This window comes from Adiantum capillus-veneris, chromosome 8 (assembly GCF_014529385.1).
Source record: "Adiantum capillus-veneris isolate H3 chromosome 8, ASM1452938v2, whole genome shotgun sequence".
NCBI lineage: Eukaryota > Viridiplantae > Streptophyta > Polypodiopsida > Polypodiales > Pteridaceae > Adiantum > Adiantum capillus-veneris.
In genome coordinates this window covers 116,657,101-116,945,458 of record NC_140938.1, presented here as the reverse complement: position 1 = coordinate 116,945,458, position 288,358 = coordinate 116,657,101, and the positions used below count along the sequence as shown (strand labels likewise).

Below are 288,358 nucleotides of genomic sequence, written 5' to 3'. Positions count from 1 at the left end.
TATGGAAGGTGACAAAGATACTCGAAGGAGAACTACTGGCTATGTCTTCCTAGTTGGAGGCACAATAGTAAGTTGGGCTTCAAAGCTACATAAAGTGGTTTCCCTTTCTACCACGGAAGCAAAGTATGTAGCAATGACGGAGGCAAGCAAAGAAATTTTGTGGCTTCACAGATTCTTGGAGGCAAGCAAAACAATTGTGTCTTGTATAGTGACAGTCAAAATGCCATTCATCTTGTAAAGAATTCAGCCTTTCACTCAAGGACAAAGCACATCGAGGTGATATATCACTGCATATGTTACACTCTTTTTGAAGAGGGACAACTAAAGCTAGGAAATGTAAACACAAATGAGAATCCTACAGACATGTTTACAAAGGTGGTCAACAAGGAGAAGTTGAGCTTTTGATCATCTTCAATTGGCATTCAAGGATAAGAAGCCGGGATGGAAAGCAGTCACAGGTTTTGCAGACATGTTTACAAAGGTGGTCAACAAGGAGAAGTTGAGCTTTTGCTCATGTTCAATTGGCATTCAAGGATAAGAATCCAGGATAGAAAGCAGTCACATGTTTGGTGTGGAGATCAGTCTCCAAGTGGCATATTATTATATGGAGTGTGATTTATCTCTTGTAACTTTTAGTCTTAAAAACGCACATTTGTAAGGCCCCCATTATGAGGAGAAGCCATCGTGCGTAAGAAAAACCACTCGCCAAAAAACCAAAAAGTCACGCCCAGTTCGAGCCAAAATAGTCCCTTTTTGCCAGAATATTATGGCCAGACAATGACTAAAAAGTGGTCAAAAAATGGCCGGTCAATTGGCCGATTGGCTGGTGGACGAAAGTCAATGGCCAGGGCTGATTTAAAGGCGGACTTGTCTTGTCAAGGGTGGCCATACATGGGCGCATTGGAGAGTCCAACTTGGACTTGTCTACACAGGGTGGCTACACACGATTGTCTCCCATGAGAGAGGGTAGCCCTTTGGGCCTATAAAAGGAGGCCTCTTCTATACACAAAAGGTATCGTGGTTCATTGTGAAGTTGATGAAACAAGGTGTATGTGAGGTGGTGAGATTGAAGCAAGGCGGGAGCTCCATTAAGGGTATGATCCCTTTGTAATCTACTTCTAGTTTGAAGTACTAAAGCCATTCAATGGCTGATTTCCCATGGACGTAGACCACATTAATTAATGGACGTAGATATTATAGTAGTTTACTTAATGGAGAGAGATAATTTTCACACGTGACATATTATAGAGTAGAGAGAGAGAGAGAGAGCATGCAAGCATGCTTCCACCTTATGATCATTGTCAATTGTAACACCGATAGATGCAAGGGATTCACCTACATTTTTTATCTTTAGAAGCTAATCATTCACTGCCATACCCATTCTTTTTTTAGTATTGAGCTATATCTTCACTTGCAACCCCTTGCCTTATAGTTGGTCACATCTAGCAAGACCAAATTATTCTATGTCACCTTATACAAGAATCAACATCATGTTTATGCTCAATCCTGGTAGTCTCCATACTAAAAGGCAAACAAATTTTTGATGGACTTGACACATGGCAGGAGTGGTGGTTTAGAGGACATTGTGGCCATTTCTTGTCCGCCACAGTTTGGGGATAGGTGCAGTTGGACAATCAAATATATTTGATGTTATTTGTTGGTTGCCCTTTGGGGTTGTATATATGCTCACATTTTCTTGACTCAATATAGACTGATCTAGATGGTTTATGAGTTTTGAGTCTAGTGTTGAGTTGAGCCTACATCACACATTGCACCCTCTCTGCACATCTTGAGCCTTGACACCCCCATTGTACCCGTGAGTTATGGGCTTGGTGCAGGGTGTGCAGCCATGCTAGAGTTTGTACTAGTTCATTTGAGTTAGTCAAGTCCCATGCTATTCATGTTCTACTATTGAATCTTCTGTTGAGCCAATTGTTTGCTATATTTTTCATTGTCTACAGTGTTTTCATTCTGTTCGATTGAGATTTCACGTACATTGCACTAAGGAGCACCCACAATAGAGATCACAACATATTATTCGAGCTACAAGTGTGGAGTGTTGTATTAGGTGTATGTCCACATAGTGTGGTCACATGTTGTGGAAGGTACATGTTATTTTTGGTCTATTGCGGGTTTTGTGTAGAATTTAGATTTTTTTGTAAACAAGTGTTTTCAAAGGAGAATCTTACTCCTCGACAGGTGAAAGTGTTGAAAGATTGGAACGAGGGAGCATAGAAGGCCCCAAAGTTATCTCTGCTTGTTGCATGGGGGTGGAAGTTGAGGTGTAGAAGCTCTGAGGACCTGATGATAAAAACTTTGAGATGGAAAGGTGTTTTGCATAGATTTCATAAAGGAGGGGTTGTCAATAGAGGGGGCATGTGGTTTGGATTGCCATAGGGAGAAACCATATTGGATGTAGGAGCCAATCCATGTTGAAGCTTAGGGGCAAGGCTCTGTTGTTGTAATTGCCGTAGTCCCTTCAGATAGTAGGACTCCTTGTCATCATGGATGGATTTCTGACATAAGTGATAGTAAGCTTGCAGCGGGCATTCCTGTGGACGATGCCCAGGAGAGCGGCAGGAGCTACACCAGACCATAGCATTAGATTCTTGATGAGCCTTGAGCTCCTCTAGCTCCCGTTTGATCTAGTCCAAAGCTTTTTGATGTGGAGGCTTCTCCTGTTGAAGAGAAAATGATCTCTCCCCTTGAAGAGATTTTTGTGACTTCATGGCTTTGAGCTCCCTGCATAAAGAAGTCAAAGGGTCATAGAGACTTTCCAACAATACTGAGGTAGTCTCTACTTGAGGAGAGTTGATGAACATCAAACAACAACAAATTCTTCCAGAGTGGCTTCAAGTCGAAGACTGTCTGTCTGTTTTTGTTCAGAAGTCTTAAGAAGAGCCTTCTCTACCCACTTCTTGACCATGAATTCTCTTGGTTGTTGAGGAATCTTTGCAACCAGAGACTTTGTCCTTGTCATGAGTTTTGCAAAAGTCTCATGCACTTGTAGCATGAGGTTGGCCATTCATCCAAAACCTTTGCTTGGAAGACCCTTGGTATGAAAGCTTCAAAGAACTACCTTTGTAATGTGGCCCAAGTTGTAAAATGGTTCTCAATAAACTGATTGTACCATTTATTGGCCTTAATAAGCCATCCAAGGTTGAAGGGAAGAGCACTAGGTAGGCATCTTCTTTGTTGAGCCCATGACCTTGCAGAGGGAGACAAATCTTCTGGCATGGTCGTCTGCATCCTTTGTGAAGAGTGAGCTTAGCCAGGATGCTTGTGAGCTTCTCCATGTATGCCTGTTCAAGGTCTTGTTGCTCAAGAGCTTGCTGTAACACAAGGGGTGATAACTGTACTAGGGAAGGTGACCTAGAAGAATTGTTTGAGGGAGTGGAGGTATCCATGAGAGAACTCAGTAATGGAATTTGTCAATCTTTGGATTGCCTCGTATATTTCATGCAACAATAATGAGAAACCCACCCAAGCTTTGGGCACTAAGACCTTTACTTAGCTGGTCTAGACTCCACTAGACCAATGTGAGTGACCTTAACAAGAGACTAGCCAAAGACGAGTGACTAGACTGGGACCATAGACTAGACCAGGAAAAGTGACTAGACCGGTGGATAAGAGACTAGACTAGGATGAGTGACTAGACTAGATGGTCTAGGACTGAGATGGACAAACCAAGCTGGACTACTCTAGTCCGGACTAGTAGACCAACACAGGTGAGAGCTTAAATGAGCTAGCTCGTTAACCTGTAGGCACAACAGAGTGAAACTTTAGTTGAGGTCCCACCCGACATGCCAAAAATGAGAGCACCTATAGCGGTAATAATGTGTCCTGCTCTCTACTGTGGGTGCTCCTCAATGCAATGTGTGTGAAATCTCACTCCAACACAATGAAAATACTATAGACAATGAACAATATAGCAAACAAGCAACTCAACAACAGACTCAACAATAGAAGCTGAATGGCATAGCACTTGACTATCTCAAATGAACCAATACAGACTCTCGCATGGACACACATTCTGCACCAAGCCCAAAAATCACGGGTACAATGAGGGTGTGGAGGCTCAAGATGTGCAGGGAGGGTGCAGTGTGTGATGTAGGCTCGACTTGACACTACACTCAAAACTCATAAACCATATAGAGCAGTCTATATTGAGTCGAGCAAATGTGAGCATATATACAACCCCAAAGGGCAACCCACAAATAACATCAAATATCTCTGACTGTAACTGCATCTATCCCCAAAGTGTTGTGGAGAAGAACTGGCCACGGTGTCCTCTAAACCACCACTCTTGCCACATGTCAAGTACACCAAGTGTGAACATATGACCGACTGTAATTGTCTTGTATGTCCGTGTAGAGTGACATTGTAGCCCATCTACAACTACTCTACTAAAGATGTAAAAATTGCAACAACAACCATGCTTCCTACTACACCAAAATGAGAGATTAAGAGAAACCCAAACATTTTCACCTTTATGTGCAGTCTTCCCAAGACCCCATATATTGAATAATGTATTTTTTCTTACATGCTTCTCATTAGAAAAAGATGCCTTTGCTTGATTTTGAAACTTACAAGCCTCACAAACACTTGCTTGGCATTGTTTTTAGCCTTTGCACATTTGCATGTCTAATATGCTTATGCTAAATATCTATAATAACTCTTGAACCCTATACAAACATTGCAACTTTTATCTTGGGTACATCTACATTGAGCGTGCAAATTCTACCCACTTCTTCCCTTATATGATCAACCTTGCATTCTTTTGTATTTGTCTATATATAGACCATCGTGATTGAAACTTGCCTACAAACCCTTCTCCGCTAATTGCCCAAAAGACACTAAGTTCTGTGTAATATTGGCCACATGTAGTACATCAACCGAGTTCTTCTCTTTGCTATCTATTAAAGACAATGGCACATTCCTTGTACGTGCAATGCATCATCCCCAATCTCAACATACCCGAAATTGTCCAAGGTTTGCAAGTGCTTAAACAATTCACCATGGCTTGTCATGCAATTTGATGCACTTGAATCCACACCATACATTATCACCACAATGTAATACAATTATAAACATAGTATTCATCATATGTTGCATAACAAATAACCTCTCTAGCACATTTTCATTCCTGCTAGTAGCCGCATAGTTGTTTTGTTTCTTGCTTTGTGGAAATTGAATGAAGAAACTCTTGCCCTCAAACACTTCTTTTGTTGGTTGAGCTTGTTGCTCACATCTCCTTAGCCACAATTAGGCTCTAATACCATGTAAAGAGATAGACAAGGAGAGAGCTTGAGATGTTGCATCACACACTTATACAATCAAGAGAAGACAATGGAGATGGAGATTCAAAACTACTTTTTATTACGTGTCCAACTCAATCTCTATCTTTCAACCAATATATGAATAAGTATCTTCCTTTCTGATGATATATACCATATTTATTTTAGGACTTCACATGGTGGAGCATCCATCTCATTTCATCAAGATGAGCCTTACAAGGTTTTCCAACCATACCTCGATACATGATGATATCTTGCACAAACTTTTTATCATCCACTAACTTCATTTTTGTTGGGAAATAGGGTTGCAAGGAAACACACACGGCTTGGAGAAGACAAAGATGTTCAAGGCACACAATAGAGAGTAGTATTACTTAGTGTGCAATGGAAAGATAAGTTAGCCCTACAGTGATGGGTGTATATACAATGCACGGGGGGAAAAATCTCCTAGTGAAGGAAAAACTACCCCGATGGTCCTAAGTGTGTTCACACACATCACTACCACATATGTATGGTAAAAAAATACCCCTTGGGAGTGATGCGATGATTGAGAGATGGCACACAGAGTATAGGGAAGTGCCATGCTCTGAGGATATGATTAGTCTAGATAGGGGAGTAACCCCAAAGCTTTGCAAAAAGCTTCGAACTTATCACAAGACAATGCCTTTGTGAAAAGATATGCAAGGTTGTCTTGTGTTGGAACATAAGCCAAGTTGATCTCTCCTGCTGAGAGTCTTTCTCTGACATAGTGGTAATAAACCTCAGTGTGCTTTGTGTTAGCATGCAAAATTGGGTTCTTCGCAACTGCCAATGCGCTTTGACTGTTAGTGTAGATGATGTTGGGAGTGTCCTATCCAATACCCAAACCAACCGTAAAGCGTCTGAGCCATACACACTCAACCGTAGCTGTGAAGACTACCCTGTACTTAGCCTCACAAATGGAAGTGGCCATAGTAGGTTGCTTCTTGCTAACCCAAGATATACATGAACTACCAAGCATGAAACAAAAACCACTCATGGACACTCACATGTCGTAACAACCAGTCCAATTCAAGTCAAAAAAGGCATGTAAATATGGCAACAATGATCCCCCTTGGGATTAAAAAATCCCGCAATGTAAAGTGTCACTCAAGTAGCAAAAGGTCTTGTTGATCGCCTACCAATGCTTAGACCCTGGGCTATGCATAAATCTGCTCACTTTGAGACTACAAATTGAATATTTGGCGTTGTGTTGCATACATAAATAAGGCATCCAATTGGTAAAGAGCTACATCGACATGAGCACCAGCATCATGAAGGCTTAACTTCAAACTTGTTTCCATGGGGGTGGCAATAGGCTTGCAGGCCTCAAGTTCAAACTTACATAGCAATGTCTCTATGTAACATGCTTGACACAAGGCAATACCACCATCACACTGCTTAAACTGTGTGCCGAAGTAATGATGCACAGTCTCAAATCTTTCATCTTAAAATTAGCATTCAAATCAAGATTAAATTCAGCAATGTGTGTCTCATTCGGACTAGTGATCAACAAATCATCCACATAAGAGCAACATGCATCACCCTCATGCTTTACATACAAAGTGCTTCCATTGGGCTGTTTCAAAAGCCTCGTTTAACCAAATGAGTGTCAGTTTTCTCATACCAAGCACGAGGAGACTGCTTCAACCCATACAAAGCTTTCTTACATTTGCACATTTTATCCTCTTGTCCTTTCTTGACAACCTGTGAGGTTGCGTTACATAAACTTCCTCAAATATGTCACTATTCAAGAAAGCCGTAACAATGTCTGATTGATGTACATCTCATCCAAAATGAGTTGCCAATGCACATAGAAAATGCACAATAGTCATACGACAAGTGGGAGCAAAAGTTTTTTCATAATCTATGCCTTTTTGTTGTGCATAACCTTTTGCAACAAGCTGAGACTTATAACGATCAATCTCACCATTCGGCTTACATTTCAGCTTGTAAACCCACTTTGTATCAATGGCCTTTTTGCCAGGAGACAAATCACAAAAGTCCATGCGTCATTTTTTATAAGTGCATCATATTATGATCGCATTCCAGCCATCCAATTTTCTAAATTTTGTGCTTTATCAAAAGACAGAGGTTCCTCTACATCAGATAATCTAGAAAATAACCAAAGCATAACAATATAATGCATAATATGCATGGCGAGAACCTGAACGAGTACGACTAGAGAAAGGTGCATCCACTTTACAGTCACACAAAGTATGCACTAGCTATTTTGGCATTTCTCTAGCCTATTCATTCTCAGCCCTTTCCACATCAAGTACATCATGTACATCTACATCAGAAATATGCTGATCTGTAGCATTTTTTGAAACCCCCATAGGTTGTACATTTGGCTCATTGGAATTTAGATTTAAGTTTCCACCAGCAAAAAGAGGCAAAAAACTATCATAAATGGCACGTGAGCTTGCATTATTGTCTCTAGTACATGACAACTAAGGTTGACCATAGTCTTCCACAAACACAACATCACATGAAACCAAGATACGCTCCGTTATGTGGATGATGTAACCTGTAACCTTTTCTTTCAGTACTATAGCAACAAAAATTTGCATTTGATAGCCTTATCATCCAATTTTATGTGCTGAGTTTGTGGCACCAAAGCATAAGCCAAACGACTAGAAATGCACATGTGATTAATGGATGGCTTTCTATCATGCACGCTTCATAAGGAGTCAAAGACTACAAAGCTTTTGTAGCACAATTGTTAAGTACATAAGTAGCACACATGATGGCCTCAAGCCAAAACGAATGTGGAAAATCTTGACTCTTGACCATACATCGTGCAATTTCCGTAAGCGACCTATTTTTTCTTTCAACGACACCTTTTTGCTGATGTATATGGCTGTACATTGGTGTTTTATCCCACAACTTGCCAAAAATGCATTAAACTCATGAGGCATATACTCCAAAACGGAGATTGCCCATAGTACATTTAGAGACATTTTCAGCCATAGCCAGAAATTGCTTGTGAAGTACATAAACACTTTGGACTTAGCTTTAAGCAGACACACCTATGCATGCCTAAAGTAATCATCAAAGTCACGAAGTAAAGGTAATTGCCCAAGGAAGGAGTTTGCATGGACCCACAAACATCAATATGCACAAGATGCAATCTGCATATAGCCCTTACTGAACCATCCTTTGGAAATTTCAAACATTGTATCTTACCCAAAATACAACCTTCACAAACATGCTTCACAGGTGCTTCAAGAGGCAGCCAAGAAGCAACCATATCAGATTTTTGCAAACGCAACAAACTGGTAAAATTCAGATGCCCAAAACAAGCATGCCAAAGATTTGCATATGAAATACCTTTGAATCCACAACTGCATTTGCAAAATTCTACCCACAATTGTCTTACAACGTGACCAAATGCAACAATTTCATCACAGATGATGAACTGTACATCTATCATTTACAAATTTCACAACAAAACCAAGTCTAGCACATGCAAATACAGATAAAAGGTTCTTTTTTATCCTAGGTACACAAAGTGGATCAACAAGTGTGAAAGAACTACATTCGCATGTAAAATCTTTCTAATTCCCTTTACCGAACAAGAGGCATTGTAGTAATTGAATTCCCATGAGGGACATCCTTGAGAGAGAGGTAAACAAGTCAAGATGAGAGGTAATGTGCTTTGTAGCACAACTATCAAGCATTTACACTGACATACATGAATCATGGATATAATGATTAAAAGTGCACTCTGCACTAAAAGCCTATTGTGCATGTACATCAACATCATAATCTCCTTTCACAAAAGACTCTACAATAGATGCACTTGTTGTGGAACCAGTCTCTTTCTTCTTAGCCTCTTTTGCCCTGAACCTAGGACAGGGCTTGATCAAGTGATCATTAGCTTTACAAAAATGGCAACACATCTTCCTTTTGCCCTTTTCACCAGGATCCCCAGACAAAGTTCTACCAGTAGAAGCATTAGGAACATGTGATTTACCACTCGCAGAAGGACCATGAGAAGTGGCAACATTGCTGTTAAAACTTGCAACAATAAAGGCCTATTCAACTGCACTCTGTTTAGCCCCCTTTTTTTTTTGGAAAGTGAATCTTGTAATAGCAATGTGCATAATGCATCAACCTTGACAACATTAGTATTTCCTTGGGGCATACGTCTCCAAGTACTATAGAGAAAGTCTAGTAAGAATTTGGCAAAGCATCAAGAAATAGTTTGCACAAGGGAATCGTCATGGATGACTTTACATGTAGAAATAAGTTGCTCATTAATATCCTTGATACCAACAAGGAAAGTGTCCATTTCATCATCCTCATGCATAATCTTTGACTCCAAGTCTTTACATAGCAATGCAATTTTAGCCTCATTGCGGCTTGCATAAAGACCAGCCAAAATATCCCAAGCCTGTTTTGCAGATTTAGCTGAGTGAATGAGAGGAGTAATAATGCGCTTTACAAATAATGCAATCAATGCATGATATTTTGTATCTCTAACCTCCCAACGAGCTTGTTCAACCGTAGGCAAAAGAGCTCTATCGACAGCAACCCAACCACCAAAACGTGCAACATCCTCAATATCGCTTATATCCTCAGAAGCAGGGCGTACATCAATGCCATGCACACCAAATCAAATTCCATTTGACACAAGAACATGTTGCATCATGTAAGCCCACATTGGGTAATTGTCCCCATACAATTTTTCCTCAGTAGCAACTATCTTGAACACATTTGTGTTGTTGTCAGTCACGGCGTATGCCTACACATGGTGTGAAAAGTGCTTAAAGAGAGGACAAACAAAGCGAGACTAACGCGTGCTATATAGCACACTCCGAAGAAGACTATAAGGGATCTACTATGCAAAAAAAACCATTGAAAAAAATTCCTCACACAAAAGGACAAATTTGCCTACGCAATATTGCCTATAGTGGAAACAGAGAATGATCCCAAATGGAAATTTTGAGCTCACTGAAATCTAAGAAAGTGAGCTGGCATGTACTAGCGATGCTGGCGACTAAGCGCGGGAGGACGCAACCTGCTCTTATACCAATTGTGGGAAATAGGGTTGCAAGGAAACACACACATCTTGAAGAAGATGAAGAAGCTCAAGGCACACAACAGAGAGTAGTGCTATGGAAAGATAAATTATCCCTAGAGTGATGGACGTATATACAACGCACGGGGAGAAAACCCTCCTAGTGAGGGAAAAATGCCCCAGTGGTCCTAAGTGTGTTCACACACATCACTACCACATATGTATGGTTAGGTGTAAAAGGTAGATTTACGACCTGTTGCATGTTAGCCATCTTCAACATTTTTAAGGATCTACATCATTCGTATTATTTTTTGTGTCTCTTTGATTGTAACATCAATAAGTTTCCAAATCAATGCCAAAGTCATGTTCTTTTAAATTGTGCTTTAAAGACTAAAATCCCTATGTAATTTCTACCCAAAGTGATATAATCCTCTAGATATATCACATTAACAACAACCAGCCAATCAGCTTTATACTTTATGTGACTGAGTGATTAGCTTTATATTAGATATAATGTATGTATTTCATGAATCACTTAATATTTTCACACCATACATGTGGCGTTTGCTAAGAGTATCCGAATCTCTCTTCAATTAACATGCCATATTTGGAGATTGTAACTGCTTACCCGTTTCTTGTGACATGTATACTTATTTATATAAGTCACTACTTAAAAACCCATTTTTGATGTCCAATGATCAAATCTTCCAGTTTTTCATATCTCTTAATTCAATCATCATTCTCTTGTGGTGATAGTATCACCATAATTTGAGCCATATATATATGTATATCCTCTTGCAATCACCCGTAGTTTCCTCTCATGAAAGAAATTGTACATGATACCACCTTGGGTGCCAAGCATTGCTCTCAATCAATCAATTAAGTATTTTTCTTTCCACTCTTTTATCAATAATAAATTGAAGTCATACAATAAGGAGAAATCTTATGTGTAGATAGATGATCACAAAACCATTTCTCTAAGAAAGAATTTGACCACATCATCGATTTCAAAAGAGGGCAATGCTTTGACCAAAAATAATATTCTATGCTCACTTTCTTCTTTGGGTCTTTGAAGCATTGATGCTACTTAAGAAGTGTCCACATAATGATACAAACTTAGAAGCCTCTTCCCTCATTAGCTTGTTGCATACTCATGAACGAGCAACCTTTTTAAAAATGGTTTGCCTTTTAGATTGACTTTTGAAATAGTAGCTTTCGTCTTCAAAAGTGTAACATGGAGCACTCAATATGAAATTGTATTGCTTATTCAGCAAATTTATACTATCTTTGAAATTGGAAAATAAATTCTATTTATGGGTTAATAAAGTAACCCAAAATCATAGAAACTTTTTAAAACCCTAAAAATGCATGAAAATTATCCAATCAATGATCCGCCTCCTTGATAAAAGAGACCAATCTCCTCATATGTGGATAGAAGAATTCTCTTTTGGTATTGCAGGTGGCTGGTGCTGTAGTTCTCACAGCTACTCTATAGCAATGTAAAACCTTTTTTTGGGTGTATATATGCATATTTTGGTCATAGGTTTTGACAGATGCAAGTCATTTTTGGTTTATTGTAGGTTTTGGCATATTTATTTTAACAATGATGGAATCAACATGACTCAAAATATGAAAACTTCCATGCTTGAGAATCCATAATGACCATTATTTAATGGGAATAGGCTACTAGAAATATAGTGAATGGTGGTGAATAAGAATATGCACCACCATTGCTCAAAGATAATCCTACTCTTTAGCTACTCTTCAGCAAGTGAATTCCTTCATAGGTCTAAGGTTTTGGCCAAAGTTGACTTTCAAAAGTTGTGCCATGTTTTTAGCTAAAAACCCAAAAACAAAGGGCTAAGTATGGTAAAGGAGGAGGCACTACCTCCTTGCTTGGGGCACACACTGGCTTGGCAAAAGTTGCATATAAATGGCGGTAGTGCTCAGTCTTCAGTGCCGATAGTTGCATAGAATACCACAAATTTCTACACATAAGTATTACACGGAGTGGTGTAAGCTCTCCATAACCATCTCCATAAGAATTTCTCTCTTGTTTGTAGGAAGAAGAAGATAAAGAACTCTCTCTCTCTCTCTCTCTCTCTCTACCTACTTGCTTACTATATTCTCTTCTCATTTCACAACATATGCGCTCTACATCAACTTTGTGGTAGAATCATGTACGTTGTTCTCACCACCCACTCTCTTGCAATAGAAAGAAGCCTTCTGACCACCAGTAACCATTTGTTGATCATGGGTAAGAAGCTCTAAACTCCATAGCCATCATCTCTTTTTCTCTCTACTTTCGTTCCAAGAAACTACACTTTTGATGGTTACTTTTTGGTATACATAGACATGTAAGAGTGTACACGGATACTCCGTGATTGTATCATCATATTTAGCGTGCTAATATATGCATATGGTTTGATCAAATAGATGCATAAAAAGAGTTTTTTGTTTTCACGTCACGTAGATGATAGGGACACTGTTTTTGTCGTATCTCCTAAACTACTATGAATCGGGTCAAACCCTTGGAACCAAAGATTACACACATCATTTAGAGCATTTTCTCTTCTAGGAGTCACGTAAAAATTTCGACTCAGTGAAGAGTTATAGTCAAAATACAACTTGTTACCCACTGCACAATCAATATTTTGGACCCCAAGCTCCTTGGAGAACCACTATATAGATTTTTTGGATGAAGAAATTCACTTATCCAAATCAAAACCTTGATTATACTTGCTGATTAATATATTTAGATTGCCGATATCACTTCATGAGTGTCAATTATTAACCATTCTTTGTACGGGATTCCCTATACATGTAGGGCTGCTACCACGAAGGAGTACCATGTGGAGTCGTGAGTTTGATGAGTGGTTCATATATGTTTTATGATTTTTTTTGGGGTGCTCTCATTTCAAGAATTTAATGTCCATAAACTTATGTGTGGATACATGGTTCGTCAACTCGAACCATACTGGTAGTTTTTCAAAATTGGCTTTCCTTTTATGTCATGATTGTTAGCATGAGTCTCATATGAGTGAAGTGATGTGATAAGGTGTTAGTCTATGTTATAGGGTTGAGATTGATGCATTGGTATGAGGAGTCTTTTGCATGTCATGCATGCACGCGAAAATAGGAAAAAGTTGTTTTTTTGCCTATATGTGAAATTATGGCATATGCTTGATCAGAGTGGTGGGGATGTTTTGCATCATGATTGGGTTGTTATGGTGATATCTTATGATGTATGGAACCTCAAGGATGGTTGTAGAAGTCTCAAGTGCATGTGTGTATTGTTTTCTACCTTTCTAGGCTAAACTAGCTCTATATGCAAAGAGGGTGAGGTACGGTTAGAGTACATCACTAATGCATGATTAAACATTAATTTTGAGATTATGTTTAGTAACTAGTCACACTTTCTTTTACACATAAAAGTTTGTCCTTTAAGGGCCATGTGTGTTGGCTCGGTTGGGTTGCTGTTACCATATACATGTGGTAGCGATGTGTGTGAACACACTAGGACAGCCGAGGCATTTTTTCCCTCTTTAGGAGGTTTTTTCCCCCGTGCATTGTATATACGCCCATCACTCTAGGGCTATCTATCTTTTCCATTGCACACTAAGTAACACACTCTCTATTGTGTGCCTTGATCATCCTTCGTCTTCTCCAAGTTGTGTGTGTTTCTCTGCAACCCTAATTGCAACAATTGGTATCAGAGCGCAGGTGTCGTCCTCTCGGGCTTAGTCGCCAGCAGCTCCAGCACACGCCTGCTCATTTTCTCTGATTTCAGTGATCTTTGGTGAGCATTCTTTGGTTGACAAAATTTTTGGGACAGCTCGTAGAGCTAAGTCTGCTCAGATTTCTGATTCGGGCTCATTTCGACCTCCGTTTCCACTACAAGCAGTACTGCACAGGCTATTTTGTCTTTTTGTGCAGAATTTTTGAGTGCCATTTTCTGTATAACAGGTGCCTTACAGTCTTCTACTGTTTGTGCTATATAGCACGTGTTGTTCCCGCTTCGTTTCTCCTCTTTTCGGGCAGTTTTCACATCAAGTGTAGCATTTACGATTGCTGACAACAACACAGATGTGTTCATGATGTTTACTGTGCTGAGGACAGATTGGATGGGGACAATCACCCTATGTGGGATTACATGATGCAACATGTTATTGTATCAAAGGGCGTCTGGAATATTGTGCATGGCATTGATGTACGTCCTGGTTCTAATGATGCAGGCAATGTTGAGGATGTGGCAGGTCTTGCTGCAAGGATTGCTACTATTAGCAGGGATTTTAATTACGTGATGACACATTTTGTTAAATGTTAATTATTGTTGTTATTATCACCATTTTTTTCATGTTAATAACATATCTAATGTCATGACCTACGAAAACCGGTAGAAAACGTAGAACCGGCGGGACAACCAACAATCCCGGCAGGCTTGACAGGTTTAATATGAAACCCGGCGGGCCCGGCGGGACAAGCAAGAATACCGCCGGGCCCGTCGTGTACCCCCTCCATATTTGGAGGCTCTATATAATCCTTTTATAGACATCACATCACATCACATCACCTTTTCCTCTAAATTTGGTCATCCTTTAAAATTTAGAAGAAAAACTAAAGGTAAAAAAATGAATAGTCTTTAAAAAATAAATTAAAACTTAATGTAACTCTGATAATGGATCATTAGTTCTTTTTTGGACTGAACTGATTCTTGAAAGGAGGTAGAAAGGTGAATCTTTGGGTCGGTATCTCTACATTTGGGATGGACTGATCTCATGTTTGGTTCACCGTTATATTTGCTAAATTGATTGCTATATTGATTAGAACTTCTATCATGGGTCATTAGTTCTTTTTTGGACTGAACTGATTCTTGAAAAGAGATAGAAAGGTGAATCTTTGGGTCGATATCTCTACTTTTGGGATGGACTGATCACATGTTTGATTCACCGCTGTATTTGCTTGCTATTCCGATTAGAGCTCCAATCATGGGTCATTAGTTCTTTTTTGGACTGGACTGATTCATGAAAGGAGGTAGAAAGGTGAATCTTTGGGTCGATATCTCTATGGATTGATCACATGTTTGATTCACCGCTATATTTGCTTGCTATTCCGATTAGAGCTCCAATCATGGGTCATTAGTTCTTTTTTGGACTGGACTGATTCATGAAAGGAGGTAGGAAGGTGAATCTTTGGGTCGATATCTCTACTTTTAGGATGGATTGATCACATGTTTGATTCACCGCTGTATTTGCTTGCTATTTCGATTAGAGCTCCAATCATGGGTCATTAGTTCTTTTTTGGACTGGACTGATTCATGAAAGGATGTAGAAAGGTGAATCTTTGGGTCGATATCTCTACTTTTGGGATGGACTGATCACATGTTTGATTCACCGCTGTATTTGCTTGCTATTCCGATTAGAGCTCCAATCATAGGTCATTAGTTCTTTTTTGGACTGGACTAATTCACGAAAGGAGGTAGGAAGGTGAATCTTTGGGTCGATATCTCTACCTTTGGGATGGACTGATCACATGTTTGATTCACCGTTGTATTTGCTTGCTATTTCGATTAGAGCTCCAATCATGGGTCATTAGTTCTTTTTTGGACTGGACTGATTCATGAAAGGAGGTAGGAAGGTGAATCTTTGGGTCGATATCTCTACTTTTGGGATGGACTGATCACATATTTGATTCACCGTTGTATTTTCTTGCTCATGTTTGAGTAGATTGAGGTTTATTCCCTTCAGGCTTCACTACTACGCTTGTGTGTGATATTGATTATAACACTAATGTTTGGTTTGAATAATACTTGAAAGAAGAGATAGCATACTGAGCTATGTTTATTGGTATTGCACGCATCCAATAAGTTCGTCTTCCACCGGGAATGTGAGCGGTGATGTTGGTGTCTCAAGCCTGGCTTCCTTGAGAATTTCTTGAAGAGAAATTCTGAGAAAGTATGTGCATGGTCGATGGGTTGGAGCACATAGTCCACTACACAGTGTAGATTTCTTATTGGATCCAGGGTATTGGGCAATGGAAATAGACAAACTTGATGAGGAGGTGCTGGAAGACTTTTATGATGTGATAGGCAGGTTTTATGCTGATCCTGATGAGCATACATCAGCTATTACTAATCTTACGAAGTTTAAACTCAAAGAGGGTAACATTGGTACAGAATTTGTGCAGAAACTTGCCACGGAGCAACCAACATGGAAGTGGTGGATGATGAATGGTGGTAGTGCACCCACCCTTAAACGCCTAGCTATTAGAATCCTAGCCCAATGTGCATCCAATTCAAGTTTTGAGAGAAACTGGAGTACATATAAATATGTACATTCCACCATCAGAAACCGCCTTCTAAATTCAAGAGCTGAAAAATTGGTGTATGTGTACTGCAACCATCGGCTATTGGCAAGAGTGCAAGCTGAGAACTACAAAGAGGAGATGCCGCGTTGGACTTATGATGTAACCAATGATGAGGTGGACGAAGACAGTGAGCTACAAGGGGAATCTCATGAAGTAGAAGCTACATGTACTTTAGAAGAGATTGAAGAGAATTTGGAAATTGAACCAACTTTGACCCGTCGCAGCAAGCGACGGTGGTTTAATTAATAGATTATCGAATCCATTGAGTGACTTCTATTTAAGTTCAAAAACTGTTTATCTTATAAGAATTTTTTTATATTTAGTTTAAGGTTTAGACATTTGCTTAATAATAAACGAAGCCCTTAAAAACCTTTACAAGGCCACAAATCACTATTAAAGCTTCATAATATACAAAGCCCTAACAAATATTTGCATTATCACATATCATAATTGAAGCTGAAGTGAAGACAATTCACAATTCACTAATAAATTCTCGCAAGACAACAAGTAAATGTTTTCAAATGTTACAAAAACTATCCAACTAATAGTGAAATATTTGTGAGAATATCTTCATTCTCTGTTCACGCTGACCTTTAAGCTTATTATAGTCTTCAAACATTTTGAACATTGCATATAGCTTTTTGGATATCTCATACTCACATATAGCACAATGAAAGCTATTCATCATGCTTTGCATCAAGCATGATATATGGTACATATGTCGGCATGGCAAGCTGAAGTGACCACACCACTCATGAAAGAATGATCTACATATGGGGCAAGGACCACCGTGCTCACCAGAAGCTGGAGGGGCTTCAATAGATGTTGGGTGCTCAATCAATGTGGCAGCATTTTGTTTTTTTATAGTCGCCTCTGACTCTTTTACGTGGCGAGATAGCACCTTCACCTCCCTTTGCAAGTCTCTATTTAGGGTTGCTTCTGCATGAGAGCCTTGTGTAGCTTGTGATGCTTGCCTGAGTTGAGTTTGAAGCTCCTCCTTAACTTGGTGCACTTCCATTGATGCACCTTCTAGTGCCAATGACATCTCTTGCCGTGTGATGGTGATAACACTGCTGTGAATGTCCTCAACCGTCATATGAGGTGTCCTTGAGCTGAAGTCCACTGCTTCACCCAAGACATAATGCATGTATAACATCTTGGCAAACCACAATGGACAATCCATATGATGCATAGGATGACCCATAACATCGAGATATATGTTTGCTCCATTGTCTTGTATATCTGCATTAATGCATTGTGATAGCTTGAGTTGGCCTTTCTTGATGTTGTCATCTGCAACGCTTGGCCATATGGATTTGACCATTTCTCAGTCAATCCTAGAGTTCACCTCTTTCCATTGTGTACCCACTGGGAGCAACGAGCTGCAATTCGAGCGGTGTCATTCACTCCACCGCCTTGACACATGGATATGAGACGCTCAAAAGCGCGCTTAGCCCTTTGATTATCATTATCCATATCCTGATTAAACACTATACTTCAGTTACGGTATACAAACTTAATGATAATCAATTGCTATAAGAGTAACCACCATTTTACGACAATCAATTGATATAAGAGTAACCACCATTTTACGACAATCAATTGATATAAGAATAACCACCATCTTACGACAATCAATTGATATAAGAGTAACCACCATTTTTTAAATCAATGAATGACAATCAGTGATTCCACCTGGCTTATTGCTTGAAACTTAGGAGAAAAAAGAAAACTCATAGAAAATTTGTTGTCTATTGAGATATAGCAAAGTGTTTTTATTACTCATACATCATCCATGGCGCATAAAACCCAAATTTTAAAAGTGCTTTTATAAGTCAAAAGTCTCAGAAAACCCTGCTTCATAAAGTACATCATATATCCATCAAAAAAAGGCTACACTTATTTCAGAGAGAGGGCGTAAGCATCGTTCTAGCTGGGCTTCAAATCTTTCTAATTCTTCGTCCAAAAGTGCTAAGGTCTTTCTCTCTGTGGATTTCTTCCTCACCCAACCTTCCACAACAATCCTAGATATGGCTTGTACCTCCACTGAAACCTTATGTTTGCATTAGGAGAAACTTAGACTCAATTTTGGGCCCTGTAAGAAACGCCAACTCAACATAGAGAGAGGTAATTATGAAAAATGCAAAAGTTTTTTTTTAGAATTCTATTTCTCATAGTACATACATAAAAGTTTGCTCAATCACTTAAATGCATGCTCGTACAAAATGCTTTTCAAGAGCCCAACTTAAGTGTACACAAAATTCCATGTCTGTGAATCTTAATGAGTGATGTGATGTGCGATGAGAGAAAACACATAAGAGTTGTTTTCAAAATACAAAAATAACGCCACGGAATAGAGACACAAGTATCAATCACCTTTTTATGAAGTACTCGCAATTTAAATTCAAACAGATTGTACTTGATAGTGATTGATAGGTACTATTTAAGACTATAAAGGAGTCGGAACCAAGCGAATAGGGGCGCTTCAAGGGTCTCTGGGACCTCTATTCGCTTGGTTCTGACCTTATGAGGCCCTAGGATTAAGATATAGCACTTTTTAAGCTCACGGATGCATCCGGAATGTCCAAAAACCATAGGATAGCTCTTTAAAACACTGAAATCTGACGTCTCTAGCTCAAGATATAGCATTTTTAAGCCTAGGGCCTCATGAGGTCAGTACCAAGCGAATAGAGGCCCTTGAGATCCAAGGCCTCATGAGGTCAATACCAAACGAATAGAGGCCCTTGAGGATCTCAAGGGCCTCTATTCACTTGGTACTGACCTCATGAGGCCCTAAACTTAAAAATGCTATATCTTGAGCTAGAGACGTCAGATTTCAGTGTTTTAAAGAGCTATCCTATGGTTTTTGGACGTTCCGGATGCATCCGTGGGCTTAAAAAGTGTTATATCTTAATCCTAGGGCCTCATAAGGTCAGAACCAAGCGAATAGAGGTCCCAGAGACCCCTCAAGCGCCCCTATTCGCTTGGTTCAGACTCCTTCATAGTCTTAAATAGTACCTATCAATCACTATCAAGTACAATCTGTTCGAATTTAAATTGCGAGTACTTCATAAAAAGGTGAGTGATACTTATGCAAGATGCACAAGTACAAGTACTTCACTTTATAGGATAGCAACAACGGGTCATAAAAAGGCGTTCGGCGCTTGTGCCAAATGTGATTATCAAGCGCCTTACTTTTCTGATGATAGTGACAATTTCACCAAAATGGTTTTCATGGAAATTTTCAAAATGAGAAAAAATGTTTTTTCAACGTAACGTTAGCCTTCTTCCTATTGGCTAAGGAGAATTCTCTCACTAGAGTTGAAAGGCCCGAAAATGAGTCCATTTTCTTCCTAATGAACCAATCTGTGTTGTAGTAGTCAGAGAACTCTCCACAAAACTTACAAAATTGTCATATCACCCATCCTATGGCGTACACATCTGTGGCCTTGGTCCATGGGCATGGGTGATTGCCATCTAGTAACTCATGAGCTCGCCAAGGATGAAGCTTTTGCCAGTTTTCATCGGTATTGTTGGTCTTTTGTGTCTCTAAGCCAACACGCAGAGCCAATCCCCAATCAATTATTCCAATACGGGGAGTGAGATCCTTGGTAAAGTCCAACATGATGTTCCATGGATGGAGATCATTGTGGATCACTCCCTCGTCATGTGCGAATCGCAATGCCTTCACCAAGGCATGGATCAACGAGGGAGCATGATTGCACAGGCTCTTGATACGTGTTTTCTGGTCTTCAGAGGGCTGCTCCCATTTAAAGTTTGCAGGGATCTTTCCTTTCCCCTCTTGATGCGCTACAAGCATCGTGAAAGAGCCATGTGGATGGGGCACTGTCTCCATAAGATCACCTAAAGTTCCCCCATTGAAGTAGGGGAATATCAGAAACCATGGCAACATTACAGAGTGGGCAATAGTCCTCACAATCCCTCTATGGTTGAGATCTACCCCACTTTCTGATGCAAAGCTTTTCCACTGATGCTTGGCATGTCCTTTGAACTCCTTGGCACAATAAGTATTCGTTTTGTAGGAAGGAAACTGATCCCTTTGATTTGAACTTGCCACCCTGTGCCATAAGCCCCTGACCCAAGTTTCTTGATCCTCTTAATGGACTTATTTGGAATGACCAGAGTCATACTACATTCAAAATTGTATATACTGCTCTCCAGGTGACTGCCAGAAGCAGTACACCCGATGTTCCCACAATGGCAGCCTCCTCAATAAACGGTTCTCCAACTTGGCTGCTCCCCACAAATCTGGTGACAGCCATTTGCATTTTCTTGCTTAGGCAAAACTGTGTGTCTATGTGGGATGCTCGCCTTGACCTCTCCTTTTCAGCTCTCTATCTAGTGTTCCAATACTCTAGCTTACCCTTGTCTACTTCTTGAGGGCATTCCTCTTTCAAATCAGAGGCCACCTTGGGCAAATTGCCCACCCAACTGCCCAGTAATGAGTTTATTGATTCGGTTGCTTTGTCTAGATATAACAACAACATTTTCCCGGGCAATCTCACTGTATAATGATTGAACTCTAGACTCATCTGCAACAATCTGCGCTATATCATCGGGATCTAGTGCACTGACGATCGTAATCAACAATTGTCTAATTTTCTTTTTGAACTCTATCATTGAAGTAGCAGAAGGATCCATTTTGCCTGCAATGGTATTATTGCAAACAACACATTATGAAATATAACTATGTGCCACTACATTTGGATCTTTTCTACGTGAAAGAAAAAGTGCAATATAGACCATAGATCTCGTATTGCAACCATGTGCCAGTGCATCCACGCACGGTGACTTCTTTCAAACAGTGCTCCTGTCATTCTAGCAACAACACACCTAGTCGCAATTGCAACCATGTGCCGAAGCATGAATGACTAGGAGAAACATAAAACATAGTCATCCTACGCTTTTGCAATGACACACCTAGCCGCAATTGCAAGCATGTGCTAGTGCATCCATGCATGGTGACTTCTTTCAAACAGATGCTCCTGTCACTCTAGCAGCAACACACCTAGTCACAATTGGAACCGTGTGCCGAAGCATGAATGACTGGGAGCAACATAAAACATAGTCATCCTACGCTTTTGCAATGACATACCTAGTCGCAATTGCAACCATGTGCCAGTGCATCCACACACGATGTCTTCTTTCAAGATTCAAGCATATGAAGAATTATGAAATTATTTGAGCACGTCATTCATGCATTAGATGCTACCGTCAATCTAGCAGCAACACACCTAGTCACAATTGCAACCATGTAGCAAAGCATGAATGACGGGAAGCAACATAAAACATACTCATCTTGCGTTTTTGCAATGACACACCTAGCCGCAATTGCAACCATGTGCCAGTGCATCCACGCACGGTGACTTCTTTCAAACAGATGCTCCTGTCATTCTAGCAGCAACACACCTAGTCGCAATTGCAACCATGTGCCGAAGCATGAATGACTGGGAGAAACATAAAACATAATCACCCTACGCTTTTGCAATGACACACCTAGCCGCAATTGCAGCCATGTGCCAGTGCATTCACGCACGGTTACTTCTTTCAAACAAATGCTCCTGTCATTCTAGCAGCAACACACCTAGTCGCAATTGCAACCATGTGTTGAAGCATGAATGACTGGGAGCAATATAAAACATAATCATCGTACGCTTTTGCAATGATACACCTAGCCGCAATTGCAACCATGTGCCAATGCATCCACGTACGATGATTTGATAAAATAAAATTTAAACCTTTAAGTTTTAACGCAAAAAACTCAAAAAAAACTATCTATAAAATAAGGAAAGGTTTAAAAAATTACTGCTACACTGCTTTGAGAATGTGGAAAGCTGCCAGAAAGTTTGGTGAAGACTTTTAAATGTATCTCTTTTGTAAAAGGACAAGCACCGGCGTCACCTTTATATAGCCACGGCGGGCCCGCGGGCCAACTAATTAGCCTGGCGGGCTACGAGCCGGTCTCCAGGTCTCCCTGGAGGTCAAAAAGATGAATGTCAATTAACAAAATATTTGTTATTTTGCATTTCTATTGTTATTAACCTGAAATTATAGTGTGATCACGTCATTTTGAAATCCCTGGCTATTAGAGTTGTTTTGCCTATGGTAGAACAATCTTGTTGGGATGTAAAGGATGCATAGGCTCATGCATTGATTGTGTTGTCTGTGAAGCGCACCATTGTTCCTCACATTTAGTTAGTAAAATCTGCAAAACAGGCTTGGGATATTTTGGCTGGTCTTTATGTAAGTCGCAATGAGGCTAAAATTTATTTGCTGCGTAAAGAGCTGGAATCAAAGATTATGCATGAGGAAGATGATATGGACACTTTCCTTTCCGGTGTCAAGGATATCAATAAGCAACTTATTTCTGCAGGTGAAGTCATTTCAGACAGTTCCCTTGTGCAGACTATTCTTGATGCCTTACCAGATTCTTACAAGACTTTTGCTAGTACTTGGAGACTTATGACCCAAGGAAATCCTGAAGTTGTCAAGTTTTATGCATTATGCACATTGATGTTGCAAGAGTCACTTTCCAGAAAGAAAAGGACTAGACAGCGTGCAGTTGAACAAGCTTTTATTGCTTCTCAAAGAAAGGGTGGTAACAACAATGCAGCCACTTCTTATGATTCTGCTGCAAATGGCAAAACTTCTGTTTCCAATGCTTCTGCTGGCAGCACTTCGTCTGGCAATTCTGGTGATAAGGGCAAAAAGTAGATGCGTTTCCATTACTGTAAAGCTAATAATCACTTGATCAAGCAGTGTCCTATGTTGAAGGCCAAAAAGGCTAAGAAGAAAGAGGGTGGTTCCACTACAAATGCAGCCATTGTTGAGTCTTCTGTGAAAGGAAACTGTGATGCTGATGTTGATGCAGAATGAGCTTTTAGTGCAGAGTGCACTTACAATCCTATTGTCCATGATGCATGCATGTCAGTTACTGTAGATTCACATGTGTGGTATTTTGACAGTGGTGCTACAAAGCACATTACCTCACATCGTGAATTGTTCACCTCTCTCGAGTCTGTCACTCATGGGAATTCAGTCACTTGTGCCAACAATGCCTCTTATCTGTTCAGGGAGTTGGAAAGATTGTGCTTACTGCTGCAAATGGCAGTTCTTTCACACTTGTTGATGCACTTTATGTACCTGGGATCAAGAATAATCTTTTGTCTATATCTGTACTTGCTAGACTTGGACTTGTAGTCAAATTTGTGGATGACAGATGTACATTTCATGATCTCAGTTTTGGTGATGAAATTGTTGCATCTGGGCTTTTGTGCCGTGGGTTGTATAAGCTCACTTTGTATGATAAGTGTGAACCAAATTTTGCAAATGCAATTGCAGATTCAAGGGCTTTTTCAAATGCAAAACTTTGGCATGCCACGTTTTGGTCATCTTTGGCGCCTCTTGAAGCACCTGTCAAACATGTTTGTGAACGCTATATCTTGGGTAAAATGTAGCGTTCTAAGTTATTAAAGGATGGTTTAATTAGGGCAACATAGTTGCAGCTTGTGCACAGTGATGTTTGTGGGCCCATGCAAACTCTGTCCTTGGGTAATTACCTTTACTTCGTGACTTTCATTGATGATTAATCCAGGCACGCATGGGTATTTCCGCTTAAAGCGAAGTCCAAAGTTTTTGTGCTTCAAACAATTTCTGGCTATGGCTGAAAAAAATATGTCTAAACCAATTCATCTCTTAAGCTTACATAACCAACTCAAATTCTAAATTTAGCATCAGATTCTTGTATTGATAGACAATCGTCTTCTTAGGAAAAGCTACAAATATGTTTATCTTTCGAGAAATTTAATCTCACAACCTAGGGTATTTTGGGAATTTTGAAAATTGAGGGATATTTTGGGTATTTCCATAAATTAAAGGGCTATTTAAATAATTTTCCATTACTCTCTCTCTCTCTCTCTCTCTCTCTCTCTCTCTCTCTCTCTCTCGTCCGTGTCACTGGGCTGCCTGGGCTGCAGAGAACACTTGCCGGAGCAAGGAGAAATCACCACGTGGCCGTCTGAATTGCTGTCTCCTTCATATGTAGTATAGATGTGGCAATTTGGTTGAGGCAACTATTTATGAAACATGAGTGTAGACTTTGGGGAAAATAGAAGTTCAAAACCAGCACAAATCCTCTCGGACCCAATTGAGGTCTAACAATTACACCAACAACAAACCTCCACCACCCCCCCCTCCCCCCCAAACACAAGAAAGGTTTACTAACTACTAAAGTTTATCAGCGTCCTTCGCTACTGCTGCTGACAACCACAAATCAAGCCAAGACTACAATTTTACACATTAGGCATTCTGTGCCGCAAGAAAAAAAAACGAGTTCATCACCATTGTTGACAACCGCAAATCAAGCCAAGATTACAGTTTTACACATTGAGTATTGTATACCACTCTTGGACTCTTCTTTGAGGTCTCTTGGATTGTTCCTACTACGTTAAAACATCTCCTCTCTCCTACTTCTTCCTCTGTATGACAATAAATTTTGGCTTATCATGTTGATAGTTTTCTAAACCTTTGCTCTTTGCTTGAGTCCTCATACTTCGTAGCACTACAACTTGTATAATTGTTTTTCTTTTTCGTTTGTGATTTACATCTCTCTCCCAACATTCCTCTCCAGACCACAATGTGGACTCTCAATCGCAACGCTCATTTCCATAATTTTTGAGCATCCAGTCACTTATCACCAATGATAGTCTTTTTTGGTCCCATAGATCATATTTGTTTTTCAAGGATGACAATGCTCTCTCTCTCTCTCTCTCTCTCTCTCTCTCTCTCTCTCTTTTAAATAAGATCTTGTACCCATTGATATGACACAATAGGTCATAACAAGATACAACCATAGACCCTCAAGATTTCCAGACAAAACAAAGCTAAGGGTAACTACACATATGTTCAAATAAGGAGAGTCAGAAGCTAAAAGGCCACTAACTCTAGTAGAGGATTATAAAAAATTAAACAGAAAGAACTAAGCAAAGAAAAATAAACGAGTAACTAATATCAAGCACGTTTAGGAACAAAGTCAGTAAGTAAAAAAGATAGAATCACGAAGTATTGGTCAAATTTTTTTGTTCCAATCGCACAAAACCCGAGCGAGTCGAAGCAAATGTCCTTATGAGCGTAGAGGGTCACCTAGCCACACTCGAACCCATGACCCGAGTCACAAAGGTTGAGTACTCAACCACCCAAGGTAGCTCCTTTGGACAAGTATAGGTCAATTTTACTGTCAATACTTGCTCATTCAAGCTTGAACCATATGAAACGTAAAGGTACTTCACTAAGGATGTACAAAATTATGCAAATATAACAAATAAAAGTAGTAAAATGGCAAAACATCAAGTGTCACAATCGTGAAAAAGAAAAAACATCTTTAGCAAGCTAGTAAGCCATGTTACACCAAAGTGGACTTCTAGTAACTCTTTGCCACCAAATAATGAATTAATTTGTCTTCCAGATTCTTTGATTCTCAAGGAATCTTTGAATTCCAAAGCAAAGAAACTCACTGTCGCCATCAAAGCCTTAGCTCCTCTTCTCTGTAGCTATTGATTCCTCACCCATGTTTGCACCTCCAGAGTCGGAAGATGGCAAGACGAAGGCTTGCAAGGCATCATCATGTCTGCAAAACCCCGCATCTCCTCCTGGTGCTCCCGTTCTCTGCCTTCCCCCCCCCCCCCCCCCCCCCCCCCCCCCCTTTTCTTCTCTTCTTGAGCCTGCACCTCCTATCCCTACGCCTCTTCCTTGACCCTCCATCTCCTTCCGGCGCCTATCGCTGCCAAGCACGACATGTTTCTCCAACGACGTTTGGCTAGACCCAAGCATCTTCACCTGGGCTACCAGAGCTGGTTAGAGCTCGTTTGCGCAAAAAGAGAGAGAGAGAGAGAGAGAGAGAGAGAGAGAGAGAGAGATATTCTCATGCTTCCTTCGCTGGCTCCTCGCCTTCGCTGCTCCGTCCTAGACACTGCAACACTACTCTTCTACAGTGCCTTGATGCCTGCACCCTGAGCGTGGTGTTGTGCTCTCCCTGTCGCATCTCGCATGCAGGCTACACTGTAGCTCCATAATACCGTCCTACCCTCTTTTGCATGCAAGAGGTTACACAGGTCGAGAACAAGAGAGGGAGAGAGATATTTCGCTTGGAGCCAGTTGTCAAGCAAGAGAGAATATCTAAAAAGATTATCCAATGCCTTACCCTCACATGAGTATTACTCTACCCACACTTTCCCTCTTGAAATCGAACAAGGTATCTTCTAAGATACCCTTTAAACAACCTCTGATGTGAAATTGGCAGGGCATACTACTGGTACTATTTATTTAGTGTCACTATCTTTGATTCTTATACAGCCATACATAGTGGTAAGATGCTAATTCAATTCAAATAAATCTTCGCGATGCCTTCATTGAGGCATCATGATTCCTATCTTTCAGAGTTAAAATTTGGTTCAATATGGAATCGAATTGCAGATATCGCAGTGCTCCCCTAACCATCACATCTACGTACTTACTGTACATCGCTAGCTTTGCATGCGATTGAAAAAAACCGTTTCTCTGTGTTGTCGACAGGACCTTCTGCATCACGTCGGTAAACGCCAACGTGTTGCATCTCATTGATGGAGGAATCCTGCAGCAATGAGCCCCCCCCCCCCCCCCCCCCCCCCCCCCGCCCTCTTTTATTTTCGTTTTCTTGTTTCGATGTCAGTGCAGCATATCTTTGATTCTGCTCCAATTTTCTTTTCTTCAAATCGCTAGCACATATACTTGATCCTTCTTTTCACACTCCATTAGGTGGAATCTCCATAGATTCCACCTTCAATCATCTAATTCAACCATAGGCTGCTCCCAAAATTAGCATGCAAGGAGTGAATTGGAGCCTAACCTCACACTTTAGATAAGGTCTACTGCCTTGAGTCGGGCCAATGCGAGGAGGAGCTTGCTGAGTACGTAAGGCCGTACATATTTTAAAAAATCTCTTTTGTGCTCTTCCTCATTTGAGTGCTAGTTGTCTTCCCTGGGATTGTCGAGCTCCCCCACCACCCGCCTACTTGCCTCTGGGTCCCCTTTCTCCCTCACATGACATCTAGCATGAATTTTGCCTTTGCTTTTTGATTCAAAAGGAAGGGATCTTCCAAGATTCCCCCTAATGAATCTCTTCCCAAAATTACATGTACAAACAATTACACCCACATACATATTAGATAGTTAATTTAACACAAATTAATAATAATGGTTATAATGATTCAACATGGTGAGGGATAGTATGTCTTGAACATTGTACAATTCTGTAGGATAGAATAAACACAAGAACATAAGTACTATAAAAGAACAAAATTAAGTAGAAAGACATTAGGAGTCACAAACTTGGAGAAAGGAACAATATGTCTCTAAATATGTAAGCCATATTAAAGCAAACTAGTATGTGACCTGTGCGTTGCTACAGCTAATTAGAAGCAAGCTTAGCTGTGTGACACTCTCCTCCATCACCTTTCCCCTAAGGTGGCATGCCACATGTGCAAACATTCTCTATGCATCGATAAGGTAGTGCCAAATATATTCTTGGACGGACCTTCAATATTAAATAAGATCATTCTCCAAAGCTATGATAAGGAAACTCTAGCTAACTATCAATAGTGACATCTCGTATCAAAAAATGGAGGTAATGACATCTAAAATCTCTCAAAAGACAATCCAATGAAAATCCAGCCACATGAATGTGTTTATCCTTATAACTTTCTCGAACATAAAGTAATTGTTGGTTGCTTTACATTGCTATATTGTTCCATTGAATTGGCTATTCTTTGATGTTCATTGTTTAGCAAAGCGACTTAGAGGTGATACATTTTTGGACTACATAAGTACTCCTTAGTAAAGGGTTGGATGTTGAGTGCATCTCTGGAACATTGAATAAAGCTTGCATATTAGTGCCACATTGCATGCTAATGATGATAAACTTCCTTTTTTACTATTTTTTGTAGGTCCTTGTGAGAGGGTGTTGACATTTGTTTATAAAAAGGGGGGCATTGGGTATTGGGTCACACATAATATTTCCCATCCAATTTCACTTTGTTTTTTTCTCAATTTCTTATAATGCTTCCAAGTGTTTTGCCATCCGTCATTTTTTAATCTTTTGGAATATATCGTAATCTAAATAGTTCATTGTTACATGTCTTTACAATAATCTAATACTTTATTGCAACAACAAATGTTTTAAAATGCTAGTGTCACTTTCTCATTTTATCTCTCACAAAGAACTCTTCGTAATTATTAAAGCCCTCTCAATAGACTTATGTAGGCCATAGTGAACTTTCACCTTGTTTTGCTTGTAGCATGGCCCAATTGTTTTAGGATCGATAGATAGGATGAATAACCTCGATATACATTGTGTATAATTGGTGAGGATTTGTAGACTTGCATATCACATAGTATTCCAATCATAATTTCTAGGATTTCTTCACCCTTGCTAGTGTCGGAAGACATTGTATGTAAAATAAGAAATGAGAGTCAACTTCCCCGAACATGTTCACTTCAAAAACGATGCTGCAAAAAAGCCTTCCATAACTTTGTAAGCTTTCATTTTTACATCAATGCATAGAGGGCACCGTGCTCTTTGATTGAGGCTATAGATCACCCAAATCGGAGTACGGATGAAGAAGCTATGATCAAAAGAGTAAATTGTTGTCTATTAGGTTAAAAACGGCTGCACGAGAGAGAGAGAGAGAGAGAGAGAGAGAGAGAGAGAGAGAGGGAGGGAGGGAAGAAAAAGAAGAGAATTTTTGTTGTCACAAGAACAATTCATACAAATATCAAAATCTCCTAAGTGTGGAGATAGCAACACAACCACTCAACCAACGACATCGAAAGCCATGATCATGCCATACTTGGTATCATTGCAAGAGACTATAAACAAACAACGTAAAGACTTACGGAAACTTGAAATGGAGAATGGCGCTTTAAGCGTTCTTGTGGTTGAGAATGAGAATCTCATTTGGACAGTTGAGATGCAAACAACACCTTTGATGCAACTTGAAGAGGAACTCAAGGAATGTAAACGCTCTCTTGTGGACTTGAATGCTTTGAAGGAGCGCATGAGCAAAATAGACGTGTATTGAAAGAGGAGAAATTTGACACCATGTGTCGGGATGTATGCAATATGAAAAATGTGTACACAAACAAGCCTTGGGTTGATGTATGTGGTGGTAACAATGTGCTTTCTAATTCCTCCCTCATGCAAGCTATGGCTTAAAAAACAAATGTTGAGAATGTGAATGTAGAGGAGTTGAAGAAACGAGAGCAACGGTTCAAGAACATTGTTATTTATGGAATTCCCAAAGAGAAGTTAGACACACCTCCTTCTCTTGCCATTGTTATCGAAGACTTCTTCAAAACCCACTTGGAATGTCAAGAGCTATGGTTTACAGAGCACATAAGATGGGTAAGCAAGGATCTCCTTGCTCGGGAGAACAACCAATTGTATACACCATGCTAGAGGAGACTAAACAAACGATTATCCTTGATAATAGCTGGATCTATTTGAGGGATACAACATGTTTTGTAACGTGTACACTTTTCCCGATGTGCCATGGTAATTATTCTTCCCCTTTACCTATATCCCCTACCCTCCCCTTTACTCTTGTACCATGGCGGTGTCCAAATTGCATACATAGAGCATTTCTCTCCGAGGTTTTATGCCTCGTGGTATTCTTTGCACTTGTATTATTTACCCCTATCACCCACTCTGCGTAGGTTGTTGTCTTGGGCCCTAATCCAATTGTGGAAGCTCAACTTCTGGAATTCCCTTCTCTTAGAACTGATGGCGCTTCCTCCCTCAACCAATATAAATAGAGGTGAGGGATGCTTTTCCCCTCACTTAGCCTTGACATTTCTGTGTGTGTTTTGGAAAAGGAGTTGTGGGCGAGTGATTGTTGTTGCGTTGTGATCTAAACCTTGACTTCTTGTTCAAAATAACGCTATGGAGTTGGTTGAGCAAAACCCTCCTTCATAGATTGGTGCCGCACATATGCTGAAAATCAAAGAGTCATTTTTCGGTTTTTCTAAAACCATTCTTTAGAATTTGAAAAAAACACACACGTTAAAATGTTGTTATTGATGCTGTTGTCTGAAGTATATTAATTTGTTTGTGGATGATCTATCAATTGCAAGAAAACAAAGAGTCGGGTATTGTATTGTAAAAGCACTCATCCAATTATTCCCATATGGTGCAGATTACTGAGTGGAAGAAAAAGAGGGGGGAGGGGTGTTAATGTTTGTAACTATCATTCCCATTACCAGTTAGGGCTCTGAAATTTGGAGAGGGGTCTTTCAAATATTTAAAGTGGGATATTTTGATGGTAAGATCCAACTGCCATTAACTATAGTGAGTACAATCTTTTTTATCTCCTTGAATTGGATAAGGGGCATTGTTGGCACAAGTGATAGTATTCCCATTGGGACACCATCAAGAGAACCATTTGTTTATGATTTTCCTTTTCTTTGGTGTGTGTGTGTGTGTGTGTTTAAGTATGAAAAATCCCCTCATAGTTGAACCATACTTAGACAATTGTATTAAATAATATATTAAATAACAATATTTTGAAACAAAATGTCATAAACTCAATTATCATTCTGTATCTAATGGATAATACAATCATTTAGATCAAAAATTTGATCTTTGATCACTACAATATAATATCTTGGTGTTGTATCCTATATATCCATCCTTTATGATGAGCTTCCACTACATCTACATGTAGAAGGATCCAGCTGGTACATTAGCTGGTACATTGGGCGATGTTTCGTTACTGCTGCAGTTTTTGTTGTAATCCCAAGGAAAGAATCTCTTACCTGTCACCATCCAAGAAACACAAGCCCGTCAAAATTGGCATTACTTGGGAAGACAGGTATCAACGACTCCCTCCCCTTGTTATTGGTGTAAAAAATTACAACAGAAACTAACAACATAACCTAGATCAAATATGAAGTTTAAAGAATGATCCAAAACAATTGGACAACATCTCCTTTGTAATTTGGTTCAAATCTCAAAAACCCAGTCAAATGCCATCTCCTCCAAGAACAAGTTTTTATTAATTTTTAGTTGATTATGAATTTTGCTAGTATTTTGCCATTGCTTATGACATTTTTCCAAAAGAAACCAGAAGAACATCATCAAAAGTCATAATAGAACTCACCACCCGTTCGATTGTGCAAGTGCATTGTCAGACAAAAAAGGACTCATACGCAGGAAATTTACCCAGCTTAAACATCTAAGCCTAATCATTTGAAGCCATTTAGATTGTAGATAAAGAACTGAATAGCACCTACTTGAATGTTTGGGTTGAATTGTAGATGCCGGCAGTATGATCAATTGGTTAATCAAATTAGCGAGCCCGTAAGAGAGGTGATCTTCCACAAGTCCCAATAGTTTGTCAAGGTAGGTCGTTTCCTGCAGTAGCCGAGCTCGTCCCCACAGAGATCTGATTGTTGAATCTCCTGTGTATCAGACGGGGGAGGGACAGAATCCTACGATGTGTATTCATGCTCTGCAACCAGGAACAATTATATGGCAGGTGAGGCGAGGGAGTCTACACGCCATAACTCCCTTGTGTGTGTGTAGCAGTTCGAAATCTATATATATACACAAACGAACACTACGTGTTCACAGACCAACAATTCTAGATTAATACAATGGATTTTTATATTAATTTAATTACAGTTGAAAATAAATTATGTACAAGGTAATGAAGATAATAGAATATATTGCGAGAAACTGCAATCCCAAAGTCTGGGACATTTTGCTTCACGTTAAGTGATCCTCCATTTGTTAAGAACAAAATGTTTTAATCACAGAAGGTAGCCATCACCTGCATGCATAGCCACAAGAAAACAATTCGTTAGCACGGGACTGTACGCAGGTGATGGTGGGCATCCCAAATGTTATCCATGTCACCATAAAAAAACACAGTTCTTAACTAGTATTTTGTTCTTTTTTAAAAAAAGCTCCTTGGCATTTTTGCCAATCTGATAAAGGAAAGTGAAAACCCATAGAGCGGCTACATAAATGGTTATTTCTCGATTATATATATATTTTTTAAAAAAACTTTCTTTGCCAAACCTAAGATTTTAGGAAAAAGAAAATTTCTTCTTTAATCTGACAGGAGAGAGTTTCACTCTATAGAGGTAGGCATAGTTAATCTCAAGCCAGATCTCAGTTTATTAACGACCACCTCTTCCTTGTGGTTTGAAATTTAGAAAAAAACAATCTTTTGGAACAAATCCTACTTCAAGAACCCTTTTATAAACAAGCTGAGATATCCCCAAAAAAACATCTAAGAATTTATCAATTTATAAACCAGAGCTCCCCCTTTTTTTTCTTTATCTTCCTTTATCAAGAAATATCTATTTTTATTATGTCATGTCTGACATACTGTAGCCCAAGCTAACTATGAACTGTCTTTCATACCATAATACACTAGACGACTCAGTCCCTAGAGCTAGCTCAGACCTTGTCGGAGAAAGACATGTCATAGGAATAACCAGTCAAGATCCGCTAAAGCGAAATTTATGACTTTCCTTATAGTATCGAGAACCTTTTAAACCAACCCACTAGAAGCTTTTTTGTATATACTGCAAGATGGTAGGTAAAGACCAGTTCCTATATACTTGAGTGAGAATAAGAAGCGAGCAGATGATGGCAAGCATATTTAATTGAATAGCCGAGGGTCAAACTAACCATGGCCATCAGAAATCCGTCACTACGTTGAATCAGTGATAGGTCACCAGAAACTATCACTAATCTTCCTAGCATATGATGAAAAAAATCAAGTAAATTCGAAACCTACTTTTTGCAACCTCAATCCGGTATGTGATGCCACCTTATTTCTATAGAATATCCGAGATAGGGCAACATATCACAAGCCAGTACTCAGCAAATACAAAATAACTTTTAGCCGATTCAGTAAGATAGGCATTTGGACTAAAAAAACAAATCAATCTTACTTGTAGGTGATGTATTAGGGTAAAAAAGGTCGATTCAATTTGCAAAAACAATATTTACTCCTACAATCGGGTATGTGATGCCACACACTACCGACAGTAATATCAGAAGACAGGGCAACATTTTCAAAACCTGTATTCAATGACCTAAGAATAATCTTTAGCTGATTCAATAAAATAGGCCCCCGAACTAGAAACCGAATCAGTCCAGGGTCTGTCCTCTTACCCAAAGTACCTCAACAATGTAACCAAACTATCCAACAAATCTTATATAGCTCATTTTTTTTGAGAAATTCTAGTTATTTTATATCTGCAGTATCCCTTTCATAAGTACTTTACCCTATTGAGTAGCTATTTTACCAACCTTAGCATTATCATCCATATATACAAACCATTTCCTTTAAATACCACACCATCCTCTTTTCCATGCAGCCATATGTTAAGATATCCTTCATACCTGGCAGTCCACCTTTTTTCAAAAAAAAAAAGGACAAATTCTTCCTAAAAAAAACCAATTTTACAGCCCCTTTACGGAAACCAGCTGTATTACTTCCATCATTAAAAAAACTTGGTAGTTCTTAGTTTTACATGAGCCATTCACACTTCTTCTCATAACCAGGAAGAGCCAGGTTCCAGAACATGGTTATATATATTTTTATATGGTTATTTTACAGCAACATACATCATTAGTCAAAGAGAATCTCAACTTCCCATCCGTCCCAAAGCAATCATACACTACCACACACATTTCTCCCCATAAACCATTAAGAACGGTTTCCGGAATAGGTTACTTATAAAGAAAAGTCTATTTACTGGTTTTTTCAAAGCAAAGCTTCACAATATCTATTGACAGTCTTGAGAGCAAGAAAGATTTTCTGTTAACCTGTAGATTAGGAGACGCAGAAGCCTCAACAATCTCCTTCCCATTCTTTTCTGGCATGTTGAGCACACAGTAGTAAATAACTTCTAACTCACACAGTTTTGAATGCACACACAAGTGAATATAAAGCACTATGCTAAGTGAGTATGAGTACTCACCTTTAAGGGGCTTTTATATTTGCTGATGAAAATCAGAAGAAGATACGCCACAGACTCGGACAACAGGCTACCCACACTCGCGGTCGCCCATACAGGCCAAATTCTCAGGGATTGTCCCTAGCAAGAGATCCGGTTGTTCCAGACAAAGTCGCACCACACACGCTGCTTCAAGCCCCTGCAAACCAAACCCTAGGACACAGGCGGTGGCGTGTAGCAGGAAGTACGAAACACAATGTAGAGAAGACTTTAAACGCTACTGAGTATTCTTATGTGTATACAACAGATATTTTTTTAAAGTTAAAATGCAAGGTCAAGTCGTATAGACCCAAGTTACACCATGGCAACCGAGAAAAACCACGTACACGGTCGATACCTGGTCCGTAAACCATTACGTGCTTATTGTACCTAGCCCCGGTTGATCATACACAACCCGTTATCTATTCACCAGAACCCTACAATTAGCTTTTGTCATACAGCTATCCACTAGGGTACAATATTCATGCCCCGATCTTAACGGTGTGAGTTACATTACTAAGAGACAACAATTTTAGGTAATCATTTATTATTTCCAATTTTGACTCGAAGTCATAAGGTGGGTCTATAAAAGACAGATGACATTTTTACACAGCCACGTCCATAGTATCAATATGGAGTAACTTTTCTCGAGTTTTAACATATCAACTTATTTGCTCCTCAGGTGTATCTATCCTAGTATGGCTTACAATCAAGAACTGGTTTTTGCCATAGCAACAACTCACCTTTATCAATCAGGTGAATCTACTCGGAGAGCAACTTTACTCTGTTATGAACTTCATCTATTCCCGCAATTAGGAACCTCTGTTTCCCAAACTAAATGGTGGAGATATCAGGACCGAGTGACTCGTGTAACCCTTTGGGATCGCGAGCATTTTAGAAACAATGTCAGATTGGCGATGGTAACTGAGGCTCTGGGCCTAGGGCCACAATATTATTACATAGAACATTCACTGAAGCCAGGTTTTTCTGAGCGGTTATACCTGCTAGCTCAATTCCTACCACCTCTTAAGATTTATTTGTATTGTAGTTATGGTCATCTACTAAGAGGATATTTTAACAGTACTCCACGCACCCGGGAGTATGGGGTAGTCTTGGCGACTCATATCTGACCTTTAGCAGAGCGTGCAAACATTTGTTTTTACTGCGACAGCTGTTTGTGTGATCATGTAATGGGCGGTTTAATAGAGATGTATATGAAGGGATCCCAAAATACTTATCTGCCTTGAGTCAAGTGAAAGACCTAATGTAATTTTGTGTGTGTGTGTGTGTGCCCACCCATTCCCAAGCACCATATCCTATGAGGTAGTATACCCCATAGAATAGGGGCCTAGTACCATAGGAAGTGTTATATTTAAATTCAACATGCGATGCTGTAGCTCAAATTATTCTGTTTTAAGGAGACTTATTAAATTTTGTAAGTCAAACTTAAGGTAGGGCCAGTTGTGTTCTCTTAGGGAATTGCAGATGCATGCAACGAGGTCTTTTTTAGGAAACCCATTATTTATGAACTTGGTAATCAGAGTATTGATTTCTTCATATGCCATAAAACAGTCAGATGAGGTATACATTATCAGAAACAACATTCCTAAACAGGTGTGTAGAGAATTCTTAACAGGTCTATTGATTTTCCTTTTTGTAAATTCTAAGGATACAAGATTGAGCTTTTCTCTCTTCCAAAAAAAGCGAGTATAAAACTTTCCCAAATATGGGGGAGTCAAAGTAAATTCAATATTCAGGAAATGCGTCGTGGAAATTACCCATTTATCTTGCCATAGAACTCTATCAGAGAATGTAGGTTCAATATTAAGGCAAGGTGGATATATATCTTTAAGAGTAACCTCAAACATGGGATTGTTAAGGCTACATAGGTCATCCATAAATCTAAACGAATGTTCAAAACGTGTGAGTATCGAAGCACTAGCTGGGTTATTTAATATTTTTAAGAGCCACTGGTACTCGAAGTAACAAAGATAGAGATTACACATAACCGGAGAGCATGCAAATCCCATTGGGATTCCTAAAATTTTCTTGTAGCAGGTATCACCAACTTGGATGCAACAATTATTAAGTAGCCAGATGATATACTTATATAAATCTTCCTCTTTCAAGATGTAAGGTGTAGACTTACCGGATTTTTTAACCCATCCTTTATTCCTTTTTAGTGAGATGCATGTAAACCCTAGTTTTTTCTGTGAGAAAAGGCAATCTTTATAAGCTTAGCTAAGGTATCCACAAGCCCATATGGTCCATTTAAGGGGATATTCTCATAACATTGAGTTATGTCTGTCGTAAAGATAGAGAAAATGTTTTCTGGGAGGTTGATAGCCACCTCAACTGCGTTTTTATGACCCAAAAAGGGCAATAATCTATATTTTTGAATTTTTTTATATCTTTATGCTTGATGCCACAGATAGCTTCCATTTCAAGCAGAACAAAATTTAAGCAGTAGGTGATGTCATTCGTAATACACGAGAAAAGTATTGGATGCGTCCGAAATCCATCTAAATTTATGTTTATGATTCTTATAAGTTGGGAAGAGTACATGAATGTCAGAGAGTTAGGACAATAACCAAGTCCTGATAGTTCATTACTTAATAGTGTAGCTGTACCTAGCGGAGAGGTCTCCAGTTTAAGAAAATCCTTACTATTGAGTCTTGAATAGGTAGCCTCAAATGCTAATCTTTTACAAATAAAGGATGCAGTGTTTGAGGCTTTATCTATGCCAATTATAAGCCATTTCTCCTTAGAGTCAAAAATAGCGGTCTTAATTTTAGGCGTAAGCCAAGTAGAATCAGTACTTAGCCATACTTGCGGCATAAGACTGATCTTTTTCCAGTAAATTTCTTTCAGTGTTGAGATAAGTTTGATGTGAACTTCCTCCTCCAGTTGGAGTTTTAAGGCCAAGTCGGCCAGGTATTCAAGTAGAGCCAATAAGGCAATTTGCGTATTTAGTGGAAAGGGAGGAATATGACTCAAGCCCTTACTTAAGAGGCTCCTTACTTGTGGATCAAAAATGATTTCCAAGTTAGAAGTACAAACATGTAATCCAAAGTTAGTGAAACTTCTACAAAATTTCTGAAATAGATGACAAGAGCAGATAGTAATCACTTTATTATGGAGAAATTCATTTGAATGAAAAAGATTCTTGATAGGTGGCGAGTATTTCCATCCAAACATTACCTCATTTAGTAACAGATTAGATCCAAAAATTTGTCCAAAACATTCTGAAAACATAGCGTGGGGAGTAAAAAAATCCAAAATCTTGCTAGTAAACAAGCAATGTGAGATTATCCTATTACACGTTTCTTCCTTTGGAGGTAGGTAAAGTCTTCCACACGCATTCCTTCATACCTGCACATTACATATCCAACAGTTTCTGATTGGTAGGTTTCTCCCCCGTCCTCTAACATAACTTCTACCTCTCCCTCTCCCAAACACAGATTCACTCGAGGAGGGAGTTAAGAAAGAGGTGTATGAAGCCGCCGGAGAGACAAGAGTGTTAGGTCGTTTGGAAACTTGAGATTCATCATCTTCAATATTAGGCTTGATTTGCCCAACCATACTTTTTATTCCTTTAAAGCCGCCATAAGTGGTTAGCAGAGTACCACACCCTTCAGAACCAAGCTCTTCAAGAGTGTCGCACATAATTGATCTGTACTGAATAAAGGCGATTTGGGCTAAGACCAGTTCTTTGGCTTGCCCACCAAGCCATGAGCAAAAGAGGGAAAGGTGAAATTCTTATGCTTTGTCAGGAAAGATACTAGGCAGATTGTTGAGGGCGTACCAAATAGCATGGTCAAACCAAATGATGCTTGATTCACAAGCAGCTTTGGGGTCTAAAAATCTACAAGCACACTTAAGGTAAGGTCTGAACACATTCCACACTATCTCAGTGTAGTAATCAACATTACTTTTACTAAAGGTCATCACACCTTTGGTTCTTGCATATAAACCTGTATTCAAACTACATTTTTTTTCATCAAGGAAATTTATATTGAATGGAGCTTTAATCATATCCCCTTTATCTAAGAGCTGGATCCCTTTAAGAACTTTAAGTTTGCATTCTTCAATAGTAGCAGGGGCCAGGTTGGCGAGGAAGACCCAAGTTTCCATAGAAATGGGTGCAAGAAACCCTTTATTTGGGAACATCCACAACTTGTGCTCTACCCCCAAGGATTCTACTTCAATCTGTCATGATGGTAAGAAAGGAAAGGCCCTAGAGACTTTCGGTACCATATCCAAAAGCGAAGCTTCACTGAGTGAACATAGATCCTCTGAAATTCTTTTACAGCTTCTAAAGCAGCTGCATCTCTGCACAAGAGGCTATTAGGTGGAGGGACAATAGGTGTAGAGGGAGCCGTAACAAAGATGGGACTAAGTCCGCAAAATTTTCTAAGAAGATTTGATAGTTCAGAGCCTTTAGAAGAGAATGATGCTAAGTCCTGAATATGGGCTTTGGAAAGACCAGCCAAATTAAAAGTAAATTCCATCAGAAGATTGATACCATCTGATTTATTCTTAACTAGGAGAGCTAGAACTTTTACCCATAGGTCAAATGAAATAAGCTGGGACAAGAGACCAACTAGACTCCTTCGAAGCATCAAATATTAAGGCAGAGGGTTTTTTATCTTGTATACATTCTAGTACAAGAAGAGAAGCAAGGGAAAGGGGTTCCACAGGAAGAGCGAGCCCTTGGGAAAGGGAAACAATCTGCAAAAATGACAGAAGTTAGATTTTCGTATAATTGGAAGAGTTGAGTAGATATGAAGATCTAATACATAGTGTTACATTTTTTAAAATTTTACAGCCCTATGTAGATAAGGCCTCATCCTAAGAGAGATAGTAGGGAAGGTCTTTTCTATTTCTTTAGCCAGTTGTAACTTCTTCGAAATCAGAGCTCTTTTCTCTGGGTCAGATCAGACCTTAATTCTTGTAGTGAGCTTTCTCATAACCTGGTAAACAGAAGTAATAACTTGTGAAATGATAGTGATTAAAGTAAAGTAAGAATTAGAATCAGGAATAAAGAGTGGGATGGTCGTGCTAGCAGCCTTTAACCAATCAAGTCAAAAAAGAACCACTGCGACTGTGTGATAGCACCCCAACCTATTAGAGTATAACGAATTATACCATAACAGGCGATTATTTCTAGAGTCTTTGTCAGAGAGAGATCCACAACCAAGTAAATCTCTCTTTTGCGTTTATTGTGTGTGTAGCAGTTCTAAATCTATATATACACCCAACAAACACTACCTGTTCATAGACCAACAATTCTAGATTAATACAATGGATTTGTACATTAATTTAATTGGAGTTGAAAATAAATTATGTACAAGGTAATGAAGATAACATAATATATTGCGGGAAACCGCAATCCCAAAGTCTGGGACATTTTACTTCACGTTAAGTGATCCGCCATTTGTTAAGAACAAAATGTTTTAATCACAGAAGGTAGCCCTCACCTGCACCCATAGCCACAAGAAAACAATTCGTTAGCACGTGATTGTACGCAAGTGATGGTGGGCATCCCAGTTGGTATCCATGTCACCATAAAAAAACACAGTTCTTAACTAGTATTTTGTTCTTTTTGAAAAAAAGTTCCTTGGGCATTTTTGCCAATCTGATAAAGGAAAGTGAAAACCCATAGAGCAGCTACATAACTGGTTATTTCTCGATTATATATATATATATATATATATATATATATATATATATATATATATATATATATATATATATATATATATATATATATATATATATATATATATATATATATATATATATATAAATTCTATGCCAAACCTAAGATTTTAGGAAAAAGAAAATTTCTTCTTTAATCTGATTGGAGAGAGTTTCACTCTATAGAGGTAGGCATAGTTAATCTCAAGCCAGATCTCAGTTTATTAACGACCACCTCTTCCTTGTGGTTTGAAGTTTAGGAAAAAGCAATCTTTGTAACAGATCCTACTTCAAGAGCCCTTTTATAAACAAGCTGAGATATCCCCAAAAAAACATCTAAGAATTTATCAATTTATAAACCAGAGCTCCCCCTTTTTTTTCTTTATCTTCCTTTATCAAGAAATATCTATTTTTATTATGTCATATCTGACATACTAAAGCCCAAGCCAGCTATAAACTGTCTTTCATACCATAATACACTAGACGACTCAGTCCCTAGAGCTAGCTCAGACCTTGTCCGAGAAAGACATGTTATAGGAGTAACTAGCCAGGATCCGCTAAAGGGAAATTTATGACTTTCCTTATAGTATCGAGAACCTTTTAAACCAACCCACTAGAAGCTTTTTTGTATATACTGCAAGATGGTAGGTAAAGACCAGTTCCTATATACTTGAGTGAGAATAAGAAGCGAGCAGATGATGGCAAGCATATTTAATTGAATAGCCGAGGGTCAAACTAACCATGGCCATCAGAAATCCGTCACTACGTTGAATCAGTGATAGGTCACCACAAACTATGACTAATCTTCCTAGCATATGATGAAAAAAATCAAGTATATTTGAAACCTGTTTTTTTCAACCTCAATCCGGTATGTGATGCCACCTTATTTCTATAGAATATCCGAGATAGGGAAACATATCAGAAGCCAGTACTCAGCAAATACAAAATAACTTTTAGCCAATTCAGTAAGATAGGCATCTGGACTAAAAAAACGAATCAATCTTACTTGTAGGTGATGTATTATGGTAAAAAAGGTCGAGTCAATTTGCAAAAACAATATTTACTCCTACAATTGGGTATGTGATGCCACACACTACCTACAGTAATATCAGAAGACAGGGCAACATTTTCGAAACCTGTATTCAATGACCTCAGAATAATCTTTAGCCGATTCAATAAAATAGGCCCCCGAACTAGAAAACGAATCAGTCCAGGGTCTGTCCTCTTACCCAAAGTACCTCAGCAATGTAACCAAACTATCCAACAAATCTTATACATCTCTTTTTTTTAAAGAAATTCTTGTTATTTCAGATCTGCAGTATCCCTTTTATAAGTACTTTACCCTATTGAGTAGCTATTTTACCAACCTTAGCATCATTAACCATATATACAAACCATTTCCTTTAAATACCACACCATCCTCTTTTCTATGCAGCCATATGTTAAGATATCCTTCATACCTGGCACTCCACCTTTAAAAAAAATAAATAAAGGACAAGTTTTTCCTAAAAGAAATCAGTTTTACAGCCCATTTTACGGAAACTAGATTTATTACTTCCATCATTTAAAAAACTTGGTAGTTCTTAGTTTTACATGAGCCATTCACACTTCTTCTCATAACAGGAAGAGCCAGGTTCCAGAACATGGTTATATATATTTTTATACGGTTATTTTACAGCAACATACATCATTAGTCAAAGAGAATCTCAACTTCCCATCCGTCCCAAAGCAATCATACACTACCATACACATTTCTCCCCATAAACCATTAAGAACAGTTTCCGGAATAGGTTACTTATAAAGGAAAGTCTATTTACTGGTTTTCTCAAAGCAAAGCTTCACAGTATCTATTGACAGTCTTGAGAGCAAGAAAGATTTTCTGTTAACTTGTAGATTAGGAGACGCAGAAGCCTCCACAATCTCCTTCCCATTCTTTTTCGGCATGTTGAGCACACAGTAGTAAATAGATTCTAACTCACACAGTTTTGAATGCACACACAAGTGAATACAAAGCACTATGCTAAGCGAGTATGAGTACTCACCTTTAAGGGGCTTTTATATTTGCTGATGCAAATCAGAAGAAGATTCGCCATAGACTCGGACAGGCACACTCGCGGTCGCCCATATGGGCCAAATTATTAGGGATTGTCCCCAGCAAGAGATCGGGTTGTTCTAGACAAAGTCGCACCACACACGCTGTTGCAATCCCCTGCAAACCAAACCCTAGCACACAAGCGGTGGCGTGTAGCAGGAAGTACGAAACACAATGCAGAGAAGACTTTAAACGCTACTGAGAATTCTTATGTGTATACATCAGAGATTTTTTTTTAAAGTTAAAATGCAAGGTCAAGTCATATAGACCCAAGTTACACCAGGGCAACCGAAAAAAACCACTTACGCGGTTGATACCCGGTTCGTAAACCATTACGTGCTTATTGTACCTAGCCCCGGTTGATCATACACAACCCGTTATCTATTCACCATAACCCTACAATTAGCTTATGTCATACAACTATCCGCTAGGGTACATTATTCATGACCCGATCTTAACGGTGTGAATTACAGTACTAAGAGACATCAATTTTAGGTAATCATTTATTATTTCCAATTTTGACTCGAAGTCATAAGGTGGGTCTATAAAAGACAGATGACATTTTTACACAACCACGTCCATAGTATCAGTATGGAGTAACTTTTCTCGAGTTTTAACATATCAGCTTATTTGCTCCTCAGGTGTATCTATCCTATTATGGCTTACAGTCAAGAACTGGTTTTTGCCATAGCAACAGCTCACCTTTATCAATCAGGTGAATCTACTCGGAGAGCAACTTTACTCCGTTCTGAACTTCATCTATTCCCGCAATTAGGAACCTCTGTTTCCCAAACTAAATGGTGGACATATCAGGACCGAGTGACTCGTGTAACCCTTTGGGGTCGCGAGCATTTTAGGAACAATATCAGATTGGCTATGGTAACTGAGGCTCTGGGCCTAGGGCCACATTATTATTACATAGAACATTCACTGTAGCCAAGTTTTTTTGAGCGGTTATACCTACTAGCTCAATTCCTACCACCTCATAAGATTTATTTGTATCGTAGTTATGGTCATCTACTAAGAGGATATTTTAACAGTACTCCACGCACCCGGGAGTATGGGGTAGTCTTCGTGACTCATATCTTACCTTTAGCAGAGCGTCCAAACACCTGTTTTTACTGCGACAGCTCTTTGTGTGATCATGTAATGGGCGGTTTAATAGAGATGTAGATGAAGGGATCCCAAAATACTTATTAGCCAGGCTTCTTTTTGTCAAATTTAAGAGATGAGTCAAGTGAAAGACCTCATGTAATTTTGTGTGTGTGTGTGTGTGTGTGTGTGTGTGTGTGTGTGTGTGTGTGTGAGAGAGAGAGAGAGAGAGAGAGAGAGAGAGAGAGAGAGAGAGAGAGAGAGAGAGAGAGAGAGAGAGAGAGAGAGATTTTTACGATGAGATCCCCTGATGCGTGTGTGTGTGTGTGCGCCCGGGCGCACGGAAATCTGCTTGCAAGAATAACGGGACCCAGAAAGGGCTAGTGTTTACAGAGAGAAATACAACAAGTTTTTTAATATAAAAGCACCCCGATTTCAGAAATAGAGGATGGGTCATAAAGCGCATGCCCGAATATGTGTAAACACGAGTGTGTGTGTGTGTGTGTGTGTGTGTGTGTGTGTGTGTGTGAATCGAGTATGCAAGGTTGTCCAGTCTTTTATTATAGGAGGCTCACCACCAAAGGTAGACATCCCCTATTTAATTCAACCCATGTGCATGACAGGCTTCTCCTTCATAAAGTGATAATCTGGATGTACCATAAATATCGACAAAATGTGTAGCATTACACCTACTATACTACATATAATTTGGAAATTAACCGCACATAGTAGGCCAGCCAACATAGGAAAACCGAGCCCACAAGTATGGTAGGCATTAAGCTGGAGATTTCCACAAAGGTAAGACAGTTGAATAGCCACATATTTTTCAAGTAAGATACAAACCAAGTACGGAACCACAATTTAGGGATGTAATCAAAGACCATTTTATTTATTGGACTGGCCATCTTCAATACTATTTACCAGGTAGGTGCAGATTTGCAAAGAAGTAACCACTTCGCGTGATATACTATGTCCCCGATCATGGTGACTGTCTAATCATATTTAACTGCGTTGCCTTTTATCAAACACGATTGGGTGTGTTAAAGCAAGTGTGTAGTTGAGTAATTATGAGTGGCTATATATTATCTTTCATAAATGACATCTAGGATTACCTTCTGAGTAAATGTGTGTGCACGTATAAGTCGGAAAGGTGAGGCTCTTTGTCAAAAACCAGACCTATTCTCTAAACGTTGAAGGTTATGTGTATAACAGAGGCCATTTTAAGAGATGTAGGCATGAACCCATGTCCAACTAACAACGGCCTAAAGCACCAAAGTGGGAAGCAGTTAGCCAAAGAATTGTTAGCTAGATAAGTGTGTGTGTGTGTGTGGCCCTCCCCCATCCCAAAGGAGTGATCCACTTGGTGCAGGATGGTCCACCAAGTGGACCAATCCCCCACCAATTGTAGTACATGCTTGTTAGAAATTTCTATGTTTATAGCTCAATCATTGTATGGTGTTAAAAAGGTTTAGATGCAAGATTACTCCTCTGTAATGTGTTAAACCGAACTTAGATGTAAGAACACCCAATTGTTGTATGATAAAGGGGTCCTCCAGGGAGGAGAGTAAGGTATTATGAAAACTACATACCTGATATCTGATGATTTTGGTTGATGTCGCTCCAAATTTGTGGATTATGTCATCATGTTGGTTACTATATAATACTCCGATCCTACAAGATAAGGAAAACTTGAAATTCCACACCTGCTCGAGGGTGGTCAATGATTATAGTATATGGATTATATGTAAACATGTAGATGCTGGACCAATTTAGGAGCTGAGAGTCCCGACCCATCCCTTTGGATTGGGTGGATCAAGCTAGTATTAATGTAACTTGTATTAGAGTGTAGGCAATCCAGTTCTTAGGATATAAATACCCATATCCTGACAAAAACCGTTTTATTGAAGTCAGGGTAAATTGGAGTAGCTATATTATTATTTAATATATTATCTAATTCCAATTGCTAAGTATGGCACTAGTCCGACCAAAGACTAGTATGGAAAAGAAGTGTGTGTTTAAGTATGAAAAATCCCTATTAAATAACAATATTTTAAAACAAGATGTCATAAACCTCAATTATCATTCCATATACACTAATAGAACATTTTGTACTTAATGGATAATATAATCATTTAGATCAAAAATTTGATCTTTGATCAGTACAATATAATATCTTGGTGTTGTATCTTACGTATCCATCCTTTGGGATGAGCTTCCGCTACATCTACATGTAGAAGGATCCAGCTGGTACATTGGATGATCTTCCGTTAACTACTGTAGTTTTCATTGTAATCCCAAGGAAAGAATCTCTTACCTGTCACCATGCAAGAAACACAAGCCTGTTAGAACTGGCATTACTTGGAAAGACAGGTCTCAACGACTCCCTCCCCTTCTTATTGGTGTCAAAAATTACAACAGAAACTAACAACATAACCTAAGAATGATCCAAAAAGATTGGACAGCATCTCCTTTGTAATTTGGTTCAAATCTCAAAAACCTAGTCAAATTCCATCTCCTCCGAGACCCCCACTTGAGGATGAAGGCTTTTTTCCACCCTTTGGACCGTTTTCAAAGTACACTATAGCATCAATAAGCACTATACAATTGTGAACTCTCCATTATATACTTACCTTCATCAAATTTTAGTTCCTGCATAAAAAGATAAAATAAAAGAAGTTTGTGTCAAGGACCAACACTACAAGAGGTTCTTCACACTTGTGACGGCTTTAGCAACGAAAATACACGTGGATATTTTTACCCTTGGCGTCACTATAAGCGTTGCTATGCGCGTCAAAAAGAGAACGTCGCTATTTGCATCTCTATTTGTGTCTCTATATGCGTCGCTATATAGAGACGAATATAGAGACGCATATAACGACGCAAATAGAGACGCAAATAGCGACGCTGCAAGTCCAAAAATAGCGACGTATATAGCGACGTCCGAGAATAATTTTTTTTGGTGGCAGGGTATACATTACCCTGCCACCCCATCAACCATTTTAAACATGAAGTTTCCAAACTAAGATGCAAAATTGACAAAAGCATATCGACAAGAGTGAATTGACAAAGTAATAAATTGACAAAATTATACACATCATAGGCAAAATCACTTGATTGTTAAGTTTTGATTAAAATGTACTAGCTACAACGCAATTGTCATTAATTATTGGAAAAATACATTGTTGGCCAATAGTTACAAAATTGACGTACACATGTCATCTCCTAATACATGCTATGAAAAAATAAAACTAGTGTTATCTAGCTATGGCTACTTTGACGTCGACTAATCTGATGTCTCATCGCATCCGAGAGGCATATTTGTCAGATACTGCAAAAGAAAAAAACAATACGACTTTATTTAAGTATAAATATATAATTACAAAACAGTCTAATTTTTAGCTTATTATTAAAATATAACAAATGTAAGAGTGTAAGGTTAAATACTAACCAAGTCGGAGCGATAACTCTGAATGTCCATAAGGACATTTAAGCCCTTTCTGTCCGCATACTCGCGCTCGTATGGTGTGGGTTCATGTCCAATCATCGACCACTGTTCAAAACATACAAAGAAAACGTTATGTTAGAATTTAAAATTACAAATACCCATAACTACCAAACCTAAAGGGCGATGCAATAACACTTACAACGTTGGTCTCAAATGACGTCCATCCGTCGCTCCCCAAGTGGTGCGAGCTCCATGCTTCTACTCGCGCTCTGGCTACCTCCTTTTGTTGCTTCCACTTGTCGGGATTCTCACGTGCTGCTTGCTTTATGTTCTTCCGATCTTCTTTGGCCAGCCAATTTGGTCTGCTCCACCCATGCTTTATTGCTTTCTGCACTTCAGAGCTCATTTGCTTGCAGTACTCATGCATCCGCACCTTTCAGCAAGTCTTCATTGAAGAACTCATCCTGGTTTGACATGGGAAACTCGTCATGCAACATGCTGATGACTTTGTCTTTTAATTCATTCAGCATTTCACTCCAGGTGTTTAGTATGTAGTATCGAAATACATGAGAGCTTGCCCAAACCATCCATAGTTGATTAGGTAAGCTTTAGGCAATGTCAAGAGCGCGTATGGCAAGCCGTAAGCAAAAACGCAAGAAGAAACGCCAAATATACAAGCCGTTTCTGAAGTCCGTTCGTGTTTTTCTACGAAAAAATGAAAACGGACTTCGAAAACAGCTTGTGCGCTTGCCCAAACCATCCATAGTTGATTAGCTAAGCTTTATGCAAAGTCAAGAGTGCGTATGGTGAGCCGTAGACAAAACCGTAAGAAGAAACGCCAAATATACAAGCCGTTTCTGAAGTCCGTTCGTGTTTTTCTACGAAAAAACGCAAACGGACTTCGGAAACAGCTTGTACGCTTGCCCAAACGGAAAGCCGTAGTAAAACTGCAAGAAGAAACGCCAAACATAAAAACTGTTTCTTAAGTCAGTTCGCATTTTTTTGCGAAAAAATACAAACTAACTTAAAAAACGGCTTGTATATTTGGCGTTTCTTCTTGCGGTTTTGTTTACGGCTTGTCCAAACCATCCATAGTTGATTAGGTAAGCTTTAAGCTAAGTCAAGATCATGTATGGCAAGCTGTAGACAAAACCGCAAGAAGAAACGCCAAATATACAAGCCGTTTTTTAAGTCCATTTGCGTTTTTCTATCGAAAACTGCAAACGGACTTCAAAAAAGACTTCAACACTTGCCCAAACCATCCATAGTTAATTAGGTAAGTTTTACACAATGTCAAGAGCGCGTATGTCAAGCCGTAGGCAAAACCGCAAGAAGAAACACCAAACACAAGCCGTTTCTGAAGTCCGTTTGCGTTTCTCTACGGAAAAATACAAACGGACTTAGAAGATGGCTTCAACACTCGTCCAAACCATCCATAGTTGATTAGGTAAGATTTAGGAAAATTCAATAGCGCATACGGCAAGTCGTAGTAAAACCGCAAGAAGAAACACCAAACACGTAAGCTGTTTCTTAAGTCCGTTCGCGTTTTTTCGTGAAAAAATACAAACGAACTTCGAAAATAGCTTGTGTGCTTACCCAAACCATCCATAGTTGATTAGCTAATCTTTAGACAAAGTCAAGAGCGCGTATGGAAAGCCATAGATAAAACTGCAAGAAGAAACACCAAATATACAAGCCGTTTCTGAAGTTCGTTCCCATTTTTCTACGGAAAAAGACAAACGGACTTCAGAAACGGCTTGTATATTTGGCGTTTTTTCTTGCGATTTTGTCTACGGCTTGGCCAAACCAACCATAGTTGATTAGGTAAGCTTTAAGCTAAGTCAAGAGCGCATATGGTAAGCCATAGACAAAACCGCAAAAAGAAACGCCAAATATACAAGCCGTTTCTGAAGTCCGTTCGCGTTTTTCTACTTCGAAAACGGCTTCAACACTTGCCGAAACCATCCATATTTGCTTTGTAAGCTTTAGGCAATGTCAAGAGCACGTATGTCAAGTCGTAGACAAAACCGCAAGAAGAAACACCAAACACAAGCCATTTCTGAAGTCCGTTTATGTTTTTCTACGAAAAAATGTAAACGGACTTAGGAAACGGCTTCAACACTTATCCAAACCATCCATATTTGATTAGATAAGCTTTAGGCAAAGTCAATAGCGCATACGGAAAGCCGTAGTAAAACCGCAAGAAGAAACGCCAAACACAGAAGCTATTTCTTAAGTCCATTCGCTTTTTTTACGAAAAAATGCAAACGGACTTCGGAAATGGCTTGTGTGCTTGCTCAAACCATCCATACTTAATTAAGTAAGCTTTAGACAAATTCAAGAGCGCGTATGGTAAGTCGTAGATAAAACTGTAAGAAGAAACACCAAATATACAAGCCGTTTCTGAAGTATGTTCGCGTTTTTCTATGAAAAACGTAAACAAGCTTCAGAAGCGGTTTGTATATTTGGCGTTTATGACAAGCCATAAACAAAACCGCAAGAAGAAACGCCAAATATACAAGCCGTTTCTGAAGTCCGTTTGCGTTTTTCTACGGACAAATACAAATGGGCTTCGAAAACGGTTTCAACACTTACCCAAACCATCCATAGTTGATTAGATAAACTTTAGAAAATATCAAGGGCGCATATGTCAAGCCGTATGCAAAACCGCAAGAAGAAACACCAAACACAAGCCGTTTTTAAAGTGCGTTTGCGTTTTTCTACGAAAAAATACAAACGGAATTAAGAAACGTATTCAACACTTGCCCAAACCATCCATAGTTGATTAGGTAAGCTTTAGGCAAAGTCAATAGCGCATACGGTAAGCCGTAGTAAAACCGCAAGAAGAAACACCAAACACAGAAGCTGTTTCTTAAGTCTATTCGCGGCTTTTTACAGAAAAATACAAACGAACTTCGAAAATGGCTTGTGTGCTTGCCCAAACCATTTATAGTTGATTACGTAAGGTTTAGGCAAAGTCAAGAGCATGTATGGCAAGCCGTAGACAAAATCGCAAGAAGAAACGCTAGTTATACAAGCCGTTTCTGAAGTCCATTCTCGTTTTTTCGTAGAAAAACGCAAACGGACGGCTTGTATAGCCGGCGTTTCTTCTTGCGGTTTTATGTACGGCTTGTCCAAACCATCCATAGTTGATTAGGTAAGCTTTAAGCTAAGTCAAGAGCGCGTATGACAAGCCATAGACAAAACCGCAAGAAGAAACATCAAATATACAAGCCGTTTTTAAGGTCCATTCGCGTTTTTCTACGAAAAAAATACAAACGGACTTCGAAAACGGCTTCAACACTTGCCTAAACCATCCATATTTGATTAGGTAAGCTTTAGGCAATGTCAAGAGCGCGTATGTCAAGCCGTAGGCAAAACCGCAAGAAGAAACACAAAACACAAGCTGTTTCTGAAGTCTGTTTGCGTTTTTCTATGAAAAAATGCAAACGGACTTCGAAAACGGCTTCAACACTTGTCCAAACCATCCATAGTTGACTAAGTAAGCTTTAGGCAATGTCAAGAGCGTGTATGTCAAGCAGTAGGAAAAACCACAAGAAGAAACATCAAACACAAGCCGTTTTTGAAGTCCGTTTGCGTTTTTCTATGAAAAAATGCAAACGGACTTAGGAAACAGCTTCAACACTTGCCCAAACCATCCATAGTTGATTAGGTAAGCTTTAGGCAAAGTCAATAGTGCATAGGCAAGCCGTAGTAAAATCGCAAGAAGAAACGCCAAACACAGAAGCTGTTTCTTAAGTCCATTTGTTTTTTTTGCACAAAAATACAAACGGACTTTGGAAATGGCTTGTGTGCTCGCTTAAACCATTTATAGTTGATTACGTAAGATTTAAGCAAAGTTCAGAGAAATCATGGCAAGCCGTAGAGTAAACCGCAAGAAGAAACGCCAGATATACAAGCCGTCCGTTTGACGGCTTGTATATCTGCCGTTTCTTCTTGCGGTTTTGTGTACGGCTTGTCCAAACCATCCATAGTTGATAAGGTAAGATTTAAGCTAAGTCAAGAGCACGTATGGCAAGCCGTAGAAAAAACCTCAAGAAAAAAACGTCAAATATACAAGCCGTTTTTAAAGTCCGTTCGTATTTTTCTATGAAAAATGCAAGCGGACTTCAAAAACGGCTTCAACACTTTTCCAAACCATCCATAGTTGATTAAGTAAGCTTTATGCAATGTCAAGGGCGTGTATGTCAAGCCGTAGGCAAAACCGCAAGAAGAAACACCAAAATACAAGCCGTTTCTGAAGTCTGTTTGCGTTTTTCTACGAAAAAATCCAAACGGACTTAGGAAACGGCTTCAACACTTGCCCAAACCATCCATAGTTGATTAGGTAAGCTTTAGGCAAAGTCAATAGTGCATATGGCAAGCCGTAGTAAAACCGCAAGAAGAAACGTCAAACACAGAAGGTGTTTCTTAAGTCCGTTCGCGTTTTTTTTTGCGAAAAAATACAAATGGACTTTGAAAATGGCTTGTGTGCTTGCCCAAACCATTTATAGTTGATTACGTAAGATTTATGCAAAGTCAAGAGTGCGTATGGCAAGCCGTAGACAAAACCGCAAGAAGAAACGCTAGATATACAAGCCGTTTTTGAAGTCTGTTCACGTTTTTCTATAGAAAAACGCAATCGGACTTCAGAAACGGCTTGTGCGCTTGCCCAAACCATCCATAGTTTATTAGGTAAGCTTTAGGAAAAGTTAAGATCGCGTATGGCAAGCCGTAGACAAAACCGCAAGAAGAAACGCCAAATATACAAAAAAAATTAAATCAAAATAAGTCCTTGATCTCATGCACCACTGTGTGTTTCAACAATATGAATTCCCTTCTGTAGCCTAATGTCGTCCTTGTGTACCCATGTTACACGCAAGAGTTTTCTTGCGGTGGCAGTGACACTAAAGAAGGACCCCGCCACCTGCCAAGAAGCACGAATCACAGCCCTTGAGGCTCATATTCAAGAACTCACCAAGGAGAATGAGAGACTTAAAGAACGTTTACAAAAGCTTGAGGATGCGAAGGAAGAAGAGAGCGAAGCTCTGCTTGAAAAAGAACACGCAATCAAAGTGGCAGTGGAGAAAGAATCACATGAAACAACACATAAGAAGATTGACACCAAGATATAGGCGGCCCTACAAGAATGCCGGCTACAAGAATCTCTTCGCCTCAAGGTCAGCATTGGGGGGCTACACTTATCGTGGTGTACCGCAGAGGACACCCTTCAGGAAGAAATCACCGAGCTCAATGACATTCTTCAACCTATCTACATCAAGCCCGAAATTGTTGCTTGGATCAATGATACATATAGACATGTGCCACCCAAGCATTGAATACTCACTTTCAGGGACAAAGATGAGCGTATGAAGTTGGTACGTCAATCTTGACTTCTCAAGGGAAAAAGCTTTTGAATGCAGAAGAATGGACCATGAATCAGTTCAAGAGTAAAGCAAGCAAGCTCAAGAAAATGCACAAAGCATGCAACCAAGGCAAATGGGTAGTCTACCAAGGTGGCAAAGCGATCATCCAAGAATTTCAAAAACCCAAACCGGCTCTCCCCTCAGCCGACCCTTGGGTTTTTGTTTTCTCTTTTTTCCTACTCTACCCTCTTGATGGACCCTCAGTCCTTAATTGAGTATGTATCAGCCCGCACTGAGAAGCAATTGTTGTAATGTTGTGTTTTTGTTCTTATGGGTCGTATATGACCTCTGTAGAAATAATCCAATCTCTCTCTCTCTCTCTCTCTCTCTCTCTCTCTCTCTCTCTCTCTCTCTCTCATACTAAAGATATATTAGTTGAAAGATCCATTGAGCTCGGGAGAGCTAGACGTCCACGATATCAATTGAGGCTCCATCAGAGGATCAAGACTACTCTAGCACGATATGGGAGATACACATTACGTCTATTTACAAAGGCGGACATTGACGAAGCTCTTCACTGACCGATGCACTACTTTCTCAGACAACGTCCAATGTTGGAAATTGATGAAGATGATGATGATTTTAGTCTTCCACTTTACTTCACTTTTATGTTTGTACCTAAACATTAGATTAGATCCACAAGGAGTTTATCGGATTGGTCTCAAAAGTCATTTTGGCATTTTGAAGACGTTAAATATATCATTTCATTTCATTTCATTATCTCTCTCTACAGATCTGAGTTTCGGGTGCCCTCAAATTATTTTTTTACAGAGTCGGCGTCTCTATAAGCGTCTCTATGAGCGTCGCTATAAGCATCTCTATGAGCGTTGCTATAGGCGTCTCTATGAGCGTCTCTATTATATAGCGACGCCGGGATTTTTCCCATTTTAGCGTCGCACTACAAGCGTCGCTACATTGAAGGACCTCTTGTAGTGCAAGTACCTGTAAAGTTATGGTACTACGTTGCTGCATTTATTTGTTGTGTTATTGCTATGCATTCATTCGTGGTGTCCATGAACATTGTTAAAGTAGTGCCTAGCTAATAAAGTTGGGTATGGTCGCCTTGAACTGACGCTTCAAATCAGATAGATTGTAAAAATCACAACAATAACTAACCCAATAACATAGATCAAATATTACGTTTAAGTAATGAGCTATTTATTTGCGATTATGCATACATCCCTTAATTCTAAAAAAAACAACAACACCTCCTTTGTAATTTGAATCAATTTTCAAAAGTTCAATCCAATGCCATCTCATTCGAGACCCTCACGTGAGGATTAAGTCTCTATTTTTAAAGAATCTTGGAGTATGTTTAAAGTAAAATTTTAACACTAACTTCAAACATTATGCATCTATTCAACAAACAGAAAAATGTTGAAAATCAGTTCCCAGTATTCAACAAAGAGAAAAATGTTCAAAATCAGTTCCCAGTACTAAATTTACCATAGTGAATATGCTTAGATATATCCCTACAGCTATAGTCATACATATACCATCATAAATGTGAAAAAAGGCTAGCATGAAATGCAAAAAAACCATCTCAACGTATTTAGCAGGTTACATGCACCTACTTGTATGTCAATCACATATACAGTCAAGCAAGAGATAATAAGAAGGTGGGAGAGATCGCTTCTCAGTACCTAGCCAACCCAATCAATCCACAGAATAAGAAGGTGAGAGAGGTGGCATCCAAGTTTTTAGGTCATGTATAAGAGGATACCACAAATCATACCAGTAAACCATATTCACATCAACATCTTGCCCATTGAAGAGAAATCATTATTTTCTGCAAGTAATATGCGTTGCAAGGCAATTAATTGTATTAAATTTTGTATTTTAATGTATCGACACATATGACCATGAACTGAACCCAAGTGAAGACACATATACTCCAAAATTCCAGTAATAAAGATCAACCATAGTCTATCTATATGTAGACTAGCCTCGTCTGATATGTATATCGCCTTCCTAATCCCAAGGCTTATGATTTATGACCTAATCAGCTTTTGCAAAAATATATGGTATGCTGCCTATCACGGACAACCACTACCTCTGTGACGCTTGTGAATCATTACCATCTCTAAGAAATAGTGCTCAATACCCAAATGGGTCTACAATCCACATCACGGTACAGCTACCCATAGGGCCCCAACATATTAGATCCTCATATGACTGAATGTAAATCCAAATGAGCAACTATGTATAAGCAAGTTTTTTTCAATTTTCAGTTGATTATGAATTTTGCTAGTATTTTGCCATTGCTTTTGACATTTTTCCAAAACAAAGTAGAAGACCATCATCAAAAGTCATAATAGAACTCACAACCCATTCGATTGTGCAAGTGCATTGTCAGAGAAGAAAGGACTTATACGCAGGAAATTTACCCAGCTTAAACATCTAAGCCTAATCATTTGAAGCCATTTAGATTGTAGATAAAGAACTGAGTAGGTGCAATAGCACCTACCTGAATGTTTGGGTTGAATTGTAGATGCTGGTCAATTGGTTAATCCAATTAGCGATCCCGTAAGAGAGGTGATCTTCCACAAGTCCCAATAGTTTGTCAAGGTAGGTCGTTTCTTGCAGTAGCCGAGCTTGTACCCACAGAGATCTGATCGTTGAATCTCTTGTGTATCAGACGGGGGAGGAACAGAATCTTGCGATGTGTATTCATGCTCTACAGTTAGGAACAACTATATGGCAGGTGAGCCGAGGGAGTCTACACGCCATAACTCCCTTGTGTGTGTGTGTGTGTGTGTGTGTGTGAGAGAGAGAGAGAGAGAGAGAGAGAGAGAGAGAGAGAGAGAGAGAGAGAGAGAGAGAGAGAGAGAGAGAGAGAGAGAGAGAGAGAGAGCCTGTTATGGTGAGATCCCCTGATGTGTGTGTGTGCGCGCGCGAGCACGCTCAAATCTGCTTGCAAGAATAATGGGACACGGAAAGGGCTAGTGTTTACAGAGAAATACAATGAGTTTTATTATATAAAAGCACCCCGATTTCAGAAATAGAGGATTGGTCTTAAAGCGCATGCCCGAATATGTATCAACATGAGTGTGTGCATGTTTGTGTGTGTGTGTGTGTGTGTGTGTGTGTGTGTGTGTGTGTGTGTGTGTGTGTGTGAATCAATTATGCAAGGCTGTCCAGTCTTTTATTATAGGAGGCTTACCACCAAAGATAGGCATCCCCTCTTTAATTGAACCCATGTGCATGACAGGCTTCTCCTTCATAAAGTGATAGTCTGGATGTACCATAAATATCGACAAAAAGTGTAGCATTACACCTATTATGCTATATTTAATTTGGAAATTAACCACACATAGTAGGCCAGCCAACATAGGAAAACCGAGCCCACAAGTATGGTAGGTATTAAGCTGGAGATTTCCACAAAGGTAAGACAATTGAATAGCCACAGATTTTCTAAGTAAGATACAAACCAAGTACAGAACCATAATTTAGGGATGTAATAAAAAACAATTTAAGTTATTGGACTGGACATCTTCAATACTATTTATGAGGTAGGTGTAGATTTGCAAAGAAGTAACCGCTTCGCGTGATATACCGTATTCCCGATCACGATGACTATCTAATCATATTTAACTGAGTTGCCTTTTATCAAACACGACTGGGTGTTTTAAAGCAAGTGTGTAGTTGAGTAATTATGAGTGGCTATATATTATCTTTCATAAATGACATCTACGATTACTTCTAAGTAAATGTGTGTGCAGGTATAAGTCCGAAAGGTGAGGCTCTTTTTCAAAAACCAGACTCATTCTCTAAACCTTGAAGGTTATCTGTATAACAGAGGCCTTTCTAAGAGATGTAGGCATGAACCCATGTCCACGATTGACATCGGCCTAAAGCAGCAAAGAGGGAAGCAGTCAGCCAAGGTAGCCACAGGATTGTAAGCTAGATAAGTGTGTGTGTGTGTGTGTGTGTGTGTGTGTGTGTGGCCCTCCCCCATCCCAAAGGAGAGATCCACTTGGTGGAGGATGGTCCACCAAGTGGACTAATCCCCCACCAATTGTAGTACATGCTTCCTAAAAATTTCTATGTTTATAGCTCAATCATTGTATGGTGTTAAAAAGGTTTAGATGCGAGATTACTCCTCTGTAATGTGTTAAACCGAACTAGATGTAAGAACACCCAATTGTTGTATGATAAAGGGTCCTCCAGGGAGGAGAGTAAGGTATTATGAAAACTACATACCTGATATCTCATGATTTTGGTTGATGTCGCTCCAAATTTGTGGATTATGTCATCATGTTGGTTGCTATATAATACTTCGATCCTGCAAGATAAAGATACTTGAAATTCCACACCTGCTCGAGGGTGGTCAATGATAACAGTATATGGATTATATGTAAACATGTAGATGCTTGACCAAATTTAGGAGCTGAGAGTCCCGACCCATCCCTTTGGATTGGGTGAATCAAGCTAGTAATAATGTAACTTGTATTAGAGTGTAGGCAATCCAATTCTTAGGGTATAAATACCCATATCTTGACAAAAACCGTTTGATTGAAGTCAGGATAAATTGGAGTAGCTAATTTACTATCTAATATATTATCTAATTCCAATTGCTAAGTATGGCACTAGTCCGACCAAAGACTAGTAGGGAAAATAAGTGTGTGTTTGAGTATGAAAATTGCCATCATAATTGAACCATACTTAGACAATTGTATTAATTAATATATTATATAACAATATTTTAAAACAAAATGTCAGAAACCTCAATTATCATTTCATATACACTAATACAACATTTTGTATCTAATGGATAATACAATCATTTGGATAAAAAATTTGATCTTTGATCACTACAATTTAATATCTTGGTGTTGTATCTTATGTATCCATCCTTTGGGATGAGCTTCCGCTACATCTACATGTAGAAGGATCCAGCGAGTACATTAGCTGGTACATTGGACGATCTTCCGTTACTGCTGCGGTTTTTGTTGTAATCCCAAGGAAAGAATCTCTTACCTGTAACCATCCAAGAAACACAAGCCTGTCGAAACTGGCATCACTTGGGAAGACAGGTGTCAACGACTCCCTCCCCTTGTTATTGGTGTCAAAAATTACAACAGAAACTAAAAACATAACCTAGATCAAATATGAAGTTTAAAGAATGATCCAAAACAATTGGATAGCATCTCCTTTGTAATTTGGTTCAAATCTCCAAAACCCAGTCAAATGCCATCTCCTCCGAGACCCCCACTTGAGGATTAAGGCTTTTTTCCACCCTTTGGACCGTATTCAAAGTACATTATAGCATCAATAAGCACTATACAACTGTTAACTCTCCATTATATACTTACCTTCATCAAATTTGAGTTCCTGCATAAAAAGATAAAATAAAAGAACTTCAAGGACCAAGTCCTGTAAAGTTATGGTACTATGTTGCTGCATTTATTTGGTGTGTTATTGCTATGCATTCATTCATGGTGTCCATGAACACTAGTTAAAGTAGTGCCCAGCTAATAAAGTTGGGTATGGTTGCCTTGAACTGACGCTTGAAATCACATAGATTGTAAAAATTACAACAATAACTAACCGAATAACATAGATAAAATATCAAGTTTAAGTAATGAGCTATTTATTTGCGATAATGCTTACATACTTTAATTCTAGAAAAAATTGGATAGCACCTCCTTTGTAATTTGAATCAATTTTCAAAAGTTCAATTCAATGCCATCTCATTCGAGACCCTCACGTGAGGATTAAGGCTCTATATTTAAAGAATCTTGGAGTATGTTTAAAGTAAAATCTTAACACTAACTTCAAACATTATGCATCTATGCAACAAAGAGAAAAATATTCAAAACCAGTTCCCAGTACAGAATTTACCATAGTGAATATGCTTAGATATATCCCTACAACTATAGTCATACATATACGATCATAAATGTGAAAAAAGGCTAGCATCAACTGCAAGAAAACCATCTCAACGTATTTAGCAGGTTACATGTACCTACCTGTATGCCAATCACATATACAGTCAAGCAAGAGATAATAAGAAGGTGGGAGAGATCGCTTCCCAGTACCTAGCCAACCCAATCAAGCCACAGAATAAGAAGGTGAGAGAGGTGGCATCCAAGTTTTTAGGTCATGTATAAGAGGATACCACAAATCATACCAGTAAACCATATTCACATCAACATCTTGCACATTGAAGAAAAATCATTATTTTCTGCAAGTAATATGCGTTGCAAGGCAATTAATTGTATTAAATTTTGTATTTTAATGTGTCGGCACATATGACCATGAACTCAACCCAGGTGAAGACACATATACTCCAAAATTCCAGTAATAAAGATCAACAATAGTCTATCTATATGTAGACCAGCCTCGTTTGATATGTATATTGCCTTCCTAATCCCAAGGCTTATGATTTATGACCTAATCAGCTTTTGCAAAAATATATGGTATGCTCCCTATCACAGACAACCACTACCTTTGTGCCGCTTGTGAATCATTACCATCTCTAAGAAATAGTGCCCAATACCCAAATGCGTCTACAATCCACATCACGGTACAGCTACCAATAGGGCCCCAACATATTAGATCCTCATATGACTGAATATCAATCCAAATGAGCAATTATGTATAAACAAGTTTGTTTTAATTTTCAGTTGATTATGAATTTTGCTAGTATTTTGCCATTGCTTTTGACATTTTCCCAAAAGAAAGCAGAAGACCATCATCAAAAGTCATAATAGAACTCACCACCCATTCGATTGTGCAAGTGCATTGTCAGACAAGAAAGGACTCGTATGCAGGAAATTTACCCAGCTTAAACATCTAAGCCTAATCATTTGAAGCCATTTAGACTGTAGATAAAGAACTGAGTAGGTGCAATAGCACCTACCTGAATGTTTGGGTTGAATTGTAGATGCTGGTAGTATGATCAATTGGTTAATCCAATTAACGAGCCTGTAAGAGAGGTGATCTTCCACAAGTCCCAATAGTTTGTCAAGGTAGGTCGTTTCATGCAGTAGCCGAGCTCATGCCCACTGAGATCAGATTGTTGAATCTCCTGTGTATCAGACGGGGGAGGAACAGAATCCTGCGATGTGTATTCATGCTCTGCAACCAGGAACAACTATATGGAAGGTGAGCGGAGGGAGTCTACACGCCATAACTCCCTTGTGTGTGTGTGTGTGTGTGTGTGTGTGTGTGTGTGTGTGTGTGTGTGTGTGTGAGAGAGAGAGAGAGAGAGAGAGAGAGAGAGAGAGAGAGCATGTTATGGGGAGATCTCATGATGTGTGTGTGTGTGTGTGTGCGCGTACGGGCGCGCGCAAATCTGCTTGCAAGATTAATGGGACCCGGAAAGGGCTAGTGGTTATAGAGAAATACAACGAGTTTTTTTTATTTTATAAAAGTACCCTGATTTCAGAAATAGAGGATGGGTCTTAAAGGGATGCCCGAATATGTATCAACACGAGTGTGTGTGTGAATCGATTATGCAAGGCTGTCCAATCTTTTATTATAGGAGGCTCACCACCAAAGGTAGGCATCCCCTCTTTAATTCATCCCATGTGCATGACAGGCTTCTCCTTTATAAAGTGATAGTCTGGATGTACCATAAATATCGACAAAACGTGTAGCATTACACCTGCTATGCTATTTAATTTGGAAATTAACCGCACATAGTAGGCCAGCCAACATAGGAAAACCGAGCCCACAAGTATGGTAGGCATTAAGCTGGAGATTTCCACAAAGGTAAGATAGCTGAATAGCCACAAATTTTTCAAGTAAGATACAAACCAAGTACGGAACCATAATTTAGGGATGTGATAAAAAACCATTTGATTTATTGGACTGGACATCTTCAATACGATTTACAAGGTAGGTGCAGATTTGCAAAGAAGTAACTGCTTCGCGTGATACCGTATCCCCGATCACGGTGACTGTCTAATCATATTTAACTGAGTTGCCTTTTATCAAACACGATTGGGTGTGTTAAAGCAAGTGTGTAGTTGAGTAATCATGAGTGGCTATATATTATCTTTCATAAATGACATCTACGATTACCTTCTAAGTAAATATGTGTGCAGATATAAGTCCGAAAGATGAGGCTCTTTGTCAAAAACCAGACCCATTCTCTAAAACTTGAAGGTTATGTGTATAAAAGAGGCCATAATGTAGGCATAAACCCATGTCCAAGACTGACATCGGCCTAAAGCACCAAAGAGGGAAGCAGTTAGCCAAAGAATTGTCAGCTAGATAAGTGTGTGTGTGTGTGTGTGTGTGTGTGTGTGAGAGAGAGAGAGAGAGAGAGAGAGAGAGAGAGAGAGAGAGAGAGAGAGAGAGAGAGAGAGAGAGAGAGAGAGAAGTTTTCTGCTTTATTTTGTTTTTACAACTTTTTATAATTTATAATTTATAGTTTTTCTCTTTTTTCTTTCTAGTATAAAAGGCAATCCATTTTAATTTTTAATTAATTTGTTTTCTAAACCTATCGTTTAAAGCTTACCTCTTTGCACATTTAAACACTATGCGATAGAGACACTTACTAGTTAAGTTTGGTAAATTTAAACACTACACAAAAATAAAGATAAATTATAGTTTTTATCATAATTTCTCATTGTTTTATGAATATTAAAATTAAAACGAGCTTAAGCTCATTTCTATTTTCAATATGTGTAGGCTAGAGCCAAACACACAATTACTACTTTTGAGATTTTCAAGGCATCAAAAATAATAAACTTTTCTCAAAAAAATATTTTTAATTTGTTGGGGTAAAGCCCCATGTGGCTGGTTCGGCCAGGCGCCCACCCAATGCACTTGTTCTTTTATGTACATAATAGACTAAGGGGCTCACATATACAATGTGAGTTGTTGCCCTTGGAAACATAGGTGCTCTCTCTCTCTCTCTCTCTCTCTCTCTCTCTCTCTCTCTCTCTCTCTCCCGCCTTCGCACATGCACCGCATTTGTGCATCCCTTTAAAAAAGTATCAGAGGCAATGTGAAGGCCTTGCATCATTGCAACGTCGTGATGGAGAATGTGATGAAGCTGCAAAATTTTCAGCACTATTTTGCAACAGATATTTGACTGCATAAAAAGACCTTCTCGACTTGGTTCCCAATTATCTTATCGGAAACATCATGGTCTACAACTTTCTAGTTTAAAGTTTTTCAAAATGTAGCATTGATGTTGCTGTACATTTGGCAGACTGCCTTCAGGTCAAGGGTAGACAGCTGCAGATTAAAAAAAAGGTTCATTTCTTGCCTGTTCTCGCAATATCTAACCATTTGTTTAATGATCTACACCTTTGCAAAAGGAAGTTTCTACAAATTTTGAACAATTTGAGAGATATCGAGTGACCGACGGCAAGTTGTTGTTGCAAATTCATATGCAGACCATTTATGCATATTGAAATGATTTAGAGTGCTTTTGGAGCTGATTTGCTACATCTAGAGAGCTCGAATTGAGCTTGGATGTTCTTTTGTTTTGTGTAATTCTAATTTGCTCTCATTGAAGAGAGTGTGGGATGAAAATTTTAGCAAATTTATGCGCATAAGTTGAGAACACGTGGTGTATGAACTCTTAAGGACTCTCAAAATTTGAAGGCGGATTCCTCATAGGTTATGCGCATCTACACGTGTGATTGAGCCAAGTTTGGAGAAGAGATTGGTGCACAAGTTTGCAAAGAGATTTGCACACATTTTGGCATAATTGTGAGTTGATTTTTCAACCGATTTGGATGCTCAGCGCATGCTTTGACGCTCGTTTGTATTGCCATGTGGATGTACATGATGTGTGCTTTTCGGCAATGATAATGTCCGTTTTGCAATGCATATGTGGGCTAATTTTCAGCTATTTTTGAACATCAATTTGCACCATATTTTGGTTGGCTTACATCCAGGTTCTTGCTAGTAATTGCCTTGCTTGCAGAGTGCAGTTGATGCACTCTTTGTTTTGGATTGCAGGATTGTTTTTTGGGTTTAGAGAGTTGAGACTTTGTGGAAGCTCATGTATGCTTGAGTGCACATAATTTGCTCATGGTCGTGAGCATGTTTATGGCATGTATGGTTATTATGACGAGATAGCAAAAATATTGCCGAAACTCTACCAAATTTTCCGCAATTTTGTGTGTTCATGCGCATGGTTTGCAGTGGCGCTTTATTGCACTTTAACACTCAATGGTTGCTTTGCCATAGTGTTTTGTCATCTTATTGTGATAGTGTTTGCTCTTGTGGGCTTGAGAGTTTTCTCACCAGATTATGTCATTAGACATGTATGTGATACTCTCTTCAGTAGGGAGATATGTTGATGATAGATTCATCAATAATTGCATAGTGCTCTTGGTACATAGGCTCTTGGATTAAAGCAGTTTTGGCATCATTTGAGTATGTTGTATTTTGATAGTGCTTGGTGTATGAGGTAGCCAAGCTTTGGCTACTGTTCGCAGATTGATTTGATGTTCACATGTTATCACCATGGAGTTGGCAAGTACATCATTGTCAATGATGTACAACATTTATGCTTTTCCATACAACGTTTGATGGCTCAAACTTCAAGCATTGGAAAGCAGGTATGCATGATGCATTGACTCAATTAGGCCAAGTGTTGCCACTGCAAGGCATGGATGCTAGGCCAGAGTCTATGATTGATGATGGGTGGGAGGACTTGAACAAGCTTGCATGTTTGACGATCATGTTGCACCTTGGTGAGTATGTCTATCACATCAGTTTGGATGCATGTGCAGCTAGAGATTTATGTCAGAGATTGTGCAATGCTTTTGGCATAGAGAAAAATCTCATAGAAACAAAGACATTGTATGTTGGCATTGTGGTCATACAGGTAATGTATGTATGCGTTTCTGGCGGATGAGACAATGCAAAGCACGACACAAGAGAGGTGCTATCACTTTGGTTAATGTGGGAGCAAATGTAGCATATGAGGCTACACATGACAGAGATATTGAGTTTGCTTCTATATTTACTCATGACTTTCTTATATTGGTTGATGACACATTACCTTTGCGTTAGATACTAGATGTGAGTGCTAGGTCCCATTATTCACGTGTAAAACATTTTGCAAATAGAGTATCATGCAACCCAATGATAGAGTAATCTTGAAACTTAGAAACAATATTGTTACCATATACATGTGGTAGTGATGTGTGTGAACACGCTAGGACTGCCGGGGCATTTTTCCCCTCTTTAGGAGGTTTTTTCCCCCGTGCATTGTATATACGCCCATCACTCTAGGGCTATCTATCTTTCCATTGCACACTAAGTAACACACTCTCTATTGTGTGCCTTAAGCTTCCTTCCTCTTCTCCAAGCTGTATGTGTTTCTCTGCAACCCTAATTCAAACAATTGGTATCAGAGCAGGTTGCGTCCTCCTGGGCATAGTCACCAGCTGCTCCAGTACACGCTTGCTCACTTTCTCCGATTTCAGTGAGCTTTGGCGAGCGTTCACAGGTCTGCTCAGATTTTCGATTTGGGCTCATTTCGGCCTCTGTTTCCACCACAGGCAGTACTGCACAGGCTATTTCGTCATTTTGTGTAGAGTTTCTGCCAGTGTCGTTTTCTGCATAACAAGTGCATTATAGTCTTCTATGGTTTGTGCTATATAGCACGTGTTGTTCCCGCTCCATTTCTCCTATTTTTGGGCAGTTTTCACATCAGGTGCAACATTCACCATGGCTGACAACAACAACACAAATGTGTTCAAGATGTTTGCCTGCTGAGGACAGGTTGGATGGGGACAACTACCCTATGTGGGCTTATATGATGCAACATGCGCTTGTGTCAAAGGGCGTCTGGAACATTGTGCAGGGCGTTGATGCACGTCCTGGTTCTGAAGATGTAGGCGATGTTGAGGATGTTGCAGGTCTTGCTGCAAGGATTGCTACTGTTAGAGTTGTTTTGCCTACGGCAGAACGAGCTCATTGGGATGTAAAGGATGCGCAGGCTCATGCATTGATTGCGTTGTCTGTGAAGCGCCCATTGTTCCTCACATCCGTTCAACAAAATCTGCAAAACAGGCTTGGGATATTTTGGCTGGTCTTTATGCAAGTCGCAATGAGGCTAAAATTGCTTTGCTGCGTAAAGAGTTAGAGTCAAAGATTATGCATGAGGAAGATGATATGGACACTTTTCTTGCTAGAGTCAAGGATATCAATGAGCAACTCATTTCTGCAGGTGAAGTCATTTCAGACAGTTCCCTAGTGCAGACTGTTCTTGATGCCTTACCATATTCTTACCAGACTTTTGCTAGTACTTGGAGACTTATGACCCAAGGAAATCCAGAAGTTGTCAAGTTTGATGCATTATGCACATTGCTGTTGCAAGAGTCACTTTCCAGAAAAAACAGGACTAGGCAGCGTGGAGTTGAACAGGCTTTTATTGCTTCTCAAATAAGGGTGGTAACAACAATGCAGCCACTTCTTATGGTTCTGCTGCGAGCGGCAAAAATACTGTTCCTAATGCTTCTGCTGGCAGCACTTCGTTTGGCAATTTTGGTGATAAGGGCAAAAAGAAGATGCGTTGCCATTATTGTAAAGCTAATGATCACTTGATCAAGCAGTGTCCTAAGTTGAAGGCAAAAGAGGCTAAGAAGAAAGAGGGTGTTTCCACTGCAAATGCTGGTTCCACTACAAATGCAGCCATTGTTGATTCTTCTGTAAAAGGAGACTGTAATGCTGATGTTGATGTAGAATGGGCTTTTAGTGCAGAGTACACTTACAATCCTGCTGTCCATGATGCATGCTTGTCAGTTGCTGCAGATTCACATGTGTGGTATTTTGACAGTGGTGCTACAAAGCACATTACCTCACATCGTGAATTGTTTACCTCTCTCGAGTCTGTCCCTCATGGGAATTCAGTCACTTGTGCCAACAACGCCTCTTATCCAGTTCAGGGAGTTGGAAAGATTGTGCTTACTGCTGCTAATGGCAGTTCTTTCACACTTGTTGATGCACTTTATGTACCTGGGATCAAGAAGAATCTCTTGTCTGTATCCGCACTTGCTAGACTTGGACTTGTAGTCAAATTTGTGGATGACAGATGTACAGTTCATGATCTCAGTTTTGGTGATGAAATTGTTGCATTTGGGCATTTGTGCCGTGGGCTGTATAAGCTCACTTTGTATGACAAGTGTGGACAAAATTTTGCAAATGTTGTTGCAGATTCAAGTGCTATTTCAGATGCAAAACTTTGGCATGCAAGTTTTGGTCATTAGAATTTTGCCAGTTTGCTGCGTTTGCAAAAATCTGATATGGTTGCTTCTTTGCCGCCTCTTGAAACACCTGTCAAACATGTTTGTGAAGGCTGTATTTTGGGTAAGATGCAATGTTCTAAGTTTACAAAGGATGGTTCAATTTGGGCCACATGCAGGTTGCAGCTTGTGCATAGTGATGTTTGTGGGCCCATGCAAACTCCGTCCTTGGGCACTTACCTGTACTTCATGACTTTCATTGATGATTACTCCAGGCATGCATGGGTATTTCCACTTAAAGCGAAGTCCGAAGTTTTTATGTGCTTGAAACAATTTCTGGCTATGGATGAAAATGTCTCGAAATGTACTATGGGCACCCTTCGTTCCGATCGAGAGGGGGAGTATATGTCTCATGAATTTAATGCATTTCTGGCTAGTCGTGGGATAAAACACCAATGTACAGTGCCTTATACACCCAGCAAAATGGTGTCGCTGAGAGGAAAAATAGGTCACTGACGGAAATGGCACGATGTATGGTCAAAAGTCAAGCTTTGCCGCATTCTTTTTGGGTTGAGGCCATCATGTGTGCCACTTATGTACTTAACATGTGTCCTATGAAAGCTTTGCAGTCTATTACTCCATATGAAGCATGGCATGATAGAAAGTCTTCTATTGAGCACATGCGTGTTTTTGGCTGTTTGGCATATGCTTTGGTGCCACAAGTGCAGCGCAGAAGATTGGATGATAAGGGTGTCAAATGTATTTTTGTTGGTTATAGTGCTGAAAGCAAAGGTTACAGGTTGTATCATCCGCAAACAAAACGTATTCTAGTTTCTCGGGATGTAGTGTTTGTGGAAGATTCTGTTCAGCCCTTGCTGTCATGTACTAGAGACAGTAATGTAAGCTCACAGGACATTTATGACACTTTGTTGCCTCTTTTCAGTGGTGGAAATACGAATGTAAGTTCCAATGAGGCAAATGTACAGCCTATGGGGGTTTCTGAAAATGTTTTAGATCAGCCTATTACTGATGCAGATGTACATGATATACTTGATGAGGAAAGGGCTGAAAATGAGCAGGCTAGAGGTATGCAAAAATGGTTGGTGCACACTTTGCGTGACAGTAAATTGGATGCATCTTTGTCTAGTCGTACTCGTTCAGGCTCTCGCCATGCTTCTTATGCATCAGATTGTTATGCTTTGGCTGTGTATAGCTTACATGATGTTGAGGAGCCTCTGTCTTTTGATGAAGCATAGAATTCAGAAAATTGGATGGCTGCCATGCAATCAGAATATGATGCACTCATGGAAAATGACACATGGACTTTATGTGATTTGCCTCCTGGAAAAAAGGCCATTGGTACGAAGTGGGTTTACAAGTTGAAATGCAAGCCGGATGGTAAGATTGATCGCCATAAGGCTCGACTTGTTGCGAAGGGTTATGCACAGCAAAAAGGCATAGATTATGAAGAGACTTTTTCTCCCACTTGTCGTATGAGTACTGTGCGTTTTCTATGTGCATTGGCAGCTCATTTTGGTTTGGATGTACATCAATCAGATATTGTTACTGCTTTCTTGAATGGTGACATATTCGAGGAAGTTTATGTAACGCAGCCTCGCAGTTTTGTCATACAAGGACAAGAAAACAAAGTGTGCAAATGTAACAAGGCTTTGTATGGGTTGAAGCAATCTCCTTGGGCTTGGTATGAGAAAGCTAACACTCATTTGGTCAAACAAGGCTTTCGTAACAGTCCAACAGAAAGCACATTGTATGTAAAGCGTGAGGGTGATGTACTTCTCATTGTGGTTCTTTATGTTGATGATTTGCTGATCACTGGACCAAATGAGAGACATATTGCTGAATTTAAGGCTGATTTCAATGCTACTTTCAAGATGAAAGATTTGGGGCTGTTGCATCATTACTTGGGTATACAGTTTAAGCAGTGTGATGGTGGTATTGCCTTGTGTCAGAAAAGTGTCAGAAAATTTACATAGAAACATTGCTATGTAAGTTTGGACTTGAGGATTGCAAACCTATTGCCACTCCCATGGAAACACGTTTGAAGTTGAGTCTACATGATGCTGGCGATCCTGCTGATGTCACTCTTTATCAAACTGCTGTTGGCTGCCTCATTTATGTATGCAACACGAGGCCGGATATTCAGTTTGCAGTCTCACAGGTCAGTAGATTTATGCATAGCCCAGGGTCTAAGCATTGGCAGGCTGTCAAGAGGATTTTCCTCTACCTTAGGGGCACTTTATATCTTGTCTTGTTTTACTCCAAGGGGGGATCATTGCCGCCAGACTTACATGCTTTTTCGGACTCAGATTGGGCTGGTTATTTTGACACGAGAGTGTCCATAAGTGGTTTTTGTTTCATGCTTGGCAGTTCATGTATATCATGGTTGAGCAAGAAGCAACCTGCTGTGGCCACTTCGAGTTGTGAGGCTGAGTACAGGGCAATCTTCACAGCTACGGTTGAGTGTGTATGGCTGAGACGCCTTATGGCTGATTTGGGTGTTGGACAAGACACTGCCAGCACTATCTACACTGAGAGTCAGTGCGCATTGGCAGTTGCGAGGAACCCAGTTTTCCATGCTCGCACAAAGCATATGAGGTGCATTACCACTATGTCAGGGAGAGGCTCTCAGCAGGAGGGGTCAACTTGGTTTATGTGCCAACACAGGACAACCTTGCAGATCTTTTCACAAAGGCATTGTCTCGTGAGAAGCTTGAAGCTTTCCGCAAAGCTTTGGGCTTACTTTCCTTTGTGGACTGATCATGTCCTCAGTGCATGGCACTTCCCTTTACTCATGTGCCAGCTCTCGTTCACCGCATCACTCAGGGGGGGATTTTTTACCATCTACATGTGGTAGTGATGTGTGTGAACACACTAGGACCACCGGGGCATTTTTTCCCTCTTTAGGAGGTTTTTTCCCTCGTGCATTGTATATACGCCCATCACTCTAGGGCTATCTATCTTTCCATTGCACACTAAGTAAGACACTCTCTATTGTGTGCCTTGAGCTTCCTTCGTCTTCTCCAAGCTGTGTGTGTTTCTCTACAACCCAAATTGCAACAAATACCAATATATCCAATTTTACACCACAATGGCTTCCACAAAGAGCATGAAGCATCAACTTGGGAGCAATTTTAGACAATTGGATAAAGCTTGTCAATTAGTGCAACATGGCAAGCTAATGATCGCAACCCTTTCTACTTACTTTTTCTTGCAAGAGGGAAAGTAGCTTGATAGTTGACATTTGTGTTACTACGGGCTTTCTTAAACAAGCTTTGCAGAAGAAGGAATTTATTTAAAATTTAATAATTTTTTGTACTAGTTGGACTTACCTTTTCGTGTGAAACATTGGCTTTTTTATTTATTTTTTGGTTTGTAAAAAGATCCATTCAGTCATAGCTTTTCATAACTTGACTTCCTTTTCGTTTCAACTAATCTTAGCTGTATGATACTCTTCTCCCTGACCTTCCCCTCAAGGTGGCAACATGTGCAAACATTTTCGATGCATCGATAAGGTAATGTCAACTATATTCTTGGATGCTTCATTATAAAATAAGATCATCCTCCAAAGCTATGATAAGACAACTCTTGCTAACTATCAATTGTGACATCTCGTAAAGGAAAATGGAGGAGATTACATTTACAACCTCTCAAAGACAGTCCGATCAAAATCCACCCACATCAATATGTTTATCCTTATAACATTTTGAAACATAAAGCATTTCATTGAACTGGCTATTTTTTTATATTCATTGCTTAGCAAGTGACTTAGAGGTGATACATTTTTTTTTGCTTGTAGCATGGTCGAGTTGTTTTAGGATGTATAACATTGGTATATCTGGTGTATAATTTATGAGGATCTGTATACTTGCATATCACATAATATTTCAATCATAATTTCTCCTCGATTAGCCAAGAAAACACCTTTGGTATTATCAAAAAGCTCATGCATGGGTTCCCCTCTCTCTCTCTCTCTCTCTCTCTCTCTCTCTCTCTCTCTCTCTCTCTCTCTCTAAGCAAAGGGAGATATTCACATACTACATTGTCCTTTACAAAGGAAGACATGTTGCTATATAAAGTGCCATTGAGAATTTTTTGTGACAATACTTTGAAGTAATTGGGCTTGAATATGTACGCTCAGCTAGCTCTTTGTTCACCCATGGGCTATGCTAGGTAGTGAACATATTTGATACACCATGTGTGTGCGCATTATAAGGGACTTCATTAATCCCATGAATAGACTCTCTGGCCTTATTTCTCTATCTATCATTGTTTGAGAAAGAAAAGAGATATTCATTCTCTCTTAATCACTTTATATTAATAAAAATAAAATATCGTTTTCATATTTGCTATGTAATTGTAGATTGAACTTACACACAATGCAACCCCAAGTCATCACTACATTCAAGCTTTGTTTAGTCATATCAACATAGCCTAACATCATGCTCACAACTTTCCCCATTGCTTGGCTAGCTCACTCACTCTTTCCAAGATCCATTATAATGTCATCTAAACCCTTTCAAAATTCTATGCTTGAGAATCTAAAACACCATTGGGTTAATCACACGTTAAAAATTATATGGAGCTTGGTCTACTAGCGTAGCATGGTGAACATGAGATTGATAGTGAGGGAAAGCAAGCATCAATGAGTTCAATCATTCAAGCTTCTCGTTGACTCTTCACTCTCTCTTTACCTCTCTCTAAGTTGTGTGTGTGTGTGTGTGTGTGTGTGTGTGTGAGAGAGAGAGAGAGAGAGAGAGAGAGAGAGAGAGAGAGAGAGAGAGAGAGGAAGTGCAAACTTGTAGACCTTGTGTAATGAGAAGTAGCGTTGTAACTTGGTGGGTGGAACCAGACCTAATCAAATTTCACAAAAAATAATGTCAAATGTGCTCAAGAAGGAAAATGGAGCCGTGCCATCATCATCTCATCGCCCAAACTTTGATGATGAATGATGATACGAGAAAGTGACATTGAATCATAATAGCCTTAAGCATAGTATGGTGATGGGTGAAAGAGTGACAACTTATAACAATCCAAATTTCCACATTGCCATCAGTTGCTAAAGCATGTTAATCTCTGAGAGATGATCTACTAAAATCACCTTTAAATGCTTGAGCCTATCTTCACATCCGTACTTTGCACTTGAGTATTGGTCCAACTTAGCTCCCACTCCCTTTGATATGAGACATGGTATTGGGGCATTTGGGAAGTGTTCTCCATTGTCGCACACTACACCCTCAATAGGGTTAGCAGTCATAACCTACTTGAGTGCTAAGCTTTTATCACATTCAAACTTGCTTTCCTCGCATTTCCAGCCCCCCAACTACTTCATGGATGCTCAATTGTCACTCTCATCTCCATAATCTCAAGCATCGAATGTCATTAATCAACTTAACATAAAGCATTTGGCATGCTTGATTTGATTCCATAGGTCATATGATAACCTTTGAGGACAATAATACTCTCTCTCTCTCTCTCTCTCTCTATATATATATATATATATATATATATATATATATATATATATATGTGTGTGTGTGTGTGTGTGTGTGTGTGTGTGTGTACACCTATAACTTGTGATCTCTTTGGCTCCCTCCCTCTCTCTCTCTCTCTCTCTCTCTCTCTCTCTCTCTTTTTGAGTAACAAATCGTGATGATCTCTTTGGGTTTTTTTCTACAGCATAAGTAATTCTTCTCATGTGTATGTGTGTGTGTGTGTGAGAGAGAGAGAGAGAGAGAGAGAGAGAGAGAGAGAGAGAGAGAGAGTTTACACAGTGTGCTTTTGGTGGAAGTGCCTATCTTTCTAAGGCTACTATTATCCTCTCTCTATTTAGCTTACCATGTACATGCGTGCACTCATGGTGCGGCATGGATGCATCCGAGCGTTGCCTATCATTCAACCTTAATGAACATAATGTGAGACCCATGTGAGACGAACATAGTTTTTTTGTTTAAAAATTAAGGTGGGGGTCACACGAGGCTTAGTTATTAGTGATTCTGATTGATAACTAAGCCTCTATCATGGTCACATGAGAGCAAAGTGCTAGCACAATAGAACTATTCCGAGCCCTTCACAACTATGGCCATTTTGGCATAGTAGCACAACTATTTTAAAAAATAAAACCTGAAAATTGGCAAGCTTTTAGTTACTTTTTGTGGACGTGGACGACGGTTGCCAAAAACTTCGCCTGTGTGGTAGCTTTGCAACAAGTAGTTTTCTTCTATAGCGGACATGTCACATTGACGTTGCAGCCAAGCTACGAGCCCTCCTACCTTGGTGATATCAACTGTACAGCCAAGTCATGCGTGGTTACCTTCACCTGTCGGTTGAAGATCGTTATCGACCTCCACGTGCACGTAATTATCCGATTATTTGCCGTGTGACCACGAGGAAGGGAACCACAAGCCGATGATGCTTCATAATGCATAGTTGCCCTTAGTTATCAGTTTTACAGATAAAACTAAAGCTTGTGTGACCATGCCCTAAATGAGGAGGATGTCATAAGTGTCCATTGTGCATGATATATCTCACTTGAGATTTCATTCTCACAAACTAAATGAAATTTTGGATGTTGCAACTATAAAGAGTCCAAAGTGCAGCAATTTTGTCACAATGCACCTAGCCTAGTACCATTCAACATTGGACAAGAGCTTTACAGAAGATAGAGAGAGGTAGTAAGACCAGATTTCAAAATTGACAAAGTTGGGTGGGCCGAAGACATATTTGTCTTAGAATATATAGGGTGACCTAAGCTATGGAGCCCTAAAATGGAAAGGTGGAGGCAATCAGTGTTTCTTGTGGGGCAATGAACTTCCATTTTGTCATATTGGTCGGCCACTTTTGGACCTCCACGTGTCAAGCTAAAGGTCAAAGCAAAATATTTGCTTGCTTGTAAAGTGCCAAGTGGCCAATCCAAACATTTGAATAAAAACCAATTGTACGAGGGATCGACACTATCACTGTTTTTTTTTGATAAATTAGAATATGTATAGAAAATGACCACTTAAATAAATAAATAGCCCCCAAAATTTATATCTGCTTTCATTTTTCAAAAAAATCAAGAAATTATTAATTTATACATCATTCTTGCCACGCTTCATTCTCCTCCAGCCTAACGCATCTTCAAATTTAAAAAAAATAAATAATAAAAAATCCTTTATTCATCAAACGCGGAGCCTTAATAAGTTCTCCTTAATTACCTCTGTTTTTTTTTCGTTTACCCAACAATTAGCGCTTCAAATTTAGCGCATGCAGACCTCGAGCTCTGCTAAATTTAGCACTTTGGGTGATCAGAAAGCACCACATTGCCTTAATCAGCAGAAAGAAATATTGAAGCGCTTGCATGACATGCTCTTCCTAATCAGCACATAATTAGTGCTAATTTTGCAAGCGGAAAGCCTCAATCAACAGAGGATTTCTAATCACGCTGGAAAGCCCTAATTTTGCATGTCATTTGGTTAATCACACCTCGTCAGCAGAAGATGCATCTTGCTTAATCAGGATTTTGCATGTGCCCATCAATTCAATTCCGAAGCTCATTAGCCTCTAATCACAAGTTTATGCTGGCAGCAAATGTGAACAGCGATACCCTCTTTCTTATAAGAAGGCATATGATCAGCTTACGAAGCTATGACCACCCTCTCTGATCTTGCAGTGTCTGCTGCAATCAACACCACATCAGCCCTTGCCTTCTTGCTGGTTTTTGCCTTGTTGAGACTACAACCTATCAATGACAGGGTTTACTTCCCCAAGTGGTACCTTAAGTGCAAGCGTCAGGAGGGTACCAAACGCAATGGTGCCCGTTCCGTCTCCAATATCATCAACTTGGATTGGAAAGGGTACCTTCACTTGTTGGACTGGACCAAAGAAGCTCTCAAGATGCCTGAGCCCGAGCTCATTGAGCATGCTGGCCTTGACTCTGCCATCTACCTCCGCATCTACCTTCTTGGGTTTGTCTTTCCTGAGAGAGAGAGAGAGAGAGAGAGAGAGAGAGAGAGAGAGAGATTGCTCTGTGGTCATCTTTCCTCATCCTTCCTGTGGCATGTACTTCTTTTGCACCACTTTCGGAGAAGACAATAAACATGGTTTCATTACTTGTCCTCTAACCAAGAAGACATGGGCCTTTGGTTCAACCGTCTGGTTTCATGTAAATCTTTTCCCCCATGTGGTTTTAGGAAGTGCTCTCGTGCAAGTCATCCTGAGCTGCTGCTTTTGGACACGCTTTGATATTGGGGTTTTTAGACCACCAAGAATGTCATTATTTTCGAACACGCAAGTGGTGTTCAATACCACAAGTTGAGAGGCATTTCGCATTGAAATGTATCTTCGCTCACCACTGCAAAGGTCATTTCTGTAGCAAACGCATGAGTTTGCAACGATGGAATCTTAGTGGCGCTATATATTGCCCGATTCTCTAGCGCGACCGCTTTGCCATTTGGTTTCCTATTCATGTCCAAAGTGGTTTTGTGGCTAATCTACGACACCCGACCACACACTGCCACATCCAGCATCATCGACCATCTTGTCCTCGCAGCAACACCAATGAGCCCTGTACATTGGCATTCCCACATCTTTGCCATGGACTTAGCATCTCCGATAGTTGATCTTCTTTGTCCTTTCCACACGGGGCATACCTCAAGACACTGCTGTAATTGCCTACTCTCTCAACAATCAAAGGCAAACACCATGAATGCTGGTCTTCTAGTCCTTCTACATGGTTGTTTGACCATGCACCTTTCTTTTTCAGTGTTGTTGTTTTGCTTCAGTGCGTTGAGGTGGTAATCACTTGCCTGCCAAAATGGCTATTTTTGGCACAATGGGAGCCTAGGGGGCGTATGTATATCTCTTTTGGATTCTTGGGGACATGCCATTGTGGATAGAGGAGTCATTGTGCGAGGATGGGCTCAGTGGTTTGTTTTATGTAGTCAAGGCAAGTTGATTGGTTTGTTGAATACATATTGTTGAATGTCTATGCTTCTCAATATGCGAGTGCTCGGGTAGAGTTTTTGTGTAATTGGCAAGTCACTAACAAATGGTGAAAGAGACAACACCACCACAAATTGAAATGAAATAGCAAATACTTGAATTTGAAAGAACATAGAAAACTGGAGACAAGATATAGTGGGGCGGAGTTCCCCACTTAGATGCACCGGCCCCTAAGGAAGCGTCCCTTGTGGTACTTCTTTATTTATTTGATCTTCACAAATACAACTGCTGCGGAGAGCTTTTGTGCATGTATAAACTTGCACTCAATTGCTGAGGCTCCCCCAAGGCCTCAAGGCCTCATATTTGAAGGCTTTTGGACTCAAAAGCAACTGCGATCAAAAGCTGGCGGCCAAAAGCTGTCCTATGTTCAAGTGCCACGTGACCATCTTCGTTCTAACTGACGTGTTAGCAACACTTGAATCGTGCTGCATTTCATGCGTGATTGGACTTGGACTTAGGTCCTCCATTCTGGTCCAGCTTTAGCTCTCTCTTTGGTCGGGTCAGGTAGTGCCACATCATCACTAAGTGAAATATCCAACCCCCCCCCCCCCCCCCCCCCCCCCCCCCCTCTTTCCCCCTTTTCCTTAGTAGAAGAGTAATCGCTGTAACAAACTTGGACACCCTAAGTCTAGATTCTGTCGCGACACAACAGAGATTCACTTCAAAACAATTCACAATTCAAGAGAGTCGACACGGCCCAACATAGTTCCGTGCCAAGAGAGATTGGCCCCAAAGACTACCGCCCCTTTCCGTATTTCTTTTATATTAATCTTTGAGCAAAGTACAACTCCCACGGGTGCTCGCTCTCAGACTCTGCACTCAAATGCTTTGAGAAGTGAGCCCCCTTGGGTCCTTATAAACATTACAAGGGGTGCTAAAAGCAACAAAATCAAGTAATCTCAAGAGCAAAAGGCCCAAAAAGCAGCCAGCGCTCTTGGCGGAAATGTCACAAACTGGTTATGTGGCATGGTCTGAACACACTTTGAGTGTGTAGTAGACACACCCCCCCCCCCCGACTGGCAGACAGTCCCGTAAAACGCGACAGAATTGCTGACGTGGCACTTCCGTAATTCGCGGCGCAAAACGCGGGCAGATGTACGGAAATCTGTTGACATGGCAAAAGCGTACAGAAAAGCAGGCAGAACTCTACGCAAGCTTTTGGATAAAATTGCTTTATTTTAAGGGCTTTTGAATTGAGAAGCTTTTGGGGCTCTACTTTTGGGCATCCCTTGTAAACTTATAAATAAGTGGGCAGGGCCCTCACAACTCAGAGCATCTGGACGCAGAGTCTGAGAGTGAGAGACCTCCCACTCTGTTGTACTTTGAACACAGATTAATACAAAAAGAAATACCGAAAGAGGTGCCAGTCTTTGGGGCCAATATCTCTAGGCACAGAACTCCGCCGGGCCGTGTCGAATCAATTGTGAGCTGTGAACTGTTTTGAAGTGAATCTCTGCTGTGTCGCGGTAGAATCTTGACTTGGAGTGTCCAAGTTTATTACAGTGGTATCAGAGCGCGGCCGATTTCTCTTCTATCGGGAAATCCGATCCTTTTCTCGCGGCACTTATGGATTCCAACAACGAACAACCGACTTCCTCTACATCTGGGGATGCGGGAAGAGATCACGAAGAAGATTCTCATGAAGAGTACAGCCCGCCTCGGCCTACTCAGGCAGAGACTAAAGAGATGGAACGTCGACAATTGGTTGACAATGCGACAAAGATGATGATCAATCTTGCGAAGGATCCGAAATGTGCTAAATTTTTGACTCAGACATCCTTCGACGAAGTGCACTCCCAGTGACAGAAGGCCACAAAACCACCCCTTAAACCGGCACTCAAGAAACCTCCTACTTCGAGGATGTTTACAGAGCAAGAATTGGAAGAGGTGGTTGATACACGAATTACATAGCTTTTTGACGCGAACAACAAAGCCAAAAAGCACGACAAAAAGCAGAAGAAAGGAACCGACTTCTCGGGTTATTTGGGTCGTCAATCTACTTTTGCCTCGGCAAGAAAGCAGTAGAAGCGTGCGCGATTTGAAGGAGTATCTTCTTCTTCTTCTTCTGACAATTCTTCTAGCTCTTTTGACTCGAGTGAAGAAGACAGGAAAGGGAAAAAGTGAAGCAAAAAGCAAAGCTTCAGAAAGGGCAAGAAAAAGGCAAAGAAGCCTAAGTTTCGCCAAGTTTCTGACAGTTCTACAAAGGACTCGTCTTCAGATAGTTCGGACTCCGATGATCACAGATTTTATGCAAAGAAGAAACACTTCTACAAAGCCAACCAGTATGACTCTCTCGAGGATAAAAGCAAGAAAGTTCGAGAATTCAAAGAAGGTGGACAATCAATTAAATTTGACACTTTTTCTGGATTCCGAGATGCTTCGAGGGCTTTGGCCTTCATACAGCAGTTTGATATAGCTTTCTCTGGAGGGCATTACTCAGAGCACTTGTCACAAGGCGGGCACCACGTGCCAATAGAAAAGAACAGTCTGAACAGACTTTTAGCACTTCAATAACAACTAACTGAAAGAGAGAGATGACACGCAACACGGAGTGGCGGAATTCCACCCCAGAGAGTATTGGCCCCAAACCTTGGCGCCCCTTTCGGTATTTCTTTATATTGCATCAACATAGTACAAGCCGGTACTCCAAACTCTGCACCTTCACCAAGAAGCATGCCAGAGAATAAGCCCTAACCTCATATTTAAAGGCCCTAGGCCCCAAAAGCAGTTTACAGTAAAAAGCCTTCAAACTCAAAAGCATCTGGTTCAAAAGCAAAGCCAAAAAGCTGCCAGCATAAATTACGGAAATCTTTACAGCCTGCCACATCATCAGCCAGCACAAAACGCGGAAATTTGTACAGCCTACCACGTCATCATGTCAGTGCAATTTTCGGAAATTGCCACGTCATCAATTGCGGGCCCTGCTTTATTTTAATCTTTATGTCACTTGGGGACCCATTGGACGGGGTCCCCATAAGTTGGGAGGACTTCTTCTTCTGTTACTTGTTCTTCTTAGGGTTTAGGCCCCTCGGCCAGCATCTGCAAGTTGGCTCCCTTCTTTAGGGCTTTGACACATCAGCAGTTTGTGACAGCACTCCAAGATTCGGAGGGCTACCTCTTACTTCAAGGGAAATGCTTGAACATGGTGGTCCACTCTTCTATTGAACAAGAAAGCGCCAATTAAGTTAAATGGCTGAAATTTAAAAGGCTTTTTATTTCTTCTTGGTTGACTCAGGAGTACGAACAAGACATACGAACTGCTTGGAATCATCTCCGAATGACCAAGAAAGATACTTTGGATGATATTGCGAGAGATTTTGGAGCTCTTTTCTACCTGCTTCTTCATTTAAGAAGATCTCATTTAAAGAACAGATTGAGCGGTTTAGCTGCGGACTTCCTACAGAGATCCGAGATCACTGCTTAGAACAAAAGTCAGACTCTGTTCAAGAACCGGTGAGTCATGCGAAATGGGGTTTTGCCATGTATTCAGGCAGTCTGACTTACTCCACAGATGAGATCATGAGGCAGAGAACCGAACAGACTTCTAAAAATGAAAGTAGAAAGAAGAAGAGCCCCCAAGAACAGAAAGATAAGCATGCACGACCCTGTCATGGTATTTAATACCACGCCACAATGGGTCAGGAGATCAACACCTACATTCACATGTGGTCAGGACAGTATGGAGTACACTGATGCATACATATATCTTGGGGTGGTCTTTAATGGACCGAGGTTCACATTGAAAGTGGCAACGGACACTAGATTGACTCGTGCCTATGCAGCCCTAAGTGGTTTAGAGAAGATTTGTTCGCAGGTTTAGTTCCAGGAACCTCAAACAAAGCTCTGGCTCTTCGACACTTTGGTCGCTTCAGTTATGGACTACGGGGTTCAGGTTTGGGGACCATTTGTTGACAGTGCTGGATGGAGTAATTTGGAGAGGCCCTTGGTATCTATTATTTCTAGGCTGATTAGAGCCAAGACCTAAGTTCCACATGACATCATACGAGCGGAGCTCGCTGCCCCACCTATGGAGATTGAGGCACTTACCATATTAGTATCATTTTTACACAGCTTATGGGACACCACCAGGGACAGATATGCTAGGCTTGCTCTTGAGTCATCCAGACAACTGGCATTACAGGGAGATACATCATGTTGGTATATGCACAGATGAGCTCATGGTTTCAGAGGCATGGTTTCAACATGGAGAGGCTGCCCCCTTTCTTGTATTCTCTTGATGCACCATCTTTGGCTCTTACACGGATAGGGATTACTAGACTCATTCGGCATTTGGCAGGATCTTATCCAGCTTGATACCAGGAGGACATGGATAGAACCATCACGGGAGTTGGGTACGAAGAGGGCTTTCTATAGAGAGCATCTTCTCCAACTCACGACAGACGGATTTGTCACACGGCCTAGTTACATGGATACACATCTATCTCATGGGTTATGATGTGCCATAGGTCAGATACACACATCTTCACACCAGCTTGGGATTGAGACAGGTAGATTCAGAGGCATACCAGCAGACTGGAGGATATGTCAGTTATGTCATGCAGAGCCAAAGACAGAGTTTCACTTCATATGTCACTGCACAGTCTACTATGAGATTCGGGGTCGCTTTCACTGTTATTCAGAGATGGTTTTGACTCGTTAGATAGAGTCACGAGATATCAGGATCAGAGATGTCTCGGATTATTTCTACTTGAGATACAGAGACATAGAGACTCTCTATTGAGAGTGCATAGACAGAGACAGTCCCAGAGACGCATCTCATATTTCTTCAGTCCGAGTACCACCGAGGCAGAGGGGCCACCACCACCACAGAGATCAATTCCCACCCATACACACACCAGTGGTACTCTCATTGGCCGAGCTATAGAGTTGGGAGATCGAGACGACCATGACTAAGGAGGGGAGCCACGCAACACCAACGGAGATTGCGGCAAAGGATCCACAGGATTCTAGCACGACACCCAGAGTGTCGATCAGGATAGGCTTCATGCTACACTTATCCCCACTTTGCACCTTTGTGGCATTATACCATTGCTCAGCTTACCAACCACCCATAGGAGTCGGTAGTAATCCTATCTCAGTTTCTAGTTTGTAGTTCTCTTTGTTTGTACCCAGGCTTGGTACTAGACTCACCATTGTAATCAATTTGGTCTCATAGGTCATTTTGGCATTTTGTAGACGTTAATATATCGTTTTATTTAATTTCTCTCTCTCTCTTCCTCGCCCTCGCCCTCTTCCCATCGCCCTCGCCCGTGGCTTCCACCACCTAAAGCAAATGCTAAAGCACAAATTAAATTGCTTTAATTTTCCCTGCGAAAAGCACTGCCCATAGAAAAGCAAAAAGAAAAATCACAAAAATCAGAAAGGCCGATTCTCGTACAGGTGCTAGAACAGGAGCAAACCCAGGGCTGCGTTGGTTGTGTGAGACAGCTTGGACAGGTTCGAATTTGTGGTGTATGCAGGACAGCGTTAGACAGGTTTGGGTTCAGGACATTGGGCGCAAGGCCCCTCCATTATTTTGGCTTTAAGGCTGACGCCCACAGTGGGCTCTGGTTGTACCTTTACCCACCGTGGAATGCTTGATGCGGATGTATGCTTGTAGCGTGGATAATGTGTCGTGCTCTCTACAGTGGGTGGTCCTCAGTGCAATGTGCGTGACAATCTCACTCAAACAGACTGAAAAGAAAGGAAACAATAGCCATCAACAGAGCTCACAAAGGCACAACACCAGACTAGAACATATGACTCGACTATCTCAAAGACTGATACAGACTCTGGCGTGGCAGCACACTCAGCTCCAGCCCAGGACTCACAGGTACAATGGGGGTGTCGAGGCTCAGATGTGCCGGGATGGTGAAGACGTGCTCTGTGTATAGACTCATTGTAGACGACTACGTACAAGATCCCTGACCAAAACGCTACTACTCATATACAATCATAAAGAGCCACCAACGGCTCATAAATGACATCACCTAAGTCTATCCCCATTGGGTGGCGGTGGTGACCTGGCCACAATGTCCACTAAACCACCATATCCCTGCCACGTGTCGCTATCCAACGAGTCCGTCTAGTTGAACCGACTAGACCAAAGACCAACTGTAAACTAACTGTCCTGTGAAAGTGACACTGTAGCTTGCTACAGGTTGCCCGCCACAAGACTGCTGCCCGTCCCGGAGAGCGGAACTGAAGAACTGAAGCATCGGCAATCTACTGTTGGTGGTCGGATGATGGATGAGGAGGAGGAGGCTGGTAGAAAAGTGGGTAAGAAGATGGAGGCCATGTGTATGGTGAGGGGTAGTGTCCATGAGGAGGGTACATCGGATATGGAGTAGCCACCCCATGAGCAGCAGCAACAGACTGAGGAGTGGGTGGAGTAGGGTGAGTAGGTGGAGCGGGTGGAAACCCAGGAAAAGACTGGGTAGGCTGAGAAGGCGGGACAGGTGGAAACCCCGGAAAAGACTGAGTAGGCTAAGATGGTGGAACAAGTGGTTGGAAGCCAGGGAAGTTGTAGAAGTGCTGAGAGAAAGAGGTGGACTGGGAGGGGGAGGCCATAGAGGGTCCATGAAATTGTGATGAAGCCGATCGTGCTGGCTTAGACTCCATATAGGTAGGATTTGTTTTCTCTCCTGATTGAGAATCCCCTGAATGGGCTTTGAAAACATCCATCTGTATCTGTGTTGCCATAGCAGGAACTTGCGTAGAAACCGGGGCTGTAACTATAGCTGTAGCTGTCTGAGAAATGGCTACAGCTTGGTATTTGGCACATGCAGGACACACAGTATGTACCACAGGAGAGAGGTCCTGAACTGCTACGGCCATATCATTTGCCTCTTTTAACTGTATTTGTTGAGTGTGGGACAATATGTTTGAGGTCCACTACCTGTTGAGTGAGGATCTTTATGCGATCTTGAGCCGTAGCAATTAACATGTCCCTATTCATCGCTCGTTGAAGATGGCTGCGTACTTCTCTTTGCATACTGTCATAGACAGCGTGATGCAGACCGTTGGTACCTTGCAATGAGAGGGTTGCATCCATAATCGTCGAAATGGCTCTTCTGTCCGCATCTAAAAGTCTGTCGGCTTGAGGCACAAAATTAGCATATATGTCATGTTGTTCAGATGTAGGTGTCCCAGAGGTGGATGCCCCTGCAGTATCCCTAGGTGCCCATGCACTAAGAGTAGTACATGGTGCTACCGACACAACTGGAGGTTGTGTTTTGGTGCCTGCAACGCTACTCACAAGAGGTGGTGTGAAAGTAGAGGTGGCCACAGAAGTAGTCATGCGCACTCTTGGTGTTGTAGTATTGACGTCAGAGATTTTGACCTGTGATTCGGAGAAGGGTAGTGTTGCTAGCTGCTCAGTCGAATCTTTTTGTACTTTTGCTCTCTTGCGCGAGGTGCCTTTCCCTTTGGCCATTTTGGAAAGGCCTTGTTCTTGTTCTTTGGCTTCATCTTGCAAGGTGAGAACAGCTGTTGCATCTGTCTTTTGTTGCATAATTTGCACTACCCAATACATAATAGGGGCTGCATAGCAATTGAACCTTTCCGCTTTTCCTTTACGCTGAGTCCGAAAACGCTTTGCCCTGTCCAGTAGCGCTTTAAACAGCAGATGGTGAAATGGATACGGCAGGCAGTGGTAGAGACAAAAAAAAGCATCGCATATTGCTGGAGAACCCTTAGAAGATGGAACCCTTGTTCTTTCTGGTGCGCGCAGTAAAAAATAATACTGTAAAACTGAATACAGCTGCTGACTTAGTTCCTGGCAAGCATTTGCAGTTTCTTCTGGTGAGAGGTTCGAGAAGGTTTTGGTGGCGGACAAAGGTGCCAGCACATTCAAAATTCCCATAGACTGTCTGATATCCTCCACTGGAAGTGTTATTCCATTAAGCTTTGGAAAAGTAAGCAAGAGGGCACATAGCTTGGCAGTCGAGATTGTGCAGGACAAGTGGGCATGAGCCAAATTTTGAAGACCCAGGTGTATCATTTGCTACTGAGAGAACACCTCTTTAAGTGCCGGGTTTGGTGCCTGTAAATGATATATCATTTGTAAGGGTACCTTCGAGATGGCACCAGAAGGACGACGCACCTGGAGAGTGGTGACCTTGCCAACAGTGACTGATTGGGGTGAATCTTCCTCAGAAGATTCTCTTGAAAGCTGCTCTGAACTAGGAGTATAGTCTGATTTATTGTGAGAGCTATCCCCAGAGGAGGCAGAGGACTCTTCCTCGGACTGTAGGTGCTGCTCTCGATTCCTAGTACGAACCATCTTGATACAATATACCCGAGAATCTGCAACTGATGAATGCTTACACACCTGTGTTGTTAAGTCCTCACTGTAGCAAGAGCAAGGTCCTTGCTACAAGGTCGAGATCAAGCTGGAGAGAGGGAGAGGAACGACATAGAGGAACTGGCGATGGCCAGCGATGGAAGCTGACTGAATGAATGGCGAACTAGAGCTTCAATTTATAGATTCTATTTGCTTTTCGCAGGGAAAAATAACGCATTTGAAGTATGCTTTAGCGTTAAGTAAGCGGTGGAAGCCACTGGCGAGCGAGGGCAGCGGGCAAAAGGTGGCGAGCGAGGGCGATTTGGAAAGAATGCGAGGGCGAGGGGATGGGAGGTCGAGAGGCGAGGGTGATGGGAGGGGTAAGGGCGAGGGGTGAGGGGATAGGGGAGGGCTAGGGTGAGGGGATAAGGGTAGGGCCAGGGGAGGGTGAGGGGATAGGGGGAGGGGGAGGGCGAGGGTGAGGGGAGGGACAAGGGCGAGAAGCGAGGGCTAGGGGGCTTAAGGGCGAGGGCGAGGAGATAGGGGGAGGGCGAGAGGGATGGTAAGGGCGAGGGCGAGGGGAGGGGATAAGGGCTAGGGCGAGGGTCGAGGGTGAGGGGAGGGAGAGAGGCGAGGAGATAGGGGGAGGGCTAGAGGCGAGGGTGAGGGCTAGGGGAGGGGGTTGAGAGGAGAGGCAAGGGCGAGGGGTGAGGGTAGAGGGTTGAAGAAGAAGAAGAGAGTTTTAACGTGTAGGAAACTATCCCAAGAGACCTTAAAGATCTAGCCACCAAGAAGTTGAACTCAAGACCTCAAGACCTGTTATTCAAGAGGGAAATGAAATGGCATAACCAATCTACCACACTTGGTGGATAGAAAGGGCAAGGGAGGGGTGAGGGGAGAGTCAGGGCAACAAGGCTTCAGGGTGAGGTGAGGTGATATTGATATTTTCGAGGAACTCAGAAGCAAAGAGAATGAGTGAGAGGACATCAGAAGCAGCAAACAGGCAAATGGACTAGCAAGGCACGAGCAGAAAAGATTCCTGGAATCGGAGATCATCTAACCCCTCTAAAGAATCCGTGGCAGATAAAACGCGAAGTAAAATTGCTAGTGAACATGGTACCTTCATAAATACCCCACTCAAGAATGCTAAGGTTTATGCATAGCAAAAGAGCTTAGTTTCACTTAAGACGTTATAGATCAACAGAATTTTGTGCTTTGAAAAAGGGCATGAGTCGGGGTTGAGGAGGGTAGGTTATGCCCAAGACTAGAATCATTCCTACACACAACACAGAAGAGGGGTTACATACGTAACAGACAGAGAGTAAAGGGGAGGGTTTATCCAATTCTAGAATCAAGCCCATTGAACGCAACAAAGTCAGCAGAAGGAGAGCTGTATAAGGAGAGGGTGTATGAGATAGGATGAAAAAGAACAGCAAGGATGCCGAAGATAGTGATTCCGAAGTTATTTAAGGGTTCAGGAGTCAGCGAAGATCAACACTTGATTTTAGACCGTTTAGACCGTTGATTGTCAGCTTAAGCATGATAGCATTTGATCTTAGATCCATTGACTAAAGGCAGCGGAACTCCTTCGAGGGTGGCTAATTGTACAGCTCCGTGGGGTAAAATCTCCATCACCTTATATGGTCCTTGCCATGCTGGGACCAACTTCTCTGCTTTTTTCAGAAACTTAGCTTGATAAAGTAGCACCAGGGCTCCTTGCGTTATTCGCGGCTTTCTGTGATGGCGATCATGCCAGGATTTGCGACAAAGCTGCTCTGGAAGCGAAGCCAAACTTCGGCTTTCATCTAGAAGGAAAAGACGAGAGACAGATGGCGACCCCAAATCTCCATGGGCACGCAAACTGCCGACTCGCGGAGATCCTGAGTTGAATTCGAAGGGTGCTGTTGCTTCCAAACTGAAAGCTAATTGAAATGGGGTGTGATTGATTGTGGCTTTGAAAGAAGTTCGATATGCCCAAAGGGTGCCGTGGATAGCTTGAGCCCAAGTCGAAGGATGAAGATGACATGCTTTCCGCAGGAGTGCTATCAAAACCTTATTAGTGCTCTCTGCCTGCCCGTTTGCTCTAGGGTAATAGGAACAAGATTTTCGGTGAAAAATCTTGTAGTTGGCAAGCAAGGTTGAATTTGTTTCATTCACAAAGTGACTACCCCTGTCACTGGTGATTTCCAAGGGACATCCAAACCTGCACAAAATATTTTCGTAGAGAAACTTGGCTACCGTAGTGTCAGTGCAGTCCGTTGTCGCCAGTACCTCTGCCCACTTTGTTGCATAATCTATAGCCACCAAGAGATACTTCCGATTGCCGAGTTGGGCGGAGGGAGTAATTGGACCTACAAAATCAATGCCCCATCTCTCAAAGGGCTACCATGCCATAGAGACCTGCAGAGGACGGTTTGACTGCTTGCTTGGTTTAGGGCCACAACGCTGACATACATCACATACTTTTACATAGGCAATTGCATCGCGAAAAATATAGGGCCACCATAAGCCACACTGGAGAATCTTTTGGGTAGTAATATGACCAGGGTAATGGCCACCAGTGGGACCACTGTGGGCATCCTCCAAAATATACTCGACTTCATGAGGGGAGACACACCGCCTCAGAACACCATCCTGTCCTGACTTGTATAGCTGGTCCCCAATCAGAGTGAATGGCCTAGACTTCAGTAACAGTCGTCTCTTTTGCAGTGGAGAAGAGTTCTCTGGGTACAGGCCAGTAGAAAGCAGATGCAAAACATTGCCGTACCATTCCGGAGTGGTATCCACCTTAAAGAGACTGCTATCGGGAAAGTCGTCAGCAACCCCCGTTGCTTCTTCACCAATGTGAACGCGAGAAAGGTGGTCGGCAAGGACATGATGTTTGCCGGGCCTGAGTACCACTTCGAAATCAAATTCTTGAAATAAGAGTAGCCATCGCCATACTCTACCTGCAACTTGCAGCTTGTTGAGCAGACATCGCAGGGCACGGTGATCAGTAATAACTGTGAAGTGGACCCCTAATAAATAATGCCGAAATTTTTGTAGAGCATACACAATAGCTAAACCTTCCCTTTCTGTGGTGCTATAGTTGCGCTCTGCCTTGGTCAGTAGGCGACTCGCATAGTGAACAGGGCAATCTAGGTTGTACTCCTTACTAGGCTGAGTCAGCACCGCACCCACAGCCAGTTGACTGGCATCAGTATGCACATGAAAAGTAAGAGACCAGTCGGGAGCTACTAAGATAGGGGCTTCAGTGAGGCGTCTTTTGAGGTATGCAAAAGCTTCAGCCTCTGCATTTGACCATTGAAAGGGAACAATAGCACTGGTTAGGCAGGTTAGGGGTTGAGCCACCTGTGCATACATGCGTATAAACCTACGATGATAACCCGTGTGGCCTACAAAGCTGTGTATCCCTTTTGGGTTGATGTGAGGTGGTAACTTTAAGATTGCCACGATCTTCTCTGGGTCAGGCGCTAAACCTTTAGCAGACACCACATGGCCTAGAAGTGTGCCCTTAGTAACCAAAAAATGACATTTGTTAGGATTTAGCTTTAGGCGTGCCTCTCTGCACGTGAGGAAGACAACAGAGAGCTGAGCGAGGTGTTCCTCTAGATTTTCCACTGGGGTTGAACATTGAGCACCTGAAAAGGTCGAAAAATCGCCCATGAAGATGCGAAGATGATCCGTAAGCAGAGGACAAAAGATGAGATATACCGCCCTATTGAAAGAAGGTGGAGCATTTTTCAACCCAAAAGACATTCTAGTGTAGATAAAAATACCCCAGGGAGTCACAAAGGCCGTTTTCAGCTGATCACCTGGATGGATGCCCAACTGATTGTATCCACTAAACCCATCCATGAAACTGTACAATACATGCCCTGCTACATCTTCGAGCACACGCTCAGTGAAAGGTCTTGGGAAACCATCTAGGATAGTTACCTTATTCAGAGCGTGGTAATCTACGTACACACGGATTTTGTTGGACTGCTTTTTAGGCACTATCACCATGGGTGATAACCACTCAGAGTGCTCCACAGGTACAATGATCCCTGCCTCTTGCATTTTTTCTAACTCTGACTTGTCCGCCTCAGCATACTTCGGGTTGAGCTTGTAAGCTTGGCCTCTTACAGGCTTAGCCCCTTCAACCAGAGGTATAGTGTGAACACCCAATTCTGGTGGGATCCCCTCCAAATCCTTGTAGGACCAAGCAAAAACATCTTTAAAAGAGTGTATGAAAGAGACTACCTGATTGAGTAATGCGGGATGCTCCCATAACCAAGCTGCTAAGAGTACGTGCTGAGGGTTGTCAGGATCTCCTAGGTTGACTTCTTTGACCGGGTCAGGGGGTGTAGCTGGAGAGGGTGCTTCCGAAGATGAGAAGTGAGCTGCCTCCTGGAGCTTCGAGACATCATGTGCAGGTGTTTGATCGATTGGAAACTCCGCATACGCTTCTTGTAACCATCTTGGTGGAAGCTCCTCGAAGGGTAAATCTTCAGACCCAGACATAACAGAGTGCTTTTGAAGGGGCGGGGCGTCCGACCTGGGAGATGCTAAAGGAAGGGGGAGATCTTTGGCGAGTTCATGCAGAGGAGATTTCTTCCCCCTTCGGTGATGTGTTATAGGTTCCCTGAGACCGAGGGCTTCCATCGGCGGGTCATTCGAAGCATGAGAATTTGGGGCCGACACACTTACTTCTTCGACTGGGCTACTGTCTGCTGAAGGACTTTGGACACTTGTGTCCGCCTGAGGCGTTGGAAGAGAGAGTGTTACCGGCGGCACAGGTGAGTTTTGAATAGAGACCACATAGCATGGCATCGGTGTGGTAGCTTCCAACCAGTGTGACATGAAACGTTTCGTGGTTTCGGTCGTTTCGGGGTTTCGAGGTTTTGAAACGTTTCGTTTCATAGCGTCAAAAACATGAAACAGGTTTCATAAACGACATTAAATAATATATTAATAAAATATGATAAATATGTATACAATGTAGCACACATGACTCTAGACTTTAATGTCCACGAGAGAGAGAGAGAGAGAGAGAGAGAGAGAGAGAGAGAGAGAGAGAGAGAGAGAGAGAGAGAGAGAGAGAGAGAGAAACGTGCTCATTGTGCTCAGTGCTCACTGCTTAGAAGCGACTTCAAGCGAGCACGATCAAAGAGATGTTCAGTATTGATGACAGTTAAAACACAGCCACTAGTTTCATGAATCATAAAGTTAAAACACAGCCACTAGTTTCATGAATCATAACTGATGCATCATTGATTCATTTAGCAAAGTACTTCTATTGAACAAAGTTTCTGGAAAAAAAGCCCCAATTTTAAACGTTTCATTAAAAATGCCTGTCCGTTTCATGCGTTTGACAAAACGTTTCATAGGTTTCGGGGTTTCATCTGCATGAAACGCGTTTTTATGTCACAGTGCTTCCAACCACTGTAGCAGATCCTCAACCCGTCAGGTGGGATGGGTTGCTCAGGGTCGGGATTGGACTGTACTGACAATGAGCTGTGATGAGCTATTGGATCGATCCCTCCTTCGAGCCGAATTGGTTGCATTTGGGATCCAGGAGTATGTATCCACGTGGCGTCATTTCCCCAATCGTGAAGTGCCTTAGTATGCCGCAACCATGGTCTACCAGTCAGCAAAGGAAATCCTTCCTCCACCTGAGGAAGACTGACCACCACAAAATCCAAGCTAAATGTGAAGTCTTGTATCCTCAAAGGCACCTTCTCTACTATGCCCACAGGGTAGACTGTCCTCTGGTCTGCCAATGTAACAGTGAATAGAGCAGGGCGGGTAGGCTGCAGACCTAAGGTTGACATGGTAAATTCTGGCATTAGATTGATTCCAGACCCACCATCCACTATGACGCCTGAGAATTGATGCCCAAGAATAGATACAGTGAGACCGGGACTTTTGTAGTCGGTGAGGGGAGCAACTTGATATGAAATCATGTAGGACTCCAAGGGCTGCACAGGTAGGTGCCCGCCTCTAGGCCCTATACCAGGGTACAGAGACTGAATTATTGAGAGGGTGTCACTTCTAAGGGTTGCGTCTAGCCGGAGCATCTCATAAAGAGACACTTGTTGAAAGGTGTTCTTCAAGATTGCTTCCGCTGTGGGATTAGCTCCTACAATCTGGGCCTCCTCGGAAACTTTGACCTGTTGCAAGTCAGCCACTACTGCCAGGAAGGCTCCATCAATGTCCTAAAGCATAGAGATTGGCCTATTCTTTTCACCACTTAAGGGTTCGACATTTTGATCAGGTTGTGGAAGTGATGGACGAGATGGTCCTGTTGGCAAGCTTAAACCCAGGGTTGCTCTTTGTGCCCGAGTGAGCACGCCAGCAGCAGGCTCTGCCACTTGTTGTGGCCAAACTGTATGTGTAGCAGGTGCTGGCTGAGGGGTGGTGTTCACTATGATTAGATTGATCTTCGGGAATGTAAACTCTTGTTGGTTTTGATTCGGGCCTGAAGATAAGGATGCCCTTTGCTTGGGACAATCCTTACTGTAGTGATCCTTAGACTCCGGACAATGTCTGCAAGGAGGAGACCCTTCAGGTAAAGGACACTTACTTTGGTAATGCCCATATTCACCGCATCTGTAGCATAAGATTGGCCGATTAGACGGACGAAACGAGGGACGAGGTGGTCGCTGCTCTTGTTGCTGCATGGAGCTGGAGGCTGAGGTGTAGAAGCTTTGAGGAACTGAGGGAGTACTAGCATGATAAAAGCTAGGGGATGCAAAGTTGTTGTGCATACCTTGCTGCATAGGAGGTGTTGTCAGCAGAGGGGGCAACGGGTTTTGGTGGCCATAGGGTGAGACCATGTTGGATGCAGGTGCTAGCCCTTGTTGGAGAGAAGAACCTAGACTTTGTTGTATTTGCCGCAATCCTTTGATATAGTAACAATCCTTATCTTCGTGCCCAGATTTTTCGCAGAAGTGGCAATAAGCCCGAAGGGGACAGTCCTGTGGAGGATGTCCTGGAGAGCGACAAGAGCTGCACCATACCATAGCTTTAGTCTCCTGCTGAGACCGAAGCTCTTCTAGCTCTCTCTTGATTTGATCCAAAGCCTCAAGGTGCGATGGTTTCTCTTGTCGCAAAGGGGATGCAAAGTTGTTGTGCATACCTTGTTGCATAGGAGGTGTTGTCAGCAAAGGGGGCAACGGGTTTTGGTGGCCATAGGGTGAGACCATGTTGGATGCAGGTGCTAGCCCTTGTTGGAGAGAAGAACCTAGACTTTGTTGTATTTGCCCCGCAATCCTTTGATATAGTAACAATCCTTATCTTCGTGCCCAGATTTTTCGCAGAAGTGGCAATAAGCCCGAAGGGGATAGTCCTGTGGAGGATGTCCTGGAGAGCGACAAGAGCTGCACCATACCATAGCTTTAGTCTCCTGTTGAGACCGAAGCTCTTCTAGCTCTCTCTTGATTTGATCCAAAGCCTCAAGGTGCGATGGTTTCTCTTGTCGAAGAGAGATTGATTTCTCTTCTTGGAGTGCGCGCTGTAGTTTTAGGACTTCAAGTTCCCTGCGCAAAGAAGTCAATGGATCAAGAGAACTACTTTCCGAGAACACAGAGGGAGTCTCTATGTGAGGGGAGTTGTTGAACAGCTTCCTAGCCCCCTCTATCCTAGTAGCAGCTGCGATGAATTTCTCCAGAGTGGCGTCGGGTCGGAGGCTCTCTCGGAGTTTTTGTTGAGAGGTTTTGGGGAGCGCATTCTCCACCCACTTCTTAACCATGAATTCACTGGGTTGCTGGGTAAGCTTGGCAACCAGAGACTTGGTTTTAGTCATAAGCTCTGCAAAAGTCTCCTCTGGCTGGAGCACCATGTTGGCCAACTCATCCAACACTTTCTCTTGGTAGTCACCTAGCCTGAAAGCTGCATAGAACTGTTGTCTTAAGGCTGCCCAAGTTGCAAAATGATTCTTTGCAAACTGGCTGTACCATTTGTCTGCTAAGCCGTCCAAGGTTGATGGAAAAAGTACCAGATAAGCATCTTCTCTGTTAAGACCACGTCCCCTACAGAGAGATACGAACCTCCGTGCATGGTCGTCAGCATCTTCTGAAGAGAGTCCTTTGAAGGTGGGGAACTTGATGTTTACCTTGGCCAACACACTAGCCGACACCTCCATGGCCCCTTGCTGAGCCTGTTGCTCAATAGCCTGCTGTAGCAGAATAGGAGAGAGCTTTGCCGGAGAAGGTGATCTGGAAGATGTGGAACCGGATGAAGGAATGGGGGATGTCGTATGTGGAGGTATGGGTAATGAGGTTAATGGACTTCTACTAGATACCAAAGGTCGTCTTCTGTTATAGTGCTTCAGAGTGCTCAGCAGTGCGCTTTGATGCTTGACTGACCGCCTTGTATGTGTCATGTAGTGACCACCAATCCTACCAAGCTTTGGGCAAGAAGACTCTAACTGTGGGCTGAACAACACTAGTGTAGACCAGGACAAGTGAGGATAGGGACTAGACCACCTGGTCCAGGACCAGTGACTAGACCACCTACACCTAGCTAGCAGGAGGAGGACTGGACCAGGGCGAGGACTAGACTAGGACCCTAGACGAGGACGAGGACTGGTTGGACCAAGGCGAGAGAGGACCAGACCAGCAGACTATCTACACAGTGCAAGCAAGACTATCTACACCGTGCAAGCAAGTGTGCGGAGCTAGGCAGCAACCCATTAGCTTCACGATTTGTATCTCCACAAAGAGTGAGACTTCATTTGAGATCCCATCGTGGTCGCCAAAATGAGAGCACCTATAGCGCGGATAATGTGTCGTGCTTTCTATAGTGGGTGGTCCTCAGTGCAATGTGCGTGACAATCTCACTCAAACAGACTGAAAAGAAAGGAAACAATAGCCATCAACAGAGCTCACAAAGGCACAACATTAGACCAGAACATATGACTCGACTATCTCAAAGACTGATATAGACTCTGGCATGGCAGCACACTCAGCTCCATCCCAGGACTCACAGGTACAATGGGGGTGTTGAGGCTCAGATGTGCCGGGATGGTGAAGACGTGCTCTGTGTATAGACTCACTCTAGACGACTACGTACAAGATCCCTGACCAAAACGCTACTACTCATATACAATCATAAAGAGCCACCAACGGGTTATAAATGACATCACCTTAGTCTATTCCCATTGGGTGCCGGTGGTGACCTGGCCACGATGTCCACTAAACCACCGTATCGCTGCCACGTGTCGCTATCCAGCGAGTCCGTCTAGTGTGAACCGACCAGACCAAAGACCAACTGTAAACTAATTGTCCTGTGAAAGTGACACTGTAGCCTGCTACAGTGCTTGATGCGGGAGACAATGTATGCATAGTGTGGATGCATATGTGCGCTTAGTGGCTCTTTTCCGGATAGTGATTAAGCATGAGGAAGCTGAGTGATAAAGCCGAAACCCTAGAGGATGCCATTGAAAAGTGCAAAGAGGAAATGACGGAGACTATTACCAAGATGAACCGTAATCTATTGGGCACAATTAAAATGCTCGAAGGACGCGTCGTGATCCAAGAAAGCAAGATAAACGCACTGGAAGACCGAGTGACGACTCAGGACGAAGAGATTGCGTCACTCAAGAAAGATCTCGCCGAAGCACGATCAAGCAACACACTGGAAGAGGGCGAATTGCAACCCTCAGTAATCGAAGAAATCAACACGATCAAGGAGCAAGTACGGGCCATCAAAGAGGGAGAAGAGCAACACAGGGATGACGACTTCTTGGGTGGATGTTCTTACAAAAACTCAGTAGAAGGCGGATGAAGCCGAGAAATAGATCGAGGTGGTCAAGAAAGGAAAAGGCAAGGAGATAACGTCCACGTTCACACCCACTATCATTAATCAGACACTAGAGGAGGAGCAAAGAAGACGTGTGCGCGCTTTACATGTGAGAATTTGCGGCCTTAAAGACAAAGGCAATGTGGACGGAGAGGTAAAAGAACTCATGCCCTTGATGGGGGTTCATGAGCCGACGCACACAGAGCCTGGAGAGTGGTCAAGAAAGGAAAAGGCAAGGAGATAACGTCCACGTTCACACCCACTATCATTAATCAGACACTAGAGGAGGAGCAAAGAAGATGTGTGCGCGCTTTACATGTGAGAGTTTGCGGCCTTAAAGACAAAGGCAATGTGGACGGAGAGGTAAAAGAACTCATGCCCTTGATGGGGGTTCATGAGCCGACGCACACAAGAGCCTGGAGAGTGGGCAACATAAAGAAAAATGGAAGCAGTGGGGAAACCTCAAAAGAAAGGGCACTCATCCTCCGTTTTCCCTCCATGGAAGCGAAGAAGTCGTCCTTGAAGATAAGGCTAACTCTTAAAGAGACAGGTATTTTTCTGGGGGATGATCTTACCCTCTCGCAGATCGCTCATATGTAGGAAGTAATGCTGGAGATTAGAGCGGCAAGGGGAAAAGGCAAGATTGCCTTTTACCGAGATGGAATAGTAGTAATACTGGAGCGACGCTCCACATGACGGTGCGAGACTTATGGGACCACACTCAAAGTGGTGGCCTGGAACTGTAATGGATCCATGCGTCTTGATGTGGGTGCTTTTGAGGATAGCTTTACTGGAAGAGACATCATCTTTTACTCTGAGACACACCAGGCCCCTGGGCAATCCATGCCTCACATCAATGGATAGAGATGGGAGATAGCTTACTGACAGGAGACATGCTCAGAGCACAAAGGACAGGGCTCGGGGGGAGTGGCAGTGTTATTTAGAGAGGATTTGCAGCCATTGATACATATAGCCCGCAGGGATGAGCAGGCTAGGTACATGTGGGTGAGATTGAAAGCAGAGACAGGCAGATATCTCTACATTGCTATTTGCTATTTTCCCCCGAGTACGTTGGTCTATGCATCACCCAGAGGACTGTCCCCCTTTTCTATTTTGGATGATGACATATGGGAGTTCTCTAGAGATGGTGACATTATCATTCTAGGGGACTTCAATGCTAGGATTGCCCATCACCAGACAATGTTTTATGATACTTCAGAGGAGATGCTGAGAGAGCTAGATGTTGTAGAGACGGGCCTCTCTAGATTATCACACGATGCGGAATATACTGAGTATGGGCGACACCTGATAGACAAGGGCACCACACATGGACTGGCCATCTTGAATGGCCTACAGAGGTCTCTTGCTTCGGGAGGCTTCACATGCTTCCCATACAGACATGGAGCCAGCACAATGGACTATGTCATGGCACAACCGAGCCTCATCTCTAGTATCCAGGACCTCACGGTTGGACCTAGACCTGTTGGTGTGGCAGTGGATCATGCTCTTGTATCGCTGACCATTTCTTTTCAGTTTAGTGTAGCACACAGGCTACGGGCAGCAGCCCCTACTCGCTACACCTTCACGCGGGAGACAGACTCTGTATACATAGATGGGATCTACAGACGCGTGTGGACAGAGGAGCCAGGGCGACCCTCTGGAGGAGCTTACTACTATACTGACACAGACACTACATGATGTAGCAGCAGAGGCATACCCACATACCCAGCCTGAGCAGAGACGTCGTTCAGGGAGCATGCCCCTGAACAGTTGGTATGATGAGGAATGCCGGGACACTAGAGCTAGACTTCAGAGGGAGGTGCTTTATGGAACATCACTTATAGGCAGTCACAGAATGACTTCCGACGCCTAGTGCGGCGGAAGAAGAGGGCATTTTTGGCTCGCCTAGAGCAGCATCTATACCAGCTATTCTTGAGTCAGGACTCATGTGAGGCGTGGAGGCTCTTTCATGAGCACTCCCCCCCCCTTGCCATCACTTCTACAGAGGCGTGGGGCCAGTATGTATCATCTTTGTACACAGTTCCTGAGCAGCCCCCCCTTCCCGACCCCCCCGATCCATGCCCGCACACGTGTTTTTTTCACCGCCGCTGAGATGGTGAGGAAGGCCATTGATAGGATGAACACTGCGAGAGCATATGATCATGCTGGCTTAGTGGCTGAGCATTTCAGGCATGCCAGAGATTTACTAGCAGTTATGTTTAACCGTGCCATGTGTGAGGGCTTGCCTGATACCTGGACCCTATCTACTATTGTATCTATCTTCAAGTCGCGAGACCCTATGGAGCCTGGGAACTATCGCACTATCATGATTGGACACACATTGGTACGGTTGTACGCATCTCTTCTTGAGCAGCAACTGAGTAGATGGACAGAGAGGGAGGGGATGCGCGCAGCCGGGCAGGCAGGTTTCAGGAGGGGTTTTTCTACTCTTGACCATATCTGGACACTCAGAGCCATCATTGAGGAGGGCAGATCGCGTGGGAGACGGATCTATTGTAGCTTTGTGGATTTCCGTAAAGCATTTGACACAGTGCCCAGAGCGAGATTGATGCGCAGATTACAGCAGATGGGAGTACCCACAAAGCTCATTTGGGGGGTCATGGCATTATACAGGTAAGTAGTGGGGCATGTACGCACCCTAGAGGGTCTATCCACACCAGTTTACTCCACTATTGGGGTGAAGCAAGGCTGCCCGCTCTCTCCTACTCTATTTGGTATGTATGTAGATGCGGTTTTTGAATACATTGAGAGAGATGGTGATAGAGGTGCACAGTTGGCGGGGACATGGATTCCACTATTGTTATATGGTGATGATATTGTTTTGATCTCTGACTATCCGGAGGGGATGCAACGTCACCTGGATGCTGTGCATAGGTTTGCCCAAGAAAGTGGTTTGTCCATCAACCTTGGTAAAACCAAGGTCATGGTATTTAATACCACCCCACAGTGGATCAAGAGTTCAGCGCCCGCCTTCACATACGGACAGGAGAAGGTGGAGTATACAGATGCTTACACTTACCTTGGAGTGGTTTTTAGTGGGCCAGCATTTTCATTAAGGAGGGCAGCAGAGACTAGATTGACCAGAGCCCATGCAGGATTGGGTAAATTGGAAAGGATGTGTTCACAGGTTCAGTTTCAGGAACCTTGGACGAAGCTCTGGCTCTTTGACACTTTGGTGGCTTCTATATTGCTCTATGGAGCTGAGATTTGGGGACCTTCACTGGACCATCACGGGAGGACAAGCCGCAGTGATGGATGGGGGGACATGGAGAAGCCTCTGGTCTCTATGATCTTGCGGCTCATTAGGGCCAAGACTTCAGTACCACGTGCTATTATATGAGCAGAGCTAGCTGCCTCCCCGCAGGTGGTTGAGGCGCTCACCAGATCTGTCTCCTTCATACACCGCATGTGGGAACTTCCCAGAGACAGATATGCACGCCTTGCACTTGAGTCCTCTTGACAGCTAGCCGTGCGGGGAGATACAGCATGCTGGTAGGGGGAGATGACGTCATGGTTTGAGGCGCATGGGTTCAACATAGACAGATTGCCTCCTTTCCAGTACTCACTGGATGCGCCCTCTCTGACTCTTACACAGTCCGAGATCACTAGGCTCATTCGCCAGGACTTGACTCAGCTAGACACCAAGAGGACATGGATATAGCTGGATCCAGACGCCCACGACTGCGGAGGACTACACAACATCGACAGAGGCTGCATTAGAGGATCCGGGTCACTTTGGCTCGACATCCACGATGTGTCACCAGCGTGTGACTACTATCTATCCTTTTTGTTGATTTCTTTCTTATTATTTATTCATTTTCACTTTTTGGAAACACCCCTCTGGAAATCTAACTACCTTGCATTGCATAGCTAGTGTGGAACTGTTCAGAGGGAGTCCAGGCCCGAGGGCAAGAGAGCACTAAGGTTGGACAAGGACTATGGTTAGCCAAAGTGGGGTCATTGACTAGCCAAGTGGAATCCTTTGCTAGAGAGGCTACATTTCAGTTCTTGGTGTGGCTACAGTGTACAAAGAGGGTCAGATGACCTAGAAAGATACAATGGCAGCATCTCCTAAAATTTAGGGAACTGCTATTTTGTGACCTGAAAATGTGTTCGCGTCATTACCTCCGGAATGACAAGGGGAACATTTTATTACTCTGCCGTGAAGTCAACTGGGCAACCGGTGAGGATATTTTTAATCGGCGAACCCGAAACGGGCAAATGCTTGTAAATGCGCCAAGTGTCGATTTTTCTTGCACTTGCCTCTTCAAGAAGAAAGGGCGCTGAATTTTAAGCTGGGAGCGGCCTTCACTTGCATTCTGTCTTACAAGTTGAGAGCTATGGAGTGCTTCCTTTCCCTGTTATGTACAGTGCGTTGCTAGGAGTGATGCCCTGCACGCTACGCACTGCCCTCTCTCTCTCCCCTATGGCAGTATGTTATGCCACTCTAGTGGGCTTTTCAATTGACCAATGTACAGTTGTGTGGGTTCATGCGCGATTGCCGAGGCAAGAGCCTCTTGCACAGGTACTGGATTAGCTAGCGGCTAATCCTCCGTAGGTACAGGTGATTCGGAGAGGTTTCACGTGCGAAATCTCGTCTGATTCAAAGGGCAAGTAGCCCTACAGGTGCGGGAGCTCGAGGACTTGCTACGGATGCGACCGGCACGCAAAATGGAGCCCGAAACAGTGACTTACAGCCTGCTGTGTATTTTTGCAGGTTTAGGGTTTTGGCCCTAAACGGACCCTAATACCCCTAGGAGGTTCGGGGACGTGAGGGGACTGCTGTACAGGTGATCTGGCGCATTTTCGGGGCAGAAAACAGAGAATTCAGCGTGCTGCAGATTCTCGCCAGGTTTTGCAAAGTGTCCGTATGCGTCGGGAAAGTCATCCAATGCGTGGGAATACTGACTGTGAAGGGTCCTAGTACAGTTATGTTGCTGAAATCAGGCCAGAACAGTTGAATTTCAGCCAAGGTTGTGCGGGGCAGCTTGTAGGGAACCACAGCTCTTATTCCCTCGGTTAAATGCGTGGGAATACTGAAATTCAGCCAAGGTTGTGCGGGGCAGCTTGTAGGGAACCACAGCTCTTATTTCCTCTGTTAAATGCGTGGGAAAGTAATCCAATGCGTGGGAATATTGACTGTGAAGGGTCCTAGTACAGTTATGTTGCCGAAATCAGGCCAGAACAGTTGAAATTCAGCCAAGGTTGTGCAGGGCAGCTTGTAGGGAACCACAACTCTTATTTCCTCTGTTAAATAATAAAGAAATACCGAAAGGGGCGCCTAATTTAGGGGCCAGTCTCGTGTTGGTCTTCTCATACAGGTGCAGTCTAGTAGCCTGTATCCCTTTCCCCTTTGTTGTGTCTTGAAAGTACCGGTAAAGTGGGCTACAAATTAAATGGGTGAAAGCAAGTAAGGTTTAAGTCTAAGGTCTACCGCCTTTTTTGAAAGTTTAGGCCGGTTTCATGGTTCCATTGCCGGGATTAAATCACTTTTTCCCATAGAAGTGAGCCTTGGTCAGTTTGGGCTTGAAGATACAGGGGATCATAGACCAGACACAGGAAATTGCAATTATGGCTGACAGACCAGATGATGTGACTGAAGAGGTTTCCTCTTCGCAGGGTCAACAGACACATGAAGTGGGTGAGTCTTTAAGACCACCACAGACGGATGATGATATATTCAGGACCCAGTTGGCTACTGTTGTGGCTATGTTCACACAAGTAATGCAGAACCCGAGGTTTTTAGCCTTTCTGCAACCTCCTCTTCCGTCTCAGCAAGTTGGGTCACTGGATCATATTCAAAAGGCTGTTAAGGCTCAAGCACAGGTGATTCATACCGCTGAGTCAATGGAAACACCTGTACACTTGACGGAGAACATGTAGTCTCCACAACCTGTGCCTAAGGTGCAAGAGCAGGTGGCTGAAATGCCAGTCTTTCAAGCTGTACCAATTCAGCCAGCCACTTTTCAACAGCCATTAGCTGGTTCTAATGGGTAGGGAAGCAACCTATAGGATATGCAACAAGTCTTCCCACCACCTTCAGTACACCCTGGCTATTTTGGAGGTGGATCGGTATTCCAGAGCATGGCTGGTCATGCACTTGGAAATCAGTTTTACACGCAGGAATAGTGTTCGGGGGTGCTCAAACAATGATGCCTAACGTCATGTATGGTGTCATGGGTATGCTACCAGGGTTTCAAAGCACTCAGGGCCAATTTGGGATGCCACAGGCAAATTTTGGTATGGCTGGAATTACAAATCAACAGCCAAATATGGCATTTCTAGGTCAACTTAATAGCGGTCAAGGAACACAGATGAACCCTAACAGTGTTCTCATGTTTCAGTCACTTCCATATGACAACTTAGCGCCGCTAGAGAAGCCAACTCCGTACAAAGAAGGTGGCAAAGGTGCGACCTTTACAGGGTTTGATGACAGGAAGAAGGCTCTCTCATTCTTGCAGCAGTTTGACAAGGCCTATGCAGGGGGAAACTTTACAAAGGCTTTAAAGGTCCGCAAGGCAGCCACTTTCTTGACAGGGAATGCGGGACAATGGTGGACAACTTTATTGCTTCAAGGGCAAGCTCCGTCCACATGGATTTACTTCAAGCAGATTTTTGCAGCAGCATGGTTATCTGATGACTTTGAAGCAGATGTCATGACAGAATGGCACCAGCTTAATGCTGCCACTTGCAAGACTCTGGATGACTACAATCGGAAGTTTTGGAAAGCTCTACTTCTAGTAACTTCCTATAGGTTTGTGCCATTGACAGAACAGATTGAAAAATACTGTTGTGGCCTACCCAAAGGATTGAGAAAGTACTGCATGAAGATTAAAGTCACTACTTTGACGTAGCTCATCGAGGTAGCAAACACTGGCAATGGTTTGCTCAAGGGAGAAGATTGTGAATTTAATACTGGCGTCAAGGAAGGATCATCCAAGAAAAATTCAGCGAAGTACGTTCCCAATGAGGTTCCTAAAGCGACTTAGGAGCCAGCCAACGCAGGGAAAGGCAAAGCTACGGCTGAATCAGAAAAGGGACCAGCAAAGAAATGGAAAAGACGTTTTCCTCGCAAGTCGGAAGAGCAAAAGAAGGTCCTGAGGTCAGAGAACAAATGCTTTCCCTGTGAGCAGCATGGCCACATTGCTTACAATTGTCCTCAAAAGAAAAGGCCAGCTGATTCTGAAGACAAGGAGGACAGGAAAGGAAAGAGGCCCATGGTTGGTCTAGTGCCAGATATGGTGGGTGACAAGCCAAATTTAGATGCAAATGAGCTTTGCAGAGCATGGGGAAAGGTCAGGGATCAAACAGTGCTTATCTTCTTTGATCCAGGTGCCAAAGCCAACTTCATTTCCCCAGAATTGGCTTCAAAATTGGGAATCAGACCTGAAGAGATGGGGTATACAGCAGAGGCAGGTTTGACATGTCCTGGCCATACAGAGGCTGTGACACCCATCATCGAAAAGTTGCGCCTACATATCCAGTCCTATGTAGATGCTGAAGAATTTTACATCATGCCACTGGATGGATGTGATGTGTTGCTAGGTATTCCTTGGTTGTTTCGTGTACAGGGAATCATGGATGCCTACAACAAAAAGATCACTGTACAGAGCAGGGGAAAGACTCACATTCTGGATGTAAAGCTTAAAGGGAAATCTATTCCCACTGTATCACCTTCTGCTATTACTTCTGTAATGAAAAAGCATCTTTCTGCGTACTTGGTTTTTGCACGTGAAGTGTCAGATTGTGATGAATCAAATTTATCTGTGTTAGATAAAGAAAGGTCAATGTTTTTACAACAGTATAGTGACTGTTTTTCCGATTCATTACCGTCTCAATTACCGCCAGAGAGACCCGAGGACCATGCGATAGATTTGGTGCCAGGCAGTAGCCCACCAAATAAGCCTCCGTACAAGGTTAGTGCGGCTCAGCAGAAAGAGATAATGAACCAAGTACAAGAGCTGTTAAAAAAGGGGCTGATTCAGCCTAGTTCATCTCCATTTTGTTCTCCAGTGTTGTTGGTGCAGAAAAAGGATGGCTCATGGCGTATGTGCATCGACTACCGTGCACTGAACAAGAATACCATCAAGAATAGGTTCCCTATACCTAGAATTGATGATATTTTGGACAAATTAGAAGGAGCAGCTATGTTTAGCAGGATAGATCTAAAGAGTGGGTACCATCAGATCCGCATTAGATCAGAGGATCTGCACAAGACTGCTTTTAGAACAACGTTTGGCCTTTAGGAATTTTTAGTGATGCCCTTTGGTCTCACAAATGCTCCTGCTACGTTCAATAGGATGATGGACAGAATTTTCCGTCCACACCAGCAGTTTGTTGGTACATTCTTTGATGACATGATAGTCTACTCAAAGAATGAAGAGGAGCATAGGCATCCCTTGGCCATTGTGTTCAAAGAGCTACGCAGCCATAGGTTGCTCATCAATGCAAAGGAAAGTGAATTTTTTCTGGAAGAGATTCACTTTCTGGGACACATTGTCTCAAAGGATGGTGTCAGAATGGATCCTGCTAAAGTTGAAGCGATCAAGTCATGGCCAGATTTGAAGACGGTGCACGATGTCCGAAGCTTCTTGGGACTATGCTCCTATTACAGAAGGTTTATCCGAAATTTCGTTGAGATTGCTTCACTTTTACCTGCTCTTCAAAAGAAGACAGTCACCTTTAGATGGACACAGAAAGAGATTTCAGCTTTTAATCTCTTAAAGGAAAAGATGACTTTAGATCCAGTCATTGTGTTGCCAGATCTTAGGAAGTCATTTGTGGTCGAGTGTGACGCCTGTGGTAGTAGCATTGGTGCAGTGCTAATGCAAGACGGCAGGGTAGTAGCCTATGAGAGTAGAATATTGCAAGGGCCAGAAAAGACTATGCAAGTCTATGAAAAAGAACTGCAGGCCGTGATTCATGTGCTCTAAGTTGGAAACACTACCTGCTAGGTGCAGATTTCGTTGTTCAAACGGATCATCAGACCTTGCGATACTTCTTGACACAGGCAAAGTTATCTGAGAAGCATATGCGATGGGCAAATATCTTGTCCATGTTCCATTTTTAGATTGTGCATGTGGAAGGCAAGAAGAACGTTGTGGCTGATGCCTTGTCAAGGAAGCCACAAATTTCAGCTGTGTCAATTCCTTATCATCATGAACTTGATGATATAAGGGAACAATATGCAAATGATGAAGATTTAGCAAGGGTCTTCGAGCAGCTAATGGATGGACAACGTCATGAACACTATCTTCTCAAAGATGGGTTCATGATGATGCATGGCAGATTGTGTGTCACAAAGCCATTGCGACGCAAAGTTATGGAAGAGAGTCATGTCCCACCGTATGCAGGGCATCGTGGTATCGATGCTACAGTTAAAGCGGTTGAGACATTCTTCTACTGGCCTACATTGAGAAGAGATGTGGATGCCTCTGTGGGAGAATGCCCAATATGCCAGAAGGTCAAGTTTGACAGGCAAAAGGCACTAGGGTTATTGCAACCACTACCTATTCCAGATAAACCATGGGAAAGTATTGCTATGGATTTTATCTTTGATCTTCTGAGAACGCAGACAGGAAACGATGGTATTTGGACCATCATTTGTAGATTCAGCAAGCAGGCTCATTTTATTCCTGTCAGGAAGAAGATAAAGCCAGATCAGATGGCACACTTGTTTATGAGCAATATTTTCGAGTATCATGGCATGCCACAGTCAATTGTTAGTGACCGTGATCCACGCATGACAAGTTTGTTCTTGAGAGGCTTGTTTGAGAATATGGGCACAATGCTCAAATTCTCTTCGTCGTTTCATCCTCAAACAGATGGGCAGTCAGAAGAGGCAAATTCTACCGTCCTAGATCTGGTGAAGTGCTATGTGTCAGAGCATAAAGGAAAGTGGGAGCAGTATTTGCCATTGGTGGAGTATGCATACAATAATACAGTGCATTCATCAACTGGCAAGGCACCTTTTGAGATAGTTGAAGATGGCAAGAAAGTTCCTCCCATACTGCATACAAAGTGTCACGATTGTGACTATGTTAACAGCAATACATCTACTCCTAGTTGCAGATACGCGAAGTGCCATGCCAAGGAGGACCCCTGCCCTTGGATGATCACACCCCTTCACCCAAAGGACGTGTCTCTTCGCCAAAAGCCACACTCTTTCGACGACTGGTCACACCCCTTCGCTCTATGGGTGCGACTCTTCGCCCAATGGTTGCAGCTCTTCGCCGAAAGGATGTGTCTTTACGTCTAAAGTCGTGTCTCTTCACCAAGAGACGTGTCTTTTCATTTATGTCTCTTCGTATCATATATAAGGAGCCCTTGTATCACACATTCAATCAATCAAACACAGAGTCTTCTAAGTCTTGTCAAGTCTTGTCTTGAGTTCAGTTCAGTTTCGTAAGTCTTAATCATGAGTTTAAGTACTTAACAGAGGATTAGTACCTAGAATCCTTACAGTGGTATCAGAGCAAATTTTTTTCCCGGGACCCGAAGGTTGTGAGCCTCTCACCCTCGCCGCTACACTCTACCCCTTCCCGGAGTTGCATGGAAGCAGAAGAAAGATGGTACGCATGTGCATACAAGCATGAGGTAACTTAAATCTATTCTGTTCCAATTACATACATATAGAACAAAGGACAGGGATGCAAATGTCGGTGTGCGGGAGTGCCACGTACCTGGCCTCCTCATCGGGTGGTGTCCCTTCGAGATTGTGCGAGCACCTCTCCATGTGAACGGACGGTACCTCTTCACCTTGCTCGCACCCTTTCGCATACGGGTGTGTTGCTTTGCCTGTGTGCCCATTCACTCGGCAAGGGGCTGAGTTCCCTTTGTTGGCTGCTGCATATCCAAAGGGCACCTCTTCGCGAGAGGGCACAACCCCTTCCCAAAGATCGCACCCCTTCCCTGAGAGTCATGTACACTCGAGGCTGAATTTATGAAACGTTGGGCTGACATTTGCCTTCGTAGAAGACACAACGCTGGCTGCTTTTGCGTTACAATTTCCCAAATCGCTGGCGTTCAAAGTTTCTTGCGCTACACAATTTCCTACGCTGGCTGAATACTTACGTTGTTGCAAATTCATTACGCTGGACTAAGTTTCTACGCTGGCTGGCAGCAAGTCAATTTATGCTATTAAAAAAGTGACCTCATTTTTTAGTGGCCGGCCAATCCCCAAATTTTTAAAAACCCATGTGAACTCACTCACTTGATTAAAAAAAAAAAAAAAAAACCCCATATAAACTAACTTAAAAAAGAAAACAGAGAGAAAACCCACTCTCCCTTGCTCTGCTCTGTGTGCACCTACTGCACAAGATATTTCGCACACATGGCTGACGCAAACCACTACGCAGATTTTTCCCGATGAAATTTTGCGGGTAAATTTCCGTACTCAAAGCTGGAAGTAATACTTATTCCCGATACTCCAGAACCCGAACAATTGGCAGCACCCGAACCAAAGGTTATTATTATTCCGGATTATCCAGCTCCAATTCCCGGAACCTATTCCCAACCCAAAACTTGCACCTGTTCGAGTTCATTTAAGGCGTAACCATGCCAAATTCTTAGGACGGAGGTGGTCAATCTGACGATGCCCTTACTCTTATTAAGGAGCAGATGGCCACACTTTCCGCAAGCCTCGCATTACTTCACACTCGCTTGGATGAGATGCACACGGAAAACACTTCTCGAAGTCGACCTGTTGCTTCTCGGACTACACATGCTGATTCGACACCTTCATCCGAAGCTTCAATGGATGAACCAAACGAACCAGATCCAACTGATGAGGTAGACAATCGCGAACTTCAATTACTTTATAAAATTTTTAATGCTGCACAGAAGAAGAAGCTTGATGTTAAACTGCCGGAACCATACACTAGTCGCCGCGACAAGCGCGTGCTGGACCAATGGCTGTTCATAATGGAGATTTACTTATCGAACACAGACTTGGTCGAGAGTAAAAAAGTTGCACTTGCTAGTTCTCTGCTCAAGGACACAACATTTCTTTGGTGGCAACGACGGGTTGCTGATGGTAAACACATACCTTCTTGGGATAAATTCCGGCGTGCTATTCTCAAGGCGTTCGAACCTGCTAATGCGGATTTTCATGCCCGGTCCTCTCTTCGCCGCCTGAGCCAGACAGGTTCCTTGGTCGCGTACATCACAGAGTTCCAAAGGCTAACTCTGGAGATAGAGACCCTTAGTCCCTTTGATAAACTTCACAGCTTTATCGACGGACTCGAACCCAACCTGAAGGATGATGTGCACAAATACAACTCTACCACTTTGGATGCTACAATTGCCTATGTGGAACGTCTTGGCGATAATCGACGCCCTACACGGAATTTTCTCCCTGGTAACAGATCTTCAAATAGCGCTCGCTTTTCACAGCGTGATCGCAGAGACAACTATAGCCAAAGTCAACAACATCAGTCTCAGTTCAGACAGCAAGTAACGCAACCTTATTCAACTTCAAGGTTCTATTCTCAAGATTGACAATCTCAAAGTAGATCTTCTTCACATGCTCCTCCACTTGATCGAGGTGAAGAACGTGATTTTTCTCAAGATCGTCATTCCAATACTCAGCAAGGCTCTTCATCAAATGGATCTTCGACTTCAAAGAAGGAAGGATTATGTACAATTTGCAGTGGTGATCATAGATGGTATCAATGTCCAAAGAGACCAAATCTGTCTAATTTGAAAAGAAATTCCAATGCGGAAACATCATCGAATCTTGAACAACCAGATTTTGCTAAGGATAAAGGAAAATCTGTGGTCAATACAATTCGTCTCTCATAGGATACGAGTATTCTTATGAAGGAATTTTTGAATTCATTAACTTCTCCTGAATCAATTGATGAAGACAAAGATAAAGATAGAGTTGTAGATTCCGAGTCTGAAGACGACTATGCTTTCTTTGATTCTTTACTGGATGATGATATACCAATTGCAAGTGATGAAGTGACAGTTCCAGAAGATGATTCTGAAGAATTTTGGGATTCATTATTGGAAGATGATTACAGTCTCAATCGAAAATCCTCTCCAGAGATTACTAAAGTTGAAGTTACCCCATCTGAAGAATACCTTGAGAAGATTTCCTCTTCCCCAAATATTTCGCAATTACTGGAAGATTTTGAACCAGAAATCTTACATCGCATGAAGGATTTTGAAGATCAATCTCTTGTTGCAGTCAACCTGATTATGCCAGATTCCTCTAAAAAGTCTTTGAATAATGCAATGACATGGGATTTAGCAGCCAAAGCAAAAAGGTTTCGCAAGAAGCAAAGGTTCAAGACAAAGGTTTTCGATAACTCAAAGATTGAAGATTTTCGAAGATTCAATGCTTTTCCAGAGTTCTATCAACATCAGAAGTCATTTCTTTGACACGGGCTCTCATTTTAAATGGGAGGGAATGTCACGATTGTTTAACATGGGTGTGACTCTTCGCCCAATGGTTGCAGCTCTTCGCCGAAAGGATGTGTCTTTACGTCTAAAGTCGTGTCTCTTCACCAAGAGACGTGTCTTTTCATTTATGTCTCTTCGTATCATATATAAGGAGCCCTTGTATCACACATTCAATCAATCAAACACAGAGTCTTCTAAGTCTTGTCAAGTCTTGTCTTGAGTTCAGTTCAGTTTCTTAAGTCTTAATCATGAGTTTAAGTACTTAACAGAGGATTAGTACCTAGAATCCTTACACAAAGGACAAGATATTTGAAGCAGACAAGTATGTTCAGGACATGGATGAAATGTACAAGAAGGTCAAAGTGGCCTTAGAAAAGACTCAGGCAAAGCAAAAGAAAGCAGCTGATCGTCACCGTCGTGAAGTGGCATTTTCACTTGGTGATTGGGTGCTTCTACACTTTGAAAAGGCAAGGTTAAAGAAGATGAAGGGCAAGGAAAGACTGTTTCCAAAGCTCAGCATGCGTTACTATGGGCCTTTTCAAGTATGCGACATAATCAATGATATTGCATATAGGCTGAAATTGCCTGAGAGTTGGAAGATTCACAAGCGTTTCATGTGAGTCTTCTCAGACCCTATGTGGGTGATGTGCCAGAGGATATGCCAGCTGAAGATCAGCCGGAAGTCGAGGAACTTGACGAGATCTTGGTCCCGGAACAGATTTTGGCACATAAAGAAAGAAAAGTGAAAGGCAAGGTTGCTAAGCGTTACTTGGTGAAGTTCAGAAACTATCCATATGGATGCAAAGTGAATGGAAGAAGGTGAACTTGCAGAGTCACCAACTGTGTTATCACTTTACCTTGAAGCCTTCGATTTGCAACCTACCTTGACCCCTTGAGTTTTAAAGCTACATGGATTGTCAGTGTGACAATGGCTTCTGAAACAAATGATGTACATGGTATTTAAAGTGAGCTCAAATCAAGTACATATTACATGAATGTTAGAGCTGTACAGATTGTCAGTTTGGCAATTGCTCTTATGGAATGTCCAAAAGTGTGGTTAGTGTTATAGAAGTGAGTATTTCTTGTCAGTTTGTCAAGGATACAGTAATTGCTTCTATTAAAGGGTACATGTGTAACTGCATTCTTAAACTCTCGGTTTGGGTATGCTCGAAAGTGTTACTGGATCCAACGTGTACTAAAAGACAGTGGCAAAATGCGTAGCTACCATTTTGTCATTGGAAAGTTAATGACTCAAAGCAATGGCAGAGTGCGAAGCTACCACTATGTCATTGGGACAAGGTTCACACGCAGGCAATACATGTGTCGACGAGGTGTTGAATACACCAGGGTTGACAATGAGCATGTATGTGTCGTACATGTGTCGACAGGTGTTGAATACACCAGTGTTGACTGTGAGCATATATGACATAGATACAAATGAGGACGTTTGAGATTTCAAGAGGGGGGTATGTCACGAGCGTGTGACTACTATCTATCCTTTTTGTTGATTTCTTTCTTATTATTTATTCATTTTCACTTTTTGGAAACACCCTCTGGAAATCTAACTGCCCTGCATTGCATAGCTAGTGTGGAACTGTTCAGAGGGAGTCCAGGCCCGAGGGCAAGAGAGCAGTAAGGTTGGACAAGGACTATGGTTAGCCAAAGTGGGGTCATTGACTAGCCAAGTGGAATCCTTTGCTACAGAGGCTACATTTCAGTTCTTGGTGTGGCTACAGTGTACAAAGAGGGTCAGATGACCTAGAAAGATACAATGGCAGCATCTCCTAAAATTTAGGGAACTGTTATTTTGGGACCTGAAAATGTATTCGCGTCATTACCTCCGGAATGACAAGGGGAACATTTTATTACTCTGCCGTGAAGTCAACTGGGCAACCGGTGAGGATATTTTTAAGCGGCGAACCCGAAACGGGCAAATGCTTGTAAATGCGCCAACTGTTGATTTTTCTTGCACTTGCCTCTTCAAGAAGAAAGGGTGCTGAATTTTAAGCTGGGAGAGGACTTCACTTGCATTCTGTTCACAGGTTGAGAGCTATGGAGTGTTTCCTTTCCCTCTTATGTACAGTGCGTGCCAGGAGTGATGCCTTACACGCTACGCACTGCCCTCTCTCTCTCCCCTATGGCAGTATGTTATGCCCCTCTAGTGGGCTTTTCAATCGACCAATGTACAGTTGTGTGGGTTCATGCGCGATTGCCGAGGCAAGAGCCTCTTGCACAGGTACTGGATTAGCTAGCGGCTAATCCCCCACAAGTACAGGTGATTCGGGGAGGTTTCACATGCGAAATCTCGTCCGATTCAAAGGGCAAGTAGCCCTACAGGTGCGGGAGGTCGAGGACTTGCTACGGATGCGACCGGCACGCAAAACGGAGCCCAAAACAGTGAATTACAGCCTGCTGTGTATTTTTGCAGGTTTAGGGTTTTGGCCCTAAACGGACCCTAATACCCCCAGGAGGTTCAGAAACGTGAGGGGACCGTTGTACAGGTGATCTGGCGCATTTTCGGGGCAGAAACAGAGAATTCAGCGTGCTGCAGATTCTTGCCAGGTTTTGCAAAGTGTCCGTATGCGTCGGGAAAGTCATCCAATGCGTGGGAATATTGACTGTGAAGGGTCCTAGTACAGTTATGGTGCCGAAATCAGGCCAGAACAATTGAAATTCAGCCAAGGTTGTGAGGGGCAGCTTGTAGGGAACCACAACTCTTATTCCCTCTGGTAAATAATAAAGAAATACCGAAAGGGGTGGCTAATTTAGGGGCCAATCTGGTGTCGGTCTTCTCATACAGGTGCAGTCTAGCAGCTTGTATCCCTTTCCCCTTTGTTGTGTCTTGAAAGTACAGGTAAAGTGGGCGACAAATTAAATGGGTGAAAGCAAATAATGTTTAAGTCTAAGGTCTACCGCCCTTTTTGAAAGTACAGGCTGGTTTCACGACGCCCGGTTAGACTACTGACCATGGAGGAGATTGATGAGATCCGCCAGCGACCGATCTTGGATCTCCTGTGATCTAGCTATCCCAGCTAGCTGTTTTAGCTGCTTAGTCCACACCCAACAGTCTAGGATTCCATAGTATTTTATTTTGTCATTTTGTCATTTTGTCATCTTGTTACTTTGACTTTGTATCAGATCCACCACATTGTAACTTTCTGGTCTCATAGGTCACTTTGGCCTTTTGAAGACGTTAATATAACATTCATTTCATTTCATTTCACTCTCTCTCTCTCTCTCTCTCTCTCTCTCTCTCTCTCTCTCTGTCTCTATCCAAGTTCAGTTCAGTTGTTTGCAATTTTCTCACGTGTGTTGGTGTAGATTTCTCGCTTGGAGTGTCCAAGTCTATTACAAGCGCCCTTGCCATACTTCATTATTTATTGATCTTCACAGATCGAACTGCTTGTGAAAGTCTCTTTGCATTTGTAGACTTGTACTCAATCGTAGAGGCTCCCCAAAGGCCTCATATTTAAAGGCACATGGCCTCAATAGCAACCACTCTTCAAAGCTAGCGCCATAAGCGTGGAAGTTAACGCTTTCAATAGATAAAGCTGAAAAGCTGGCTGCGCGTACAATTGCGTTGGTTCTGCCATGTAAGCAACCTGTGATTCACGCCACAATGCGTGTGGCAAATCGTGCCGCCTTTCACTCGAGACTAGACTCGGGCTTAGGTGCTCTGTTCCGGTCCGGCTTTTTCTCTTCTCTTTCGTTTAGGTCATGTTGTGCCACGTTGTCACTTTGTGACTGGTGGATTGTGATTGTGGCTATTGTACCAGTCTTTGAGCACTTCAATTATAACCGGCAAGCCACTAGCAAGGTGGTGAATCGACAACAAACTCACAAGTGAATTTATGTAATCGGCAAGCCACTATCGAGGCGGTGAATCAGCGTAAACTCACGAACAAATTGGAAAACTTGATCACACTTAACTTTAAAATAACAATGATGAAACACAAAGTTGCAAAGTTCCATCTCTAGATGCACTGGCCCCAAAGTCTGGCGCCCCTTTCGGTACTACTTTTATATTAATAAATCCACAGAGTACAATTGCCGAGGAGATCACTCTGCAAAGGTGCAACCATGCATTGACTTGACAAAAGTGACCCCCAGGGCTCACTTATGAAGGCTCCAGGCCTAAAAGAAACTCTTACGAAACCAGGTACCCTCAAAAGCTTCCACTACAAAAAATATGGCACCTAAAAGAAACTGTTACAAAAGCAGGTACCTTCAAAACTTCCACTACTAAAAACATGGCGCCCGAAAGCTCTCAAAGTTCACTGCCTCCATAACTGCTGCCGAAAAGCTGCCATGTCGCTACTGTGCAGACTACCACGTCAGCCGGCGATTTGCGGCACGAATTCTGGCAAGAATGATGCGTTTTCCAGGGGGGTGTACGTCCATTCAGTTTTGCAAGGTGAGTGGGACATTGAGAGACTAGTCTTTTAGGCCTCTGGGCCCGATGGGCTAGCTCCATCGGTAGATTGGTCTAGCACCTTTCACCCATGCCGTCCATTTGAAGCTGCAGTGTTGTATTCTCTTGTAGGTGGCACTATTTGATTGGTGTTTGTTTGAGGCAATCCTGAAGTGTCTTTGTAGTCAAATAGAGTTCAGGGTCAAAAGGCTAGATGGATGCAACTCTTGCAAGCATTTGATGATGGGAGCAAATTCCCTTAGGAAAATGCCTATAATTAACTAAATAAATTTCACTAAAAAACACCTAGATCAACGTAGACTATAATTAACTAACTAAAAACACCTAGACCAACCCTAACATAATCCAGGTCTTCAATACAAAATAACAACCCTTGTATGTGCATGTGCACACAAACATACAAGTGTGTGTGTGCATGTGTGTGTGGTCATAGTTATATTTGTGTATGAAGCATCTCTTTAACCTTTACTTTTCCTTGATCAAGACTTTTTTACAGAGACCAAAAACTCACAAGCTTTGTGTGCCTTAAAAGGTGTTTATGTTTTTCTTACAGGCTTAGATTGTTTGTACCTATGTTCCTCTTGTCTGCCATTGTCCTGTTTCCTATCAACGCAACTGATGACAAGCTCCAAGATTCCCACCGATTCCTCTTTAGTAACATAGATAAACTCTCTATTAGCAATGTGAAAGATGGATCAAAGAGGTATTGTTTTGCTCCTGTTCTTATCTAAATACTTATTAAGTAAATGTTTTCTAAAAACTTACTATTTGCTGAAGGCTGTGGGCACATATATGCATGTCATACATATTCACTGGATGGATTTGTGTAGTACTTTTTAGAGAGTATGAGAAGGTAATGCTGATGCGACTAGGTTTTAATGATGCTCAACGTCGTCGACCTGACCATTTTACTGTGAGTTGAAGTTTTATCTACTTACATTCAGGCCCTTTTATGGCTTGTTTCTGTCACACAATAAGCTGTGGATTAATTTAAAGGCTTGGTGTTGTTCTTACATACTTGGCAGGTTTTGGTAAAGAACATACCCATAGATCCAGATGAATCACTTGGTCTTCACGTTGAGCATTTTTTCAGGGTTAACCATCCTGACAATTATGTTTTGCATCAGGTACATGCTCACATACATGAGGCTCATTTTAGAGCAAGTTTTTAACTCTTTTTCACTGACAGTCTATTGGGTCGTAAAAGGAGAGATGAATGAATTATTCTCTGCATAATGACAGTTTTGATGTCTGAAATTGCATTTCACAAGTTTGAAGAAATGCAAGCGTTCATTTTGAATGTAGAATTGAAACCTCAAACTAAAGGATTAGTGTTTGTAAGTTTAGGTAATAAGCCATCACTCTTGTTACTTTAGCGGTTTCTTTTCTAAGCTTGAGATACTGGAAAAACCAATAATCAAACTATAAACATATCAATTTAATCAGCTGCAAGGCAAAATGCACTAGGAGCAGTTTTCACTTATCTTCATTTGCTTTGTACTCTTCATGTATAATGGTAACCCTGGCAGTTTTTAATGCTTGTAGGCTATATAGCAGAACACACTTGTCCTAACTTTAACTTTTCTTCTAGGTTGTCCGTAACGGAAATAAGCTTGCAAAGCTTGTTCAAAAGAAGAAAAAGCTTCAGAACTGGATGGATTATTATAACATCAAACTCCTTAAAAATCCTGCTTTTCGTCCCACGACAAAGGTACGGAGTTTTACTCTTCTGAGTATGTTTAAATTCTTATTGCAACTTCTCACACAAGATTGTTGCAGACAAGTTATCTAGGGCTGTGGGGAGAGCAGGTAGATGCCATAGATTACTACACGAAAGAACTTGAGGATCTCACAACGCAGGTGAAATATTATAGCTGTATATATTCCTGTTGTGCACTCTCTTTCTTCTTTTGTATGGGTTTTATTTCAGATATACACGCATAGAGACCGAAAGTCCCACAACCACTACGAGTACATAGAAGTAGTGAACAATACGTCGAGTATTGGTCATGTAGACGGCTAGAAAAAAGGAACGGCCATTCCAGGCCCTTGCCATGCTCGAAACACATTCCGAGTGGCCAAGAGCCGTTCCAGCCCTGGGCCGTTTGAATTTGTGTTTCAAACAAGTAACGCATTCTGGCCTGTTCTCGCATCCGTTCTAGTATCCTTCCGGTCGTTGAAGGCCCTTTCCAAGATTGAAAGGGGGCCAACAAACAGTTTGCTAAGAAATCTGTCTGTGATGTTTGCCTGTTTTTGGGCATTTTTGGAGGCCTTGTGGTCAAGCCTAGCTTCTTAGTAGAATATGCATTTTTTCAATCTCCTCTTCTCCCCTGCCCCTGCATTGTTCTGGGTCCCCCATTCTCATTCTCCTCCTTTGACAGTTCTCGCTCCATGTTCGTGTTCTCATTACATCTACAGACATATGGGGTGAGTATGCTCCTTCTCTCTTGTAGCGCGGATAATGCGTCGTGCTCTCTACAGTGTGGGTGCCCCTCAGTGCAATGTGCGTGACAATCTCACTCAAACAAATGAAAACTCTCTCAAACAGAATGAAACACAGAAACAACGGATAACAACACAGAAACAATGGATAACAACAGAGACACAACAGTGGACCAGAACATGTGGACTCGACTAGCTCAAAGAACCATGTACAGACTCTGGCGTGGCAGCACACTCTGCTCCAGCCCAGGACTCACAGGTACCAATGGGGTGTCGAGGCTCAGATGTGCAGGGATGGTGAAGCAGTGCTCTGTGTAAGACTTCCTCTAGACGACTACGTGCAAGATAAGATAGAACTGCCCCCAAAACACGACTACTCATATGTACAACCATAAGAGCCACCAACGGCCCATAAATGTCCAGCCAGCTAAGTCTATCTCCAAACTGAGTGGTGGTGGTGACCTGGCCACGATGTCCACTAGACCACCGTAGGTACCCTACCACGTGTCACTCTCAGCCCAAAGGGTCCGTCCAGTGTGAACCAGACCAACTGTAGCTAACTGTCCAACTGCCTGTCCTGTGAAGTGACTGTAGCCCTGCTACAGGTTGCCCGCCACAAGACCGCTCACCGTCTCGGTGAGAGGAAGACTGAAACTTTGAAAGAAAACTACTAGTATGTACAATGGTGAGTTCCTGGATCTGTCATCCAAGAGATAGAGTGGTGGCTACTGCTGCATCCGAAGGATCAGCTTCTGGAGGTGGGGCCATCAAATCGATTGTGGGGCCTTGCTGTATGCGAGCTCTCCTGTCAGTAAGTGTGTTTCCTGAGAAATGACCAGCCACCTGCTGCTGAGCCGATGGTAGCACCTGTCCTGTAGTGTACTGAGGACGTCGAGTAACACAGCCATGCCGATGTGCTCCAGCAACTCCATCACAACAAGTCATATTTTGCATCTGATGCAATGGTGAAGACTGAAACCCCTGAGGAGGAGGATACTGTTGTTGTTGGTTGTAGTACTGAACGGGAACTGGAGTCTATGAGTAAAGTCCCATAAACTGTTGAGAAGGACCCGTTGCTGCATGCTGCACTGGTGTACCTGCTCCAGTCCACCCATATCCCATACCCATCATCGTAGGCTGCGTTGCCCTATTTTCCTGTAACAACAATTCTCTAAATCTTTGGAGTTGATTCTGAAGGTCACTAATCACTTTAGACTTTAATTTCAGGGCCTGCTGAAGTGTGAAAATAGTGGCATCCCTATCCGCGATGGCGCTCTTAGCAACCTTCAGAGCTCCCTCCATAGATGCGTAAGTAGCTGCGTGACGCTGGTGTGTGGCTGCTAAACGCTCTGCTCCCCGCTCAATGGTGGCAATGGCTTGCCTAGACTCCTGCAATCTATCCACCGATAGCCGAAAAAATGATTTAGAGTCCGATCCTGTAGAAGGTCCTGTAATAGTGTCAGGGTGAAGAGAGTTGGAGAGTGGTACAACTGGTGGGACTGGTGTGACAAGTGGCACTGCTCGCGGTGGACTAGGAGCATGCCTCTCTGGACTAGGCGCATGCCTCTCTGTCGAAGTAGAGATGGTAGGAGTGGTTGCCGCAGGACTAGGCATAGGAGAAGAAGCAATTGCCACTGGGACATGGGAGCTAGTCACTGTGGTAGGTGTAAAAATAGCAGCAGTAGAGAGAGGAACACACACTGTAGAAGTCACAGCTGTGACATGCATAGTGTGATCTGGACCACCTGAACTTACCATCGAATCAGTAGTGACCGTATGCGAGGAACGTCGAACTGGTTGCTTCACTCGAAGCTGTTGGCTTTCGGAGACTGGCAGGGATACTAAAGATGCTACTGTGTCCTTCACTACCTTTGCCCTCTTTTTCTTTGGCTTTTCAGATAGATCATTTGTTTGTTCAATATCTTTCCCTTTTTTCTTAGAGCTTTTACGCTGCATCGCCGCATCCACATCCATAGGACTAACAGGTATATTAATCACCCAGGCCAACATCGGAGCTGCGAAGCATTGAAAGCTAGATTGCACAGATTGCACCAGAGCTCTGAATCTTTTAGCCCGAGACTGTAAAGAGGTAAATAAAATTTGATGAAAGCCACATGGGATGGTGTGGATGAGGCAGTATAGGCCTTCGCAGTGCGAGAATATAGTAGGCACGTCACATCTGGCCTTGCCCTTGCCCTTGCCGACTTTAGGATCTCTGACCAAAAAGTAATACTTGAAAATGGACCAGAGCTGTTTATTCCTTGCATAGCTAGCATGATTTGTATTGAGTAGTTCTTTGCATGCCTCGATTGTCGCATCTTTCGAAAGTTGGGAATAGGTGCGCGTAGCCGGTTTCACTGCAGGAAAAGTTTTCATCCCCAAGGCGTTACCTATTCGTGTAGCACTCAGTGGGTGTCCTCTGACTTGGGGAAAAAACTTGAGGAGTGCATGCACCATATCCATGGGAATATCCGAAGGCAGATCGATGTCTGCTAATGCTGACAATCCTAGCTTGTGTAGCTGGTCTTTTGATAGGACTTCTCGAAGTGACGGATGAGGCTGCTGCAGATGGAAGTTCAATGTGAACTTGGTTTGGGTCTTGGAAGAAGGAGGCCGAGGAATTGGATGACCCAGTATCTGCATGATGGCTTTTCTCTTCTTTTGGTTCTTTACAGCTTCTTCTTCATCATCCTCTTCCTCTTCCTCGTTGCTCGAAGACTCGGAGTTGGAAGCAGAGCTTGATTCGGACTCCTTGTAATTTTCATCACTGTGATCAGTGGAGGACACATCAGTGAGGCCATGGATGGATGTATCCACATCCTCTGTCTCTGCAGAACTTTGGGATGTCTCAGTTGGCCTCTCTGGAGAGAGAGCTTTTTTTTTCCTTACTTGCTTGCTTGTTCCAGCCATTGTAAAGAGAATTCCTGGTTGTGTCAATCTGCAGTGTGCAGTGCTAACTCTGAAAAAGCTTGAATACGCAAGAAACAAATAGCTTGTCCTTTCAAAGCGATGGAGGCAGCGGATGTGGAGTTAAAAAAGCTATGGCTGTTTTAAAGCACACGATGGATTGAAAACGATGGGTTCTGATTGCTAATCGATGGATGCAGGCGGAATTGGGCAAGGGGTTTAGGTAGGTTAAGGGCGAGGGGATGCGTATAGGATAGGGGCGAGGGAGTAAGGGAGGTAGGGTCGAGGGATATTTAGAGGATAAGGGCGAGGGGGAGAGAGTGGGTATGGGCGAGGGGGTTGAGGGTGGGTAGGGGCGAGGGGTTGAGGGTAGGTAAGGGCGAGGGGGAATAAGTGGATAGGGGCGAGGGGGAGATAGTGGATAGGGGCGAGGGGGAGAGAGAGTGGGTATGGGCGAGGGGGTTGAGGGTGGGTAGGGGCGAGGGGGAAAATAGTGGATAGGGGCGAGGGGGGAGAGAGTGGGTATGGGCGAGGGGGAAAATAGTGGATAGGGGCGAGGGGGTTGAGGGTAGGTAAGGGCGAGGGGGAATAAGTGGATAGGGGCGAGGGGGAGATAGTGGATAGGGGGGAGGGGGGAGAGAGTGGGTATGGGCGAGGGGGTTGAGGGTGGGTAGGGACGAGGGGGAAAATAGTGGATAGGGGCGAGGGGGGAGAGAGTGGGTATGGGCGAGGGGGAAAATAGTGGATAGGGGCTAGGGGGTTGAGGGCAGGTAAGGGCGAGGGAAGTAAGGGAGGGTAGGGGCGAGGGGTTGGCATAGAGTAGGGATGAGTGTGTTTGCGGAGAGGTTAGGGACGAGGGGTTTGGGGTTGGGATAGGTAGGGCGCAACGATCACACTCGGTACAAAGTGATAAAAGTGATAGCAGAAGCAAAGAGAAGGTACAAAGTGCTAATTTTTGAGCAGCTACAAATCTCGAGCAGATAAAAGGGAGGGTAATTTTGACTCATTAGGAGATTAAGGTTCTACAACAAAGCTGAAAGTTTAATGGCACCAAAGGTTTTTTCTGCTATTGGAATCAAAGTTCTTTGACATAAACTCTGCCATATTCTTCCCCTAGACAGTATGGCATTGGGAGTCTCATCAAGTCAAGTCCTTGATTACACCTTGTTCATTATCCCAATTGCCATCTAAGCAGAGTCCCCAAGAGTCCCCAAGTAGATTCCACTTGTCAAACTGAACAAAACCACTCCGACGAGAAGCTTGACTGAAAGCTTAACTGGAAGGACCTTAATACTTAACCGCAAATAACAAGACATAGCAGAAATTGAGACAGTAACAGAGCATCCATTCTGGTGGAAAGCTAGTCGTGAGGAGAGCATAACTGAGACAGTAACAAAACACCCGTTCTGATGGAAAGATAGTGGGGAGGAGAGAGATGGGACATAGATCCTACAGATGGCGGGATAGTTGCAGACCCTTTACTCAGAGGAGTAATAGCACTTGATTCTGGAGCCATTTACCAGTGGCAAAGGAACACCTTCCAAAGTGACTAACTGGACAGCTCCCTGTGGCAAAACCTCCTGTACTCTAAAGGGCCCTTGCCAAGCTGGAACCAGCTTCTTTGCTTTTTTCAAATATTTTGCCTGATAGAGTAGCACCAATGTGCCTTGCGTTATTTTTGGCTTTCTGAGGTGGCGATCATGCCACGCTTTGCGACGAAGTTGTTCCGCTTGCAGAGCACGAGAAGCTAAAAGGCGGCTTTCATCCAATAAGGTGAGACGGGAGATAGAGGCAGATTCCATGCCCCAACTTGCACGCAGACTACCCACCCTAGGGGAACCGGAGTTGAACTCAAATGGAGCTATGGCTTCCAAACCGAAAGCGAGTTGAAAAGGCGTTTGATTCGTTGTTGCTTTGAAAGATGTGCGGTATGCCCAAAGAGTGCCGTGCACAGCCTGAGCCCACGATGCTGGATGGAGATGACATGCTTTCCTCAGTAGAGCGATCAGAACCTTGTTGGTGCTCTCGGCCTGTCCATTGGCTCTAGGGTAATAAGAGCACGACTTGCGATGAAAAATCTTGTAATTGGCCAGCAAATTTGAGATCATGTCATTGACAAAATGACTGCCTCTATCACTGGTGATCTCTAAGGGACATCCAAATCTGCATAAAATATTTTCATATAAAAATTTGGCCACTGTATTGCCGGTGCAATCTACTGTCGCTAGTACCTCTGCCCACTTTGTTGCATAGTCTGTAGCCACTAGCAGATATTTGCGATTACCTGGTTGAGCCGGGGGATATATTGGTCCTACAAAGTCCAAACCCCATCTCTCAAAAGGTAGCCACGCCATCGAGACCTGCAAAGGACAGTTGGATTACTTACTCGGCTTTGGCCCACATCTCTGGCACACATCACAAACCTTAGAATATGCTATTGCATCCCTAAAAATGTAGGGCCACCACAGACCACTCTGTAGAATCTTCTGAGCAGTGATGTGACCAGGGTAATGGCCACCAGTGGGACCATTGTGGGCATCCTCCAGAATATGCTCCACCTCATGAGGCAAGACACAACGCTTCAGAACACCATCTGGTCCCGCTTTGTAGAGCTGGCCCCTGATCAGAGTGAAAGGCCTGGACTTCAATAGCAATCTCCTCTTTTGCAGTGGGGATGCCCTCTCTGGGTACAGCCCAGTAGATAGAAAATGTAGGACCTCGCCGTACCACTCCGGTGTTGTATCTATTTTAAAAAGACTGCTATCTGGAAAGTCATCCGCAATCCCGGTAGCTTCTTCGCCTGTGTAAATGCGAGAGAGGTGGTTAGCCATTACATGATGCTTACCAGGACGGAGTACCACTTCAAAATCAAACTCCTGGAATAGGAGGAGCCATCGCCATACTCGACCTGCAACCTGTGGCTTATTAAGCAGATAGCGCAAGGCATGGTGATCAGTGATAACTGTGAAGTGGACCCCTAGCAAATAGTGATGAAATTTGTGTAGAGCATACACTATAGCCAATCCTTCCCTCTCTGTGGTGCTATAGTTTCGCTCTGCTTTGGTGAGCAGGCGACTTGCATAATGTACAGGGCGATCCAAGTTGAACTCTTTGCTAGGCTGAGTCAGCACAGCACCCACGGCCAACAGACTGGCATCTGTATGCACATGAAAAGGTAGGGCCCAATCCGGGGCAACTAGAATAGGCGCTTCAGTGAGACGTTTTTTGAGGTATGCAAATGCTTCGGCCTCAGGTGTTGACCACCGGAAGGGAACAGCAGCACTGGTGAGCCGGGTCAATGGTTGAGCCACCTGTGCATACATACGTATAAACCTGCGATGATAGCCGGTGTGGCCCACAAAGCTCTGAACACCTTTGGGATTTATGGGAGGAGGTAACTTCAAGATAGCCACTATCTTCTCTGGGTCCGGTGCCAAACCTTGAGCAGACACCACATGGCCCAACAGTGTGCCCTCTGTGACCAAAAAGTGACATTTGTTCGGATTGAGCTTCAAACGTGCCTCTCTGCACCTGCGGAAGACTGCAGAGAGCTGAGCAAGATGCTCCTTTAGATTTTCTACTGGGGTCGAACATTGAGCACCCGAGAAGGTAGAAAAGTCATCCATGAATATGCGAAGGTGATCAGTAAGCAGAGGACAAAAGATGAGATATACTATGCGATTGAAAGAAGGCGGTGCATTTTTAAGCCCAAAAGACATTCTAGTGTAGATGAAAATACCCCAGGGAGTCACAAAAGCTGTTTTGATTTGGTCGTCAGGATGTATTCCTAATTGATTGTAGCCGCTGAACCCGTCCATAAAACTATACAGTACATGGCCAGCGACATCTTCGAGGACTCTCTCAGTAAAAGGTGTCGGAAATCCATCCTGGATTGTGACCTTATTCAGAGCCCGATAGTCGACACAAACTCGAATTTTATTGGACTGCTTCTTTGGGGCAATAACCATAGGAGACAACCATTCTGAGTGCTCTACTGGTACAATAATACCTGCTTCTTGCATTTTTTCCAACTCGATTTTGACTGCTTCTGCATACTTGGGATTCAGTTTGTAAGCACGTCCTCTGACCGGCTTAGCCCCCTCAACCAGAGGAATTGTGTGGACTCCTAGCTCTACTGGGATTCCTTCTAAATCGTGGTAAGACCAGGCAAACACATCTTTGAAAGAGCGCACGAAGGAGATTACCAGGTCGAGTAGAGCGGGGTGATCCCATAACCAAGTGGCTAATAAGATGGGCTGATGGCTATCAGGGCCGCCTAGGTTGACCTCTCTGACTGGGTCAGGCGCGGTGCAGTGGTTGAGGCTGCGTCAGGTGGAGAAGATTGTGCCGCCTCTGTTAGCCTTTGGACATTATGAGTTGGCGTCTGATCAATGTTGAAATCAGCATACTCTTCCTGCAACCAACCTGATGGAAGCTCTGCAAATGGTAAATCCTCAGATACCTCAAAGTGCTCCGGCATGGGTGGAGAGTCAGATGGAGTAGAGGCTAAGGAGGGAGCTGGGGTGTTGGCCAACTCTTGCAAGGGAGACTTTTTTCCCCTTCTATGGTGGGTTATAGGCTCACCCAGGCTGACGGTTTCCATCAAGGGACCCTCTGAAGGATGGGCACCAGAGACTGGTCCACTTGGCTCTGACTCACTTGGCTGACTGGGATTCTTGGTCTCAGGTGTAGCTTCAGATGCAGGATTAGGGGGATAGGGTGAATCTGTTGGCAAAGGTTGAAGAGAGACTACATAGCATTGCATCGAAGAGGTGGCTTTTAACCACTGCAGTAAGTCTTCATCGGACCCATCGGGAGGGACCGGCTGCTCCAAGTCAGGGTTGGACTCTACTGACAAAGAGCTATGCTGAACGACCGGATCCATACCTCCTTCGAGACGAATTTGTTGCATTGGAGAGCCAGGAGTATGTATCCACATGGCGTCGGTTCCCTAGTCGTGAAGTGCTTTCGTATGTCGCAGCCATGGCCTACCAATCAACAAGGGATAACCTCCCTCTACCAGGGGAAGATTAACTACCACAAAATCCAAGTTAAAAGTGAAATCTTGTACCTTCAGAGGCACCTTGTCGACTATGCCCACTGGGTAGACTGTTCTCTGATCAGCCAATGTAACAGTGAAAGGAGCAGGTCGGGTAGGCTTTAGACCTAAGGCCATCATAGTGAATTCGGGCATCAAATTGATTCCAGATCCTCCATCAACGATGAGGCCGGATAGCTGGTGCCCAAGAATAGATACAGTGAGGCGAGGACTTTTATAATCGGTGAGGGGAGTAGGTGGATAGGAAATCAAATAGGACTCTGAGGGCTGTACAGGGAGGTGCCCGCCACTAGGCCCAGCCCCCGGGTACAGAGACTGAATGATTGACAGGGTGTCACTTCTAAGTGTTGCATCAAGCCTTAGTATGTCGTATAGTGACACCTGCTGAAAAGTATTTTTCAAGATGGCTTCTGCTGTGGGCTTGGCGCCTTCGAACTGGGCTCCTTTTGTGACCTTAATCTGTTCCAAGTCAGCCACTGCTTCTAAGAAGGCTCCATCAATGTCAGATAACAAGGAAGTTGGTTTGCTCTGAGCAATTGGGAAGGACTTGTCCTTTGGGTTAGGTAGACCAGAGTGAGGAAGTGGAGACTGGCGAGGTGGACCTGTGGGTAGACTGAGACCAAGAGCTGCTCTTTGTGCCCGAGTAAGGACACCAGCAGGCTCCTCCACTTGCAGAGGCTTAACCACATGAGTAGCAGGTGAAGGTTGAGGCACGGTGTTCACAGTAATCAAATTTATCTTCGGAAAGGTGAATTCGGGCTGGTTCTGAGTCGAGCCTGAAGACGTGGATGCCCTTTGCTTGGGACAATCTTTATTGTAGTGATCCTTCGAATCAGGGCAATGACGACAAGGAGGGGACCCCTCGGGTAAAGGACACTTACTCTGATAATGCCCATATTCTCCGCATCTGTAGCAGAGTATGGGCCGATTGGAAGGACGAAACGGGGGACGAGGTGGTTGCTACATGGAATTTGAGGCTGAGGTGTAGAAACTTTGGGGAACTGAGGGAGTACTGGCATGATAAAAACTGTGGGGTGCAAAGTTGTTGTGCATACCTTGCTGCATAGGGGGTGTTGTCAGCAGAGGAGGCAACTGGTTTTGATGGCCGTAGGGTGAGACCATGTTGGATGCAGGTGCTAGCCCTTGTTGGAGAGAAGGACCAAGATTTTGTTGTATTTGACACAATCCCTTGAGGTAGTAACAATCCTTATCCTCATGTCCAGCTTTTTCACAGAAGTGGCAGTAAAACCGAAGGGGGCATTCCTGTGGTGGGTGCCCTGGAGAGCGGCATGAGCTACACCAAACCATATTGCTGACACTTGAGCTCTTCTAACTCGCGCTTAATCTGTTCCAATGCCTCATTATGTGTAGGCTTCTCTTGTCTAAGAGAGAAGGACCTCTCCTCTTGAAGAGCTCGTTGTAGCTTTAGGGCTTCCAGTTCCCTACGTAAAGAAGTTAAAGGTTCAGTAGGACTACCTTCCGAGAACACAGAGGGAGTATCTATTTGAGGAGAGTTGTTGAAGAGCTTCCTAGCTCCCTCTATTCTAGTAGCAGCTGCAATGAACTCGTCGAGAGTGGCGTCGGGTCGGAGACTCTCTCGGAGTTTTTGCTGAGAAGTTTTGGGAAGCGCCTTCTCCACCCACTTTTTAACCATGAATTCACCGGGTTGTTGGGGAAGCTTGGCCACCAGCGACTTAGTTTTTGTCATAAGCTCCGCAAAAGTCTCCTCAGGTTTGAGCACCATGTTGGCCAACTCATCCAACACCTTCTCCTGGTAGTCACCTGGCCTGAAAGCTGCACAGAACTACTGTCTTAAGGCTGCCCAAGTTGCAAAATGGTTCTCTGCAAATTGGCTGTACCATTTATCTGCGAGGCCATTCAAGGTGGATGGAAATAGTACCAAGTAAGCATCTTCTCTGTTCAGCCCACGTCCCCTACAGAGAGATACAAATCTTCTTGCATGGTCGTCAGCATCTTCTGAAGACAGCCCTTTAAATGTAGGGAACTTGATGTTCACCTTGGCCAAAACACTAGCTAGTGGCTCCATGATTCCTTGCTGAGTCTGTTGCACAATAGCTTGTTGTAGAAGAATAGGAGAGAGCTTTTCTGGAGAAGGTGATCGCGAAGATGGGGAACCTGATGAAGGAATGGGTGATGTGATATGTGGAGGTATAGGTGATGAGGTTGAAGGATTTCTACAAGGTGTCAAAGGTCGTCTTCTGTGATAGTACTTCAGAGGGCTCAGTAGTGGGCTTTGACGCTCAACTGACCTCCTTGTATGTGTCATACAGTGACCTCCAAACCAACCAAGCTTTGGGCAAGAAAACCTTGAACTGGCTGAAGACTGGTCTAGACTCTACTAGACCAGACGAGTGTCTAGACCAGCTGGACCAGGGACGAGGAGGACTAGACCAGGGTCTAGACCAGACAAGGGCAAGTTGGACCAGGGCGAGAGGGGACCAGACCAGCAAGGCGAGAGACTTAGACTGCACAGGCAAAGAGAAGAAACCAGCTACTCAACAGAGTGAGACTTCAGTTGAGATCTCATCGTGGTCGCCAAAATGAGAGCACCTGTAGCGCGGATAATGCGTCGTGCTCTCTACAGTGTGGGTGCCCCTCAGTGCAATGTGCGTGACAATCTCACTCAAACAAATGAAAACTCTCTCAAACAGAATGAAACACAGAAACAACGGATAACAACACAGAAACAATGGATAACAACAGAGACACAACAGTGGACCAGAACATGTGGACTCGACTAGCTCAAAGAACATGTACAGACTCTGGCGTGGCAGCACACTCCGCTCCAGCCCAGGACTCACAGGTACAAATGGGGTGTCGAGGCTCAGATGTGCAGGGATGGTGAAGCAGTGCTCTGTGTAAGACTTCCTCTAGACGACTACGTGCAAGATAAGATAGAACTGCCCCCAAAACACGACTACTCATATGTACAGCCATAAGAGCCACCAACGGCCCATAAATGTCCAGCCAGCTAAGTCTATCTCCAAACTGAGTGGTGGTGGTGACCTGGCCACGATGTCCACTAGACCACCGTAGGTACCCTACCACGTGTCACTCTCAGCCCAAAGGGTCCGTCCAGTGTGAACCAGACCAACTGTAGCTAACTGTCCAACTGCCTGTCCTGTGAAGTGACTGTAGCCTTGCTACATCTCTATGAAACCGGCCCGAAGGGCGGTAGACTTTGGCTTTCACCTGAAACTTTACTTTAAACTTTAACACACACAGAGAAACCTTGCAGAAGGAACCTATAACAGGAATTAACACTTCAAAGCACACACGGCTCGGAAGCTAGAATGCTCCGAGCAGACGCCGACAACCTGTAGGCCCCAAAAAATGGCGGTATTTCTTTATTTTCGGCAGTATAACGACCCCAAAACTTACCCTGAACAAATCCCCTTGCTAGAACTCACTTCCAAGGACTTAAACCCTCTGTTTTCAGCTCAAAAAAAAAAAATACAGCTCGCTGTAATTTTGGTTTTTACCCTGTTTTCAGCCCTAAACAGTCCCGAAACTGTCCTCTAACAGTGGGGCACTGTTCCCAATGCTTCTGGCATCCATACGGCTGCAAAACAGTCCAAAAACAGCGCATGACGAGCGTTGAAAATGCACCTGTAAGGTGAGGTTATCACCCTCACCAATGCTTGGTTTTGGAATAGCAATTAGCAACTCCTGTTCCTGCTCAAAAAGGCTCTTGCCTCGGCATAGAAGCATAAGACCACACAACTGTACATAGGTCAAATGAAGAGCCCTCTTGTGGGGCATCATGTTACTGCACGTAGTGGAGAGAGAGAGAGAGAGCAGTGTAGAGTGTGCAGGACATCACTTCTTGCACTACACTGTACATGAGAGGGAAAGCTTGCACACAATAGCTCTTAACCTATGACAGGTTCTCAATGAAGCACCCCCCCAACATAAATCGAGCGCCTTCTCTTCTGTGCTTGACCTGTAATGCATCTGTGAACAAATAGATGCAAAAGGGAAAGAGTTCCATGGCTGCCAAAACTTGCGTATCGTTGAAAATGCAGCAAAACAGTGCTGTAAACATGCAAACAGCCCTGTAAACATGCATCTGATGCGTTCTAATGTTGAAAATGAGCTCCTTGATCCTAGGTAAAGTCATGGGAAGCTCAAAAATGCAGAGAAATGGCTGAAAATCAGAGTTATTAGCCTCCAAAACTGCTCCAAAAAGTCAGTTACGAGTTCTGTTCTCCTAGACTTGGTAAATTGGCCAAAAAGTGCCACTTGGCACTCATGCATGCAATTTTTCCGCATTGGGCTTCCCGCTTAAAAATCTCTCAACTGGTTCATCAGTTGACTTTACAACAGAGTAATAAAATGTTCTCCTTGTCATTTTGAAGCTAATGGCATGAACAAATTTCGTGGCCCAAAATAGCAGTTCCCTAAATTTTAGGAGATGCTTGCATTGGACTCTCACTGGTCATCTGACCATCTTTCACCACTTGGACCATGTCCAAAAATGCAATGTAACCCAGTTCTCAGTGATTTTCTCTAGGTGACCCCACCTTGTCACTGTGCCTCTATGGAGTAGTATCCACCAACTTATTAAGTTCGGCGAGGGGACCTAGATGACTTTGAACTGAGCCTAGACACCCTTTAACTACTCGAATTCAAGTGCCGACCAACTTCCCTTTTGTGGGTGAAACTATTGTTTCACACTGGCCATACAATGTTCGACCATTTGCAACTTCAAAAAGAGGGTCCCAAAAATTAAACAAAGATCATCAGAAAGAAACCAATAACTCGAGTTAGCAATTTCCACGTCCGTGACACTCTACATGGCCCCGGACCATCACTCATTGCCAGATCCACCAAAGGCATGCCCAAGCACCAGCTATCATCTACAGACATATGGGGTGAGCATGCTACTTCTCTCTACATGACCCCGGACCATCAATCATTGCCAGATTCAACAGAGGCATGACCATGCACTCGTGCTTTCTTTACTACGTAAATGGTAAAGAAGGCTATTGATAGGATGAAGACTTGGAGACAATATGATCATGATGGTGTTGTAGAGCTATGTGTGAGGGTTTCCATGTCCACGATTGTACCTATTTTCAAATATGGAGACCCTAGTTTACCTGGGAATTACCGCACTATCATGATCGAACACACACACTAACCAGATTAATGCATCATGAGAAAGAAACCAATAACTTGAGCTAGCAATTTCCATGTCTTCGTGACACTCTACATGGCCCCAGACCATCACTCATTGCTAGATCCACCAAAGGCATGCCCAAGCGCCAGCTATTACATCTTCAAACATATGGGGTGAGCATGCTACTTCTCTTTACATGACCCCGGACCATCAGTCATTGCCAGATTCACCAGAGGCATGACCATGCACTCGTGCTTTCTTTACTACGTAGATGGTAAAGAAGTCTATTGATAGGATGAAGACTGGGAGAGCATATGATCATGATGGCATTGTAGCTGAGCATTTTATACATGCGAATGATGTTTTGGCTGATTTGCTTGCTTAATAGAGCTATGTATGAGGGTTTCCATGTCCACGATTGTACCTATTTTCAAATATGGAGACCCTAGTTTACCTGGGAATTACCGCACTATCATGATTGGACACATACACTAACCAGATTAATGCATCCATCATTGAAACCAATAACTCGAGTTAGCAATTCCACGTCTTCGTGACACTCTACATGGCCCCGCACCATCACTCATTGACAGATCCACCAAAGGCATGCCCAAGCGCCAGCTATTACATCTAGAGACATATGGGGTGAGCATGCTACTTCTCTCTACATGACCCTGGACCATCAGTCATTGCCAGATTCACCAGAGGCATGACCATGCACTCGTGCTTCTTTACTACGTAGATGGTAAAGAAGGCTATTGATAGGATGAAGACTGGGAGAGCATATGATCATGATGGCGTTGTAGCTGAGCATTTTATACATGCGAATGATCTTTTGGCTGATCTGCTTGCTTAATAGAGCTATGTGTGAGGGTTTCCATGTCCACGATTGTACCTATTTTCAAATATGGAGACCTGGGAATTACCACACTATCATGATCGGACACACACACTAACCAGATTAATGCATCCATCATTGAGAATGAGCTGAGCAAATGGGCAGAGAGAGAGGGCATATGAGTGCCAGATGAGGCTTGTTTCAGGAGGGCTCTCTCTACCCTAGATCACATTCACACTGAGAGCTAGCATTAAGGAGGGCATATCTCATGGGAGGAGTATTTATTGTAGCTTTGTGGATTTCCGCAAAGCTTTTGATACAGTTCCAAGGGGCAGATTGATGCGTAGACTACAAGAGCTGGATTGCGTGTAGAGCTCATATGGGGGATCATGGCCTTATTCAGGATAGTTATAGAATGATTGTGTACACTCTAGGGGATGTTTGAGAGTATTCACTCCACCATCGGGGTGAAACAGGGCTGCCCACTATCCCCCACTCTTTTTGGAAGCTTTAGGCTACATAGAGAGGGAGGGTGACAAACAATCACAGTTGGCAGGGACATGGATACCCCTATTGTTGTATGCGAATGATATTGTGCTTATTCAGATTCACTGGAGGGGATGTAGCGCCATCTTGATGCTTTACACACATTTGCGCATGATACTTGTATGTCTGTTAACCTTGGGTTATGGACAACACAATGGGTGGGTCAGCCGATCAACACCTAGTTTTTGTGATGGATGGAGTATACGGATATGTACACTTAACTTGGGGTGGTTTTTAGTGGCCCGATTTTCTCTGAGGAGAGCGGTAGAGACTAGACTGTCTAGAGTATACACAGCTTTGGGAGGTTTTGAGAGAATGTGTTCTTAGGTTAAGATCCAAGAGCCTTGCACCAAACTATGCCTTTTCGATACTCTGGTTTCCTCAGCCATGCTATATGTAGTGCAGATTTGGGGACCCTCAGATTTCAATAGGTCATCATAGTTGTCAGCATGGATGTACAGATGGGTGGAGAGACACGGAGAGGCCACTTATCTCCATGATCTTTAGCATGATCAAGGCTATGGCCTCGGTTCCGCATGCGATCATCCGAGCAGAGCTGGCTGCCCCTTCTCTGGTGGTGGAGGCTCTTACGAGATCAGTGACATTCATGCACAACTTATGGGAGCCCCCACCAGATGGTTATGCTCGGTTGGCTTTGGAGTCCTTACAACACTTAACAGCATAGGGAGATACAACATGCTGGTGTGTACAGATGGCAGCATGGTTTAAGCTACCTGGTTTCTCCATGGTCAGGATCCCTTCTCTCTCTTTGACACGGAGGGAGGTAACTAGACTTATATGATGACAAGATCTGTTTCAGCTCGATACCCAGAGGACATGGATAAAGCCTATACAGGAGTTGGGCACTAAGATGACGACATACAAAGAACATTTTCTCCAGCTCAAGAGGATGGTTTCTTATCTAGGCGTGTCTACATAGGCACTCACTTGTCCCATAGCTTACAATGTGCTATTGGATAGATTCAGACATCATCACACAAGTTGGAGATAGAGATTGGCCGATTTTGAGGCATCTTAGCTGGGCTAGGTTGTGTCAGAGAGAGCCAGAGACAGAGCTCTACTATATATGCTAGTGTACAACATCCTATGAGATACGTGGCCACTTTCATTGCCTCTTTAGAAAGGATTTTGGGCCTCTATGAGTTAGGGTTGCATGAATGCACACATATGGGAGATGAAGGAGAAGCTCAAGACACACAATAGAGAATGTATTAGTAAGCGGTTGGAGCAAGTCCAGGCATTTGTATTTAGGTGCTTGAAGTGTGGCACATATGCTTCCCAGAAGCGATAGCCAGATAGATGAGAGAAGAGATGGGGAACATGATGGAAAGGGGGAGAGAGAGATGGGGAGGGTTAACCAAATAGATGAGGGAGGAGATGGGGAACATGATAGAAAGGAGGAGAGAGAAATGATTAAGACAGATGAGGGCCCACAACACATTCACCCTTCACTAGTGACCATACTATCTGGAAACATACTATGGTTCACAAAGGAGGAAGAGGCATTCTTGGTGGCGGACCTCTTAGTGGTGGACTTCAAGGCTTACACATAGAGTCGTTAGTGTGATAGCTTTGATTGTGAGAACCCTATCCTTTTAAAGACTATAAACCCAGGAGATGTGGGCTTGGGAAAAGTTTTAGTGGACATGGGAGGAGACAACCATAGTTGACACGTACGGTCACGTACGATGGTTACACGTACAAAGACGTGCGGTACTAATCGAACTAAAAAAAATTAGACGTACGTTGACGTAACGTACGATGCAAAAAAATAAATCATATATTTTTTAGAGCTTTTACTCTATTATGAGTAACTACTTAGTATTAAGTACATACAACTCAAAGGAGATGTCTTACAAGTAAGAACATTAAAGATTTGGCCCTGGACATTGGAAACGGCAATGTTCGAAAAAAGATGATCATGATTGCATTTGATTTCATAATTCATTACATAAGTAGAGAGTCGAGGCTCGAGAGATACAAGTGACAAAAAGTAGTGACACAACTCATAGTCTCATGGCCCATGGGTACAAACTTTAAAGCATAAAGAGAGAGTTCTAAACTTCTAAGTGCTCATATCGCTCTCATCACCGGAGTTTTGGTCCGAGCTTGAGCTAGAGGTAGCTGCATCATCCTCATCACTACTTGCATCAGATGCACTAGATGCAAGACCATAATCTCCCTCACTAAGGATGTTGCCCTCATCATCAAACTCTGGCTCTCTAGGATCCGCAGGTCTAGAAATGGACACATTCTCCAAAGTGGTGTCCGCCATAGTAGATCTGCTACCCGAGCCTCGCCGCACATAGGTCCTGGGTGTCCGTGCCGACGCTCTTCCACTCCCACGAGCAACCGAAGTGGAAGCTCCTCTACCTGTAGTTGCCAAAGCTCGCACAACCACCTTCTTGCGGGACCGTGTGCGAGAGACACGGCGATCAATCTCCTCCAACTCCAAGTAGAGGTCTCGAAATATTTGCTCCTCCTCTGGATCGCGATCTTTGTTGAGACTCTTAAGAGTCTCAATGGAGAGCTTGCATTCATCTACATTCACCTATTTGTCATTTACAACATGCAAGAAGATTAATGGAGTTAGCAATTTGGTATGCCAAAAATATGAGCACATGATACATCATACATATTAGATCATACATGTGAAAGCATAAATAAAGAGTATGATGTAGCCAACTCAATTACCTGCCTAGCCATTGGCATCTCGTGCATGGACCTCAACATGCGTAAATTGGAGCGACAATAGATAAGCCGCTCCAATTGCTTCGTAGAAAGCTTGTTGCGGATCTTGGTGTGTATAAGAGAATACGCCGACCAATTCCGCTCACATGCACCCGATGAGCAATCCTAGAGCACATAGATGATAGAAGAGAGGCATGAGATTTGAATTGTGGGAATTTTCAATTGAGAGGTGACTTATGTGACATGTCACATGAATGATGAATGTCAAATGATGACATGATTGAGATTATAAATTTATAATTTATGGTATGGTATTATATATAATTATTAATATATATGATATACCTGTCCAAGAACCCTCAATGCCACCCTTTGAAGGTGAGGCAATTGATAGCCAAAACATTCCCACCAAAAAAGAGGCTTCACTAACGAATCCCTCTTCCAACACACCGAGGAAGCGAATGCCGTGCCTCTTTGGTCTCCATAGTTGATGAGCTCTTGGAGAAACTCTCCATGGTGTTCTTCATGGAGTATCTTTGGAAGGTACTTGTCGCGCTCCTCTTGAAGTGCTTGATCCGCAAAGATTGATGGCTTTTTGAAAGCCGGATGCAAGAGGGCGGCAAAGCCATGGATTGGTCGCCTCATCCAATCCCACCGCTTTTTAACAAGGAAGAGAATTTCATCTCTCTTTGAAGAGTCCTCCAACACATCACTACAAAGAGAGAGAGAAAGATAGTCAAGCATGGAAGGGTAGAACCGTAGATAGAAAAAGACAACTTACAATGTACATAAATCATAAGGTGATATGTTTACCGTGAACCATCGGGTGCTCCATCAAGAATGGTGGATCTCTCAATCTCCTTGTAAGCCTCCTCCATGAAGTGGTAAAGGAGACCTATGGTAGACCCTTCCATGTCGGTCATCCGAAGCACCTTATACAATGGCAATACCACCATGACAAGACCCTTGACCTCTTGCCAAAACTCCTCCTTCAAGCAAAGCCGTTGGATGGCCTTTGCATCTTGTTGGGATGATTGGGTCTCTTCTTCAATCCATGCTTTGAACTCATCCGAGACCATTGTCTTTTGCAAGTTGGTTTGCACATCATAGAGGCGCTCAAGGAGGAGCCACATAGCGGCAAAGCGTGTTGCGGAAGGCTTCTTCAACTCCAAGCCGGAGTAAGTGCGATATATCGGTTGTAAGCCGGGTGGGCAACCTTATATAGGTTTTGAGGAGAGAGGGAGAAGAGGGTTAAAGAGAGAGCATGCTTCAAAATTCAAATTCCATGTGCCATGGCCATAGCCCATGTGGCTTTGTGTGTGTGTGTGTGTGTGTGGATGTTGGGGGGGGGGGGGATGGCACATTGGCTTATGATGCCCCAAGGGCCAAGGCTCCAAGGCCCCCAACGTTCAATTTTTAACGTTCAAAAACTGCCAGCACGTGGCGCTACAAAACGGCTGTAAAAACAATCAAAAAAGTCCGCCAACAGTCACTTTTTTTTGATCGGACGGAACCCGGTTGGAACGGACGGGACGGACGGGACGGGACGGAACGGACGGGACGTTCCGTTCGACGGACGTGGACAACCCTGGAGACAACACTTGCTATGGATCACACTTAGTCTCTATGGGAGCATCACATCATCTCATAATTGACAATGGCATGGCACAATAGCCTAGATTAGGAGAGCTCGCGTGCTTCTAGAAGGGGGGGGTAGTTGGAGGGCACATTAGACTATGTCATTGTAGCAGGGCTGAAGTGTCAATTGGCACAGAAAGGGAGTTACATTTGGTCATGGGTTCACACTGGGTGGACTTACGCCTGGACTTGACACGTGGCAGGAGTGGTGGTGTAGAGGACACGTGGCCAATTCTTCCCCGCCACAGTTTGGAGATAGGTGCAGCTGGACTGTCAGAGATTTTGAGTTATCCGTTGGCTGCCCTTTTTGGTTGTACATTTGCGTAGTCTGGTTACATTGTTATAGATGGTTTTATGAGTCTTGAGTGTAGCGTCGTGAAAAGTCTACACCACACATCTGCACATCTTGAGCCTCGACATCCCCATTGTACCCGTGAGTTTTGGGCTTGGAGCTGAGTGTGCTGCAAATCAAAGTCTGTACAGATTCATTTGAGTCAATGGAGTGTTCAGGTCCTATTGTTGAGTCGCTTGTTTGATCTGTTGTTCATTGTCTATAGTGTTCTTAGTCTGTTGGAGTGAGATTTCACACACATTGCATTGAGGAGCACTCACGGTAGAGAGCACGACACATGTGACATTATTCCTGCTACACCATAACATGATATAGCTAGCAATCACCAGGCATCAACACATCAACTACCCAAAATGTTAGAGACAAAATTGTTGACTCTATCTCAATGTGTTATTGATTTGTGACCTTTGTGACGAAGAAGTGGAGTGGCTCCTCTCTTGTGCTACACTCCGCCGAGAGTCGAGTTAAGGAGCTAGCTGGTTTAAGCTCTCGCCTGTGGTAGTTTGCTGGTCTCAACTACTCTGGCCAGCTTGGTCTCGTCCAGCTTCCCCTCGACCAACTTAGTCCTCGACCAACTTGTCTAGTCTCTCGTCCTGGTCTAATTGTCTCTCGTCCTGGTCTAGCCAAGTGGTCTAGTGGAGTCTGGACCAGTGTTCAGTAAGTTAAAAGTCTTTGTGTCCAAAGCTTGGGTAGGCTTCTGATTATTGCATGACACATACGAGGCAATCCAAAGATTGACAAAGTCGACTATTGAGTCCTCTGAAGTACTACCATCGAAAGCGCCAACCCTTTGTGCCGAGTAGAAATCCACCAACCCCGTTACCCCTACCTTCCCACGCGGCTACCTCCATTTCCTCAAGTAGTTCTTCACCTCCTAGGTCACCTTCCCCAGTACAATTCTTGCCCACTGTGCTACAACAAGATCTTGTGCAACAGGCTCCTGAAGAGGCAGCCATGGAGGAGCTCACAAGTGTCCTGGCTAAGGTGAACATAAATTTTTTGACTTTCAGAGGAACTCTCCACAGAGGATGCAGACGACCATGCTAGGAGATTTGTCTCCCTTTGCCGGGGTCGTGGCCTCAACAGAGAAGACGCCTACCTAGTGCTCTTCTCGTCACCCTTGGATGGCTTAGCCGATAAATGGTATGGCTAGTTTGCTGAGAACCACTTCACTACTTGTGAAGCTTTTAGACCATGACTTCCAAGTGAAAGTCCTGGATGAGTTGGCAAACCTGGTGCTCCAGCCAAATGAAACTTTTGCAGAACTCATGACTAGAACAAAGTTTCTCGGTCACCAAACTCCTCCAACAACCAAACAAATTTATGGTCAAGAAGTGGGTAGAGAAGGCTCTTCCTAAGACTTCTTAACAAAAATTCCGAGTCTCCGACCTGAAGCAACTCTAGAGGAGTTTGTCGCTGCTGCTACTAGGAATAGAGGGGAGGTGTTCAACGACTCCCCTTAGGTAGAGACTGCCTTTGTACTCTTGGAAAGTCCGTCTGACCCCTTGACTTCTTTACGCAGGGAACTAGAAGCACTAAAGTTACACCGAGGAGAGATCCTTCTCTCTTCGATAAGAGAAGCCTCTACATCAAGAGGCTTTGGACCAGATCAAGTGCGAGCTAGAAGAGCTCAGGACTCAGCAGGAGTCTAAGACTTCCCCTCTACCTCCATGCAGCAGGAGCAAAGACCGTCTCGTTCTTGAACTCGCCGATCCAATCGGCCCATTTTGTGCTACAGATGCGGGGAATATAGGCATTACCAAAGCAAACGTCCTCTGCCAGATGGGTGTCCTCGCTAGCATTGCCGCGAGGCTCAACATCACTATAGTAAGGACTATCCAAAACAACGCGCATGTACGTCTTCAAGCCAGCCTCAATTCACCTTTCCCAAGATCAATTTGATATCAGTTAGCACCATCCCTCAACTGTCACCTTCTACTCTTGTGGAGGCCCCTAATGACAAGTTCAGTAGTGGGCTTGGTAGAGGAGCCCACTGGTGTTCTCACTCGGGCCCAGAGGGCATCCTTGGGTCTCAGCCTTCCAACCAATCCCACTCTCACCCACGATCCCACCAATGGATACCCCACTTCCAGATGTCGACAAGCCATCCCTAGTGCCAAGCGAGGAACCTCATCTCTGCTCTCGAATATTGATGAAGCTTTCTTGGAAGCTGTCACAAAATTTTGACGTGGCACGCCCAACTGACAGGACAAAGACTTATAAGTTGTTCCAACTTATAGGGTCCTGTCCAATGGGGCCCTACGGACACTAGGAGGATTAAAAAGAAGAGCTAGCGAGCTGGATGTACGGAGGCACGCCATACGGACGCTCCGCATTTCGTGCTGCCAGCTTTTGGAAGATGTTGCTTTTGAGTTTGAAGGCTCTTCATGTAACTGCTTTTCCATGGCCAAGGGCCATTAAATAAGAGCCCGGCCACTCTCTGGCTCAGAAGTGCTGACGAGCCTTCGAGCAGAGAAGACCCGCAGGCAACCGTACTTTGCTCAAGCATTAATATAAAAAGAAATACCGAAAGGGGTGCAAGTCTTTGGGGCTGTCACAAAGTGATGACGTGGCTACGGACAGCAAAAACCCTAAAATTCCTGCAAACCCTAATTTCTGCCAGAAACCCTAATTTCCGGAAATCGCGGAGGCTTAATAATTTTTTTTAAAAAAATAAAGAAAAAAATTTGGAAAATGATGAGCGACGTGAATTTTGTTTTTTTTATAAAAAAAAGAGAAAAGACTCTAAGAGAGAGAGAGAACTGATGCTTTTTATTTTAAAAGCTTTTGGGGCTCTGCTTTTGGGCATCCCTTGTAATCTTTAAATTAGTGGTGAGGGCCTCACTTCTCAGAGCATCTGGATGCAGAGTCTGAGAGTGAAACCCTAACCGCTCCCTTGTACTTTGATGATTGATTAATACAAAAAGAAATACCGATATCTCTAGGCACGGAACTCCGCCGGGCCAGTGTAAATCTATTGTGATCTGTGAATTGTTTTGAAGTGGTTATTTGGTGTTGTCGCGGTCGATTTTTGACTTGGAGTGTCCAAGTCTGTTACAGTGGTATCAGAGCACGGCCGATTTCTCTTCTACAGGAAATCCGATCCCCGATTTTTTTTTTCCGCGGCACCTATGGCTTCAGGCAATGATCAGTCGACTCCCTCTGCATCTGGAGATGCAGGCAGGGATCACAACGAAGATTCCGGCAGAGAGTATGGCCGGCCTTGGCCTACTTAGGCGGAGTGGCGAGAGATGGAGTGTCGCCAGTTGAACGGCGATGCAAGAAAGATGATGCTCAATTTTGCCAAGGACCCGAAGATGGCAAAATATATGAACCAGACCTCTTTGGAAGAGGTATAGATGGAAAAAGGCAGCGGATCGCCATCGTCGCGACTTGAAATTGAAGGAGGATGATTGGGTGCTCTTACTTTTGAGAAGGCACGCCTACGAAAGAAAAAGGGAAAGGAGAGGCTTTTGCCAAAGCTTAGTATGCGATACTACGGACCTTTCCAGATCACTGACAAGATAAATGATGTCTCCTTCCGATTGAAACTGCCAGATACTTGGAGGATTCACAATGCATTGCATGTGAGTCTCTTGAAACCTGTTAAGGGTGATGTGCCTGATGATGGGGAGCCTGATGAGCAACCCGAAGTGGAAGAAAACGAGGAGATCCTTGTTCATGAACAGATTTTGACACATAACGATACGAAGAAAGGTAAAGTCCAAAGGAGGTTCTTGGTTAAGTTCAAGAACTTTCCTGCATTTGATGCGAAGTGGATGGAGGAGGAGGACCTAGCAGATACTCCTCGGATTGTGAAACTTTACCTCGATGTTTTGGTTTAGCATAGTCTACTCCAAACGGAACCCAGAATTCAGCTTGGCCGGAGATTTGGTGCAGTGGGATGCACAAGAGGGGAGTCACTCCGCTCCCTTGTCAACAGATGCCTCGATTTTGATACTAAAGTCACTGATGTCTCTTTGAGCTTCAGGGATACTGAGAGCTGACAGTATTCTGCTGGACGACTTTATGAAATGGAATTCCTGATAATGATACTGATTTGTTCTTGACTTCTTGTGAGTGCAGGAACTGACAGACGAAATGACTGCAGCATTTTGGTCTGATTGATCTCGAATAGACATGGTTGCAATAGGGGTTAGTCAATCGGACATCGATGAGGTCCCGATTGGACCTAGATGTGATTGCTAGCTACATTGCCGATAAATCATGGTCTAAGATCCGAATGAATGTTAAATGTCATGTGATGTCCTGTGATGTCTGGTGATGTCCTGTGATGTTGTGTGATGTGACTGTCGATTTTGTACATGTGCTAGATGTGTGTTTCTAGTACGTAGGTACTAACAGTCAGTGTTTGCTAAGACGGTTTATGGCTTTTGTCGGTTTTGCAGGCGTAATCGCGGTCGATTACAATGCTTTCAAGAGGGGGGTATGTCACAAAGTGATGACGTGGCTACGGACAACAGAAACCCTAAAATTCCTTCAAACCCTAATTTCTGTAAGAAACCCTAATTTTCGGAAATCGCGGAGGCTTTATAAATTTTTTTAAAAAAAAATAAAAAAAATTTGGAAAATGATGAGCGACGTGAATTTTGCTCTTTTTTATAAAAAAAAAGAGAAAAGACTCTCTAAGAGAGAGAGAACTGATGATTTTTATTTTAAAAGCTTTTGGGGCTCTGCTTTTGGGCATCCCTTGTAATCTTTAAATTAGTGGTGAGGGCCTCACTTCTCAGAGCATCTAGACGCAGAGTCTGAGAGTGAAACCCTAACCGCTCTCCTGTACTTTGATGATTGATTAATACAAAAAGAAATACCGAAAGGGGCGCCAGTCTTTGGGGCCAATATCTCTAGACACGGAACTCCGCCGGGCCAGTGCAAATCTATTGTGATCTGTGAATTGTTTTGAAGTGGTTATTTGGTGCTGTCGCGGTTGATTTTTGACTTGGAGTGTCCAAGTCTGTTACAGGGGCCAATCTCTTTGGGCACGGAACTACCCGGGCCGTGTCGACTCAATTGAAGTGTGAATTAAGTGTGAAGTATTTTAAAGCGATTCTCTCGTGTATCGTGCCAGATTCTCGACTTGGGGTGTCCAAGTCTGTTACAGTGGTATCAAAGCTTAGTCGATTTCTTCTCTACCGGAAAATCCAATCCCTTTTTCGGCGACATACATGGATTTTGGTGATGATTCTCGCAAGAATCTGACGAACACAGCAAATCAAGAGTATGGGCCACCTCGGCCTACGGAGTATCAACTAATGGAGATGCAACGTCAGCAGACAGCAGGTTGATGATTGGGCAAAGTAGATGCTCCGGTTTGCGAAGGATCCACAGTATGCCAAATTTTTGACCCGGCACTCGATCGATAAAGTGCATACTCAATGGCAGAAAGCCATTGATACCCCACTAAAGTCAGCCCCCAAGAAACCTCATGTCCCAAGGATGTTTACTGAAGATGAACTTGATGACGACGTCAAAAGACGAGTCAACCAACTTTTGGGGGCAAAGAAGCAATTGAAGAAACGCAACAAGGGCCGTGTCGACTCAATTGAATTGTGAATTAAGTGATAAATGTTTGAAAGTGATTCTCTTTTGTGTGTCGTGCCAGATTCTCGACTTGGGGTAAAATGTAAGAGCACCCACTCATCTTCCTTTAGCTTCAAGACGCGTCTATGTTTATCCGCTGCCTTCTTGTGCTAGGCTTGAGACTTTTCCAGAGCCTTGCGAACCTTGGCAAAAGCAGGGTCCAAATCCCTCATGTATTGATCTGCTTCAAAAATCTTGTCCTTGGTGCTTAGAAATGGAGGGACCTTCTTACACTTTCGATTACCTCAAATGGCGCCTTCCTCGTCGAGGAGCGAACCGTGTTAGTGTAGGCAAATTCCATCAAAGGCAAGTACTTTTCCCATTGAGTATTCTGATCCAAAATGTAAGACGTTAGTAAATCCAAAACCACTGAATTGGCTATCTCAGATTGCCAATGTTCTCCCAAATATTCCTCCAAAACAAACTCGTGAATTGGGGATCTTTGTCCGAAACTATCGTCTTAGGCATGCCATGTAACTGAAAAATCTGTGCAATGAACAGTCTCACCAAATGATCAAGCTTGACCGTCTTCTTTACTGGGATAAAGTGAGCTTGCTTGCTAAATCTATCAATAATTGTCCAAATGCCATCGTGCCCACTTTGAGTCTTGGGAAGATAGAAAATGACGTCCATAGCAATGCTTTCCCAAGGGAGGGAGGAAATGGATAAAGGCTGTAGAAGTCCTGATGCCTTATGCCCGTCACAAACTTGACCTTTTGGCATACTAAACAACTGTGAACAAAGTCATCCACATCCTTTTTGAGCCTCGGCCAATAGAAGTAACGCTCCACACCCTTCAAGGTGGTATCTATGCGACGGTGGCCTGTAAAAGGTGGACAATGGCACTTTGTCTAAAGCTTTTCCCTCAAAGGCTATGTAACACACAACATCGTTTTCCGCATCAAATAGCCATCTCGTATGGAATAGCCTGAAACTGTCTCCCTATTCTGTATCCAGGTAAAAATGTCAGCAAAGTCTGGATTTGTGGCGTACTGGTCAACCATATCCTCGAAGCTTCGGTGATGTATTGCGGAAATAGCCAAAATCAGGGGCTTTCGAGACAATGCATCTGCAATTGACAGGACAAAGACTAATAAGTTGTTCCAACTTATAGAGTCCCGCCTAATGGGGCCCTAGGGACACTAGAAGGATAAAAAAGAAGAGCTGGCAGGCTTGCTGTACGGATCGCCGCAATTTACGCTGGTTGACGTAGCATGCCGTACGGATGCTCCGCCTTTTACGGACAGCAATCTGGACATTCCGCATTTTGTGCTGCCAGCTTTTGGGAGATGTTGCTTTTGCGTTTGAAGGCTTTTCATGTAACTGCTTTTCCATGGCCAAGGGCCTTTAAATAAGACCCCGGGCCACTCTATGGCTTAGAAGTGCCTCCGAGCAGAGAGGATCCGCGGGAAACTGTACTTTGCTCAAGCATTAATATAAAAAGAAATATCGAAAGGGGCGCCAGTCTTTGGAGCAATCTCTCTGGGCACGGAACTACACTGAGCCGTGTTGACTCAATTGAACTGTGAATTAAGTGTGAAGTATTTTAAAGTGATTCTCTCTCGTGTGTCGTGCCAGATTCTTGACATGGGGTGCCAAGTCTGTTATAGAATCAGTAGCCAACCTACAACAGATCAAGGTACCAGAGAAACCACTAATAGAAAAAGAAAAGCTTACAGCAGAGACAATCTCGAAGACTTCCAACAAGTGTCGCTCTATGACACGTTATGGCGGCTAGATGCAAGTTTTCGCAGTGGTACCCTTGTAGTTATTCAGTCGCTTTACCTCGGAGCACGTAATAGTGGCGGGTGCCTCCCAGTGCAACCGTCAGAGTCCTATATGATATCCTATCCCGCTGCTCCCCTCATTGATTAGAAGAGTCCTCGTCTCAATGTATCGATTCTAGGACGCCAATTCTCCGGTGGCATAGTCAATCTGATGCCTTAGTTCACTATGTTGGATTTAGGTCTGCAGCCTACCCGCCCTGCTCCCTTTTTAGTTACGTTGGCCGACCAGCGGAAAGTCTACCCATTAGGCATTGTGGACAAGGTGCCTCTGCAGGTACAAGACTTCACCTTTAGCTTGGATTTTGTTGTTGTTTGTCTTCCCCAGGTTGAGGGAGGATTTCCTTTGCTCATCGGTAGACCATGGCTGTGGCACACTAAAGCACTGCATGATTGGGGAAATGACTCAATGTGGATACATACTCCTGGCTCCCCAATGAAACCCATTCGACTTGAAGGCGGCATGGATCCAGTAGTGCAACATAGTTCTTTGTCAATGGCATCCAGCCTTGAACTGGAACATCCTACTCCAGCTGACGGGTCAGAAGAAGATCTGTTGGAGTGGTTGGAAGCTATCAAGTCTATGCCTTGTTATGGGGTCTCTATTCAATCTTTGCGCGAGGATATACAATCTTTCAAAGTTTTTCTACAGTACCTGAGCCCAGTGAGCCACTTGAGCGAGCAGCAAGTGTGGAGGTCACAAAGGCTAGTAACTATGCTCCCTTGGTGGAAGCCTTTGGACCTGGTGAGCCTATAAAAACTCAAAAGAAGGGAAAAAAATCTCCTTTACAAGAGTTCACCCACACCTCAACCTCAACCCCATCTGTGTGTGCCTCTCTGACCAAGCCAAAGCTCTCCTCTGTGTCTAGTGAACTACCCTCCACCAAGCTTCCTCAGGGCGGGATACAACAAAAAGATGCCGATTTCAAGATTGATGAGCCCCCAACTCATTATGTCTCTCTGCTTCTAGATGCAGCAACCTATTCACCTATAGCGAATTCTTCAGTAGTGCCATCTCTAGACCCCGTAAAAGGAGACAACTTCGGCGACTCTAATGCCACCCCGCATTGCTAGACAAGATGCAGAGCAAACAATCTTATTTGCTATGGTCTATGTCATAGAAGATAAGATTAGCCTCTTCCAAAGTTACAGTAGAGTCGAGCACTGATGATTTTGAAAGAGAGTGGTTTGTAAAACTTCTGGGAAGACCAGTTAGTGTATAGCTATTTGATCATCCCGTCTGGAATGGGCATACCACAGAGGGTATGTTTCTTTTCAAAACTTGGAACAGGTCAACTTTAGCTTTCTATACCATATCCTCTCTGTGCATTCTGTGAAGTACTTGGTGAACCACAAGAAGAACTACCAGGTATCCAGGTGCCCCTATTTACCCCCTTCGCCCCTTCCCCTCCCTATCCTCGCCCTACCCACCAATCCCCTCCCTATCCTCGTCCCTACCCACCCCATCACCCACTCTTGCCCCCACCCTGCCCCCCCCCCCCCCCCCCCCCCTCCTTTCCCTCTCTCTCTCTCTCTCTCTCTCTCTCTCTCCTCTCTCTCTCTCTCTCTCCTACCTACCCCTCACCACCCCTCGCCCCTACCCACCCCCACCCCCTACTTCTCTTGCCCCTACCTACCCCCTCCCCTCTTCTCTCGTCCCTCACCGCCCCCCCCCCCCCCCCCCCCCCCCCCCCCCCCCCCCCCCCCCCCTTTCCCCTTCTCTCTGCACTTCCCTCCCCCAGTGATTACTTCACCTGATGTGTGGGGCCAGTATGCGATGTCGTTATATACAGTTCCTGGACAGGAACCCCTTCCAGACCCTACAGAGCCATGCCCAACTACGAGCACCTTTAGCACTGGGATGGTACAGAGGGCCATTGACAGGATGAGGACCGGGAGGGCATATGATCATGACGGTCTAGTAGCGGAGCACTTTATACATGCTAGGGATATGTTGATGGAGGTTCTTGCAGTGTTGTTCATTCGTGCCATGTGTGAGGGATTACGTGAGACTTGGAGGTTGTCTACTATTGTGCCTATCTTCAAGGCAGGGGATCCTACAGAGCTTGGGAACTACCGCACTATTATGGTTGGACACACATTGGCACCGTTGTATGCATCCATTCGTGAGCAGCGCTTGAGTATTTGGGCAGAGGATGAGGGGGTACAGGCAAAGGGTCAGGCCGGTTTTAGGAGGGGTTTTTCCACTCTTGATCATATTTTGACACTCAGAGCCATCATTGAGGAGGGCAGGTGACATGGGAGATGGATTTATTGTAGCTTTGTGGATTTCCGCAAAGCATTTGACATGGTACCGAGAGCTCGATTGATGTGCAGACTACAAGAGATGGGGGTGCCCATAGAGTTGATCTGGGGGATTATGGCTTTGTACAGATCAGTGATGGGACATGTATGCACTCCGGAAGGGGTATCTGCTTTAGTTCACTCTACTATTGGGGTGAAACATAGCTGCCCATTGTCTCCTACTCTATTTGGTATGTATGTTGATGAGGTGTCTAATTACATTGACAGAGAGGGTGACAAAGGTGCCCAGCTGGCAGGGACCTGGATCCCATTGTTGTTATATGCTGATGATATTGTGTTGATATCTGACTCACCAGAGGGTATGCAGCGACATTTGGATGCACTACACAGTTTTTCAGAGGATAGTGGATTGTGTGTAAACCTTGGTAAAACCAAGGTTATGGTGTTTAACACCACACCACAGTGGATCGGGAAATCAACACCTACTTTCACATATGGTCAGGAGATTGTGGAGTATACAGATGCGTACACTTACCTGAGGGCAGTCTTTACTGGGCTGAGATTTTCTTTGAGAATAGCAGCAGAGACTAGACTGACTCGAGCTTATGCGGCTTTGGGAGGACTAGAGAGGATGTGTTCGCAAGTTCAGTTTTAGGAACCTAGGACAAAGCTATGGCTCTTTGATACTTTGGTTGCATCTACTATGCTATATGGGGTGCAAGTTTGGGGACCTTCTGTAGGCCAGGATGGTTGGAGACGTATGGAGAGGCCCTTGGTATCTATGATCTCTCGGCTGATTAGAGCCAAGGCGTCTGTACCACATGTTATCATTCGAGCAGAGCTAGCTTACCCCCCATGGAGATTGAGGCGCTTACCAGATCAGTCTCCTTTGTACATAGCCTATGGGATACTACCAGAGACAGATATGCCAGGCTGGCCCTAGAGTCCTCCAGACAACTAGCTCTACAGGGGGATACATCATGCTGGTATGCACAAATGACATCATGGTTTCAGACACATGGCTTCACCATGGACAGATTGCCTCCTTTTCAGTACTCTCTACAGGCAACCTTGATGTCTCTGACACGGGTGGAGATTACTAGAGTCATTCGTCAGGATCTGATCCAGCTGGACACGAGGAGGACATGGATAGAGCCGTTATAGGAGTTGGGCACGAAGATGGCTTTCTATAGAGAGCATCTGTTCCACCTCACAGGGGATGGGTTTGTGATTCGACCTAGCTATATGGACACACATCTTTCTCATGGCTTGCGTTGTGCCATTGGCCAGATACGACATCCTCACATCAGCTCGAGATTGAGACTGGCAGATTTAGAGGGCTACCAGTAGATAGTAGGATATGCCGCTTATGTCATCTAGAGCCAGAGACAGAGTTACATTACATATGTCATTGCATAGTGTACTATGAGATACGAGGCCGTTTTCATCGTCTATTCAGAGAGGGTTTTGGGCCTCTATCTAGGGTCATGAGCTATGAGGATCAGAGATGTCTTGGACTGTATCTACTTGAGTTACACAGGCACAGAGACACTTTACTGAGGAGAGCTGGAGAGAGACGGTCCCAAAGACAGATTACAGATTTCTTTACACTAGATATTGGACCCCCAGAGGAGCAGCTAGAGGAGCAGACACCATTGCAGAGATCTGCCTGCACTCATACCACCGCTACTAGCATTCTCATAGACCGAGCATTGGAGCTAGGGAGATCTAGACGCCCGCGATTGAGGAGAGGACCTACACAACATCGACGGAGACTACAACAGAGGATTCGAGCCATACTCTCTCGACGTCCAGAGTGCAGATGAGGATGGATCTCCACCATATCTTCCCCCCTTTTTTCATTGTACTACACATTGTATTTTGTTTCAGTTCTTTTTGATTCCGGACATGGTATCCGATTCACTATGTTGTAACGGCTTGGTCTCATAGGTCATTTTGGCCTTTTGAAGATGTTAATATATCATTGCATTTCATCATCTCTCTCTCTCTCTCTCTCTCTCTCTCTCTCTCTCTCTCTCTCTCTCTCTCTCTCTCTCTCTGTGGGGCGAGCCACTGGACCTGGGCGAGTAGCCTGAGGCGAGCTGCTGGACCTGGGCGAGCAGTCTGACGAAGGCAAGCAGCCTGAGGCGAGTAGCCTAAGGGAGAGCAGGCTGACGAGGGTGAGCAGACTGTGGCGAGCAGCCTGAGGGCGAGTAGGCTGACGAGGGCAAGAAGGTTGAGGGGAGGAGACTGAGGCGAAGGCGAGCAGGCTGAGTCAAACCGGCTGGCCACCTCTCACACTGCCAACTTGTTGGACGAAGGACGAGGGACGAGGGATGAGCTGCTGGGCAAGGACGAGGGACGAGTTGCGGATCCTGGGCTAGAGACGAGCTGCTAATCCTGGACGAGGGACGAACTAGACCTAGGTCAGGGGCGAGCTGCTGGTCGAAGGCGAGGGGCAAGCAGCTGGACCTGGTCGAGCTGATGGTCCTGTGTCAAGAGGGCGAGCAGCTTGCCAAGGGCGAGGACGAGGGCCCTAACCTCTGAAGGACAAGGGCGAGCTGCTGCCAAGGGCGAGAGCGAGCTGCCTACCAAGGGCGAGGGCTAGAAGAGCCAAGGGTGACGAGACGAGACCAGCCTGCCAGGGTGAGGACGAGAGCAGTCGAGTTAGCTAGGACGAGGGCGAGGACTTGGTGACGAGGGCTAGGCCAACCAGGGCGGAGGCCAGACCTCTGCTGGTGAAGGCCTTGACTCAGTGCTCGCTTTGTTCTTCTCTCTCGGATGGACCAACCAGTCGAGGATGGTGATGCAAGTGGCTTCACCACCCCACAAAAAATGAAAGCGACATTCAAGCGGAGGAACAGAGATAGCATACTCTCGCCAAGCTCATTGCGGGCAGGGAAAACCGTCAGAATCCAAGATGATTTAATGATGGAGAGGGTTCAAGTGATGATTAAATCTGAGCTCAGCTTTATGAGAGATGCCATCAGGAAAGAGATGTACGCAAACGTAGAGACTTATAAGAATTCTATGTATGCAGATATGAGGAAAGAATTCGATAAAGCGATGCTTGGTAAGCATGATGAGATGTATCTATCTGTGAAAGGGGAGATGCAGGCTCTAATGCGGGCAGAAGTGAATGTAATGGAATGTATTATGCAGAAAAAGTTGGATGAGGCAATTGCAAGCTTTGAATCTTGGAAAACCAATGTGGAAAAGTGCATGAAGGAAAAAGATGCAGTGATTGAAGAGCTTAAAGGGGAACTTGCAGCTTGCAAAATTATGCCCAAAACGGAAGGGGGAAATCAGCCCTTGATGTTAAAGGAGCTCGAAGATATTAAGGAGCAGGTGAAAACTCTGCGCGAAGGGGAAGAACTAAACTCGAAAGAGGTTTCCTCATGGACGGAGCGCCTTTCTAAAACACAGGATAAAGTTGACGAAGCAGAAAAATGGATTGAAGGTGCAAAGAAAGGGAAGGCCCGAATGCTAGAAGCCGCACAGATTTCTACCATCATCAATATGACCATTGAGGAGGAACAGAAGAGGAGGACTAGAGCCCTCCATGTGCGTATTACTGGTATCAAAGACACCGAGAATGTAGAAGACGAAGTGAAGGAACTCTTGCAGCGCATGGGCAGCCCGGAACCTATGCACACAGGTGCTTGGAGAGTAGGAAAGAAGGGAGTGGATGAGAAGGGAAACATCAAAGAGAAAGCACTTATTTTGCGTTTCCCGACTTTGGAAACAAGGAAGGAATTCCTGAAGAAGAGACCAGCACTTAAGAAAACTGGAATATTTATGGGGGATGACCTTACTTTAGCACAAATAGCACATATGCAAGAGTTGATGCCAGAGATCAAGGCAGCAAGGGAGAAGGGAAAAATTGCCTTTTATAGAAGAGGGAAAGTATTGGCTTTGGAAAAACGCACAGCATGACGGTGCGAGACATATGGGACCACACTCAGGATGGCGGTATGGAATTGTAATGGATCATATAGGCTGGATGTGGGTGCCTTTGAGGATAGCTTCAGAGATAGAGACATTGTCTTTTACTCAGAGACACATCAAAAATCTGGACAGTCGATGCCAAATGTGACTGGTTATTTATGGGAGACAGCTTGTCGGCCAGACGCTAGATCCCAGCATGGGAGTCGAGGTTCAGGAGGGGTAGTAGTCTTATTCAAGGAGGAGTTGCAACCGCTATTACAGATTGTCCGGAGAGATGACCAGGCGAGATACATGTGGGTGAGATTGAGAGCTGAGACAGGCAGATTCTTATACATTGCTATATGTTACTTTCCCCCTAGCACATCAGTCTATACCTCACCTAGAGGGCAATCCCCTTTCTCTATACTGGATGATGACATATGGGAGTTCTCTAGAGATGGAGATATCATTCTCTTGAGAGACTTTAATGCCAGGACGGCCAACTCCCAAACGGTATTTTATGATACCTCGGAGGAGATGCTTAGAGAGATGGATATATCGGAGATGGGACTTGATAGACACACACAGGATAGAGAGCACACAGAGTATGGGAGATACCTCATGGAGATGACGACTACGCATGGTCTGGCCATACTTAATGGTCTAGAGATTTTTCCTTCGTCTGGGGGATTCACATGCTTTCCACACAGACATGGGGCTAGTATGGTGGACTATGTCATGACTTCACCGAGCTTCATCTCTAATATTCAGGATCTCAGTGTGGGTCTTAGGCCTGTTGGAGTAGCAGTGGACCATGCTCTGACTTTTTCAGTCTCTTTCAAGTATAGTGCCTCTCAGACACCACGGAGGATTGCACACACACTGTATACTTTTACACCAGAGACGGATTCAGTTTATGTGGAAGAAATTTACAGACGGATGTGGGCAGCCGAGCGTGTATATACAATGGAAGAGATCACCACTTTATTGATGGAGATCTTGCATGGGGCTGCAGCAGAGGCATACCCACACACTCAACCAGATCAGAGAAGACATTATGGGAACATGCCTCAGAATAGTTGGTATGATGAGGAATGCAGAGAGATGAGAGTTCAGATTCAGAGCGAGCTTATACTTGGAGTCATTACATATAGACAGTCTCGGATTGCCCTTCGGCGCTTAGTGCGATGGAAGAAGCGGGCCTTTTTAGCCCAGATGGAATGTGACAGCTGTTTTTGAGTAGCTCTTTTTGAGTCGAGATTCAGGTGAGGCTTGGCGTCTCTTCCATGAGCACTTACCTCCTCTAGTGATTACCTCTCCCGAGATTTGGGGTCAGTATGCAGCATCATTATATACAGTACCTGGGCAACCACCATTACCAGACCCTCTAGAACCATGTCCAGCCACTAGTACCTTTTTTACCACTGAGATGGTGAAGAACGCCATTGACAGGATGAGGACTAGGAGAGCATATGATCATGATGGTTTGGTGGCAGAGCACTTGATACATGCTAGAGATTTACTGTCAGATCTTGCGCGGTTGTTTAACCGTGTCATGTGTGAGGGACTACCCGAGTCCTGGAGATTATCTACTATTGTACCTCTCTTCAAGGAGGGGGACCCCACTGTGCCAGGGAACTACCGTACTATTATGATAGGGCACACATTGGCACGGTTGTATGCATCCATTCTTGAACAACAACTGAGTAAATGGGCAGAAAATGAGGACATACGAGCAGCAGGACAAGCTGGATTCAGGAGGGGTTTCTCCACTTTGGACCATATTCTTACACCCAGAGCCATTATTGAGGAGGGTCGGGCACATGGGAGACGGATGTATTGTTGCTTTGTGGACTTCCGCAAAGCATTTGACACAGTGCCGAGAGCCAGATTGATGCACAGGCTACTGAAGTTGGGAGTACCCACAGAGATCATATGGGGGATCATGGCTTTATACGGCTCAGTGAGACTGGCCAGGTACGCACTCTTGAGGGGATTTCTGACATTGTTCATTCCACTATTGGAGTGAAGCAGGGGTGTCCTTTGTCCCCTACACTTTTTGGTATGTATGTAGATGAGGTCTCTGACTACATTGACAGAGAGGGTGACAAAGGCGCTCAGCTAGCAGGGACATGGATCCCTTTATTATTATATGCTGATGATATTGTGTTGATATCAGAGTCGCCCGAGGGCATGCAGAGACAGTTAGATGCATTGCACAACTTTGCAGAGGATAGTGGACTGTCTATGAACCTTGGTAAAACCAAGGTTATGGTGTTTAACACCACACCACAGTGGGTCAAGTGTAACATTTAATGGCCTAAAATCTTATGTGTAGCGGAAATTAGCATGAACATAGTGAGCATTTCATTAGAGTTGATTCCTAATGAGAATTACAAGAGTGCTTGGGTGGAGAGAGCAACAAAAAGCATAACACCTAGTTAGATAGCATCGACAATACTTTCAAAAGAGAGAGCAATTAAGCTATTGACAACAGTTGAGGACCGGATTTGCATGGAGCCGGTCCCCCCTCCAAAAGGCTTTGTATTATGGTTTCTCCCATCAAGAGAGACATTGTACAATACAATTCTTTGTGTTCCTTCAAGACGAGCTCGTGCAATGAAGATGGAAGCTTCATACACCAAGCAAAACACTTAATCAAACACAACTTGAATTATCCCCGTTCTCAGACCCAAGACCTCACACACCTTCGAAGATGGTGAGAGCTAGCAGGGTATGAGAGTAGATTGAGAGGAAAAAGAAGTATCTTACGAGAAAGAAGTACATCTCCTCACATAATCACTCATATTAGCATAGCTTAGCTTAGTAATTAGCTTGGTAGAGAAGATGAGCATGCATTGGAGCTTGGCTCTTGGTTGGATTTGCATCCACATGCCAAGAGAGTGTTGATGTAGGCTTCTATCTCACAAGCTTGGAGTAGGTGATGAGCTCTCCATTAAAGCTTGGGAGGAGATAGAGTATTTTTCCTTCACACATGGTCAAGTGTGAGAGTGTGTGTGTCAATGCCAAGCAAAAATCAGCCCCCTCTCTCTCTTGGGCGAGCCCTAGCTGCTATGTTAGTCTAGCTTTTGCCTCATTGGACCTCCCCAGGTCAAGCCAATAGGGATTAAGCAGCATAAGTGATAGCCTTCTGACATGTGTCCCCCTTTCCCCTTTTGTGAGAGCTTTAGATAATTAAATAATTAAACTAAACTCTCATTGGACCCCTTTGCCTCCTGGCCAATAGGAATCAGGCAAGCCATGGGGCTCCTGAATGCTCATTGGACCCTTTGGGAGACTGCCCAATAGTCTTCTAGGACACTTAATTCTTATTGGGTTCTTTTATTAAATGTTTTTAAATTAATTAAACTAGATTTACTCTAGCCTAATTCTCATTGGTCCACTTCAAGGGTCTTCCAATAGGAATTGGGCATACCTTGTGGGCATCTGGCCTAGGGAGCTGACATGTGTCCCTCATTCCCTTTGTGTAAAGGGAGCCTGTGTGTGTGTGTGTGGTTTTCTCTCTCATCCCCTAGCTTTGGGGCTCGCCCCCTCCCATGTAGGGATGCAGAAAGACTTTTTGGGCACACACTAAGCATCCAATTTTCCCTAAGGTTGACCTTTGGACACAACCTTTGAATTTTGGAACCTTAGCATTTTGGAAGTCTTAATGGGCTGAACCTTAGGGTCTTTTTAGCCCGTTGTTTCACATGGCTCTTTTGCAGATGGCCCCCCCTTTGGATCCCTATTTTCCCTCCTTTGGATCCCTACTGTGGCCGGTCTGCTAACTTAACCAATATTCTAGCTTTTTCTCCCTTGGCACTTCCCCACATTAAATGATCAGTTTAATATGAGAAAATCATTTAGGAGAATTAGATATTGATTATTATGACATTACCTCTCTCTTGAAATCATAGTCGTCCTCGACTATGGTGTAGAGAAGATAAAGCATATGCATGAGTCCTTTTCTTAGCGGGTAGAGGATCCCTATGTTACCCTACGACATCATTCCATAATGGATGACTAGTCCATTTGGCGCTTGAGAGCCTGAGGCTGCCGCAAGCATGTCTGCACATTAGTCCTATCAGTCTTCCATAATAGAGTGACAAGCTCTACTTGGTGTTCGGGAGACGTCGTCTCCGCAAACTTGATCTAAGCATGCATACTACTTCATTTTTGTGCACAAATTAAGAAAAAGAGTCTTATAAGACAAAAATTTTTGTTCATTTTTAACATTTTGTACATTTGCTTACTCTTGGGAAGCATTGTAAGCATTGACAAGGTTTAGGTTATCCTTTAATTGTATGCCTTGCATCCATCTAGCATCTTCAAAAGGATAATTCTTAAACTTAATAAGATATCGTCGGATAGTCTTACCGCCTCTTAATACCTTGTCTTCATGTCGGAGAATGGACTCAGGCTGCAGCACCTCCTCGTGGTCCTCGATCTCCGGTGGGTCTTCAATAGTTGGTTCTTGAGGTGGCTCTCCTTTGTAAGGCTTTAAGAGGCTCACATGAAAAGCATTGTGTATGAGCCAATGATTGGGCAACTTAAGTTGATAGGCCATCTCATTGATTGGCCTAAGAATCTGGAAGGGACCATAGTACCTTTTTGCTAGTTTAGCATAGTACTTTTGGTGGCCCGTAGGATTCTTGCCCGTCGTGTGCCTTAATCGAGCCTTGGGAAACTTTAACAAGACCCAATCGTTTTCTTTAAAGGCTTGGGCTCTTCTGTGCTTGTCAGCAGCAGCCTTTTGCCTTTGCTGTGAGATAGAGATAGCATCCTTAATCTTTTGGAAAGATTCTTGTAGGTCTCGGCTATACTCATCTGCAGCGAAGATCTTCCCATGTACCTTAAGTAGCAAGGGACTTTTTGATCTTCCCTCAATTACCTCGAAAGGTGCTTTTCCTGTAGAAGTATGTACAGTGTTATTGTAAGCATACTCTACTAAGGGTAAGTACTTCTCCCATTGGGATCTTTGATCTACTTCCGTTACATAGGCTTTTAGTAGATCGAGAATAGTTAGGTTAGCTATTTCACTTTGGCCATCAGTTTGTGGATGATAGGCCGAAGAGAAGTTTAGCCTTGTTCCTAAATTCTCAAAGAGACCCTTCCAGAAATTACTGGTCATTCTAGGATCTCTATCCGACACTATGGACATTGGCAAGCCATGGTACTTGAAAATTTGTGAAATGAAGAGGGTTGCCATTTGATGGGCTTTGATAGTCTTTTTGACAGGTATAAAATGAGCTTGTTTACTGAACCTGTCTACTATCGTCCATATTCCCGTATTCCCATGGATAGACTTAGGCAATCCAAAGATAAAATCCATGGATATGCTCTCCCATGGTGAATTAGGGATTGGCAAGGGTTGAAGCAATCCAAGTTGCTTCCCTCTATCAAATTTTGTCTTTTGACATACCACACATTTGGAAACATACTCATGTATGTTCACTTTCATGGTAGGCCAATAGAAATATGTTTCAATTCCCTTTAGGGTAGACTGAATCCCTCTATGCCCCGCATATGGGGGAGCATGAGATTCATACATTACTTTCTCACGTAGTGAGTTAGTAACGCATAGTCTATTGCCATAGAGAAGATAACCATCTTGTAAAGTAAATGGTTCTTCTTTCTTCCCTAATGCAAGGGCTGAAATCACATCTCTAAAATCGGGATCAATAGCATACTCATCTATCATTGAAGATAGATCATTGTGAGTTGCTATGGAAACCGCATTCACTCTCGGTCGTCTTGAGAGTGCATCGGCTACTTGATTATGCTTGCCAGCAATGTGAGCAATATGAAAATGAAATTGCGAAAGGAAATTTGCCCACCTCATTTGTTTGTCGGAGAGCTTGGTCTGCGTCATGAAGTACTTAAGACTTTGGTGATCCGTTCGCAGAATGAAAGGAGTCCCCAATAAATAGTGCTTCCATGAGTCTAAGGCATGTAGAACTGCAAGGAGTTCTTTTTCGTATATGCCTAGAGCTTGCTCAACAGGGTCGAGCCTTCGACTCTCATAGCCTATGGCGTGCCCTTCTTGGAGCAAAACAGCCCCAAGGCAATCACCACAAGCATCACATTGGACCTCAAATGGTTTTGAGAGATCCGGTAGTGTAAGCACAGGTTGAGAGATAAGCTTTTCTTTAAGCTTTTCGAAAGCATTGTTCTCTTTGCAGACCACGTATACCTAACATTTTTCTTTGTTAGGTCATGTAATGGTCCCGCAATTTGTGAGAACTTTTCTATGAAGCGTCTATAGTATGCACACATACCTATAAAGCTTCTTAGTTCATGAAGATTCCTTGGTTTAGGCCATCCTTTTATTACCTCTAACTTGGATGGATCCATTTGGATTCCATCTTGAGAGATAATGTGACCTAAATATTGAATCTCTTGCAAGAAAAATTCACTTTTCTTTCGATTAACATAAAGTTTATTCTCTCTTAAAACTTGAAATATTACCTGGAGGTGTTGCTTGTGTTCCTCTAATGAATTAGAGTAGATGATAATATCATCAAAGAACACTCCAGTGAAGGTTCGATGAGGTCTGAACAGCTTCTCCATCAAGCGGTTAAATGTGGCTGGTGCATTAGTCAAGCCAAAAGGCATGACAATGTATTCGTAAAGACCAAATGTAGTACGAAATGCGGTCTTTACAATGTCTTGATCAACTATCCTTATTTGATGATAGCCACTTTTTAGGTCAATCCTACTGAAGTAGGTCGATCCTTGTAGCTTATCAAATAGGTCTTCTACCCGTGGAACGGGAAACCTATTTTGATAGTGATCCTATTTAGTGCTCTATAGTCGACACACATACGATATGTGCCGTCTTTCTTTTGCACTAATAGCACAGGTGAGCAAAATGGAGATGAGCTAGGCCTAACCATGCCCTTCTCAATTAACTCATGCACTTGCCGCATAATCTCCTCTTGTTGAGCTTGAGAAACTCTATAAGGAGGTTTGTTAGGCGGTGAACTTCCTGGAAGAAGTTCAATTGCATGGTCGTCATTACCTCGTTTAGGAGGTAGCTCACAAGGGATGTCGTCAATAAAGACATCTTGAAACCCCTTGAGAAAATTGGATAACTCTAATTCCTTTTGGTTGCTTTTATTTTCTTTTGCTAAAGCATTAGGTTCATTTTGAGAATCTTTAACAAAAATCATGTACACGGAAATAGAGCTCTTTATTGACTTGTTGAAAGCTGGTGTATGTACAATGGGGATGGTGTTACCCATCTCCCTAGCATCTATATACATGTCCTTTTCCCTGAACTTAAAGGAGATTCTCCTTTCAGGAAATTTAACATGGGCAGCCAGACGGTCAAACCATGGTGCCCCTAGGATTACATCCTCATGCTTGAGAGGAGAGATAAAGAAATCCTCTTTGTCCACATAGCCTTGGACATGAAGCCTCAATTTCCCGATTAAGGGAGTGACTGAAGCTTCTTGCCCCTTGAAGGCACTGTCTGCGGGTAGGATATCTCCCATCTCGTAGGATTGTATGCCTAGCTTGGTGGCTAACTCCATAGATATGAAATTGTGAGTAGAACCAGGGTCAAAGAGAATAAAAGCATCATGTTCTCTTACCTTTCCCCAAGCATGGCATAGAGGAGATCCTTTGTGGTGAGTTTGGTGAATCTCCTCCTCTTGGAGCTCTAGGAGGATCTTGGCGGTTGTTCTTTTGGGGACAAGCGCGGTACGCATGCCCTTGTTCGCCGCACTTGAAACACCGGTTATCTTTACGATAACGCTCAAGCTCTTCAGGAGAGAGTTTATTCTTTCCTTTGTAAACTCCCTTCTCTTTAGCTTTGTTGGAATTGCCCTTAGGAGACTTTTGGACATTGTCCTTCCCCTTAGGCTCATTGGAACCTTTGTTTTCTGGGGGCTTATTTTTTCTTTTACCCCCCGTTTGGAAATTGATTCGCGAGGCCACCATAGTATGGTGTATTACCGCCGATATGGTACGTGGCCTTTGGGAGTTGACATACTCCGCCATTTCTTCGGTTAAGCCCGCACAAAATTGTTGCTTTTGCTCTCCAAAATCCAACTTTTTGAAGACAGTGGCTTTGAGTTGTAGGTCCCAAAACTTGTCTACATATTTGTGGATGGATTCATTGGGAGAGAGCTTTAAGCTTCGCCATTCGGTGAGTACTTTGTCTTTGGCATCGGTGGCCAAAAACTGCTTCATAATGGAAGCTCTTAAAGCCTTCCATGTTCGTGGAGCTTCACCGTTGGCTCGTAGGCTAGACCACCATTGTCTGGCGGACTTTTGAAAGTGCATAGCTACATGGCGTAGCTTAGAGGACTCCGTGAAGCCCTCATCTCCAAACGCCGCATCGAATTGCTGGATAAAGGCCAAAACTTTGTCTGTAGCACCGAAGGTGCCATCATAGGTAAGGAAAGAGATGCTCTTCCCTCCCTCTTTGAATTTCTTCAGCTTGGACGACCTCTTCCATGCGGCATAGGATTTCCTATGGCCTCTTCTTTTTGATGGTTCAAAAGTTGCACCATCACTTTCTTCAGAAGATGAAGAATTTGAAGAAGGTGGAGAAGAGGGTGACCTCTTTCTCGCCTTTTTCTTGTCTTGATCTTTGTCGTCTTCACCATAGCTTTCATAAGAGGAAGAGGATGAAGAAGATGGAGAAGAGGGTGTCCTCTTTCTCGCCTTTTTCTTCTCTTGCTTTTTATCATCCCTCTTTGAATTATGGCGTGGAGAAGAGTGTGATGGTCTTCTCCGCTTTGGTGGTGATGGAGAGCGTTTAGCCCACCGTCTTCGTGGAGCCATCTCCGCCGAGGTGGCGGGAGACTCGCTTCTTTCTCGTTCCTTCGGTGGAGGCTCTTGAGTTCTCCTTTGGGAAGGAGATGCATCATCAAGAAGTAATTTCTTGAGCCCTTCATATGGATTCTCTTCTTCTTCCCGAATCGGAGAGAGACCTCTTTTGGTAGTCTCACAAGGAGGCTTCCTAGGTGTTCTCTCGTCATGGTGATGAGCTTGGAGAATCCCGTGAGCACGGAGCTGCCGTTGCACTTCACTTTGGAGAGATGGATTGCCCATGGCTTGTTGAAGCCTAGAAACAAGATAATTAACAAGCATTGAAGCATCATTAGTAGCTTGCTCATGAGCAAATCAAAGTTATCAACATTAATTTCACTCTCTTTAATATTGTCAGCCATTCTAACAACTTTTAGGTGTAAACTTTTTAGGTGTACTTTGGCACTTCAAGCCCTAGTTGCTACTCCTCTTTACCCCTTTAGAAAAAGCACTCAAGCTACTGTACCCGCGGCTCGAATACCATTAATTGCAAGGAATAGAAGAGAGGGTCTTTCGACACCAAAACAGCACCGGCTCCTGTCAAGCTTCTAATAGCTCAATAGTGGTTAAGCCGTAGGCAAGCCCCGTAGGACTCCACTATTAAGACCATAGCTCTCGACGGTGATGCCCCGTTAACTGCACAAAGGCAGGCGCACTGCAAGGCTGAAAAATCCCTATTCTACTTACTCACAGGCAATTAATAATACCAACCATTTGTAGCTAGCTTGAGGACCTCCCTTCTTGAGCAAGAAAAGAGAAACCTTGAGCTCTGATACCAATGTAACATTTAATGGCCTAAAATCTTATGTGTAGCGGAAATTAGCATGAACATAGTGAGCATTTCATTAGAGTTGATTCCTAATGAGAATTACAAGAGTGCTTGGGTGGAGAGAGCAACAAAAATCATAACACCTAGTTAGATAGCATCGACAATACTTTCAAAAGAGAGAGCAATTAAGCTATTGACAACAGTTGAGGACCGGATTTGCATGGAGCCGGTCCCCCCTCCAAAAGGCTTTGTATTATGGTTTCTCCCATCAAGAGAGACATTGTACAATACAATTCTTTGTGTTCCTTCAAGACGAGCTCGTGCAATGAAGATGGAAGCTTCATACACCAAGCAAAACACTTAATCAAACACAACTTGAATTATCCCCGTTCTCAGACCCAAGACCTCACACACCTTCGAAGATGGTGAGAGCTAGCAGGGTATGAGAGTAGATTGAGAGGAAAAAGAAGTATCTTACGAGAAAGAAGTACATCTCCTCACATAATCACTCATATTAGCATAGCTTAGCTTAGTAATTAGCTTGGTAGAGAAGATGAGCATGCATTGAGCTTGGCTCTTGGTTGGATTTGCATCCACATGCCAAGAGAGTGTTGATGTAGGCTTCTATCTCACAAGCTTGGAGTAGGTGATGAGCTCTCCATTAAAGCTTGGGAGGAGATAGAGTATTTTTCCTTCACACATGGTCAAGTGTGAGAGTGTGTGTGTCAATGCCAAGCAAAAATCAGCCCCCTCTCTCTCTTGGGCGAGCCCTAGCTGCTATGTTAGTCTGGCTTTTGCCTCATTGGACCTCCCCAGGTCAAGCCAATAGGGATTAAGCAGCATAAGTGATAGCCTTCTGACATGTGTCCCCCTTTCCCCTTTTGTGAGAGCTTTAGATAATTAAATAATTAAACTAAACTCTCATTGGACCCCTTTGCCTCCTGGCCAATAGGAATCAGGCAAGCCATGGGGCTCCTGAATGCTCATTGGACCCTTTGGGAGACTGCCCAATAGTCCTCTAGGACACTTAATTCTTATTGGGTTCTTTTATTAAATGTTTTTAAATTAATTAAACTAGATTTACTCTAGCTTAATTCTCATTGGTCCACTTCAAGGGTCTTCCAATAGGAATTGGGCATACCTTGTGGGCATCTGGCCTAGGGAGCTGACATGTGTCCCTCATTCCCTTTGTGTAAAGGGAGCCTGTGTGTGTGTGTGTGGTTTTCTCTCTCATCCCCTAGCTTTGGGGCTCGCCCCCTCCCATGTAGGGATGCAGAAAGACTTTTTGGGCACACACTAAGCATCCAATTTTCCCTAAGGTTGACCTTTGGACACAACCTTTGAATTTTGGAACCTTAGCATTTTGGAAGTCTTAATGGGCTGAACCTTAGGGTCTTTTTAGCCCGTTGTTTCACATGGCTCTTTTGCAGATGGCCCCCCCCTTTGGATCCCTATTTTCCCTCCTTTGGATCCCTACTGTGGCCGGTCTGCTAACTTAACCAATATTCTAGCTTTTTCTCCCTTGGCACTTCCCCACATTAAATGATCAGTTTAATATGAGAAAATCATTTAGGAGAATTAGATATTGATTATTATGACATCAAGAGATCGGCACTTACACTCGTATATGGTCAGGACACTGTGGAGTACACAAATATACATACCGGGGGGTGGTATTCACGAGACCGAGGTTTACTCTGAGGAGAGCAGCAGAGACTAGACTGTCCAGAGCCTATGCGGCATTGGGAGGGCTAGAGAGGATATGTTCGCAGGTTCAGTTTCAAGAACCACGAACAAAGCTATGGCTCTTTGATACTTTGGTTGCTTCAGCTATGCTTTATGGGGTCCAAGTTTGGGGACCATCTGTGAATCATGACAGTTGGAGAAACATGGAGAGACCCTTGGTATTTATGATATCCCGGATGATCAGAGCCAAGGCCTCTGTACCACATGCGATTATTCGAGCGGAGGTAGCCGCCCCTCCTATTGAGATTGAGGCTCTTACTAGATCAGTGTCCTTTATGCACAGTCTATGGGATACACATAGAGGAAGATATACTAGATTGGCTCTTGAGTCTTCTAGACAGTTAGCGATGCAAGGAGATGCATCATGTTGGTATGCGCAGATGACCTCATGGTTTCAGAGGCATGGTCTCAGCATGGATAGATTGCCTCCTTTTCAGTATTCCCTAGATGCACCCTCCCTGCCAGTCACACGGACGGAGATCACTAGACTCATTCGGCACGATCTAATACAGTTGGACACCAGGAGGACATGGGTAGAGCCGATGTAGGAGTTGGGCACGAAGATGGCTTTTTACAAAGAGCACCTCCTCCAACTTTCGGGAGATGGGTTTGTGACTTGTCCGAGCTACATGGACACTCATTTGTCTCATGGTCTGCGATGTGCTATTGGTCAGATTCGCACATCCTCACACCAGCTGGAGACTGAGACGGGTAGATTCAAAGGGATACCGCCGGAGTCTAGGATATGTCAACTATGCGGTAGAGAGCCAGAGAGAGCTACACTACATATGCCACTGCACTGTGTATTATGAGATAGGAGGGCGCTTCCATTGCTTATTCAGGGAGGGTTTTGGATCCCTAGATAGAGTCATGAGGTATCAGGATCAGAGATGCCTTGGCTTATATCTACTTGAGCTACACCGACATAGAGATAGTCTGTTGAGGAGACATGGAGCATGACAGTCGCACAGACATATCACAGACTTCTTTGGATCGAGGGAGCCAAGAGACCAACCACCAGCACAGGGTTGTACCTGCATTCATACGAGAGGCACACTCATTGACAGGGCGACTGAGCTCGGGAGATCGAGACGACCATGACCGAGACACAGGAGCACACTCCATCGACGGAGACTCCAACAGAGGATCAGAGGCATTCTAGCACGACACCCAGATTGTCATTGAGGGCCTATTCTACATTTTCACATTTCACATTTCACACTCATTTTCAGTTTTCATTTTTACTTTCAGTACTTGTACTTCAGACGTTGTATTAGATTCACCACTTTGTATCTGATGGTCTCATAGGTTATTTTGGCCTTTTGAAGGCGTTAATATATCATTTCATTTCATTTCATTTCTCTCTCTCTCTCTCTCTCTCTCTCTCTCTCTCTCTCTCTCTCTCTCTCTCGCTCGCCCCTTTCCACCCCAACACCCCTCACCAGCCTCCTTGCCCTACCTACACGATTGTACAACATTTCTACTCTAAATGGTACAACAACTGCTATGCTCTTTTGCATTGGTAAGCTCCGTTGGAAAGGGATTGAGAATTGTGCCACTGTGAAGAGTTCTTCTCCACCGGCCATGTACTTGTGCGGTCTCTGTTTAGAAGCTAAGGCAAGGATATGGGGAATATGCTTGGGTTTGCTCAAAATTCGGCACACCTGAATAAGCACGATTTGCCCGAAATTCAACTGCGGAGCTTTCTATGGAACAACATACTTAACAGTCAGCTTCATAGTCTACAAGCAAACGTTGCACAACTCCTACACACTGCATTTTCTCCAATCTGTTTGTTGAACTACTATTACTCTGGGGTAAGCTGCCCATGTGCATTGCAAAGCTCTCCCTATCTCTTACACCCACACACAGTCAATCTTTTGCAGCCATCTCTCTCTCTCTCTCTCTCTCTCTCTCTCTCTCTCTCTCTCTCTCTCTCTCTCTACAGAGTGTAGATGAGGATGGATCTCCACCATATCTTCCCCCCATCTTTCATTGTACTACACATTGTATTTTGTTTCAGTTCTTTTTAATTCCGGACATGGTATCAGATTCACTATGTTGTAACGGCTTGGTCTCATAGGTCATTTTGGCCTTTTGAAGACGTTAATATATCATTTCATTTCATTTTATTTCTCACCTCACATCTAGCCCAGACAACAACCTTCACGGTAGGTATGCAAGTCTTTTCGTTATCTTGGTCTCCATAGGAGTTTATAGTGTTTCCCTCACCGAGACGGTGAGTGGTCTTGTGGCGCGGGCAACCTGTAGCAGGGCTACAATGTCCCTTGGCACGGAAAGCAGTTACAGCTGGTCATGGGTTCACATTGGGTGGACTTATGCCTCGACTTGACACGTGGCAAGACTGGTGGTTTAGAGGACACTGTGGCCAGTTCTTCCCCACCACAGTTTGGAGATAGGTGCAGCTAGATAGTCAGAGATTTTGACTTATCCGTTGGCTGCCCTTTTTGGTTGTATATATGCTCACATTTGCGTAGTCTGGTTACATTGTTCCAGATGGTTTTATGAGTCTTGAGTCTAGTGTCGTGTCGTCTCGAGTCTACACCACACATTTGCACTCGCCTTGCACATCTTGAGCCTCAACACCCCCATTGTACCCGTGAGTTCTGGGCTTGGAGCTGAGTGTGCTGCCAGCCAAAGTCTGTACATGTTCATTTGAGTTAGTCGAGTCTTATGCTGTTCAAGTCCTACTGTTGAGTCACTTGTTTGTTCTGTTGGTCATTGTCTACAGTATTTTCATTCTGTTGGAGTGAGATTTCCTGCACATTGCACTGAGGAGCACCCACAATAGAGAGCACGACACACTATTCTTGCTATAGGTGCTCTCATTTTTGGCACCTCAACTGAAGTCTCACTCCGTCGAGAGTCGACTCAAGCAGCTAGCTGGTTTAAGCTCTCGCCTGTGCTAGTTTGCTGGTCTCGACTAGTCTAGTTTAGCTTGGTCTTGTCCAGCTTCCCCTCGACCAGCTTAGTCCTCGATCAATTTGTCTAGTCTCTTGTCCTGGTCTAATCATCTCTCGTCCTGGTCTAGCCAAGTGGTCTAGTCTCTCACCCTGGTCTAGTGGAGTCTGGACCAGTGTTCAGTAACTTAAAAGTCTTATTGCCCAAAGCTTGGGTGGGCTTTTGATTACTGCATGACACGTACGAGGCATTTCAAAGATTGACAAAGTCCACTATTGAGTTCTCTAAAGAACCATCGGAAGCACCAACCCTTGGTGCCGAGTAGAAGTCCACCAACCCCGTTACCCCAACCTTCCCACGCGGCCACGTCCATTCCCTCAAGCAGTTCTTCACCTCCCAAGTCACCTTGTCACAAAATGATGACTTGGCATGTCCAGACCTAAAGTTATAAGTTGTTCCAACTGATAGGGTCCTGTCTGATGGGGCCCTAGGGGACACTAGATGATTAATGAGAGAGAAATGAAATGAAATGTTATATTAACGTCTTCAAAAAGGCCAGAATGACCTATGAGAACAAACTGATACAAAAGTGGTGAATCTGTTACAAAGTCTGGGTACCTTAGTACCAAAGTACTAAGTGTGGAAAGTGTGAAAGTGTGAAAATAAATGTGAAAAACTAAATACAAAGTTTGGGTGTCTGGCTAGAATGCTTCTAATCCTTTGTTGTAGTCTCCTCCGGTGAAGTGTGCTTCTGCATCTCGGTCGTGGTCGTCTCGATTTCCTAAGCTCAATCGCCCTGTCAATGAGTGTGCCTTTGGTATGGATGTGGGTACTCCTTTGTTCTAGCTGCTGGTCTCTTGCTTCTCCTTCCCCTCCTGCTTCTCTCGATCCGAAGAAATCTGTGATCTGCCTCTGAGACTGTAGTGCTCTTTGTCTTTTATTAGATTATCCCTGTGCCGATGTATTTCCAGTAGGTACAAGCCTAAGCATCTTTGATCTTGGTATTGCATGACTCTATCTAGAGGTCCAAAGCCTTCTTTAAATAGGCAATGGAAACGCCCACGTATCTCATAGTATACGGTGCAATGGCATATGTAGTGTAATTCTGTCTCCGGCTCCATTCCGCATAACTTGCAAATTCTGCTCTCAGGTGGGATTCCCCTAAATCTGCCAAATTCAATTTCCAGCTGGTGTGAGGATGTACGAATCTGACCAATAGCACATCTCAAACCATGAGACAGGTGGGTATCCATGTAGCTCGAGTGAGTCACAAATCCATCTTCAGATAGCTGTAGGAAGTTTTCTTTGTAGTCGGCCATCTTTGTGCCCAATTCTTGTGTAGGGTCTACCCATGTCCTCTTAGTATCGAACTGTATAAGATCCTGACGGATGATTTTATTAATCTCCGTTCGTGTAATTGCCAGTGATGGAGCCTCAAGAGAGTATTGGTAGGGGGGTAATCTTTCCATACTGAACCCGTGTCTCTGAAACCACGAAGATAGTTGCGCATACCAGCATGATGTATCCCCTTTCATTGCTAACTGTCGAGAGGATTCGAGGGCCAATCTAGTATGGTGGCAATTATTTGTATCCCACAAACCATGTATAAAGGACACTGATCTGGTAAGAGCTTCAATTTCTATCGGAGGGGCAGCTAGTTCTGCTCGGATAATCGCGTGTGGTACGGAGGCCTTGGCTCTAATCATTCGGGAAATCATAGATACCAAAGGTCTCTCCATTGGCTTCCAATTATCCTGATCCACAGATGGTCCCCAAATCAAGACCCCATAAAGCATAGCCGAAGCCACCACAGTATCAAAGAGCCAAAGTTTTGTTCGTGGTTCCTGAAACTGCACTTGTAAACACATCCTCTCCCTCCCAAGGCCGCAGAGGCTCTGGACAATCTAGCATCCGCTGCTTTCTTAAGAGTAAATTTCAGTCCTGCAAATACCACACCAAGGTATGTGTATGCATCTGTGTGCTCTACTGTATCCTGGCCATATGTAAATGTAGGTGCCGATCTCCTAACCCACTGCGGTGTGGTGTTAAACACCATAACTTTGGTTTTACCCAAATTCACCGACAGTCCGCTGTCCTCCGCGAATTTATGTAATGCATCTAACTGCCTCTGCATTCCATCTGGTGATTCTGCTATCAATACAATATCATCTGCATACAACAACAAAGGGATCCATGACCCTACAAGTTGAGCACCTCTGTCACCCTCTCTATCAATGTAATCTGATACCTCATCTATATACATACCAAATAAAGTAGGGGACAATGGGCATCCCTGCTTTACTCCAACGGTGGAATGAACAATGTCGGAATCCCCTTCTGGAGTACGTACATAACCAGTTACTGACCCATATAAGGCCATGATCCCCCAGATAATCTCTTTGGGGACCCCTAACTCTTGCATCCTGCGCATCAATCTGGCCCTTGGTATTGTATCAAAAGCTTTCCGAAAATCCACAAAGCAACAATACATCCTTCTCCCGCTTGCTCTTCCTTCCTCAATAATGGCTCTGAGCGTAAGAATATGATCTAGAGTGGAATAACCCCTCCTGAATCGAGCTTGTCCAGTTGCCCTTATGCCCTCATGCTCTGCCCATCTACTCAGTTTTTGTTCCAGAATGGATGCATACAGTCGGGTCAATGTGTGACCCACCATAATGGTACGGTAGTTCCCGGGTATCATAGGATCCCCTGACTTGAAAATAGGTACGATAGTAGATAATTTCCAAGATTCAGGTAATCCTTCACACATGACCCGATTAAATAGACGAGCAAGGACTTCTGAAAGTGGATCCCTTGCATGGATCAAATGTTCTGCTACTAGACCCTCATGATCATATGCTCTTCTTGTCTTCATCTTATCAATGGATTTTTCCACCATTTCCGTAGTAAAGAAAGTACTAGTAGCAGGGCATGGCTCTAGCGAATCTGGTAGTGGAGGCTGTCCAGATACCATATATAATGATGTTACATATTGACCCCAAATCTCAGGAGAAGTAATCGTCGGAGGCGGTGAGTGCTCATGAAATAAGCGCCAGGCCTCATGTGAGTCCTGACTCAAGAAAAGCTGATATAAATCCTTCTCCAGTTTGGCTAAAAATGCCCTTTTCTTGCGACGTACTATACGCCGAAGAGCAATCCGAGACTGCTTATATGTGATGATCCCAAGTGTAAGCTCTTTCTGTACCTGGGTTCTCGTCTCTCTGCATTCCTCGTCGTACCAACTGTTCTGAGGCATGTTCCCAGATCCTCTCTTCGGATCAGGTTGAGTATGTGGGTATGCCTCTTGTGCTGCTCCATGTAGTATCTCTGTTAACTGAGAAGTAATCTCCTCTACAATATATACTGGCTCGGCTGCCCACATCCTATTATAGATCTTTGCCACATAGACTGAATCAGTCTCTGGTGTGAAAGTATAAATTGTGTGTGTCTTCTTCCTTGGTACTTGAGAGGCATTGTATTGGAAGGAGATTGATAAGGTCAAGAGAGCATGATCCACTGCAATCCCAACTGGTCTGGGTTCCACCTTAAAGTCCTCGATACTAGAAAGAAAGCTTGGTGAAGTCATGACATAATCCACTGTGCTGGCCCCATGCCTGTGTGGGAAGCATGTGAATCCCCCAGATAAAGGGAAATTCTCTAGACCATTAAGTATGGCCAAACCATGTGTAGTTGCCATCTCCATGAGATGTCTACCATATTCAGTGTGTTCTTTGTCCTGTGAGTTTCTAGTAAGCCCCCTCTATGATAAATCCACTTCTCTGAGCATTTCCTCAGAGGTATCATAGAATAGTGCTTGAGAGTTGGCCGTTCTGGCATTGAAGTCTCCTAAGAGAACGATGTCTCCATCTCTAGAAAACTCCCATATGTCATTACTCAATATGGAGAAAGGGGACTGTCCGTTAGGTGAGGAGTAGAGTGATGTACTTGGAGGGAAGTAGCATATAGCGATATATAGAAATCTACCTGTCTCGGCTCTCATTCTCACCCACATATACCTTGCTTGTTCATCTTTCTTGATGATCTGTAGTAGTGGTTTCAGCTCTTCTTTAAATAAGACTGCTACTCCTCCTGAACCCCGGCTACCCCGTAGAGATCTTTTGTCTGGTCGACCAGCTGTTTCCCATAAATAACCCTTCACATGTGGCATACGCTGTCCCGGTATCTGGTGTGTCTCTGAGTAGAAAACTATGTCTCTATCCCTAAAGCTGTCTTCAAAGGCACCTACATCTAGCCTATATGATCCATTACAATTCCACGCCGCTATCCGGAGCGTCGCCCCATAGGTCTCGCACCGTCATGCTGAGCGCTTTTCCAGAACCACTACTTTCCCTCCTCTATAAAAGGCGATTTGCCCGTTTTCTCTTGCTGCCCTGATCTCTGGCATCAACTCTTGCATGTGTGCCACTTGTGCCAATGTAAGGTCATCTCCCAGGAAAATACCGGTTTTCTTAAGAGTTGGCCTCTTCTTTAGAAATTCTTTTCTTATTTCTATATTCGGGAAGCGGAGAATAAGTGCCCTATCCTTTACGTTTCCCTTCACATCGATTCCTTTCTTGCCCACTCTCCATGCACTTGTGTGAGTGGGCTTTGTGATGCCCATGCGTTGTAGCAGTTCCTTCACTTCTTCATCTACATTCTCTTTGTCTTTGACTCCTGTGACCCGCACATGTAGAGCCCGATTCTTCTTTTTCTGCTCTTCCTCAATGGTCATATTAATAATGGTGGAGGTAGGTGTGGTATCGGGCATGTGGGCCTTCCCTTTCTTCGCATCCTCAATCCATTTCTCTGCTTCATCAACCTTTTCTTGTGTCTTACAAAGACGTTCCGCCCATGAAAATGCCGTTTTCGATTTTAGTTCATCTCCTTTCCGTAGAGCTTTCATTTGATCCTTCATGTCCTCGAGCTCCTTCAGCACCGAAGGTTGGTCGTCTCCCTTCCCCTTAGTTACAGATTTGCAAGCCGCAAGTTCTCCTTTTAGCTCCTCGATTATTGCATCTTTTTCCCCCATTTGCTTTTCCATATTTGTTCTCCATGCTTCAAAACTTGCTACTGCCTCATCGATTTTCTTTTGCATAACGAATTCTGTTACATTTACTTTGGCCTTGATTAGGTTTCGTAATTCCGTTTTCAAGTTCTGAATCTCCTCATTCTGTATCCCTCGGATCTCTCTCCTTAGTTCTCTCATCATGTCTCCATACATGGAGTTCCTGTAGCTCTCAACGTTCGCGTGCATTTCCTTCCTGATGTCATCCCTCATATAGTTTAGCTCTGATTTGAGCATCACCTGGACCTTCTCCATCATTAGATCATCATGTATCCTGGAGGTTTTCCCCACTCGTGATAGTACAGTATCTCTCTTTTTCCGTTTAAATGTAGCTGTTGTTTTTTTGGGGGTGGTGTAGCTATCTACACCTGGCGCTTCCCCTTCGGTAGGCGGATCCATCGAACCCGAGCCACAAATGTGGGGTAGGTATTACGGTGAGGAAGTCCTACTACTCATAGAAGAGCTTGCAGAGAGAGCGTGTGTGCGTACGGCCCTCAGAGAGAGAGAGAGAGAGAGAGAGAGAGAGAGAGAGAGAGAGAGAATTTCCCTTTTATGTGAAGTATCTCTTCACCTAGGTTGAACTCAGAGCACTTCCTTTGATTTGCTTTTGATGTTGTGTGGGAACTACTTCTTAGGATGTCTTCTTTGTAGGATGCCCTCACGTAGGATGTCTTTGCGTAGGATGTCCCTGCCCGTCCCGTAGGATGTCTTCGCGTAGGATGTCCCTGCCCGTCGCGTAGGATGTCTTCGCGTAGGATGTCACTGCCCTCGCGCTGCCCTCGCGCTGAGAGAGAGAGGGCGAGCGAGCAGAGGGCGAGTAACAGGTCGAACAGCTGAGTCTCAGCCGAGCCGCGTGAGCAGTTGCACGGCGAGCAGCAGGTCGAGCAGGTAGAGCCTGGCTCTCTTCTTCTTTCACAGCCCTCGCGCCTTCTTACCGCCGCCAGAGAGAGAGAGAGAGAGAGAGAGAGAGAGAGAGAGAGAGAGAGAGAGAGAGAGAAGCTGACGTGGCAGTTGTACGGACGCTTTGCGTTTCACGCTGGCTGTCGTACGGAAATTCCGCGATTTGCACTGCTGCCAGCTTTTGGGAACTTGAAGCTTTTGAATTTAAGCTTTTCATGTATTGCTTTTGGGAGGCCTTAGAGCCTTTAAATAGAAACTGAGAGGGCCTTCTATCTCAATCTTGCTAATGAGCAACTGAGCAGCTAAGTAGAGAGGACCCCCCCACTCTGTAAATTTGCTCAAGCATTAATATAAAAAGAAATACTGAAAGGGCCACCAGTCTTTGGGGCCAATATCTCTGGGCACGGAACTACGCCGGGTGTGTTGACTTAAGTAACTTGTGATTAAAGTTGTGAAGTGTTTTTAAGTTTGGGGTGTCCAAGGCTGTTACAGTGGTATCACAGACATGGAAAGAACAAGAAGAAGGCCAAGAAAAGCAGATGCCATCGCAGATCCCGACAATTTTCTGACAGTTTTCACGAGGATTCGTCCTCTTCTGAGAGTTCGGACGCTGAGGACTGGATGTATTATTCAAACAGGAAGCATTTTTATAGAGCAAATCAATACGACTTTCTCGAAGACAAGAATAAGAAGACCAAAGAATTCAAGGAAGGTGGACTAGCAATCAAATTTGAGAGATGCCCTCAGAGCCCTTGCCTTCATTCAACAATTTGACATAGCTTTTTTTGGAGGGTGCTACTCATAGCACTCAAAGATTAGAAGGGGGGCATCTTAACCGAAAGGCAATGCACGGACATGGTGGTCCACTCGTCTCTTACGAAAAGAAGCACCAACCAAGTGGCTTAAATTCAAGCAACTCTTTATTTCCTCTTGGCTCACTCAGGAGTATGAACGCAATGTGATTACAGCTTGGAATCATCTTTGGATGACCAAGGGAGACACTTTCGATCTATATTGTGAAAGGTTTTGGGATACTTTTACCTGTCTCTTCCTTCAAAAAGATCAATTTTAAGTAGCAAATCGAGCGGTTTTGCTGTGGACTCTCTAAAGAGATTTGAGATTATTGTTTACTACAGAAATCCGAATCCATCCAGCAATTGATGGGACATGCTAAGCAAGGGTTTGCTATGCATTCGAGTAACCTGACTAATCAAACAGACCCATAGCTAAACCCTTCCACTCTGTAGTGGTGTAGTTTCTCTCAGCATCATTCAATTGACAACTTGAAAAGCTAATGGGGTAGTCCAATTTATGTTCTCCTGGTTGAGCTAGAACACATCCAATAGCAAAGTTCGATGCATCAATATCCACATGGAAAATTGCATTACAATGAGGCACTCATAGAATGCACTACAAGAGGTTGTGTGCTCTTGTGACGCTGTTAGCGATGGAAATACACTGGGTTTTTATAACCCCCGGCGTCGCTACGAGAGCGTCGCTATATGCGTCGCTATATAGCGATGCTCATAGCAACGGTTATAGCGACGTTTACACTGAAGACTATAGCGACGCTCATAGCACGCTACAGAGCCATAAATAGCGACGGTTATAGCGACGCCCGAGAGAAATTTTTTTTGGTGGCAGGGCATTGAATGCCCTGCCACCCATCAACCATATTGTACTTGATTCACTTTTTAAAAAAAGTGCAACGGTAGATAATAGACCCAAAATAGTCACCCACAAGACGCATTGTTTGCAATATCATATTTCTACAAACAAAGCAAACTACAAAAAAGCAGATGTCCAAACGTGCATGCCAAAGTTTTGTATTTGAAATAGCCTTAGAATTGACATTGCATTTACAAATTTCTGCCCACACTTGTCATACACAGAGAGCTTATACATCCCATGACATAAAATTCCTAATACAACAATCTCATCGTCAAAACTGAGATCATGAACTGTATATTTGTCACCCACAAATTTTACAACAAGACCAAGTCTAGCAAGTGCAGATATAGACAAAAGGTTCCTATTGATCCTAGGTACATAAAATGCATCAACAAGTGTGAAAGAACTGTCATTCACAGCAGTAAGCACAATCTCTCTAACTCTCTTAACTGATAAGAGGTATGGACAGAGGACAGCATGGTTTCAGTCGCATGGTTTCAACATGGATAGATTGCCTCCGTTTCAATACTCCCTGGATGCACCCTCCCTCTCTCTCACACGGACAGAGATCACCAGACTCATACGTCAGGATGTGATTCAGCTAGATACCAGGAGCACATGGATATAGAGGTGCTCAGCTTGCAGGGACATGGATCCCTCTTTTATTGTATGCTGACGATATCGTGTTGATATCAGACTCACCAGAGGGTATGCAGAGACATTTGGACGCATTGCATAGTTTTGCAGGGGATAGTGGATTGTCTGTCAACCTTGGTAAAACCAAGGTCATGGTATTTAATACCATACCACAGAGGGTCAGGAGATCAGCACCTACATTCACATATGGTTAGGACAGTATGGAGTACACTGATGCATACACATATCTTGGGGTGGTCTTTAGTCGACCGAGGTTCACACTGAAAGTGGCAGCAGACACTAGATTGACTCGTGCCTATGCAGCCCTAGGAGGTTTAGAGAGGATTTGTTCGCAGGTTCAGTTCCAGGAACCTTGAACAAAGCTATGGCTCTTCGACACTTTAGTCGCATCAGTTAAGCACTACGGGGTTCAGGTATGGGGACCATCTGTTGGCAGTGTTGGATGGAGTAATATGGAGAGGCCCTTGGTATCTATGATTTCTAGGCTGATCAGAGCCAAGACCTCAGTCCCACATGACATCATACGAGCGGAGCTGGCTGCCCCACCTGTGGATATTGAGGCACTTACCAGATCAGTATCATTTGTACACAGCTTGTGGGACACCACTAGGGACAGATATGCTAGGCTTGCTCTTAAGTCATCTAGACAACTGGCATTACAAGGAGATACATCATGTTGGTATGTAGAGATGAGCTCATGGTTTCAAAGGCATGGTCTCAGTATGGACAGGCTGCCCCCTTTCCAATATTTTCTTGGCTCTTACACGGATGGAGATTACTAGACTCATCGGGCAGGATCTTATCCAACTTGATACCAGGAGGACATGGATAGAGCCATCACGGGAGTAGGGTATGAAGAGGGTTTTCTATAGAGAGCATCTTCTCCAACTCACGACAGACGGCTTTGTCACACGGCCCAGCTACATGGACACACATCTATCTCATGGGTTACGATGTGCCATAGGCCAGATACGCACATCTTCACACCAGCTTGGGATTGAGACAGGTAGATTCAGAGGCATACCAGCGGACAGGAGGATATGTCAATTATGCCATGCAGAGCCAGAGACAGAGTTTCACTTCATATGTCACTGCACAGTCTACTATGAGATTCGGGGACGCTTTCACTGTTTATTCAGAGATGGTTTTGACTCGTGAGATAGAGTCATGAGATATCAGGATCAGAGATGTCTCGGATTATTTCTACTTGAGATACAGAGACATAGAGACTCTCTATTGAGAGGACATAGACATAGACAGTCCCAGAGACGCATTTCAGATTTCAGTCCGAGTACCACAGAGGCAAAGGCGCCACCACCACCACAGAGCTCGGTTTCCACCCATACACACACCAATGGTACTCTCATTGACCGAGCTATAGAGTTGGGGAGATCGAGACGACCACGACTGAGGAGGGGAGCCACGCAGCACCGACGGAGATTGCGGCAGAGGATCCACAGGATTCTAGCGCGACACCTAGAGTGTCGATCAGGATAGGCTGCATGTTACTGCTATATTGTATCATGGTGACACTTATGCCCACTTTGTATCCTTGTGGCATTAGACCATTGCTCAGCTTACCGGCCACCCATAGGAGTCGGTAGCACTCCTATCTCAGTTTCCAGTTTGTAGTTTTCTTTGTTTGTACCCAGACTTGGTAATAGACTCACCATTGTAATCAGTTTGGTCTCATAGGTCATTTTGGCCTTTTGTAGACGTTAATATATCATTTCATTTCATTTCATTTCTCTCCCCCCCTCCCTGGGAAATATCTTCTAGCACATACCCCAATATTAGATATGTGGAAAATATCAATGGAGTAATCTGTGGTAGGAAAAGTGTATTGTGCTCTCTATTGTGGGTGCTCCTCAGTGCAATGTGCAAGAGACCTCACTCTAACAGTATGTAAACACTATAGAGCAATGGAATAGAGCAAACTCAAAGACACAATAGTAGACTCCAAACTCAATGGAACTCGACTAACTCATGGAACTAGTACAATTTCTGGCTGCCAGCACACTCATCTCCAAGCTCAAGACTCTATGGGTACAATGGGGGTATCAAAGCTCCAATTGTGCAGGTAGTGTAGATGTGCGGTGCTAGATTGAACTCAAGACTCTAGACTCATAGAACATCTAGGAAGCATACCACTACTCGAACAAACTGAGCATATGTAAAAGTATAAATGCAGCCAACGGCTAACTCAATTATTATAAATGCAGCCAACGGCTAACTCAATTATCTCTCACAGTCCAGCTGCACCTATCTCCGAACCGTGGCGGGGATGAACTGGCCACGGTGTCCTCTGTCCACCCCCTGTGTCTGCCACGTCACTGCCCAGGCAAGAGTCCACCCAGCGTGAACCCAAGACCACCTGTAACTGCCTGTTCCGTGCAAGTGACACTGTAGCAGGTTACATAATCCAAATGAAGCTGTATACATTCAACCAAAGACAACAATAATCCTTGTTTTTCAGTCTCTCTAATCTCCTAACGTAAACAATCTGGTAAGATACAAGTGGCCGACAATTCTCCTCATAACACAGGAAGAGGAATCTCATTTCTATTAGAATTATCTATGGGGCTAGAAACAGAAAGTAGACCATCAGGCCTAGTGGGAGATAAGAGGAGTACGGCGGAAGAAGAGGGACCCTGTGCTTTGGAAATCCTGACTCCCCCTCAGTTGTCTACGTCTTCTTTTCTTTGCTTCTCTTCTTCTAGTTCTTTTGCAAGTTTGATGGCGATGGACACTCCATCGGAATCTATCAGATGTAAATATTGAAGGTCAGAGTGTTGGCAGGTTGTCGTAGACCATCAGAGATTCCCTTGGCCCGAAGGCGAGACCAATGATCGTGCAAATAGCACGTCTACTGCCAAAATCGAATCTGAGATGCTTTTCAATCTGCTCCTGCAGCAGCGAAAAGATAAGGCATGTGAAAAGCAACTGAGGGATTAAAAGAATGCCCGCTAAAGTACTAATGGGCTGCTCTTGAAGGTGAGGGAATTGAGGAATTGGCTGGCTGCGGGCTGTAAAAGGCTGCTTGGCTAAACAGCTAATTGCTCACTTTGGAAGGTGGGATGACGAGGGATGCTGGGTACAGACATCTACAGGGCATACTTCGCATATAGAAAAAGAAATAGGGATGGACACGGGTTTAGACAGTGGGACATTGCTAGCCTTTTGTGGGCACTATACACAGCTACACTTACATACTTTTTTTTGGCCATGATGCACAGAGATATGGACCTCTGATTTGTTTAATTTATAACTTTGGCGTTTCAGAGACATTCAATATGGTTTTTCATTCTTTCATTCTCTCTCTTCGCAAGGAGTTAATGCTCAAACTTCATATTTAGATCGCATTCTCATTATGAACATGGTGGCACCTGAAGTGATTATTTTCTGTTTTGCTTACCCTATTGGCTGACTATTGTTCATTGAAGTGTTTGTTCTGAGTAATCTTTGTCTGTTGAAGATCCTAGTTGCTATTGATATATTGTGCGATTGAGATCCATCTGTTGGTTTCTTGATTAGATAAAAACAGAGCGGAAAAAAGTTCTAGATGATCCTAAAGCTCTGCTACCAGTAGCTTTTGTCTCCTTTAAAGGGAGGTGGGGAGCTGCTGTAGCTGCTCAAACACAACAAACAAAGAACCCAACAGTTTGGCTGACAGAATGGGCTCCAGAGCCACGTGATGTATATTGGCGCAATCTCTCCATCCCTGTTGTTGAGCTCACCATTCGTAAATTGGTCATGGCAGTTGCGTTCTTCTTCCTGCTATTTTTCTTCATGATACCAATCACTTTTGTTCAGTCACTTGCAAACTTGAAGGGACTTTCAGAAAAAATATCATTTCTGAAGCCAATACAAGATATGTAAGTCCAAGCATTCTATGAAACCTCCATCAGATGCATTTAAGTGAATCCGTATATGTGATGTTTATCTGCAGAAAGTTTTCTTTCTTGTTGCAAGCCAGTTTATATATTCTAATTCATTTGTATCAAGATACATTTCTCTCAACAGCTCCATTTAGATTGCACAAGAATTTGTCTAAGTGCTTTCTTGTTGAACCGATGACTTACGTGTATCTTTTTGAGCTCAGGAAATTCGTCAGCTCTTTCCTTCAAGGCTTTTTGCCTGGACTAGCATTGAAAATATTTCTATTGCTCCTTCCCACTCTGCTGATGTTTATGTCAAAGATTGAGGGCTACACATCCTTCTCTTCATTGGAAAGGAGATCAGCAGGAAAATACTTCATATTTTTGGTTGTGACTGTATTCTTTGGGAGTATTTTTACGGGAACAGCATCGCAACAGCTCAGCAATTTTGTCAATGAGTCCCCTTCAGAGTAAGAGAAAACTAAGCTAAGATGTTCATACCTTTTTCTGACATAATTAAACAAACTTACATTATTCTGGGTGTGGGAGTGGATGTGGGTGTGGGCGTTTGGGGTGTGTGCGCGCGCGTCTGTGTGTGTAGTATATCTACATAACTGATCATTTGTCAGTGTTAAGAGCAAAAAATAGATGATTATGATTAAATCATTAGCAAGTAAATATATGCATGAAATAAAAGTACTGTGGACACACTTCTCTTTTTGGTGAAATACAAGATATAACCACTGAAGCCATGCAAGAAGGCTAGAAACATTCATAGAAGATTTCAAATTGCTAAATTGAACTGTCTCGCAAATTGAAACAATCTGCAACATCCTCGAGTTTCTGTCTGAGTGCCCTATTCTCAGATTTTAGATCCGCTAGCTGGGTTCTCAGTCTATGTATAGTGTCAAATTTCTCGACTAGCTGGTTTTCCTTGTTATAGATGTGTTGATGACTCTGAATCACGTCCCCATAGATCCCATCATAAATGGCACGATGCATTTACTGAGTGCCATCTATAGTAGTAAATGCTTCTGCAATAGAGCGGAGCGCACGATTTTCAATATTGAGTACATCTTGAGACAGCATAATGTAATCATGGGGTTCTTCTCTCTTGGGCTTGTGGTGCAGAGGAAGGTGCATATGCAGATGGAGTGGTGAAGTATGTGGAAGTGTCAGTATATGGTGGATGGAGTGAAGCGGGTGCAGTGGAAAATGAGTAAGATGGATGGTGTGGAGGGAGAGGTGAAGTGACAGAGGTGCGAGTGGAAGTGCTCAAAGTGGCTGTGGAAGTGGCGGGCGGTAGAGGTGAAGTGATGTGAACCTGACTCTCGGAGAAGGGTAAAGTAGCCAAGTTTACTGGGTTGTCTTTTAGTACTCAGGCTCTCTTACTCGGCTCTTTGCCTATAGCCTGGGAGCTTGGATCAGCTGTCCTCTTAGACTGTACTAGGTCATCATGATCCTGTCTTATAGCATTCCCCTGTGATTGCAATATGTCCACAATCCACTCTAAGCTGGGTGCTGCAAAGCAATCAAATGTTTTAGCTTTAACTTTCCGTGTACAAAACCGCTTTACCCTCTCTTGAACAATGTGCCATAAATATGCGTTGCACAGCCCCAAAACCCCAAAACGTGCGAAATGTTTTAACAAAATGGCCGAAACACGAAACTTGTTTCATGTCACGCGTTTCGTAGCTTTGAAACCTCAAAACTCCAAAACTCTGCGGTTTCGGCAAAACGGCGAGACGCGAAACTTGTTGAAACAACTAAAAGCGTAATAGAATTGACACTCCTAGCCAAAGATCAATAGCAACACACGAACGAAAACTACAAATAACTAAATTGAGAGAGAGAAATGAAATGAAATGGTATATTAACGTCTACAAAAGGCCAAAATGACCTATGAGACCAAACTGTTACAATGGTGAGTCTAGTACCAAGTCTGGGTACAAACAAAGAAAACTACAAACTAGAAACTGAGATAGGAGTGCTACCGACTCCTATGGGTGGCTGGTAAGCTGAGCAATGGTATAATGCCACAAAGGTACAAAATGGGGATAAGTGTCACCATGATACAATATAGCAGTAGCATGAAGTCTATCCTGATCGACACTCAGGGTGTCGTGCTAGAATCCTATGGATCCTCTGCCGCAATCTCCGTCGGTGCTGCGTGGCTCCCCTCCTCAGTCGTGGTCGTCTCGATCTCCCCAACTCTATAGCTCGGAGAAAGAAAGAAAGAAAGAAAGAAAGCTTTATTAACGTCTTCGAAAGGCCGAACTCGACCTATGAGACAATATCATATACATGTGTTGATGCTCTAGGCATCGGAAAATAAAAAAAGGGTACAAACTGAAATGAGCCTATACTATGCAAGAGGGTGTGGTAGGGTGGTGCATGTGGTGTACAATGTATAGTGTGGGTCCTCGTGTCGAGGTGTGCTCACGCATCATCAGGCTCAACTAGGGGCTGCAAGGTGATACCACCATGAGATGATAGGGAGGGTATCTAAAAACAAGCAACATATGTAGGGTAGAGAATGTGGTACATCGGTGGTGGCCTGCTCAGGTATCTCTGGAATGCTGGATCTCCCTCTGGTGACACCCATGTGTCCTGTATCCTGGGAGCCTCGGTCTCCGACGTGCCCTCTGAGACTCTGCCTGCAGAAGGGTAAGCCCTCTACTCTGTGTAGGTAGTGTGGGGGGGTCTGGTCCTGCTCGTCGGAAAAACTGTGTGATGGTAGTCTGTGTCCTGCTATCCTGACTCTGGCGTGGCTGTAACAACTGCTCTCGAACCTCTAAAGCCGCAACCAGGAACTGGCCAAACCTCCTCTGCTCTCGGCCTATCATATGCTGCTGTAATGAGTCTCCAATGCCATATCTCTCTCTCAGCTCTGTATATGCTGGGCATCTCATGACAAAATGCTCCTCACTCTCCACCTCCGTCTGGCAGATCTGGCATGTACGCTCCTCTCGTGGTATGCCTCTGGCTCTGCCACTCTCAATTTCTAGCTGATGTGATGACACTCGTAGCTGGCCATGCTGACCCGAAGTTGGTGTGGCATGTACTCCTGCATGTATAATGGAATCTCAATGAATCCCTGCTCTGAGAACCTCAGAAAATGCTCATAGTAATATAGCATTTTAGCAGGTAGGGTGTCTGTGGGCCTGCGCCATGTCCTCTAAATATATGTATGCCATATCTCCTGTCTGATGACCCTATTCCGCTCAGAGCGTGAGAGGGAATAGGTCGGGGCTTGGGTGTCATACTGGAGTGGTGGTAGTCTATCGATATCAAAACCGTGCCGAGCTAGCCAATCTCTTGTCTGGGCATACCATGAGCTAGTGTCCCCTGCCTGTGCCATCTCTCTAGATGCAATGAAGGCTCTATGAGAGATCCTATCTGGATCCATATCTTTGAATCTGCGAAGAAGGCAAACAGTCTGAAAGAGTGCCTCTACCAACATCGGTGGTGCAGCCAGCTCAGCTCTAATAATGTCGTGTGGAACTGATGGCTTGCTGCGAATCATCTTGGAGATCATAATAATCTGTGGCCTCTCTATCTGTGTCCATACTGAGTCTGCCAGTCCCGGTCCCCAAATGGTCGAGGCATACATGAGTGCAGGTGTGACCAGTGTGTCAAAGAGCCACCCCTTCGTCCGGGGCTCCTGGAAGTGGGCCTGGTGGCACTGTCTCTCCATCAGAGCTAGTGATGCGTATCCTCTGGTAAGTCTATCTCTGCCTGCCTGTGTCATGGAGAAGGTCCCTGATGCTGCGGTGAATGTAACCCCCAGATATACATATAAGCCTGTCACTTCTATATCCCCTCCAACTACTGTAAATCTACTCTATCGACGAATCTGAGCCAATGTATGAAATATGAGAACCTTGGTCTTGCCAAGGTTCACCGTGAGTCCTCTCTGTGAGCAGAAATCATCTAGCGCCTGCAAATGTAGTTGTAGTCCCTCTGCTGTCTCTGACATCAGGACAATATCATCTGCATATAAGAGTATGTGTACAGTAGTCCCTGCAATATCCACACCCTCTCCACCCCTGTGCAAGATGAAGTCTACAATCTTGTCAATGTATAGACCAAAGAGTGTAGGTGATAGGGGGCAACCTTGTTTCACACCAATGGTGCTCACAAGGGTGTCAGATAATCCACCCGGGCATCTCACTCTGCCAGATACATGCTCATACAATGCATAGATCCCCCATGCCATCTCCTCTCCAATCCCAAGCGCAGCCAGACATCAGAAAAGTCTCTCTCTAGGTACTGTGTCAAATGCTTTGCGGAAGTCAACGAAGCAGCAATATAATCTCCTCTTCCTCACCCGTGTCTGGTCGATCAGACAACGAAGGGTGAAGATATGATCAATAGTAGAGAAAGCTCGGCGGAAGCCTGCCTGTCCTGGTGTCCTCATGCCCTCTCCCTCTGCTAGAGAACTGAGCTCCTCCTCTAAAACCGCGCCATATAGTTTGGCCAGTATAGGACCAATCATGATAGTGCGATATGTGCTAGGATCCATGGCATCCCCAGATTTGTGGATAGGCACGATGGTGTGCGCTGTCCACGACTCTAGGAATCCCTCTGAAAGCGCGCGGTTGAAGAGGTGGGCAATGAGTGGTGCCAATGCATCACAGCCATATATAAGATGCTCTGCCTGTAGGCCTGCCTGATCTCTAGCCCTCCCATGCTGTAGGTGGGATATAGCTTTCTTCACCATGTGGGTGGTGAAGAAAGTAGATGATGTGGGTCGGGTAGCCGATGGCGTAGGTATGGGTGGCTGTCCTGGGATCTCGTATAAGCTCTCGTCATATCTGTGCCATGCCGATGGGTCCTGAATAGGAGTGGATGGCCTGGGAGGTCTGATCCGACGCCATGCCTCAGCACTATTCTTGCTCATGAGTAAATGATAGATGTCCCAATACTGGTGCTCCTCCCACTCCCGTCTTTTACGACGGGTAAGTGTCTGCATCTTGCGCTGAGCCTGGCGATGTGTAATCTCCCCTCTGATCTCCAGTATATGTAGGTGTCTGCGTAGATCTCAACATTCGTCGTCGTACCACCTGTTTTGTGGCATAGTGCCAGTGCGTGGAGGGTGTGTGTGTATGCGATGTGGGAAACTTTGAGTGGCTGACTCGTGTAAGATGGATGTAATGTGTGTGGTGAGTGTGTCCAGAGGGGCTGTGGGGTCTAAGTGTATAAGGTGCTCATGCAGGTGATGTATATAAACAGGAGTGAGCTCATGAGTGAAAGAAATGGTAGTGTAAGTGTGAGGGGGGGAGGCGGGGGGGTCAGCAAGCTGTGTAGCAAAAAGGGAGAATGTGAGATAAGTATGATCCGCCCCTATCGGTGTGCGTGCAACGCTGAAGGAGTGTATAAGCTCTGTTGTCTGGGTAGAGCCCAACAAATAGTCTACTGTGCTCTCTCCGCCACTGTGTGGGAAGCAAGTGAATCCCCCAGAATCTGGCCACCTTGCCATCCCGTTATAAATAACGAGATGGTGCCTGCTGCCAAGCTCAAGAAGGTGTCTGCCATATCCAGTGTTGTCCTGTCCCCCATCTGCAGACACTCTACTCACCCTCATGTCCTCTGCATCAAGTGCCCTCATGATCTCCGGCTGCTCCATATCATAGATCTCACACTGTCGGCTCTGTGTCCTCCCGTTGAAGTCCCCCATGAGGAGGACTTCCCCGAGTGATGTGTAGTGAGAAATGTCCTCCGACAGTCGGGAGTAGGGGTCCTGGATAGCATATCGTGATCCATGTGGTGAAAAGTAGCATATGGCAATGTATAGCCCTCTCTCGTGGGTGAACTCTAGCCGTACCCACATATAGCATGCCTCCTCGTCTCTACTCATCACTTGTATCCGGTTGTGTAAGCTCTGTTTGAATAGTATGGCCACCCCTCCTGACCCCCGAGCTGTACTCTGTCTGGTGATGGTCCTGTAAATCGACTCCCACTGGAATCTTGTGACTACAGGTAGTCCTCTCTCTGGGCTCTCATGTGTCTCCGTAAAACATACAAAGTCATGCTCATTGATGATCTCCTCTAGGCGCTCCGGATGTGTCCATATAGAACCATTGCAGTTCCAGACTGCCCCTCTGAGTGGTGTCTCCTGTGCTAGTGTATGTGTCTCATAGGTCTCGAATCCCTATGAGATTGGGCGGCCGTCGATGAAGATTCTACCATCTCGAAAGAAGGCCTTTTTACCTTCTTTCCGTGCCTGAAGGACCCTGGGCATGCATGATTTCCTGTGCTCGATCTGCATCCTAGTGAGGTCCTCGTCCATAAAGATATGGCCGCCTTGGAGGCCTCGTAAGAGCACCCTTTTGCGAAAAAAGGTGGTGCGGTCCTCATCTCCTCGTAACTGCATGATCAACGGGCGAGCTCGAGTGGTGTCACGGCCGGCTCGCCATGCCTTTGTAAAAGGCATAGTCTCTTTGTAGCCTAGTTGGCTACAAAGCTCTCGTGCATCCTCCTCTGCTGAAGGTCCCTCTTTAAGGCCAGTGATCCTAACATTGTGTTTCCTCATCTGGCGCAATCACTCCTCCTCGAGAGTAAGCTGAACCCTCAAGTGCTCTCCCATGTGAACCTCCTCGCATACCTCCTTCTTGATATTCTTTTTAACTACTTCCACCCATCCCGATTGTGTGGCCTCCATTTCTGTCTGGATCTCTTCTTTGATGTCTGCTTTCCATTTATTTTTTATCTCTACTTCTATGTCTTCGAAGCTCGAGATTTCCCCCTCTTCCCTCGGGATCCGGAGGTGGTTGATGCTTTCTTGTATACGGTGTATCTCCGTGTTGGAGGTGTCATGGAGTTCTTCGAATGCTTTCTTCCAGGCCTCCTTTTCTTCTGTGAGGCCTCTGATGTTATCCTCCATCTGCTTCATCTTTTCCGTCATCCTCCTTACTTCGGCGTTCAGTGCCTTGTCCGCATCTTTCTTGGCCTGTGTGATAGCTCTGGCTATCATGTCCTCCACTTCTTTCCTGTCAAGAGGTGCCATGGTCGAGCTCGAGGAGGCGAGGCTGAGCGCACGGGAAGCCTAGTGTTTACAGCCCATCCCCTTGAATGTTGAGAGAGAGAGTGAGTACCTGCGTGTTGCCCTGTTGCAAATTTCTGTGCAAGGCTGCAGCTGGGTGTGTTGTTGCTGCGGGTATGCACGTCAGTCGCTGCAGGTGCTGAAGGTGCTATGCTGCCGCTGACCTTGCTACCCCACAGGCCCAGCGCGCTGCTCTCCACTGCAGGTCGTCACCTGCCCAGCGTGCAGCTCATCCCCAACAACAGCAGCACGTCGTCACCTCCACAGCACGCAACTCGTCACCTCAGCAGCAGTAGGTCGTCCCCTCCACAGGCCAGCTCGCGCTAAGAGAGAGAGAGAGAGAGAGAGAGAGAGAGAGAGAGAGGGAAAAACAGCCTGCTGCTGACTGCTGCGTGAACCCTAAAACAGGCCTGTCTGCTGCGCGAACCCTAAAAAACAGGCCTCTGTTTGCTGCGCGAACCCTAAAAACAGCTTGTTACTGCTGTGCAAACCCCAAAACAGGCCTCTGTCTGCTGCGTGAACCCTAAAAACAGCTTGTTACTGCTGCGCGAACCCTAAAACAGACCTCTATCTGCTGCGCAAACCCTAAAAACAGAGCACAGAGAGAGAGAGAGAGAGAGAGAGAGAGAGAGAGAGAGAGAAAGAAAGAAAGATTTTTTACGTCTATGTCAGGCCGAAATCGGCCTATGAGACAAATCAAATGTACATGGTGTGTATGTCATCCGTCTATCGGAGAGAGAGAGAGAGAGAGAGAGAGAGAGAGAAATGAAATGTTATATTAAACGTCTTCAAAAGGCCAGAATGACCTATGAGACCAAACTGATACAAAAGTGGTGAATCTGTTACAATGTCTGGGTACCTTAGTACTAAAGTACTAAGTGTGAAAGAGTGAAAATAAATGTGAAAAACTAAATACAAAGTAGTAAATAGACTTCTTAGGAGCATTCTAGGTGTCTGGCTAGAATGCTTCTAATCCTTTGTTGTAGTCTCCTCCGATGGAGTGTGCTTCTGCATCTTGGTTGTGGTCGTCTCGATTTCCTAAGCTCAGTCGCTCTGTCAATTAGGGTGCCTTTGGTATGAATATTGGTACTCCTTTGTGCTGGCTGTTGGCCTCTTGTTTCTCCTGCTTCTCTCGATCCGAAGAAATCTGTGATCTGCCTCTGAGGTTGTAGTGCTCTTTGTCCTCTCATTAGATTATCCCTGTGCCGATGTAGTTCCAGTAGGTACAAGCCTAAGAATCTTTGATCTTGGTATTGCATGATTCTATCTAGAGGTCCAAAGCCTTCTTTAAAGAGGCAATGAAAACGCCCCCGTATCTCATAGTATACTGTGCAATGGCATATATAGTGTAATTCTGTCTCCGGCTCCATCCCACACAACTTGCAAATTCTGCTCTCAGGTGGGATTCCCCTAAATTTGCCAAATTCAATTTCCAACTGGTGTGAGGATGTGCGAATCTGACCAATAGCACATCTCAAACCATGAGACAGGTGGGTATCCATGTAACTCGGGCGAATCACAAATCCATCTTTAGATAGTTGTAGGAAGTTTTCTTTGTATTCGGCCATCTTCGTGTCTAGTTCTTGTGTAGGGTCTACCCATGTCCTCTTAGTATCCAACTATATAAGATCCTGTCGGATGATTTTATTAATCTCTGTTCGTGTAATTGCCAGTGATGGAGCCTCAAGAGAGTATTGGAAGGGGGGTAATCTTTCCATACTGAACCCATGTCTTTGAAACCACGAGGACAGTTGCGCATACCAGCATGATGTATCCCCTTTCATTGCTAATTGTCGAGAGGATTCGAGGGCCAGTTTAGTATATCAGCAATTATTTGTATCCCACAAACCATGTATAAAGGACACTGATCTGGTAAGAGCTTCAATTTCTAACGGAGGGGCCGCTAGTTCTGCTCGGGTAATCGCGTGTGGTACGGAGGCCTTGGCTCTAATCATTCGGGAAATCATAGATACCAGAGGTCTGTCCATTGACTTCCAATTATCCTGATCCACAGATGGTCCCCAAATCTGGACCCCATAAAGCATAGCCGAAGCCACCACAATATCAAAAAGCCAAAGTTTTGTTCGTGGTTCCTGAAACTGCACTTGTGAACACATCCTCTCCAACCCTCCCAAGGCCGCAGAGGCTCTGGATAATCTAGCATCCGCTGCTTTCTTAAGAGTAAACTTCGGTCCTGCAAATACCACCCCAAGGTATGTGTATGCATCTGTGTACTCTACTGTATCCTGGCCATATGTAAATGTAGGTGCCAATCTCCTAACCCACTGCGGAGAGAGAGAGAGAGAGAGAGAGAGAGAGAGAGAGAGAGAGAGAAATGAAATGAAATGTTATATTAACGTCTTCAAAAGGCCAAAGTGACCTATGAGACCAGAAAGTTACAATGCGGTGTATCTAATACAAAGTCAGATTAACAAAATAAATTAAACTAGGATAACAAAATATAAATACTGCGGGATCCTAAACTAAGCAGTACAATGTGAAGACAATATGGGAGGGGAGTAGAGATCCATCTTCATCTGCACTCTGGACGACGAAAGAGTATGGCTTGAATCCTTTGCTGTAGCCTCCCTCAAAATTGTATAGCTCCTCCTCCATCGGGGTCGTCTAGATCTCCCTAGCTCCAATGCTCGGTCTATGAGAATGCCAGTAGTGCGGGTAGACCTCTCCACCGTTGGCTGCTCCTCTGTCTGTTCTTCTGGGTGTACAATATCTAGTGTAAAGAAATCTGTGATCCGTCTCTGGGGATGTCTCTCTTCAGCTCTCCTCAGTAAAGTTTCTCTATGCATGTGTAACTCAAGTAGATATAGCCCAAGACATCTTTGATCCTCATAACTCATGACCCTAGATAGAGGCCCAAAACCTTCTCTGAATAGACAATGAAAACGGCCTCGTATCTCATAGTACACTGTGCAATGACATATGTAATGTACTTCTGTCTCTGGTTCTAGATGGCATAAGCGGCATATCCTGCTATCTGCTGGTGTCCCTCTGAATCTGCCAGTCTCAATCTCGAGCTAATGTCAGGACGTGCGTATCTGGCCAATGGCACAACGCAAACCATGCGAAAGATGTGTCCATATAGCTAGGTCGAATCACAAACCCATCCCCCATGAGGTGGAGAAGATGCTCTCTATAGAAAGCCATCTTCGTGCCCAACTCCTATAACGGCTCTATCCATGTCCTCCTCATGTCCAGCTGGATCAGATCCTGACGAATGAGTCTATTAATCTCTACCCGTGTCAGAGACCTCAAGGGTGCCTGTAGAGAGTATTGAAAAGGAGGCAACGTGTCCATGGTTAAACCATGTGTCTGAAACCATGATGCCATATGTGCATACCAGCATGATGTATGCCCATTAAGAGCTAATTGTCTGGAGGACTCTAGAGCCACCCTGGAATATCTGTCTCTGGTAGTATCCCACAGACTGTGTACAAAGGAGACTGATCTGGTAAGCGCCTCAATCTCCATAGGGGGGACAACTAATTCCGCTCGAATGATATCATGCGGTACGGAAACCTTGGCTCTAACCAGCCCAGAAATCATAGATACCAGGGGCTTCTCCATACGCCTCCAACCATCCTGGCCTATAGAAGGTCCCCAAACCTGCACCCCATATAACATAGTAGAGGCAACCAAAGTATCAAAGAGCCATAACTTTGTCCTAGGTTCCTGGAACTGAACCTGCGAACACATCCTCTCCATTCCTCCCAGAGCCGCACCAGCTCTAGTTGTCTAGTCTCTGCTGCTCTTCTCAAAGAAAATCTCGGCCTAGTAAAGACTACCCTCAGGTAAGTGTATGCATCTGTATACTCCACAATCTTTTGACCATATTTGAAAGTAGGTACTGATCTCCTGACCCATTGCGGTGTGGTGTTAAACACCATAACCTTGGTTTTACCTAGGTTTACACACAGTCCACTATCCTCTGCAAAACTGCGTAGTGCATTCAAATGTCGTTGCATACGTTCTGGTGAGTTAGATATCAGCACAATATCATCAGCATATATCAACAATGGGATCCACGTCCTTGCCAGCTGGGCACCCCTATCACCCTCTCTGTGAATGTAATCGGACACCTCATCAACATACATTCCAAATAGAGTAGGAGACAATGGGCAGCCCTGTTTCACTCCAATAGTAGAGTGAACTAAATCAGATACCCCTTCCGGAGTTCGTACATGTCCCACCACTGATCTGTACAAAGCCATAATCCCCCAAATCACCTTTATGGGCACCCCCATCTCCTGCAGTGTGCGCATCAATCGAGCTCTTGGTACCATGTCAAATGATTTGCGAAAATCCACAAAGCTACAATAGATCCGTCTCCTATGTGCTCTGCCCTCCTCAATGATGGCCCTGAGTGCCAGAATATGATCAAGGGTGGAGAAACCCCTCCTGAAGCCGGCCTGACCCTTTGCTCGTACACCCTCGCCCTCTGCCCAATTACTCAAGTGTTTCTCGAGAATAGATGCATACAACCGTGCCAATGTGTGTCCAACCATAATAGTGCGGTAGTTCCCAGGCTCTGTAGGGTCACCAGCCTTGAAGATGGGCACAATATTAGACAACCTCCAAGTCTCAGGTAATCCCTCACGGCACGATTGAACAACACTGCGAGAACCTCCATCAGCATATCCCTGGCATGTATAAAGTGCTCCGCTACTAGACCGTCATGATCATATGCCTTCCCGGTCCTCATCCTGTCGATGGCCCTTTGTACCATCTCAGGTGTAAAGAAAGTGCTCGTTGCTGGGCAAGGCTTGGTGGAGAGAGAGAGAGAGAGAGAGAGAGAGAGAGAGAGAGAGAGAGAGAGAGAGAGAGAGAGAGAGAGAGAGAGAAAGAAAGAAAAGAAAGAAAGATTTTTAACGTCTATGTCAGGCCGAAATCGGCCTATGAGACAAAACAGATGTACATGGTGTGTATGTCATCCGTCTATCGGAAAGACAAATGAAACAAAACTGATACAAAACTGAACTGAATGTAGGTAGTGGAGTATCTGAGGAGGGATGGAGCTCTCTCTCTCTAGGGGTATATGCATGTCTATATGCTCAAGGTAGTACAATCATGAGAATGCATCAAGCTATCTAGCTCCATCCTGTACTAATGGGGGGATGTAAGATGTGGTACATGGGCGGGGCTGGTGCCAAGGCTACCCGGATGAAAGCTGTCGGGTCGGCCCTCATCTGAGCTACTCGCTCCTCAGTGGCACGGCGCTCCCGGGCTCGGATCTCCTCGATCTGTCGGTGGTGGGAGCTCGCGCCCCTGTAGCCTGTGACTCGTGGTCGTCGTCTAGCTCGGCTCACCTCCGCCTGTGGGAGTGTCACTCCCCTCTGAGTGTCTGGTGAGGGAGGGGCGGCAATCCTCTGAAAGAAGTCTGTGAGCTGCGACTGTCTCCCCTCTGTCTGTGTAGCTGTGTGTGGCTGTAGTAGTGTGTCCCGATGGCTCTGTATCTCTAGTAAGAAACGTCCGAGCTGTCTCTGATCTCGAGAGTCCATGATCTCTCGGAGAGTGGGCTGTCCTCTGAATAAGGCCTCATACCTGCCTCTGATCTCAGTGTATGCTCTGCATCTACATACAAAGTGCTCCTCACTCTCCACCTCCTCTGTGCAGGCTCTGCAGACTCGCTCCTCCCTGGGAACACCAGTATGTCTCCCGATCTCAATCTCTAACCTGTGTGAAGCCACTCTCAGCTGACCAATCGCCACCCGTGAGCTATGTGGCATATATGTGTCCATATAGCGTGGTCTCTGTATGAACCCCCCAGACAATATGGTGAGAAACTGGTCTCTGTAATCTGACATCCTCGTCCCCAAGCCAGGTGACTCCCAGACTCTCCTAGTGTATAGCTGCCACAGATCCTGTCTCAATACCAAGTTCCTCTCCCTGCGAGAGAGGTGAATATATGGTGAGTGGGGGTCGTACTGGAATGGTGGTAGGCTCTCCATGTCAAGACCGTGTCCCTCAAACCATGCTCTGACCTGTGAGTACCATGCTCTCTCATGCCCACTCTCTGATAGCTGTATAGCTGCCTCAAATGCTCTACGAGTAAGTCTGTCAGGAGGTAGCTCTCTCATCCTCTGGATGAAGCAGACTGTCTGGAATAGTGCCTCTACAACCATAGGTGGTGTGGTGAGCTCGGCTCTAATAATGTCATGTGGCACTGTCTTCTTGTTGCGGAGCAAGCGTGAGATCATACATACCTGTGGCCTCTCAAGCTGTGTCCACTGGTCAACTGTCAATCCTGGTGCCCATACTGCCGCCGAGTACATCAGGGCCGGGGTGACTAAGGTGTCGAAAAGCCACCCCTTCGTGCGGGGCTCTTGAAAGTGTGCCTGGTGGCACCTCCGCTCTAGCATGGTCAGAGCTGCATATCCTCGGGTGAGCCTGTCAGCAGCAGCCTGCCTCATAGTGAAGGGTCCTGGTAGGCTGGTGAATGTGATGCCAAGGTAGACATAGGAGGTGACTACATCAACCTGTCCTCCTGCTGCTGTGAAGGTGGCAGCGCTCCTCACTGCATTGGATGTGTGAAAGATCATGACCTTGGTTTTGCCAAGGTTCACAGTCAACCCCCTGTGTGTGCTGAATTCGTCCAAGGCCTCAAGATGGCGTTGCAAGCCCTCAGGTGACTCTGAAATCAACACAATATCATCAGCATATAACATGATGTGGACCGGAGTACCTGCCAAGTCGCTCCCCTCTCCCCCTGCTCGCAGTATGTAGTCGGAGATCTCGTCGATGTAGAGCCCAAAGAGTGTCGGGGAGAGTGGGCATCCTTGCTTAACACCAATGGTGCTAGCAATGGTCTCTGAAAAACCGCCTGGGCAACGAACTCGGCCCGTCACCCTCTCGTAGAGAGTATATATGGCCCAAATCATCTCTGTTGGTACCCCAATGCTGTGAAGGCGCTGGAAGAGTCTCTCGCGTGGGACTGTGTCAAAGGCCTTGCGGAAATCCACAAAGCAGCAGTAAAGCCTCTTCTTCCGCGCCTTTGCCCCATCAATGAGGCAGCGCAGAACGAAGATGTGATCAGTGGTGGAGAAAGCTCGTCTGAAACCTGCCTGGCCTGGAGCTCGTAAACCCTCGGTCTCTGCGTAGCGGCTGAGCTGTGCCTCAAGTACTGCTCCATATAGCTTGGCCATCGTGTGGCCAATCATGATAGTCCTGTAGTTCCCTGGGTCCAGGGTGTCGCCTGATTTGTGGATAGGCACTATGGTGTGCTGTGTCCACTCCTCTGGGAAGCCCTCCCCTATAGCCCGGTTGAAGACATGTGCAATCAACAGGGCTATAGTGGAGGCCGCATAAATGATGTGCTCACTCTGTAATCCAGTATGGTCAGCTGATCGTCTGTGCTGCATGCGGTGTATGGCCCTCTCTACCATCTCTGCTGTAAAGAAGGAGGAGCACGTAGGGTGTGGCCCGTGTGGCTGTGGGATAGGAGGCTGCCCTGGCACCTCATAAAGTCGCTCTGCATAATCATGCCATATCTGTGGATCCTCAATAGCTGTAGTCGGACGTGGCTCGCGCAGGGTGCGCCATGCCGTCGCGCTATCCATGCTCATGAATAGGCGGTATAGCTCAAGCTCCTGTGCCTCTTCGAATGCTCGCCGCTTTTGGCGTGTCAGCGTCTTCATATGCCGTCTGGCCTCTCTCTCTGTGATCTCTCCTAAGGCTCGCCGTGCACGGAGGCGTCGGTATAGCTCTCTGCACTCATCATCATACCAGCGGTTCTGAGGCATAGTCCCGGGAGGGGGAGTGCGTCCTGTGTGAGTGGTGTGTGGAAAAGAGCTAATAGCTGAAGTGTGGAGAACGGAAGAGATATGTGATGTGAGAACTGAGAGTGGTGTGGATGGGTGGAGGAGGCATAGGCCATGCTCAACCTCGGCCGAGTAAAGAGGGGCTAGCTCATGTGTGAAATGGATGGTGGTGTGTGGAGTGTGTGCTGTGGAGCTGTGTGGGATGGTATCTCCGGTGATGGAGAAAGAGAGGTATGTGTGGTCGGCTCCGATGGGTATGGGTGGAATGGTGAAGGATGTGATAAGGTGTGTAGCCTCCCTGGGTCCCAGAATATAGTCGACTGTACTCCCCCCTCCCTCTGTAACTCCATGTGGCATACAAGTCAGGCCCCCTGAGGTGGGCCACTGGGCCATCCCGTTATAAATAACGAGACGGTGCTGGGAGCCAAGTCGAAGTAGATGTCGTCCGTAGGCTGTGACTGGAGCTCTGTCTGCTGTATCTCTCATAGTAGCCTCCTCATCTAGAGTGTGTAGTGCCTCTGGGTCCTCGTGGTCATATGCCTCACACTGCTCACTGCGCGTACGAGCATTGAAGTCTCCCATAAGGAAGACTTCACCCAGTGTGGAGTACTCCATACTCTCCTCTGTGAGGCATGCGTACGGTGACTCCTGCTCAATAGGGGCGAATCTGGAGCCTGTGGGAGCAAAGTAGCAAAGGGCAATGTAGACGATCCTGTCTCGTGAGAGCTCGAGGCGAATCCACATGTAGCGGGCCTGTGGGTCCCGGGCAACAATCTGTAGTCTGTTGTGAAGCCCCTGTCTAAAGAGTATGGCCACTCCTCCTGAACCGCGAGTGGTGTGCTGGCGCATACATCCCCGATGTAGAGACTCCCACTGGAATCCATGTATCCGTGGTAACCCTCTCTCTAGGCTCTCGTGTGTCTCTGTAAGTAGAATGATGTCTCGACCTCTCATCACCTCCTCAAGTCTCTCTGGGTGTGTCCATAGGTCTCCATTGCAATTCCAAACCGTGACATGAATCTCCTCGTGTGTCCCATAGGCCGCGAGTCCCTATGCGATGGTCTTGCCATCAATGATGACCCTGCCATCTCGATATACTGCCTTCTTCCCTTCTTTGCGGGCTTGGTGGACTCTAGGCATGCACGCGCGACGGTGATCTTGTTGCATCTTTGTGAGGTCATCATCAAGATAAATCGGGGGGCCTTCTAGCCCTCTCAAGATGACCCTCTTTCGGAGGAAAGAAGTTCGAGACTCCTCGGAGGCGAATTGGAGGATGAGAGCTCTCTTCTTTGGATCTTTGCCGGCTCTCCAAACTTTGGAGAAAGGGATCTCTTCTTCCTTGTATCCCACTTTCTTGCATAAAGCTTTCCCATCGCTCTCGGGTGTAGACCCTTCTTCTTCTTTGATGCCGGTCACTCGCACATTGAGACGGCGAGCTTGTCGCATCTTCTCCTCCTCAATGGTTGTGTACGATGAGTACCTCATCTTTTTGGGCTTCCTCTCTTGCTACCTTCTTGATATTCTTTTTGACCACTTCGACCCATCCTTCTTTGGTGGCCTCTAATTTGTCCTCAATGCTTGCGGTGAGGGCTTTGGTGATCTCCTCCTTGAGGGCTTCCTTAGCCTCCTCTTTAATCTCTCCTTCCTCGGGGGTGAGGGATGTGATGGAAGCATGAAGGAGATCGATTTGTGCTTTCATCTCTTCTTGCTCTTTCCTCCATCTCTCCCTCTCCTTCTCGTTCTCCCGTTCCCTTCTCTCCTTCTCCTCTTTGAGGTTTTGGATTTCCGCTCTCATGTCCTCCTTCTCTTCGTTCCATAGCTTGATGAAGGTGGCTTTCTCCTCCCTCCATATCTCTCTCTCCATCCACCATTCTTTCATGTCCTTCTCCAATTGTGCAAGCCTCTTGTTCGTGAGCATGAAGGTTGTCTTCATTGTCGATGTCGGCGTCTTGATGGTGGGGGAAGACATGGTTGTCTTCGAAGCTACCCTCTCTTCATATTGTGAAGAAGAGGGGAGAAGGGGAAAAGAGGGAGTACGTGTGTGTATGCGTGTATGCGTGTATTATGTGTGTGGGTATGTATCCGTGTGTGTGTGTGTGTGAGAGAGAGAGAGAGAGAGAGAGAGAGAGAAAGAGAGATGGCTGCGTGATGGGGAGCGAGTAGGGGCTGCGTGAGGGGGAAGCTGGAGGGGGGCTGCGCGAGGGGAAGAGAGGGAGTACGTGTGCAGCAAGGAGAGGCAGTTCAGCAGCAGCAGCAGGTATAACAGCGGCAGCAACAGGAGGATACCGGGGGTGCTGTGCAGGTGGGGTGGGCGCGTTGAGTAGCTGGGGTGACACAGCAGCGCGCAGCACAGTAGTAATGTGCCTGGGGCAGCACAGCAGCAGGTACGCGCGCTGGTGCAGCAGGAGGAGGGCGCTGGTGCAGCAGGTACGCGAGAGAGAGAGAGAGAGAGAGAGAGAGAGAGAGAGAGAGAGAGAGTCCAAGCTTCACTTTGGGTCTTGCTTTTACCATTCGCCAGTCTCGCCCATTCTTCATGGCGGCTTTGCCAATCTCGAGTGCTACACACGGTGCTCCATCACCACTTGCTTGTCGCGTGGACTGCACTGGCGACCTATTGACACGCATTGACTCCAAAGTACAACACTTGGCTCAGCATGCCTTGGTTGGCCGGATGATTGGACAGTCTCCACCTCAATCTTCTATACGTGATTGGTGTCAGACTGCATTGGGCACTACTCAGGGACGGATCTCGGAGCTTACATTCCTTGGTAGGGGCATATTCATGGTACGTCTTTCAGATCCCGCCACTGCCTCAGCTCTCCTGGCTCGCTCTCCGATACTCTCTGATCACAGGATGATATACTTGACGAGGTGGTATCCCGAGTTTTCCACTAAGGAGTTTGACAATCGACACCTTATTCCCAGATTCCCTCTGATGCTCTCCTTCCCGGATATGCCTCTCCATTTTATTGATGAGCATCTGCTTCAGATGATTGCTGCTCATTTTGGCACGGTAGTTCCAGGATCCTGCATCTTCTCCTCTGGCCCACCTCGCATTCAGGTCTTGGTGTTTAGGGATACTTCATTACCAGATACAGTTACTATGGCTGTGCGCGATCGAGACTACTCTCTCCGAATGGTAGTCACTGGCCGCCCAGGACAGTGCTTAGGTTGTCACGAGATGGGACACTTGGCGCGAGATTGCCCCACCCTGCCACGCCATCGGCAGCCGGCTCGTGGCAGTCATGCTCAGCCACGTGGTCAGCGTCAACAGCCGGTTCCTCCTGCTAGTACTCAAGCACCTCAGCAGCCTACAGGCGCTCCTCGAGCTCCGACCTCCCGTGTTCCTCCCTCTGCTTCAGCTCCCACTGAGGCAGCATGGCAGACAATGGGTCGTAATCATTCCTTCCGTCCTCGTCAGCAAGCAACAACGCATGCAGCCCCCAGTGTTACCTCTCCTGCTCCCTCTCAAGTTTCCACCACCCCCTTACCCCCTGCCTCTCCTCGCCATTCTTCTTCTTCGGCACAGAATCACTTACCTCTGCTACCAGCTCCTCCTTCACCTGCAGTTCCCCTGCCCGCTCCTTCCCCTCTTCCCGAGGTCCCTGTTCCCATGCAGATGGATCATTCACCGCTACTACCTCTCCCTTCTCCTCCTCTTCCTCTCGCCCTTACTCTCCCCCCTCCACCTTCTGGTCCTCCCCCTCCCCCAGCAACTCATACTTATGTCCCATGCAGTTTTCTCAGCTTTTGCCCTCTTTCTTGGGGCACTCATCGGGCTGAGATGTGCGGTGACTCAGAAGGGCCATTGCGGGTGCAGCTATACCTTATGCATCACAAGACAGGTTGTGTTCCCTCTTTAATAGGCAGTCGCTCTCAGCCTACCCATTCCTTTTTCCTTCCATTCCACGCTGCTCAGGAATGGTCCGAGGATCAGGTTCTACATTTTGTGCACGCACAGACTATGGCTCAGCTTCATTTATGGTTGTCTACTTCCGCTCCTGATGTTTTGTCTCCTCACTACCCTTCATGTATTGGTGCTATGGAGTGGAGTGATGTTTATGCTTGCTATTTATTGCCTATGGTCATTCATGTATCCTCAGATCTGGTGCTTCCTATGTCTATGCGCATTTGGGGTGTCAAAGCTGCAGCATCCGTAATGCAATGTAAACAAGCTGAGGTCCGCAGTTGGTGCAATGAGACACCATGTCTTAGAGAGGGCTTGCGGGTTGCTTTCCTACCGCTTGAAGCTCACCCCTTGGATGGCCCAGCTGCCTCCAAGAAGATGCCCAGCTAGTCAGATGCTCTACAAATTCTTCCATGCAGTCTATGGATTTACATGTAGTTTCTTCGAATGCTAATGGTTTACAGACTTCTCCGGTAAGAGGTTCCCGTAAGCTTTTACTTCGCAGAGATTTACACGCTCATGTAGTGGGCACTGTGGATATATTACTAGTACAGGAGCATAAGATTGCCACTCCGTTTGGCAATCTCATGCCCTCGGGCGCCCGCACTTTTTAGGAGCCTGCTCTGGGCCTTCATGGACAGAGTTGTTGTGTATGCATCTCAGTGGGGCCACGTTACTTGGCCTCAATTCAGCAGCATGGTACCCTTGTCGCTGGCAGAGCAGTCTATGTTTCTATTCGGATTCGGGAATCTATCATTGGTTTTATGTCAGTCTATGCACCCACTACTCCTCGGGAGAGGGCTACTTTTTGGTCCTCCTTGGCTGCTGTTCTACCTGCTGTAGACTCTTGGGTTGTTGGAGGCGACTTCAACAACGTTGAGAGCGACTATGATTGGCGAGCCATCACACCTCCAGTTCTATCATCCATTTCTCCCGATGAGCAGCCAGCTTGGGATCGATTTCTTCTAGCTATTCAAGGTGTTGATGCCTGGCACATACCCTCTTTTGGTCACCACCCTGCTACACTTCATTACTCGTGGGGGTTTCAGAGACAGAAGGGGAGATTATTAGAGCGACTTGATCGTTTTTACATTGGCCCTTGGGCAGCAGCTCTAGGTGGATTTACTACTATTTGGAGAGGGACTAGCCTCTCAGATCATTTACCCATCTCATTGTTTATCTCCTTCACTAGATCCTCTGCACAGAGACGAGGCTGCCGCATCCATGACAGTGTTCTCACCACTCAAGTATTGCAGCAGCAGATTCGTGACTTATGGTCCACGGGTGCTTCTTATTGTGGTCCCCCTGGAGAGTTTCTTGCTGATTGCATTACTCAGTCTAGTATTTACTGCCGTGATCAGACTTCTATTATTCATCGTCAGTTGAGAGTACGCGAGTCTGATCTTCACATTCCTCTTGGTTCCACTCAGCGCTTGCTTGAGTAGTGGCCTCAAGATGCTTATCTCGCTGCTAGACAGACAGATCTCACAGAGGAGATTCGTCGCGTACAGGAGGCTAGGTCTGAGTTCACTCATCATGCTTCAGTATCTCATTGGATAGCTAAAGCTGATCGAATGAATAAAGAGCGACTTCTTCGCTGCGCATAAAGAGCGCCCTCCTGGCACCACCCTTCGGACTTTGTGCGATGCTCAGGGGACACTACATATGCATCCTGATGTTATTCTTGATATGTCTGCAGATTATTTTGAGACATTGTTCACTGCTGATGTATGCACTACTGAGGTTTTACTTGCCCGTGAGCAGATCTGGCATCACACTCGACACCGTTGTACAGACACTATGGCAGAGATCTTGTTGGCACCCTTTACACTTGTAGAGCTCCATGCTGCTATAGAGAGTCTTGATCCATCCTCTGTCCAGGAGAGGATGGCCTCACTAGAGCTTTCTTTTTGACATATTGGGATGTATTGCACATACCACTGCTTCGCGGTTGTCAGGACATCTTTGCATCAGGATATATGCATCCGGATTTTTGTTCAGGTCTCATATCTCTTATTCCGAAGGGGGGTGACACCACTCAGCTCCGACAGTGGAGACCTATTACCCTACTCCCTTCGGTCTATAAGATATTAGCGTTACTGATCAGCCATCGCTTGGGACCGTTCTTACCAGACATTATTCATACTTCTCAGACAGGCTTTGTCATGGATCAATGCATCCTGGATAATATCTTCACTTTTTATGAGGCAGTAGAGTGGGCCAGATCATCTTTTGAACCTCTCCCTTTTTTCATCCTTGACTTCGAGAAAGCATACGATCGTGTTGAGTGGGACTTTCTCGAAGGATCATTAGCCAGGATGGGTTTCCCTTTAGGACTGCCAGCAGTGCTATTACTATTGGTGGCCGTGTCAGTCGCAGTTTTGAGCTTTCTCGATCTGTCCGTCAGGGGTGTCCTTTAGCATCATATCTGTATTTGTTTGTAGGAGAGACTATGTCCGACTTTCTTCGTGCTCAGAGTCATGCATTTCGTGGCTTGACCATGCCAGTACCTACAGCTCCGGACCTTATCGATCAGGAGTTTGCTGATGACACTATGCTAATGTTGTGCTATTTGCTAGCTGCTCTTGATGCCATGCGGGAGGCCCTAGAGGTTTTTTGCATTGCCAGTGGTGCACGCATTAACTGGCATAAATCCTATGGGTTACTGGTTGGCAGTGATGACATACCTACTTGGGGATAGCTGACGGTTTCACATGGCTGTAGCCGGGTCAGACATGCAGATATATGGGCTTTCAGGTTGGATTTGATGTTTCCTCACAGCAGCAGTTTGCACCCGTACTACAGTCTATTCGTGGGAAGCTATGCCATTGGTCTTCACGTCATCTGTCGTTGGCTGGCCGTGCATTGGTCGCCAACCAGGTCATTCTGGCTACAGTATGGTATACGGCTTCCTGTTGGATGCTGCATTCTGGTGTGAGAGCTCAGCTCCGCCGACTAGTGTGGAACTTTTTATGGAGTGGCACAGATGGGACTACTGATACTCGTGCTCGAGTTCGCTGGTCCACGATTATTCGTCCTAGGTCAAAGGGAGGCCTTGGCATTATTGATCTAGAGTTACAGAGCCGCGCCCTTCTTACCAAGCTTATTGTTCGGGGTCTTTTTCCCGGCCAAGAACCTTTCTTCAGGCCGCTCTTTGCAAAGTGACTCCACTCCTCGGCACTAGAGATGGTCATACTTGGCATACAGGGTATCGTTTTCTCTTTACGGATGCCCCCTTGTCCACCACCACCCTCTCACCCTTCATTCGATCGCTCCTTCAGATTTGGGTTTCCATGCGACGGGCTATCATACGCTCACCTCCCTCATGTCGTGAGGAGATTGAGCGCCAGCCTCTCATTTGGAATGCTGCAGTTCTTGATTCTTCGATTAATCCACCCCGTCAGCTTGGAGAGAGGACTCACATTGGTTGGGCTCCTTGGGACACTGGCCCTGCTGCCTCTATGCGGTTGTTTCATGAGACACGTATGCTGGATGCAGATTTTGTGGCAGAACATTATGACATTGGTCGCGGGGTGACAGACAGACTACTTGAGATTGATTCCGCGGTTTCTTCATAGTGGGATGTAGTCATGCGAGGCACGGTTCAGATGCCTCCCCATTGTGGCTGGGAAGGCCTCTTTGCTTATAGCACTCTCTTATTAGTTCGTTTAGACACCATGCTATTCACAGTTGATACTGACTACTCTCAAGGGATTCATGCTAGATTGACATATGATGCCACCTCTCCGCACCTCGTCTCCCCCGGCACTCGATGGGAGGCCATACAAGTAGTTGGCTCCCGCGGGAAGCGTCGTTGTGTTGACCCCCGTTTCGCTTCCGCTGATGCTGCACTTTGGAGGCTTTGGGTGTGGGAGGGTCGTGCCCTATCTCAGCTTGATTGGGACCCAAGAGAGTGGCATTGGCCTCACTCTGACCCCACCGGTGCACCTGTATCATTCTTTGAGTACACTGTCAGGATTGGAAGGTTAGCATTGATGAGACAGCAACCAAAGCAGCCCACTCGTATGCGTTTCTGGTTACATTCAGGTCTCTCCCATGCCCATCTACAACAGTTTTGGTCCGCCATCTGGGATTTACATGCGGCTCGTCGTATTTCTTTTTTCATGTGGATGATTGCACATGCAGGACTTCCAGTTGGGACTTGGCTAGCTACTATGGGTCATGATCCGTTATGTACTCGCTGTCCTTTGCGACTACCTGAGTCACCTGCACACTGTCTTTGGTCATGCTCAACTTCCCATGTAGTGTGGCTTGCAGTTTGCTTTTTACTTAGCAGAGCGGGTGTTTAGCATGGATTTCTCACTTGGGGATCTGTCTCATGGTTGATGCCGATGCCCGGCCCGCATCTTTTCTACGAGGGCTCAGACACAGATCCAGTCTTAATGCTTACCTCGACTGGTTATCGGCGAGGGACTTTGGCTATGCTACCACAGATAACTTGGCAGGGGGATTCTCAGACACGTGATGAAGTTTTTTCAGTCATCACTCGTATTACACTATGGAATGTTTGGAGAGCTCGTTGTCTTCACATTCTAAGTGCCGCGCCACAGCTCCTTCAGGATACCCTCACTGCCATTTGGCTGGACATCATTCACACTCTGATTTGGCAGTGGGATTCTTCCTCAGGTACATCTCGAGTAGCCGAGGCTTGCCGATTTGCCTTCCTTCGGCGTTGGGCCCGATCCCCACTCTTCTTCACACTTACAGGTCGCCAGATTACGTGGCATTATGCCCCTCCTCGGTGGTTTCTCCTCCACTCATCACACCGACCACCATGAGATTGTTCTAGTCGAGTTGTCACTATAGTGGTTCTCATCCTTACATTCAGCTTGTACACCCCACTTGATAGGCTATTTTGGCATCCGCTCGGGATTATATTGTACTCAGTATTGTACAGCCCTGACTTTTTCAAAAAAAGAGAGACAGAGAGAGAGAGAGAGAGAGAGAGAGAGAGAGAGAGAGAGAGAGAGAGATGAATGAAATGAAATGTTATATTAACGTCTTCAAAAGGCCAAAGTGACCTATGAGACCAGAAAGTTACAATGTGGTGGATCTGATACAAATTCAGAGTAACAAGATGACAAAAAAGAAATGACAAATGTCACAATAAAATACTATGGAATCCTAAACTACTAGGTGTGAACTAAGCAGCTAGCTGGGATAGCTAGATCACAAGAGATCCAACATCGGTCGCTGGCGGATCTCATCAATCTCCTCCATGGTCAGTAGTCTGACTGGGCGTCGTGCATGTCGAGCCAAAGTGATCCGAATCCTCTAATGCAGCCTCCGTCGATGCTGTGTAGTCCTCCGCAATTGTGGGTGTCTGGATCTCCCCAGCTCAGCCGTTCGGTCGATAAGTGTGCCTCTGGTGTGAGGCGACGAGCTCTGCTGTGGTAGTAACTCCTCCGGGTGTCCAGAGGCAGCTCTAAAGAAATCTGTGATCTGTCTCTAAGATTGGCTAGCCTCTCCTCTCACCAAGCTCTCTCTCTCTGTCTGTGCAGCTCGAGCAAAAACAAACCCAAGCATCTCTGATCCTCGTACTCCATGACTCTGGAGAATGGTCCAAAGCCCTCTCTGAACAAGCAATGGAAGCGGCCTCGTATCTCGTAGTAGATGGGGCAGTGGCATGTGTAGTGCAACTCTGTCTCAGGCTCGATGTCACACAGGGGGAATGTCCCGGCCTCTGCTGGTACTCCGTTGTATCTCCCAGTCTCGATCCGCAGCTAGTGTGAAGATGTGCGTATCTGGCCGATAGCACATCGTATCCCATGAGACAAGTGGGTGTCCATGTATCTGGGCCTCGTCACAAAACCATCAACCGTAAGCTGGAGGAGATGCTCTCTGTAGAAAGCCATCTTCGTGCCCGGCTCCTGAGCTGGCTGTATCCATGTCCTCCTGGTGTCTAGCTGAGTCAAGTCCTGGCGGATGAGCCTGGTGATCTCGGACTGTGTAAGAGTCAGAGAGGGTGCATCCAGTAAATACTGGAAGGGAGGCAATATGTCTATGCTGAACCCATGCGCCTGAAACCATGATGTCATCTCCCCATACGAGCATGCTGTATCTCCGTGCATGGCTAACTGTCGAGAGGACTGAAGTGCAAGGCGGGCATATCTGTCTCTGGGAAGTTCCCACATGCGGTGTATGAAGGAGACAGATCTGGTGAGCGCCTCAACCACTAGTGGGGGGGCAGCTAGCTCTGCTCGAACAGTAGCACGTGGTACTGAAGCCTTGGCTCTAATGAGCCGCGAGATCATAGAGACCAGAGGCTTCTTCATGTCCCCCCATCCATCACTCCGGCCTGTCCTCCCGTGATGATCCAATGAAGGTCCCCAAATGTCAGCTCCATAAAGCAATGCAGAAGCCACCAGAGTGTCAAAGAGCCAAAGCTTCGTCCGAGGCACGTGAAACTGAACCTGTGAACACATCCTTTCCAATCTACCCAATGCTGGCTCCATAGGGTCTCCCGACTTGAAGATACGTACAATAGTAGATAGGCTCCAAGTATTAGGCAAGCCCTCACATATGGCACGGTTAAACATCACTGCTAGAAGCTCTGCTAGTAGATCTCTGGCATGTGTGAAATGCTCAACCACTAAACCATCATGATCGTATGCTCTCCCAGTCCTCATCTTGTCAATGGCCTTCCTCACCATCTCCGCGGTGAAAAAAGCACATGTGTGTGGGCATGGATCGGGAGGGTCGGGAACGGGGGGCTGCTCAGCAACTGTGTACAGAGATGATGCGTACTGGCCCCAGTCCTCTGTAGAAGTGATGGCGGGGGGGGGGGGGGGGGGGGGGAGAGTGCTCCTGAAAGAGCCGCCATGCCTCACGTGAGTCCTGACTCAAGAATAGCTGATATAGATCCTGCTTTAGGCGAGCCAAAAATGCCCTCTTCTTCCGCCGCACTAGGCCTCGGAAGTCAATCTGTGACTGTTTGTGAGTGATGTCCCCCAAAAGCACCTCCCTCTGAAGTCTAGCTCTAGTGTCCCGGCATTCCTAATCATACCAACTGTTCTGGGGCATGCTCCCTGAGCGGCGTCTATGCTTAGGCTGGGTATGTGGGTATGCCTCTATTGATGCATCATGTAGTGTCTGTGTCAATATAGTAGGAAGCTCTTCCGGAGGTCGCCCTGGCTCCTCTGTGCATAGGCGTCTGTAGATCCCATCTATGTATAAAGAGTCCGTCTCCCGTGTGAAGGTGTAGCGAGTAGGGGCTGCTGTCCGTAGCCTATGTGCTACACTAAACTGAAAAGAGACGGTCATCAACACAAGAGCATGATCCACTGCCACACCAATAGGTCTGGGTCCAACCGTGAGATCCTGGATACTAGAGATGAGGCTTGGCAGTGGCATGAAATAATCCATTGTGCTGGCTCCATGTCTGTGTGGAAAGCATGCAAAACCCGCCGAAGCGGGAAATCTCTGTAGGCCATTCAAGATGGCGAATCCATGTGCAGTCCCCATGTCTATCAAGTGTCGTCCATACTCAGTCTGTTCTCCATCTTGTGATAGTCTGGATAGGCCTGTCTCTGTAGCATCCAACTCTCTCAGCATCTCCTCTGAAGTATCATAAAATACTGGCTGATGATTGGCAGTCCTAGTATTGAAATCCCCTAGAATGATGATGTCACCATCTCTAGAGAACTCCCATATGTCATCATCCAAAATAGAGAAAGGGGACTGTCCTCTGGGTGGTGCATAGAGAGAGAGAGAGAGAGAGAGAGAGAGAGAGAGAGAGAGAGAGAGAGGAAATGATATAGTAACGTCTTGAAAAGGCCAAAATGACCTATGAGACGAAGCCGTTACAACATGAAAAGAAAGAGAGAGAGAGAGAGAGAGAGAGAGAGAGAGAGAGAGAGAGAGAGAGAGAGAGAGAAATGAAATGAAATGTTATATTAACGTCTTCAAAAGGCCAAAGTAACCTATGAGACCAGAAAGTTACAATGTGGTGGATCTGATACAAAGTCAGAGTAACAAGATGACAAAAATGAAATGATAGAATGACAAAATAAAATACTATGGAATCCTAAACTGCTATAGAGAGAGAGAGAGAAAGAGAGAGAAATGAAATGTTATATTAACATCTTCAAAAGGCCAAAGTGACCTATGAGACCAGAAAGTTACAATGTGATGGATCTGATACAAAGTCAGAGTAACAAGATGACAAAATGACAGAATGACAAAATAAAATACTATGGAATCCTAAACTGCTAGGTGTAGACTAAGCAGCTAAACAACTAGCTGGGATAGGTATTCACAGGAGATCCAACATCGGTCGTTGGCGGATCTCATCAATCTCCTCCATGGTCAGTAGTCTGATCGGGCGTCGTGCATGTCGAGCCAAAGTGATCCGGATCCTCTGATGCAGCCTCCGTCGATGTTGTGTAGTCCTCCGCAGTCGTGGGCGTCTGGACCTCCCTAGCTCAGTCGTTCGGTCGATTAGTATGCCTCTGGTGTAAAGCGACGGGCTCTGCTGTGGTAGTAACTCCTCCGGGTGTCCAGTGGAAGCTCTAAAGAAGTCTGTGATCTGTCTCTGAGACTGGCTAGCCTCTCCTCTCATCAGGCTCTCTCTGTGTCTGCGCAGCTCGAGGAAAAACAAACCCAGGCATCTCTGATCTTTGTACCGCATGACTCTAGCGAATGGTCCAAAGCCCTCTCTGAACAAGCAATGGAAGCGGCCTCGTATCTCGTAGTAGACGGGGCAGTGGCATGTGTTGTGCAACTCTGTCTCAGGCTCCATGTCACACAAGGGGCATGTCCTGGCCTCTGCTGGTATTCCGTTGTATCTCCCGGTCTCGATCCGTAGCTGGTGTGAAGATGTGCGAATCTGGCCGATAGCACATCGTATTCCATGAGACAAGTGGGTGTCCATGTAGCTGGGCCACGTCACAGAACCATCCTCCGTAAGCTGGAGGAGATGCTCTCTGTAGAAAGCCATCTTTGTGCCTATCTCTTGTGCTGGTTGTATCCATGTCCTCTTGGTGTCTAGCTGAGTCAAATCTTGGCGAATGAGCCTGGTTACCTCGGACTGTGTAAGAGTCAGAGAGGCCGCATCCACTGAGTACTGGAAGGGGGGCAATCTGTCTATGTTGAACCCATGCATCTGAAACCATGATGTCATCTCACCGTACCAGCATGCTGTATTTCCCTGCATGGCTAACTGTCGAGAGAACTCAAGTGCAGGGCGTGCATATGTGTCTTTGGGAAGTTCCCATATGCGGTGCATGAAGGAGACAGATCTGGTGAGTGCCTCAACCACCAGTGGGGGGGCAGCTAGCTCTGCTCGTAGAATAGCACGTGGTATTGAAGCCTTGGCTCTAATGAGCCGCGAGATCATAGAGACTAGAGGCTTCTCCATGTCCCCCCATCCATCACTGCGGCCCGTCCTCCCATGATGATCCAGTGAAGGTCCCCAAATCTCAGCTCCATAAAGCAATGCAGAAGCCACCAGAGTGTCAAAGAGCCAGAGCTTCGTGTGAGGCTCCTGAAACTGAACCCTATGAACACATCCTTTCCAATCTACCCAATGTTGCATGGGCTCTGGTCAATCTAGTCTCTGCTGCCCTCCTTAATGAAAATGCTGGCCCACTAAAAACCACTCCAAGGTAAGTGTAAGCATCTGTATACTACACCTTCTCCTGGCCGTATGTGAAGGCAGGTGCTGATCTCCTAATCCACTGTGGGGTGGTATTCAATACCATGACCTTGGTTTTACCAAGGTTTATGGACAAACCACTTTCTTGGGCAAACCTATGCAAAGCATCCAAGTGACGTTGCATCCCCTCCGTAGAGTCGGAGATCAACACAATATCATCAGCATATAACAATAGTGGAATCCACGTCCATGCCAGCTGTGCACCTCTATCCCCATCTCTCTCAATGTAGTCAGAAGCCTCATCTACATACATACCAAATAGAGTAGGAGAGAGCGGGCAGCCCTGCTTCACCCCAATAGTGGAGTAAACCGGTGTGGATAGACCCTCTGAGGTGCGTACATGCCCCACTACTGACCTGTATAATGCCATGAGCCCCCAAATGAGCTCTTTGGGTACTCCCATCTGCTGTAATCTGCTCATCAATCTCGCTCTGGGCACTGTGTGAAATGCTTTGCGAAAATCCACAAAGCTACAATAGATCCGTCTCCCATGCGCTCTGCCCTCCTCAATGATGGCTCTAAGTGTCAAGATATGGTCCAGAGTAGAAAAACCCCTCTTGAAACCTGTTTGCCTGACTGTGCGTATCCCCTCCCTCTCTACCCATCTACTCAACTGCTGCTCAAGAATAGATGCGTACAACCGTGCCAATGTGTGTCCAATCATGATAGTGCGATAGTTCCCAGGCTCCATGGGGTCTCCCGACTTGTAGATGGGTACAATAGTAGATAGGCTCCAAGTATCAGGCAAGCCCTCACACATGGCACGGTTAAACATAACCGCTAGAAGCTCTGCTAGTAAATCTCTGGCATGCGTGAAATGCTCAGCCACTAGGCCATCATGATCATATGCTTTCCCAGTCCTCATCCTGTCAATGGCCTTCCTCGCCATCTCAGCGGTGAGAAAAGCACATGTGTGTGGGCATGGATCGGGGGGGTCGGGAAGGGGGGGCTGCTTAGGAATTGTGTACAAAGATGATGCATACTGGCCCGAAGCCTCTGTAGAAGTGATGGCAGGGGGGGGGGGGAGTGCTCATGAAAGAGCCTGCATGCCTCACGTGAGTCCTGACTCAAGAATAGCTGGTATAGATCGTGCTCTAGGCGAGCCAAAAAAGCCCTCTTCTTCCGCCGCACTAGGCGTCGGAAGTCAATCTGTGTGACTGCCTATGAGTGATGTCTCTCAAAAGCACCTCCTTCTGAAGTCTAGCTCTAGTGTCCCGGCATTCCTCATCATACCAGCTGTTCTGGGGCATGCTTCCCGAACGGCTTCTCTGCTCAGGCTGGGTATGTGGGTATGCCTCTGCTCCTGCATCATGTAGTGTCTGTGTCAGTATAGTAGTAAGCTCCTCCAGAGGTCGCCCTGGATCCTCTGTGCACAGGCGTTTGTAGATCCCATCTATGTATACAAAGTCCGTCTCCCGTGTAAAGGTGTAGCGAGTAGGGGTTGCTGCCCATCGCCTGTGTGCTACACTAAACTGAAAAGAAATGGTGAGTGACACAAGAGCATGATCCACTGCCACACCAACAGGTCTGGGTCCAATCGTAAGGTAATGGATACTAGAGATGAGGCTCGGCTGTGCCATGACATAATCCACTGTGTTGGCTCCATGTCTGTGTGGAAAGCACGTAAAACCCCCAGCAGCGGGAAATCTCTGTAGGCCATTCAAGATGACCAATCCATGCGCAGTCCCCATGTCTATTAAGTGTCGTCCATACTCAGTGCGTTCTCCATCCTGTTATAGTCTGGATAGGCCCGTCTCTGCAACATCGAACTCTCTCAGCATCTCCTCTGAAGTATCATAAAATATTGTCTGATGATGGGCAGTCCTAGCATTGAAATCCCCTAGAATGATGATGTCACCATCTCTAGAGAACTCCCATATGTCATCATCCAGAATAGAGAAGGGGGACTGTCCTCTAGGTGGTGCATACACTGACGTACTCGGGGGAAAGTAGCAAATAGCAATGTAAAGATATCTGCGTGTCTCCGCTCTCAATCTCACCCACATGTACCTAGCTTGCTCATCCCTGCGGGCTATATGTATCAATGGCTGCAACTCCTCCCTGAATAACATTGCCACTCCTCTTGAGCCCCGCCCTCTGTGCTCTGATCGTGTCTCCTGTTTACAGGCTGTCTCCCATCTATATCCACTAATATGAGGCATAGATTGCCCCGGTGCCTGATGTGTCTCAGAGTAGAAGACGATGTCTCTTGCCATAAAACTATCCTCAAAGGCACCCACATCAAGTCGCATAGATCCATTGCAATTCCAGGTGGCAACTTTGAGTGTGGTCCCATAGGTCTCGCACCGTCATGTGGAGCTCCGCTCTGTAATCACCAGTCGGCCATCTCTGTAGAAGGCCGTCTTTCCCTTTTCCCTTGCCGCTTGAATCTCTGGCATTACCTCTCTCATATGCGCCAGCTGTGTGAGAGTGAGGTCATCTCCAAGGAATATGCCCGTTTTCTTTAGTGTAGGGCGCTTCTTCAAGAAGTCCTTCTTTGCCTCCATGGATGGCAAACGGATGATTAAAGCTCTCCCCTTTGAAGTCTCCCCATTGCCTCGTGTCTTCTTTCCTACCCTCCACGCCTTTGTATGAGTAGCCTCACTACCCATCATGTGGAGAAGTTCTTCAACTTTCCCTTCCACATCATCTCGGTCTTTTAGACCGGTTACTCTTATATGCAATGCTCTAGTTTTCTTTCGCTGCTCTTCTTCTAGAGTCATGTTGATGATTGTAGGAGTGGGGACGGATGTGGTCTTCTTCTGTGTCTTCGTGATCACATCCGCCTTCTTCTGTGTCTTCGTGATCACATCCATCCACGAAGATGTCTTTACCACCTTCTGTTTCTCCTCCTCTGTGATGATCCGTACCTGCTCCTTGACGACCTTGATCTCGTCTATCACCGAGGGCTGAAATTCCCCTTCTTCCAGTCCACTGCTTACTCTATCCGCAAGTTCTCGCTTGAGGGCTGTGACCTCTTCTCTAAGTGCCTGTGATTCCGTCTTAAATGCTTGTAGCTCTGCGTGCAAGTCCTCTTTCTCCTCCATTGCGCGCTTTCATTAAGAAACATTTGAAGAAGGTTGGCGTTCTCTTTCCACCATCCCTCCATCTCTGCTTTCCATTCTTTCATGTCCCTTTCCATTTGTGTTATCCGCTTGTTTGTAAGCGCAAAGGTTGCCTTCGTATGGGGCTTACATATCGGCGAAATGATCGTGGCCTCCATTGGCGAAGTGCTCATGGCCTCCACTGGCGAAGCGCTCATGGCCTCCATTGGCAATGCGGATATAGCTCGATGCTCTGGCTCGGCTGAGTCCATGCGGGCAGGGCACACTAGAAACCTATCCAAAAACAAGGATAGGCGAGCGAGGGTGTATCCTCCTCAGCTCGGAAAACCCCTCGATGCGGGTGTATACCCCCACTACGGGCGTAAGCAACCGAGGCAACTCAAATGAAGACCTTGCACTCGCTGTCCTGCGCAGTGGCAGAAAAATGCACGTGCCCCCCGCCCCCCCCCCCCCCCCCCCCCCCCCCCCCCCCCCCCCCCCCCCCCCAAGAGTCTACTCATGGCTCAGACAGGCCCCTGTTGGGCGCTGGCTCAATCCACGCGCAGCCCCCTCTGTGGGAGAAGCTCGCTTGCTGCAGCCTCTGCATGTCCTGCACCTGCGCCCTCTTCAGCCTGCGCGCTGAACCTGCTGCTGCAGTCTCTCCGCGCCTTGTACTTGCTGCGTCACCTGCGTCACCTCTTGCTGCCCTGCATGCGTCACCTCAGAGTAACAAGATGACAAAAATGAAATGATAGAATGACAAAATAAAATACTATGGAATCCTAAACTGCTATATATATATATATATATATATATATATATATAGAGAGAGAGAGAGAGAGAGAGAGAGAGAGAGAGAAATGAAATGTTATATTAACTTCTTCAAAAGGCCAAAGTGACCTATGAGACCAGAATCTTACAATGTGGTGGATCTGATACAAAGTCAGAGTAACAAGATGACAAAAATGAAATGACAAATGTCACAATAATATACTATGGAATCCTAAACTACTAGGTGTGAACTAAGCAGCTAGCTGGGATAGCTAGATCACAAGAGATCCAGCATTTGTCGCTGGCGGATCTCATCAATCTCCTCCATGGTCAGTAGTCTGACTGGGCGTCGTGCATGTCGAGCCAAAGTGATCCGAATCCTCTGATGCAGCCTCCGCCGATGCTGTGTAGTCCTCCGTAGTCGTGGGCGTCTAGATCTCCCCAGCTCAGTCGCTCGGTCGATCCGTGTGCCTCTGGTGTGAGGCGACGAGCTCTGCTGTGGTAGTAACTCCTCCGCGTGTCCAGTGGCAGCTCTAAAGAAATCTGTGATCTATCTCTGAGACTGGCTAGCCTCTCCTCTCATCAGGCTCTCTCTGTGTCTGCGTAGTTCGAGCAAAAACAAGCCCAAGCATCTCTGATCCTTGTACTGCATGACTCTTGAGAATGGTCCAAAGCCCTCTCTGAACAAGCAATGGAAGCGGCCTCGTATCTCGTAGTAGACTGGGCAGTGGCATGTGTAGTGCAACTCTGTGTCAGGCTCGATGTCACACGGGGGGGCATGTCCTGGCCTCTGCTGGTACTCCGATGTATCTCCCAGTCTCGATCCGCAGCTGGTGTGAAGATGTGCGTATCTGGCCGATAGCACATCGTATCCCATGAGACAAGTGGGTGTCCATGTATCTAGGCCTCGTCACAAAACCATCAACCGGAAGCTGGAGGAGATGCTCTCAGTAGAAAGCCATCTTCGTGCCCAGCTCTTGTGCTGGCTGTATCCATGTCCTCCTGGTGTCTAGCTGAGTCAAGTCCTGGCGGATGAGCCTGGTGATCTTGGACTGTGTAAGAGTCAGAGAGGGTGCATCCAGTGAATACTGGAAGGCAGGCAATCTGTGTATGCTGAACCCATGCGCCTGAAACCATGATGTCATCTTCCCATACCAGCATGCTGTATCTCCCTGCATGGCTAACTGTCGAGAGGACTCAAGTGCAAGGCGGGAATATCTGTCTCTGGGAAGTTCCCACATGCGGTGTATGAAGGAGACAGATCTGGTGAGCGCCTCAACCACTAGTGGGGGGGCCGCTAGCTTTGCTCGAACAATAGCCCTGCTTCCCCAATAGTGGAGTGAATCGGTGCGGATAGACCCTCTGAGGTGCGTACCTGCCCCACTACTGACCTGTATAATGCCATGACCCCCCAAATGAGCTCTGTGGGTACTCCCATCTGCTGTAATCTGCGCATCAATCTAGCTCTAGGCACTGTGTCAAATGCTTTGTGGAAATCCACAAAGCTACAATAGATCCGTCTCCCACGCGATCTACCCTCCTCAATGATGGCTCTGAGTGTCAAGATATGGTCAAGAGTAGAAAAACCCCTCCTGAACCCTGCCTGCCCAGCTGCGCGTATCGCCTCCCTCTCTGCCCATCTACTGAGCTGCTGCTCAAGAATAGATGCGTACAACCGTGCCAATGTGTGTCCAATCATGATAGTGCGATAATTCCCATGCTCCATAGGGTCTCCCGACTTGAAGATACGTACAATAGTAGATAGAAGCTCTGCTAGTAGATCTCTGGCATGTGTGAAATTCTCAGCCACTAAACCATCATGATCGTATGCTCTCCCAATCCTCATCCTGTCAATGGCCTTCCTCACCATCTCCGCGGTGAAAAAAGCACATGTGTGGGCATGGATCGGGACGGTCGGGCTGCTTAGGAACTGTGTACAGAGATGATGCGTACCTGGCTCCAGTCCTCTGTAGAAGTGATGGCGGGGGGGCCGGAGAGTGCTCTTGAAAGAGCTGCCATGCCTCACGTGAGTCCTGACTCCAGAATAGCTGATATAGATCCTACTCTAGCCGAGCCAAAAATGCCCTCTTCTTCCGCCACACTAGGCGTCGGAAGTCAATCTGTGACTGTCTGTGAGTGATGTCCCCCAAAAGCACCTCCCTCTGAAGTCTAGCTCTAGTGTCCCGGCATTCCTCATCATACCAACTGTTCTGGGGCATGCTCCCTGAGCGGCGTCTCTGCTCAGGCTGGGTATGTGGGTATGCCTCTATTGATGCATCATGTAGTGTCTGTGTCAATATAGTAGTAAGCTCCTCCAGAGGTCGCCCTGGCTCCTCTGTGCATAGGCGTCTGCAGATCTCATCTATGTATACAGAGTCTGTCTCCCGCGTGAAGGTGTAGCGAGTAGGGGCTGCTGTCCGTAGCCCGTGTGCTACACTAAACTGAAAAGAGATGGTCATTGACACAAGAGCATGATCCACTGCCACACCAACAGGTCTGGGGCCAACCGTGAGGTCCTGGATACTAGAGATGAGGCTCGCTGTGCCATGACATAATCCACTGTGCTAGCTCCATGTCTGTGTGGAAAGCATGTAAAACCCCCTGAAGCGGGAAATCTCTGTAGGCCATTCAAGATGGCCAATCCATGTGCAGTCCCCATGTCTATCAAGTGTCGTCCATACTTAATGTGTTCTCCATCTTGTGATAGTCTGGATAGGCTTGTCTCTTCAGCATCCAGCTCTCTCAGCATCTCCTTTGAAGTATCATAAAATACTGTCTGATGATGGGCAGTACTAGCATTGAAATCCCCTAGAATGATGATGTCACCATCTCTAGAGAACTCCCATATGTCATCATCCAAAATAGAGAAAGGGAACTGTTCTCTGGGTGGTGCATACACTGACGTGCTCGGGGGAAAGTAGCAAATAGCAATGTAAAGATATCTGTCTGTCTCTGCCTCACTGTCTATGCCTCAGTCTCACCCACATGTACCTAGCTTGCTCATCTCTGCGGGCTATATGTATCAATGGCTGCAACTCCTCCTGATCCCCGCCCTCTGTGCTCTGATCGTGTCTCCTGTCTATAGGCAGTCTCCCATCTATATCCACTAATGTGAGGCATAGATTGCCCAGGGGCCTGATGTGTCTTAGAGTAGAAGACGATGTCTCTTCCCCTGAAACTATCCTCAAAAGCGCCCACATCAAGTCGCATAGATCCATTACAATTCCACGTGGCAACTTTGAGTGTGGTCCCATGGGTCTCGCACCGTCATGTGGAGTGCTGCTCTACAATCACAACCCGACCATCTCTGTAGAAGGCCGTCTTTCCCTTCTCCCTTGCCGCTTGAATCTTTGGCATTACCTCTCTCATATGCGCAAGCTGTGTGAGAGTGAGGTCATCTCCAAGGAAAATGCATGTTTTCTTTAGTGTAGGAGGCTTCTTCAAGAAGTCCTTCTTTGCCTCCATGGATGGGAAACGGATGATTAAAGCTCTCCCTTTTGAAGTCTCCCCATTGCCTTGTGCCTTCTTCCCCACCCTCCATGCCTATGTATGAGTAGCCTCACTACCCATCATGCGGAGAAGTTCTTCAACTTCCCCTTCCACATCATCTCGGTCTTTTAGACCGGTTACTCTTATATGCAAAGCTCTAGTTTTCCTTTGTTGTTCTTCCTCTAGAGTCATGTTGATGATTGTAGGAGTGGGGACAGATGTGGTTTCTTTCCCTTTGCCTTTCTTAGCGACTTCTATCCACTTCTCGGCCTCATCCGCCTTCTTTTGCGTCTTCGTGATCACATCCATCCACGAAGATGTCTTTACCATCTTTTGTTTCTCCTCCTCTTTGATCATCCGTACCTGCTCTTTGATGACCTTGATTTCCTCTACTACTGAAGGCTGGAATTCCCCCTCCTCTAGTCCACTGCTCGCTCTATCCGCAAGTTCTCGCTTGAGAGCTGAGACCTCTTCTTTAAGTGCTTTGGATTCCGCCTTAAGTGCTTGTAGCTCTGCGTACAGGTCCTCTTTCTCTTTCTTCCACTGCGCGCCTTCGTTGAGAAACATTTGAAGAAGGTTGGCCTTCTCTTTCCACCATCCCTCCATATCTGCTTTCGAGTCTTTCATCTCCCTCTCCATTTGTGTAATCCGCTTGTTTGTAAGCACAAAGGTTGCCTTCGGATGGGGCTTACACACCGGCGAAGCAGTCATGACCTCCATCAAAAATACAATCTGCACTTCTGCCAAGTCAACCCACTATGTCCACATCACACATACATCCTTGTCCCGCATAATGTATACATAGGGTTTCCCAAAATCAATCATACATTCTTGATGTTTGCTTTTTTGATTTTCTGCAGAGTTTTTGTGAAAGTTATTTTGCCTTTTGTAAACCTGCAAGTTGTTGCACTTTCTTTCAAAAAAATCTCCAACTGAAAATTTTCTTGTTTTTTTCCCTGTCACTCTGATTTTCTGGCTGGGGGGGGGGGGGGGGGGGTAATTTTTGACGGGCAAAAAAAACCATGTACCTGCTTTTGTGTGTGTGTGTGTGTGTGTGTGTGTGTGGGGGGGGGGGGGGGGGGGGGGTGTGCAATGCAAGCAGCAGCAGCGCGAGCAGTTTTAGAGACAGCAAGTGGGTGGCGCGCGAGACCAGCAGGTGCGTGGAGAGAGAGAGAGAGAGAGAGAAAGAAAGAAGAAAGAAGAAAGAAAGATTTTTAACGTCTATGTCAGGCCGAAATCGGCCTATGAGACAAATCAAATGTACATGGTGTGTATGTCATCCGTCTATCGGAAAGACAAATGAAACAAAACTGATCTGATACAAAACTGAACTGAATGTAGGTAATGGAGTATCTGAGGAGGGGTGGAGCTCTATCTCTAGGGGTATATGCATGTCTATATGCTCAAGGTAGTACAATCATGAGAATGCATCAAGCTATCTAGCTCCATCCTGTACAAATGGGGGGATGTAAGATGTGGTACATGGGCGGGGCTGGTGCCAAGGCTACCCGGATGAAAGCTGTCGGGTCGGCCCTCATCTGAGCTACTCGCTCCTCAGTGGCGCGGCGCTCCCGGGCTCGGATCTCCTCGATCTGTCAGTGGTGGGAGCTCGCGCCCCTGTAGCCTGGGACTCGTGGTCGTCGTCTAGCTCGGCTCACCTCCGCCTGTGGGAGTGTCACTCCTCTCTGAGTATCTGGTGAGGTAGGGGTGGCAATCCTCTGAAAGAAGTCTGTGAGCTGCGACTGTCTCCCCTCTGTCTGTGTAGCTGTGCGTGGCTGTAGTAGTGTGTCCCGATGGCTCTGTATCTCTAGTAAGAAACGTCCGAGCTGTCTCTGATCTCGAGAGTCCATGATCTCTCGGAGAGTGGGCTGTCCTCTGAAGAGAGAGAGAGAGAGAGAGAGAGAGAGAGAGAGAGAGAGAGAGAGAGAGAGAGAGAGAGAGAGAGAGAGATGAAATGAAATGATAAATTAACGTCTTCAAAAGGCCAAAATGACCTATGAGACCATCAGATACAAAGTGGTGAATCTAATACAATGTCTGAAGTACAAGTACAAAAATGACCTATGAGACCATCAGATACAAAGTGGTGAATCTAATACAATGTCTGAAGTACAAGTACAAAAAGTACTGAATGTAAAATGTGAAACATGAAAAATGAAGTGTGAAATGTGAAATGTAGTATAGGCCCTCAATGACACTCTGGGTGTCGTGCTAGAATGCCTCTGATCCTCTGCTGGAGTCTCCGTCGATGGAGTGTGCTCCTGTGTCTCCGTCGTGGTCTCTCGATCTCCCGAGCTCAGTCACCCTGTCAATGAGGGTTCCTCTGGTATGAATGTGGGTACAACTTTGTGCTGGTGTTTGGTCTCCTGGCTCCCTCGATCCAAAGAAATCTGTGATCTGTCTCTGTGACTGTCCTACTCCATGTCTCCTCACCAAACTATCTCTATGTCGATGTAGCTCAAGTAGATATAAGCCAAGGCATCTCTGATCCTGATACCTCATGACTCTATCTAGGGGTCCAAAACCCTCCTTGAATAAGCAATGGAAGCGCCCTCGTATCTCATAATACACAGTGCAGTGGCATATGTAGTGTAGCTCTGTCTCTGGCTCTCTATCGCATAGTTGGCATATCCTATACTCCGGTGGTATCCCTCTGAATCTACCCGTCTCAATCTCCAGCTGGTGTGAGGATGTGCAAATCTGACCAATAACACATTGCAGACCATGAGACAAATGATTGTCCTTGTAGCTCAGACGAATCACAAACCCATCTCCCGAAAGTTGGAGAAGATGCTCTTTGTAGAAAGCCATCTTCGTGCCCAACTCCTGCATCGGCTCTACCCATGTCCTCCTGGTGTCCAACTGTATAAGATCCTGACGAATGAGTCTAGTGATCTCCGTACGTGTGACTGGTAGTGAGGGTGCATCCAGGGAATACTGAAAAGGAGGCAGTCTATCCATGCTGAAACCATGCCTCTGAAACCACGAGGTCATCTGCGCATACCAACATGATGCGTCTCCCTGCATCACTAACTGTCTAGAGGACTCAAGAGCCAATCTAGTATATCTGCCTCTACGTGTATCCCATAGACTGTGCATAAAGGACACTGATCTGGTAAGAGCCTCAATCTCTATAGGAGGGGCGGCTACCTCCGCTCGAATAATCGCATGTGGTACGGAGGCCTTGGCTCTAATCATCCGGGATATCATAAATACCAAGGGTCTCTCCATGCTCCTCCAACTGTCATGATTCACAGATGGTCCCCAAACCTGGACCCCATAAAGCATAGCTGAAGCAACCAAAGTATCAAAGAGCCATAGCTTTGTTCATGGTTCTTGAAACTGAACCTGCGAACACATCCTCTCTAGCCCTCCCAATGCCGCATAGGCTCTGGACAGTCTAGTGTCTGTTGCTCTCCTCAGAGTAAACCTCGGTCCCGTGAATACCACCCCCAGATATGTATATGCATCTGCGTACTCCACAGTGTCTTGACCATATACGAGTGTAGGTGCCGATCTCTTGACCCACTGTGGTGTGGTGTTAAACACCATAACCTTGGTTTTACCAAGGTTCACAGACAATCCACTATCCTTTGCAAAGCGGTGCAATGCATCCAACTGTCTCTGCATGCCCTCTGGTGACTCTGATATCAACACAATATCATCAGCATATAATAACAAAGGGATTTATGTCCCTGCTAGCCGAGCGCCTTTGTCGGCGTCTCTGTCAATGTAGTCAGGAACCTCATCTACATACATACCAAATAGTGTAGGGGACAAAGGACACCCCTGTTTCACTCCATGAGTGGAATGAACAATGTCAAAAATCCCCTCAAGAGTGCGTACATGGCCAGTCACTGAGCCGTATAAAGCCATGATCCCCCTTATGATCTCTGTGGGTACTCCCAACTTCAGTAGCCTGCGCATCAATCTAGCCCTTGGCACAGAGAGAGAGAGAGAGAGAGAGAGAGAGAGAGAGAGAGAGAGAGAAATGAAATGAAATGAAATGTTATATTAACGTCTTCAAAAGGCCAAAATGACCTATGAGACCAATCAGTTACAAAATAGTGAATCTAATACCATGTCTGGGTACAAAAGAACTAGAAAAGAACTAGAAGTGGAACAAAATACTACTACTACTACTACAATCTAAAACTACGTGGGTGTAGCAGCTGATACAATAGGTACCCGGTAAACTGGATGTAACAGTGTGTGAAACAAAGATGGAAGAAATGGTGAGGATCCATCCTCATCTGCACTCTGGATGTCAAGAGAGTATGGCTCGAATCTTCTGTTGTAGTCTCCGTCGATGCTCTGTAGCTCCTCTCCTCAGTCGCGGTCGTCTGTATCTCTGTAGCTCCAATGCTCGGTCGATGAGAGTGCCAGTAGTGGTCGAATGAGTGTGGGACGAGCTCTGCAGTGGTGGCTGCTCCTCTGGCTGTCCCATATCTAGTGAAAAGAAATCTGTAATGTGTCTCTGGGACTGCCTCTCTCTAGCTCTCCCCAGTAAAGTGTCTCTATACCTGTGTAACTCAAGTAGATATAGTCCAAGACATCTCTGATCCTCATAACTCATGACCCTAGATAGAGGACCAAAACCCTCTCTGAATAAGCAGTGGAAACGCCCCCGTATCTCATAGAACACTGTGCAATGACATATGTAGTGCAACTCTGTCTCTGGCTCTCTCTGGCATAATCGGCATATCCTGCTGTCTGCTGGTATCCCTCTGAATCTACCAGTCTCAATCTCGAGCTGATGTGAGGATGTGCGTATCTGACCAATGGCACAACGCAAACCATGAGACATATGTGTGTCCATGTAGCTGGGTCGAATCACAAACCCATCTCCTGTGAGGTGGAGAAGATGCTCTCTATAGAAAGCCATCTTCGTGCTCAACTCCTGAGGCGGCTCTATCCATGTCCTCCTGGTGTCGAGCTGGATCAGTTCCTGACGAATGAGTCTAGTGATCTCCACCCGTGTAAGAGACAGCGAGGGTGCCTGAAGAGAATACTGGAAAGGGGGCAACCTGTCCATGGTGAAGCCATGCGTCTGAAACCATGAAGTCATCTGTGCATACCAGCATGAAGTGTCCCCCTGTAGAGCTAACTGTCTGGAAGACTCAAGGGCCGGTCTAGCATATATGTCTCTAGTAGTATCCCATAGGCTGTGCACAAAGGACACTGATCTGGTAAGCGCCTCAATCTCCATGGGGGGGGCAGCTAGCTCTGCTCGAATGATCGCGTGAGGTACGGAGGCCTTGGCTCTAATCAATCGGGAGATCATAGATACCAAGGGCCTCTCCATACGTAAGTGTATGCATCTGTATACTCCACAATCTCTTGACCATACGTGAAGGTCGGTGCCGATCTCCTGATCCACTGCGGTGTGGTGTTAAACACCATGACCTTGGTTTTACCAAGGTTTACAGACAATCCACTATCCTCTGCAAAACTGTGTAATGCATCCAACTGTCGCTGCATACCCTCTGGTGAGTCAGAGATCAAGACAATATCATCAGCATATAACAACAATGGGATCCACGTCCTTGCCAGTTGGGCACCTCTATCACCCTCTCTGTCAATGTAATCAGACACCTCATCAACATACATACCAAATAGAGTAGGAGACAATGGGCAACCTTGTTTCACCCCGATAGTGGAGGAACTAAGTCAGATATCCCCTCTGGGGTGCGTACATGTTCCATCACTGATCTGTATAAAGCCATAATCCCCCAAATCAACACTGTGGGCACCCCCATCTCCTGCAGTCTGCGCATCAGTCGAGCTCTCGGTACCATGTCAAATGCTTTGCGGAAATCCACAAAGCTACAATAAATCCGTCTCCCATGTGACCTGCCCTCCTCAATGATAGCTCTGAGTGTCAGAATATGGTCAAGAGTGGAGAAACCCCTCCTGAAACCTGCCTGTCCCTTTGCCCGTACACCCTCACCCTCTGCCCAGTTACTCAACTGCTGCTCAATAATGGATGCATACAATCGTGCCAGTGTGTGTCCAACCATAATAGTGCGGTAATTTCCAGGCTCTGTAGGATCACCTGCCTTGAATATAGGCACAATAGTAGACAACCTCCAAGTCTCAGGTAATCCCTCACACATGACACGATTGAACAACACTGCAAGAACCTCCATCAGCATATCCCTAGCATGTATAAAGTGCTCCGCTACTAGACCGTCATGATCGTAAGCCCTCCTGGTCCTCATTCTGTCAATGGCTCTCTTTACCATCTCAGTGGTAAAGAAGGTGCTCGTAGGTGGACATGGCTCTGTAGGATCTGGAAGGGGATCCTGCCCAGGAACCGTATATAACGATGTCGCATACTGGCCCCACACATCAAGAGAAGTAATCACTGGGGGAGGGGAGTGCTCATGGAAGAGTCGCCATGCCTCGCCTGAGTCTCTACTCAAGAACAACTGATACAAGTCTCACTCCATCTGGGCCAGGTAAGCTCGTTTCTTCTTTCGCACAAGGCGCCGGAAAGCAATCCGCGACTGTCTGTAGGTGATGACTCCTAAATGAAGATCCCTCTGAAGCTGGGCTCTCATCTCTCTGCACTCCTCATCATACCAACTATTCTGGGGCATGCTCCCAAAATGTCGCCTCCGATCCGGTTGAGTGTGTGGGTATGCCTCTGATGCTGCATCATGTAGTGTCTCAGAGAGAGAGAGAGAGAGAGAGAGAGAGAGAGAGAGAGAGAGAGAGAGAGAGAGAGAGAGAGAGATGAAATGATATATTATGAGACCAAGCTGTTACAACATAGTGAATCTGATAGCATGTCTGGACTAAAAAAGAACTGAAACAAAAAATACAAGTACTACAAGCTAGGACTGTGTGGATGTGCCAGCTAATAGAAAAGGTGCCCGGTACAATGTGTAGAGAGAGAGAGAGAGAGAGAGAGAGAGAGAGAGAGATGAAATAAAATGTTATGTTAACGTCTTCAGAAGGCCAAAGTGACCTATGAGACTACAATGTGGTGGATCTGATACAAAGTCACAGTAACAAGATGACAAAATGATAGAACAACAAAATAAAATACTAGGGAATCCTAAACGGCTAGGTGTGAACTAAGCAGCTAAAACAGCTAGCTGGGATAGCTAGATCACAGGAGATCCAACATCGGTCGCTGGCGGATCTCATCAATCTCCTCCATGGTTAGTAGTCTGACCAGGCGTCGAGCATGTCGAGCCAAAGTGATCCGAATCCTCTGATGCAGCCTCCGTCGATGCTGTGCAGTCCTCCGCAATCGTGGGCATCCGGATCTCCCCAGCTCAGTCGCTTGGTCGATCAGTGTGCCTCTGGTGTGAGGTCACGAGCTCTGTTGTGGTAGTAACTCCTCCGAGTGTCCAGTGGCAGCTCTAAAGAAATCTGTGATCTGTCTCTGAGACTGGCTAGCCTCTCCTCTCATCAGGCTCTCTCTGTGTCTACGCAGCTCGAGAAAAAACAAACCCAGGCATCTCTCATCCTCGTACCGCATGACTCTAGAGAATGGTCCAAAGCCCTCTCTGAACAAGCAATGGAAGCAGCCTCGTATCTCGTAGTAGACGGGGTAGTGGCATGTGTAGTGCAACTCTGTCTCAGGCTCGATGTCACACAGGGGGCATGTCCTGGCCTCTGCTGGTACTCCGCTGTATCTCCCAGTCTCGATGCGCAGTTCGTGTGAAGATGTGCATATCTGGCCAATAGCACATCGTATCCCATGAGACAAGTGGGTGTCCATGTATCTGGGCCTCGTCACAAAACCATCCTCCCTAAGCTGGAGGAGATGCTCTCTGTAGAAAGCCACCTTCGTGCCCAGCTCCTGTGCTGGCTGTTTCCATGTCCTCTTGGTGTCTAGCTAAGTCAAGTCCTGGAGAATGAGCCTGGTGATCTTGGACTGTCTAAGAGTCAGAGAGGGCGCATCCAGTGAGTACTGGAAGGGAGGCAATCTGTCTATGCTGAACCCATGCGCGTGAAACCATGATGTCATCTCCCCATACTAGCATGCTGTATCTCCTTTCATGGCCAACTGTCGAAAGGACTCAAGTGCAAGGCGTGCATATCTGTCTCTAAGAAGTTCCCACATGCGGTGTATGAAGGAGACACATCTGGTGAGCGCCGCTACCTCTGCTCTTTCAATAGCACGTGGTACTGAAGCCTTGGCTTTAATGAGCCGTGAGATCATAGAGACTATAGGCTTCTCCATGTCCCCCCATCCATCACTGCGGCCTATCCTCCCGTGTGATCCAGTGAAGGTCCCCAAATCTCAGCTCCATAAAGCAATCTAGAAGCCACCAAAGTGTCAAAGAGCCAGAGCTTCGTTCGAGGCTCTTGAAACTGAACCTGTGAACACATCCTTTCCAATCTACCCAATGCTGCATGGGCTCTGGTCAATCTAGTCTCTGCTGCCCTCCTCAATGAAAATGCTGGCCCACTAAAAACCACTCCAAGGTAAGTGTAAGCATCTGTATACTCCACCTTCTCCTGGCCGTATGAGAATGCGGGCGCTGACCTCCTGATCCACTTTGGGGTGTGTGTGTGTGTGTGTATGTATGTATGTATGTATGTATGAATGGATGGATGGATGGATGGATGGACGGACGGACGGACGGCTTCAAAAGGCCAAAATGAGAGAGAGAGAGAGAGAGAGAGAGAGAGAGAGAGAGAGAGAGAGAGAGAGAGAGAGAGAAATGAAATGATATATTAACGTCTACAAAAGGCCAAAATGACCTATGAGACCAAACTGATTACAATGGTGAGTCTAGTACCAACTCTGGGTACAAACAAAGAAAACTACAACTAGAAACTGAGATAGGAGTGCTACCGACTCCTATGGGTGGCTGGTAAGCTGAGCAATGGTATAATGCCACAAAGGTACAAAGTGGGGATAAGTGTCACCATGATACAATATAGCAGTAGCATGAAGCCTATCCTGATCGACACTCTGAGTGCCGTGCTAGAATCCTGTGGACCCATTGCGTGGCTCCCCTCCTCAGTCGTGGTCGTCTTGATCTCCCCAACTCTATAGCTCGGTCAATGAGAGTACCACTGGTGTGTGTATGGGTGGGAACCGAGCTCTGTGGTGGTGGCCCCTATGCGTTTGTGATACTCGGACTGAAGAAATCTGAGATGCGTCTCTGGGACTATCTCTGTCTATGCGCTCTCAATAGAGAGTCTCTATGTCTCTGTATCTCAAGTAGAAATAATTCGAGACAACTCTGATCCTGATATTTCATGTCTCTTTCTAACGAGTCAAAACCATCTCTCAATAAATAGTGAAAGCGTCCCCGAATCTCATAGTAGATTGTGCAGTGACATATGAAGTGAAACTCTGTCTCTGGCTCTGCATGGCATAACTGACATATCCTCTTGTCTGCTGGTATCCAGTTGTCGAGATGACTCCAGGGCGAGCCAAGCGTATGTCCCCCTGGGGAGATCCCATAGACCGTGCATAAAGGATACTGATCTAGTCAATGCCTCCACCACGAGAGGGGGGGGGGGGGGGGGGGGGGGGGGCTAACTCGACTCGGATAATCTCATGCGGCACTGAGGCCTTCGCCCGAATCATCCGATGGATCATAGAGACAAGAGGCCTCTCCATACATCTCCATCCATTTGTGTTGCCAGAAATCCCATGGTGGTCTACTGAGGGTCCCCATACCTGAACTCCATAGAGCATAGCTGGAGTCACTAGAGTGTCAAAAAGCCAGAGCTTTGTTCGCGGTTCCTGAAACTGAACCTGCAGACACATCCTCTCTAGTCCTCCCAAAGCTGCATATGCTCTATTCAGTCTAGTCTCTGGTGCTCTCCTTAGTGAAAACACTGGTCCACCGAAGACTACCCCAAGATAAGTATAAGATTTTTGTACTCCACAGTCTCCTGGCCATACGTAAATGTGGGCGCTGACCTCCTGACCCACTGTGGTGTGGTGTTGAACACCATAACCTTGGTTTCCCCAGGTTGACAGACAATCCACTATCACGAGCAAATGCATGCAAAGCATCCAAATGATGTTGCATCCCCTCTGGAGAGTCAGAAATCAACACAATATCATCAGCATATAGTAACAACGGAATCCATTTCCCTGCTAGCTGAGCTCCCCTGTCTCCCTGACGCTCTACATAGTCCGAAAACTCATCCACATACATCCCAAAAAGAGTCGGGGATAGGGGGCATCCCTGCTTTACTCCAATAGTGGAGAGGACCATGTCAGACATTCCCTCAGTGGTGCGTATCGGCCCCATCACTGTCCTGTATAGAGCCAGAATCCCCCATATCAGCTCTGTAGGCACACCCATGTCGTGTAATCTGCGTGTAAGTTTGGCTCTCGGCACTGTGTCAAAAGCTTTGCGGAAATCCACAAAGCTACAATAGATCCTCTTGCCATGGTGTCTACCCTCCTTAATAATAGCTCTGAGTGTCAGAATCTAGTCAAGAGTGGAGAAACCTCTCCTGAAACCTGCTTGCCCTGGTGCTTTAATGCCCTCTCGCTCTGCCTATCTACTCAGCTCCTGCTCAAGAATGGATGCATACAGCCTAGCTATTGTGTGACCAACCATGATGGTGCGATAATTCCCAGGCATCATGGGATCTCTTGACTTGAAAATAGACACAATCGTGGACATACTCCAAGTCTCAGGGAAGCCTTCATACATGGCTCGATTAAACATCATAGCCAAGAGCTCTGCAAGCATATCTCTGGCATGGATGAAGTGCTCTGCTACCAGACCATCATGATCATGTGCTCTCCTTGTCTTCATTCTGTCAATAGCTTTCCTTACCCTCTAAGTAGTAAAGAACATGTCTCCGGGCATGGCTCTAGTGAAAGAGCCGGACGCAATGCAGAATAGTTGTGAACTAGTACATGAATAAGACGGTGTCCCCAGTTCATCATGGCAGGACAAGCAGAAGAGCTTGAGCGGCTTAGGCAACAGATGGCAAAATTGGAAGCTGCTCTTGCTCAGTTAGAAGTGCAAAAAGTGCTTAAGACCCTTGAAAAAGGGAAAGCAAAGATGGTGGAAGAGCTGCCTCAGAATCCCTCGGTACCAACTCAGGGAATACCTCAGACTGGGACCCCAACATGGTCTCAGAGGGACCTTGCAGTAGGAACCTCCTGACGACATGATGAAGAAGAAGAAGAAATCCCTTTGCCGACTTACTCGCCAAATTACTCTTTCATGAAGAACCTGGATAATATCATTCTTGATGAGGAACTTGAGCTGCCCCCAGACGAGGCTATAGATCAACCACCAAAAGCAGGAAAGCAAGACACAGAGCATAAGAAGAGTCGACATAGAATTCAGGTGGACAAGGATTCCAAAGCCATCATCAAGAGAAGCGGTCCCGACACCACAAGAAGAAGAAGAAGACGTTCAAAGGTGGATATAAAGATGTTAAGTTCGATTGTTATAATGGAAAGAGGATCAATACGAAGGCTCTCGCTTTTATTCGACAATTCGAGGTGGCCTTTGCAGAAGGTAATTTCTCAGAGCACCCAAAACTACGCTATATTAGCATGCATTTGAAAGATACAACTAGCAACTAGTGGCTTACCACAATTCTGGAAAAACGTAAACCTAAAGATTGGGAGGAGTTCAAAAAGGAGTTTTATACTTAGTTCCTTCCTCTTGACTTTGCCGATGATGTGAAGAAAGAATGGGATTGGCTCTCCCAAAGACAGCATGAAATTGTGTTCGACTACGTGGACAAATTTTGGACAATCCTCCTTAAAGTTACTTCGTTCATGAAATTTTTTGATGAAAAGAAGATGCGCAAGTTTAAAGCTGGACTCCCGCCTATAGTTCAGAAAAGTATGAAACTCTATCTCCGAAACACTCTTCAAATTATGATGCAGCTTGCCTTGGTAACTTGAATTTAAAAGGAACTCATCGTAAATAGGAGTTTAGTACCTTTCATGCAAAGAAGGCTCTCACTACTGAGGTAGAAACTCCACTTGAAAGTGGCCTTTAGATCAGCCCAAAGGCCGAGAAAAGAAGTCATAGGGAGCAAAAAAAAAAAAATTCCTCACTCCCTCTCAGCTGAAGGCGTACATGGAAGAGGGCAAATGTTTCTATTGTGGTGAGAAAGGACACAGGAAATCAGATTGCCCTCAACTTAAGAAAGATTATCCTCCTCCTGCATCAAATTCAGTACCTAATGTACAAGCCAACACCAGGAAGGAGAAAGGAAAAAGGCAGCTACTCAAAGGGTGGGGCTGCTTGAATGGGCAAAGAGTATTGATCTTGTTTGATCCAGCTCCACCGAAAACTTTATCTCATTGGATACCTCAAAATCTCTTGGTCTCACTCCCTGAGAGATTGGGAACTCCAATCAGTTCAGGATCAGCCTTCGAAGGCTCGACTACAAATTCCACTCCTATCCAAGGACAGTCGAATTTGAAGATCGGAAAGTACTCTCATCGAGAGTTTTTCCTAGTTGCCCCTATACAAGGATGTGATGTCATCTTGGGTATACCGTGACTTTACAAAATCCATCCCATCCCAGACTATGTAAGCAAGAAAGTGTCCTTTTCCTTTAAAGGACAACAATATGATGTAAATGCAAGTGTTAGTGGTTGGTCTATTCCTATGGTCACATCACTGTTAAAAGAGAAATAAAGAAGTGTCTTTCTGTTTACGCCGATCCGATTTCAGGAGTGTCTCTAAACAATCTCCTTGCTCCTTCAATCCTTGTGGCTATAGCAAGAAACTCGTCCAATGTAGCATCATGTTTGAGGGACTCCCTTACCTTGTGAAGCCTTGGGAAGAGCTTTCTCCACCCACTTCTTTACCATGAATTCCCTTGGCTGTCGGAGAGCTTAGCCACCAAGGCCTTTGTTCTCGTCACAAGCTCTGGAAAGATTTCTTCCGGTTGAAGCACTAGGTTTGCCAACTCATCCAATTGTCTTGGAAGTCACTAGGTCGGAAGGGCCTGCTCTGGAGCTGGTTCTTGAGAGAGTTAAGGAAGCTGTAGAAAGTGTGGTGGAGGAGGTGATAAAGGTGGTGAAAACATGGTTGCTTGAGGAGGTAGTGGGAGTGGGGGTGCAGGACTTCTACTAGGTAAGAAGGGTCAATGCTTTCTGTGGTAGTATTGTAGAGGGCTCTCTAGGGAGCTAGAACAATCTTCAGATTGCCTTGTATATGTCATGCATGAGCAGCCTAAGATTCAACTAGCTTAGCGGGAAGATAACCTCCAGCATTATTAGACCTCTAGCCTACTCGATAGTAGAGCGAGACCTGCTAGACCAAGTTGACCTGCAGGACATGCTGGCTGGACCAAGTCGACCATCTAGACCAGGTTGACTTGCAGACCTGCTAGCTAGACCACTGGCTGCAACTAGCAATGGAATGAGACTTCAGTTGAGTTCCCACCAGGTGTGCCAAAATGAGAGTGATGTAGCGGGAATACAATGTTGTGCGCTCTATTATGGGTGGTCCTTAGTGCAGTATGCAAGAAACCTCACTCCATAGCACAAACTGGATGACTGAAATGAAATATAGAGCATAAATGTACTCAAAACAGCAAGACGCGATAGACTCCAAGCCCAATGTAAGCATTGACTACTCTCAATGTAGGCATTGACTACTCTCGGGTCTCAATGTATCACACAGCTCCTAATCCAAGTGATCAAGGTACAATGAGGGTTTCGAAATTTAGACCGTGCAGGGAGAGTGCTGTGTGCTCCAAGACTAGACTCTAGGCAACACACACGTACCAAACTCATGCTAGACTCATCATATATACAATGGCTATCCATCACCCACATAACTCTAGCAAAAATATCACTCACCAGACGACTGCACTTATCTGTGGACTGTAGTGGTGGTGGTAAGCTGTCCATGGTGTCCACTCGACTGCCTCTCCTCGGTGTCCTGCCAAGCACCTCTGATCCACTAGACCATAGACAGGTTCTAGTCCACTAATCGAGCGTCTCCGCCAAGTGTGAACCAAGACCGACTATAATTGCCAACCTGGTGCCAGTGACATGCAGCCCTGCTACAGTGGGCCATTGCCACGTTAGAAATCGGTGATGTATACAGAGCCATCGATCCATCTTCCTCTCTCTACTTAGTAGGTCCCATTTCAGCCTGGTGACTCCATTTGCTGAAATCAACAAGACGAGAAGCTAACTCTTGTGCTATGAGAGGGTGTTTCAACCTGAGAGCTTGTTGAGGATCCAAAATCAGCCTTATATGGGTCATAAGCGAAGCGTAGAGAAAAAAAAATGAGTGCACAAGGTTTCAGCTAGTTTATGTTGATGATAGTCATTCGTCAAAAAAAGTTCACCCCTTTTTTATGCTATTTGTCATGCATGCTTGATGCAATCCTCCAAAAAATTATTTTGAGGAACAATTGTTATCAATCAAGGCCAATTGTCTCGCTCAAACAATCCATTTGTTGAGCCGGTGTGTGTGAAATTTGTATAAGCAATAATATGGTGTATACCTTCACTACTTGGCGCTAGAGATATGGAGTTACCATCAAAGATGATCTTACATAGAAAGGGTTGGAATTATTAGCTATGAGCAAGCTCGGAACTCAAAAAGAGGTCCACACGACTATAACTCGGAAACAACATCGTGGGAAAATCAAATTTTTTGAAATCAGAAAATATTCCGGCATCCTCGGAAAGAGAAGATAAAGTTGTGAAATTTCAAGACTTACAAGATTAAGAGGTAGACAGAATTTTTTCCCAATGTTCTGAATTTAAAACAAACGTACCATTGTGCAGTAAATTTCCGTAGTCATTGCATTGTGATATCATCTTGAGGATATCATTTTGGCAAATGTTATTGCCTTTTGGTACTCCCTTAAAGACTTGTGCAGTATCATGCCTTGTTTGTCTGGCTCCAACACTGGTTTCTCCATATCATATAGCAGTCTTGCACTAGCCTGACGTGTCATGGTGTTGCGATGGATCTTATGGCAACAGTGCCACACTTTTAAAGACTTCCATTGAGGTGGGAGTTTTATCACGTTTATATTGGATTGACTTTCTTCCCCACTGTGTACCTAGTTATGTTTTCAAAAGTGGATTTTGATGCTAGGACTTTCTTTACAATTTAACCCATCTTGGAATTATCCCGCGCTTACTACCCATCCCTTACAATATAGTAGTCCTGACTCCTCGGTTGTGCTTATATTGAGGGTATGCATGCATGCTGCTTTGGATTCAATTCTAGTGGTAAATTGGTAATGCTACTTTGCGATTGATGGCTACTCTACTTGGTGCTTGGGGGACAAAGTTTGCCTGCCACAAGCATGTTCTCATAAACAGGTAGCAATCACAACATTCTACAGTAGATTGCTGGTCTCCTTGGTGCGTAGGAGAGATTCTTCCACAAGCGTGTTCTTGTAAACAAGTAGCAATCACATCTTTCACAGTAGATTGCCAATCTACTCGAAGCTTGAGAGACAAATACTTCCACAAGCATGTGTCTCATACAAACATTGCATGCATGTTAAAACGCTTGAAGGCACCATTCACTTTGAAGCTACCCATTATTAATACAAGCAATTACATTAAAATTGTTTGGATTTGTGTTTTATCAAAAAATTGTGTTTTGTGTGTGTAATACGATCGTCCATTTTCATAGCTTGATATTGTTGGAAACAAAACAAAAATTACACGTGGTTGCATTCCTCGTTTCATCTCCTTTAAAATGAGGACTTGCGAGTGGGAGAGATTTCTTATTTGGATGTGCACATGAGTTCACTCCTTGAAAAGTAAGGGTTTCATATGCTTTAGTTCTTTTTCTGCAGAATACCAAGCACAATTGGCAATTCAGTGGGCCAAAAGGCTTTATTTTTTGTGACTTACATCATGGTTGATGGATGGGCAAGTATTGCAGCAGAAATTCTTCGCTTACAACCCTTGATCCTTTTCCATCTCAAAAATACCTTTTTAGTGAAGACAGAGAGGGATAGAAAAAAGGCAATGCACCCGGGCAGCATCTGTCTAGATCGAAATATTCCAAAGATAGAGCTCTACTTTTTATTGGGCATCATGTATGCGGAATTATCTCCCATTCTTCTTCCCTTCATCATTGTCTATTTTGGATTCTCCTACTTGGTTTACCGATATCAGGTATGCTCTCCCTTTCATTCTCTATTCCCACTTTTTAGTGTGATTCAATTTCCTTTCATTGAAGAAGTGAAAACGAAATTGGTCATATAACTCTTCCAATGATAGACTCAGTTAATATAGAAACAAGGTAAACGGTCACGTTTGCATTCTGATGCATCAAAAATGAAATGGACCTATATGATGCTCTGAAATAAAAGGATCCATTTACAAACTAAAATGCCAAGAAGATTCCAAGCATTTAATGCTGCACATGAAAAACTCAAAGGTATGCTAACTCCCTTCTTCACTAAGGCTTGTTTTAGAATGTCAAGAATTCACACATTCACATAATTCAAAAAGAAGGCCAAGGCTTGAATCAGATGGATATACGTTGAATGTAGCCTCAACATGATGTTGAGTACGCTGAAATCTTTATTGTCCTCTTGAGGTATGGTTGCAGAAAAGACTTAAACAACCAGAAGGAAATTTCATAGGAACGTCCAACATTCTTTTTTGCAATAATAACTATGGTTCAGAGTTTCTTGATTCTCAGGCAAGTTCTGTCTTCCTTATGGGTTGGCAAATAATCTGTAGGGCTGTCATGAATACTGGTCTTCCTCATGGGTTGGTAAAGAATCTGTGGGGATGTCATGAATACTACGAATGTTGGAGCTTATGGTAATGTTGTCTTATGGATGACTACCATGAGTCTATAACTAGCAGGCTAGCAATCACATTTAACGGTGAATCTAGACTTTACCTAGATTTGTCTAGGTATCTGTATATGGATGCAAATTGTTCTACAAAGCTGATAACAATGTTGTAAGTTTGAGAGAGAAATGAAATGATATATTAACGTCTTCAAAAAGGCCAAAATGACCTATGAGTCCAATCCGTTACAAACTGGTGAATCTGATACCATGTTTGGGTACACAAAAAGAGATACGAAAATGAATCTGGGAGTGCTACTAGCTGGAACTGTGTGGGGTATGTGTGACCACTGAATCTAGGAGTGCTACTAGCTGGAACTGTGTGGGTATGTGTGACCACTGAATCTAGGAGTGGTACTAGCTGGAACTATGTGGGGTATGTGTGACTCAATACAAGAGGTGATATAATGGGTGATGAATCCATCCTCATTTATGCTTTAGATGTCGAGATAGTATGGCTCGAATCCTCTGCTGTAGTCTTCATCGATGCTGTGAAGCTCCTCTCCCTAGTCATGGGCGTCTTGATCTCCCTAGCTCCAATGCTCGATCAATGAGAGTACCGCAGGTGTGAGTATGAGCTGAGCTTTGCAGTGGTGGCTGCTCCTCTACCTTTCCAGTGTTTGATGTGAAGAAATCCGTAATTTGTCTCTGGGGTTGTCTCTCTTTAGATATGCTGAGTAAACTATCTCTGTTTTTGGGTAACAGTAGATACAGTCCAAGGCATCTATGGTCCTGATAGCTCATGACCCTAGAGAAGGGTCCAAAGCCCTCTCTGAATAGACAGCAGGAGCAACCCCGTATCTCGTAATACATTGTGCAATGACGTATACAATGCATCTTTGTATCTGGCTCTATATGGCATAGGCGGCATATCCTACTAGCTGTTGGTATCCCTCCAAATCTAAGAGTCTCAATCTCAAGCTGGTGTGAACGTGTCCGTATTTGACCAATGGCACACCATAACCCATGAGATAGATGTGTATCCATATAGCTGGGTCGATCACAAACCCATCCCCTGTGAGTTGGAACTTGGAGAAGATGCTCTCTATTGAAAGCCATCTTCCTGCCCAACTCCTGGCGAATGAGTCAAGTGATCTCAGAATGAGTCAAGTGAGTCTAGCTGAGTCAAGTCCTGGCGAATGAGCCTGGTGATCTCGGACTGTGTAACAGGCAAGAGAGGGCGCATCCAATGAGTACTGGAAAGGAGGCAATCTGTGTATGCTGAACCCATGCGCCTGAAACCATGACGTCATCTCCCCATACCAGCATGTTGTATCTCCCTGCATGGCTAACTATCGAGAGGACTCAAGTGCAAGGCGTGCATATCTGTCTCTGGGAAGTTCCCACATGCGGTGTATGAAAGAGACAGATCTGGTGAGCGCCTCAAACCACCAATGGGGAGGTAGCTAGCTCTGCTCGTATAATAGCACGTGGTACTGAAGTCTTGGCCCTAATGAGCCACTAGATCATAGAGACCAGAGGCTTCTCCATGTCCCCCCATCCATCACTGCGGCTTGTTCTCCCGTGATGGTCCAGTGAAGGTCCCCAAATCTTAGCTCCATAGAGCAATACAGAAGCCACCAAAGTGTGAAAGAGCGAGAGCTTCGTCCGAGGCTCCTGAAATTGAACCTGTGAACACATCCTTTCCAATTTACCCAATGTTGCATGGGCTCTGGTCAATCTAGTCTCTGCTGCCCTCCTCGATGAAAATGCTGGCCCACTAAAAACCACTCCAAGGTAAGTGTAAACATCTGTATACTCCACCTTCTCCTGGCTGTATGTGAAGGCGGGTGCTGACCTCCTGATCCACTGAGGGGTGGTATTAAATACCATGACCTTGGTTTTACCAAGGTTGACGGACAAAGCACTTTCTTGGGCAAACCTATGCAAATAATCCAGGTGACATTGCATCCCCTCCGGAGAGTCAGAGATCAAAACAATATCATCAGCATATAACAATAGTGGAATCCATGTCCCTGCCAGTTGTGCACCTCTATCACCATCTCTCTCAATGTAGTCAGAAACCTCATCTACATACATACCAAATAGAGTAGGAGAGAGCGGGCAGCCCTGCTTCACCCCAATAGTGGAGTAATCGGTGTGTATAGACCCTCTAGGGTGCGTACATGCCCCACTACTGACCTGTATAATGCCATGACCCCCCAAATGAGCTCTGTGGGTACTCCCATCTGCTGTAATCTGCGCATCAATCTCGCTCTGGGCACTGTGTCAAATGCTTTACGTAAATCCACAAAGCTGCAATAGATCCGTCTCCCACGCAATCTGCCCTCCTCAATGATGGCTCTAAGTGTCAAGATATGGTCAAGAGTAGAAAAACCCCTCCTAAAACCTGCCTGCCCGGCTGCGCGCATCCCCTCCCTCTCTGCCCATCTACTTAGCTGCTGCTCAGGAATAGATGCATACAACCGTGCCAATGTGTGTCCAATCATGATAGTGCGATAGTTCCCAGGCTCCATAGGGTCTCCCGACTTGAAGATAGGTACAATAGTAGATAGGATCCAGGTATCAGGCAAGCCCTCACACATGGCACGGTTAAACATAACTGCTAGAAGCTCTGCTAGTAAATCTTTGGCATGCATGAAATGCTCAGCCAGTAAGCCATCATGATCATATGCTCTCCCAATCCTCATCTTATCAATGGCCTTCCTCACCATCTCAGCGGTGAAAAAAACACATGTGTGGGCATGGATCGGGGGGGTCGGGAAGAGAGGGCTGCTCAGGAACTGTGTACAAAGATGATGCATACTGGCCCCAGGCCTCTGTAGAAGTGATGGCAGGGGGGGGGGGACTGCTCATGAAGAGCCTCCACGCCTCACGTGAGTCCTTACTCAAGAATAGCTGGTATAGATCCTGCTCTAGACGAGCCAAAAATGCCCTCTTCTTCCGCCGCACTAGGCGTTGGAAGTCAATTTGTGATTGCCTATGAGTGATGTCCCCCAAAAGCACCTCCCTCTGAAGTCTAGCTCTAGTGTCCCGGCATTCCTCATCATACCAACTGTTCTGGGGTATGCTCCCCGAACGGCGTCTCTGCTTAGGCTGGGTACGTGGGTATGCCTCTGCTGTTGCATCATGTAGTGTTTGTGTCAGTATAGTAGTAAGCTCCTCCAGAGGTCGCCCTGGCTCCTCTGTGCACAGGCGTCTGTAGATCCCTTCTATGTATACAGAGTCCGTCTCCCGCATGAAGGTGTAGCGAGTGGGGGCTGCTACCCGTAGCCTGTGTGCTACACTAAACTGAAAAGAAATGGTCAGTGATACAAGAGCATGATCCATTGCCACACCAACAAGTCTGTGTCCAACTGTGAGGTCCTGGATACTAGAGATGAGGCTCGGTTGTGCCATGACATAGTCTACTGTGCTGGCTCCATGTTTGTGTGGGAAGCATGTGAAGCATCCCGAAGCAGGAAACCTCTGTAGGCCATTCAAGATGGCCAGTCCATGTGCGGTGCCCTTGTCTATCAGGTGTCGCCCATACTTAGTATATTCCGCATGGTGTGATAGTCTGGACAGGCCCATCTCTACACCATCTAGCTCTCTCAGCATGTCCTTTGAAGTATCATAAAACACTGTCTGGTGATGGGCAGTTCTAGCATTGAAGTCCCCTAGAATGATGATGTCACCATCTCTAGAGAACTCCCATATGTCATCATCCAAAATAGAAAAGGGGGACTGTCCTCTGGGTGATGCATAGACCGACGTACTCGGGGGAAAGTAGCAAATAACAATGTAGAGATATTTGTTCGTCTCTGCTTTCAATCTCACCCACATGTACCTAGCCTGTTCATCCGTGCGGGCTATATGTATCAATGGCTGCAAATCCTCTCTAAATAACACTGCCACTCCCCCCGAGCCCCGTCCTCTGTGCTCTGAGCGTGTCTCCTGTCTGTAAGCTGTCTCCCATCTGTATCTACTGAGGTGAGGCATGGATTGCCCAAGGCCTGGTGTGTCTCAGAGTAAAAGATGACGTCTCTTCCAGTAAATCTATCCTCAAAAGCACCCACATCAAGACGCATGGATCCATTACAGTTCCAGGCCGCCACTTTGAGTGTGGTCCCATAAGTCTCGCACCTTCATGTGGAGCGTCGCTCCAGTATTACTACTCTTCCATCTCGGTAAAAGGAAATCTTGCCTTTTCCCCTTACCACTCTAATCTCCGGCATTACTTCCTGCAAATGAGCGATCTACGCGAGAGGGTAAGATCATCCCCGAGAAAAATGCCCGTCTCTTTAAGAGTTGGCCTTTTCTTCAAGAAGGACTTCTTCGCTTCCATGGAGGGAAAATGGAGGATGAGTGCCCTTCCTTTTGAGGTTTCCCCACTGCTTCCATTTTTCTTTATGTTGCCCACTCTCCAGGCTCTTGTGTGCGTTGGCTCATGAAACCCCATCAAGGCCATGAGTGTTAGGGAATAAAGGCCTAAGTGCCTTGTACTTATAACTTATAAGTTAAAAAGACTTATAAGTGAGGGGGCCCAAGTGTGAATGGCCCCCTAGTCACTTACTCATATACTCAAATGTGAAGCCCAAAAGAACACTAGCGTGGCTTTTCCCAAAAATTCAACGAGCTCTCTCTCTCTCTCTCTCACGTTTTCTCTGCGTGTGCTCTTTCTGCGCCAATCTCCTCTTCTCCTTCACTCTCATTGCATAGGACAGCAAGTGGGCTCTCTCTCCTGCTCCCCCACACATGGTATCATAGCTCTAGGGTTTCCAAGAGAGCCATCTTCGCAACACAGATCAGAATTCTGTTCTTGCTCGCTGCGGGAAGGATATTCAACCGTTTTCGATCAACTCTGTCGCGAAGGGATCCTCTCACCGTGTAGAATCGACCTCCGGTGACAGTTTTCCCAAAATTAGGGTTTCAAAAACTGGCGAACAGCAGCCTATTTCTGCTGAAATTGACCAATTTCGGGGTCAATTTGATGCAATTTCATTAGGGCAAGTCTCACAGGTCAATCTTACAGGTGTTTCCACCAACGAGGTTCTGAAAATTCAGCAAAACAGGTGTTTACAGGTCTGTTTTTTGCCCTAAAACAGGGAATTTCAGCAAGCAAATGATGTATACACCTTGTGGAAACCTTTGGTAAGGGTTTGGCAGTGAATGTACGCCGTTTTGGGGTGATTTTGCGTGAAATTTGCTCGCTGTTTTTCTGTAACAGCAAGCTGTTTTTTGCCCGATTGCGCACATTTGGGCGTGTTTAGGTCGGCAAAACAGGGTTTCAGTGTTTGCAATCACTCAGAATGGCTTCTAGCAGTGAAAGTGGCAATTTGTTGCACATTCGCAAGCTTGAAGGTGCCCATAACTTTGCTATATGGAAGAAGCAATGTTATAATGTGATGTTGCAGAAGAAACAGGCGAAACCTATTAAGTTACAGGGTGTGAAACCGGTTGATATGGAGGTTGAAGAATGGGAAGAAGTGGACGAGTTGGCTCGTTCCACGATCATGCTTTCGGTGTCTGACAATTTACTCTTCAATGTAGAGAATGAGCAGACAGCATGGGGCATGTGGAAGCGTTTAGACGAGTTGTATGCACAGCAGAGTGCTGCCAGTAAAGTGTATTGGCTTAAGAAGCTTATGGATCTCCGCATGAAGGAGGGCACGCACATGTCAGTGCACCTCAATGAATTCAATTCTATTTTCAGCCAACTGACAGAGCTGAAATTCACGATTGATGAGGAGTTCAAAGCTACTTTTCTGCTATGCACATTGCCCGAGAGTTGGGATGTATTCCGGACAGCTCTTAGTAACTCAAGTGCGTCACTTAAGTATGCAGATGTAGAGAGTTCTCTCTTGATGGAAGAGATGAACAGGAAGAACACCACAGGTGGGTCTTCTAATGCATTGCACTTGAGAGGCAGGTCTCAACAGAGGGAGAAATCTGACAGTAAGGACAGGGCACGCAGCAAATCTCGTAGGAAAGATGTTGTGTGTCATCATTGTGGAAAGAAAGGGCATTATAAACGGGAATGCTATGAGTGGAAGAAAGAGAAGAACAAGGGTGCTGAAACTGATGCAAAGGACAAGGGAAATGCCAAGAAGAGCACTGTGTTGATTGAGGAAATCAATGTTGCTAGTAGTTGTGACAGTGACAGCAGCACTGATGTACTCAATGCCTCTTCTGTGGATGCACATACCCTTGCTATGGGTTCTGATGTGGACATGCATACTTGGATTCTTGATTCAGGTGCCTCCTTTCATGTAACACCTCATAGGGATTGGTTTACACAGTACTCAGGTGAGGTGCAGGGCACTGTTTATTTGGGAGACAACTATGCATGTGACATTGCAGGTATTGGCAGTGTCCAGTTTTCTTTTGCTGATGGTATGACTTTTGTTTTGCACAAAGTACGTCATGTGCCACAACTCAAGAAGAGTTTGATTAGTACAGGGCAGCTAGATGATGCAAGCTATCACACCACTTTTGGTGATAGCAAGTGGAAAATTTGTAAAGAGGCCCGGATTGTAGCCAAGGGTTGTAAATCGGACACTTTGTATCCTTTGCATGTATCTAGTGTGCGTGACCATGTTGTCGCCGTAACCGAGCAGCCAAGTGTTTCTTTGTGGCATGGCCGGTTGGGACACATGAGTAAAAGAGGAATGGAAACTCTATCTCGTTGTGGTTATTTGCCGTGTTTGAGGTATGCTGATTTTTCTCATTGTGATCACTGTATTTATGGTAAGCACAGTCAAACACCGCACAAAAGGTCTCTTTCTTTGAAGTCTTACGGGTTAGACTTAGTGCATTCCGATATATGTGAAATGCCACAGTTGTCCTTAGGGGGAAAGAAATATTTTGTCTCGTTTATCGATGATGCTACACGTAAGGTGTGGGTGTATCCAATACGTGCTAAAAGCGATGTTTTGGATACTTTCAAGAAGTTTCTTGCATTTGTTGAGAATCAAACTGACAAGAAGCTTAGGTCTTTGCGCTCAGACAATGGGGGGGAGTATGTATCAAAAGCATTTATAGACTTTTGTGCTACTAAAGGTATTAAAAGAGAGCTCACGGCTCCTTTTAATCCCTCTCAGAATGGAGTTGCAGAGAGGTTGAACCGGACTATCCAAGAGAAAGTTCGGAGTATGCTGTCACATGCTGCATTACCTCATGGTTTTTGGGCAGAAGCTGTGCAAACAGCTATTCACTTGATTAATCGCTCACCTAGCAAGGCTTTGGGTGGAAAGGTGCCTGAGGAGGTGTGGTCTGGCAAACCACCCTCATATGCACATTTAAGAGTGTTTGGTTGTGAGGCCTATGTTCACATCCGGAGTGAACTGCGCACCAAACTAGAACCAAAGTCTCATAAATGCATTTTCCTAGGATATGGTGAGGATGGTGAAATGGGGTATAGATTATGGGATCCCGCATTACGGAAAATCATACGCAGCAATGATGTCATCTTCAATGAGAATTGCATGCACAAACAGCCCAGAAAGGTCGAGGAAGTGCGCCGGGTTGTTTTTCGTGAAGATGTTACATATGGACAGCCAAGAAGGCCCAATGTTCAGCAGCCTTTACATGCTGAAAATGGTGCTGAAAATCAGCCATTAGCTGCTGAAAATCAGCCCCAACAAGTTGCCATTGATGCACCACAGGTAGGGGAACAGGTTGATGCTCCTAGACCGCCCGTTGTTGCGATGCAACCGGCTGAACAGCCTGCTGTTTTTGATGGTTTACAGGCTGAAAATCCACTTGTTATGGATCATTGGGTGCGTAGGTCTACTCGGGTGACAAGGCCCCCCGATAGATATGAACCGTCTTTGGACTATGTCATGCTTACTGATTGTGGTGAGCCGTCTTGCTATAAAGAGGCTATGCAACGGGAAGACAGTAAGAAATGGTTCAAAGCAATGGTTTCGGAAATGCAGTCTTTGGAGAAAAACCATACATGGGACTTGGTTGATTTGCCTAAAGGGCATAAGGCTCTGCCATGTAAATGGGTTTATAAGACCAAGGTCACATCTGATGCTTCTTCTAAGTACAAGGCACGTTTGGTTGCTAAAGGGTACAAGCAAAAGCATGGTGTGGACTTTGATGAAATTTTTTCTCCTGTTGTAAAGCTTGCCACATTACGTCTTGTTTTAGGCCTGGTTGCTTCTGAAGATATGGAGTTAAAGCAAATGGATGTCAAAACAGCGTTTTTGCATGGCGATTTGCTTGAGATAATCTATATGATGCAGCCAGAAGGTTTTGTGTCAAAGGGGCAAGAGAAGAAAGTATGTAGACTCTTGAAGAGCTTGTATGGTTTGAAACAGTCTCCCCGTGCATGGTATCACAAGTTTGATACATTCATGAGGTCTCAAGGATACAAAAGAAGTAATTCTGATCACTGTTTGTATATAAAAACGGCAAGTGATGGATCTCTTCTATTGCTGATTTTGTATGTTGATGACATGCTTATTGCGGGTAACAATGTCATGGAGTTGGATGCATTACAGCAAAGCTTAAAGAATCGCTTTGACATGAAGGATCTTGGTGATGCTAATCATATTTTGGGCATGCGTATCTCTCGAGATAGACCAAACAGGCGTCTGTATCTATCTCAACGAGATTATGTTAATAAGGTGCTACATCGTTTTCATTTGGATGGGGGAAAGACACTTGGTACTCCGCTGCCTCCATATGTGAAACTGACTGCACATGACTGCCCAAACACAGATGATATGCGGGCTGAAATGGCCAAGATTCCTTATGCATCAGCCGTTGGCAGTTTGATGTATACTATGGTTGCTACACGTCCGGACATTGCATTTGCGGTGGGAGTGGTAAGCAGGTACATGAGCAATCCTGGCAAAAAGCATTGGGAAGCAGTGAAGTGTATCTTGAGATACTTGAAAGGCACTAAAGACTTGTGCATTTGTTTTGGGAAGAGTGAGACATCTGTGCATGGCTTTACAGATGCAGATTTTGCTGGACATCCAGATTGCAGGAAGTCTACCTCTGGATATGTGTTTACATTCACAGGAGGTGCAGTTTCTTGGATTTCTAGACTGCAAAAATGTGTTGCTTTGTCTACCACTGAGGCTGAGTATATGGCTGCCACTGAGGCATGCAAAGAAGCTTTGTGGCTCATGCGTTTGGTAGAAGAGCTTGGCATTAAGTCACCGGTTCCTGTGCTACACTGTGATAGTCAGAGTGCTATTATGCTTGCAAGGAATCCTGTTTTTCATGCCAAGACAAAGCACATAGAGGTGAAGTATCATTTTATCAGGAGTGTGCTTGATGACAAGAGCATTACACTTGTCAAGGTGCACACAGATGACAATCTTGCAGATCTTTTGACCAAGAGTCTTCCAGCAGAGCGGTTTGCATATTGCCGTCAGATGATGGGTGTTGGATGAGTAAGTGCATGATCAGCTGTTGTATCATAGTTAGCTGATTCTTTGATCTCCCAAGGTACATTGCCTTTAGGTGGGAGGTTGTTAGGGAATAAAGGCCTAAGTGCCTTGTACTTATAACTTATAAGTTAAAAAGACTTATAAGTGAGGGGGCCCAAGTGTGAATGGCCCCCTAGTCACTTACTCATATACTCAAATGTGAAGCCCAAAAGAACACTAGCGTTGCTTTTCCCAAAAATTCAACGAGCTCTCTCTCTCTCTCTCACGTTTTCTCTGCGTGTGCTCTTTCTGCGCCAATCTCCTCTTCTCCTTCACTCTCATTGCATAGGACAAGTGGGCTCTCTCTCCTGCTCCCCCACAATGAGTTCTTTTACCTCTTTGTCCACATTGGCTTTGTCTTTGAGACCGCAAATTCTCACATGTAAAGTGCGCACACGTCTTCTTTGCTCCTCCTCTAGTGTCTGATTAATGATAGTGGGTGTGGACGTGGACGTTATCTCCTTGCCTTTTCCTTTCTTGGCCACCTCGATCCATTTCTCGGCTTCATCCGCCTTCTGCTGAGTTTTGGTAAGAACATCCACCCAAGAAGTCGTCATCTCTTTGTGTTGCTCTTCTCCCTCTTTGATTGCCCGTACTTGCTCCTTGATCGTGTTGATTTCTTCGATTACTGAGGGTTGCAATTCGCCCTCTTCCAGTGTGTTGCTTGATCGTGCTTCGGCGAGATCTTTCTTGAGTGACGCAATCTCTTCGTCCTGAGTCATCACTCGGTCTTCCAGTGTGTTTATCTTGCTTTCTTGGATCAGGACGCGTCCTTCGAGTATTTTTATTGTGCCCAATAGATTGCGGTTCATCTTGGTAATAGTCTCCATCATTCCTCCTTGCACTTTTGAAAGGCATCCTCTAGGGGGTCGGCTTTATCACTCAGCTTCCTCATGCTTAATTGCCGTGCGGATATAGGAGTGAAGAAGGGCAACACGGGGGGGGGGGGGGGGGGGGGGGGGAAACAAAACAAAAAAAAATTAAAATCTCTCTCTACGCTCACAAACTTTCTCGCTCTACGCTTCTCACCTCTCTCTCTCTCTCTACGCTTGAAAAGACCAACTTTCTCTCTCTGCCCTCTTCTCTCTCTACGCAACATTTCTTTCTCTCTCTACGCTCTTTTTGCTTCTCTCTCTACGCCTCTTTCTCTCTTTCCTTCCACTCTCTCTCTACGCTCGGACAGCAAAAAGGGGGGGGGGGGGAAGCGCAACAGCAAGGGCAACAGGGCGGGGAGCAAGCCAAGAGTGGCAGCAGGGGTGGCGGACAACGCGAGGCGACAAGGGAGGGGGGGGGGGGGGGGGGGGGGGGGGGGGGGCGCAGGGGCGAGCAGAGAGAGAGAGAGGGGGCGGGGGAATGCAAAGCACGTGAGCAAGGGCCAGCGGGAGCAGGAGAGCAGGGACGGCAGCGAGGAGCAAGGGACAGTGGGAGCGGGAGAGCAGGGGCGGCAGTGGGTGCAGGGCGAGCAGGGTAGCGCATAGAGAGAGAGAGAGAGAGAGAGAGAGAGAGAGAGAGAGAGAGAGAGAGAGAGAGATAGTAAGAGAGAGAGAGAGGCGCCCTGCACCCTGCGTGAGCTCTGCGACCTGCGCCATCCTGCATGGCCTGCCGCGGCGTTCCTGCCTGGCCTGCAACCTGCCGTCGCCGCGCACCCTCTTGCTTGGCCTGCAGCCTGTTGCGTAATTCCTGCCTGCCGCCGCGCGCCCTCCTGCCTTCGCGTCACAGCCTGCCTGCACTGCGCATCACAGCTCGCCTCTTCAAACCCGTACTTCCGTGGAACCCTAACCCTAACAACCCCCACCTGCAAATCCTAATTCCGAGCACCCCTAATCCCGAGAAACCCTAACTTCCCGAAACCCTAACTTCCCAAAACCCTAATAGCCCACAACCCTACATGTTTCAACCTTCATTGTAAGCATCCTTCTACTGCTTGCAAGGGAAGGAGAGAACGAGCGAAAGAGCGAGAGAGAGAAATAATCCAAGCTTCACTCCGGGTCTTGCTTTTCCCGTTTGCCAGTCTCGCCCATTCTTCATGGCGACTTCGCCGGTCTTGAGTGCTACACACGGCGCTCCATCACCACTTGCCTGTCGCGTGGATTGTATTGGTGACCTGTTGACACTCATTGACTCCAAAATTCAACACTTAGCACAGCATGCCTTGGTTGGCCGGATGATTGGACAGTCTCCACCTCGCTCTTCTATACGTGATTGGTGTCAGACTGCATTGGGCACTACTCAGGGACGGGTCTCGGAACTTACATTACTTGGCAGAGGCATATTCATGGTACGTCTTTCAGATCCCGCCACTGTCTCAGCTCTCGTGGCTCGCTCTCCGATACTCTCTGATCGCAGAATGATATACTTGACGAGGTGGTATCCCGAGTTTACTACTGAGGAGTTTGACAGTAGGCATCTTATTCCCAGATTCCCTCTGACACTTTCCTTCCCGGATATGCCTCTCCATTTTATTAATGAGCATCTTCTTCAGATGATTGCTGCACATTTTGGCACAGTAGTTCCAGGATCCTGCATCTTCTCATCTGGTCCACCTCGCATTCAGGTCCTAGTGTTTGGGGATACTTCATTACCAGATACAGTTACTGTGGTTGTGCGTGATCGAGACTACTCTTGCCGAATGGTAGTCACTGGCCGCCCAGGACAGTGTTTACGTTGTCACGAGATGGGACACTTGGCACGCGATTGCCCTACTCAGCCACGCCATCGGCGACAACAGCCAGCCAGCTCGTGGCACCCACTCCAAGCCACGTGGTCAGCATCCACAGCCGGTTCCTACTACTACTACTCGAGCACCTCAGCAGCCTAAGGGTGCTCCCAGAGCTTTAACCCTCCATGTTCCTCCCTCTGCTTCAGTTCCTACTGAGACTGCATGGCAGACAGTAGGTCGTAACCATTCCTTCCGTCCTCGTCAACAACCCACCCCGCATGCAACCCCCAATGTTAACTCTCCTGCTCCCTCTCAAGTTTCCGCCACTCCCTTACCCCCACCTTCTCCTCGCCATTCTTCTTCTTCAGCCCAAGATCACTTACCTCTGCTACCAGCTCCTCCTTCACTTGCCATTCCCCTGCCCGCTCCTTCCCCTATTCCCGAGGTCCCTATTCCCATGCAGATGGATCATTCACCGTTACTACCTCTCCCTTTTCCTCCTCTCCCTCTCGCCCTTACTTCCCCCCCCTCCACCTTCTAGTCCACCCCCTCCTTCAGCCGCTCATACTTACGTCCCATGCAGTTTTCTCAGCTCTTGCCCTCTTTCCTTGGGCACTCATCGGGCTGAAATGTGAGGTGACTCAGAAGGACCATTGCGGGTGCAGCTATACCTTATGCATCACAAGCCAGGTTGTGTTCCCTCTTTAATAGGCAGTCGCTCTCAGCCTACCCATTCCTTTTTCCTTCCATTCCATGCAGCTCAGGAATGGTCCGAGGATCAGGTTTTGCATTTTGTGCATGCACGAACTATGGCTCGGCTTCATTTATGGTTGTCTACTTCCGCTCCAGATGTATTGTCTCCACACTTCCCTTCATGTATTGGTGCAATGGAATGGAGTGATGTTTATGCTTGCTATTCATTGCCTATGATCATTCATGTATCCTCAGATGTGGTGCTTCCTATGTCTATGCACATTTGGGGTGTCAAAGCTGCCGCATCGGTCATGCAATGTAAACAAGCTGAGGTTCGCAGTTGGTGCAATGAGACACCATATTTTAGAGAGGGCTTCCGGGTTGCTTTCCTCCCGCCAAAAGCTCATCCCTTGGATGGCCCAGCTGCCTCCAAGAAGATGCGCAGTTAGTCAGATGCTTTACCAATTCTTCCATGCAAACTATGGATTTACATGTAGTTTCTTGGAATACTAATGGTTTACAGACTTCTCGGGTAAGAGGTTCCCGTAAGCTTTTACTTCGCAGAGATTTACACGCTCATGTAGTAGGCACTGTGGATATATTACTAGTACAGGAGCATAAGATTGCCACTCCCTTTGGTAATCTCATGCCCTCGGGGGCTCACACTTTTTGGGAGCCTGCTCTAGGCATTCATGGACAGAGTTGCGGTGTATGCATTTCAGTGGGTCCACGATACTTGGCATCAGTTCAGCAGCATGGCACCCTTGTCGTTGGCAGAGCAGTCTATGTTTCTATTCGGATTCGGGACTCTATCATTGGTTTTATGTCAGTATATGCACCCACTACTCCTCGGGAGAGAGCTCATTTCTGGTCCTCCTTGGCTGCTCCTCTACCTGTTGTAGACTCTTGGGTTGTTGGAGGCGACTTCAACAACGTCGAGAGCGACTCCGACTGGCGATCGATCACTCCTCCAGTTCTATCATCCATTTCTCCAGATGAGCAGTCAGCTTGGGATCGATTTCTTCTAGCTATTCAAGGTGTTGACGCCTGGCACATACCCTCTTTTGGTCACCACCCTGCTACACTTCATTACTCGTGGGGGTTTCAGAGACAGCAGGGAAGATTATTAGAGGGACTTGATCGTTTTTACATTGGCCCTTGGGCAGCAGCTCTAGGTGGATTAACTACTATTTGGCGAGGGACCAGGCTCTCAGATCATTTACCCATCTCATTGTTTATCTCTTTCACTAGATCCGCTGCACAGAGACGAGGCTGTCGCATCCCTGACAGTGTTCTCAACACTGAAGTATTACAGCAGCAGATTCGTGACTTGTGGTCCACGGGTGCTTCTTATTGTGGTCCCCCTGGAGAGTTCCTTGCTCATTGCATTACTCAATCTAGTATTTACTGTCGTGATCAGATTGCTAGTATTCATCGTCAGTTGAGAGTACGCGAATCTGACCTACACATTCCTCTTGGTTCCACACAGCGCTTGCTTGAGGAATGGCCTCAGGATGCTTATCTCGCTGCTAGACAGACAGAGCTCACACAAGAAATTCGTCGCGTACAGGAGGCTAGGTCTGAGTTCACTCATCATGCTTCAGTATCTCATTGGATAGCTAAAGCTGATCGAATGAATAAGGACTTCTTCGCTGCGCATAAAGAGCGCCCTCCTGGCACCACCCTCAAGACTTTGTGGGATGCTCAAGGAAACCTTCATATGCATCCTGATGTTATTGTTGATATGTCTGCAGATTATTTTGAGGCATTGTTCACTGCTAATGTATGCACTACTGAGGTTTTACTTGCCCGTGAGCAGATATGGCATCACACCCGACGTCGTTGTACAGACACTATGGCAGAGATCTTGTTGGCTCCATTCACACTTGCAGAGCTTCATGCTGCTATCAAGAGTCTAGATCCATCTTCCTGTCCAGGCGAGGATGGCCTCACTAGAGCTTTCTTTTTGACCTATTGGGATGTATTGCATATACCACTACTTCGTGGTTGTCAGGATATCTTTGCATCAGGAGATATGTATCCAGATCTTTGTTCAGGTCTCATATCTCTTATTCCGAAAGGGGGTGACACCACTCAGCTTCGCCAGTGGAGACCTATTACCCTACTCCCTTCGGTCTACAAGATATTAGCGTTACTGATCAGCCATCGCTTGCGACCGTTCTTACCAAATATTATTCACACTTCTCAGACAGGCTTTGTCATGGATCGATGCATACTGGATAATATCTTCACTTTTTATGAGGCAGTAGAGTGGGCCAGATCATCTTCTGAACCTCTCGCTTTTTTCATCCTTGACTTCGAGAAAGCATACGATCGTGTTGAGTGGGAGTTCCTCGAAGGATCATTAGTCAGGATGGGTTTCCCTTCGAGATGGATCTCAGGCATTTCCGCTCTCTTCAGGACTGCTAACAGTGCTATTACTATTGGTGGTCGTGTCAGTCGCAGTTTTGAGCTCTCTCGATCTGTCCGTCAGGGATGCATTTAGTAGCATACCTGTATCTGTTTGTGGGAGAGACTATGTCCGACTTTCTTCGTGCTCAGAGTCATGCATTTCGTGGCTTGACCATGCCAGTACCTACAGCTCTGGACCTTATCGATCAGGAGTTTGCTGATGACACTATGCTGATGTTGCGTTATTTGATAGCAGCTCTTGATGCCATGCGGGGAGCCTTGGAGGTTTTTTGCCTTGCCAGTGGTGCACGCATTAACTGGCATAAATCCTATGGGTTATTGGTTGGCAGTGATGACATACCTACTTGGGGGATAACTGATGGTTTCACATGGCTACAGCCAGGTCAGACATGCAGATATGTGGGCTTTCAGGTTGGATTTGACGTTTCCTCACAGCAGCAGTTTGCACCCGTACTTCAATCTATTCGCAGGAAGCTCTGTCATTGGTCTTCACGTCATCTGTCGCTGGCTGGCTGTGCATTGGTCGCCAACCAGGTCATTCTGGCTACAGTATGGTATATGACATCCTGTTGGATGCTACATTCTGGTGTGATAGCTCAGCTCCGTAGACTCGTGCGGAACTTTTTATGGAGTGGCACAGATGGGACTACTGATACTCGTGCTCGAGTTCGCTGGTCCACGATTATTCGTCCTAGATCAGAGGGTGGCCTTGGCATTATTGATCCAGAATTACAGAGCCGCGCCCTTCTTACCAAGCTTATTGTTCGGGGTCTTTTTCCCGGCCAAGAACCTTGGAAGATGCTTCTTCAGGCCGCTCTTTCCACAGCGACTCCGCGCCTCGGCACTAGAGATGGCCATACTTGGCAAACAGGGTATCGTTTTCTCTTTACGGATGACCCCTTGTGCACCAGTACTCTCTCACCCTTCATCCGCTCGCTCCTTCAGATTTGGGTATCGATGCGACGAGCTATCAAACGCTCACCTCCCTCATGCCGTGAGGAGATTGAGCGCCAGCCTCTCATTTGGAATGATGCAGTTCTTGATTCTTCGGTTGATCCACCCCGTCAGCTTGGAGAGAGGACCCACATTGATTGGGCTGCTTGGGACACTGGCCCTACTGCCTCTATGCGGTTGTTTCATGAGACACGTATGCTGGATGCAGATTTTGTGGCAGAACATTATGACATTGGTCGCGGAGTAACAGACAGACTGCTTGAGATTGGCTCTGCTATTCCTTCACACTGGGACGCAGTCATGCGAGGCACGGTTCAGCTGCCTCCACATTGTGGCTGGGAAGGCCTCTTTACTCAGAGCACTCTCTTATTAGTTCGTTTCGACACCATGCTGTTCACAGTTGATACTGACTACTCTTCGGGGATGCATGCTAGGCTGACATATGCTACTACCTCTCCGCACCTTGTCTACCCCGGCGCTCGATGGGAGGCCATACGAGTAGTTGGCTCCCGCGGGAAGCGTCGTTGTGTTGACCCCCATTTCGCTTCCGCTGATGCTGCTCTTTGGAGGCTTTGGGTGTGGGAGGGTCGTGCCCTATCTCAGCTTTACTGGGACCCAGGAGAGTGGCATTGGCCTCACTCTAACCCCACCGGTGCACATGTATCATTCTTTTGAGTACACAGTCAGAATTGGAAGATTCGCATTGATGAGACAGCACACAGAGCAGCCCACTCGTATGCGTTTTTGGTTACATTCAGGTCTCTCCCATGCCTATCTACAGCAGTTTTGGTCAACCATCTAGGATTTACATGTGGCTCGTCGTATTTCTTTTTTCCTGTGGATGATTGCACATGCAGGACTTCCAGTTGGGACTTGGTTAGCTTTTATGGGTCATGATCCGTTATGTACTCGTTGCTCTTTGCGCCTACCTGAGTCACCTGCACACTGCCTTTGGTCATGCTCGTCTTCTCATGCAGTGTGGCTAGCAGTTTGCTTTTTACTTAGGAGAGCGGGTGTTCAGCATGGATTCCTCACTTGGGGATCTGTCTCCTGGTTGATGCCGATGCCCGGACCGCATCTTTTCTACGAGGGCTCAGACACAGATCCAACTCTTATGCTTACCTCGACTGGTTACCGGCGAGGGACTTTGGCTATGTTACCACAGATTGCTTGGCAGGGGGATCCTCAGACACGTGATGAAATCTTCTCAGTCATCACTAGCATTGCACTCTGGAATGTTTGGAGAGCTCGTTGTCTTCATATTCTCAGTGCGGCTCCACAGCTCCTTCCGGATACCCTCACTGCCATTTGGCTGGACATCATTCACACCCTCATTTGGCAGTGGGATTCTTCCTCACGTACATCTAGAGCAGCCGAAGCTCGTCGATTTGACCTCCTTCGGCGTTGGGCCCGATCTCCACTCTTCTTCACACTTACAGGTGGACAGATTACATGGCATTATGCACCCCCTCAGTGGTTTCTCCTCCACTCATCATACAGACCACCATGAGATTGTTCTAGTCGAGTTGTCACTATAGTGGCTCTCAACCTTACATTCAGCTTGTACACCCCACGTGATAGGCTATTTTGGCATCTGTTGGGGATTATCTTGTACTCAGTAATATACAGCCCTGATTTTTTCAAAAAAAAGAGAGAGAGAGAGAGAGAGAGAGAGAGAGAGAGAGAGAGAGAGATTCCACATGCACACCACGTCGGTGTGGGCACAGAGAGAGAGAGAGAGAGAGAGAGAGAGAGAGAGAAATGAAATGAAATGTTATATTAACATCTTCAAAAGGCCAAAGTGACCTATGAGACCAGAAAGTTACAATGCGGTGTATCTGATACAAAGTCAAATTAACAAAATAAATTAAACTAGGATAACATAATATAAATACTGCGGGATCCTAGGGGGGAGAGAGAGAGAGAGAGAGAGAGAGAGAGAGAGAGAGATGAAATGTAATATTAACGTCTTCAAAAGGCCAAAATGACCTATGAGACCAAAAGGTTACATATGGTGAATCTAATACCAGGTCTGGGTACAAAAAGTAGAAAGAACTGAAAAGAAAATAGTGGGTAGGGGCGGGGTGAAAGCTGATACAAAGGGAATACAAAGGGTGAGCTGATACAATGGAGCTCTCTGACAATCCATCATATACATATACATCAGTATCCGAAAAGCTATAGAGATTCAATGTCCTCCAAGGTAGGCACTCTGTCGGGACGGCTCCTATGTTGTGCAAGTATGGTATGGATCCTTTGTCGCAATCTACGTCGATGTCGAGAGGGCCCCCTCTTCTGTGGGCGAGGGGACCGCCCCAACTCTATCGCCCGATCAAGCAGTATGCCTCTGGTGCCTCTGGTGTTGTTATGATGTGGGGGCTGCTCGAACTCCTCTGTCTGTGACTGAAAGAAATCTATAATCTTTCGCTGTCGCTGAATCTCTCTCATTGTGCCCCTCTTCAAGAGATCCTCTCTGTGTTTACAAATCTCGAGTAAATATAATCCGAGGCATCTTTGATCTTGGTATCTCATGACTCTAGAAAGTGGCCCAAAACCCTCTCTGAATAGACAGTGAAAGCGGCCTCGTATCTCATAGTATACTGGGCAGTGACATATGTAATGTAGCTTTGTCTCGGGCTCTATCTGGCACACCTGACAAATCCTGGACTCTGTGGGTATTCCTCTAAATCTGCCTGTCTCGATCTCTAGCTAATGTGAGGATGTGCATATCTGACCAATAGCACATCGTATCCCGTGGGATAGATGAGTATCCATGTATCCTGGTCTGATCACAAAACCATCCTCCGTGAGCTTGAGAAGATGCTCTCTATAGAAAGTCATCTTCGTACCTAGCTCATGTGTAGGCTGTATCTATGTCCTCTTCGTATCCAACTGGATCAAGTCCTGTCTGATGAGCCTGGTAATCTCTGCCCTAGTGAGGGAGATGGAGGGTAGCATCCAAAGAGTACTGAATTGGGGGTAGCCGATCCATACTAAAGCCATGTAACTGAAACCAAGATGCCATCTCTGCATACCAACATGATCTATCTCCTTGCAATGCGAGCTGTCGAGAAGACTCCAGTTCTAATCGAGCATATCTATCTCTAGGGAGAGCCCAGGTGCTATGCATAAATGAAACTGATTGAGTGAGTGCCTCCACTACCAATGGAGGAGCAGCAAGCTCCGCCCTAACAATGTCATGTGGTACTGCGGCCTTGGCCCTAATCATCCGAGAAATCATAGACACCAAGGGCTTCTCCATACATCTCCATCCATCAGTACTGCCAGCTCTGCTATGATGATCAACTAAGGGGCCCCATATCTCCACTTCGTACAACATGGCCAAGGTGACCAAAGTGTCAAAGAGCCAAAGCTTTGTCCGAGGTTCCTGGAACTGAACCTGCGAACATATCCTCTCAAGTCTCCCCAATGTTGCATAGGCTCTAATCAATCGCGTATCTGCTGCACGTCTCGGGGAAAATACTGGACCACTGAAAACCGCCCCGAGATAAGTGTATTTATTTGCATACTCCACAGTCTCTCGACCATATGTAAAAGTGGGGGCGGACGTCCTTACCCACTGTGCCGTGTTGTTAAACACCATTACGCTGGTCTTACCAATGTTCACAGACATTCCACTGTCCCGTGCAAATACATGCAATGTATCCAAATGACGCTGCATCCCCTCTGGAGAATCTGAGATCAGCACAATATCATCAGCATATAATAGCAACGGAATCCATGCCCTTTCAAGCTGAGCACCTCTATCACCCTCTGTCTGTACATAATCTGAAAACTCATCTACATATATCCCAAAAAGAGTCGAAGATAGGGGACAACCCTGCTTGACCCCAATGGTGGAGTGAACCATGTTGGACATGCCTTGAGTAGTGCGTACTACTTTCTCCCCAATGCTGCATAGGCTCTAGTCAATCGCGTATCTGCTGCACGCCTCAGGGAAAATACTGGACCGCTGAAAACCGCCCCAAGATAAGTGTATGTATCTGCATACTCCAGAGTCTCTCGACCGTATGTAAAAGTGGGGGCGGACGTCCTTACCCACTGCGCCGTGGTCTTAAACACCATTACCTTGGTCTTACCAGGTTCACATACAATCCACAGTCCCGTGCAAATACATGCAATGTATCCAAATGACGCTGCATCCCCTCTGGAGAATTTGAGATCAGCACAATTTCATCAGCATATAATAGCAACGGAATCCATGTCCCTGCAAGCTGAGCACCTCTATCACCCTCTGTCTGTACATAATCTGAAAACTCATCTACATTAATCCAAAGAGAGTCGAAGATAGGGGACAACCCTACTTTACCCCAATGGTGGAGTGAACCATGTTGGACATGCCCTGAGTAGTGCGTACTTGTCCTACCACAGTCTCCCCAATGCTGCATAGGCTCTGGTCAATCGTGTATCTGCTGCACGCCTCAGGGAAATACTGGACCACTGAAAACCGCCCCAAAATAAGTGTATGTATCTGCATACTCCATAGTCTCTCGACCATATGTAAAAGTGGGGGCAGACCTCCTTACCCATTGCGCCGTGGTGTTAGACACCATTACCTTGGTCTTACCAAGGTTCACAGACAATCCACTATCCCATGCAAATACATGCAATGCATCTAAATGACGCTGCATCTCCTCTGGAGAATCTAAGATCAACACAGTATCATCAACATATAATAGCAACGGAATCCATATCCTTGCAAGCTGAGCACCTCTATCACCCTCTGTCTGTACATAATTTGAAAACTCATCTACATGTATCCAAAGAGAGTCGGAGATAGGGGACAACCCTGCTTCACCCCAATGGTGGAGTGAACCATGTCGGACATGCCCTGAGTAGTGCGTACCTGTCCTACCACCATCCAGTATAAAGCTAAGATCCCTCAAATCAGCTCTGTGGGCACCCCCATGTCTTGCAATCTGCGTATGAGTCTGGCTCATGGCACTGTATCAAAGGCTTTGCGGAAATCCACAAAGCTACAATATATCCTCCTGCCATGGTGTCTACCCTCCTCAATAATGGCTCTGAGTGTTAAAATCTGGTCAAGAGTGGCGAAACCTCCCTTGAACCCTGCCTGTCTTGCTGCCCGTATGCCCTCTCTCTCTCTGCCCATCCACTCAACTCATGCTCAAGAATTGATGCATATAGCCTAGCCAGAGCGTGACCAACCATGATGGTGCGGTAATTCTTGGGAAGCATAGGATCTCCCGACTCGAAGATAGGAACAATCGTGGGCATACTCCAAGTCTCAGGAAAACCCTCATACATGGCTCTATTAAACATCATAGCAAGAGGCTCTGCAAGCATATCTCTGGCATGGATAAAGTGCTCTGCTACCAGACCATCATGATCCTATGCTCTTCCTGTCTTCATCCTGTCAATGGCTTTCCTTACCCTCTCAACAGTAAAGAAAGTACATGTTTCTGGGCATGCCTCTTGAGGGTCAGGCAAAGGTGGCTACCCCAAAGCTGTATAGAGAGATGTAGCATATTCCCCCCATGTCTCTGTGGAAGTGATGGTTGGCGGTGGAGTGTGCTCATTGAAAAGCCTCCATGTCTCACTAGAGTCCTGACTCATAAACAGCTAATCCTCGTCTCTCTACACTCCTCATAATACCAATTGTTCTTAGGCATGCTCCCAGATCGTTTGTGTGTAGGCTGGCTGTGGGGATATGCCTCTGATGCTGCATCATGGAGCGTCTCTGTTAGAATCTGGGTGAGCTCATCTAGTGGTCGTCCTGGCTCCTGAGTGCATAGCTGCCTGTATATCTCATCACTGTACACGGGATCCGCCTCCCTCATGAAGGTATACCGAGTATGTGTGGAGGCCTCTCCCAATGGAGCTGTGCTGAACTGGAACGATAGAGTGAAAGACAAGATAGCATGATCGACTGCTACCCCAACCGGCCTAGTTTCCACCATGAAATTCTGAAAGGAAGGAATGAGTCCTGACGGAGCCATAACATAATCCACTGTACTAGCGCCATGCCGATGTGGAAAGCATGTAAAACCACCTGCTCTACAGGGAATCTCTGTAGGCCATTCAAAATGGCCAATCCATGTGCAGTCCCCATATCAATCAAGTATCTGCCATACTTAGTGTGCTACTCATCCTGTGATAGTCTAAACAGGCCCATTTCTGTAATATCAAGCTCCCCCATCAACTTCTCTAAGGTATCATAGAATACTGTCTTGTGATGGACAGTCCTAGCATTGAAATCCCCCAAGATAATAATGTCACCATCTTTGGAAAACTCCCATATAGCATCATCCAAAATAGAGAAGGGGGACTGTCCTCTAGGTGATGCATATACTGACGTACTAGGAGGGAAATAGCAAATAGCAATGTAGAGGTATCTGCCCATCTCTGCCTTCAGTCTCACCCACATGTACCTAGCATGCTCATCCCTCAAGCTATATGTATCAGAGATTGTAGCTCCTCTTGAACTTCGTCCTCTGTGCTCTGATCGAGTCTGCTGTCTACAAGCTGCTGTCTCCCATCTGTATCCGCTCACATGGGGCATGGATTGCCTCGGGGCTTGATGCGTTCAGAGTAGAAAACGATGTCTCTCCCTGTGAAACTATCCTCAAAGGCCCCTACATCTAGGCGCAAAGATCCATTACAATTCCATGCAGCCACTCGTAAGTGTGGTCCCACAGGTCTCGCGCCGTAATGCAGGGCGCTTCTCCAGAATAACCACCGTCCATCCCTGTAGAAGGCTACTTTCCCCTTCTCTCGAGCTGTCATTATCTTGGGCATAACTTCTTTCATATGAGAGAGAGAGAGAGAGAGAGAGATGAAATGATTTATTAACGTCTTCAAAAGGCCAGAATGACCTATGAGACCAATCCATTACAATTCGGTGAATTTGATACCATGTTTGGGTACAAACAAAGAGATACTAAAATGAATCTAGAAGTGCTACTAGCTAGAATTGTGTGGGGTATGTGTGACCACTGAAAAAATGGGTGCCCGTCCTGTAGAGGCCAAACATGACCTGTAGGACTAATTAGATGCATCCAGATTTACAATCCACTTCAGGCATCATGTAAAAATAAGAAAAACAAAGGCTAGCTTCAATGGCCTTATGATTCATAAACGCTCATTTCTCAATGGTGAAAATAATCCATAGTATTTTACATGAAGAAGGAAGAGGTGGTTCAAGTTTCCTTGGGCATGGAGTTCTTCAACTCTTGAATGACTGTTTTTTCTTCTCTATACACTACCCACTTCCCTTCCTTTCCTGCTACTCTGGGTCTTGCTAATGCGAGAGAGAGAGAGAGAGAGAGCTGTTTTTTAATTTAATTTTAAACAGGTAATCAATGTCTATGATCAACGATACGAAAGTGCAGGTGCATTTTGGCCACATTTACACACACGTATCATCATATGTCTCCTAATACAGCAAATCTCAATGATAGGCTTATTAGCTACGAAGTCAGCTGACAAATCTACACCCATGCTAATTGTACTCCCTATCTTGACCCACACATTTCATCTATATTGCAAAAACCGCTTTGAGCCAGCTTTTAGCAAGTACCCATTGGCGGTGAGTAAAAGATGTTATTTTGAAGCATGTAGGACATGTGCGCCCGTGTGTGTGCATGTGCATGTGTATGTGTGTGTGGGGTCAAGATGCCAACTCATGAGAAAAAACGAGAGGTATGTCATTCATGTATCACTGCTTGATGCATGAGGTGGTTGTGTTTGTGCAGGAAGCCATGGCCAAAGACACATTGGAGCGGGCAGTTGAGCCACATTTAAATATAAAAAGCTATTTACAGGACACCTACATGCATCCAGTCTTCAAGGAAGCAGAAGATACAGACTCTGACTCAGAGGAGTTTGACCAAGACCCTCCTTTGGTACCACTCAAGCATTCACTGCAAGATGGAACCCCTGTGCCAAGTGCCTCTAGTGCAACACAAATGATCATACGATACCAATGACAAAAATAAACAAAATGAGAATTTGTGATTCCTCCATTGGGAGAAAAAAAGTAATATATCCTGGTCGGCATGGCAAAAATTAAAGAGGAACTGCAACATAGCAATTAGGGCCCTTGTAACCATGCAGTTTTTGCATAATTTTGTTGGGTCCTGTTTCTTGAGGCTTACACATAGAACTCTTGTCATACACACACGTCGACCCTTACCGGATATTATGCATACATATTGAAATTTTTTGTAAAGGGGCTGCCTCATGTATATAGTATAGGCTCCCCTCTTTGGGTTGTAACAAAGAAAGACAACAAAAATGAGAGTAATAGTTGCTATCTTCTGCAAGCAAGTTTTCCTTCCTTACAAATCTGACAAATTAATCGAATCAAAATCAAAATCATTTTGTGTGCACATTGATCTTCATGACCGCAACAACAATATTTTTTAGTGTAATATTCTCATATGTTGCTGTTCTTAATGGCTGAATATTAACTCTTTGTGTCTAACTCAATCACCACATTCTCCCCATGAAGTCTATACGTTTTATCTGGTTAATAAAGGTTGTAGTTTCCATGCAAATACTATGTAAAGGTGCACAATTCTTCGTAATGATTCCCCAGAGCTATCCTCATATGTACAACCATAAAGAGCCACCAACGGCTCATAAATGTCATCCATCTAAGTCTATCCCCAAACTGAGTGGTGGTGACCTGGCCACGCTGTCCACTAGACCACCGTCCGTATCCTTGCCACGTGTCACTATCCACTATCTAGCCAAGAGAGTCTGTCCAGTCTGAACCAGACCAGACCAACTGTACTAACTGTGTGTCCTGTGAAAGTGACACTGTAGCCTACCACAGGTTGCCCGCCACAAAACCACTCACCGTCTCGGTGAGAGAACCATTGAAACTGCTAAAAGATTGAACTGCAATAATAAATGACTATTGTACTGCCATAGTGAAAAGACTGTCAATCATCATCCAAGAGAAAGAGTAGTCGCTACAACTGCACTCGAAGGATCAGTCTCCGGAGGTGGAGCCATCAAATGAATGGTGGAACTTCGCGGGCTCTGTTGTCCATAACCTGGCCGCCTGTGAAAGGAGCCGCCAACTGCTACTGCAGGGCAGAGGGTAAGACCTTTCTGGTAGTGTATTGAGGACGACGAGTGACACAGCCATGGCCGTGTGCACCAGCAACACCGTCGCAGCAAGGAACGCTATGCATATGGATAATGGCGATGACTGAAACCCTTGTTAACTGTAGTACTGAACTGGAGGCTATGCGTAGAGCCTCGTAAAGTGCTGAGAAGGACCTCCAGTATGCAATGGTGTCCCGGATCCAGTCCATCCAAACCCCACGCCAACCTGAGCCTCAGCTGACCTATCTCCATGTAGAAGCATTTCCCGAAATCCTTGTACCTGTGCTTTAAGGTCTTCAATGATGTCTTGACTTTATTTTCAAATCTTGTTGTAGAGTGAAAATCGTAGCATCCCAATCCGAGATGGCACTTTCGGCCACCTTCAGAGATCCCTCCATAGCTGTGTATATGGCAGAGTGGCGTTGGTGCGTGGTAGCTATTTGTTCCGCTCCAATCTCTATGGTGGCGATATTATTCCTGGAGTCTTGTAATACTTTCTCCGAAAGGTGTAACAGAGAAGTAGAGTTGGCCACCCGTGAAGATGATACTGGAGGACTCCCAAGTGGCACACGGGGCTCGCTAGGAGTAGGTACTACTAAAGTTACTAACTGGATTGCTCCTTGTGGCAAAATTTCATGTACCATGAATGGCCCTTGCCAGGCTGGACCAGCTTCTTAGCTTTTTTCATATACTTTGCTTGATAGAGTAGCACCAGTGTTTCCTGCGTTATTTTCGGCTTTTTGAGATGGCGATCATGCCACGCTTTGCAGCGAAGCTACTTGGCTTGGAGAGCATGTGAAGCTAACATCCTGCTTTCTTCTAACTGTGAGAGACGAGAGAGGTTTGCGGAAGCAATCCCCGCTGTGGCGCAAACACTTCCCACTCTTGCTGAACCTAAGTTCAACTCATATGGTGCAATTGCTTCTTGACCGAACGCTAGCTGGAATGGGGTGTAGTTAGTGGTTGCCTTGAAGGTGCGATAAGCCCAAACTGTGCCGAGGATAGCCTGAGCCCAAGAAGTTGGATGCAGGTGACAAGCTTTCCTGAGAAGAGCGATTAGCACTTTGTTAGTGCTCTCAGCTTGCCCATTTGCTCTAGGATAGTAAGAGAAAGATTTGCAATGAAAAATCTTGTAGTTTGTGAGGAGTGTGGAGATCAGGTCGTTGACGAAATGACTACCTCGATCACTGGTGATTTCCAGAGGGCACCAAACCTGCAAAAAATATTTTCATACAAAAATTTTGCGACAGTGGCGGCTGTATAGTCGATGGTAGCCACCACTTCGGCCCACTTTGTTGCATAATCCGTTGCTACCAGGAGATACTTACGATTGCCGGGTTGAGCAAGTGGAGTAATTGGACCAACAAAGTCCAAGCACCATCGCTCAAAGGGCAACCACGCCATAGATACCTGCAGAGGGCGATTGGATTGCTTACTAGGCTTGGGCGCACATCGCTGACAGACATCACAAATCTTGACATGAGCAATAGCATCTCGAAATATATAGGGCCACCAGAAGCCTGTCTGTAAGATTTTTTGCGTTGTGATGTGATCAGGGTAGTGGCCACCTGTAGGACCATTGTGTGCATCTTCCAGAATGTGGTCTACTTCACGAGGGGATATGCACGTGTGCAGCACACCATCTGCCCAGATTTGTAGAGCTGTCCACCAATCAAAGAGAAGGTCTAGACTTCAGCAAGAGTCTTCTTTTTTGCAAGGGAGAAGCATTCTCAAGATATAGGCCAGTAGAGAGCAGATGTAACACATCTCCATACCATTCTGGGGTCGTGTCGACCTTAAAGAGATGACTATCCGGAAAGTCATCATCAACCCCAGTATCGGGCTCACCTATATGTATGCGAGATACATGGTCGGCCATGACGTGCCGCTTGCCTGGACTAAGAACTACTTCGAAATCGAATTCTTGGAATATCACTAGCCACCTCCAGACTCTTCCTACAACTTGGGGTTTATTCAGAAGATAGCGTAGCGCATGATGATCCGTGATGATAGTGAAGTGAACCCCTAACAAGTAATGACGAAACTTTTGTAAAGAATATACCATAGCCAAACCTTCCCCTTTTGTGGGGCTGTAGTTGCGCTCTGTTTTAGTGAGTAGGTGACTTGCATAGTGAACAGAGCGATCCAGGTTGTATTCCTTACTAGGCTGAGTCAGCCGCACTCACAGCCAGTTGACTGGCATCAATGTGCACATGAAAAGGGAGAGACCAATCTGGAGCCACTAGAATATGTGCTTCAGTGAGACGTTTTTTGAGATATGCAAATGCTTCAGCCTGAGGTTTTGACCATTGGAATAGCACTAGTTAGTCGGGTCAATGGTTGAGCCACCTATGCATACATTTGTATAAACCTGCGATGATAGCCTGTGTGGCCTACAAAGCTCTAAACACCTTTCGGGTTGATGAGAGGTGGTAACTTCAAGATGGCTACGATCTTCTCTGGGTCAGGTGCTAAGCCTTTGGCAGACACCACATGGCCTAGAAGTGTGCCCTCAATGACCAAAAAGTGCCATTTGTTAGGATTGATCTTTAGGCGTGCCTCTCTGCACCTGAGGAAGATAGCAGAGAACTGAGCGAGGTGCTCCTCTAGATTTTCCAATGGGGTAGAACATTGAGCACCCGAGAAGGTCGAAAAATCGTCCATGAAGATGCAAAGATGATCCGTAAGTAAATGACAGAATATGAGGTATACTGCTCGATTGAAGGAAGGTGGAGCGTTTTTCAACCCAAATGACATTCGAGTGTAGATAAAAATACCCCAGGGAGTCACGAAGGCCGTTTTAAGCTGATCACCTGGATGGATTTCCAACTGATTGTATCCACTGAACCCATCCATGAAACTGTACAATACATGCCCTGCTACATCTTCTCAGTAAAAGGTGTGGGAAAACCATCTGTGATAGTTACCTTGTTCAGAGCGCGGTAATCTACACACACACGGATTTTATTGGACTGCTTCTTAGGCACTACTCAAAGTGCTCCACAGGTACAATGATCCCTGCCTCTTGCATTATTTCGAGCTCTGACTTGACAGCCTCTGCATACTTTGGGTTGAGCTTGTAAGCTCGGCCTCTAGGCTTAGCCCCTTCAACCAGAGGGATGGTGTGGACACCCAATTCTGGTGGGATCCCTTTCAAATCCTTGTAGGACCAAGCAAAAACATCTCTACAAGAGTGTATAAAAGAAACTACATGATCAAGTAATGCGGGATACTCCCATAACCAAGCGGCTAAGAGGATGTGTTGAGGGTTTTCAGGGTTGCGCTGGTTGACTTCTTTGACTGGGTCAGGAGGTGTAACTGAGGAGGGTGCTTCGGAAGATGAAAAGTGATGTGCCTCTTGCAGCTTCGAGACATCATGGGCTAGTGTTTGATCGATTGGAAACTCTGCATACTCCTCTTGTAACCATCCTGGTGGAAGCTCCTCGAAGGGTAAGTCTTCAGACACAGACATAGCAGAGTGCTTTTGAGTGGGCAGGGCGTCAGCCCCGGCAGATGTTAGAGGAAGAGGTGGAACATTGGCAAGCTCATGCAGAGGAGATTTCTTCCCCCTTCGGTGATGTATTATAGGTTCACCAAGGCCGACAGCTTCCATTAAAGAACACTTGAATAATGGGCATTAGGGACTAATACACTTACTTCTTTGACTGGCACACTTTCTGCTCTGTAGGGCTTGGGACACTACTGTCCGCCTAGGAGATGGGAGAGAGAGTGTGATGGGCACAGGTGAGGCTTGAATAGAGACCACATAGCACGACGTCAATGTGGTAGCTTCCAACCACTGCAGCAGGTCTCCGTCAGACTTGTCAGGTGGGATGGGCTGCTCAGGGTCGGGATAGATTGTCCTCTAGTCCGCCAATGTAACAGTGAATGGAGCAGGGCGGGTAGGCTGCAAACCTAAATCCAACATAGTAAAATCTGGCATCAGATTGATTCCAAATCCACCATCCACTATGACGCCTGAGAAATGATGCCCAAGAATAGACACAGTGAGATGAGGACTTTTATAGTCGGTGAGGGGAGCAGCTGGATAAGAACCTTGCACCAGGATACAGAGATTGGATGATGGAAAGGGTGACACTTCCAAAATTTGCATCAAGTCGAAGCATGTCGTACAATGACACTTGCTTAAAGGCATTTTTCAAGATAGACTCTGCTATAGGCTTCTCTCTTTTAATCAGACCTTGCTCTGGTATCTCAAGCTTCTGCAAGTCCTCTACCGCTTCCATGAAAGCACCATCAATATATGATAGAAGAGAGGTAGGTTGGCTCTTGGCACTACCTGTTGGTCTGTCAGCTACTAAAGGATTTTGACTCATTTGTTTGACTGGAGACAAAAAAATTGGACTGCCAGGGAGGCTAAGACCAAGAGCAGCTCTCGGTGCCCATGTGAGCACATCAGTCGGCTCTTCCACCTGCTTCAACCCATCTGGAGAGGCAACTACAAGAGTGGAAGGCGGAGCGTGTGGAATGGTGCTTACTGTGATGAGGTTAAACTTGGGGAATGTAAACTCCTGCTGGTTCTGGCTTGTGCTTGCAGATGTGGATGCACGTTGTTTTGGGCAGTCCTTACTATAGTGATCATTAGCTTCAAGGCAGTGTCAGCAAGGAGGGGACCCTTCTGGCAACGAACATTTTCTCTGATAATGTCCATACTCCCCGCATCTGTAGCATTAAATTGGCCTATTGGAGGGGCGAGGTGGTCTCGGCCCTTGCTGCATGGGGCCGGATGCTGACGTGTAGAAGCTTTGGGGAACTGAAGGAGTACTAGCATGATAAAAGCTGGTGGATGCAAAGTTCTTGTGCATACCTTGCATAGGAGGTGTTGTCAGCAGAGGTGGCATCGGGTTTTGATGGCTATAGGATGAAACCATTTTGGATGCAGGTGCTATCCCGAGAGAAGGACCTAGACTTTGTTGCATTTGCCGCAATCCCTTGGTATAGTAGCAATCCTTGTCTTCATGCCCAGACTTTTCGCAGAAGTGGCAATAAGCCCGAAGGGGACAGTCCTGTGGAGGATGTCCTGGAGAGCGACATAAGCTGCACCATACTATAGCTTTAGTCTACTGTTGAGACCGAAGCTCATCTAGCTCTCTCTTGATTTGATCCAAAGCCTTAAGATGTGGTGGTTTCTCCTATCTAAGAGAGATTGATTTCTCCTCTTGAAGAGCGCGTTGTAGTTTTAGGGCTTCAAGTCAATGGATCAACAGACTTTCCGAAAACACAGAGGGGGTCTCTATGTGAGGGGAGTTGGTGAACAGCTTCCTAGCCCCCTCTATCCTAGTAGCAGCAGTACAATGGGGGTGTCGAGGGTCAGATGTGCAGGGATGGTGAAGACATGCTATGTGTATAGACTCGCTACCTAGACGACGACACTGGACCATATATGAAGAAGAAGATCATCATAATCCCACAGCTACTCTATATACAGCCATCTAAGTCTATCTCCAAACTGAGTGGTGGTGACATGGCCACGATGTCCACTGGACCACCATCCATATCTCTGCCACGTGTCACTGTTCAGCCCAAAGAATCCGTCCAGTGTGAACCAGACCAGACCAACTGTACTAACTGTGTGTCCTACGAAAGTGTCACTGTAGCCTGCTACAATCAAGAGCTCTATTCATGAGGAATATTGATACCCTTTCAAGTTTTCTCTCCTTCATAATTTCACTTTCATCTAATTTGATCACAAGAATGGCATGCCCATTCACTTTAATTTGTTGAAAATCAAATAATTTTATCATTTTTCACTGTAGAGTTCTCAATTCAAAGAACGGATTGTTGAAAGAGTTCAACTTGAAATTTTTCTTCCAACTTGGATAATGTCATTGATGTGGAAAGGCTCTCCAAGGTTTCTTTGTTAACAGTCTGATTAAACTAAGGACCTGAGGTTAACACAAACTTAGTCTGGCTAAATTAAGGGCCTGAGGGCGGTGTTCCATTGTCGCTAGTAAATGGCTCCAAAATCAAGTGCTATTATCCCTCTGAGTAAACATCTGAGTAAACAGTCTGCAGCCATTTTGCCACCTAAAATTGTTATGCCTAATAGGTTCTGAATGATGATGAATCTCCCATTTCTCTTCTCCCCACTACCTTCTCACCAGAACACCCGTTTTGTTACTGTCTCTGCAACACTCTCAGTCTCTCTACTATGCCTGTAGAAGTTTCCACATTTCCTCCAAAGGAATCTTTTCTCCACTCAGTAATTGGGGTACTTGTCTCGAACTTCTTAAAATCCAATCATTCTTTCTCTAAGTGTGAACCACATTTCTATCATCAACGTTGTTTTAGTGTTGTTTGACGTTCTCACTGAAATCTCTCAAGTTGAACTCCTCACCTGGTCTGTTCTGTGATAATTTCTCTAAGTTCCCACGCTTCTCTCAGTAGCACAGAGTTGTCTGTCTCTAGTGTCTTGCCCTTGCCCTTGGCCTTCCTTTGCTATCTTTAAGGCAAATTTGACCTCTACTTATTTCAAGGCGGCTATAGTTGCAGTCTCCTAATGGATCCCAACTCCAGGCCAAAGCTTTCCTGGGCTCTGCAACTTTCTAGGTTGTTGTCTGTTATATTGCAACGAGCCTGTGATGCCGGGGATGTATGCTGTCCATGTTTTTCCACAATCAGAGGCTTTGATCATATTCACACAGTGGGCCCTCTCTTTCTCCCAACTAGCCCCCTCTCCCTCTCTCCCATATCGCCCCCTCTCTTCCAATTCATCCCTCCCCATTTTGCTTTTTTCCCTCTTCCCCAATCCGCCCCATCTCCCAATTCGTCATTTTCTCTTGTTCACCAATTCGTCCCCCCTCTCCATATTCGTCCCCCTCCCCCTCGCCAATTCGTCCCCCTCCCAATCCAACTCGCCCCTCACCCCCTCCCCAATTCTCCCTCTCCCACTTCGTCCCCCTCTCCCAACTCGTCCCCTTCCCCTCTTCCTCAATTCGTCCCCTCAGCTCTCCCAATTCGTCCCCTCCCCTTCTCCCAATTCGCCTCCCTCCCCTCTCCCAATTCGTCCCCCCTCCCCCAACTCGCCCAACTAGTCGAATTCGTCCCACCACCTCCCCCAACTCGCCTTTTCTCCTCTGCCCAATTCGTTCCCCCCTCTACCCCTATTCGCCTCCCTCTCCCTCTCTCCCAATTCGTCACTCTACTAATTTGTCCCTCCTCCTCCAAACTCGCCCTTTCCCCCCCTACCCAACTGGCCCCCCTCACCAATTCGCCCTACCCCTCCCCTTGACAAACTCGGCCAGTCGGTTCGTCAAACACAAACTCAACCTCTACCCTTTTTTTTAGCGGCTTTATTCGTGAGCCTTCCCTCCAAAGTAACCCTAATCACGTACATCTCTCGCCGCTCTTCCCAATTTGACCGTTTGGCTTCTTCGCTTCCGCTCCTTCAAAAGCAGTATACAGCAATTGAAGAGTTATCACATGTATGCAATTGTGGATCAGCTTTTGAGTCTGTTCAGTGTCTGATGTTCTTTTGGCTGTGCATTGAAACAACTTCAATCAGTCTCAGCAGGGAGTCAGCGGGGGTTAGTGCCAAAAGTTTTGCAATCATCATGGCGAGTAGCAGCAAACCCTCCAAAAAAGCAGTAAAGAAGTCACCACCTCAGCAGCTGAGTTCTGCTGAAGAGAAGGAAGACTCAGAAACTAGTGGCCATGATCTGGATGACTTCACTTCAAGTAAGGCCAGCGATGAAAGTTACAAAGCATCCCCAACTTCGGAGTCGGATTCAGAAGCTGTCTCTGAATCGAACGCGTCAAAAGAAACAAATGTGAAAATAGCAAGTAAAAAGAAACGCAATCAAGGAATCACTCATCATGAGATCACTAGGCTACCTACATCTAAAAGTCGCACACCATTCTCCTTGGCTGTTTATCTACAACCGCCTTGACCATCCCTCAGCCAAATCCTCTCCAAGGACCAACTACAGACTATGGGTCTCACAGCTCTAGCCAAAGATCTGCCAACCACTGTTCCTTTTGAGATGATTCATGATCTTCTAAAGAACTTTCCCAAGGTCAGGGGCCATAAACTCACTGCTACAAGGTTAGGCCATGCTATGGGTATGACCACCTTTCCATCTGTGAAGCCTAATACCCGAACCTTCTCTCAGCTTTCTAAGGAGGCCACCATTCAAGCATGTGAGGAAATGCTCAGTACGGATCACCCGCATTATGAAAGAAACAAACAGCTCGCTTCCGCGGCGCTCTCTGTCTTCCATCCCTCTCTGTATTGGGCCAGTGTCTACTTCCAAACTTCATGACAAATCGGCGACATCTCCCTCAGAGATTCCTCTACCTTCTTTCCCAATATTCACCCATACGGGTCTGACTCCACCTGCAACTGCCATCTCAGCTCCCATCTCAACTCCTACTCCACCGGTAAACACAAACTTACAAAGACTATAGCACCCTAAAGAACCGACGTATAAAACAAAAACACCAATTTGAAAAATAAATCAGTTTTACCTCATTGCTTTTATTATTCTGTTGTAGCCTCCACCTCCTCGTTTGAGACTCTCAATATTCTTTAGCTTCCTTTGTCTTTGTATAATCTCAAGCTCTGTCCTCTTTCTTCTAGCTATATTCAATAATAATGGTAGGTTCTTTACCTTCTCCTTGCTTTCTTAAAGTTGATGATGAAGTTTGAGGTCTCTCTTTGCTTTGTAAGAAATAGTAGAGAGAAAAAATGTTTTTGATTTTTTAAAATGTGAACAAGAAATTCAAAAACCCAAAATTGGGAAAAAAACTCCACCTTTTTATTGGGTGCATGGAATGTCACTTTGTAGTGTTGTTTTCAAATCTCTTTGAAATGTGTCCTTTTTCCAAAAAGTCTCTCTCCCAAAGCACTCGTTTCTCTTTTGGTCCAAGTTTCAATTTTTTGCATGCTCCTTCTTTCCTTTGTCTACACCATGATCAGAGGGAAAGAAGCACAATGACCTATGGATGGATGGTAGATTGTATCTCATAGACCCCATCACCAAATGCAGCCCACCATTTTTCAAATGCTCTTCATTGATGAGATTTGTAGGAGATGGTATGATGAAGGGTTCGCACATGACATAGAAAGTGAGTCGCATCGTCTAGAAAGTTGGCATGACTCCAAGATTCCAGACGCCACGGCTTTTGCTTTGATAGTAGAACTGAAGACATAGTTTACCATTGCGACATTATAATTTTCAAAGCACACTACCCAGGGACCATAGTGTGTGAGAGAAGCTTTTCTAAAAATTATCAAGCTATGTGCGTTCGACAGCTTTGGCGACAAGGTTCGAAGATGAAGGGCTAGAGGCCGCTAGATTGAGGAATCCCTCCTGTGTGCACCCTTTTAGTGTTCACTTTTGCAAGTGGCCTACAACTTCAAAAGAAGGTGGCCGGGCATAGAAGTATACAAAGTTTCTAACTTTGTGCTCCTATGTGAGGTTGGTAAAGACCAATTGAAAATCTAGAATTTCAGTGTTGAAATTAGTCTTCAAGAAATCCCTCCAGTTGAAAAGGAACATTAAATATTTCTTTGACATAAGAAAACTTTGATAATTGTTTGACTCGGTAGAGTAGGTCCATCATCTATCATCACTTCTCTCTTCAACCTCTTCAATCTCCATGCCTTCCAAACTCTTCCTGCTAGAAGCTTTTTTTGTAAAAAGAGAAAAACAATGAGAGAGGTAATGTCATAAAATCTAATATCTAGCTAACCCAAATGATTTTCTCATATTAAACTGACCATTTGATGTGGGAGAATAAACGGGAACAAGAGTTAGAATAGAGACATTTGCTTCTAGAACTATCTCAGCAGGAGACCAAAAGGAGAGATGGTTACAACTCAATAGGGGTCCAAAAGAAGATTTTCTACCAAAGAGCATGGCTTTACTACCTCAATAGACTACCCATTTGCCTTGTTTACGAGCTTCATGCATCTTCATGAGCTCGCTTGCCTTAAGCTTAAGTTGATTTGGAGTCAACTCCTTGGTGATCCAAAGCGTTCTTACTTTGAAGGGACAAGATTGCTGTAGTCGCTTCATTTGATTGTATTTATCTTTGAATGTAAGGTTGCATTGCTTAGGTGACAACGGCTTGTTCATACCATTGATCCAAGAGATGGTGTTAGGCTGGATGGACTATGTGGAGAATATCATTGAACTTGATGATGGATTCTTTGAGTGTATCCCCGTCGGTGCACCATGGGCCGACTTTCTACTCCGGAATCAAGATTTACACACAATGTAGCTACTCTTGATTGAAAAAATAATAGAATACAAATGTGGTATCCGACTTAGTGCCTGGCCATGTGGGAGCTCATTTAGTCAATCTGCCAACATTCCTCCCTTCCTAGTTATGGTGCGATCCTCAAGGAAACATTGCCCTTCAATTGCAACACTTGACTAAAGGTGTCATAGAGGTGGAAAGCCAAAGCATAGTGGCAAGTCTTCCTCATGCATAATCTTTGATTCTAGCTCTTTTACGCACGAATGCAATTTTAGCCTCATTGTGACTTGCATAAAGACCAATCATAATATCTCAAGCCTGTTTTGTAGGTTTAACTGAGCAAATGTGAGGAGTAATAGTGCAATTCATAGATAACACAATCAATGCATGAGCCTGCATATCTCTAACATCCCAACCAGCTTGCACAACCGTAGGCAAAATAGCTCTGGCAACAGCAACCCTGCCACCAGAACCTGCAACATCCTCAATATTATCCTCAGAACCAAGGAGTGTGACTCCACCCTTAAGTATTTGTCACTGGAACAGTGAACCCTTGGGAGAGCAAAAATCCAATGCCTGCTTGCCAATGGTGCCCTCTCTCACTACCTTGGCGGGCTTAATGGTGAGCCGTATTGACTGTCGATAGGCTGAAGACCAGGTTTGGCAGCTCGCAAGGAGTAACCCCCCAACTAGGCGCTGCCCTACGACCTAGTGGTTTCAGGAGGGAGGGAGTACGAACCCTAAGGGGAGAGAGAGAGAGAGAGAGAGAGAGAGAGAGAGAGAGAGAGAGAGAGAGAGAGAGAGAGAGAGAGAGAGAGAGAGAGATTATTATTGTCCTCGAAGGTCAAAGATGACCTATGGGACCGAAAAAACCATATAGTTTGGGGTGTCTAAAGATGATAAGTGGGGCTTTCAATGCTTAATTTATATGGAAATGAGCATTGCAATTGAGAGTTTACATTTGATTTGTAGAGGAATGTGTGTAGGGAGAGCTCATGGTTGAAAATGTAGGGAAAGTAAGCTCTAATGTGTTCAAAGGTTGAGTGCTTAAATAGAATGTGATACTCATACTAGTGATCTTGTTGAGGGCATAGAGTGCATAGTCACTAAGACTCCTCACTGGTGCCCCAACATCCCATCTTGCATCGTAGAGAATGAGAGTGAGCCAGATGAAGGCGAGTGTAGATCCCACTCAAGGGTATAGGCTCGAGCAAGTAAGGTGGGTGTGACTCCCTCGTTTAGAGAAGAAGATGGTCTTGCAATTTGGAGGCAACATATGTGGCATAATGTACAAAATGCAAACTTGAGGACCTCTCCCAAGTTGTGATACCATGTCTATGTAACAAAAGACTCATTCACTTTGGAGTCAATTGAGTCAACATGATGCAATGTAATGCATCCAATCTTCCAAAACACTTTTTAATATCTTACATCCACCCTGAACTTAATAATTTTCTTTCATGCATCTTTTCGACTTTTTTACTTTCTTCCCATGCAAGTCACAAAAGTCAATGTGAAGGGTACACCAAGACTCTCCATACCCACAACCTCAATGGGAAGTGATCCGGGCTCAAGAAGTACGAGCATGTCTGGTGTTTGTGTCTTGAATAGGGAAAAGTTCATAAGAAAGCACTTTTCAAAATTCTCAAAACCTTTCCAAATAGACTCAAAGATGCTACCACACCATCTCAATTGCATTGTCTTCCCGACCTCCAAGCATTGCATAGTGCAATCATTACCTTTATGATTTTCCAAAAGCTCAAGGCCTTGCAAGGTATGTGACACTCGCTACCACTTCAAGGGGATATTTGTTGCACACAATGCTTGGCATCCCCTTGTTGAGAGTTCTTGCAATGGTTTTGGAGTCATTCACAATCAGCCCAGTGTAAGTAAAATTTTTCCAAGAAAATCATAAGCTTTTGTGCATCTTCCAAAGTATGAGCCAAAAGCACTACATTATCCACATGCAGTAAAAGCACGATCACAACATACCATCTTCAATGCCTTCTTGTTGCATAAACTCAAGTACCATATGTTCCAATTTATTGATCAATACCATAAAAAGATCCAATGAAACTGGGCATTCTTATTGCATAAACTTAAGTACCATGTGTTCCAACTTCTAATTTATTGATCAATAGCCCTAAGAAATCCAATGAAAATGGTCATCCTTGCTTGACAACGATATTGAAATTCCCTCTCTCATATTTAAACTCCTTAAATACAAGAAATTGCATGCGTATATTCACTTGTCACTTTGACTTCCTCCATACATCTTCAAAGATTCTCTTGAGGAACCATTTCAAATAATTTCTTGAATTCCACAAAGCAGATAATCCAATCCTTTACCTATCAACCTCCTTTTCTCCATGAGAACATGAAGAATGACAAGATGATTAATGGTGAAAGAATTTTTTTGAAGATGTACTTGTCCATATGTATGTTTGGCTCTATTTTCATCAATTTACTTATCTTCATTTACATGAAACATCCAAACAACTTTTCCATAAAAGAGACAACCATTATAGTCTAGTTGTTGTTTACATTGCTCATATCCCCCCTCTATGTAAATGTATTATCGATTGTGTACTTCAATAATGAGGTGTGACATAAAAAATGCAAAGTTAAACACATCAAATATTGAATAATGGGTTTCCTTAATTGGCCATCTCAATATTTCAGGCTTGATACCTTGAAGATCTTTTGCCTTGCAAGTGGCCAATTTATTAAGTTATCCACATACATCTGTTATAGTAAAGAAGGAAGGCATACACAAAAAAGAACCATAACATAGCATCTTTCCATGCTAGATTCCTCATATAGATTCTTGCAATGCATATACATGCTGGTAAGAGTCAATTCACTAGCACTCTCAACACGCTCTCCCTTTACCATTTCTCCAAAATTCACCACATGCTTGTGCCTTCTCTTGTGCTTGGAAAACTTGTCAATTGACTTCTCACCTTCTTCTCTTTTCTTGCATAAATGTTTTGTTTGCATGTAGAAGCTTCTTCCCTAATGTTTGTGTGCATTTAAACTCATTGAGTATTCTTGTGCTTCTTTACATTTTGTATCAAACCATCTCTTTGTTGAGCTATCTTTATTCTCAATGACATAACTTTTTTTTTTGCGAGAAAAGATCCTTCCATGAGTTTAAAAAAACTACCCATAGGGCTAGAAACCTCCTCTACAAGAGAGGGCTACATGAAAAGCATGGCGAGACTCTCGAAGGGAGTATACAAAATATGTACAATGAGGCTAAATCACAAAATGGGAGGAGGAAAGAACCACACAAGTGGCTGATAATGCCATCTAGGCACACACTGGATCATGGAACTGCAATCAAAAGGCACGAACAGTCTCCTCTGGTGGGATAGGGTGAGCCTCAAAGATGCGGAAGCAATGGGCCTGCCAAATGAACTAGAGTTTTAGGCTACATACAAGCTCCCAAGACACTTCTCTCTCACTGCACCACTCATGGGGGGTAAGCTCTGTAGCAGAGTGAAGTGTAGGTAGACCCCCCCTGGATCACTATCATCGTGTTTGTGGAAGATAACTCAAGTTGGAGCGTAGGGCCCGTGAGGTGGACCAGGCAGCAACACCCCAAGTGTATTGTCGCGTTGAGGAAAAAGATGGCATCAATCAAAGAACCCGAAGCCAAACCTACTGTGCCATAGGGTAGTCCCATAGATAGTGATGTTGACTCTCCAAAGGATGGTCACAAGCTACAGAGGCTACCGAAAGGTCTTTATGTACCAACTAGCTCCCCATTGCTATAGCTCTGGGTGCAACTAGCCACTGGAACAAAGTGACTCTCCTTAACTGTCTCGAGTCCCACAATCACTCCCAAAAGCTTAACAAGAACTCAATTGTGATACCCTCCTCCTACCAATGAAGTGCTGCAGCAGGAAAAACGTCTCTTCGTGCTTTCAGTATGTGACATCCTAGTCGAGCAGTGTACTAAAAGAAAGGGATCCTAGGGTAGTCGGTTGAAGAGAAGGGGTCTCTTTAGAACCACTCTTTAGGGTCCATTGCACTCGTGCCAGAGGGTAGCTCTCCCAAGCCCAAAGGCTCCAGTAGCCTATCTCAAGATCTGCTGAGTCAGGATCTTTGACACAGATCCTCCCACATATGCCCACTACTCATATCCTCTAAAAATAGCACTCTACAACCTGTAGAGCCTCTACTAAGAATTTGTGTAGTCAACCCTTGCCTTGGATTTGAAAGAACATGGGGGGTACAAACTCCAATCAAGCACAAACTACGATGAGGACCTCCAGTTGTGTGAATGCCCCCATCTATCTGGAAGCTGCTGTCTCTCGAGAGTGAGCCACTCAGCTAGTAAATCCTCTGTAATGTCCTAGAACATGCTTTGCACCCCTCTTATGCATAGTACCTGGATGCTTTGTACCTCCTCTGGAAAACCCAAAAACTGAAGCCATTCGCGAAGAGTGCAGGCTGGGCCCTCTGCCATGGGACCCCAAGAAACATGAGGCCTAGTACCAACCAAGTGGCCTCTTTGAGTGCTAACCATGGGGTTCCAAACAAGGGGCTATCTCAAGTGCTCCTCCGTGCAAGTGTGCTGGTGCTACTCCAGGCCACTCCATAGCTGCTTCCAAGAGCAAAGGTGACTCGTAGCAAATCAATCCTCGAGCCTTCTACTCAGATCAACTCTATGCATCTTTGTAAAGATCCACCTAATGGAAGGGTTCCAAGGGCCTCCTGCATGAGGAACTCAAGCTCAAAGCTATTGAAGAAACAACTCCTTCTAGGGATCCTCCACTAGAAGCAGTCCTCTGACAACAAACTTCCCAAGAAGGGCTCTACTCTGTTCTGCTAAGTCGATGATTCCAAACCCTCCTTGAGAACACGATAGCATGAGGACCTGCCAAGATACTTTGGCCCGGCTAATTGGGTGTCGCGCCTTGACCAAAGAAATTTCCTTATCAGTCTCTCTAGCTGGCTGATACAGGAGCTCGAGAAGATCCAACAAGACATGATGTACCACATAGGAGCCAACAGCCCCCTCATTGGCCAGTACAACTTTGCATGCCAAAGCAAGCAGTGCCGAACTCCAATGCAACAACTTTCTCCGAACAGACAGAAGGAGGGGAGTAGTTTTTTGCTTAGGAGAAAAGTCCAGGCCAACCTGACAACCCAAGTAATGAACTGCAATCCTTGGGGGAATCCATCTAAAACCCTCACTTGGTGACCAATCAGGCATAGGATCACTGCCAACCCAGTAAGCTACAATCATCCTCCAGTTGATCAGTGCACCCTGATGCACAACAAAACACCCCAAGAGCCTGCTCACACCTATGTATATTGGCCTCCCAGCCCTCCAAGTACAAGGTTGATTCATTGGCAAACTCCGCATCAAGAAGCTCATCTCCCCTAATAGGAAGCTCAAGACTAGGCAAGCCAATGTGCTGAGAAGTAAAAATCCTACTCATCACCTCAACATAGAACAAAAATAGAAAGGGGGCAAGAGGGAAACCCTTTCTAATTGAACGCATTGGTACATACAAAGTTGGTCAAGGCCAAAAGTGGTGCGAAGTAGTGCCAAAGGTGTGCATAGGTGCATGACAAAGGGCTAAGGCCAATGTGGAGCACTTGGGCAGGCAGATGCTAGTGGAAATGTATGCCTGATGAGACTTTTAAGGACAAAAAGGCTCCAACACTGGGCCAGTTGGGATGATAGTCAAATTGTCAAAAGTGCTCTATCAGTGCTCTAAAATGTGGGGTTTGATGTGCTTTAGAATCTTGTCCAGACGGCTCGTCAAACGGAGCTCCAGTGTGCAAAATACTCAAGTTTAAAGTTAGAAGGTTTTGCAGATCCCTGACGGACAGAGGGAGTTGGGGACAGATGGCTAGAGTGGATGTCAGCGGGTAGACACGTAGTGCTTAAATTAAGGAGAATCACATCTTTTCAGATTGCAGATCGGAGCTATGGATTGCGGGTTATGGCCATCATTTTTTTTTTGGGGGGCCAGTTATGGGCCAAGTTGACCGCATTTTGGGGGGGGGGGGGGGGGGGGTGCCATTTGGCATCTTTTGGGCCTTGATGGAATTCTAGAGGGTAGTATGAATCAAGTGGAGTCAATGGGGACCAACAACACCTCAATCAAATCCAGGACCATAGAGTAATTACAAGTTGAAGTCGATGTTCGTTCCCGAGGTCATGGTGCCAATCTGGTTTTTGGCAATTTGGATGGCCTTGGTTTATGAGCCCAAGGAAGTTGGAAAGTGGTGGCATTTGCACGACACGGAGTCTTTGCAGCCTGGAAAATGGAGCTTTAGGTAGAAAATGGCAAGGGGACCAAGTGGCACAAAAAAGGCTAAATTTCCCTATGCTCATGGAGGTTTTTCCAACTCATCCAAGAGGGGGCGTCCCATATGCTGCCACGTGAGCTGCTAGTAAACCCACTTGTGGGGTTGCCGAGCGAGACAATGGGGTATAAGACCCACATTGTGAGGCATTGGAGGTGTGTGAAGGGGAGAGAAAGCTCCCTACATGCCCAGCGATGGCATGGCCTTGGGCGGTGCTGTTGACTTTGTACGCGATGGCGCAGGCGGCCCTAGCGGCGGTTTTGGACAGGATGGGCGGTATCGGTGGCACGCCCCCGCATGGAACTGACTGACGACACTGGCTGACGGCCGGCCATGGTGGGTGGTGACATGGTAGCCCCATAAGGGCTTGGTCCCACGGCCCCGTAGGGACCCAACATTTTTGAATTAAGGTGTTAAACAATGGAGGGTGCATTACCGATATCGCTAGTGCCCCCCGAGTGCATGTGTGTGTGTGTGTGTGTGTGTGTGTGTGTGTGTGTGTGTGTGTGTGTGTGTGTGTGTGTGTGTGTGTGTGTGTGTGAGAGAGAGAGAGAGAGAGAGAGAGAGAGAGAGAGAGAGAGTCTAGTCCCAAAGCTCGAGCAAAGGGTACATATGAGAGATAGGGAGAGAGAGCCCAAAGGGCGGCCAAAAGGGCAGTTCAAGAGAGAGAGAGAAGGTCCCAAGAGGGTGGTCGGAGGCCAGTCAAAAGGGGGAAATCCCAAGGTGATAAAGTGGTAAGTGAGCGAGAGGAAAGAAAAAATAAACATAAAAAAATGCCTAGGGGCACTAGCGATGTCGCTAGTGCACCCCTCTCTCAAGCTATCACCCCCCCTCCCAACCAGTTCAAGTGAAGAAAACAAGTGAGCAGATGAAAAGGCAAGGAGGCTACGCCCATCCAAAAATTCCAGATATGGATGCCAGATGGACCAATTAGATGGGGTTGGAAAGGTGAAGACCCCCCACTATAAAAGCCATTTTTTAAATGAAATGGGGGCATTTCTTGTGCCGTTTGAAGCCTGCTGAGTGGAGTTTTTTTGATAGAGGAGTGTGCTTGTCAATCCCCTTTGTATCTTTTCATAAAAATGGCCATTGTGATGGCATTGCAAGCCTTGTACATGCCTCTTGAAGTATAATCTATTGCCCTGTTTTTGCTGTCGTTTCCCCTTCCTCCCTTCTCCTTCTCCCGCTCTTGTGTTTCCCTTTAATGCCGTAAGTGTGGATGTGTGTGCCCTCCCCGGACTGGCGGTGCTTTGTGTGAGAGGTTGAGATTGACCAGCTATGTGTGTATGCAAGGGTGGAGATAGATCGTGGTAGTAGGTGTGCATTATATGGTGGTCTTGTGGAGTGTGTAAGCATTGGGAAATGAACATGCTAGTGTAAAGTGTGTTTTTGAAGGTGTTTTCTAAGAGGATAGGGGTGTTGTGGATACCTTGAGCTATAGAGAGGTCTTTGTTTTTGTGTTGAGTGTGTTCCCCCATTCCCCCTATCCAACATGAGCAAGAAGCATTCCCCTCTTCCGCCTGCTAAGAGCACCTAACTGTGCACCCACCTGTAGAGAGCTTACACACCTCTGATCCAAGCATCTAAGAAACCCATCCAACGTAGAGTGCCATGGATACCATCTCGAATAACTATCGGAATTTGGGTTCTACTGCAAACTAAGAGGAGGAAGAGGAGGCAATGCAATGATTTTGTGGAGTCTTTCAAGGGACAAGTTAAAGAGTTCAAAGCGTGTGCACAAAGCAAGCGGGTGAAAGAGGTCCTCATACAACATGGGTTCTTGAGGGTAATATGCATCAAGTGAAGTCAATAAGAATTGAAGGTTTGACGATCAGAGCAACGGTGATGGAGATATCCCGGTTGGAAGTATGGTTGGTGGTTGCCGATAAAGTTGTCTCAAAAGCTTTTTTCCACTTTCTTGGCCTTGATTCACGGCCTTGGGGATCTTGGAATGCGGCCGGGATCTGCAAGTTTGAAGTTTGGAATGGTAGCTTATGATGAGAACTTAAAAGCGTCGTTAAAAGCGTCACAAGTGCACACGACCTCTTGTAGTGTTGTAGCATTTGCTTATCGATAGGATGGAAAAGATTGATTGCTTCGTGGTTTGCTCTGCTTGTAACCTCCTTTCCATTCCTCTTTGCTTGGTGCAATTGGAACAATGAGTTGTCCGCCTTTAGGTGATAGCTTGAGCTTATTGGAATCCCAATCTGGTACTGCCTTGTAAGTCCGCATCCATGAGATTCCAAGAATCATTGTTTCATTCATGTGCTCATGTGGTAAGCATACAAATTGATGAGGGTATGAACAACCATATACTATCACATTTGTTAACCCTCACGCACATTCCTATCACCTACGACGGACGCTGTATTATTTATTTGGTAGAGTCAGGTAGCGGGCTTGTCGGTCCAATAGGAAAAGGGTAAGAGTGATAGCCGATGAGAGGCGCACTCTAACTAGAACATTCAAGGGATTAGTTCGCTAAGCATGGGTGCCCAAGTGTGAATGGGGCGAGCTCATATAAAAGTCAACTAAACCTACAATTCACTCATTCTCTCATTTGTGCAATTGAAGAGTGCTCTTGCTCCATCTCCATCTTCTTCTTCTTCATCTCCTTGTGTGTGTGTGTATGCGAGAGAGAGAGAGAGAGAGAGAGAGAGAGAGAGCATTGCGGCGGCACAACGGCGGTGAGGTGGTTGAGCGCGGCGTAGCGGCGTCTCCCTCTTCTTCGCGGCGAGGAATCCTCCATGACATCACGCGTAGAGTGGTGAGTGACACACCATTGCCATCTTTGAGCTTACTAGTTTAGGCTTGTTGTGTGCTTGGAGCCATTTGTGGCTCGCACACAGTGTATTGGCAAGTTCCTTGCATTGACACGTATGACAAACGCGCACATTTTTGGCGCTGCTGCCGGGGAATGCCATACACTAAGCTTGAATAGCACTCTGTGCTTCTTTTGTGGTGTAATTTCAACTGTAGGAAAGATAGGGAAGGAAGGTGTGTGTGTTGAGAAGAAGGATTTTGTTTTTGCTACTGTGTATTTCTATGTTAATGAAGTTTTGAAAGGTACTAAGTTTTCTCTATGATAAGGTGTTAGTATTAAGGTTGTTAGTTCTGTGTAATGTAAAGTACAGTAAGTAGGAAGTAGATCTGTTAGAGCTAATGAAGTGTGTTAGTGTGTAACAGTAGGTGTATTAGTTGAAAGTAGGTAGCTAGACTGTGTGTGTGCTCGCGCGCAGGCCACGGCGACCTTATCCAATATATATATATATATATATATATATATATATATATATATATATATATATATATATATATATATATATATATATAAATTAAAGGTAGGACCGGGATCGGGAATATCTCCCAAACCCAAGCCCAAGCTCACGCTCAAGTTCAACCCTCAGTCGCCCTTTAAAATTACGTATTTTAGCTTCACACGTAGCTAAAAATTGATTTTTTTGAGGACCAACAGAGCTTCAGGTGACCGAACGTTGTGCTGTAAAGCACACCGCAACTCTCTGAGTGATACGCTCGTTTTGAGCTATCACATACTTTAATAAAAAAACCAATCATTAAAAAACAAAAAAAATAAGTGAAAACGGACGTCTAAAAAAGTAAGCGGTTATCCTTCGAGGTTATTCGTCGACGCTTGTAGGGTGCCAAAGGCACATGCATCTGCGCTCTGGTCGTGTGCTAGAGACGGAGCAACTAGAGAGAATTTTGACTTACGCGAGTTCTCAATATCCACCTACCTTAGGTTTCGGGCCCTCGGCGGGGACCCAAGGTAGTACAACCAAGACCCGAATGTTGGGGTGTAGGCCAGGTGGCCGTGGGAAACCGCCCCTGTTTATACTTTCACCTAAATGAATATAGGGAGAGAAAGGGTGAGAGTTGACCGCTCTCTCACTTTCCTCTCCACTAACCCAAACTCCCTGCTGTGTACTGTGTACTGTGCTTCATCCCCTTCCCCATTCTCTTCTTCCCCTCTCTTGCACACACTCCATACAAGCAACCACACACGCACAACAATTGGTATCAGAGCTCAGGGCATCCGACCCCAAGCCCCGGCTCACCGTGCATGCAGTGACCCCAATCGAGATAAGGGAGCACGCAGTCGGAACCTTTGTGAAACGGGAATTTGAGAGGCCAAAGCATTGCCACGCTTGACATTGAGCCAATTAGGCAGCGGGCAGTGTGTAGCAAGCAGAATCGGGTAGCATCATCACAAGCTTGGGGGTATTGAGAACCTGCACCGAATAGAAGACTCAACGTTGTGAACAGGACGAACAAGCAGGCAGTCGAGCGAGCAAGGCATGCCAATCGGATTCGGGCTGCAACGAGGCCTGAAGCAAGCAACCACACACACACGCTGTGTGTGTGTGTGTATAATCAGGCAATTGAGCAACCCATCAAAGAGAGCAAGGCAGCACCGAGTTGCTTGACAGCCTTGCAAAGTCACACACACACACACACACACACACACACACACACACTGTGTGTAAGCACCAAAATCAAGCAGCGCTACTGGCATCGAGCACATTCGGGGCGCTGCAGCGGGCAATCGAGCAAACAATACCAAGCTGAGCGGACAGTGCAGGTCAAGCAACAAAACTGACAGAGAGAGAGTGCGAGTTTGAAATGGTGTTGCTCACACACACATGCATACACTCATGAGCTTTGGGGGGCATCTGGCAGCGACTTCCATACCTGCAGCATTCGGCAATGCATCAGAAGTAATTAAAAGTTTTTTTAACTTTAAGCCCACACACATTGTGTGTGCAAGCTCCCGTTCCCATTGTTGAACCCCGAGTTGCTAACAAAGTGAGCTTGACACCGCGCTTGCGAGCGAGCCCAAGCAACACACAGAGCGAGCGAGTGAGTGAGAGACAAAGACCAGGGTCTCATCATCGATATCAGCAACTCTCCGATTTTGACATCAACTTCTTCAACATCGTCACCCGACTTCGATGTCCGCACACCGAGTCCGACAAGCTTGAGAGCGATCTTGACAGATCGAGCGAGATCTGCGATCGATACCGATCCGACTCGGCCTTGACTGTTCGATACCGGCTTCAAGCATTGGCATTTTACGGCTACTCGACCAGCCACTTTCGCCCGGCGGGGGAAGGCGACATCGACATCGACACCGCTCATGCGCACCAGCTCGACACTGCTCATTGAGGCGGATCTCCGACATCCGACCCAGACACCGGGCGTTTTCCCAGACGAGCGCGTTCCCGCAATCGACGACCATGCTTGCGACATGCACGGGTGAGGTACCTCTGTCATAGAGGAGTGACACCCGGCATCGGCACCGAGCGCAACGATCGCCCTGTACGACACAGTTTACGGATACGACACCTTTGGTGGCTATTCGACTAGCATATTTCTGCCCGGCAACAGAAATCGGCACATAGCGACACCGACACGTAGGTTATAGGCTACAGGGGGGTTTTCCAGCCCATTCACTCACAGATTCTCCTGGTTATCGGACACAGCGCTTTCACAGGCGATTTGGCACTCATTTCGCCAGCAGATTCTCTGCATACACATGCGTTGACAGATGCATTTTGTTGTGAGCACACCTAGTGCTACGGAGCTCTTTTGAGAGTAGATATCCCCGCAAGGATCACTTTCACTGCATGCAGCAGTTCTTGGCGCCTGTTTGAGCGCAATTTTACTCATGTACGTTGAGTTGAGGACACTGCCCACTGTATTGCGTGTGGAGCCATTTTTGGCTATTTTGGCAGTTTTGCCCGGTCGTTTTTGAGACTCGGACAGTAAAAGACCATTCTGAGACTGTGGCTAGTCCATTTGTGTCTGCATTAGCCTTTAGAGGGTCGATAGCGTGAGGTTTTCTTTGAGCTGGGGTGTGCTCGAATGTTGAGACACCTTCGGTGATACAGGTAGCTGGAGTTCCCTTTTACGGTACCCTTGCCATAGGATATGTATCTGGACGGTTATTTATGCTTTTGATGCCGAGTTGGCAGTCACACAGTAGTGGTTTTGTGCAGCAAATGCCCAGTTAGTGCAGTTGGCACATTTATGTTCATTTTGAGTTGAGTTTTGACTCCTCATACAAAGGAGACTCTGCCAGATTTCCTTCCCGTAAGTCGTGAGTTTCATTGTTGTGAAGCAAAGCGAACCCCGAACCCCGATGGCCTCTAAAACACCAGGGACCGAATGGCGCGCCTCGAGCCTGTCATGGCAAAGCAAACAGGGGGCACCACCTAGCTTCAGCGGCTAGGACGCAAACAACACACCACCATAACAAAGTTTTCATCCAAGAGAGATGGATGCTTGGGAGTAATGATGAAAAGGAAAGGGAATGAGATCAAGTGAGAGAGAGAGAGAGAGAGAGAGAGAGGGGGAGGGGGTATAGCGGCTTAGTACTTAGGCATCACAAAAGGATGGCGAATCCGCACACCCTTCACACATACACAAGCTCACTCCAAAATACAAGACTAGGTGGCGATTCCGCACACCTCACATGGGCAAAACATTGCAAGAAAACATACTCACAAAACCTCAAGCTTTATTTAGAGAATTAGGCGATGAAATGGGGAGCATAGGGTAGGGGAATGAGAAGGGAGAGAGTGGTAGAGCACATGGCGGATAGGTGGGAGTTGATGGCGAAGACTCGCACGAGGATTATGGCCATCATCCTTCATTTAGTTGCCCTTCATCTTCCATAGCCAAGGGTGTAGAGGTCATGCTCAAGACAAGCATGGTGATTGCGGTGACGGTGATGGTGATGGTGTGGGTGTGTGTGTGTGCACTAGGCACACACAGTGCATAGTGTGTTCTTTGGTGATGTTGTGTGTTTTTTGTGTGATGGTGACCTCTCTTTATATAGGGGAGGAGGGGGGAGAAATTCTAGAATTTAGAAATGAAGAAATCATTATCTACATAGGCCATGTGACTGTGGGCCCCACTTGTCTGGCTGTGTGTATATGTGCCAGGACAGCAGTCTCATGAGAGAGAGACTAAGAGAGAGAGATGGGTTGATGAAAAAAAGTGAGAGGTGACATGGAGAATAAAGTAATTGCAAGAGGGTAGAGAGGGGAGTGTGTTCAGAGGTGAATCTGTGTGCAGATGTGTGTGAACACAAGAAAAATCAGGTACCCGCCGGGTGGGGATAGGTCTGTGGGCACCTTTTTCAATGAAATTGAGTATGTGTGAGTGTGGGGGAGGTTATTTAGCTACAAGACAAGAGACATGGCGCCCTTTAGAGAGAGGGGGGGGTATTTGGGTCATGGGATATGATAGGAGAGAGAAAGAGGGGATGGAGTATACTATTTTGGAAGATAAGGTAAGTTGCATGTGAGTTGGTGCATTATTGGTGAGTTAGAATGCATTATTGGTGACAGGTGGGGTAGCTTGAGGGGAGAGAGAAAGGAGAAAGGACAAGGGAAAGAGAGAGGGGGTTGACCTTTTGAGTGGAGGAGAGGAAAAGGGACACACGGCGGGGCAACAGTGAAGAAAAAAGGAGGCAAGGTGGGGATGGGCTGCCCCGTAGGCATGAGATGGCCTATTTTACCTTTCTTATATATTTACATAATCATACTTTATTTTTTTCTTACATTTTCCAATGCCTTTTATCACTCCCTCCTTAAGAGGGGGTTTTCATGGGGTGGGGACGAGAGAAGAGGGGTATGGGAGCTTGGCTTGTGAAAAGCCCCCATCATTAGCCCTCCCCTTTTGGCTAGAGGCATTCATGTCTCTAGCTCATCTGTTTGATCATTATCGTCGGAGGTGGCGGCTGATGGTGTGTCCTCATCTGGAATGTCAATAGGTGGAGCCTGGTCAAATCGAAGAAAATAAGGTTTAAGTCGCCAACCATTTACCCTGGTTTTATGAAGTTTTCCATCAGCCTCCATAAGCTGGTAGCTTCCATTGGCATACTTTTTCCTGACGATGAAAGGACCTTCCCATCGGAGTAGGAGTTTCTTATCCTTGCGCGTGTCGAAGCGATTGTCGTAGCGGAGCACCAACATTCCTTTCTTCAATTCTTTTTTCCAGAGATGCTCGTTAAAGCTAAGCCGTCTATGCTCTGCTTGTGCTGCATAATAATTTATTGCTTCTTCTCTGTCCAGCTGCAGTCTTTCCAAGTTGATGATGTGATCTCTCAAATGCATGTTGGGCTGTTGAAGCTGGCTTGCCATTACTCTGAGACTTTGTAGTTGCACTTCAATGGGCAAGATTGCTTCCTTACCAAATACTAGATGATACGGTGTAAATCCCAAGGATGTACGAAATGAAGTTCTGTAGGCCCATAAAGCTGGTAGTAGATACTTATCCCAGTCTCCAGGATGATTGTTTACGTGCTTGGTAATAATTTTAGAAACCATTCCATTTACCTTTTCAACTAGGCCATTACATCGAGGGTAATATGGTGAAGAGTGCCTCCTTGTAATGCCCAGTTTCTACATTAATTCTCCCACCAAGTCTGCTCTGAAACCTGGCCCTCTATCAGAGATGATCTCTAAAGGTGTGCCAAACCTACAGCATATGTGCTCGTAGATAAATTTAGCTACCTCTACCGCTGTGATTCTAGTGGTGGCTGTAGCCTCTGCCCATCTAGTCATGTAGTCGACCCCCATGATAATGTAGAATTTTCCTGAGTTGGCCCTAGGTAATGGCCCAATGGCATCGATACCCCATTTTTCAAATGGGCCATATGAGAGAATAGGTGTCTGTGGTTCAAGCATAAGTGACCTAGTGCCGGCCTTTTGACACAACTTACATGTTTTGCACCAGTGGTTGAGGCTAGGCCATATGAAGCCTGCCTGCAAGATTTTCCTACTTGTTATGTTTAGGGCAAAGTGACCACCACAAACCCCGTCGTGACAGCTAGCAATTACTCCCGTGATTTCCTGAGAGAGAGAGACCTTCCTGAGTATTTGGTCCTTACCTTACAATACAAATCGTCATTGATGAGTCGATACCTTGTGGCCTTCCGCGTCAGCCATTGCTTCTGTCCCTTTGTTAAATCTGATGGGCATTCCCCTGTTTCCAAAAAATGCATGATGTCAGGTAAGGCATCACTTCCTTGAAATAGAGGGAGCTTTAGTTTTATTGCTCCAACCACCACTTCCTGTAGTCTTTCACTTGCTAGGGCATCTGCTTCTTGGTTTTGAGCCCTTGGGATATGGTGTATTTGAACTTCTTCAAACTTACCCAACAAGGTTTTTACACCACTTAAGTGAGTCCTTAAACTAGGATTCTTGCATGTCCATGCTCCATTTACTTGCCTTACCAGAAGTAGAGCATCCCCAAATACATTAAGGCGTTGTACACCTTGCGAGACGCACCATTGTAGACCCTTGGTTAGTGCTGCATACTCAGCTTCATTGTTAGAATGTGAATCTAACAATTGGCCCAACGAAAATACCTTTGTCATCAAAGACCACTATGCTTGCAGCTGCTTTGTCGGACGCTCGCTTGTAGGCTCCATCAAAGTAGAGAGAGTATGCTCCTTCTACCATCGGTGGTACTGGAGGTAATCGGACTTCTCCTTCCTTAGATTGCTTCTCCTTCCTTTCAAAGACTTGGTAGGTCATGAGTCCCCCCAAACTTGCCCTTGTCGTGCTTTCTACCTGTACCGTGTAGTCGAACTCTTGCAGACGAACTAGCCATTTAGTAATTCTAGCAGACACATCCATGTGTTGTACAACATAGGGAAATATTTCATCCGTGGTTAGAATCACAAATTGCTTAGGCAGCAAATATGACCTAAACTTTGTAGTTGCAAATCTAAGAGCTAGGACTAAGTGTTCCACATGGGTGAAACCTTTCTCTCCTGCTGTCATCATTCGACTAGAGAAGTAGATTGGCCTCATGAAAGATGTCGTCGTATCCTTTTGGAGTAGCACAGCCCCCAATGAGTCATCACCAACACTTGAGGTGACATAGAATTTTTCATCCCACTTAGGTGGTGAGATAGTTGGCAGAGTGGCTAAGACCTCCTTTACCTTGTTGTAGTGATGTTCGCTTTCCTCATCCCAAGTGAAAGTTGATCTTTGAGTGAGTTGTTGCAGTGGTAGAACAAGTTCTAATAGTAGATGTATGAATCTACTTAAGTACCTCACCTTCTGTAGAAAAGAGACCAGTTGACGTGCGGTCGTTGGTGAAGGTAGGGCTATGAGTGCGGACACCTTACTTGGGTCGGCGTTGATACCTTTTGCTGAAATTTCATGGCCTAGTAGAATGACTTTACTCTCCCCAATGTGGCATTTAATTACATTTAATTGCCCACCTAGGCTCTGCAACCTGGCCAAACCTTCAGTTACCTTTTCTAAATGTGAAATACGAGAGCTATATATACAAAAATCATCAATGAACACTCTTATGGATGTTCAAAAGAACGGTTGAAAAACATATGTGACATATCTTTGGAATGTGGCAGGTGCATTTGTGAGACCAAATGGCATAACCCCGTATGCAAAACAACCCCATGGCGTGATAAAAGTGGTTTTTAGCTGATCTTCCAAGGCTATGCGTATTTGAAAGTATCCAGAATAACCATCAAAGACGGTATAGCATTCAAAACCCGCTACTTCATTCAGAATTTCATCCAAGAAAGGGAGAGGAAAGTTGTTGGAATTAGGGTTGCAGAGAAACACACACAGCTTGGAGAAGACGAAGGAAGCTCAAGGCACACAATAGAGAGTATATTACTTAGTGTGCAATGGAAAGATAGATAGCCCTAGAGTGATGGGCGTATATACAATGCACGGGGGAAAAAACCTCCTAAAGAGGGAAAAAATGCCCCGGCGGTCCTAGTGTGTTCACACACATCACTACCACATGTATATGGTAACAAATCCCCCCTGGAGTGATGCGGTGAACGAGAGCTGGCACATGAGTAAAGGGAAGTGCCATGCCCTGAGGACAGGATCAGTCCACAAAGGGGAGTAAGCCCAAAGCTTTGCGGAAAGCTTCAAGCTTCTCACGAGACAATGCCTTTGTGAAAAGATCTGCAAGGTTGTCCTGTGTTGGCACATAAGCCAAGCTGATCTCTCCTGCTGAGAGCCTCTCCCTGACATAGTGGTAATGCACCTCAATGTGCTTTGTGCGAGCATGAAAAACTGGGTTCCTCGCAACTGCCAATGCGCTCTGACTGTCAGTGTAGATAGTGTTGGCAGTGTCCTGTCCAACACCCAAGTCAGCCATAAGGCGTCTGAGCCATACACACTCAACCGTAGCTGTGAAGACTGCCCTGTACTCAGCCTCACAACTCGAAGTGGCCACAGTAGGTTGCTTCTTGCTCAACCATGATATACATGAACTGCCAAGCATGAAACAAAAACCACTTGTGGACACTCGCGTGTCAAAACAACCAGCCCAATCTGAGTCCGAAAAAGCATGTAAGTCTGGCGGCAATGATCCCCCCTTGGGATAAAACAAGCCAAGATGTAAAGTGCCACTAAGGTAGCGGAAAATCCTCTTGACAGCCTGCCAATGCTTAGACCCTGGGCTATGCATAAATCTGCTGACCTGCGAGACTGCAAACTGAATATCTGGCCTCGTGTTGCATACATAAATGAGGCAGCCAACAGCAGTTTGGTAAAGAGTGACATCAGCAGGATCGCCAGCATCATGTAGACTCAACTTCAAACCTGTTTCCATGGGAGTGGCAATAGGTTTGCAATCCTCAAGTCCAAACTTACATAGCAATGTCTCTATGTAACTTTTCTGACACAAGGCAATACCACCATCACACTGCTTAAACTGTATACCCAAGTAATGATGCAACAGCCCCAAATCTTTCATCTTGAAAGTAGCATTCAAATCAGCCTTAAATTCAGCAATATGTCTCTCATTTGGTCCAGTGATCAGCAAATCATCAACATAAAGAACCACAATGAGAAATACATCATCCTCACGATTTACATACAATGTGCTTTCTGTTGGACTGTTACGAAAGCCTCGTTTAACCAAATGAGTGTCAGCTTTCTCATACCAAGCACGAGGAGATTGCTTCAACCCATACAAAGCCTTCTTACATTTGCACACTTTGTCCTCTTGTCCTTTTATGACAAAACCGCGAGGCTGCGTTACATAAACTTCCTCAAATATGTCACCATTCAAGAAAGCAGTAACAATGTCTGATTGATGTACATCCCAACCAAAATGAGCTGCCAATGCACATAGAAAACGCACAGTAGTCATACGACAAGTGGGAGCAAAAGTCTCTTCATAATCTATGCCTTTTTGTTGTGCATAACCCTTTGCAACAAGTCGAGCCTTATGGCGATCGATCTCACCATCCGGCTTGCGTTTCAACTTGTAAACCCACTTCGTACCAATGGCCTTTCTGCCAGGAGGCAAATCACATAAAGTCCATGTGTCATTCTCTATAAGTGCATCATATTCTGATTTCATGGCAGCCATCCAATTTTCTGAATTCTGTGCTTCATCAAAAGACAGAGGCTCCTCAACATCATGTAAACTAGACACAGCCAAAGCATAACAATCTGATGCATAAGATGCATGGCGAGAGCCTGAACGAGTACGACTAGATAAAGGTGCATCCAATTTACTGTCACGCAAAGTGTGCACTAGCCATTTTGGCATACCTCTAGCCTGCTCATTTTCAACCCTTTCCTCATCAAGTACATCATGTACATCTGCATCAGTAATAGGCTGTTCTAAAACATTTTCAGAAACCCCCATAGGCTGTACATTTGCCTCATTGGAACTTACATTCGTATTTCCACCACTGAAAAGAGGCAACAAAGTGTCATAAATGTCCTGTGAGCTTACATTACTGTCTCTAGTACATGACAGCAAGGGTTGAACAGAATCTTCAACAAACACTACATCCCGTGAAACCAAAATACGTTTTGTTTGCGGATGATACAACCTGTAACCTTTGCTTTCAGCACTATAACCAACAAAAATACATTTGACAGCCTTATCATCCAATTTTCTGCGCTGCACTTGTGGCACCAAAGCATATGCCAAACAGCCAAAAACACGCATGTGCTCAATAGAAGGTTTTCTATCATGCCATGCTTCATATGGAGTAACAGACTGCAAAGCTTTCGTAGGACACCTGTTAAGTACATAAGTGGCACACATGATGGCCTCAAGCCAAAAAGAATGCGGCAAAGCTTGACTTTTGACCATACATCGTGCCATTTCCGTTAGTGACCTATTTTTCCTCTCAGCAACACCATTTTGCTGAGGTGTATAAGGCACTGTACATTGGTGTTTTATCCCACGACTAGCCAGAAATGCATTAAATTCATGAGACATATACTCCCCCCCTCGATCGGAACGGAGGGTGCCCATAGTACATTTTGAGACATTTTCAGCCATAGCCAAAAATTGTTTGAAGCACATAAAAACTTCGGACTTTGCTTTAAGCGGAAATACCCACGCATGCCTGGAGTAATCATCAATGAAAGTCACGAAGTATAGGTAATTGCCCAAGGACGGAGTTTGCATGGGCCCACAAACATCACTATGCAGAAGCTGCAACCTGCATGTGGCCCTAACTGAACCATCCTTTGGAAACTTAGAACGCTGCATTTTACCCAGAATACAGCCTTCACAAACATGTTTGATAGGTGCTTCAAGAGGCGGCAAAGAAGCAACCATATCAGATTTCTGCAAACGCAGCAAACTGGCAAAATTCAGATGACCAAAACGTGCATGCCAAAGTTTTGCATCTGAAATAGCCCTTGAATCTGCAACAGCATTTGCAAAATTTTGTCCACACTTGTCATACAAAGTGAGCTTATACAGCCCACGGCACAAAAGCCCAGATGCAACAATTTCATCACCAAAACTGAGATCATGAACTGTACATCTGTCATCCACAAATTTGACTACAAGTCCAAGTCTAGCAAGTGCGGATACAGACAAGAGATTCTTCTTGATCCCAGGTACATAAAGTGCATCAACAAGTGTGAAGGAACTGCCATTAGCAGCAGTGAGCACAATCTTTCCAACTCCCTGAACTGGATAAGAGGCGTTGTTGGCACAAGTGACTGAATTCCCATGAGGGACAGACTCGAGAGAGGTAAACAATTCACGATGTGAGGTAATGTGCTTTGTAGCACCACTGTCGAAATACCACACATGTGAATCTGCAGCAACTGACAAGCATGCATCATGGACAGCAGGATTGTAAGTGCACTCTGCGCTAAAAGCCCATTCTGCATCAACATCAGCATCACAATCTCCTTTCACAGAAGACTCAACAATGGCTGCATTTGTAGTGGAACCAGCATTTGCAGTGGAACCACCCTCTTTCTTCTTAGCCTCTTTGGCCTTCAACTTAGGACACGACTTGATCAAGTGATCATTGGCTTTACAATAATGGCAACGCATCTTCTTTTTGCCCTTATCACCAGAATTGCCAGACGAAGTGCTGCCAGCAGAAGCATTAGGAACAGAATTTTTGCCACTCGCAGCAGAACCATAAGAAGTGGCTGCATTACTGTTACCACCCTTTCTTTGAGAAGCAATAAAAGCCTGTTCAACTGCACGCTGCCTAGTCCTGTTTTTTCTAGAAAGTGACTCTTGCAACAGCAATGTGCATAATGCATCAAACTTGACAACTTCAGGATTTCCTTGGGTCATCAGTCTCCAAGTACTAGCAAAAGTCTGGTAGGAATCTGGTAAGGCATCAAGAAAAGTCTGCACAAGGGAACTGTCAGAAATGACTTCACCTACAGAAATGAGTTGCTCATTGATATCCTTGACACTAGCAAGGAAAGTGTCCATATCATCTTCCTCATGCATAATCTTCGACTCTAGCTCTTTACGCAGCAAAGCAATTTTAGCCTCATTGCGGCTTGCATAAAGACCTGCTAGAATATCCCAAGCCTGTTTTGCAGATTTTGCTGAACGGATGTGAGGAATAATGGTGCGCTTCACAGACAACGCAATCAATGCATGAGCCTGCGCATCCTTAACATCCCAACGAGCTTGTTCTGCTGTAGGCAAAACAACTCTAACAGCTGCAATCCTTGCAGCAAGACCTGCAACATCCTCAATATCGCCTACATCTTCAGAACCAGGACGTACATCAATGCCCTGCACAATGTTCCAGACACCTTTTGACACAAGAACGTGTTGCATCATATAAGCCCACATAGGGTAGTTGTCCCCATCCAACCTGTCCTCAGCAGCAAACATCTTGAACACATCTGTGTTGTTGTTGTCAGCCATGGTAAATGTTGCACCTGATGTGAAAACTGCCCGAAAATAGGAGAAATGGAGAGGGAACAACTTGTGCTATATAGCACAAACCGTAGAAGACTATAAGGCACCTGTTATGCAGAAAACGGCACTGACAGAAAATCTGCACAAAATGACGAAATAGCCTGTGCAGTACTGCCCGTAGTGGAAACGGAGGCCGAAATGAGCCCAAATCAAAATTCTGAGCAGACCGAGCTCTTCGAGTTATCCCAAAATATTTGTCGACCTACGAACGCTTGCCAAAGCTCACTGAAATCGGAGAAAGTGAGCAGGCGTGTGCTGGAGCAGCTGGCGACTAAGCCCGGGAGGACGTGACCTGCTCTGATACCAATTGTTGGAATTAGGGTTGCAGAGAAACACACACAGCTTGGAGAAGACGAAGGAAGCTCAAGGCACACAATAGAGAGTATATTACTTAGTGTGCAATGGAAAGATAGATAGCCCTAGAGTGATGGGCGTATATACAATGCACGGGGGAAAAAACCTCCTAAAGAGGGAAAAAATGCCCCGGCGGTCCTAGTGTGTTCACACACATCACTACCACATGTATATGGTAACAAAAGTGGTCTCTCTTTTTAGCTGCATTTAGTGGTTTGTAGTCAACACAGACCCTCCACTTACCATTCTTTTTAGGCGTCACCACTACGGGTGACACCCATTCTGAATTTTCTACAGGATAGATGAATCCCGCCTCCAGCAGTTTCCTTACCTCGGCCAAGAGTGCCTTTTCTTGTATGACCCCCAATCGTCGTAGCTTTTGCGCAACTGGTTTTACCCCTTCCTTCAGCTTAATATGATGTTCCACCACTGTAATGCCTGTGATTCTTTCATAGTTGTCAATGAACAGGTTAGGAAATCCCATCAATATTTGCAAAAAACTATCTTTCTTCTCAAGTGTTAATTCCATAGACAACATACCCTTCAACCTACTTTCTCCTAGGCCAGGTGATTTTCTCTCCTCTTCATTGGGTTTCCCTTTTGGTGATGGATCACCAGTTGTGCTTACCCTTTGTGGATCCTTCATAATGATACCCATCACATCAATGGAACTGTCACTTTCGTCGGTGGATGTGGTCTCCTCCTCAGAACTGGAAGATTCGCTAGTGGTTTCATCTGCCGATGTTTATAGATTCATTTGCTTCTGCTTGCCAATCCTCATGTTGTAGTAGATTGTCTCCCCTTTCTTACCGATCATGCGTAGAAGGCCAGTACCCCAGTCCTGTTTTGCCTTCATGGCCATCAACCATGGCCTTCCCAAAATTAGTGGATAGCCCTCCCCCTTAGTAGGCATTAAGAAAACATCTACCTCTACCTCAGTGTTGAAAGATTTGATTTTCACGGCACTTACCACACCCACACACTTTACTTTTGCGTTGTTTGCCATCTTTGCCTTGCATGGAGAAGGCCTGTCAACCTCGAGCCCTAATCGAAGCATCATAGCTTCGCTCATTACACAGATTTGTGCACCTCCATCAATGTAGGTGTTTCCAACCCTCTTTCCTTTTATGTTTACGTCGACAATTGGAAGGATGTCATCCATGTTGCATCCCGAAATTGCTCCGGCTACCTTTGTTTTGGAGCGTCTTGTACTTATCATTTTAGACCATTGTCGCCTTACTTTTGGTGCAAGATGTAGCAGCTGTGGCCATGTAATCTTCGGTCCTTGCTCTGCCACATCCAATGTTAGATCATAGGGCTTAGAACTTTCCCCTAGCTGGAAGTCGGTGATGCCCAATTTCCGTCGTGGCCTGGATGGCCTCTTGCTAGTTTCTCCTCTCATGCTTCTCTCATCATCTGATTGTGTAGCTTTCTCCCTCCTAGCTCTTTTCACAGTCATGGCTTCAAGTGGTTCTAAAAAAGTAACCTTCTCCTTACCCTTGTCCCTCTCCTTTGCTCGGGGTGGATCCACTACTATGGCTTTTCCTTTCTCTTCTAGCCTTATGATGTTTACAGCGCGATCAGGTGGTGGGGCTGGTGGAAGAGGTGGGATGGATGCTTGTAGTGGTGTCTGGGGTGGACGTAGAATTTGTGCTGGTGGGGGTGGTGCTCGGGGTGGGGGTGTTCTTTCTCTAGGGGGTGACAATTGGTTCCTCCTACCTCCTCTATTATAGTTTTGTCGTGGTTTGGGACAGTAGTACATACCGTGACCGTCTTCTCCGCAGTTGTAGCAATGATACTCTCTGTTTTGTCGTTGTGCTCTTCCAGGGTCTTGATCTCTTTCTTGACTCCTCCCTTGTTGTATTAAGTGGACAGACAAATTCTGCAGTTGGTCAGTAATATGGGCCAACATATCTTGTTGGTCATCTCTTACCCCAAGAGCCGGTGGTGGTGGTGGAATGGTGGTTGTCGTAGTTGCTGGTCGACGCGATGTTCCTGATTCTGTTGACTCGGTTTCTTTGGCTTTCATTCGCAGCTTCTTGTCTTTAAGGCGAGCAATCTCAACGGCTAACTCGTACGTAGCCAGGAATCTACCTTTCACCTTCTCCTTGAGAAGCGGCCATAAGCCATGCGTGAACCGATCTTTTTTTAGGAAATCGGGTGCAGCTTCCCCCCTAGCCAGTGACTCAACCCACCGTTCCCACAAATCCACAAATTTGGACTCATAGGTAGCATATTCTAAAAGACCCTCCTGCTTCAAGTCTCTCAACTTGTCCCACAACTTTTCTGAAGTGGTACCTCCCCCAAAGCGCCTCTTAAAAGCGGTTTTTAAGGGTTCCCAGTCATCCTTGGTTGCTTGTGGAAGTGCATTGTACCATGATCTAGCTTCTAGCTTCATGAGATGCTTAAAGATTCTAACCCGGGATTCATCCGTATCTTTGTTGCTCACTACACATGCTACTTCAAAGTCATCTAGGAAGTCTGTTACCAAATCCTCCCCCTTCTTTCCTTTAAATGTTGGAAATGCTACACTTGCCATGATTACTGAGAGAGAGCTAGAAAGACACACTGCTTAACTTGCAAAAGTTTTTTTCTTCTTTACAAGGAGGCGTGTATACCCTCTTATACTAGGACATAGATTAAAACTTCAAACGGTACATTGCCTTGTACCAAAGGTAAGACAAATGGTTGATCTGATGCCAGAACCTCCAAAAACCGCTCCCCACCCGGCATGGTGTCAATGACGTGCTGGTAGTGAGCCTTCATATCCAGTATTACCTTGATTGAGCGTACACGTGTTGGTATGTGTGATCTGTCTTATGGTAGGTTGTACTGATTCATGTGAAGCTTAGAGGTGCTTAGTCACTGTGCAAGCTTGTGGGAGAGGGTGGTGTTCTTTCCTGAAACAAACTCAGTAGATCCCTAGTTTCTCTAGTGAGAGTGTGAGCCAATGCTTCCGTTATCTGTGCTGCAGCATCAGGTGCGACTTGAAAACTGACTGTGATAATTACCTCGGTGACTTGAGTTACCCGATTCTCAAAGTAGAATAGTGTTGATTCTCTATTGTGTAGAGCTCCTTCCATTTTGTTGTTGTGGGTTGGTTGTAGTTTGCGGACATGGTTTCGACCTTCTCCTTCTTCTTCTTGGCACTTGGCCTATGTATATCCACTGGGTTTTGCGTGTTGGTTGACTCTCCCACTGCAAATCGATTACCGTTACGCCTGGCACTCGAGCTTCGATGGAGATGCGGAGTTCGTCTAGTTGTGCTTGGAGCTCTTCTTCTTCTGTCGTCCAATTAGCAAATCCTGCTAGCCATTCATCCATTCACAATAGTTTAAGGGTTTCAGTCTTGTAAACTGAAGGGTTTCATGAAAAGATCCTCAGTGGGGGCACCAAATGACGGGAGCAAAGCGAACCCCGAACCCCGATGGCCTCTAAAACACCGGGGACCGAATGGCGCGCCTCGAGCCTGTCATGGCAAAGCAAACAGGGGGCACCACCTAGCTTCAACGGCTAGGACGCAAACAACACACCACCATAACAAATTTTTCATCCAAGAGAGATGGATGCTTGGGAGTAATGATGAAAAGGAAAGGGAATGAGATCAAGTGAGAGAGAGAGAGAGAGAGAGAGAGAGTGAGGGAGGGGGTATAGCGGCTTAGTACTTAGGCATCACAAAAGGATGGCGAATACGCACACCCTTCACACATACACAAGCTCACTCCAAAATACAAGACTAGGTGGCGATTCCGCACACCTCACATGGGCAAAACATTGCAAGAAAACATACTCACAAAACCTCAAGCTTTATTTAGAGAATTAGGCGATGAAATGGGGAGCATAGGGTAGGGGAATGAGAAGGGAGAGAGTGGTAGAGCACATGGCGGATAGGTGGGAGTTGATGGCGAAGACTCGCACGAGGATTATGGCCATCATCCTTCATTTAGTTGCCCTTCATCTTCCATAGCCAAGGGTGTAGAGGTCATGCTCAAGACAAGCATGGTGATTGCGGTGATGGTGATGGTGATGGTGTGGGTGTGGGTGTGTGCACTAGGCACACACAGTGCATAGTGTGTTCTTTGGTGATGTTGTGTGTTTTTTGTGTGATGGTGACCCCTCTTTATATAGGGGAGGAGGGGGGAGAAATTCTAGAATTTAGAAATGAAGAAATCATTATCTACATAGGCCATGTGACTGTGGGCCCCACTTGTCTGGCTGTGTGTATATGTGCCAGAACAGCAGTCTCATGAGAGAGAGACTAAGAGAGAGAGATGGGTTGATGAAAAAAAGTGAGAGGTGACATGGAGAATAAAGTAATTGCAAGAGGGTAGAGAGGGGAGTGTGTTCAAAGGTGAATCTGTGTGCAGATGTGTGTGAACACAAGAAAAATCAGGTAACCACCGGGTGGGGATGGGTCTGTGGGCACCTTTTTCAATGAAATTGAGTGTGTGTGAGTGTGGGGGAGGTTATTTAGCTACAAGACAAGAGACATGGCGCCCTTTAGAGAGAGAGGGGGGTATTTGGGTCATGGGATATGATAGGAGAGAGAAAGAGGGGGTGGGGTATACTATTTTGGAAGATAGGGTAAGTTGTATGTGAGTTGGTGCATTATTGGTGAGTTAGAATGCATTATTGGTGAGAGGTGGGGTAGCTTGAGGGGAGAGAGAAAGGAGAAAGGACAAGGGAAAGAGAGAGGGGGTTGACCTTTTGAGTGGAGGAGAGGAAAAGGGACACACGGCGGGGCAACAGTGAAGAAAAAAGGAGGCAAGGTGGGGATGGGCTGCCCCGCAGGCATGAGGTGGCCTATTTTACCTTTATTATATATTTACATAATCATACTTTATTTTTTTCTTACTTTTTCCAATGCCTTTTATCACTCCCTCCCTAAGAGGGGGTTTTCATGGGGTGGGGACGAGAGAAGAGGGGTATGGGAGCTTGGCTTGTGAAAAGCCCCCATCATTAGCCCTCCCCTTTTGGCTAGAGGCATTCATGTCTCTAGCTCATCTGTTTGATCATTATCGTCGGAGGTGGCGGCTGATGGTGTGTCAATAGGTGGAGCCTGGTCAAATCGAAGAAATAAGGTTTAAGTCGCCAACCATTTACCCTGGTTTTATGAAGTTTTCCATCAGCCTCCATAAGCTGGTAGCTTCCATTGGCATACTTTTTCCTGACGATGAAAGGACCTTCCCATCGAAGTAGGAGTTTCTTATCCTTGCGCGTGTCGAAGCGATTGTCGTAGCGGAGCACCAACATTCCTTTCTTCAATTCTTTTTTCCGGAGATGCTCGTTAAAGCTAAGCCGTCAAGGGGTGATCTTTTAAGTATTGTGAAATGTTTTCCATTATCTTTGCGTGTTTGACAGGGTTATGGACGATCCTCATGTGAGCAGTCATATTAATGGGTACCTTAAAAATCAATAATAATTAATCTAAGTAATCTTGGATTAACTTGCAAACCTAAAACCGGCAAAGTCCAAAGACCATGATAGCCATGAGAAGGAATCCTGACCTATAGCCTAAGATGGATAACCTAACACCAATCAACCTAAACAGGAATTATAGACAGTGGGTCCACCAAAGCCCTATAGCCCAATAAATCTCTAAAGCAAGTGTCTTGGTCTTCCAGCATTTTGGGAGAACCTTGTGTTTAGGACGTGTGTGTTGTTGTTTTTAGATTTATACTTATACACAAAAGAACATACAAGTTCAAAAGACAGATGGATTTAGATAAAGGACAAAGAGTATCACAAAAACGACTCAGTCTTTGATTCATTTTTGTACATTATAATGAGAATGAGGTATCATTCTAGTGTTTTGTACATAAGATAGTATAGAAGAACTAATACTAAAGTGAACAAGGCGAGATTTGACAGTGACGGACAACAACTAAGCCAAAAAGATCCTAACTAAAGTTAGAGTCCTCACTTCCATCCATGTAAACAAGACAACAGATTTGTTAGCCTTGAATACATATTACAGGTATCAACGAACCCTATCAGTTGTTATGCATGTCCTACTTAAAACCTTTGTAACTCATACCAAGCATCCAAGTAGCGAGTATCCATTCTCAGAACAATTGATATGAAGCTGTCACTTGTTTTTTTGGGAATCAGAAAGCCATTGCCCCTATGATCAAGTGCAAAGTGTGTTTCTTTTAATTCCTTCTAAATTTGTTTTAACATGTGATTAAAAGATCATCACTCCTTCATATCTAAGTGATATTATAGGTTATAAAT

General features: G+C 44.9%; 2 protein-coding genes across 3 annotated transcripts; one reads left to right on the top strand and one right to left on the bottom strand.

Moving 5' to 3' along the window:
* The first annotated feature begins 72,832 nt into the window (after positions 1-72,832).
* Positions 72,833-249,236, top strand: LOC147452824 (hyperosmolality-gated Ca2+ permeable channel 1.7-like). Of its 2 annotated transcripts, XM_086518418.1 has the most exons (11): positions 72,837-73,661; positions 111,181-111,330; positions 111,405-111,540; positions 111,653-111,754; positions 112,219-112,338; positions 112,407-112,487; positions 171,926-172,266; positions 172,494-172,739; positions 223,733-224,057; positions 248,211-248,444; positions 248,611-249,236. In XM_086518418.1, exons 1-11 carry the CDS (start codon positions 73,342-73,344, stop codon positions 248,842-248,844), a joined length of 2,289 nt encoding a protein of 762 aa, XP_086374544.1. In that variant the 5' UTR covers positions 72,837-73,341; the 3' UTR covers positions 248,845-249,236. The 2 variants fall into 2 exon arrangements, with proteins under 2 accessions (XP_086374545.1, XP_086374544.1); XM_086518419.1 differs by lacking the exon at positions 248,211-248,444 and having other exon boundaries at positions 72,833-73,661.
* Positions 129,529-132,227, bottom strand: LOC147452825 (uncharacterized). Its single transcript, XM_086519028.1, has 4 exons — positions 131,095-132,227; positions 130,620-130,957; positions 130,278-130,439; positions 129,529-130,134 (listed from the first exon to the last, which is right to left on the bottom strand). The coding sequence occupies exons 1-4, from the start codon at positions 131,405-131,407 to the stop codon at positions 129,649-129,651; spliced, it is 1,299 nt and encodes a 432-aa protein (XP_086375154.1). The 5' UTR covers positions 131,408-132,227; the 3' UTR covers positions 129,529-129,648.
* Positions 249,237-288,358: the final 39,122 nt, after the last annotated feature.

Coding starts and splice junctions, on each gene's coding strand:
- LOC147452825 (XM_086519028.1), bottom strand. CDS start 131,407: ATGTGGCTCCTCCTTGAGCGCCTCTATGATGTGCAAACCAACTTGCAA. Junction 130,958..131,094: donor TCTTGATGGAGCACCCGATG/GTTCACGGTAAA, acceptor CTTCAAAGAGAG/ATGAAATTCTCTTCCTTGTT. Junction 130,135..130,277: donor AGATGCCAATGGCTAGGCAG/GTAATTGAGTTG, acceptor AATGACAAATAG/GTGAATGTAGATGAATGCAA.
- LOC147452824 (XM_086518418.1), top strand. CDS start 73,342: ATGACCACCCTCTCTGATCTTGCAGTGTCTGCTGCAATCAACACCACA. Junction 112,488..171,925: donor TTGAGGATCTCACAACGCAG/GTGAAATATTAT, acceptor TTTCTTGATTAG/ATAAAAACAGAGCGGAAAAA. Junction 248,445..248,610: donor TTAGCAAGTACCCATTGGCG/GTGAGTAAAAGA, acceptor GTGTTTGTGCAG/GAAGCCATGGCCAAAGACAC.